Source organism: Callospermophilus lateralis, chromosome 10, assembly GCF_048772815.1.
Source record: "Callospermophilus lateralis isolate mCalLat2 chromosome 10, mCalLat2.hap1, whole genome shotgun sequence".
NCBI lineage: Eukaryota > Metazoa > Chordata > Mammalia > Rodentia > Sciuridae > Callospermophilus > Callospermophilus lateralis.
The window spans coordinates 3993169-4278250 of record NC_135314.1 but is presented as its reverse complement, the minus strand read 5'-3'; the positions used below and the strand labels follow the sequence as shown (position 1 = coordinate 4278250).

Sequence of the window (285082 nt, the reverse complement as noted above, 5' to 3'; positions counted from 1 at the left end):
ATTTACGAAAAAATGATCCTGAACCATGAGTTAATGCAAATCGATACCACAGTGAAATATCATCTCACCCAGGTAGAACTTCTACAATTAAAAAAGACCAAAAAAGAAAAATCACAACTACTGGCAAGGATGTGGAGAACAGGGAACTCTCAGACACTGTTGGTAGGAATGCAAATTATTAGGATCGTTGTGGATAATGGTATGGAGGTTCCTCAAGAAACTAAAAACAGAACCACCACATGGTCTAGCTGTCCCACTTCTGGGCATAGATCTAAAAGAAATGAAATTGGTATGTCAACAAGACATGCTCATGTTCACGGCAGCAGGATTCACAGTAGATAGGACATGGAGTCCACCTAGATGCCCGTCAACAGATGCATGGATCAGGAAAATGTGGCATATGCACAGTGGTAGGTCATGCAGCAACAAAAGGAATTATAAACTGTTATCCACAGCAGACGAGATGGGACTAGAAACATGTTAAGTGAAATAAGTCAGACAGACAGACCGTCAACAGACAGATGCTGCATGGTCTCTGTTATAGGCAGAAGTCCCTCTGAATGCACAGTAGTGATTTCCAGAGGCTAGCAAGGGTGACGGGGAAGGGGGCGCAGGGTGAAGCCACCCAGCTGGTGCCCCAACACAGCTCAATGGGAGTGATCAGTTGTAGTGTCACACAGCACAGCGGGGGACTATAGTTCACAACAATTGATTACAAATTTTATGGAGAACGAGAGGAGGAGCTTGAAGGCTCCAAACACAGTAACAATGGGAATGCTAACTCCCCGGCCTTGGTTGGTACCTGTTGTACACACGTCTTTTCAAGACATGTGTACAACAGGTTCCCTGTGAATAAGCACAATCACCTGTGAATAAGCACAATCACTACGTGTTAATCAAAGGCTTTAGAAAACTGAATACGTGTATTAAGTTGTTGTTGTGCACCCCGTAAATATGTACTACTAAAATAATGGCAATCATGAAACAGAAACTAAAGCTGAGCAAAGGTAGAGGTGACGGGGTGGGGAGTGAGTGTGGCCAGGTTGCAGGACTTCCTCTGGCAGCTGCAGGGCAGTGGGTGTGGGGCCCTCGGGGTCCATGTGGGAGGAGTCCTCACAGCCCTGTGGATACCCATCCTTGGATGCTCGAGCCCCTTACAGGAAGCACCCAAGTTGGGCACAGAACCTTTGCACATTCTGTACGATACATCGTCTTTAGAGACTGTGATACTTGACATGAGGTCCAGGCCACAGACACAGCTGTCATCCTGGATTATCTAGGGACATGTCAAGGAATAAAGCTGCCCGTGTTCAGTGCAGGTCAGTTTTCCCAAGTGCTTCCGCCCACGGTGAGTCGAGTCAGCAGACGGAGAGGCCCACTGTGGTGTGGAGGTCCCATGGGCCCGGGAGGGAGAAGAGAATGTGAGGACGGGAGGTGGACGCTCTCGTGGGCACCACAGACCCTAGTGTGTGTCTGCTGGGCACCAGGCCTGCGGGGGGGAGAGGGTTTCCCCGCTGCTGGGCAGGTCTGAGCATGGAGGGGGAAAGATGCTTCTGGACTGGACCAGGGAAATCGGGTCCTGGTGTGTCATTGCCTCCATGGCCAGAGCATCCCAGATGGTACACTGCAAAGTGGGCATGGAAAGACCAGCAGGAGCAAGCTCTCTACGCGCACAAAGCCACAGGTGCTGAGGAACTGACTGGCCAAAGGGCAGCTGAGCTGATGAAGCTCAGTGTCCATAACCAACGATCTGCCAGAAAGCCCAGCTTCTCCATCGATGTCTCCCTGCTCTGTGGGTGTCCACCAAAAGCACACTTTCCAAAAACCCTTTAAGGGGGTTGGAGTTTCAATTACTGTGATCAAAAGGAAACCATCTCCTTAGGGACATTTGGCACTAAGTACGCCCTAAATGGTGGAGACCAGGCAGAACCCTTCTGCAAATGGCCACTGCTGGGTTCCCATTAATAGCATCCTGGTTAGGAACTGCAAAGCCTGCAAAATCAAGAAAGCTGTTCTCTCCTGAAACTGTGAACTTCAGCCAACAACATGGATGCACCGGCAGGCTGAACAGCTGACAGCCCAATTCTCTCCCAAGAAGAAACCAGTACTGATTGAGTCTTCTTAGACCTCAGCCTCGGAAAGACGCATGGTCACCTAAGGAACAGCACCAGAGAGGCAGGGTTTGTGTATCTGTGCGTCTTGCCCTGTGGTCCTGTTGATCCTCCCTGAAGCATGCTGATTGATGTAGCACCTGCTACATCCCAGTTTCACAGGTAAGAATGAAGGCCAGGTGGGTGAAGCAAGGTGTGCAAAGGTGACAGAAAGTAAGAATCTGACCTCAGGACCAGGGCTCTAAAGCAGCAAGAATTTTTAAATGATGCTTTAAAATCCTATTTACATTAGCATCAAAAGATATTAAACACCTGGGAATAAATCTATCAAGTCTCTGAAGGCCACCAGAGTCCCACAGCAAGAGCTGAGATACATTACTAAGAAATCCAAGGAGACCCAAATCATGGCCAGACATTCCATGATCACAAATGGGAAAGCTCGGAGTGGCTGATGTCTACTCTCCCCAGAATGACTCATGGATTCAGCACATTGCAATAAAAGTACCAACAGGTGTGTGTGTGTGTGTGTGTGTGTGTGTGTGAGTGTGTGTGTGCGCGCGCGTGTGCGTATTGACAAGGGGATTCTAAAATAAATATGGAGGAACAGAGGACCTAGGAGAGGACAGACGATCTTGAAGAACAAGGTTGGAGGACTTACGCTAACAGACTCCAAGACATTGCTATAAAAATCCACTAACATTGGAATTGGCCCAAAGAGGGACAAATAAGCCAATGGAGCAGACTAGAGGATCCAGAAACCGACCCCCATCCCTGTACACAGTCTCCTGATTGACAAGAGGCATAAACACTATGCAGAGAAGAAACAGTGATTTTTTTTTTCAAAAAATATGGGAAGAATTCATTAGCAATGGGAGGGGGGAGAGAAAACAAACCTGAACTCCTGCCTCATGCCGTACACAAACCTTAATTTGAGATGGCAAATTGTCAAGTCTACAGCTTCGAAGGTGATAGGAGAACATCTATGAGAAGCTCTTCACGGCCTTGGTGTGTGCCGTGTTTCCTACCCCTGACCAAAGCACGCAGACCACCAAACAGACAGCCGCAACATGGTACTTCCAGCAAACTGAACAATCATCGCTCATCAAAAATCTCCATTTAAAGAGTGGGAAACAAGCTATAGGAGGAGAGGCGATGTCCACAAGGCACACAGGCCATGGGAGGAACCTGTCAAGATACTTGGAGACACCTATGATTCAATCAAAAAAACAGTGTTGAATGAAGAGTGAGAAATGCCCTTAGTAGATACCCTCCCCCCAAAAGGACAACATTGCCAATATTTAATTCACATGAATTTTGCAGGGTAGCAATACTTTCCAAGGGTATAAAACCAGAAGGAGTTACCACTGCACATCTGTCAGAAATGTGGCTCTTAAGAGTGAAAGTACTAAGTGTGGATACAGATTGCCCATCTGCTGCTCATGCTTGGCAAAGCAGCGTATAGTAGACAGCACTTTAGAAAATGGCCGGCACCGTCATTAACAGGTAGACACCCCTCTCGCTGTGAAAACCCAGCACTGCACTCCTGGGTGTGTGTACACCAAGAGATGCGAGTGCACACGTCCACACAGACCTGCAGCTTTTCAGAGTAGCCCAAAACTGGAGACAACCCAGTGCCAGTTAGGAAGGGAATGGACAGACCAGCTGGGGTTGTCGATAATGAAGAACCACCAGCCGAGACTCAAACAGCATGCATAAATCTCAGGTATCCCCCCGAGTGGGAAAAGTCACAATCAAAAAGGTGGCCATAAGTGACTCCTTTCTTTAAATGATAAATAGAACCATTAATTGTATGAATTGTGTGAGATCATAAAAAATTCATATTGCATAAATGTGTTAATGGGGTGCCATGTAATGTTTAAATCAGATTAAACATATCCACTTCCTAAATCATCTATCATTTCTTCATGGTGAAAACATCCAATAGCTTTTCTTCTAACTTTTTGTGATACACAGTACATAATTTTATCAAAAAGATCAAAGATAACAAGTGCTGGAGAGAATGTGGACAAACAGAAGCCTTTGCACCCAGTTGGTGGAATGGAAATTACTCTAGCTATTAGGGGAAAGAATAAATTAAAAAGATAATGGCCATGTGATCCATCAATCCAATTACACATATACATCCAAAGGAGGGCAATCTGTCAAAGACACTGCTGCACTCCCAGGTTCATTGCAGCACAGATCACAACAACGGAGACGGAAACAACCTAAGTGTCCATCAGTGCATGAACAGACGCAGAAAATGTGGCACATATACACGATGGACTATTCTTCATCCATAAAAAAGAACAAAATCCTGACCTGTGCAACAGCTGGATGAACTGGAGGACACAGCGTGGAGTGAAGTAAGCCAGGCAGGGAAAGATACGCACTGAGTGGTCTCACTCACCTGCGGAATCCAAAGAAGTCAATCCGATCTCATAGAGGTTGAGGGTGCAATGGTGGTCACCAGGGGCTAAGGAGAGTCTGCAGAGAGAAGGCAGGGAAAGGTCTAGCTTAGATAGGAAGGAGAAGCTCCACTGTGGTGATGCACGGTGGGGGATCCCATTTATTGTTTGAATTCACAAAAAGGTAAAACTAATCAATGGTCTTTGAACTGAGAGGTATTATCTCTTGGGAGAGTATTAGTTGGGAAGAATAATTCTGGAGACTTCTAGGGTAGCAGATGTATTCTTTCCCTTTTTTTTTTTTTTTCTTGATGGTATCACAGTTTATAGATGTATAAAATTCCACCCACCATTCACTGACGATTTGTGTGTTTGTCGTGCTTCGGTATTTATATTTTAACCTTGATTATAAAATCCAGTGGCTTACTGGGCAAAGGGTACTTGTCATTTAGTAGTCAGGTAGAGTTTCAGTCTTGCAAGGTGAAGGTTTTCTGGAGATGGGAGTTGGTGAAGGCCACACAGCAGTGAGTGCATGTGCTTACTGCCCTGGACCATGCACTTAGACAAGGCTAAAATAATACATTCTATGTTGTGCATCTTTTACCACAATTTTTTAAATAACTCTAAAAAAGCCATAGGGCTGCTAGAAGAGAGGTTGCTTACATGGTGGGTGGAAAGAGGACGAGATTTCAGCTGGAACGGGAGGTGAGAGCCCCAGCCCTGCACCAAGTGCTGGGTGCTAGATATACCCCCAGGAAATATTCATTATCTTACCTCCTAGTTTACCCCACTCGCCTATAGTTTGCATATATCCCTACTCTGTACCCAGCTAAAGGGGTTGATGGCCAGCATCTCACTGGTGGGTTCTTCTTTCTGCCCAGGAGGATATAAGCCACCCTCAAACTTAAACTCTCAAATAATTAGGGAAGAACAGAACACAAACATTCAGAAATATATTTACAATAGCGAAGCCCCTGACAGATCTAGTCCAGATGGGGGATGGAACTAGACAAAGGAAAGATGATGGCTCTGGTGGTTTATTTAAGGGGTACATCAAAGGCAGGAATAAGGTTTCAAGGGCAGAGTCTTGCTTCCTGGTGACTTGCAGTCAGCAGGTTGATTGGCATCTTCTCAGGTCACACCCATCTCAGGTGCTGTGTGGGATCTTTGGCAGAGCTTGAGGGGGAAGTTCACCTGCATCAGGTGGTCAATCCCTGTGGAGGTCCCACGAGAGGTTCCCAATGCCAGACCATCCATCCCCTCACGAGGCTACGACACACAACGTAGTCCACACACAGCCCATGGGCGGCTCGTGACACCCGGTTCCGTCAGATGTACGATGATGGCTGAGAGGGATGTCCACCCACCTGGAATACACAAGATGGCACTGGACCCAGGTGTGCCCCGGCTGAACGTGGCAGAAAGGAAATGGTAGAACACTGGGCACAAAGGGATTGCTGGGCCAAGGAGGGCAGGAGCAATCTTGATCCTCAGCTAAGCATCTTGTCAAATTCCTACAACTTACTCTCAATTGTCCCAAGGAAATTCAGCCTGACCTGCAGGGTGTGCGGGCGGGCGCCCTGCTTAGCAGCCCACCTTGAGTGGTGTCCTTTTGTGGCCTGTGCTGTTCTCACCTCTCCTCAGACGCAGTGGAGGAGTCCCTGCAAAAAGGAGCTACCACATCCCGCGGGACTCACCCCTCTCATCACAGCTAGCCCAGGGCCCTGACAGAGCAGGGCCTGATAAACACTCACCCAACTGCATTACCCGGGTTTCCTTCCTGCTCCAACAGGGCCCCGAACCTGGAAACACCCTGCCTACACCTGATCCCCATGGAGATGAGCATTCTGTGCAGGAACAGGCCGTTCATGGATCATGTACCAATTCATAAACTACTTCCACCGTCTTTCATTAAGCACTCTCTGTGTGTGAGGAGTTTACTAGAATGCCTGACTGACTTTCTCACGGGTTTAAACGTACTTTCGAGTTCCTTGAGTTATTCAACCTGATCTGCGTGACGCCACACGAGATGGGGAACATTCTCCCAATCCTCATTCTGTAGATAAGGGAGTAGAGTCTCAGAGAGAAGATGTGACCCGTCCCAATCACACTGCTGACTCATCTTGGAGATCAAGTGTGCCTGAAGGCCCACTGGCCCCATCAGGAGCAGCCTCCTGCAGGTATTCTTCTACGCGTGAGAAGCTTGGCAACCTGTGGCCCCCCGCCCATGCCATCGATCACTGTCATTTATTGATCATTGGCTGCCACTAATTTTTATATCTGAAGATAAAAACCTAGAGAAAAAGATGAAGCTCCAAGCCCAAGAGTCATGAAATCCACCACAGCAGCTTGGAATTGAATGTGACCGTCATGCGCGAGTGTGACTGTGTGGGACCCAGTCCACGGAGATGCCTCAGAACTCGGTGCAAAGCAAAATGTCACACCGTCCCCTCTAGTGTTTCTGTCCCCAAACCCCCTGCTTGACCTGCTGACCACCAGTAGAAATGAATCTTCTCGACCCAGAAGCACTGTGACCACTAAGGTGACCCCTCAAAATGCACGGGCCCACAAGGAGCTGGGCAGGGACTTGAGAAGTCCTCACTGTGTTCCCAGAGGTACCGCCCGCCAACCAGAGCCTCGCGTAGGCTGAGATTCAACAAACTGGCAGCCAGAAGGTTCCAGGCAACGGCAACTCCTGATTTGCAGATTGGACTGAAGATTTCAAAACGGCTTGACAGAAACAAGGAGAGGCACTGGGGAGTTAAGAAAGGAATCCAAGCTGTGAGGCAGGAAGCACCCTTCTCATGACCCCTCGGAAGCTCACTTAACAAAATGGGGCAGTTTCCATGTTTTGGTTAGATTGAGAAAAGCACCACCATCTGCACAAGAAAATTTTTTTTTTCTTCACAAAAGTGAACTTAAGCATCCACCCGGTTTCTGCTTTCCCGTATGTGCCATATGAAAGATGGATTGTCCTAAGTCTTTTTCCAAAATGGGAGCAGCGGAGTGGGCAGCTTGGTCACCCCGTTCATTTATCCTTGGCACCTGCCATCAACATGGTGGGACTTCACGTTCACCGCTGGGTGAAGGCTGGAGAGCTCCCAAGCCTGGCTCCATCATAAGCCCATATTTTGAATTATTGAAAACCTTCCACCACACTCACCTTAGGGCACTCCTGTTGGGGTATAGATATGAGGTGTCCCCCGAAGCTCGTGTGTGAGACAATGAAAGAATTTTCAGAGATGAAATCCACTGTAAAATCCTTAACCCAATCCATGGATTAATCAACGGATATGAATTAAAAGGGTGGTAACTGTAGGCAGGTAGGGTGATGGAGGAGGTGGGCCACGGGGTGTGCCTTTAGGTTCAGATTCTGTCCCTGGTGAGGGGGGCTCTCTGCTTCCTGGCTGCCAGGTTCTGAGCAGCTTCCCTCCACCAGGCCCTTCACCCCGATGCTCTGACGGGGAACCGAACCTCTGAAACGGTGAGCCTAAGTGGACTTTTCTTCCTCTAGGTTGTTCTTGTCAGGTCTTTTGGTCACAATGATGCAAGCTGACAGAAATAACTGCATTTAAAAAATCAGGTTCTATCGTAAAGGGAATGTTTACAGAGCGAATCCCACAAGCTGCTCACCCAAGATTGCTTACACATTGACTCGATCTGTATTAAAGAGGTGAGCTTGCTATTCATTGTTCACTTCATTTTATTATTTTTTCAGAACATACGTGTTCATGGCTATCGAGGGACATTAAACATGGCAAGCACAGCTAGAAGGGCCTCTCAGGCACATCACCTCTTAGGACGAGTTGACAGGGAAGGGGGTAATCCAAAGTAAAACAGATGTGATCCATTACAAACGGAACGCCAACTCCCTACTTTAGTGCACAGACTATTAGGAAAATGGTTACATGCTATTTTGGAGAATTTTTACTCATTCATTAAATTTTCTTCTTTTTTATAAAATCCAGATCCAACAGTGAAGAGTTCTATTATCACATGTGGAGGCTATTTCATGCAGAGCTGTACCAGAGGGAAACTAAAGCAAAGGTAAAGATGACAGTGAGTGACTTCTGCAATATGGCAGAGGAAGAGGACTCTGCTCATGTCCCCCCAGAGTAATAATAATTTGGCAGCCATCCTCGGACAAAAGTGCCCATGTAGGAGCTTCGGGATCTAAGTAGGAGGCTGGAAAACCTCAGTGGAGCCTGAAACCAACAAGGGCCATCTTAAGGAGGCAGGCTCAAGCCAGATGGCAGGTTTGCTGACTCTGGACTCTGCTAAAAACCCACAAACCCCTGTGGACTTGGCTACAATTCCATTTGGCCTCGGTCCTGCCAAAGCATCCTATTATAGTTTTTATCTGGAGTGTCCCAGAGTCTCATGTGCTGAAAGTTGGTCCCCAATGCCTAGTATTTAGAGGTAGGACTTAGAGGGAGTAATGGATCATGAGGGCTCCGACCTCAGCAGTGGGTTAAGGCAGGAAGGCTGAATGGACCAGGGAGCTGGTGGAAACTGTGCCGGGGCATGGCTGTGGGAGGCAGGTCACTGGGAGCAGGCTTGGGGACGGTACTTCTTGTCTCCAGCCCTTCCCTCACACACACCCTCTTTACTTCCCGGCTTCCATAAATGGAACAGCTTTCCTCTGCCATGCTCTCCCTCCAAGATGTTCCCTCTCACCTCAGGTCCAAAGCAACAGAGCCAGCTGACCACAGAGAAAAACCTTGAAAACCAGGAGCCAACTAATTCTTTCCTCCCTTAAGTCTCCCATGTCAGGCATTTGGGTCACATCAATGAAAAGCTGACTGGCCCAGACCCAGAGGAGCCACACTGTCTACACCTCGGGTAACGGGAATATCAAACTCAGCACTTACTGTGGACCCTGAAGCAGCCCATGGGCCTGGCCATACTCCTCCTGTCTATGGTCTGTAATTAATCATGCCCACCTAGGAGCCCCCTGGGAGACAAGCTTTTCCATGCCCCTGAAGGAAGGCCTACCCTCTTGGTCAGAGCATGAATCCTGAAGCAACCCTAACCCCATCTCCAGATCGTGGTCCGGGGGTAACCTGCCTGTCCACAAACCTGGTAGGAAGCATGTCGACCTATACCCCCAGAATCAAGACTGCAGATTCAATCCCAGATGTGAACCCTGAAGCATCTTTATGACATAGTTCTATCCCCTCAGCCTCAGTCTGGATCTAGACCTGCCCACACACGGACCTTCCCAGTGACTCAGTGGGAAATCTCTTAGGGTTGCAACAGGAGCTATATCTATCCATGCACCTAGTACAGACCTGCCATCTGTAGTCCCAACTGCAGCCCCTAATGTGGAGCCCTGTTCCAGCATCATTTTTACTCATCGATATCTTGGGGGTGACCATGTTCACCCAGGGGTCAGGTAGGATCCATGCCCACCTGAGCCTTCAGTAACAGGCCGCTGACTGCAAAGCCCCTTGCTATGGCACAGCAGGCACAGTGACAGCTATGCGAACCAATTCAACCTCACATGACTGCAATCCCTGGGCAACCCCACTGGCCCAGCAATCCAACAGGAAAGGCCTTTACTTGTCAAAAGCGTTATACAAAGACAGGAAGAGGTATTTGCTCCTTCAAATGCACAGACACTGATGCAAGACTACATGGATCATGAAGAATCATGCAAACATGACAACACATCCCCAATTCAGTAACTGACCCCAAAGAAAAGGAGACTAGTGAAGTGCCTGGAAAAGAATTAAAAATAATCATCTTAAAGAAGCTCAGTTAGATGGTGGGGAAAATCCACAGAAAGGCAACTGAACAAAAATACCAAGAAAACAATGAACAAAATGAGAAGCACACTAAAGAAATAAAAGCCAAAAACAAGGATGAAAGAAAAATCCTAGAACTGAAGAATAGAATGAAATAACTAAAAAATTCAATAAAGAGCCTCGTTATTTGAAATTAACTTATTAAAGGAATTTAAACGAAAACTATGAAGAAAGTGAAAATGCATATGAGACTTAATATGAGACTTATGGGACATAATAAACAAACACCTGTTTTTAGTCACCATTTTCCCTGTTGCACCTAAAGGACTTGACCAGAACAGCTGTAGAGGAGGAAGAGCTTATTTAGGGGCTCAGAGTTGCAGAGGTCTTCGTCCATAGGCAGCAGGCTCCATCCCTTGGGGCTCGAGGTGAGGAAACAGGACATCATGGCAGGAGAGTGTGGCAGAGGGAAGAAGTTCACATGATGATCAGAGGCGGAAAGAGACTTCACTCTCCAGATACAAAATATGCACTTCAAAACCACGTCCCCAGGACCCACTCCTCCAACCACACCCTATCCCCCTCAGTTACCACTCAGCTAATCCCTATCAGGGGATTGATTCACTGATTCGGTTGAGACTCTCACAACCCAGTCATTTCTCCACTGAACCTTCTTGCATTGTCTCACACATCAGCTTTTGGGGGACACCTCACATCCAAACCATCACAACCTGCATTCTGGGAATTTGAGGAGAAGAGAGAGAAAGAAGGAGAAAGTATATTTAGAGAAATATTGGATGAAAACTTTCCAAATCTTGAGAGATATGACATCTAAATTCATGAAATTCAAGGGCCCCTAAACCAGACAAACTCAAAGATTATCCACAGATACATTATAAGGAAATGTCAAAAGTCAAAGACAGATTTTTTTTTTTTAAGCAGCAAGAGGAAAACAACTAGTCACACACAATGGAACAGGCATAAGGCTCTCAGGAGATTTCTCAGCAGAAACCTAGCAGGCCAGAATGAAGTTCCAAGTTCCAAAAGAAACAGCCCTGCCAATCAAGAATACTATAGCCAGAAAAACTGCCCTCCAGAAATCAGGAGAGTTACATTTCCATAAAAACAGAATTAAGAAAGTTTATCACCACTAGGACTTCCTTATGATACTGAAGAAAGTTTTTCAAGTTGAAACAAACAAACAAAACCACTAAGTAACACCATAAAAATACATGAAAGTGTGAAACTCACTGGTAAAAGTGAAGTTATCATCACATTCAGAATCGTCTAATATTGTAATGGCAGTATGTAAAAAAATTAAACTCTGTATAAAAGTTAAAAGAAAAAAATTGGAAAATAAGTATAACCACAATAATGTGTTAATGAACATGCAATATGGAGAGATATAAAGTGTAATGGTCATAGCATAAATTTGGGGGTAAGGAGAAATAAGTATAGTATTTTAATACAATTCAAGGTAATTTGTTATCATTGTGAAATAGACTGCTCTAACCATAAGATATTTTATGAAAACTTCATGGGAATCACAAAGAAAAAACATATAGTAGATACACAAAAGGTACAGCAAAAAGAATCAAAGTACAGCACTACAGAAATCATCAACACCTACAGGAACAAAGAAACCACAAAAATAGAAAATGATTCACAGCACTGCAATAGTAGTCTTTACCTCTCAGTAATTGCCTAAATGTAAATGAACCAAATTCTCCAGTCAGAAGACATAGTCGATGAATGGATTAAAAGGCAAAAGCCAGCAACAGACTACCCATAAGAGAGTTCCTTCCTCTCTTAGGAACACACATAGGCAGAAAGTGAAGGGAGAGAAAAAGCAATATGCCCCCTGCCCCGTAACCAACAACCAGCAGAGATGAGTATATTTACATCAGACAAAGTAGACTCAGATTCTGTCTCCAGAGATGAAGATCATTGCCTGATGATAAAGCTTCACTCATCAAGAGGAAATGACCATGATGACTGTACATGCACCAACATCGCAGGACCTAAGTATATAACGGATCTGGAGAAGAACTGACAGCAGCATGGTAATATCAGGGCATTTCCATACCCCTCCTTTCACAGCTGCTGGTTCAGACAGAGCATCAGCAGGGAAGCAGAATGTGAATCTATCCAGTGGACCTAACTGATGCGCAGGACTTCCCATCCAACAACAGTAGAATACATTCTCAGTGAACTTGGAAAATTCTCCAAGGTGGACTATGTGTGAGAAGACCACAAAACCAGCCTTAACAATCATAAAAGACTGAAGTCACATCCAGTATCTTCCTAACACAATGGATTGAAAGTAGAAATCAATAACCAGAGGAAACTTTGAAAACTCACAGACATGAAGAAATTAAGCAACACACTCCTGACAATGAAGGGGTCAAAAGGTACGTCAAAACAGAAATCACAAAGTATCCTGATGGGCTGGGGATGTAGCTCAGTTGGTAGAGTGCTTGCCTTTCATGCACAGGGTCATGGGTTCAATCCCCAGCACCACAAAAAACAAACAAAAAATATATCCTGAGATGGACACAAATAGAAATACAGCAAACCAAACTTGGGACCTAGCAGATACAGTTCTAAGAAAGAAGTTTCAGCAATAAATGCCTGCATGTACCTATGTGCATATAAAATGAACAACCAGCTTTACTCCTGAAGAAACACAGGAAAAAACTAAGCCCAAAGTCAGCAAAAGGAATAAAATAATAAAGATGAGAACAGAAATCAACAAATGAAGACTTTAAAGTCTATTTAAAAGATCAACAGGGCTGGGGATGTGGCTCAAGTGGTAGCGCGCTCGCCTGGCATGCGTGTGGCCCGGGTTCGATTCTCAGCACCACGTACAAACAAAGATGTTGTGTCCGCCGATAACTAAAAAAAAATAAATATTAAAAAAATTCTCTCTCTCTCTCTCTCTCTCTCTCTCTCTCTCTCTCTCTCTCTTCCTCTCTCACTCTCTCTTTAAAATAAAATAAAATAAAATAAATAAAAGATCAACAAAACCAAAGGTTATTTTTAAAAGTTAAAAAAAAACTTGACAAACTTTTAGCTAGACTGGTCAAGAGAAAAAAATATTTGATTAAATGTGATTATAACTGAAAGAGAAGACATTGTGACTCTCCCACAGAAACACAAAAAATCATAACTGATTACTACAAAAATTATAACACCAACAAATTGGAAAACCTGGAAGAAATGGAAAAATTCCTAGAAATATACAGTCTGTCAAGACTGAATCATGAAGAAATAGAAAATTCTAACAGACTATTAAAGAGTAAGGAAATTGAAATTATAACCAAAAATATTCCAGCAGGATCTAGGGATGCAGGTCAACAATGGAGTGCATGCAACCTTGGTTTCAATCCCCTGAATAAGAAATAATTAAATAAAATAAAAAACTTAAAAAAAAAAAACACTTTTCAACAGGGAAAAAAAAAACCCAAGCCTAAGATCAGATGGCTTTGCAGGTGAATTATACAAAACACTGAAAGAATCACTAATTTTGATCATTCTCAAGCTCTTGCAAAAATTGAAGAGGGGGAGTCACTTGCAAACTCATTTCACAAAAGCAGCATTACTCTTGTAGCAAAATTAGACAAGGACATCACAAGAAAAGAAAATTGCAGACCAACATCCCTGATGAACATAGATACAAAAGCCCTCACCAGCACATGAAAAGATTCATCCACCATGATCAGCTGGGGTATGTTCCTAGGATGCTAAGATGTTTCAATACATGCAAATCAATAATTGTGTGGTCACACTAGGACCAGGAAGGATGAAAACCATATGATCATCTCAGTAGATGCAGAAAAATCATTTTCAAAACTCACTATCCTTTCATGACGAAGGTGAAAAAGACTATGGACAGGTCACTTCAACATGATAAAAACTGATAGGATAAGCCTGAGGCTAATCTCATGCTCAGTGCTGAAAAGCTTTCACTATTGACAAAAGTTAAGCTCAGGAACAAGATTGCTCACTCTCCCCTATTCTGTTCAATCTGGTACCAGAAGCCTCTGCAGAGCAATTAAGCAAGGAAGACAAATAAAAGACATCCAAATTGGAAAGGGAGAAGTCAAACCACCTCTGAGTGTTCTCTGTGTTGAGCTGCTATACCAGAACACCTGAGAAGGGGTGAGTTCTAAACAGCAGAGATCTATTCCTTACCATCCTGGAGGTAAAGGTCTAAGATTGAGGGTCCTGCATCTTGGGAGGACCTTCTTGCTGCCTGGTACCATGGCAGAAGGTGGAAGGGCAGGAGAGGGTTGGGTGTGCATGAGGAAGAGAGAGGGGGCTGAGCTTGTTTTTGTAACAAGCCCATTCTCACAATAATGAACCTGCCCCCAAATCACAATGATGACAGTAAGCATGGATCCACCTGTGAGAGCAGGGACCTCTTGACGTAAATGCCTCTGGAAGGTGTCACTCCCTACCCTGTGGCACTGGGATTAAGCTTCCTACACATGAGCTTTGGGGTGCACACATGGCACTCGGCTTAGGAACAACATCATCTTATATTCATAAAATGCTAAAGGTGACAAAAACCATGGTTAGAGTTCATAAACAAAATTTGGTAAAGTTGCAAGAAACAAAATCAGCATATAAAACTCAGTTGCATTTCTATATATAAAATGAGCTATCTGAAAAAGAAATTAAGAAAATAACCCCATTTACAATAATATCAAAAAAGAATAAAATGAGAATAAACTTAGTAGAAAAGGTAAAAGATCTGTTTACTAAAAGCTATGAGAAATTGAAGACGACATAAAATAAATACAAAGGTACCCTATATTCATGTTTTGGTAAAACTAGTTAAAATGTCCATAATACCCATATCAGCCTATAGATTCAACATAAATTTCTATCAAATTTCCAATGTTATTCTTCACAGATCATCTTAAATTTGTATGGAGCCACAAAAGACCTTAAATAGCCAAAGCATCTTGAGTAAGAATAACTAAGGTAAAGGGATCTCACTACCTGACTACACCACAACACTCTAGTAGTCAAAACAGCAGGGCACTGGCATCGAAACAGACACATGCATGGAATAGAATATAGAGCCCAGAATCAAACCACAATCAATTGAGTGAAAGAAAATGTCTGTAAACCTTATGTATGATAATGCATTGGTGTCAGAAACAGAAAAGAAACTCATAAGAACTCACTAGGAAAAATAACTTCAGTAAGAAATGGGCCAAGAACATACATAGCCTTTTTCCCCCTCAAAGAAAACATACGAATGGCCCACAGTAAGGGGCACGCCCCACGCCTGTTAGAATGGCCATCATCAAAGAGACAGAATATGAATGTTGGTGAAGATGTTGAGGAAAGGGACCCTGGTGCACTTACAGGACTGTACACTGCTATGGCCATTATGGAAAACACCACGGAAGTTCTTCAGCACAATTAAAGTATCACTACCATGTGAATCAATTCCCATTTCTGGGAAGAAATGCAAAAGAAATGAAATCAGTGGGTGGATTTCATTTCATACCTGCACTCCCCTGTTCACAGCCGCCTGTTCCCAGTGGCCAAGCTGTGGAAACATGCATCTGCCTACAGGGAAAGTGATAATGTGGTGCATGTATGCATAAAGTATGAATGTCCCCACAAAGGAAGTGAAAAAGGAAGGGAATCCTGTCGTGGTGCCAGGGAGGGTGCACCTGGAGAGCACCCTACTGATGACACAAGCCAGGTGTGGAAAGACAATACTGTGATCTCGCCTGTACATGGAATCTAAATGCTCAATCCTGGAAGCAAGACTAGAACAGCATTTGCCAGGGGCTGAGGGGTGGGAAATGGGGAGAGTCAAAGGTACAGACTTGCAGCAATAAGATTCACAGCAGGATGACCACAGCTAATGATACAGCAATGTGTACTTTGAAATTCACCAAGAGAAGGGTTTCCATTACAAGAGGGGTGGAGGGTAATGGATATGTTAACTAGCTCAACTGTGTTAATTATTTCATAATCTATGCCCATATCAAGTCATCATAGCCTTTTAAATGTATCCAGTTTTTATTTATCTTTTATACCTCCGTGAAGTTGGGTTGTGCTAAGCTGTCACTTAGGTACATCACGGGCTTCACACACCAATGCCCAGGAGAGTCCCACTGAACAGGTCGAGAACCTGAAGCTCCTCCGCTTTCCCAAGGTCCAGCAATGGATGAGTTGACTCTCAGGGATTCCTGGCACTGTCTTGTGAACAAAGATGCTGTCACACGCCTTCCCCTGTGCATACCCTCTGACCCTTCTCCTCCATAGGAAATCCTAATCAAAGAGAGAAATCTCCCCTTAACAGACGTCGTGAGTAGAATTATTACTCCCCAAAGATGTTGAAGTCCTAATTTCTCCTTTCTGTGAATGGGGACCATATTTGAAAGGGGGGGGGGGTCTTGGCAAATAATGAGTTTTGATCAGGTCATACTGGATTAAGATGGGCTTTACCCAATGACTGCTGTCCTGATAAGAGGACACAAAGAGACACAAATGGGGAGGAAGAACATGAAGACATTCGGGGAGAGCGCATGTGGTTGGAAGCATGTTGCCACAAACCAAGACGTGCCTAGATTGCCACCAGCCACCGTCTTGGGAGAAGCAAGGACCTCCCTCAGGAACCACGTGTAACTGAACCCAGCAGGTAGCTCTCCTTTTCAGACCTACCATGCACACGCACTGTCGATAGTTTAGGGTAATCCTATGTCCTGAAACCGTCCTTTGTGGGTTCCCTCTGCCCATTTTGATTTTTAAAATCATGGCCACACTGTGCAAAACAGCAGTTCCTATGACTTTGGGCCCAGTGGGCACCCTGTCCTTCATTCCTCTCCGGCAGCACCCGGTGCCCAGGTCTTCCTTTCTCTGGTTGGTGAGCACACTTCCCCATGCCTGGCAGTTTTGTCACCACAGTTCAGTAGTAACATCCTTGAGGATATAGACCATGGTGCCCGACGGCCCCTGAGCCAATGACATTGACCCCCAAAAAATTCAATAGAAAGAGAAATGGCTGAGAATCCACAGCACAGGGTCTGGAGGCAGATGTGCACCAGCCAGCATGGCGCTCCCGGAAGCTCCGCTGACCTCATCCCCTCACCTGTGAAGGAGGTGGCTGGACCACTGCATCTTTTCTAAGGCACCTCCATACTCTGTGAGCCTAGGTCCTCGCTAATTACTTGTAATTACTTGTGTTAGGGACCACTCTCATTTCTCTCTTGTGTCTGTGGAAGTCTCTCTCTCTCTCTCTCTCTCTATATATATATATATATATATATATATATATATATATATATAAACCGCAGGTGCATGGGGTGGCCTTGCATTTTAACTTGTCCTCTTAAGAGCTCAGTCACTCCTGAATCCAGGGTTAACCCCATGAGCCTCCCCTCTTTGGCACTACCAGAGTCACGTTTCTCAGTCAGATATGAATAAATGCCCTAGTGGAGGGAGCTGGCTGGTAGTTCTGCCACAGAGGGGGTAGGCAACAGCTTCGCAGAGGTGGTGGCTTTTGCCATGCAATTTAAAGTGTAAATTTGACACACCGGGGAAGTGGAGGAGGTCTGGAAGCAGCTAGGGAGAACTGGGAGAAGGGGAAACGCCTGGAGAAGGCAAGGAAGTATGGGCAGTAGAGAAGAAAACAGAACAGGGAGAGAAAAGGGCCTACGTGAAGAAGAAAGTCCAGCTCCTGGAGTCTTATGGCAGGTGTGCGAGGCTCGGACATGAAGCAGAAGGTGCAAGACACCCATCCAGCCAGGGAAGAAACACAGGCACAAATCTCATTCCAGCGGCCCTCCCCTCCTAGGTAACAGCAGCGGAGAGAAGAGAGAACATGACTGTGCACCTATTTCTCCAAAAAAGTAGGTGTCCTGTCAGTGCCCTTCCTGTTGCTACACCCAGCTCTGAGGCTTCACACAGCTCATGGTTTAGGTCCCAGCGCATGGCACAGCTGCCAGTGAGGGCCCCCTTGGCTGCATGGCAACATGCAGAAACCTCTGCAGCCACTGCAGAAAGGGCCAAGTGCACGGGGTGGGTCTGCCTTACCACACCTGCTCCTTCGAGGGCTGTCACTCTGGAGACCGCCGTAACCTCTTCCAAGGGCACTGTGCCCGGACCTAGCTGCTTCACACTGAGCCCCAGCTCTAAATGGTTCCACCACCTCACCTCTCAACATGGCTGCAGGAGCCAAGCTTCCCACACATGGACTTTGGGGGCGAATCTCCTCCTAACCACAGACGGAACCACGCCCTTCGCAGCTCCTTGCTGGAGGGAGCCAGCCACATCCGCCTTCAGACTCTTCCAACTGAAATTCTCTAAATCTCCAGCATGCCTCCTCTGCGCAAAGGTGTAATGAATCTGAACTTCACACGGGATTGAGGGGGGGGGGGGGACCCGAAATGTCTGTCCAGAGAGTCAGCACTTGCACAATCCCAGCCAAACGGATTCTAGCGGCAGGTTTACTTCCTGAGGCTGGTGCAGGAAGAGGTCAGCCTCAGGAGCGTGAGGGATGGAGGTGATGCACCCTCAGAAGCCTTTCGAATCATCGCAGTCCCCTATCAAAGACCAAGCCCTCACTCTTCATTCTGAGCTCCTAAAAGACAAATACCAGCATTTACGAAATTAAACTCCAAGGATAAACCACTGGAGCGTTCCAGTTGAGCCACTGGCGGACTCTGAACTAGGGCGGCCGGCTGGGGGCCTCGGGAGCAGGCAAGCTGACTGCTTATGCGGGCATTTGTCTGATGGCTCGGAGTCCTTTTGTAGCAATCCTATTTGACCGCAAGTCAGGTACAAATAAAAAGGTCGGAGGCAACGTCCTCCCTCTAAAGGCGGCTATATTATTTTATAGTTGTTTAATATTTAAATGTTAATGAAGGATGGACCACGGGTTGGAGGGAGGCGAGCAGAAAGAGCTCGCTCTGGAATCAGCAGCTCCCCTGGAAGGAGGGAGCTCGGGGAGGGTGAGAGCGCAGGGGTGGAACTGCCCCTGCCGAAGGGACGAGCAGGCGCTGGCCACTGGCTGGAGGCCAGCATTCCGACGGACAAAATGGCTTCAGTGCACCGCAGGCCGGACGCGAGCTCGCGCCGGGAGCTCCTCGCCTGAAATCCCAGCCGCGCCCCGCGCCCCGCTCCCGCGTTACTCCACGGCACCCGCGGGCGGCTCCCGCGCTCGCGCTCCGCGGGGCTGCGCGGCTTTGCGTCCGCAGGCTCCTCCGCAGCGGAAGGGAGGAGCCGCCCTGCTCTCCCACCTGCTGGCGGTTTCCTGAAATGCAGGGTGCACCTGGCCACCCGCAGTCCGCCCAGGCTCGCTCCTCAGTCTTACTTCATCCCGTGGAAGGCAAAGCGTGTCTCAGAAACGACTCTAAGAGGATCATGTCATACCAGATTCTCCTCTTCTAAAATGTATCTCTATCTCAGGTGGCAGTTCTGGGTTGTGCACAAGAACAGAAGGTTATGGAATGCGTGGCAAATATTTTGGGATTCTACTCTGCGGTGATTGTTTTCCTGTTTTAGGGTTTTGTTTTACTTTTATTAACATGCATTAATTGAGCCTATAAACAGGGTTCAGTGAGATATTCCTGTACATGCATACAGCAGACACTGTTCAAGTCCAGGCTCCCCTTTCTACCCTCTCCACCACCTGCACCCTTCCCAAACCCTCTAATCACTGATCTACATTCAGACCAACTTTTTTTTAGCTTCCACATATGAAGGAGAACATGCAGTGCTTGTCTTTCTTTGCCTGAGTTATTTCACTAACAGAGTGTCTTCCAGTTCCATCAGTTTCGCTGGGAATGGCAGAATTCCATTCTTCCTATGGCTGAATAGTATTCTGTGTATACCACCTCATTTTCTTTATCCATTTACCCTATGACAGACACCTTGGTTGATTCCGGACCCTCACTACTGTGAGTAGTGCCACAGTAAACATGGGAGTGTGTCTTTGATATGCTCACTTTGCTTCCTTGGATAGACACAAAGAAGGTGGATGCCTGGATCATTCTAAACCATTTCTGGTTTTCTGAGGAAACGCTGGACTGTTCTCCATAATGTACTAAGTAACATTCCCACCAACAGTTTATGAGTTCCTGTTTCTCCACAACCTCGCCAGCATTTCTTTTTTCTTTCTTTTTTTTTTTTTTGCTTGTTTTTGTTTTGTTTTTAAGAGCCATTCTCTCTATAGAAATATTTTCCATCAAATCCAGAAATGACTGCATTTTCCCATGAAACAGAACCAATTGAGTCCTACTACTCTTTAGGAAGGCGAAATGCTTCCTAAACTGTGTTCCTGGACTCTGAGAGGGTGTTCTTTCCACCTGAGGACTGCCAGGCAGACCATCCCCCTGACATCTCTCTGACCTTTAGGTGCAGCTGTGCCTTCTAGAAACGCCAGGGCGGAAGGCTGTGCAAGATGGCCAGGGCAGTTCCCCTGTACTCTCCTGCTGAACATGGGTCTCCTGGGCAGACCTGCTGGGCTTGAGTACATCTCTGCCCACGCACATAACTTCACCAGTCTTGTTTCCTGTGTCCTGACCCACGAGTGGGTGGAACTGGGTGTTCCAGAGGGAGGGTGCGGCTGGGGTACCAGCCAGGGGAGTGTGGGAAACATGGGATCCACACTTCATAAAGAGACAAACAGAACTTGACAGAAAGGGAAATCAGCTGTCAGTAACTACCACATCGTGATGCTGTGGCATCAGAGGGAAGAGAGGGATTCAGAGACCCAGGAAGAGAGGGTTGGATAGACAGGAGAACCTTCAATAAACAACCCAAAGGCTCCTTATGATCACCGTCCCCACAGGGGCAGTGCAATTCTGTTGTCCCCAAGGGGGAGCAGCCTTAAAGAGTGAAGGTGTCAAACACTCTCCTCTGCACACAGACCCTGAGCTCACACAACAGCCCAGCACTGAGCCTGCAGCGCCCCAGCTGTGCCACCTGGACCAGTGGCCGCTTCCCCAGGAGCCGCCAAGTAGGAACCTGCTCCCATGTTTGACAAGCCCTCCAGGAGACCCAGATGCCCGCTGCAATCTGAGTGCACACTGTGCTCCCCGCTGCTGGCTGGGGAAGAGCAGCCTCTGGGACTTAGGTCTTGCTGAGTGTGCAAGGCCAACACCTGCCCTCCAAGACAGGGGAGGACGCATGCTGGACAGATGCGCTCTGGGCTTTAGATCCGTCACTTTCCTCCTAAGACGTCTCTAAGCAGCTGCAGTGTCCATGCTGTAGAAATGTCCCACTTGTCCCCCCAAAACCGAGGCTGCCGCGTTCAACGCTGGGGAAAGGGTGAAGCAGCTGGGGGCAGGCAGGGCTCCTGGCCTGGCCCCGAAGCCCTCTCCCTGGTGCACCTGCCACCCCCGCTCTCACCTCTTCACAGAAAGGGCTCCCTCCTCATCTCCTCAGGGGTTGGAGGCTGTGGTCCAAGGTTCCCCGGGAGGGTGGTCCTTCGGCCTTCCTTCCCACCTCCCTGGAGCTAGTAGGCACCGCAGGCACACTGAGGAGGTGCCAAACGCTCCCGCCAGTCCCCTTCAGGGTCCTGCCCCTGGAGCTGTCCCTGCTCGTGCTCTGTGCCTCACTGTCCCAGAAGGCTCTGCGGAGGGACTCTGACCTGTGCAGAGCTCACCTGAGGCCACACTCCCAGGTTGCCCCTTCAATGACGACACTTTGCAAAATGATCTGAGCTGGGCCTTCTCTCGCCCCACTCACGGGCATCTCTGCTCTGGGGCTCGGGGCCTGGCTGTCGGAGGCTTTTCCTGCCCACTCTGTCTCTGGCCTTGGCTGGGGCTGCATCACTGTTAGGCTGTGAGGCTCCCCCCACCCACTCTCCTCCTCCACCTCCTGCTAAATCTCTTGTACTTTCTAGTCCACTTGCTGGCCATTTCCAAAGGACCAGAAGGGACACATCCTGCTTAAGGGGAGGGGCCTGAGAGCCATCTTATCCAACAAGCTTGTCTGCACTTGTCCAGGCTTCTGGGGCTGGGACCCTCCCGACGATCCTTTGCTTCAGGGTACAGGTGACCCTGGCTAACACTTGCCAGCCACTTAGGCTCCAAGCACTTCTGAATAATTCACATGCCAATGCCCATTTAGTTCTTGCCACATCCGGATGAAGGAAGCCACTATGTCACCTCCATGTTATCCATGAGGAAACCAGCAGCCCAGAGTCACACAACCATGAGGGACAGGAGGAGAAATCTGCTTCTGAGCTCTGATGACGAGCCCATTGTTGGCTCCTGTGTGTCACCCTAAGGCAAGAATTGTCCACTGTCTGTCTACTTGCCCTCAGGGCCCAGCACACCACAGGCAGCCACTGAAGGACTGCTGGGAACTGACTCCTCCAGAGTTCCCTGGATCTCAGACCACAGGCAGACGTAACCTGATTATCGCGGGGCCTTGGGCCTGTATCCATCCATAAACTGAAAAAGTAATTCTTCATACGCTTGTGTAGAGTGCCTCGTACGGGCACAGAGAAACTACGGTGGTGAACTTTAGAGGGTGTTTGAACTCAGCAGTGTCCTGCGCACGTGTGAGAATTACCACGTCAGATGCAGGAGAAGCACTATCAGTGAATTCCAGGACATCTGTCACATCAGAAAGGACTTGTGGTGTTGAAGCACAGACCAAGAGAAGGAAAGAAAAGGTGGAAAGGTAGGTGATATCAGAGGAGAAGAGAAAGTGCAGAGAACTGACCTTTGAAGTCAAAACCACAAGGAATTCATCACCCCTCCCCTGAGAAGACACCCCATGGGGGCTTACACACAAGGATTATAATTTAATCCATGTAAAGACCACCATCCTGATTGACTAAAGCAGAATTTGAACTTGAACCAGAAGTGTCTGAGAACCCCATTCCATGTTGAAAATGATCAGACCTGACTCTACACATTTTTGGACATAATCAATGAATCAGCAAGAATGGAAGCTCGCCTGGCCCACCACGGGGGAAACTAGGCAGAAGCAGAAATGCAATTTGCTTCCTGCATTACCGGCAATAAACAGTCCTTTATATCATAATGTAAGATCTAAAAATAGTTCACTTTAAATTTCGAGTCCTTGTACACAATGAAAGGAGGCTGTGTGCATAAAAGCCAGTTGTTCATTTATTCTCTACATTAAAGGCTTCAGCAGTAAGAGCCCAATTAACAAAAAAAGACCAGTGGGAAATTATGCACAATACTTTTTGTTTATTGCAGAGAGACTTTACGCTCATATCCCACTGCAAGGAAATTATGTGCACGGCTTGCATAACTCACACGTGACGTTATTCCCTCTGCATCAAGGTCTCTCAGAGAGGATGTGCAGGAAAGAAGTGAAATGGAAAAGTAGTGATTTGCAGAAAGACAGGGCCACTATGTCATCAATAGTGGTGAAGAGCAGTTTTCACACCCATGGCCCATGTTCAAGTCCAGAGCCTTGGACAGAGTGGCTGTTCCCATAGCTGAAACCCCAGGACTGTGACTCGGAATTCCGGATTTCTGTCCTTTCTTAGAGGTGTGATTTGCCCTCACAGTACTTCACCAATTCTGGCACGCTATGCAGCTGACCTCTGATCTTCTCCCACAGTATCGTAACATGCACGAGGAACCAGGGATTCGTGAATTTTAGGGCAGGGGTGCTTGCACCAGCTGGTTAGGACAACCTTGAGCCCAAGTTCTGTCCCACCACTTGACAGAGGCCACTTATCATCTCTAAGGCATCTTAAGCTTTTGCTCCTAGATGGCTTTTTCCCAAGGACAAGGGGACACTCCCAGGATGCCAGACAATAGGAAGAAGTCCCAGGGATGCCTTTTGCCCTGCGACATTCGAGAATGTTCTTGACTGTTCTCCCCAGTCCCCTGTCCATGCCGTAAGAGCAAGTGTGGTTTTGCTGAGACTGTATTTGGAAGCCAGCTTCCAGCAAACCACTGGCTGAGCATGAGCCCGCAGACCGCCCAGCACCCCCGTTTCCAGAGGCCCGGGTGGTCCTCTGCTCCAAGCCACTCGTGAGTAATCCCTGAGGAATGAAGTCACAAGAGCAAGCTGCTGCCCTGAGAGTCAGGAGTTCTTTCCTGTGGTCAAGAGGAGTACGTCCCAAAGAGCCAGGAGACAGCCCACAGAGCTTGATTCTCTGATACCACCACATGTTTTTCGTGGACAAATATTACTGCCTTCAGATATTTTGGTAACTGTTAAGATCTCAGGACACATCCCTGAGGAATACAGAAGCTCTCTATCGGCTCCCCGTCTTCATGATGTCTAAATTTGCGGAGGTGAGGCTGTGGTTTTGTAAACCCAGTGCTCATCATTAGCCTGATCCCATGGGTGTGGTATGACTAGTGTCCACAGGAGCATGGGCGATTGGTGCATGGAGGCCTCTCCATAGCCACACCAAGAATGAGTCAGAAGCAACCCCAGCTCCCAGCAATGCCAGAAAACAGTGGTGAATTCCATCTACACACATGTGCCGTGGTCACGGAAGCAGAAGAAGAACAGCGGTGGAGGCGTAGGTCTCACACATGCTTTGATCCAGGGCATAGGGACATTGGTGGCCGGTGGGGGCTCAAGTCCCCAACAGAGTCACCTGAGCAGTCCCATCTTCTACCAACCCCCACGTGACTCAATCCCCAGATTTAGAGAAATGATTAGAAATCATTTCTGTTTTAGAGAAATGATTCCCCGCACGGGGCACGAGCATCCCAGGAAGGAGAAAATAATCCAAATGTGGGAAACAAATGTAACAACATCTATCTACTGTCACTTCACCCATCATACACACACGTATCAGCATACTTTCATGTAAGTGATTATTAAATATGCACAAACATGCAGGTGCTTCTTGATTAAAAATGGGCTTATTTCCTGATAAACCTTCATAAGGTGAACATACCGTAAGTTGAAGTGCGTGTAATCTCCCCAACCTCCGAGCATCACAGCCTAGCAACAAAACACACTACAGAACACCAGTTTCCCCATTTTTGTTTTCTTCTTTTTTATTTTCAGTGCTGGGGATCAACCCAGGGACTCCCACATGCAAGGCAAGTGCTCGTCCATCTATCCCTAAGCTAGATCCCCAGCTCAGGTCCCCCTCTCAATTGCATGGCTGCACACTACCCAGCTTCCCAAAGACAATCCTAGTGCACGTTATTAAACTGCGAAGGGACCAAAATTCACAATCCAAAGAAAGAACGGCTTCTACTGAATGTGTATTCCTTTTGAACCATCGCAAAAAGTCAAAAATCCTACCAGTGTACTTCAGGGGTTTTAAATATATAGTTATAGTTATATAGTTTTATATATGTATATAGTTATATAGTTACACAGTCATGCTCAGAACTGTTTCCAAATATTTGGATACAATCACAATCACAAATACTCTAGATCACCTTTGTCCCTATATCTATATTTGTAAAACTACTTCCTGAACAAAATTTGAGAATTTTTGTTCATTCTTATTTGAATCTAGTCTGCTGATGTCCACCCATTACATTTGCCTATGAGAATTTGTCCTCAGCTATGTTGAAAAGGAGAAAAGCACATTTTAAAATGATAGTAAAGAAGTATGCAAACTTATTTTGTTTCCTCATATTTTTCTACTTTTGAAATGTTCTCTTATAAACGTGTATTGCTATGATGATGCAAAGATAAATATCTTTGAAACAAATGTGTAAGTTTGATCATCCAGGCTGCTCACCATCTCCAGACCCTGGAATAATGTGAACACTCTAAGTCCATATATTCTAAAACACAAAGAATTTTATCTGTAATCACACTTGTCTTTTAACAATTTGTTTCTATTGAAATTTCACAATTTCAAATAACATGTAGCCAAAACAATAGCATTTAGCGAAAATGGACCTAGATTAAGAAAAAAGGAGACAACAGTGTGGTGGTCAGCATGAACCATGGTGTATCTGGATGCCCTCCGCAAGAGGCACCTAGTCTCCATAGCTGGGCTTGTGTAGAGCAAATCCACTTAACTCTCAAGGATAGTGTTTTAATCAGCTTTCCTTTACTGTAACAAAAGACCTGAGATGCTCAACTTTAAGAAGGAAAGATTTGTTTGGGTTCGTGGTTTCAGAGGTTTCAGTCCATGGTCGGCTGGTCCCATTGCTTTGGGGCCTGTGGCAGCACAGAGCTTCATGGTAGAAGTCCACAGTGGAGAAGTAGCCCACCTCCTGGCAGCCAGGAAGCAGTGGTGGGGAGAAGGGGGCAGGTTCCCAATATCCCCTTCAAGGACACATCATCGGGGACCTCACCTCCTCCCCCTCGGCCCCACCTGCACATCCTGGGACCAAGACTTCGACACTCAGGCCTTTGGGAGGCATCCTAGAGTGGAACTGTAGCAGAGGGGCCTCTCTCTATTTGCAAGCACCCTTTGTCCACTTGTTAATATAAATTCTTGTTTTACTAAATAATGGTGAATTACTTTCAGTGGACCTTTTACTTAAACCCAGTCTTCACTTGTTACCTGCTCAGAGCAGCCAGGTGAAAGTTGAATGAAAATTCATCCTAAGAATCATTACAGCTTTGAGTAGTTTACACGCTGGCCTCCAGACGTGGCTGGCCTGCTTCACCCCAGAGCCAGCTGCTAGCCCATAATCCCCACTGTACCCCAAGAGGCAGCAACTGCATCCTCCTTGCCACAAGGAATCAGTGTGGCTGCATCCACCTCCACCACAGGGCAGCCCTTGGAGCCCCCGGAGCCGGTGCATCATCTCCTGGGAGCAGAGGGAAAGCACAGGAATCTATAAAACCCCTCAGAAAGGCAAGGGCCCTGTGGGTGCTCTGAGGTCCAAGGAGCAGAATGGGATTTGGGTTGCTGCTAGGTGGCCAAGGGTGTAGGACACCCAGAGAATGGTCACAACATGGCCTCTGGGTCCATCTGTGTGGGTGCTTCCAGAGGCTGTGGACTGAGAAGATCCACCCTCAGTGTGGCACCATCCACGGCCCAGGGGCCTGGAGAGAGAGAAAAAGAGGGTAGGTGACCTGGCCTCTCTGTCTTCTGGAGCTGGGGACACACTCTTCCCCTTGCATGTCCAAACTCCAAACTCTCCAATCTTTGGACTCCAAGACCTACACAAGTGACCTTTGGAATGTCAGGCTTTGGGCTCAGACTGAGAGTTACACCACAGGCGTCCCTAGTTCTGGGCCTTGGACTGGGCCACGGGGCCATGTTACTGGAATCCCAGAGGCTCCAGCCTGGGGCCAGCCTGTCATGTGACTTCTCTACCTCCATCGTCACATGAGCAGTTCCCTAGTAAATCCCCTCTGGTTGATCCATATAAACCCTGATGGTTCTGTCTCACTGGAGCACCCTAGTACAGTTCTAGGTAAATCAGAGGCATTTGTATATGCTTCCTAACTGCAGGAAATGCTGAAGGAGGTGAAAGAGAATTAATAAAATCTAAGGGAGTGGAAAGGAGAGACTTGGGCAGAGTCCATGGATGCATGGAGATAAACCAGACAGGTTTCCCAGCAGCATTTTGACGGATGATAACAGCCACAGTTGAAGAAGAAATCAGCAGTTAAGAAGGAAATAAGATCATATGGGGATTCAAAATTGGTATGAGAAATATGTTTTTGTGTTTCTAAAGATGAAAACATTCACAGCGTGGACTATAAATATGCAGCTATTATCAATGATTCTGTACAAAGTATGTTATTATCTAGATTATTAAACTAGCAGCTTAGATGCAACCGTTGTGAAATGATGGTACAGAGGACTATTGCAGGTCTGCAGCCTAATTAGATGGTACAGGAAGCCTGGTGGGAAGTCCAGGCTAATGAAGGGGCCCGAATTCAGACCAAGGCCTCATACCTGGCCCTGCTCTGGACTACGAACGGATGACGAAGAGCATGTTTTCAAACTCATATACACTGTGCACGTATCAGCCTGTACAATTACAGCAGGTATGTTCTGTGGACCTCTGAAAAACTGTGCACCAACAATTCTTTTTGGTAAATCAAGTTATACTTTAAGTGCATGCAGGGAAATAATGTGTAGATGGTGGCTTTGGAAATCGTTAAAGGACAAAAATGGCAGCTATTCAGGAAAACAAGGCCATCTGATCTGCGGCCATAGCTCCAACCCAGTGATAAAAACCTACTATGAAAAATCACAGTGACAGGAAAATAAGTGATGGGTCCCTCTTGGTAAATGAAAATTCTCCCACAGAAGAAAGGCTTTCCCCTGTGCTCCACGTTTTAAGGATTTGTGCATGAGAAGATCCACCAGTTGCTGGGTCTGGGCGGGGCTGACCTTAGAGCAGGTTTGCTCTGAGAGCCCCGACCTGCCCGAGCTTACAGGGATTTGGGGAGCTGAAATGAAAGACCTAGGGGCAGGGAAAGAAGCAGTGACTACAAGGATACAACTTGATGTCTTATCATACATAAGACAAGAACCTTAGGCATCCGAAATCAGCCAAAGGAGCCTGGGTGACTAAAATGTGTCACCGTCATTACCAAAGATCAGCTAGCTCTGGGTGGGGACGCAGAGGGAACAGTGGACCATGAGGGACTCAACCCCCTGGAGGAGCCTGAGCTCTCAAATCTCTGCAAATCAGCATCCCAGCCTGAGGGTCTGCACACAGCCATCTTGGGCCAGGTCAGCAGCCGTGAGTAGTTTCCAAGCACCTGAAAATCCCCCTGAGCTCTGATGAAATTGAGCTCCTGGATTCAGAAAGAAGGAAGCAGAACCGGGGCCCCTGCCAGCCTGAGTCTCCACTCTGTGCAGATCTAGGGGTACAAGGTTTGGCCTAAGCCAGGGCCTCCTGCCTGGTTCCAGCAGCTGCCCCTAGGGACAGAACACCTGCCTAGACCTCAGCCAAAGGCCAGGATCCAGCCAAAGCCTCATTCAATTCCAAACACAGTCTACACTGTGCCTAGTGTGCTACAGGAAGTGACTAGTGAAACAGAAACAGAATCCAATTCAAAATAAAGCATTTTCTGAAAATGTTCTCATTGAAGAAAATTAGTCATCACTCAGAACTCAGAGTAGAGGTTGTTGTCATGTTAGACACTGAAACGCACACAACTCTGGGAAATATATCAGAGCTCATCACTGAACAAAAAATGACACTCTTAAGCATTCTAATACAAAAATGATGTCTGTATTTAAAAAAAAAATGAAAGCCAAACTAGAAAATTGAAAGATATGGAAAGAAAAATTGTATTTGAGCTTCCATTCCAAAGCAGAGAATATTCTCTGCCATCAAGTATAGACGGTCCCCTAAAAACAATCGGTGTTGGACCTGAAAAAGTTGCTAAGAAACAACTGTGCCACTTGACAGGGCCAGGCTCAGCCTAGGCGAGGTGCCACTGGCTGTTTTCCATGCCCCTCTCTGCAGGTTACCCAAAGCTCACCCAGGGGCATGACCACACAAGAGCTGTGGCCTAGGTTCGGAGCCCAGGGCATGGCCAATCCCAATGCCACCTCTTCTTCTAGACATGTGTCACATGTGTGCAGCTGTCACCTCAGCATTAGTCACATTTTCAAGGAGGAATGACACACAGAGGTACTAGATCGCTTACATGTTAATTGCAATTATACAGCAAAACAGAAAGTGCTGCCAAAATATTCACAGGATAATTGCCCTGCAATGACAGGATAATTCTTCCTATTCTTCCCAAAACAGAATGTAGCTGCCCCATCTAATTACTTTACCATCTTCCAGGCAAAAATTTCCCCTTGGCCCCAGCAAAGCCTTGCCTTTCCACACACAGAGGCACTTTTCAACCTCAGGGAAGATGGGTGGGTATGCCAACGGCTGGACCAGGGCTTCCAACCCTGGCATACTGACCCAGAGGAGATGGTGGTGGTGCATGTGCCCACACTGTCCTAGGGAGGGTTTGGGACGAGCTGTTCTGTGCATTGCAGGGTGTTCAGCAGCAGCCCTGGACTCCCCCTGGAGAGTAGTTGTGCTCACTACTCCCAGTTTTCACAACCAAGAAATGTTTTCAAATATTGCAAAGGATGCAAGAATTTCAGATAAAGATATTCAACCTATGCTTTTCTTAAACACACACACACACACACACACATCAGATCTTGTCCTTACCCTACAAAAAATGGTCCTATGATTTCCTGTCCCACCAGAGAGAAAACAACCATTGGTGGAAACCCAACCTCCCGAGATGCTCTGCAGTCCCCCCCGCCCCCCCCCCAACCATTGGCACCAGCTGCTCCCGGGCTCACAGCACTCCAGCTCCCCCCTGCGGCAAACAGAAGCCTCCACTTCTGCCCCTGCAGCTCTCACCTAGAGACCGTGGATCCTTCAGACCTCCCAGAGGCTCAAGCAAGACCTCCCTGGTGTCTCTGCTCAAGCCTCACTTTCTTAGAGTCTTTCCCTGACCATTACGTCTGGTGTGGCCCTGACCCCCCCACACACACACGTCACCTGCCTATCCACTCAATGGGCCCAGAACACCATGCAACAAGCAGTGCACGTGCCTCCTTGCAAACCCATGTGTGTCCCGTCTCTTTCTGGAAAGTAAGTCCCTGGAGGACAGATCTTCCTGTCTGATTTTCGGCTGGGTCTTCAGGACCTTGGAGAGCACCCAGTGCCTAGAGCGCTCCTCCACCAGGGTGGTGGTGGTTGTTCTAATGGATTATACAAGACAGCAGAATGCTCTTTGGTTCCTTGTACACAAATGGACCACAATTGTTCACCTCTCTGGCTGTACACAAAGTAGGGTTACACCTTTCGTGCAATCATACAGGCACCTAGGGTAATGATTTCTGTCTCATTCCACCATCTTTCCCATCCCCATGCACCCTCTGCTCCTATACCCTCCCCTCCACCAGAGTTTGTAGGATACTCTGGACTGGGGGAGTGTTCTCCCCACACCTTGGCGTGCCCAGCACAGGGCTCTCCGGCTGGCTGCCTGCTAGTCATGGGTGCCTCCACTGCCCCTCCACCAGGCTGCAAGATCCCAAGGGGGTGCTACCCTCCTTATCCTCTCTATTTGCAGGACCTAGACCTTCCGTATGTATTCTGGTAGATAGATGGATGGACAGACAGCTGGATACATGAGTTGAGCCTGAATTATGCCTCGGGCTGAGCTCCGGGCCTAGGGCTTGACAGGTGAATTGGCTTGCTGTTGGAAATTAATTCATCAGTCATTTCCATGGGCTGTATAAATGCCATCCAAGCTGGTCAGGCAGACAGGAACAAGCAAAATGATACTTTTTAAAAAAGAAAAACCTCCGAGTTGGCACTTCCCATTTCCCAAGGTTGTAATTAGCGCGGGAGTTGCTTCACTCTGTAAAGCTTCTTATTACCACCCAATTCCGTCTGTCCTCCCTCTCCTGCCCTAAGCAATGGGAGGGAATGTCCTCTAGGACCTTCCAGGTGCCACCTTCACTTTCCAAGCAGAAAATGCACAGGTCCGCACCAGGGACCTCCCCTCCCAACCTGGTTCTCACACAAGGAAAAGTGATTACAAAAGGACCGGTTTCTTCTGGGTGTCAGACCTGGAGAGACTCTTTAAAGACGCTACCCCAGCACTCATTTGTGTGGATAATTGGACCACCATTGTTATTCTTATGTCCCAAAAGGTTTCTTGATAATTTGGGGTTGCCCAATATAATTTTAGCAATCTTACCTTTCTTTGGTCTAAAAAGGCATTAAAAAGAAAAAAAAAAATGAACTAAACCAGATATGTTCTTTAAAGAAGGGGAAGGGAGAAAATGAAGAAAGCATTTAAAATATAGATATTTTTAAAGTATGGTTCAGAAAACTAGCGTCCGATGCAGTTGTATTAGAATTATAGTATTTTCCATTTAGAGAAGTGAGACAAGTTAATTGCATAGTTACCATGAAATAAACTACGTGGCAATTGCACAGTAGCTCCTTCAGAAACCACAGTAATTACACTGAACCGAGCCTTCTAAAATAGACTGGGAGCTTCCGAGTTCACGCACGATGGGGCCGAGTTTGACCTGTGCTCCCGCCCCTGGAAGGGAGTGTGGCACGTGACTTCTGAAGCCAGTTTCTGCAGATAATGACTTTTAAATACAGACGTCTTTCTACAAATGGTCCCAGGCACGGTGTTTCCTTTCAGCCAGTGGGAGAAAAAGCCCCGTCACCCTCTGCCAGGCAGCAAAGAAAGTCGACGGTAATTTCCTGTCTGAAGGAGGTGATGATCCTCAAAGAAAAATATCATCAGTGTCCCCTGTAGAAGGGGGCTCTGGTTGCTGGCTCCATTTGCATACTGTCTGCCCAGCCTGAAAGGCAGCCGCGTGGGGAAGAAGGGGCCAGAGGAGGAGTGAATGGTGCCGTGTATTCTGCAAAGAGCAAGCGATTTTCCTGGGAATGAAAAGGCCTGTTACACAGCCGATGCCCCAAAGGCGCGGAACAGTCACCTTTTGTCACTGTGTCTTACACAACCTAGATTATTCAGCTGCTCAAGAAGAGGAGGAGCTGGGTAACTATGGGGGACAGAGAAGGCTTTCCCTGGGAGAGTGGAGGAAGGGAAAGATCTGGGGAGTGGACTGCTGGAATCCTGGTCCTTGGCGCTGGCGGTTCTTCTCAGGGAACTTCCGATCCGACAGTGGACGTGGTTCCATCAAGCACAGGTGGGACCGTCAGGGCCTTCCCTCCCAGGTCACAGGGATCCGGTTCCAGAAGAGCAGCTCCAGGGTTTGCAACAGGCCCCAGCTGCTGAGGGCATGGCTCAGCCTCTGGCCTCCCACGTGCTGGCCATGCGATTCCCAAGCCTGTCTGCAAACCCTCTGGCGGCTCCTGCTCTGCTTCTTCATTACCAGCCCCATCAAGTTGGCCCAGGATCGGAACTCCATCAGGACTGGATTCCAAATTAGCTGCCAAGGTCTTTGTGAATTTAATTTTACAGACATTGTTCTGCTAAGTCGATGCCAGGCCAGCTGATGGGCAATGAGAGAACGAAATGAGATTAGAGATGATCAGAACCAGGTGGGGGGAGGGGACGCCCAGCGGCCCGTCACTCCAACCCTGTCTGTGCTCAATCCCGGTGCTGACAGGCCAACTCCAAGCCATGCGGAAACTCATTTAGTCCAGAGGTGGCTCTGCTAAGCCCCGACCCGAGTCCCTGCTGACCCTCACACACACACACACACACACACACACACACACACACACACACACACCCTCGCCATTTCCAGGGCTGTGGCATCTCCACTGGGCTGTGAGAGAGACCCGTCTTCTTCCTCTCCCTCGGTCCTGGCCTGTTGTTTGAGTGAATAAGAGTCCCACATCTTGTCACCGCAGAAGGGCATGGCCTCAGCCAGAAAGACTTCACGGGGCCTGTAAAGGGAAGAACAGCCGCCAAGCAGCCACTTGTCGACAAATGTGTGACGATCCAAAGGGAGTGAAATTGCGCAGAGTTGTCGTCCTCACAGAATCATGAAGTGACAGGAGTGACAGACCTGAGGATCCGGGGACCTGGAAAAGCGTGGCCCTCCAGCGTGCACTTGGGAGGGTCTCAGCGTGCTCCCACTCGAGCAGGTGACGCGTCTGCGGTGGCTGCTGCTGGAGAGCTGTGCCCCTGTGTGTCTGGGCAGATGGCGTCCCTAGGGTTTCCTGCTCTTCTGGAGTGGTGGCTTCTTGAAGCACTAGCACGAGACTTCGCCCCACTCTACCAGCAGGGAAGTATCCGTAGTGACCATGTCTGGAGTGTGGGTGTGGATCAAGGCATCGTCGTCCCTCTGGGGACATCCTTGGGGACCCTGGCATGAGCGCAGCACCAAGGTGGCCCCAGGGAAGCCACAGAGAAAGACTCTGCAGCTCTGTCTTGGCTTCTCCTGGGCCCAGCTCCTGTGCCCACTTCCCGGGCCTGTGGGTGGCCGTGGTCCCTCGCACCCACAGGAAGGCCTGTGCCAGGACTACAGGAGGCCACCAGTGGCGAGAGATGCAGACAGCCACCACTGAGGGTTTTGAACAGCCAGTCCCCATCCGGCCTCCCACTCCCAAGACCCTCTTCAGTGCAACCTGTTTTATAAAACCCTCACACCCCTAGGGACATGTGCCCCACTTTGAAGGAAGTACTGGAGGCCGGAAACAGGGCCTTGGAGGTCACTTCCTGGACCCAGGCTGGGTCCTGTGCCTTTGTGTTCTCCTCTGAAAGTGCAGCTGGTAACAGGAAGTTGCTCTTGGCTGTGAGAGGTTTCACACAGGGACATGTTGGGCAGGTGGGAACATCAGTGCCCATGGATGTGAGCTCCCTTCATGACCCAGTGCAGAGAAGGAGCCTGCGGTCAGAGAGGAGGCTGAGGCCTGCAGCTGGCATATGAGAACCCTAAGAATGGGATTCATGTCTTCCACGCTCAGCTCTATGGACAACCCCACCCGCTGATGAGGCAAGCCAAGGCCCTGTTCAGAAGTGAGCAGCTGATAGTAACTTGTTTTTGTTTTTTTTTTTTTTTAAAGAGAGAGTGAGAGAGGAGAGAGAGAGAGAGAGAGAATTTTTTGATATTTATTTTTTTTTAGTTATCGGTGGACACAACATCTTTGTTTGTACGTGGTGCTGAGAATCGAACCCGGGCTGCACGCATGCCAGGCGAGCGCGCTACCACTTGAGCCACATCCCCAGCCCAGTAACTTGTTTTAATAAAGGGAATTGCACTTTGGGACAAAAACCCCTGGCATTGTGCATCTGTATCCACACAGAACACGCACACGTGCGCGCGCACACACACGGTCACACACACACGCATGCATACGCATGTTTGCATGCTTGTGTTTTCTATGGAAAGGCAATTTCTATTAGAGAAAACTTGAAAACAGAAAAGAATGGACATAACTGGGAGTCACACGTGGTTGCATCATCTGACATGAGGCAGGTCCCTCCACTTCTGGGCACGCCCCTCTGGTCCACAGTCTTCCCTAGACGCCCACACGTTTGGGGCTAAGAGCACTCTATGGACAACTTCGCAAAACGTCCTTCCACTCCTGCTGCCACAGTAAGAACGTATCAGGTTTTACAAGACAAAATTTGGAAGACAGACAAAAGAATCTTCTGACACCACCTCACCCGTTCTTCCCCTCGGGGTTTCGGAGTCTGAATCACAAACCGCCATCCAGAATCCCCAGTGCCAAGTCGGTCTGGCTCTGCCACGTTGAGATTTTAATACAGAGAGGTGAGTGGGGCGCTCCTCCCCAGGACCAAGGGCTGAGCTCCCTGCTGGTTAAAGTCTCCGGAATCTTCCGAAGAGTCCCTGTTTGTGACCGTCCAGAATGGACAGAGGTCCTGTTCGTAACTTGTCTGGGAACAGTGGTGCTACACTGGCTACTGAAAACAACAGTCCCATGTCCCCACAGAGCAGCAGCTCATCAGGGTGGACTCCATCTTTCTCAGCGAGTGCCCAGAACTCTGGGACTCTGTGGTGCCCGCCTTCCGGTTGCTTGGTAACAAGAGCACCTAATTATTCCACTAAGAGGTCAACAGAATGGCAGCTAGCCATCGCGGAGCCAAGGAAGTCAGTCAGACGGAAGCCATTCGTTTGCCCAGGGAACTTTATTTTTCAGCTAGAGGGCGAGGAAAAGGTGGCTTCCAAAGCTCAGTTCATTTCTACTCATTCCAAAGCCTGGCCCGGAAAACCAGCTGCAGTGTAGACAACTCTGATAAAAAGCAAGTCAGAAAAGGGCCGTGGTGTTCGCTGTTTTTTAATTCCTGATATTGTCCATAGACGAGGAACAGTAAATGCTCAAGGATAGGAAGTAATTTTCTCTCTGTTAGATAATGATCTGATTTCTAATATAGGTTCCCTAGGGACTGTGGGGAGTTTTGTCTTCAGATTTTGGGGGTGCTTGGCTTGGATTTGGGTTTTTTGTCATTTTTTCTTCTCAACTGACTCTAGTCATCAGGTTTAAAAGTAATTGAGTTGCCGGTGAATTTCTTTATTGACCGTACTGTGCGTTTTAATCTATATGTGACTATGATTGCAGGGTTTTATTTTCTAAAGATTCTCCCACTTACTCTGGGTAATTGGCTATAAATGTAGATACTGCATTGGACACTGCTTCAAATACACCTTTCCTGCAAATGCAGAGGCCTTCTGCTAGCCAGAGCTGGATGGATTCTGCCAGGAACTTGAAGACAGGAGGCCCTGATTTCTTTGTCTTTTCTCCACAATGGAGGTGGTGACTGCAGCACCTCATCCAGGAGACCCCCAGGATGCATAGGTATGACGCTCACACCTTGCCTCATACAGACACCCCCCCCCCTTGATTTGTTTTCTTTAAATCAAATTAAATGCCTCACCGTGTCTGGCATGGAGGGTCCCTCTATCTGCCTTTGGTGTCACTGGATGACCTCATACTGCCATTACAGTTCAAAACAACCTTCAAATGCTGGCCCCTGCCCCAGCTCAGAACCCAGAACCAAGCAGGCCAGGAAAAAGTGCAGAATTACTGTTCGCGGATCTTTTTCATCACCTATAAAAATTGGTGAAAAATTGCTGCATGCAACTAAATTGCTGTTTGGCTCCTGTGTTCCCTCCATAAGATGGTGCTTTGTTTGCTAAATGCTGCCCTGCTCCCCACCTGCCCTTGAGGAGCTAGGGTTCCACAAGGGCTGGTCCACTGCGCCCTCTGCTGGCAAAGATGGGGAATGACCCAGCAGAATCTGGCACTGGAGCCCAGTACCTGGATTTCTTGTAGGGCCATTTCACTTAAATCTCAAAGAGTATTTTGAATGTGACAGAGCACAGGAAGTAATTCACTGTGAACTATAACTACACAGGACAGCACCGACGATGCCGAACAATGTCCACACACCCACAACAAACAGGTTAATGAGGTAAACTGTGTGTTGCTTACATTGCAACACAGTAACACATGTACATCCCGCGCTGGCGCACACACACACACACACACACACACACACACACAGGGAAAGAGCCACGTGAAGAGCACACTGCTCACAGTAGCCCCCAGCCTACTTTGCGTCTCATAGTAGCCATGGACCTCTGGGGAGTCCCCAGGAACACCAAGGGTGGCCCCTGGGTAGGGCCAGGTTGAGGTCAGGCATGGAGGACTGGGGCCTCCAAGGGACTGAGCAGACCCTGGCCGTCACAGGGCAAGGACTGGCCCTCTCACCACTATTCTCAGCCCCTCTCCAGTTGCACCCACTCTTCCCAGTACGTAAAAGACATGGCTGGTGACCCCACAAAACGGGCTGTAACAGGCTTTAAAGACCATCTGGGTCCAACCCCATTATTTTAAAGGCTCAGAAATAGACAAGGAGAGCAGAGAGAAAGAGCTGAGGTGCTCCGAGCAAGTCGAGAAGGAGGCCGAGAGGCAAAGATGACCCCATACCTCACCCAAGCAGCTCATTCGGACGAGGACAACGTCATGATTCTGAACCCCAAAGGAGGTGGGCATTCTGGGGTAGATACAGAAAAAAGATGAGTCTCTCCTCGCTCCCTCTGTCTGCGCATGCTCTCTGTGGAGGAGGAAGCCTGTGGGAGGAAGGGAGGAAGAGGGAGGGGGAAGAAGAAGAACAGGGAGAGGCTGGAGGGAAAGAGGCTGCGGGACCCTCACCCCAGCACGCAGCCCACCAGGCTGCTGGATCCAGGGGGGATCAGGCCCAGAGCGAGGTTTACTCTGCTTCCTGCAGGAAGGGGACGGTGGGCTCTAGAATCACCAGGGAAGCCATCGCAAGTGTTGTGTGGGCTGCACTGCACAAACCATTTTTTAAACATGCACGACATATCCCAGTGGAACAAAGAAAATATCAAACCGACTCTCAGTGTGTTCCTTCATTGCAGCCCAAATCTTAAGCTCTAAATTTAAACATGTAGCCCCAAATATAGTGTAATTTATTTATTTATTTTTTTTAGAGAGACAAAGGAGTTGTCTTCTTCTTTAAAACCCTGGAGGAAGAGGTGGTGGCAAGGTTCTGGCAAATTGACATGGTGCATGAGAAGTTTTATTTGTCGTCTATCAACTCAACAATCGGCAGCATCCACAGAAATTAGGTAAGAGACATTTATGAACCAGGAGCTGTAGCTTGTGTGGCAAAGCTGGGGCTTCCCTCAGCTCAGCCAGTGCTTGCCTTGGCTCAGTGTGCAGCGTGGATTTGCCTTCCAAGGGGCTGCGGGAAACTGGGTCTCTTGCAATGTACAGACCCAGTGAGGCGTCCCTGAGTCTCTGAATATGTCCACCTTGGCCGCCCAGCTAGCCCTGTCTCCTAAGCCGGATCCTACTTGAAACACATGCCAGCTCCCTCCTGTGCCACCCCCAAGCTGCCCTTGCAGACTTCACGGTGGCAGAGCAAAGTGTAGCTGTAGCAAAGGTAATCACGTGTACCTTGGGAGGGGGTTCACAGCAGGAGCATCCCTCAAACTTAATTCAAGAAACCCATGTTTCTGGAAAGCACTGAAGAAGTGTATCCCCTTATAGAGACGTTTTCATTCAGGAATCGTCCTTGAGAATATGCCAAGCGGGCACAGGGGGTGGCCGCCTGTTCAAGGCTGCTGGCTCTGCCATACAGGGCAATCCCAGGAAAGGAAGAGCCGCTTCAGTGCTCTGCGGCCACCCACCTGCTGCCTCTTCACTTGGGACTGTGGGGTGGCCAGTGCAGGCACTTCTGCAGGTGGCAGGAAAGCCTCGTCCAGGGAGCCCCCTCACCCTGCGTGACCAAACCTCACCAGCTAAAAGCCATTTGTAGAGAACGTAGGCAGCATCCGTGTAAAGCTATTATTACAGTCTGAGTTTCTAATTATTTTTAAAAGTTTCTGTAAATGTTTCTGTGTACAATTATCTATACATATTTATTTAAAACCATTAAAAGTCTCTATTGGCTCTTCAGGTATTTCAACAGTGGGTGCCAGTCTGTCGTGCATTCTCTCCCTGGGCAGTCCCCAGGGCTGTGGAGGAAATTGGGGGTGCTCCAGGTGAGGGGCCGGACAATTCCAGAAAGACATCCCTCCAAGGTGACGTTTGTGCAAAGACCTGGTGGGGCCAGAGGCTGGGCCGCGAAGATGACTGACCCCCGTCTTCCTGAGCCCTCGGGTCCTTCAGAGATGCTCCATCACATCTGCGTTTACGAATTTGTCGGCCAGGACTTCATTGAAGGCCGTGGGGGCACAGGAGCCGTGCACAGCCCTGCCCAGTGGGCTCATGTACCAAGGGCAGAAGACAGAGGACTGTGCTGCAGGGCCACCTGTGCATCATGGGGGTGGGGGGCGCAGTGCACTAAGTGTGCAACGGTATCAGCCCAGAACAGGGGCATCAGACACAGGGATGGCACAGGGACAAAAACAGGCTGAATCCCCTGCCCTGCCCTCAGGGCGTACACTTTCCCAAACCAGAGCCCTCTCTACCCAGGTCTGCTCTCCCGTGTGCACACGTCCTTACCCATCTGAGGTCCTGTGTCCATGTCTATCACCCTGTCTAGCTGTGTCTATGTCCATCTTCATCCACCCTGGTCCTTATCTATCTCTGGGACCTCTATCTCCAGAGCTGGAACTGCCTACCTCTACCTGTATTTCTGTCTGTGTTATCTATCTCTGTGTCTCTACGCCTATCTGTATAGCTGTACTTTCTGTAAGTCTGTATCTATTCCTATACCTCTGAATGTCTGTTTCTCTAAAGTCTGTATTCCACCTATCATCTATGTCTATATTTCATCTATATCTATATGGACCTGTGTCTTCATCAAATCATGATCTATATCGTTATCTGCCAATGTCTATGTCTCTATGCTAACTAGCCGTCTTTGATCCACTGATATTGATATCTGTCTACACATTTATAGCTGCATATATGTATCTCCATATGTATACATCTATATTTTGTTCTATACGTGTTTATACCTTTATGTCTATCTCTATCTGTATATCTCTATCTACTGCAACCACATTCTTCAAGGATTGTGATTATCAAGAGGAATAGAATCATATCTGTCGATATAAGCACATCTACAATTCAAAGCAGAATTAAAGTCCCTCAAAAATCAAAGAAAAATGCAACAGGTGCCACAGGAAGGAGAGCAGGTAGTGGATGAGGACCCCCATGAAGACTAAAGTAAACAGTCGATAGAAAAGAATCAGAGAACACAGGAAATGTGACACTGTGGGAAGAGTGAGAAGCCATGGTGCCCTCCGCACAGGGACCTAGAGCCAGATGCCAGAATGGAATGAAGACCTCTATCCACAGGTGGACAAGGCTGCAGCCCAGGGGCTCTTGTCCCACACTAGGCCCAACACAGGACAGTAAAGACAGGAATGTACTGCAGACAATAACATGGCTGGGGGAGCCCTCAAACCTCATAGATTTTTGCTTAATTTTCTGAGTGATGAATCAGAAATTGAGAATCCTCAAAATGATTGAATTTTCTGCAAACAAATGAAAAACTCCCTACAGAATAAAAGAAAAAATCTTACCATTTTGAGTGTTAACTTATAGCACCATCTCAATTGAAAAATTATGATATTTACTATTTTATCCAGAATCATACCATGTATCAGATCAATATTTGATTTGCCTGTCTGGACAGGATAGTGATCATAATGGGGGAAAACTTCCAAAGAACACCTAATCGCACAAAACCCCATCTCTTCTTACAAAAGCCCCAGAAGGTTCCGTGCATCTCCACCAGATTTTAGCAGAGTGGGCCTCCAAGACTGTTTGTTGTAAGTGCGATGATCCAATTAGAAATGTTATAACAATCTTCCAGACAAGTGTAACGAGGCTGAGAAATTTTGAAGAAAGCAGAAAAATTTAGAAACCATCTGGAAATCTTAAATAGACGGCAGTAATTATTCAGCTGTTTAGAAACAAGTCCTAAACAAGAAAACGTGAAGCTACTCTCTCATTTTCTGCTAAAATAATTGCTTGTTTCCAAAGCTCACAGTTTGGGGTTTTGCAATATCACTACCCACCCACATCCCCTCTCTGCAGACAGATTCCCTGTCTGAAGTCGCAGGGTCCACACTCGGAGAACCCGGGCCCCTCGGCCAAACAGGCAAGTGTCCAAAAAACTGCTTCCAATGCGCTCCGAACCAACCAGTCTCTGGGTCTGTCCCTCAGCCTCCCGCCGCCAGAGGCTCAAGTTCTTTCCTCCCTGCGGGCTGTCCACTGTGTCCACTGTGGGCAGGGTGAAGGTGCCCAGGCCTGTGGTGATGCCGCTGGGGCACAAGCCCATTGCTGGCGCTCTCCCCAGGGTCTGACTCCACACACGCCCTCCTGATGCCACCTACTGAGCCTGAGAAAGCAAGCAGATGTCCCACTAGGCTCTGCTGTCCCACTGAGCCTAGTGGCCCCAGAATTGGCATCCAGCCACTGCAGAGGTCTCTGAAGTCAACCAACCAAGGCTCCTGCTCTGAGCAGTTCCAAGCCACCTCAAACTCTCCTTGAGGGAGCTCACCTCTCACTGAACCTCTCTAAGCCACAGTCCCCCCAAAGTCCTCTCCGTTCTATGACGTCATCAAGGCTTCAACTGCTCTGCCCAACCCCCTTCCCTCTGAGCCCTGAGTCCTACCATCCTGGCCCTGGCCTCCGTAGGACAACTCTTCTCATGTACCTCCTTATCCAGGGAGGGTACATTCCGAGACCCTCAGTGGATGCCTGAAACCACGGAGAGTGCAAAACCCCATATGTACTACGCTTTTTTCCTATCCGTATAATTTAATCTATAAATGATACAGTTTAATTATAAATGATGCAGTAAGAGATCAACAATAATGAATAATGAAAGAGAGAGCATAACACTATAATGTATCCAGAGTTTGTCATGGAAGTAAAATAGATGGACTTGAACACAAGCACTATGATACCATGACAGCAGATCTGATAAATGAGACAGTTACCAAGTGATTCATGGGCAGGTAACACATACTGCACGGATACTCTGGACAAAGTTACAAAGTTACATCCTGGGCAGGACAAAGAGGTATGGCATGAGATTTCAACACACTCTCAAAAGACCATCTATTTTAAAATTTATAAGTTGTTTACTTCTGAGATTTTCCAATTGATATTTTTGGGCCATGGGTAACTGGAGTCACAGAAAGCAAAACTGTGGGACCACTATACCATTCTAATCCAGGTATCATGATCACAGTGTGACAGGAGTTTCCTCTTAGAATTCTCTAGAGAGTCTCCACTGCACCTCTAGACAGTGCCACTGGCTGCTGTTAGCTCCTGGACTCCACATATTCCTCAGGCTCCCTCCCCCATCCTCTGCCCATGCTGACCTCTTTCTGGTCTTTATTTCCCACCAAGACACCAATAATCCATGGAAGGTCCCAAGGAAGGCAGAACCACTGGATGGCAGAGGTATCTTCTTAAAGGCCTAACACACAAGTCCAACCCACAGTGGTCTACGGGGGAGGCCTGACGAAGCCCCACGCCAGGCAGCTCAGACAGCAGCCCGTGGTACTGGAGGCTGGAAGGCCAAGGTCCAGTGTCTCGGCTCTCGTCCCCCTGAGCCTTTCTCCTGGGCTTGCAGGTGGCGTGTGTTCCCTGTGTCCTCCTCTGGTCACCCCCTCATGAGAGTCTGTGCCCTGGTTTCTTCCTTTCTTTAAAGGAAGAGTTAATTAGGTCACCCCAGGGACCTTATTTCCACTTAATCACCACTTGAAAGACTTCATCTCCAGATGTAGGCACATTCTGGGGACTGGGGCTTAGGACTTCAACATATGAAGTGGGGATCGGGGGTGGAGGGGCAACTCAGCCTGTGACAATCCCCAGACAACAACAGTCACAGAGCCTTCTCTTCACAGGGCTTCCTGGGCAATGGGATCAGGGTGCACAAACCACAGGTTAAATATGGTGCACCTCCTGGGGAGTCCATTTGATCCCAACTACATTACGCCTACAAATATATATATATATATATATAGAATAAAATTTACTGCAAAGTGAAACCCATGCTGGCCTCAGACAGTCCTGAACCGGCTCGTAGGCCTGGAAGGGTGTGAACTCTCCTTCTGTTGCAAAACTTCTTCAAACTCCTGTGGGTAGAGTCAAGTTCATCCAGGACAGAGCGCATCCTGGCATCCCTCCCCCGTGCTTAATGAGTGCTATTTTGATAAGGAAAGCAAATGTTCCGGGCCCCTGGTGTGTAAATGGTGTCGAAGCTTCACTGGGCTAGAAACAGGCTGAGTTTTGCGCTCAGGCACAGTTTCTGTCTGAGATCACATCCCCAGGGGGCTGCTCATTTGTTTTAACTGATTGGAGTTGTTTAAATTCGTTGAAGAGCTCCATCTGAGCACAAAGCTGCTCATGGAAGCACAGCACAGCCTCCCTGGCCAAGGGACGTGTCTCCAGACGGGGAGCAAGGTCCGACAGAAGGCTCTCGGAAGGGACACGCCAGTCCACCGCGTCACCACTGAAGGCCGTGCTGAAGAGAAACCGAAGTAGCCAAAGAATGGCTGCAAGATTCCTTTATGAAAACTCTAAAATTATTACTAGATATTGACAGTTGGAATAAATGGAGATTGATAGCATGTTCCTGGTATAAATGAGCAAAACAGTATACATAATAGCAGATAGGCCAATTAACCAACCGAACACACTAGATAGGGCAATGATATCTAAATTAATCTCTATATTCAAGGCAATCTTAACATTTCAGCTGGATTTTTAAAAATGAATTCGATATAACAATTCTAAAATTATATAGAAAGGAATAAAGATTTATAAATAGCTACATAGATTTGGAAATTAAAAGTGAGCAAAAGGATCAGTGTAGACTTAATCTGAGATAACCATTGCCACAAAACCACAAGTTTCGGGCCAAATTTGGACAGACAGAAGGACAGGTCAACTGAGGGAGCGCAGAGCTTGCCCCCCACCAGCCTTGTGTGTGATCAAGGAAACACCAAGAAGCAGCGCAGAAGGAGGAAGGGCTTAGTGAGTGATTTGCAAGAAATTGAATTATTGTGGAGAAAAATAGAGACTTACTCCCAGTTGATGTCATACGAAAACTTAAACTCCAGTTTAAAACTCAAAGTTGAAAGTGATTTCAAAAAATGTAGAAGATGTCTTCCTAACTCAAAATTAACACAGGACTTTTAAACAAGAACCAAAAAGAACAAAGCACGATATAATCTATTAATGGATCAACTTGAATACAGTGAAATGAAAGCTTTTAGTTTAGAGACAAACGTCACAAAGCTGCTAGACATGAGAGACTAAGCTATTTGCCACATAAAAAATCCACAGCACAATGATGCCTAGAATATATGCACACTCACACAAATCAACAAAAAGGAAAACCCTACAAAGTTGAAATTCTATAGGAAAAAAAAAAAACAGAAGAAATAGCAGAAAGATATGTACAAATGAGTACGAAAATCACTAGGGATCAAAGTAACACAAATAAAACCTTCAGTTCACTCCTGCAGTGACCTCAAAGTGACTGAGAAGGGATGATTCATAAAGAGCAGGAATTCATCTCTCACATCTCTGATGGCTGAAATTCCAAGACCAAGTCCAGCAGTTTCCATCGCCTAGCAAGGCCCTGTCTCCACCTCCACGTGGTGCCTGTTGCAGCTCTCTCTAGAGGGGAGGAACATCGTGCCCTCATGTGGCAGAACAGATGGAAAGGCCCATATTTCCCCCCTCAAGCTCTTTCATAAGGCACCAGTCTCACCCCTAAGTGACCTAATCGCCTCCTAAGGACCCCACCTCCTAAGACTGTTGTTTTGAGGATTGAATTCCAACATGAACTTTGGAGGAGCACAACATTCAAACCCATCATAGCCACGTGACCGAGCACCCTGTGGACACGGTGGGTCACACCGGGAGTCGGGGAACATGTGGGGAGATGGAGGCCATGTGCACTGCCCCCTCCTTCACGGTGCATGGATATTCAAGAACATGAAACAAGCACATTGTGGAGGGGGGAGTGCGGGAGAGGGGGAGCCAAACAGGGGTGGGAGAGTAAACGAAGAAGAGCCTCCCAAGTGCCGACGGCCACAGGGCGCCACGGTCTTAGGCGTATGAGGACTCAATTCCACCCTGGGACCCAAAGGACAATTTTAAAAATCATGTTTACTGAAGGAATCGTACGTGATTGTGGCTACCAAGGCATCAGGGCTTCCTGAACTGCGAGTGTCAGACTAGCTGAATGTACACGTGCTTCCTGGGCACCCAGGAAACCTGCATTTGCCCACACCCCTGAAGTCCACCTGGTTGAGAGCGCCCGGTGGGCACTGGCCAGTGAATGCACTGAATCTCACTTCGGCCTGGAGGGCCTCTCCTGTGCTCTGTGGTGCTCTCTCTCTCCCGACTATGAAGCCGAACCTGAAGGGCTCAGGATAAGGAAGACCACCTGAGGAAGAGAGCCCGGGGTCTTCATCAGCACGCGGAAGAGAGACAAGAACACCACCTACCCTCTCAGACCCAGGGCCGTGTCGAGCCACTGGGATCTGGTGGCTGTTGCTTAGCCAGAATGGAATATTATTCCAACCTTGGGTCTCACTTAAAATCAGTGAACAAGGGTATGTGCTCAGGTAGCACCAGGCCAGTTTGGATCCTGAGAGGCTTAGGGTTAGAGGTGACGAAGTGGAAGAGAAATCGGCACCTTGCCGGTGCAGTTCCACGATGGAGAAGTGCTGGTCACACTGTGCTCTGGCTCCAGCACGGGTTCCTCACTCAGAGCACGCGACTCTGAGGCAGAGTAGAAGAGAGGTGTCTGCTGAGCTGGCCTTCTTCAGGAACTCCTCTCGAACCCCAAAACATCTTCCAGAGAAGGACTCCCAGGGAAACATCAGAAGAGGGAGACACCTGGAATTTTCTTCAAGCTAAAACCACATTCCCTTTACAGACTATGGCATCCATTTGTGAAAGGAATAAAGATGGAAATATTTCTTACTGCTTGAGAGTACCAGGAGGTTGAGGTTTGGGATTGGTGAATCTTAATCCCACTTCTTCTTCTTCTTCTTCTTTGGGTTTCTACAAATAATGGGCTTGGAATAAATTTTAAAGATCAGTGCAGAATTTTCAGGAGGTTTTCCAAAGGAGACTGGGTGAGCCTTTGTATTGTAAGCCTACAGTGAACTCTTGGACCACCTCCATCTTTTCTCCTTGATATCTCACCGACCCAGGGTTCTCTTCCATTGTTCCCACACACAGCACCCAGGAGACCTCTGCGCCCTCCTCCTCAAACATGGCAGATCCACTGACTTACATCAATCCCGGGTGACTGGGGAGTCCAGAAACTAAAGATTCCGTTTCTAACCTGAGCCCTTATACCTAAACATTCACCAACAAAAGCATCTCGGAAACAATCAATTGATCTTATTATTACTGCACATGTGTTTTAAAATGTTAATAAATGTGTAATTTCTCTTTAGAGGTAAAAATTCATTTAAGAAAATTCCTCTTACATGTCCATTAGCCTCAGGGATCTTCCCTGAGTGTTGGAGTCACATAAATGACCCTATCTTTCTTTGTCCTCTTAGTGTGTTTGGACTTTTTTAACAAAATATCACTGACTGGGTGATTTACAAACCATGGGGATTTATGTCTCACGGTTCTGGGGGCGGGGAAATGCAAGGTAGCGGCAACAGCAGAATCAGTGTCTGGTGAGGGCTGCTCTCTGCTTCCAAGATGGCACCCAATTTCTGTGTCCTCACGTGGCAGAAGACAGAAGGCAAAAGAAACAAACAACCCCTCACACTTTTTTTTTTCCCACTTAATTTCACATTTTATTCCCATTAACTGGGTGGTAAAGGAAGGAAATCACCAGTTACAGAATTGTACTATTCGGTTGTGAGGAGGAGGGGTGCTTCTGGAGAAATGGCAGGAAGCACCTACAGGATTGTCCAGGGAGGGTTCTGTTCCAGGACTCCCATCCAAGGACCTGAGGATCCTGCGTGAACATCACAGGTGGTGGGATCCACAGCAGTGCCTCAGAGGAAATGGAGATTCCACGGTCTTGGGGCTGGTACTCAGGAGGTGGGAGGCCAACAGCATCTTTACAGAGAGGACCTGTGAGGTCACTGTCCTTCTGTCTGTCTCCCAGGATCCTGTGTAGGGCCTTTCTATAAAGATAAGGCAGTGGTCACTCCTTGGTCTCTTGTTGGCCCTACAGAGAGTCCAGGACAGAGCCTGCAAACTTATCAGCATATTTCCCACTTTTTTCCAACCCTTCTTTATGCCCCTCTGGGCAATTGCTCTTGATACTATGGGGTTGTTCTTCTTCACTCTGAAGTACGCTTCCCTTCAAGAGGAATTTCCCATTCTTGCGGGAAACTCCAGATATCCTGGTTACTCCATGGTTTAATTACCTGGCCTGAGAGCTTTCCTGATTCCTGGTTTTCTTTTCCCTCCTTTAGCAGCTGGGGATTTCTGGAAATTTCATTCTGAAGCACTGTTTTCTCCATTTTCATTCCTGAGTTTCCTCTGGGATTCTCCTCACCACAGCTGTGGGGCCTCTCCAGCCTGCCGAAAAGGAGTACGGGTTCTGCCCTGATGGACACGGGCGGGTCAGGAGGTGCCTGAGTGTAGAAATGTCTGCTCCTCTCCGCTCTTTCTCACACTTTTATAAAATGAGGTCATGAATTCCATTTACGTGTGCTCCCTGATGCAATCACTTTCTAGGAACCAGAAATCTGGACTCAGTATCCCTGGGGTGATTCAATCACCTCACAAGGGCCCCATGGCAGCCACGGATTTCTCACATGTGGGCCAGGCCTTTGCAGGGGCGTGTCCAAGGGCCCTGGGGCTGCTGCTCAGCTTTGATTCGGCTGAGTCCCACGTTCAGCACATCTGAGGAGGAAATACACTCATCCCAACCCTTCTATGAAGATCCTCAAGGTCGAATTAAGGAAGAACATTGATGAGAGAGATGTTTGTGGCCATTTTTGGAAAATAGTGTCGTCGAACATGCTCAGAGGAAGGTGGGTGTATCATATCGGGCATCATGAAGCTGCCGTTTCACAGGTCAAAATGATCGAAAATAAGCAATTTTGAAGATTTGACATACATCATTTATTTTATGCATTTTTCTGCTTCTGCACCTCCCAGTCCACACATTGTAGGGTTGACTCTCAATGGACGTTCACAGAATGAGGAAACAGCACAATGTGTATCATAACAAAAGATGGAAGAAAGTCCTAAGTCCCAGGGCCTTTGGCTTCCTGCCAGTTGGTGCATTAGTCACCTATGGACGTGGAACAGATTCCTTCAAACTTGGTGCCTTAAAACCCAGGGATTCATTTTCTTTGGTTCCGGAAACCAGAAGTCTGGACTGGGTATCCCGGGTGTCAGTGGGCTGCAGTCCCTTGGCGTTCCAGGGAAGAATCTGCTTGCCTCTTCCAGTTACCGGCAGCTGCCAGAGCTCCCTGGCTGGAGGCTGCCTCACCCAGGGCCTTCCGGGTGTGTGCAGACCCCTCTGCCTCTCTGGGATGAGACGATTATAATTGCACTCAGATAACCCAGGATGATCTCCCATCTCAAGACTCCAACTTTAACCACGATCTTTGCCTTACAAGGTGACTGCATCACAAGTTCCAAAGATTAGGGGAGACATCTTGAGAGACTGTCATCCAGCCTAGCAGGGTCTGAAATACAAAGTTCAATGCACACTCTGGGAGCGCTTTTTCTGGAACAGTTTTGGGAGTGTTGGCAGGGCCTGAGAGGCTGGAGAGGAAGTCATGCCCTGGTAAGGAGACTGGTCCACGTGGGGGGCCAGGCCACCTGGGATGACTGTGGTTTTCTGAGTCCCAAGCCCAGGGACATGTGGTAGATGGGGAGAAAATGTGAGATGACAGAAATTCGGGTTTTGCTTTATCAGCTAACATTTTAGAATACTTTTCTTTTCTATCCTTAGTGTTTTAAATCAACAAATAAAAACAGTGTATATTTATGAGGAAGAGGGGGATGTTTTGATCAGTCAATTAACATATCCATCTTTTCAATCAGCGGCGGACATTGTGGCCACTGCATTTCTTCTACATCTAGAGGAACTGCCAGGGTTAAGCACCCACCATGTGCCAGGATGGCTACCGAAAGGTGGCATGGAGATGCCGCTCTGGTCTGCATGTTTGTGTCCCCCCAGAATCCATATGAAATCCCAACCCCCAAGGTGGAAGGTTAGGAGTGGAGGCCGGAGGGATGAATAGGCTGGGAACCAGGAAGGGGCCCTCACCAGACGGGAACCTACTCACTCGTTGACCCCGGACTTCCGGACACCAGACTTCAAGGGATGGGTTTATGTTGCTTACCAGCCACCTGGCAAGGCAAGCTGATGAAGACACCTGTCCACTCCGGCCATCCCCCAGGGCACTCTGAGCCTAGCAGTTCATGTGCTCCACTGCAGTTTCCACCCCAGCAGGAGCATCCCGAGACCAGGTCCCTCCAACACACTCAGCCTAAGGAAACAGAGCTCACGCCTGGCTCTGGAACCTTCCAAACCCCGTCAGCCCATCAAGACTCCTGTAAAGGGCATGGGCCAGAGGCGGCTCTGTGTGACGCAGCAGTCGCCCTTATGAAGAGAGACCTGATATCTGCCCTAGGGATGCTTGACAGACCTTTAGCCTCCTCTCCTTCTGGGTCAGGATCATGCTGATTAGATTAACCAACTCAGGGGCACAAGATATGGGAATGCTGGGGGATTGGTAGGAGCCACTGGAACCCTGTGAGGCAACAGGTCATCTCTTCCTAACTGAAGGTCACTAAAAGATAGACGGTAACTATGGTCTGGCCAGGAAAGCCCAGCTGTGCTGGGAGGGAGCCGACCTCCAGGCAGGCCTCAGGAGCCATCCAGGTGCCTCCCGTATGCATGGGTTTAGGGGACAGAAGCTAAATGCGAGCATATGGCAGAAGATTAAACAGCATCCCCTCAATCCCCGATTGTATGGCTGTCCCCGCTCTAATTACATGCCATCAGATTCGAAGGCCACCAGATGTTCAAGGCCTAAGCCAGGAATTACCCACTTGGCCACTATTTTCGTGAACGAGCCCTTCAATTGGAAGGGCAGAGTTGCATGGAAATTAAACAAGAGCACTCTGAGCGTCCGCAGTGAGATAATGGGGGTTAGCCAGAACATTAACCGTTCTCTTTCCAACAGGACCAGAGCTTCTAGGCCGACGCGCATGACTTTAATTACAGCAAAGACATCTGTTGGAATATTTCCCCGGCAGGTGCTCCGGGCTCTTCTGAGCTCATCGAATCCCCCTTCAGCTGCTATCTTGGGAGACAAAGTCTGTCTCATAGGCTGTTTTTCTTCTTGATGCTTCAGTAAAGAAGACTTCTTCCATTTAAAAGGAAAAAAAAAAAAAACTAAAGCCACTCTTCCCTTCCTTTAGCACGACGACCAGTGTGGGAGGCAGTCAGTGAGGAGCGGCTCTCTTGTTGGTGCCTCATTGGTTTCACGGTTATTTCCAGGAGGTAAGTTAACCCTGATTCTGGGTCGAGGGGACACCTTGCAGAAACCAGGGGTGTCAGCTGAGGTGACCCCTTCTGTGCTCCTCTTGATCATGAAGCTAAATGGGACACACATTGTTAAAGGTCTGATTCCAATTAATTTGGTGTGAGATCCCAGTATCTGGCGGGCCTGTCCTGCTGGGACAGCCTCTGCCCTTGACACGGGTTGTTCCTGATTCAGGCTTTTCTCTGAAAGCAGTGAGAGGGACGACTGGCCTGAGAAGTACTGAAACAGGACTGGAACTGTGCAGCAGGGCGTGCGTTTGTTTCCTGGTGCATATTAGCTAATTAGCACAAACTTGGTGGCTTAAGATAGAATAATGTGACTCCCCATTGAAGTGCAGAATCCAGGTGTGACGGGGCCCGCTCCCACTGCAGCCTATAGGGGGCGCCCTCCTGCTCCTCCCCACTTTGGTGGTTGTGGCAATCCTGGCTGAAGATAGCAGCTCTCCTAGGTCCACCCATCTCCATGTGGCCTTTTTCTGACGCCTGTCTGTGTCTCCTTCTGTCTCTGTTAAAGACACCTGTCATTGAACATTGAAGCTTACAACTCACCCTGATTGAAATAATCCCATCTGTATATCCTTCTCATCTTTATATCCTTCTTTTATTTTATTTTTTTCTGGTACCAGGGATTGAACTCAGAGGTGCTTAACAGTCCCAGCCCTTCTTGTGTTTTATTTAGAGACAAAGTCTCCTGAGTCGCTCAGGGCCTTGCTGAGTTGCTGAGGCTGGCTTTGAACTCACTATCCTCCTGCCTCAGCCTCCCAATTTAGATCCTTGAAGTTAAAAACTTCACCTTCAAAGAACTTTGGTTCCAAATAAAGTCATGTTCTGAGGTTCTAAGAGGGCAAAACTTTTGGGAGCCACTATTAAACCCACCACACTAGGAAAGAAAAGTACAAATGAAACAGAATAAAGAATCTATAAATAAAAACAATTTCCTATTGAAATTCAATGCATAATCAAAGTGACATTTCAAACTCATGGGGAAGAGAGAAATTATTAATAAAGGCAAATGGAAAATCTGTCTGGGAAAAATAACTGGGTTTGTATCTCATTCATTATTCCCAAACTAAATGGTAGCTGGCAAAAAGATTTAAACAGGGAAAAATTAATCCTAAAAGTTCTAGAAGAAAGGATGGACAAATGAGTTGGTGATGAATGCAGACTCCAAATTTCAGAAGTCATGAAGCAAACAAAAATGCAGAGTTTCATGTGGGAAAGTGTCAAAAAAAAAAAAAAAAGATGAAAGGTACATGCTCTGAAAGCGGCTGGTCTTCCTTTATTTGCAGAGCTTCTACAAATGCGTAAGGAAAATCTAACAGTGCAATTTGAAAAATGATCAAATAAAAGAAATGAGAATTTGCAAAGAAGATAGATACAAATGTCCTATGAACCCATAAAATAAGGAAATAAAATAATGAAACATCGTTATTCTTCCATAAGGTGGGAAAAACAGATGGCACTCGATTCTGGCAAGAATTTGAGGAACTGGGTTTGTAACCTTCTATCAGTGAGACCAGAAACTGGAGCAAATGTTGACAGTAACTTGAAATTCTTAAAATGTGCAAACAACTTGGGATTCAAACCAGTGTCAAAACATATTGCTCAAACTCTTATTTGCAAGATTCTTTATTGCAACATGGCTTATGATATCTAATGAAAATAAAAACAATAAACAAACAACATGTTCTGCAATGAGGGATCTACCGGATGAAGTCTTTTACCTCCATGGAATGGAATACGCGATGATTAGACAGTGTCCCCGAAGAGCTTGTGTCGGAAACCCAACCCCATGGAACCGAGGTGGGAGGGGAGCCTCATGGAGGCACCTGGGTCACAGGCTCTGCCCCACGAATGGCTGACGTCATTTTCTCGGGAGTAGGCCATTGTCAGAGGAGTGGGTTTGCCATACACAGTCCTGCCCCCTTACTCTTTTTCTCGCCCTCTCCTGCCCTTTGCCCTCCACCACGTGAAGACCCAACAAGAAGTCCTGTGCCAGAAGTTGGCGCCACACCCTCAGACTCCCAACCTCCAACACCAAAGAACTCTCTGCTCATTCTAAACCATCCCACTGCGGGGTTCTGACGTAGCCCACAAAATGGGACAAAACAGAATATAAAGAAGATATTTTAAAAGAATAAAGTAAAACTGTATTTGCTGCAATGGAAAAATCTACACAATATTTTACTAAGTGACAATATAGGCACAAAATCCTGGCTCTGCACTCCAGGATCTCCTCCCTCCGGGTCCCCTTCAGGTCCGCTGGTCTCTGCAGCGCTCAGGAGGCAACCGAAACTTCTCCCCGGCAGGAAGCTTGCCACCCCCATCCCAAGCCAACGTCTTTCTGCTCATCAACCAAAAGGAAGAGAAAGATTTCCAGCCTTCTCTACCCTCAAATTTTAATCAAAAAAAAAAATAAAAATAAAATAAAACCTCCATGAACGATTCCAGTGGTCTCGGCTTTACTAGAGCTCACGCCCAGCACGCGTGCGGTGCTCGGGGAAGCAGCAGCAATGCGATGGGCTGGCCTTGGGTGACATGCTCTTTTGCGGCCAAAGGGCACAAGCACCATATGTGATGCTCCCCAGGTACGCCATGGTCTCGTCTAACAGCTGGAGTGGCACGAGGGACAGCTGGCGCACACACAGGAGAGCCAGCAGGCGCTGTCCTGCATTGAGAGCGCACGGCTGCGTTCAGCCTGCCCTTGAACCCCAGCTCCCCACCCCCTGGCTCCGCACACCGTGCTGCCTTAGGTGGGACTTCCCACTCGAGTTTCAGGTGCCAGTCCAGTGCCGCGGGCCACACGACTCTCACAGGGGTAACAAGTATGGAGCTCACACTGCCTTCTGGGAGGCCCCATTGAGGGGAGACAGACCTTCAGGTTGTTCAAAACTCCAGAGATGACTAACGTTCAGAGCCCAGGGCCAGGGTTGGGTGTTCTCCCCTGGAAGGAGCTGAGCCATCATTTCTGGCCTATAGGGTCCCTTGGTGCTTTTGGCACGCCTTCTGCCCCATGTTTGGAGAGTCCCTCTCATGACCTGATGCGTCACGAGTAGCCTGGACATGTGCCCCCCACCATCCCTCCCCATAAGCACGTAACTGATGATTCAGTGTGGAGTTCCCAGGACCCACCCTTCCATCCCCAGGGTAGGCACAGCTCTCCACACTCCAATGCGAGGACAACAGAGAAGGAAACTTCTATTTCAGGGCTACCACCCACTCCATACCAGGTGGGCTGGAGACAGACTCTATGCTTTCGATATTCAATATATTTCCCCAGACATATTTGAATTCAACCTTTGGGCTCTGCCCCTGCCATCAGCTGCCACTGACCGTGATGGCTATGGCATCCACCTTCCAGGTCAGAGCAGACTTCCTATTAATCGAGGATCTCGAGGCTCTTCACTGACCCATCCATCTCCGAGATGGACGTGAATTTCCTTCCCTGGTGTTGGTGTGGGGGCTGAATGGGTGGAAATGCCCACAAAGTGCTCCACCATGGTGGGCAGAGAAAGCCAAGCAGCAGAGAGCAGAAGCGCTGTGATAGGGACCAACAGAGAGACCCGGGGGGATAGCGAGGGGACCTGACTCACAGGAGCTAGAGAGGTGGCCCAGGTGACCAAGACATCTCCCAGAACTTCCACGTGAGCTGAAGTGTCCTGGGGGGTGGTGCTCCTAGGAGGAGCACAGTCTGCAGGGGACACAGGAACTAGGGTGCCCAGGTCTGAGGAACAGCAGCCGGGCCAGGCTCCTGGAGCACACCGCACGTCCTTCTCCCTGGAGGACCCCAGCCAGCCAGCAGGGCCTTCGCAGGCCGGTGAGCTCCAGGCCATGTGTCAGCAGAGAGGAAGATGTCTGTGAGGCCCGAGAGCCCTCAGCCATCATCTCGACCCTGGCCTCCTGCCACCAGCCTTGGCCGCAGAAGGAGGCTGACATTTCTGGTCCATCCTCCACGAAGCTCTGCAAGTGCAACTTGCCCAGCACCTGGGCCCCTGGACTGGCCCCCTGGTGCTTGGGGAGCCTGTGGCTCTATGGATGGACAGATGGACGGAACTGTGGACATCAGGCTGAAGGAAGTAAGCCAGACACAAAAGTCAAGGGCCAAACGTCCTCTCTCATATGTGGAAGTCGGCACAAAATTAAAAAGGGGGTCCCATGGGAAATGAAGGAGACCATGGAGTAGAGGAAGGAGGGCTGATGGGAAGGGAGAGGGACAGGAAAAACAGGAAGGATGGATGAGATTGACCAAATGACACTCTGTGCGTATATGAATATAAGAGTGAATTTCAACTTTATGAGTATCTATAAAGCACTAAATTTAAATAAATAAATAGAAGGGAGATCAACCGAGTAGAGGAAGGGCACTGGGAGGGCGGAGGAGAGGGGAAGGGGAAGCTCTGGGGACTGGAGTGCAGCAGACCGTATTCCACGCGTGTGCGCTCGGGCCGAGATGCACCCACCATCGCCTGTGAGTGTAATGCACTCAGAAAAACATGGCGCTTCTAAAAACTCCAATGCCTGCTCTTCCCTACAGTGGGCTGTCTGCCATCAGCCAGACCCGTCACTAGACACTGGCTAACTTGGTGTCACCTCTGAGCTGCGGAGCTCCTCGGGCAACCCCAGCGAGTGCCCTCAGTAGGCCATGTTTTGCCACAAGCTATGAAACACACCTACCACAAACAGAAAATCTTATCTTGTGATTTGAAAAATAAAGAATCCAGGAGGAAGCCAGGATGGTCATTTATCAACAGGCCCAGCTGATGCCGGAGAACCCAGCACTGGAGGACCTGGTTGGTGTGTTTGGCTTTTCTGCTGCACACAGGGAAGAACCAGAAGCCAGCCTTGGTTGGTGTCTGTTCCCGGGGATGCCCTGAGGCCACACAGTCCTGCAGTCTCTCTGGGTCTTTCTGCTTGGAAGCCACACCAGGGGGAAGGGCAGGGACCGGTGGTGGAAGTGCCTAAAGAGTTGAGGGAAGCTACTCGCAGATGTGAGGGTGCCCCTCCGCACAGGGACTGGTGGCACTGCCAGCATCCAAGTCCCTGGTCCTGCCAGCCTGCAGGGAGCAGTGCATGTGAGTCAAACCTGCAGGGAGATAGACATGGTTTCTGGCCAGGAGGAAACAGTGGCTTTGAATGTTTATGTGGCCACTACACGGTTGCTGCAAACTGACCTTGACTTACGGGGTTGGGACTCTGTGTGTCCTGTAAACACTGTGCTTACAGTCAAGCCCCTCGGTGCAGGTTCGGGACACTGGGGAGGCCTCAGTTCTGTGCACAAGCAGGAGTGAGCACAGCATGCAGCAGGAACACCGTCCCTGCTACGGATGCAGCGACAGCCCCCGAGTCTCCCCGGCTTCTTGGGTCACACTGCAGTGGCGGCACACTGCCCACCTTCCTGATAGGGAAGTCTGTAAGCAGGGAGCAGGCACAGCCCTAGAGTCACGGGCTTCGTAAGAGCTGGGGAAATGCAAACTCAAAATTCTGAGACCAACATAAAAGACCGTAGTTTTCAGGAAATCAGTGAAGATAGGGTGATTGGACATGTCTCTTTGTTGCCCTACAAAAGGAATTTTTTAAATGTTTTTTCCCACAAGCATTGAAAGAGTTATTTGTTGTCTATCAACTCAGGCTTGGTGGCTAGAATAGTGGATACATTGTTACTAAAGTCCTCTGAATAAAGTCATCCCAGCAGATTTTGACAATGAGCCTCAGTTAAGGAAGGGAAGGGAAACAGTCCATTCCTCAACTCAGCCACTGATCCTTTCATAATAATATGCAAGGCACTGTTCCTTTCACATGAGGTGCCTCAGAGGCAGAGAAAATATATTACTGTGTTAAAAATACCTATTATGAGCGAAGCAGCTTGATATACCCTGTCATGTCTTCAGTAGAACTAAGTTCTACACATAAGTAACTATAATTAAGGGTCAAAGTGGCCAATCTTATAAGACAATGGCTGAAAAACCTTCACCTGGGAATCTGAGAAAGGAAACTGAAGACCAGTTTGGGGCAGTGATTCTCAGCTGTGGAGAGAAACCCCAATGTGGCCAAGACGGGCTAAAGGATTCCCCCAAACCACGTCCCTGTGCTTCTGAATGTGTAGGTAGCCTCCGCTCCCAACGCTGGCTGGAGGAGGAGGTGTTCCACGTGGCCAGGCAACAGGGGTGGGGTGTCTGGAGAATCAGAGACGGGCACCAGGAGAACCTCGTGGGACGGTGCATCCAGGCTGAGTTCCACAGAACTGGTAGAATGTAGATACGGAAAAGCAGGAATCAGGAACTAAAGAGAAGGAACCTCACGGTTAAAGAGATTAACAGCATTAACTAATAATAAAATAGGAGAACTACAACAAGATACTGTAGTAAAAGTTATGTGAATGGGGCCTCTCTCTGATAATCAAGATGGCTACTAACCTTAGCAGAGGAACCTCATGGTTAAAGTCACAGAGGTAAAGAGGGATGGGCGTGAATAGCCCCCTTTGATTGACACAGTGGTTCTCAAATTTTATTGCTGTGGAACACTGCAGATCTCTGGATAGACTAAGCAGAAATCTGTAAATTAAAAAGTGATAGCCCTTTACCTGATTTTTTTTTTTAAAGAGAGAGTGAGAGAGGGAGAGAGAGAGAGAGAGAGAGAGAGAGAGAGAGAGAGAGAGAGAGAATTTTAATATTTATTTTTTAGTTATCGGCGGATACAACATCTTTGTTTTGTATGTGGTGCTGAGGATTGAACCCGGGCCGCACGCATGCCAGGTGAGTGCGCTACCGCTTGAGCCACATCCTCAGCCCCCCTTTACCTGATTTTTAAAAATAAATAAATAAAACCTACGTAGTGTGTTGGCTTTCAACCACTGGCAAAGCACCTGAGAAAACCAGCTTAGGGGAGGAAAGCTCTGTTTTGGCCCACGGTGTCAGAGGTTTCAGTCATACCTCTCCGTGTGTACAAACCAACTCTTCTGACTCCCTTTTTCTGGCACGATGACCAGGCAGAACATCATGGCAGAAGTGTGTGACAGAGAAAGGCCACTCACCTTGTGGCATCCAGGAAGCAGAGAGCGAGCCAGGTGCCAGGCATCAGGGACAAGATACCCTTCCAAGACAGGCGCCAGTGACCTACTCTCCCAGCGTCCTACAGGTCCACCACCCAATGGCACCACCATCGGGGACCAAGCCTTCAACCCGTGAACCTGGGGGATATTCCAGGTCTAAACTACAGCGGCTAGTGAAGGATTTCCAAAGACTTTTTTCCCATATTTTTTCTTTCATGCCTTCTTTTGTGTATCAATGTTTAGCAGACGCTTGCTTTGTGCTGGGCTCCACGGCTCCCGCGTGATGCATGCTGACGTATTCTTGCCCTTGAGGTGCACAAAGTCTGATGGAGAAGGCAGAAGGTGTCAGCAGGGACGGGGGTTTCCTGGGGCCTCTCCTTGACATATAGACGGCATCTTCACAGGTCTTTGTTGTGTGCAAATGTATCCCAGGCACCTCTCCATGTGTACAAACCAGCTCTTCTTAGAAGGACACAGATTGGATTAAGGCTTACCCGTATGACCTCATTTGCCTGAAAGGCCTCTTTAAAGTGATATCTCACATTCAGTCCCATTCACAGCTACTGCAGGTTTGGGCGAGGGTCGGGGCTGGGGGCTGCTGCAGCTCCGGCACAGCCACCTGTTACCTAAGTGCTCCTGGGCAGCTGACATGTCAGAAGATGACCATGCAACAGTCCCAAGTTCTTTCATCTTCCTGAAAACTGCAGATCAGCGAGGCTGACTCTGATCCCTAGAAAAGTTCTGGGATGCATCACTGAACACTGGCCTTGGGAGCACTGAGAAAGGGCAGTCCACATCACTGGAGCAAGCACCATCGACAGGAAGGTGCCAAGCCCCAGCGACTCTCCTTTCCAGTTAATTTCTCAAGTCAGTAGACGTTGGTGCACAGTGAGGCCATGCCGAGTCCCTCTCAGGCACAGACCCTGCTTCTCATTCAATAAGGGAGTCAGGCGGCCGAGCAAGTGAGTTAACCTGTGGCATAAGAAGAGGAAACAGGAGGCTCGGCTCGGAGATTAGAGCATGAAGGATGGATTTTGTCTCAGAGCCTGGGGCCAAGGGACCAGCCAGAGGAAGATCTGTATGTAGACCTTTGGGCTGGAGTCTGAAAGCTGTTTTCCAGCAGAGAAAGGAGCCTGACGCCCCCCAGGGAGGGGGTGGGGTGTACAGGAAGTGCTCACAGAGGAGATGGGGAGCACCATGTCCAGAGGCCAGAGCCTAGGACGCAAAACACAGACCACAAGGGGGAAGGTCACGAGGGCCACCCAGCCAGACCTTCTCAGGCCAACAAGCCAGAACCTGCTCTGTTAGTAATGGGAAGTGAAGGGGACGCTTAGAAATGGAGAAGGGACATCTTACCTATATCCTGGACAGAAGCACAATTTAGACCATGGTAAGAAACGGTGGCTGTGTCACTCAGTGGTGTTGGTGGCTGTCTTCCAGGAAAAAGTGGCCACAAGCCACGGGAGTTGGTGCCTTCCAGGGGCTTCTCTGGAAGGAATCCAGCCTGGCTGACCCCTTGCTCTTAGTCCAGGGAACTCCTCTCAGACTTCCAGCCTTTAGACCTGTAATTCTTGCCTTAAGGCACAATTTGAGGTAGTATGTTACACAGTTTTAAGAAATCCAGAATTTCCTACTAGGAATGGCCTGGGCCTCCCGTGCACATCACAGGGATTTATCCCACCCAACAAGAGCCGCCACTGCCCCCTCCCCCTAGGCCTTTGCTAGATACCCCATCTCTATTTTTGGCTTCTGCTGAGATGCCCATGGTGAGATGCTCAGAAATTCTCTGGTATCCATCTAGGGAGTTGTGAGCCCTCCCTCAGACTCTTCAAGGAGATTCCGTGTGGCTGAATACTCTGAACTTGCAATTTTGTCAGAGGTATTAGGAAAGGGATGTACGGCCACGTGGTTGGCTTTCTCTCTGGGTCCTGCATTTCTAACACAGACTCTCTAAATTTTAGCATTTTTGGAATCTGGATGGGCTGAGAATTTTCAAAATTATCAAGTTCTGGTTTCTTTTCTTTTTTTGTTTTTTTTAACTTATTTCCTCAATCAATCTCATTCCACTTGCATTTTGCTATAAGCAGCAAGAAGGAAACAGCCTGCACCATCCAAACTTGGCTTGCAAACGACCTCAGCCAAATATCCAACTGTATCCCTTATAGGTCCGCTTTCCCCCAACCCCAGGACATGATCCACCAAGCGCTCTGCCGCTCTGTAACAAGCCCCCCGGGCTCCAGCACGCCTTCCTCTCCAGACGCACCTTTGACCTCTGTACTCCTGTCCCTAGAGATCTGGGCATTTTCTAAGGTGATCTTGTGTTTCTCTCCCATGGGAGGCAGTGCCCGGGGGTCCAGGGGAACAGCTTCCTAAGGGAAGCTAGCCACAAGTGCCACAGGGAGGCTGGGGAAGATGTGGCTGGCCAGGAGGACTGTGCCAACCACGTCCAGAGCAAGCCAAGCACACTCAGAGCTCCAACTACAAACCCCTCGCACTGATCCTGGGGGGCAGGGACCCCTGTACTGAAGACACTGCTCAGGAGCTCCCAGGTCTGGGCCAACACACAATAGACCTTCAGATTCCTGTGGGGCAGGCCCTTCTCTGGGTGTGTGCTCAACTTGTTCTTTTATTTTGAATCGTGGTGAGAACACTTAGCATGAGATGTGCGCCTTTAAACAAATTTCTGCGAGGACAATCTGTGGGCCCAGCATCGTCCAGCAGACCTCAAGAACCCACTCATCTTGCCCAGCCAAACACGGCAGCCCCCAGAGAACTCCCCCGGCCCTGGAGACCAGCTCTCCCTCTGCTGGTGCGGGCTTGCCTGTCTTAGTTAATGGTGCCTGGCACCCGTGTGGCATTCATGCTTCTGGGTGGCCTTCTGCCAAGCTTCACATCATCGGCCTTCACCCAGCTTGTCACTTATTGTGTTTCCTTCTTTTTAAGCCTGAACACTGCTCCACTGTATGCAGGCCCTGAATTCCTCTATGGAGCCGATATTCAGGTCTTTTCCACATTTGGCTCCTGTTGCTGGGCACGCGGAGGTGTGGGCAGCCCTTGGAGCCCTGGCGTGGACATAAATATCCAGGGGTGGACTTGCTGGATCCATGTCTAATGTTCTAAGTAACCTCACGCCCTTGCCCTCACCACCATCACCAAGGGACATTCCCACCACTTTGGCAGATAGTGAGGGTCCCGGGGCTCTGGCTCCTCGATGCTGTTTGTTTTCACGATAACAGCGAGAGACGGGGATTAGTGAGGTCAAGCATCTTTTCATAAACCTGCTGGCCGTTTGTGTCTGTTTTCCGGGAAAAGTCCGTTCCACATCCTGAGCCTCTTTTTGAGCTTTTTTGCCATTCAGTCTTGGGAATCTCTAGCATATTGGGGAAATGAATCCCTTACCAGATCCGTGGTTTGCAAATGCCTTTTCCATTCCAGAGATCGTCTCGCACCCTGTGCTCCATTCACGTGGCTGCACGGAAGCTTTTTAGCAAGACCCAAGGCTGCTTTCCTCGCCCGTGCTCCCTGCCGGGACATGCCCATGAACTCCTTGCCAAGACCAGCATCTTGAGGCTTGCTGTTTTCGTTTTCTTCTGAAAGTGGCAGTTTCAGATCTAAATGTGCTCCGTTTGTCTTTGTCTTTCTTTCACGAAGCTGTGGCGTCAGGGGCCATAAGAAAGGCACCCTTAAGGGCGTGCACTGGGTGAGCGCCCGACAGTGGGCGGAGCTTCCAGACAGTGGGCGGAGCTTCCCAGAAGTGGGCGGAGTGTTGCAGCCTGTGCGTATTGAACAGATTCCCGGTTTCCTCCGTTACAGCCATCCTGCTATGACAGCCAGGGCACAAAAAGGGATGAGTTGCCCTTTCCCAGTGACATGCGCCAGGGAAAGGCAGGTTCCAGGTGCCCACCTGGCTGTGATGTGTCCCCTCACATATCCAGAACCAGGAGACGCTGAGCCGAGCTGAGAACTCACCGCTCAGAATGAACCCGAGGGCTGAGCTCTGGCTCCCTCCCCTCAGCTGTGGGCAATCAGCCTGGAGGGTCCTCCGTCTCTGCCAGGCCCCTGGGAGCTAAACTCAGGGTTTCCGCCTCCCCAGCCTCCAGCTCCTCCTTCATACCCTCCTCTCCTGCTGAGTCTACCTTTCTTTCCCATTCTTTTTCTTTCCATGTCAAAAAGAAAAGCTGTCTGCCAACAAGAGCTTAATATTCTCCATACAGTAGAAATCTTACAGGTGTGATTTCTGATCATGATGCCAAAATGCTCAAAATCAAGGCCCCAGAGAGCCTAGCCCACTGGGAACCTTGAAGCAGCGCTCTAGACAGCTCTGCCTTCCAGGGGGACTTGTCCCGGGAGCATCATGTTACCACCTCTGTTAAGAAAGCACGGTGGGTAATGCAAGAAACCGTGTGGATGCCGGAAACCTACAGAGATTGGAAACAGGAGAACTAAGCACTCAGTTTAGGAGCCAGCCACTAATGTACCTCTGAGGTCAGAAAAAGGAAAGAATTAATGAAGATAATTAGAAAAGCTAGAGAAAGAAAATACCCCACAAATTAGCAGATAGATTTTTAAACAAAAATTAAATAGATAAATGTCTAGCATTTATTGCAAACCAATAAAATAGGTACACATCTAGCAAATCTGACTGACTTGCACACATCAGACTATAAACGATAAAACAGATGATTTCTGGCACCATGGAGGATAGTTCCACTGTATGCTTTAAAACCCACAGAGAATTGCTAGATAAAATATAACAAAATGGTATTTTTGCTTTAAATAACCTCAAAACGAAGAAGAAGAAGAAGAAGAAGAAGAAGAAGAAGAAGAGGAGGAGGAGGAGGAGGAGGAGGAGGAGGAGGAGGAGGAGGAGGAGGAGGAGGAGGAGGAGGAAATCACCACATGCAAGAAATAAAGAGGGAATCCTGAGCGAGACACTGGGCCTGAGTGGCCCTGCAGTAGCTGAATAGGTTACTGGACACAGGTTCCAATCCAGGTTTGGGGACCCGGAGACTAAACAGAGCGGAGAGAGATGTTGCCTTTTGACCACTTTGGATGAGGACTGGCATTGAGAGCCCCACACAGGCTTGGAGCCTCGAGGGCCACTCCACCTTCTAAACACAGTCCATGCCCTGGAGGAGAAGCCAGGCGACCCTGGTCCAGGGCTCCCAGTGCTCCCCAGAGCAGAAGAGCTCGGCCGGTGCTTCAGATGATTGTGGATCCAGGTGTTTGCATCTTCTCTGCACAGAAACATATAGGAAAATAATTAGTCGAACAACAGGAAAGACAATCAGCTACATGAATTTTAATTTGACTTAAAATTAAGTAAAATTTAAAAACCCAGTTCCCCAGTAGCACTGGCCACAGCTCAAGTGCTCGGTAGCCACCTGTGGCCACTGGCTACCATGGTGGGCAGTGCAGATACAGAAGAGCTCTTGATGGCACAGATGTCTCGATCAATGCCCTTGGATAGGGAGATAAGTAAAAGAGGTAAAACTTGAAACAAAAGAAATAAAATACAATTGTTTCCACATAATATCCACCTAGTCATCCACTTAATAACTATGAGAAGTTGGTCAAGGGGATATGATGCCATATAGAGAAATAAAAGTAAAGACGTATTCAAGGAATAACTACTTGCAAAATGTAGCTGAAGAAGAGCCTATTGCCATAGAAACTGGATACATAGAGCCCCTAAAGGACAAGAGGGTAGTGCTCCAACAAGCAGGAGAGGGAGGCCGAGTCTGCTGGGGGACACACAGAAGCCCCAAGTGGGGGGAGATACCTGCCCAGCCTGGCAGGCTTCGCTGCAGCAACCAGCGGGTCCCCTCCACCGAGACCTGAGGGTGTCCTGCCCACTCTCTGTCAATCAGCTCATTTAATTCCCACCTTTCTGTGAGCTCCACCTGTTATCCTTTAGCTGTGCGGTGTCCCCCACAAGCTCATGTGTGAGACAGTGCAAGACGGTTTAGAGGAGAAACAGTTGGGTTAATCCCCCTGTTGGGAGGTGACTGAGGCAGTGGGGTGTGGCTGGAGGAGGTGGCTCCCTGGGATGTGCCTCAGGCCTACATATTTTGGTCCCTGGAGAGTGGAGTCCCTCTGTCTGCTTCCCTCTGCCACCCTATTCTGCCTCATCTCAGGCCCTGAGGAATGGAGTCGGCCCGCTGCACTGAGACCTCTGAAACCGCCAGCCCCAAATACCTTCTCCCTTTAAGTTTTTCTTGTCTTTTGGTCACAGCCGTGAAAAAGCCGAGTAGAAGGGCACCAGTGCCTCCTGACCCCCGGGTGTGCACAGGAGAACCCTGCAGCGTAAGGAGGACAGTATTTGAGGCTCCCAGGGAGAGGCAGAGCTGGCCCCTGAGCAGAGGCCCTGGGACACTGGTTGACCACACACGTCAGTGCCCTGAGATCTCTGCCTCACACCCTGGACAGGGTTCATCCTGGACTGAGGGTCTCTGTGTTTCCCCAAAGCACTGTCCAGTTGTGAGCGCTGCAAAGCCAGTCTCTTGCCCGCTGTCTTTCGGCCCCTGCTCAGACATGAGGAACAGGCCTTGGGCTCTGCGCGTCTTTGCCCAGAGGCACAGACACCTTCCCGTCCGCACTGGCCTGTGGCCTTGGGTGAGAACATCTCCCCGCCTTGACCTTGGATGTCCTTCACTGCACTTCAGTGTGATGTCATCCAACACCTATGAGTCCCCAGCATGCGGACAGGGCTGGGCCACTCTGCTGCAGCCCAAGAAGAGTCTGTGCAGCCCACACCCTGGGGATGCCCTGGCCAAGGGCACCGCTGTCCCCCCCCCCATGGTGCTCTGTGTGAGTGATGCCTTGATCCAGTGCTGGACCCATCGTCCTCTTGGCCTCCTGGATCCAAGATGTGGTGAGCTGGGAAGCTCAGACTACTGCTCTCGATAGCAGGAGGTGGGTGCCATTCATCATCAATGAAAGCACCGGAAAAATGAGGAAGGTCCTTTTTTAAATCAATCTTAGAGTGTGGGAAATAGACCAGAAACCATTCAGGAATGGGACAAAACTGAGTACTGAAGAATGCTCGTTCCTACTTGCAAAAGAACCCACAAAATCCAAGAATGGGTTAATGGGGCAGGGCAGCGGTGGCTTGGGTGGGCTGGGATCAGGGTCGGGTCTCAGGATTCAGACTCCTCCTGGCTGGAGAGAAGCCGAAGAGGCAAGGCGCTGGAGGGGAGCTGGAGAGCCGAGGTCACCTGGCAGCCAGTGCAGCACACGGACGGCACCACAAACAGCATCATGGCTGGGCTATGTCCACCAAGCAGGACGGGTGGGGGGGGGGGGACAAGAAGGATGAGCAGAGGACAGTAAGGACCATGGCAGCCCACGACCCTCTGCCTCCTGCTGCCCAGGCCTAACAGAAGCTCCCCTAAGGGACCACAGCGAGTCCTCCCCAGGTGTCCTCCCAGGGCTCAGGCTTTGGCTCCTTCTAACATCGCATGAGGGTGGACTCCGGGAAAGTCAGGTGCAGTGTGACCGCGCTGACCAAATGCCCAGCTGGAGGAGAGTGGAGGTGCACAACTTGGAAAGCAAAGAAGCACGTGATTAAAACAGTAATAAAAAGGTCATGTTCTGCCTGTGAGAGTGACACCAAATATACGACTGGAGACGCTTGGGTGGGCCGTGCCTGTGGTTTCACAGGTTCTTGGTGGGAGGGAAGCGGGCGTACGTCTCCTTCCACCGCGCTGACGGCACACTCTCCAGAGCAGTGTCGTTCTTATCCTAGAAGGAGCCACACAGGAGAGCCAAGGGGACACAGAGGGCTCCGCAGCACCGGCTTCAACAGCAGTAACGAGGAGACGACCGTCTTCCTGTCGGCAGTAAGATGTGGTCATCTTCAGCAGGGTCCCTGTGAGGAGGCAGAAGGACATTTGCCATCCCGGACCCGATGACCAAAGGAAGATGAGTAGGGAGGAGGCGGAGGGGAGGCATGCAGGGGGAGAGAGAGTAAGAGTGAGGAGGGCCAGAGAGGGGGACCCTGGGGGAGCAGGAGACCAGCAGAGGCGGGGGACCCCCACGATTTACTGAAACAGGAAGTGGTTGGAATTTGTTATAAATTATGTGTTTAATTTGTGTACCAATGTAATTTTTAAATTATGCGTCTAATCTTAAAAGTAATTGAGAATATGTATGTTATTATTAGCAGAAGAGAGAAGGGCCGTGAGAGCCACCGAGGGGAGGGACTGGTGGGGAGTTCCCTCCCAAGCGTGGACGGTCAGTGCTCACCTGGAACACCCACCTCCAGGGTGACCTGAGGTAAGCAGTAAGGGGCCTGAACCCACACTTAGGAATCAGACCCTGCACCAGCACCTCGACCGTGCCCCCAGACACAGCCTGCTCTTGCAACATAGCAGAAGCCCAGCACTCAGACACTGCTGAGTCCAGAGCCCAGTCGTGACTCCCGGGCTCCGTGGCTGTGCAGGGGTCTCCCCTTCCTGCTGGACTCAGTGCTACAGGTCTGTTCGCTCACGACTCCTGCGTCAGAACTGTCCAGGCCGTACGGCAGCAAACAGCAAGAAACCAGTCACAAACCAATCAGGAGTCCCTCAGCTTCCACCAACAGCAATGACCACGATGGCAGCCAGCACGGCCATGTCCACTTCAGAGCCAGGCCAAGAGTCGAAATGATCGCCTTCCCCGTGTTAGACCAGCAGCCTGCACAGAAACTGGGTGAAGCGGGCTGGGGATGTGGCTCAAGTGGTAGCGCGCTCACCTGGCATGCGTACGGCCCGGGGTTCGATTCTCAGTACCACATACAAGCAAAGATGTTGTGTCCGCTGATAACTAAAAAATAAATATTAAAAATTTCTCTCTCTCTCTCTCCTCTCTCACTCTCTCTTTAAAAAAAAAAAAAAAAAAAAAAAAGAATGTGCTTTAAAAAAAAAAGAAAAGAAAAGAAACTGGGGGAAGGGAGCAAAGCAGGAGGTGGGGGCTGGCCTTGGGCCCCAGTGCTCACCACAGCTGGCCGTCCACTGCCTCCTGAGTGGGGCAGGACACCTGCTTTTCCTAATTAACTCAGAGCCTGGACAAGCGGATCTTCAACACATTTCATCCTCCTCTGCAGCCCAAACCCCAAGCGGAGATGCCCTCCTCATTGAAGAGGTGCAAGGTGGGCACTTCCCTGTGCCTCTGGGGCCACATGGGCTCCCAAGGAACAGTGTGGACAGTGGGGCACGAGGATTCCTGGCCTGGCAGCAGGAGAGAGCAGGCCGCGCAGCCTCCCTCAGCTAGGGGGACGCGGCACCGCTCTCGCTCCTCCAAGCACTCTCTGAGATGGGCCCCCACGGCCCCCACCTCATGGATGAGGAAGCCAAGAATGGACAAGTATGTGAGCCCATCAGAGAAGGACGTCTGCAATCCCACCAGGCAGAACCCTGGGGCATCTAAGGAGTGCCCAGAAAATGCCCAAACATGTCTTTAAATCCCGGAAAGTGAATTTCCACCTCCGTCTTCATCCTACAGGCCACCCTCCCCCGCTCCCCAGCTTCCTGCAGGCCACAGTGTCATCTGAAGGTGACAGGTCAGCTCTTCCCTGGGACCAGGATGCATCAACCCTGAAGATTGGACCCCTCCCCGTGCCTGCGAGGCACCACGTCTCCCTGAGCAGTGGCTGGTGCGTGCTTTGACATAACGCGGGGTGACGTTTCCCGCGAGGGGCAGAAACCACTTTGTCTACAGCGAGCCAATTCTTCAGGGCAGCTGAGCTGCGGACAGCCCTGGCCAAGTCCATAGAGCAGCCGCTCTGACGGGCGCCCGGGAACCTCCAGCCAGTGACCTCCACATACTCACAGGAGGCAGCAGCCTTGGGAGCTGACCCCATGTGGTCAGGCTGAGCACCGCCACTGTCAGTAGCCATCACAGCTACCTGTCTTAGTGAGCAGTGGCTGTTCAACCCCAGGGCCACAAACGCGCCAGTGCACTGCTCACCAACCCCAGAGGAAGACCTTGGCACCCACGGCCCAGTTCTGGATGTTTAATTCCTCTCGGGCTCCTCTGTGGCACTGGCCAGGATGCAACGGAGCCACCCGGGCCTGTGAGCCAGGCAGCATTGAGGACAGGTGGCTGGTGCCCGTGCAGGCGGAGCGCCAGGTGCTCCTCCACAACCCAGGTCGCTCTGAAGAAGGCAGGGGAGTGTGGCCACCCGCTTCCCTTCCCTGCTTCCCCAGAGTCACACCCTGTGCCCTCCTCCTGGCACCACAACAGGCGCTCGGGCACTGATCTGGGTTCACCTGGCAGAAGGGAAGTCGGGATCCAGCCCTGCGGGTTGGGAGCCACTTCCAAGAGGGCAAGGTCCGTCCTGAGAGATGGACAGTAAGACGTGGTGTGGTCAACAAAGGGGGCAGAGGGACAGCCAGACTGCCCAGGGAGGGGAGGATCCAAGGACAAGGGTTGGGTGACACTTGGCCTCAGTGGAAGCAGGTTTGGGCCCGTCAGGGAAGGTTGTGGGGAGAGTCACCTGGGCAGAGGCAGTGGACAGGCATGGGAGGAAGCACACGGTGAGGCGACCCTGGAAGCCCAGAGCAAGGAGCCCTGGGAGCCCTGTGAATCCCCCGGGTGAGCTCCCAGGATGGGACAAGGACACAGGTTCCGTACTCCCACAGGGAGGTCTCCGGAGCTAGAGGATGGGTCGGTCACCCCAGTCATACAGCGGAAACATGGAGTTGCCTGGACTTCCTTAGGTTGCTCCCAGGACCCCACGAGCACCTCAGGCCCTGCCCGCCTCGTCTCCTGTGGCGGCCGCAGCGGACTCCCCCGGGTCGGGTGGTTAGAGCCACAGAGAGGTCTCCCCCCGCAGCACTGGATGGGGTGTGGACAGGGCGGGGTCTTCCTGGAGGGTGGGCCCCGCTTTCCTTGCCTCCCTCCAGCTCCTGTGACCACAGCAGTCCCCAGAGTGACCATCAGATCCAGATGGCGTCCCAGTTCTCTAAGAGAGGAGCTGTGGCTGTGTGGGCGCTGCGGCAGCTGAGAGAACGCCCATCAGAAAGCTGAGTGGCAGGAGCGACCCGGGAGGGGCCAGTCACAGGAGAGAGCCACCCCTGGCACCCAGTCACAGGGTGGCTCGGGTCGTCCCCCAGAGACGGGAGGTTCACGCTTCTCTGCCAGTCGCACGACGGCTTCCACGGGTGCCCTCTCCAGAGTCCCCCTCTCCAGGTTCCATTTCCTCATCAACAAAATGGGAAAGTGGCTTCTCTCTGGCCTCGGCCTCGCTGCCCAGGACCTTCCTGCCTCAGTCACCCCTCGAGTCGCTGCAAGAGGCCCCCAGAGCAAGGCTTGTGTCCAGCCACCCCGAGGGACGCAGTGGAGCTGGCGCAGGAAGGAGCGGGCTCTCTGTGTTCTGAGACGTGGATATTCAGCAAGCGACGCTCCAGAAGCAGCTGCCGGACCTGCAGGTGAGGATGGGCCTCACAGAGAACTGAAGATGGGCTCCTGGCTGGGGACATGCCTTGTCAATCACCAGTGTCACCCGCTGTCAAGAAAACAGCCTGGTAATCACCAGTCAGGGCCACACAGCTTCTGGCTTTCCCTCTCACACCCTGAATAGTACCACAGCTTCCACGTCCACCTCCAGTCACCCACCCCTGAGAATAAAACTTCAGCCCAGGTCCTTCCTCCAACCAGAATGTCGGCCTCTTGGCCTGGCGCCCACTCACAGCCCCAAAGTCCACGGTTTCAATTTTATCTTTCACAATGTACACATATCAGCCTTTGCTGCAGCTGACTACCTCACTCAGAGCTGCCCCCTGAGGTCGTTCAGGTTTTGCACTGCACAGGGGGAGCTGCCACTCACATGTGGCACACTGTGCCGGGCGTGGCTGACAAGCACTCACTGTTCACTGGCCTCCACCACAAGCACAACTTCTGCCTTCCTTGTTCCCTGCTTTGGTCTTTATTGAAGTTTTTATTGTTCTGTGGTTTTGTGATATTTTTAAATTTACAGAAAGAATGTGTAACACTCAGACACCTCCCATGCCCATCCACCTGCCATTAGGCAACATGGATCATATTTAATAGCCATCATGCTTGTGTTGACTGTAATAAAATGAGCAGCATGTTGCAGATGGAGTTGAAGTTCACCCTCCCATCTTCAACCCCATTCTCTCCTCCCATCCCCAGAGCACCCACCTTATGAACAGGCCTGGGGTTTGGTCCAGCCGACCTTTCAGTATCTTCCAGTATCTGTATCTACATTGCATCATCCGCTGCAGGAAGTAGGTGCTGCGGGAAACTCAGCTCCCCCGGCTGGGCTCGGGAAGCAGGACGGCAGGGCTCCAGGTGCCAGGTCCCACCAGGAGCTGCTCTGCTGAGAGACACTGCCGCTCTGCTGCCGAAGCCTGACCTTACACCCAGCCTGCCTGCCTGCTAGACCCTCCGAGGGTGCTGTCCCAGGACCCAGACCCACATGCCACCCACCAGGCCACCAAGGGATGCCAGGATGCAGGACAGCATCCTCATCAACGGCTTCGGGTGCAACAGTGGACGTGCCGATCAGACTGACTCACAACAGGGGCTGGCCACACGCCTGAATGGGGCGTGTTGGAAGGAGGAGCAAAGGTCTGGAATCCCAGAAAGCAGGCAGGAGGTATGCACAGAGAGGACGTCGCTCCAAGTGCGTCTGGTGTGGAATCAGAGCAAGGGGGACCGGTGGAACACACGTGGGGCTCCTGGTCTCCAAAGGCCTGTGCACCCTGGCTAGAGACCTCTCCAACTATCCTAACGCACTGCCGGGGCTGTTGGTAAACAGTTTGGTTCCTGTTGGCGGGGGAGGCCCTGGCAGCGAGCCACCCTCTGCCGTTGGCATGTGGGAGGCACAGGACCTAGCAGTCTTGGGGGGAGTGCCTCTTCAATGTGCTCAGGACTCAGCCAAATCGAGCAGCAAAACACATTGGAAGGGAGCTGCACTCTGTCAGAACCTGCCATCTCTGCTTGCGGAAGCGCCTTTGGGTGCTCAGATAATGAAGGAAGTACCCAGGCGTGCTTCTCTAACAGCGGGAGGTCTGTCTTCCTCTACAACCCAAACCAGTCACAAGGTGCAAGGAGTCCACAGTGTTCTCCTGCCTGTGGTGCACACCCGTGCAAACATCCAGATTCTCAGCTCTCCAAACACCCGGCTGTGGGACCTTGTGAAGCCACAGCCTCTTCCCAGCAGAGGAGGTGCCCTGTGCCCAGACCCCAGGAAGAAATCAAATAGTGCTGGCCACAGTCGCCAAAGAAGAAATGGTGCTTGTCTTAGTTGTTTTTGCTGCCAAAACAGAATGCCTAAGACCAGGAGACTGATAATCAACTAAAGTTACTTGGCTCCTGGCGTGGTGGCTGGAGTCCAAGATGGAGAGCTGGTGTCTCCAAGCTGATCAGCTCCTGCAGAAGGGCAGAGCAGGGGAGAGCGAGATCAGAGCCTGAACTGGCAGCTGCATGCCCTTCCATAACTGGGATCCTTGGTGCAGAGGAGCTCAGTGCCTCCTATCAGCCACCCCAGGCTCCTGTGCTGGGGGTTAGTTAAACCACAGCAGAACCTGTCCATGCGCTTGGTGGTGGGCTGCCCTGGCTAGCCAGGGCCACCTGGGAGGGTCAGCATGGGGACTGACCGTGGGATGTTGCCTCTCCCTCCCCTGAAGCAGAGAGGCCTGTGGCCTCAGGACATGGCCGAGCTGTCTCTTGCCACGGTGATGAAATGCACCGCGTGTCTGACTTACATTCCACCACCGTGAAGCCCCGGGGACCCTGTGCCCCCACGCCTCCTCCCCAGCCCTCCAGCCCTGGCAGCTGCCTCCTCCTTTCTGTCTCCGTGGAAGTGTGAGGACTTCACACAAGTGGAGCTGCCCGTGTGACGGGCTTCTTTCTCTCTGCACGGTGCCAGGGTTCCCCCACACTGCCGCAGGTCTCGGGACCCCCTTCCTTCCGTGGCCAGATAACATCCCACTGTCTGTGAATCCCACGGTTTGTCCATCCACTCGTGAGTTTCCATTTTTTGTGTCAACAAGTATGTCCACCAGGAACAGAGTATAAAACGAGATCAGCTCTCTCCCCCCTCCCCGCCCCCAAACATACTCACACAAGCACACACACTCACACACACACACACACACACACTGCCACTTTCAGATGGCCTTGAGCACTCATAGAAAAGCAAATGCCTCCCCCGCTCACCACTGCCCTTCCATGGGTTGGTCCCAGGGAGTCTCGGCAGGAAGCTGCCTGTTGTCCGCTGACTCAGCCGGCTGGACCAGCATGCTGAGGGGCACCTCCTCTACTCGATGGCCATTGGAGAAATGTCATTTATTAGATAAGAGATTTGATGGGAGAGTTGGAAGGAAGAGGGGAGAGGCTCTTAAATCGTGGGTTTTTCTTAGGAGGAAAGTACTTTTTTCCCTTGCAGTGCTGGGAAAGAACCCAGGGCCTTGCTAGGCAAGCACTCGACTGCCAAGCTGCATCCCAGACCTTTATTATTAGTAGTGCTTTATTTTGAGACAGGGTGCCATAAGGCTGCAGAGACTGGCCTCAACTTGCATCCCGAATAGCTGAGCCCAACCACACCCAGGTTCATTAGTGAATGTACCGTAATGGAGACTCCTGCTGTGGAGCACAAGGAAACAGGTCACCTTCAAGACGAGGGTCCCCGCAGGAAGACAGACAATGAAGGTGGCAGAGAAAGAAGTGAGCAGTGTCCCTCTCGGGCAGGCCTGGGGAGTCGCAGGCATGTCCTAAAGACACCCTTCCCGTCCCAGAGAGCTCTGTTCGGGGAGATAAGCAGGCCCAGCCATTGACACACTCATGAATTTTCATCCAGAAAAAAATCATAGAAAAGCAAATGCTACAGATTAAGTGGTTTTCTGAGATATGTGTGTCATAAACACATATAAATAGGAAGAATATAGATCCACTCACCAACCCACACATAGGGTCTTCTCGCCCATTGAATGAGTGGGACAGATTAGGAATGTCTGGGAGGGTCAGGGAGGCATGGGGATCGCAGGCCGAGTTCCCGCCCTGGGATGTCTTTCCTTCATGCCTTCCAGACGGTCAGCCCCAGGCACAGTGCTGCCCGGCCAGCCAACCCAGGGCGCTGCCCGTCTGCCCCACTGTCCTCAGCACCGTGCTGGACGTCACCTGGCACTTCCTTGTACATCCCTGTATTTGTCTAGTTTCCCCCTGCAGGTCCTGAACTTGTGAGCTCAGGACCAACGTCCAGCTTTGTCACTGTGTCCCTCAGCACTAAATGGTGCCTGGCACACAGGAGATGCTCAGTAAGTCTTGGACACAGTCTAGCAATTTCCCAGAAGGGCTGAGTGCCAGACGCAGATGGGTGGCTCCTGAGGTCCTGCCTGGCAACACTTGCTCTATGCAGATGGAGAGTCGTGGACCTTTGGTTCCGTGCAGATTCAATGAGCACTCAGCAGTGAGCACTCTCTCTAGTCCCTGTGATCCGCTCCCAATGGCTTAACTGCTTCTGTCAAAGGAGGCGCAATGCCAAGCTTTCTCAGCAGAGGGCGCAGGAGGAACATGCACGAGCACAAGCTCCTGCTGTGGCCAGTGTGTCATGGGTCCTCCCAGGCAGGAGAGCATCCTGGGGAGCTGCCCCGCAGCCAGACTCCACTGTCCTGCAACCTCAGCCTGGAAGCCACCTTCCTTGCTGCTCTTGACATGGAAGCCCAACCTCCCATGCCGCCCTGTGCTCCAAAGGGGCCAGCCTGGCTGTGCTGCTCGTACTGTGTCCTCAGGGGCTCTGGCCTGGCCACACCAGCACACCCACTGTGCACTGCCTGGCCACCCTCCTCCCGTGAGCACAGAAGCCCTGGTCTCCTGCCCTGGGCTCCTCCCTGAGCCCCTGACCAGGACGAAAAGAAAGAACAAACTCATGAATAAATGGAAACGAGAGTGGGGTCCAGCTACACAGGGGCCCAGTGGTGAAGTAAGTAGCAATGCATGTGTGAGCCAGCTGCACACACGTGTGTGTGTGTGTGTGTGTGTGTGTGTGTGTGTGGTGCACAGCTAGCGCCAGGAGTCCAGGAGGTGGTGACGCCACAGCAGTGTTCTCTGCGTCCGAGGGACTTGGGGAAGCACCGCTGGAGCTGACGTCACAGCAAGGACTCTGGCCCTGAGGGGCCATTGCTGAACCTCATGGGAACCCCTCCCCTGGCTATGGGGCTGTAAAACACGCTGCTAGGACGGGGCCCAGGAGGCAGCACTTTTGTTGTGTGTTCAGAACTCAGCCCACACAGAACGGATGCTCAGCTCCTGCTGGATGCCTGGAAGAATGGATGAGCCAACAAGCCACAGGACACTGTCTCTCTGGGAGGTCACAGGCTAGGGCAGGGGAGGGGCTGGGTGAGAGCAGGTGCAGCGGCAGCTGCCCTCCAAATGGACAAAGCAAAACACAACATCACAAAACATCAAAGAAAGTCTTTTGCTTTCTTTGAATTTAGGATATACCTCTTTCAAAGAGCCCAGGTAGAGCCAATGACATTTGACATTAAATTCAGGGTGAGCCCATCAGCTGTCCAAATATGCTCTTTCTGGTTAGTTTTTCTGCCCCTTGGAGGGAAGAGGACCCTGATATTTATTACTCAATCAAATAAAGAATCGATTTTCAATGATGACGTGAAGTTAGCTCACATCAGCTGGGATGATTACCTTAGAAACACCTGTCTGCTTTTCACGCTGACCAGAAATCACCCTTGAACCTGGCCTCTGGTCTCAAGAACACAAGCTCCATCGGCTGCCTTCAAACCCTACAGAGGCATTTAAGTGGGAACGTTAAAGTCGCCACCCACCATCCCAGCAAAGACGAGGGTCCTAAGCAGAGCCACCGGCTGATCCAGGCACACAGGAGGAGGCCGGGAAGAGCCTGAGCCTCCTTCTCTTCACTCGCTGTGTTGAGCATTTTAGCTCCTAACAAAGCGCAGACAGCCAAGGCGGAGCGCCAGACGGAGTGGAGGGCCACTGTTGGAAACGAAATTGGTTGTCTCCTATTAACAGAGCTGGGGTTTGTTTCTAAGGTGTGAAAATTAACTAACAAAATAGGCAAGAAGTTTTTTTCCCTGAGAGGATGGATGCAAGGGCTTACCTGTCCGTTCCTTGGCCACCTGGGCAAGCAGGCGAGGCCAAGCCGCGCTGGCCCCACAGCAGTGTGCCCATCAGGGCTCCTTCTCTGCTGAGCAGAACTGCACTTCGGGTCAGGCCTTGCGCTCAGGTGGAACAAACCCAGGAATACACCCTGCCTCAGTGCGAGCTTATGCAAGTCACCTCAATATCAAATATAACATATGGGCGAGTTTCCATCACAATTGACACAGTGGATTTCAGTAGGATTTCTGCATTTTATGTATCTGGCCTTCTGAGTCCAAGAAACTGAATTAAGACTTTGAAGACAAATGTTGGAAGAGGAGAATTGTTTCAGCAGAACAAGGAAAGGCCTTGATATCTGATCAACATAATGAGCTCACAATCATCCCGTCCCCTTCCCCACGCGTCCCCGGACGATCTGGCTCCTCACAGTCCCACTCACACTGGACCCCTTCCTGCCTGCCTCGGCTCCTGGCTGTTGAAGGCTCTCATTTCATCCTATTGATAGCTAGAAAAAGCATTGTTTAAAAAGAAAAAACAATGGAAGGAACTGCTACCTAGTTATTGCAAAGGCATTAATACTGAGCGACCTCCATTTGTGCCTGTGTACCCATCTGTGTTTCACCAAGGGCTATGGCAGCCACAAGGGCTCAGGAGGCTGTATGGAGAGCCAAGCAGAGAGCAGATACCAATGCAGAGTCAGGTAAGGCTGAGAGACAGCCTGTCCCGCCCCCTATATGCTTTGGTTGACATCCAGAGCAGCCACTGGGAGTAACTGGTATCAGACTAGCCTTCCCCCAGTAAATAAAAACCTGGAGAACTGACGAAGCCCAGGAATCTTCTGTTGGCAGGTGTCGGGCATCAGACAGGGCAGGGTCCTGGTCTCTGAGAGAGGAGATGTGAGATGGGCCCTTCAATTCTCCCAGTTTCCTGACTTAAAGCATTTTCTAGATCCTGGTGTGGAGAAGGAAGCCCTGGCAGAACTCAGCATCCTGCCAGGAAGACGAGACACACTTTGGGACATGCTAAGGCCACAGGAGTGTGGATCCAGTTCCAGGGAGAGCACTGCCCAGAGAAGGAGCTCCACAAGACCCCCCAGGGTCCCCTGCATCTTGGGACCAACAGAGTTGTACGTGGGATGTGACTCCACAAGCCAGGAAAAGAATGGCCTCCCGCAGCTGCGGCCTACGTAGAAATTCCAGAGGCCACAGAATTCCAACTTGACAGAATTCACAGAGTCTCAGAGAACACAGTGGGAATTTAGCTGATGCCTTAGAAATACCAGGTCTCAGAAACATGGGTCCTGAGTCCTGAAGAAACGCCACTCTATACTCATGCTCACGAGCTTAAAAACACCTGAAAGAATCATGAGTAAGTCAGCTACTTGCGAGGGCAAAACAGCACCCTTAGAGGAGGCAAGATAGCCCGACACTTAGCAAGCTGGCTTCTGCAATCTCCAGCAGAAGTGGAAAAATCACTAGACACACCAACGGGACAACAGGACTTGTTACCTGGAGAAAAATGAGTCATTAGAAAGACACCAGGCGTCACAGGAATCGTAGCATTACCAGACAAGTCCTCAAAGCAGCTGTCTCACATCCCATCTCAGGCTTGGAGGAAAACACAAGCACAAGGCCACACAGCCCGGGAAGCTCCGTGGGGAGGTGGAGTCAACCCAAACCCAGGAAAAAGGCTGAGGGAAAACGAATAGCGCCTCAGAACCTGTGGGACAAGATAGTGTCTAGCAGACACGCACCTAGAGCCCTAGAAGGACAGGAAGGCGGTGCTAGCACACCAAAGTATTTGAAGAAATAATGGCCACAATATTCTCAGGTTTGATGAAAAGCAGAAACACAGTCTTGCTATTCGGGCTATGGTAACACAATGCCATCCCCCGGGTGGCTTATAAAGAACAGAAACGCACTGCACTCCGTCCTGGGGCCTGCGAGTCCAAGCTCAAGGTGCTGACGGATTGGGCGTCTGCTGAGGACAATCAGTTCCCATTCCCGAGAAGGCCACCAGCAAGACCACCCGACCTTCCAAAGCCCACCTACCAGCATCACGTTGGTGCTGAGGTTTTCAACATGTGAACTCTGGGAGGACATGCACCCTTCAGACCTTATCCCCCACAAGACCTCGGGCAGAAGGACACAAAGAAAACCACCCGAAGAACTATCACAATCCAAGAGTTGAGAACTCATGGTAAAAAGATCGTCTTCAAAGCCGTCAGAGAAAAGATAGACGTTGCATACAGGAGGATAATAATAATAATACCTGTTTCTCCCTCATCAGAAAATTCTCTAGCGCGGAATGAGTCGTGGGAGGAGGAGTTCCTGCAGGGCCTCCTGCACCACCCACAGAGGGTCTTGAGGTGACTACTGGAAGCAGAGCCCTGGGTCCCAACCTGGACTTCAGAACCCAGTTCTCTGCTGTCAAGGCCAGGAATCGGAATTTTCCGCAACGCACCAACTTGACTTCTAAATACAGTCCAGAGTAGAAAAGCACCAGCCTAGAGACCCTAACTCAGGACATGGTACTGCCCTGCTAGGAAATCAATAGGTGTCAGTAGAGAGCCTTCTCAGCCCAGCCCTCGGAAGGCCAGTGCGGGTGGTGCTGGCCTCCCCTGCAGCAGCGCCTCTGTGCACTCCCCCAGGCCCCACAACCTCCCTGCCTCTTTCCAGGCAGCAGGACAGCGGCACCGCTGCAGGGAAGGAGCCCCCACAGCCCTGGCTCCATCCCCTGGACCTTCACAGGGCTGGTGATTGCCTGGGGCACAAGGCTCACAAAGGTGCCAGCCTGCACAGAGACTCTGTGTGATCCTAGCACCCCTCAGGTCCCCCAGACCGGGCTCCCCACTCACGGAGTCACCTGCCTGTCCGCACCCTGGGCGGGCCCCAGGTCCCAGGTGTAGTGCGTCTCTGCTCAAGGGCTCCACCACTGTGCTGGGAAGCCACATCAGCCCAGCCCTGGGTACTGACCCCCACTAGTCAGTAAGATCTCTGAGGTGTCCAGCTCTGCCTGCCTCAGGAGCCGCCGCACTTCCAAGGACACGCCTGCACACAGGTGCCACACACACACATGTGCATACAGCACACGTGACCCATACACACACAACATGGGCATGCACATGGCACAGAGGAAGACACATGCATGCACACAATACAACACACATGCAAAACAGTACATACATGCACATACAGACACACGTGAAAAACATACACAGAGATTTCCTGCTTATGCTGTGACCAGAGACTCTTCAAATGTGTGTGGGGTCCATGACTCTTCCCTGCCACCTGCCTGCCCTTCCATCACTCTGTCCCCACTCTGTGGGAAGCAGCACGGTGTCCAGGGCTGTATCTCTCAATCCTGATACTCCACCCTTCTGGGCAATCCTCTAACTATTGTCCCCTCGGTTCTCTCCTCTGTGGAATGAGCACAACCACACCTACTTCGCAGGTTTGCAATCGGAACTCATGAGCCATCTCATGAGACGCCCCTCAGTGGTGGCTGCTGCTGTTACACTCCAGACAGATCCCAGCTGACCACAGTGGATGGTGCCTGGGCCACTTCAGTAGAACCAGAGCTTCCCAAGGTGGAGCTGTCCTGGGCTACTGCTATACTGGGGAGTGCGGCCCAGGGAGCAGGTGTGAGGACAGGGAACCAGACAGGGAAGGAAGGAGGCTGTGGAAGGACCAGTTACCAAGCTGTGTTCTGCAGCGGGCTGCTGATCCCTGGACGATGCCCCAGAAGCCTGCTGATCCTCTCAGGAGCATCCCTTGGAGAGTTCACCTGCCCACATCCTCAAAGACAGCCACATGCCTAGGAATGGCTCCTGGGGGCTGCAGGTGGCATCAGCAGGACAATCCCGAGCTGACAGGTGGGAACAAGTGGAAGCCAGGATGATGCTGGGGTGCACAGGTGTGAGGCCTCATCCTGGCACGAGGGCCGGGACGGTCCCTAACTGAAGGGCACGCAGAGCTCCTGACGCAGCCTCTGCCTCATCCTCCCTTGGCTTCCTCTGCTTGGCTTTTGCTCCTCCATGTTTCTCGGCTGCTGCGGGGACAGTGTGTGCCTCTGAGGATGCTGTCAGCCAGGATAGAATTCTTTCAGTCTCCTGGGGAGATGGACGGCTCCTGGCCCGCTGGTTCATGTCCAGGGCTGCGCACCCGCCTGGCCAGTTCTGCTCTGTGCTGCTGTGGTATTTGTTAGGCTGTTATTTGTCACTGTGCTGCTGCTGCTGCTGCTGCTGCTGGGCAGGGTTGTCGCTGTGCTTCAGTGCCGAGGTCCTTGAACACCCAGGCTCTTCAGACCTGATCCTGCGGGGGTGGGAACAACGAGTCTGCGTGCCCCTGCCTTCCAGACCCCTGGCGTGTACCTCAATACTGTTCAACAAGGACCCATGGAGCCAGGTCCCAGGAGAATGAGTGACATTAAACTAAAAGCAAGTGAACATCACTAGCAGCCACACAAACCACCTGCTCATGCAACTCGTGCCTGGGCCCAGGGCAGCTCAAAAGCAGCAGGCCACAGGCAAGTGACGTGTTTGGGGTCTTGGCCCTGCAGGTGGCACCCCTCAATCCGCAGCAGGACAGGTTGAAGTCTTTGGCGGACCAGACCCATCACTGCAGCTCCGCCCAGCTTCGTGTGGCAGACTTCATGTCATGAGAGCACTGGACTCCCGGGTCCCTAGGCGGTACACAGTGGGGTTCCCTGAGCCCCTCCACCTGTCCCCAGCCAGGATCTGCAGGTGGGCTGGCCACTCTCACTGGATACCTATCCTGGGCAGAACTCTGGAGGAGACACAGGGGAAGGGAGCAGGTCCCCTGTCAGGGTTCCATTCCCCTGCAGCTACTGAGGAGCACATGAGTGCCCCAAGGCCCGTGGGGGAGGAACCCCGGCTCCAGGGACCTGACTCTTCCCTGAGGAGACAGTGAATCCAGGCTCCTGGTAGCCCAGGAGTCCCCTGTCCTCACCATGAAGGCAGGGACAGCTGAACCGTGGAGGTCCCAGGGTGTAGGCCCCTGTAAGTGAACACGGGCTCAGACCCTTAGGCCCAGGGCCCCCACTCAAGAAGGGGCTTGATTATCACTGACTAAGAAAGCCTGGTTTCTCTCGCTCCTCCGGGCTTTCCCTGGGCAGGGAGAAGGCAGGAGGCCACTGAGGAGATGGAGTGCTCTTGTTCAGGAGGGACACTTCCCAGAGAAGGGACAGTGACACAGTTCCACCCATGCTGTCCCTGGGTTCCACACAAATGAGAAATGGTGCATTCCACAGGCCTTGCCCAGCCTCTCCCCGGGAGAGGGGCGGGGAGCATCTCCCAGCAGCTGGGAGCCAAACGCTCTGCCACGGTTGGTCATGGCCCCAGAGTTCCCGTGTGGGAAACACCCCCAGAGCCACAGTGCTGGGAGGCAGGTCCTGAAGAGGAGCTAGGCCAGCCCTCGTGGGTGGATGAAGGCCTGTCAGCTGCTCTATTCCCCGGCCCCACCTTCTGCCATAGGATGATGGGAGTGCAAGCCCCTCACCAGATGCAGACCGTCCTGGGACTTCCCAGCCGGCAGAGCCACAAGTAGTAAACTCTGTTCTTCAAAAGTCAAGTCTCAGGTGTTCTGGTGGACAGACACCATCAGCTAGATGGATGGACGCCATCTCCTGCCTGGTCCCTCCAGGCTGAATCTGTGTGCCACCTCCCGGGCTAGGTGCTTTGTCTCTGGTCTCTCTCTTTCTCATGCCAGCTCAAGAAGAAATGTACCTGCTCCAGTGTGTGGAAGCTGAGGCTCGCCTGGGGGACGTAACTGCCCAGAGCCTGGACTTGGGCTCAGGGGTGTCTCTTCCCACAGGAAGACAGCAGTGAAGGTTTTAATCTGCAGAGGGTCCAGGAGTGCGGGGCCAGAGGCAGAGACCCTGCAAAGACTGGAAGCCAGTGGGCACGCAGTGGGGCTGGGGGATCCCAAAGGACCCTCAGTCATGTCTGGTGCACTTACAGACTGACCCTGGTGTGGCCCCTCCTCTGTCCCCCTGCCCCTGCCCAAGCAGCTCAGGTCCACGAGGGCGTCCTCTGTTCCCACTTCAGCTCCTGCTGCGTCCTCAGAGCCTGGACAAGGTCTGGCTAGTGGCACTTAATAAGCATTTTAATAAGTCAATCGATCGACCCATCAATCATCCATTGGAAGGTAGGCCTCTATGGGCTAAGAAACCGTGTAAACCCAAACTCCTGATTTTGCCTTTCAATATCACAGAATTAATCCAAAATTGGTTCTTGCTGTAATCCTTTTGGACATCCCTACCTAATATGTCTCTGTCTCTCTGGCACCTAAATCACGGGCCATGGAAAGTACAGAAAACGGAGTGGCCAGGGGGTGAGGGACTCCCAGTACTCCTTCCCATCCTGGTATCACCATCTCCAAACATCTCATTAGGGAAAAATAAAACTTAAAATCATGTCTGCCTAGGAAACCTCTCAAAACCTGAAAGGGAAAACAGGATTCTCCCCCTTTACGAGCCCCTGAGATTGGCTGGGAAAGGAGTTTGGGCAAACTCTGCCCATCTGCCACCAGCCTTCCCTCAGCAGAGTCCTGCTCAGCCAGGGCTGGTGCATCCAAGAAACAGTGGCGGGCACAGAACCTCGTCCTGCCCACGTGGCTGGGCATCTTCCAAAACAGCTCTCTTGCCAAATGGACTGTGCCTTCAACTTGATCAGTTCACACTCATTGTTAGGAGAGAACTGGCCGGAAAAGAAGTTCAGGTGACCTGACACCCCATCCCAACTGCAAAGCACGGGTGAAGCTCCCTAGCGCTTCCTCTGGGGGCCCTGCTCCCCCACCAGTCCTCTTGTCACCAGCGATCCCCGGGCAGCTGCCTCCACCCAGTGCTGCCTGCAGCCAGCTGCTTGCTGGGTGTATGGCTCCACCCGCACTGTGAGGACCTGGCGTCAGCCACAGGAGCTGCGGTGTGTGCTCTGAGCACAGCAGCTCTCCAGGGTGGCCACACTGGGACTACTGTGTGCTCCTTCGACAGATGGAGACGGAGGCACTAGTCAAGGAAGTGACTGAAGGCCACACAGCCGAGCCAGGTTCCCCCTGGGCCTTCAGCATGTCGAGCTCCTGACCAGGTGAACTGGCCTCTCCACCAGAGCCAAAGTGGGAGAGCGGAGAAACTCTCCCACCAGTAGGAATGAATTAGTGGATAGTATCCAGAAGGTTCTGCATCTTGGCTTTCCAGAATCTATTCCCTTCCATTTGTCCTTTTAACTGGAAGGGTGGGTACTCAGCGGGAGACTTTTCTAGCTACTGGAGACCCCCTCACACATGGCAAAGGGCCACACTGAGTGTTCTCGGAGTTCTAGACCTTCTCAGCCAACATGTCTAGGTCAGGAAAGCTCCTCTGCTTCAGGCTGAGTGCTGTTTGAAAGCCAGGTGGGTGGGGACTCCCTGTGTGGGCAGGAGGATTTTCTGAGCGCTTGCATGAGCCTGGAGGTCGGTGGTGGATGTGGTACAGAACATGCAAGAGGCGTCTGCGGCTGTTGTCCACCAGCACTGGCCGTGTGGAGGGGCTCCACATTTATTTGGCTATAAATCCCCACCTGTTCCCCACATAGCTAGCTGACAGTCAAGGGCACCGTGACCTTAGGAACACTTGTACTTGGTGTGGAAAACAGTTAGGGGAGGCAGTGGGGACGTCTTCTGTGGAGAAAAGAGAAGGGCATCAGCAAAACACACCCATCCAGAAAACTTCTGGAAGGAAAGCAGGGGGGCAGGAAGACCCCCAGGGCTTGAAGTGGGCACACATGCCACCCAAGCAGGTCAGCTCTCCTGGGAAAGGAAGGCCGGGCCTCGGGTCAACTCTCTGCAACTTGATCCCTCCCCCAGAGTTTTGCAGGCCAAGAAATCTGACTCAGAGACCCGCCTCCTGGGGAAGACTGCCCTGTGGCCCAGAAGTCTCAGGACCAGGCCAGGTTTCCTGTGACACACCCATGTTCAGACACCCACAAGGCACCCTACTGGATCCCTGCCGTCCAGCAGCCCCGAAGGTCACTCCCACAGTTGGGAAGTGATGAAATGGGATGCTCCCTGCTGGGAAGAGGAGCTGGCCGCTGAAGCATCCCAGCGTGGACAGCCTGTCTGCAGGCCCGACAGAGCACCAGGCCTTCCTGAGCTCTAGTTTGCTCTTCTACGAATCCATCCCACAGAGCGCAGCCACCTGCTGCTGGAAGATGGAGCGCTGCACTGGATGTCTTCAGGGGAGGAAGGACCTGCTCTCTAGGGTTCCTCCTCCCACCCTACCACGGACCCAGAGGCCACGGCACCTGTCCATCAGCTGCCTCATCTCTGACACCACCATCTGCCTCCATCCCCACCCTAGCTGCAGACTCCATAGGCAGCAAAGTGCTCGGGGTCCAGCCAGGTCTGTCCAAGTCTGGCCGCAAACACAGCCATCCACTGGTGCTGGGAATGACGGCTCCTCCTGAAGAAGCTGCAAGCCCTGGCCACATTGCAGTGTGATGATCCAGGCTCAGCTCTCGCCTGGCAAGTTGCTGCCCTGGAGCTGTGATGCCCCTGGGAACAGGGCAGGGGCACGCCAACATGCCTGGGTCAAGACAGCTCTGTGAGGAATAACTGCTGTGGCCACAGAGCCCTTGCGGGACCTAAAATTGTTCATCAGATAGTAACCCTGGGGCTGGGGGTCTGTTCAGTTGGTAGAGTGCTTGCTTCGCATGCACAAGGCTCTGGGTTCAATCCCCAGCACCACAAAAAAATAAAATAAAAATAAAAAAATAGTCATCCTGGAAAGTACACAGCAGCCGTTATCGGGCAAACTTGACCTTCAGAAGGAAGAAGGGGAAATGCGTCCTGCGTCTGCATGAGCAGGCAGGAGTGAGAGTTGGCAGAAGAGCTTCAGTTCGTTGGTTCTGAAGTCAGGTCTGATCCTCCTAGACCCCAGTCTCCACTTCCCTCTCAGCCCTGAAGACCTGAACATCAGCAATCTCCCAGATGGGTCACCAGGCACTTCAGAGAAAATTCAACTTACTGTTCCATGGAAAACATACATACCAGCAGGGCGTGGTGGCACATGCCTGTAGTCCTGTCTGGGAGGCTGAGGCGGGAGGATCGCAATTCAAAGCCAGTGCCTCAGCAACTTAGTGAGGCCCTAGGCAACTCAGTGAGTCCCTGTCTCAAGATAAAAAATAAAAAGGGCTGGAGATGTGGCTCAGTGGTTAAGCACCCCTGGGTTCAATCCCTGGTACCAAAATAAAAAAATGAGTAAAACCCACACTTTTTCCTTCCAAGTGATCATGCTCAGCCTCTGACTGGCATCGGTTTCCAACAGTCTGAAACCAGTTTTTTCAATTTTTCCTTTTGTGTGCAGTGGGCTCTGGTTTTAGTATTGTTGGCATGGATGATCTTAACTGTACTGCAGGGTTAGGGCCAGTGTTTCCGTTATCCCTGGTCCTTGGTTAATGTGATAGGAAGAGGGGTGCTGGGAAGGCAGGCCTGCATTGGCAGTGCCCCAAGTGCCAGTTCCGGGGATCCTCGTTTTCTCCTTTCTTCTTGCTGTTCCATGTGCCTGATTCACAGAGGAGGAAACTGAGGTCAGAGGTCGAGGAACTGCCCAACTTTGCACATCCAGATAGGTGTGGCTCCAGGATCCTCCTAAAGCTTATTGACTCCTGGTCCTTGCTCTTCCTGCCCCCAACCTGCCATGTGGAAGACAATGCAGAATGCATCTGCCCCTCTGGACTTGGAGCAGCATGAAATCAGGAAGCCAGTGGTGCCCACTGGAACCAGTGTTCCCTCGGGCCCTGGGGAACAGTGGCCACAGGTGCTGCTGCTCGGGAGCCCTACCTGGGTTCCTGGGCTCTCAGGGGCTCCATGCCTGCTAAGCCTCTTGAGGACAAGGCCACCAGAGGACACTGTCACTCCTGCAGGAGCCCATTGAAGGGGGCACCCCAAGGCCTATTGGTGGATGGGTGCCGTGACCATGGCCCAGTGCTGCGGCTCATAGTGATAGGCAGAAGACAGGCACGAGCCGCAGGGACACAGAGTTAAGGGGACAAATCCAGAGGCTGGGCCAGTGAGCTGTCCTCCATCCCCCAGTGCTTTCTTTAAAAAGCATTTTACCTGAGGCCACTCTGGCCCAGCTCTGGCTGAAGTCAACAGGCTGCTACATTCCCTGACAAACAACCTGTTGTGCTAGGGTGTTCTTGCCACCTAGGGTTTGAGGACTCCTCCCGTGAGTATTACGCAGCACTAAAAAATGACAAAATCATGGAATTTGCAGGGAAATGGATGGCACTAGAGCAGATTATGCTTAGTGAAGCTAGCCAATCCCTAAAAAACAAATGCCAAATGTCTTCTTTGATATAATGAGAGCAACTAAGAACAGAGCAGGGAGGAAGAACAGGAAGAAAAGATTAACATTAAACAGAGACACGAGGTGGGAGGGAAAGGGAGAGAAAAGGGAAATTGCATGGAAATGGAGGGAGACCCTCATTGTTATACAAAATTACATATAAGAGGTTGTGGGGGGAATGGGAAAATAAACAAGGAGAGAAATGAATTACAGTAGGTGGGGTAGAGAGAGAAGATGGGAGGGGAGGGGAAGGGAGATAGTAGAGGATAGGAAAGGTAGCAGAGTACAACAGTTACTAGTATGGCATTATGTTAAAATGTTGATGTGTAACCGATGTGATTCTGCAATCTGTATTTGGGGTAAAAATGGGAGTTCATAACCCACTTGAAGCTAATGTATGAAATATGATATGTCAAGAGCTTTGCAATGCTTTGAACAACCAATAAAAAAAAAATCACCATGAAGGGGGAATTAAGACTCCAAGACTCAGGAAGACAGGATAATTAAAAGCAAAGCCCAGCAACCATAAAAATCTGTAAAAAAAAAAAAAAAAAAAAAAGCAAGTTCCAATTAGACCAAGTGGGTGCGGGTGCAGGCCAAGGTGACTTACCTTGAGACTTATCTAAGGGTGAGTTAAATCTTCAGCATATCATTTTAATCTAACTGTAATAGTAAAATCCTCCCCCTGGGTTTTGCTTGCTTGGGTGACAAAGGGAAAAACCAAGCACTCTAAGGACTTTAAAAAATCTGATGCGCTCTTACTCTCAGTTAAAATCTGAGAGATGGTAGCTGGATGGGACTCTCTAGAAGCTTCTCTAAGACCCCCAATAAAATGGGAACAAAGGAGCATGTTTCCCTCTCCTCTCAGGCAACCCGCTCCCTCCCTCCCTCCAGAGAGTGATCTCTTTTCCAATAAACTTGTCTTCGGGTCTTGCCTGACACTTTCTCCTGCAAGAACACAAGAGCTGAGAAGCACAACATGACTTTGGACCAGTGCAGACGACAATAGTGCCACCCACTCCTCCCAGTTTCCAGGGGGCCAGGCGGGGCCAGGCGGGGTGCCCTCCCTCTGCTTTCCCAGGCCGAGATCACGGGATTGCTCTCCTGCTCTCACTTATTCTGCGGGGAAACTACCCCAAAGTTCCTCTTCCTACGTAGGAGGCAGGTGCCCGTTCTGTCCTCCCCCGCCCCCCCGTGGGGCTGACTCTGCTACGTCCCCAGAGCCATGTGCAACGTTAGCCAAGAAGTGTGTGTTGCCATGGAAGAGTGGGGAGGGACTGACGGGGTGCTGGCCCATGTGCTCTGTCCTCACGTGCATGTCCAGAGGTCATATTTTAGAAAAGAAATCAAGTGCTATTGCAGAAAAGTCAGAAAACAGACAATACAATTGTGGCCCTGCTACACAGGGGTTACTGACCCTCTAAACACGCTGTCCAGCCTACGTGGGCCTCCGTTTCCTCCATGTGCAAACTAGAGACACTAACTCTTGCTCCTCCCTGCTTCGACAGACTTCAGAAATGATGCAACTACATTGGGAACTGGCTGCAGGGTTTTTTTTTTTTTTTTTTTTCCTAAACGTAAAAAGCACTGTGGAAATGCAGCGTATTTATTCTTGTCCCATGATAAAGAGGAAATTAGAGCAAGTGGTGTCATTACATTCACATTCTATTCCTAGGCTCCATGAGTACAGATGTAGTGTAAATTACATAAGCCCTTGGAAAGCTTTGCTATATATTGATCAAAAAGTCGTTTTAAAAACATGTGATGCCTGAGAAAGAACAATGTTTATCAAAGCCAAATAAATTCATCTTTATGAAAATAGCAGCTTCTACCATTACTTTCAGGAGGTATTTATGAAGATAAGGACGTGGTGAAGCCAGAAACCTCCTCTGATCTGTAAGAAGCGCTCTGTGTAGTAGTTGTGGGTGCTTCTCGGGTGGGTGTACACTGGGTGGCCACAGAGCTGGTGGACAACGCTCCGGGGACTAAGGGAAGAGCAGCGGGGGTGGGGGGCAGGGCACTAATCCACGGAAAACAAGGACGACTGCAGAGCCCAGGGGACAGGTGCCAGGGGACAGAGTGCATAAAGGTGTCCCTGCATGGAGGAGCAGAGGTGCTGGAGGAGCCCCATTATCCCTGATGGGCACAGGTACCCCCCTCAAAAGACTCAGCTCACAGGCACTTGAGCGCGGAGTCTCCCTGGGCAGGGGAGGAGAGGAACCTGCCAGCAAAGATCAGGGGCCAGAAGTTTTGGAGACAGACACCTGCCCGACTGCAGGCCGCTCTGTCAAGACCTGGGACTGCAACTTCTGAGACAAGTCCACGCCCCCTGACCTCTGAATGCTGGAGACTGCAGCAGCCAAAGGTTTGTCACCAGCTCACTCTTTGAATGGACCAACTCTATTAAGTTAATAGGAGGGTGTCACCTGTGTATCCTGGAAGCCATCCACGCTCCAGAGGCCAGAACACCCTGCCAGGGGAGGATAAGGAAGCGGGTGACTCCTGAGAAGGCTGCCCAGCAGCTGACAGCCCCGCATTCCCGCAGAGCTAAGGACGCCTGGACACCTTCCTTTTCACTGCGGCACCATAGGCTGCTGGGCTCCTGGTCCCTTCTGAAATCTGCCTTGTTCTCCTCCTGCTGAGCCGGGAGGTCAAAGCCTCTTACTCCAAGGGTCATGGACCATCAGTCTAATTTGCATCATTAGCATAATATGGGATGTTCAAAGAGTTCAAAGAAACAGGCCACAGGGGAGTTTAGAAAAGTACAGGTGTAGACGGTGCCAACCCACAGGACCTCTGTCCCCTGGAACATGCCTGCAGTGGCTTGTGTGGATGGCCAGTGCCCAACATGTTCAACCCTGGGCAGCAGCGGGAAGCTGGGCTCCTGTAGGGCCAAGCCCAGCCCCTGCAGGGAGAGGAGGCTTCTGTGGGGAGGGAACACGCCTATGAGCAGGGACCCAGGAAGCTGTGGTTTCTCCAACTTCCTCTGGGCCTCCGGTTTCTCCTCCACTTTCTTTTTTTTTTTTAAATATTTTTATTTTTTAGTTATTGGCGGGCACAACATCTTTGTATGTGGTGCTGAGAATCGAACCCGGGCCGCACGCATGCCAGGTGAGCACACTACCGCTTGAGCCACATCCCCAGCCCCTCCTCCTCCACTTTCTTGGGGGGATTTATTCAGTTGTCTGGGTGCACACCCTCTGACATTCCCTGGGGACAAGGACAGGAAACGCTTATTACCTGGTACCCAGGGACACAGGGACACTGCAGTGGGGAGCCAGAAGCCTGGGCTGGTAGGATCAACAGGGAGACATTCACCAACCCACTCTCTGAAACTCCCACCGCCACCAACTAACCAAAGTGAGCGGTTTCCTTTTTTTTTTTTTTAAATATTCTAGCTAGGAAAACAAAGTTTCAATTAGGAAGGAAAAATCAGCCAGGCACTTAACTTATGCACACAGATCTGATATTTGTGTTTATAGACTAAAAAGGAGTCTCCGTGCATAACAGCCCCCCCAGGGTAGCAAGGGGACCCTGGAGAAAGTGGCTACCTGCCGTGAGCGGCACATAGCGGCTTTCCGCGACCTGGTTCTGTCCTGGCCCAAGGTTCTCGATGATTTTACCTCAGCTGTTTCCACACTTCAATGAGGGGATTGAGACAGGCCCCAGCTAATCCCTTCAGCCATGGAAGCCAAAGCCACAGGCCCAAGAAACATCCGGAGTCTGGGGGAGCTGCCTGCCCTACTGGCCCTCCAACACTTGGTCATTGAGACCCAGGGAGACAGAGGAACCCTGGCCGATGCAATGCTGTCCCAGGGGTGACCTCCCCGCTTCTGCAAGAACTGCTCCTTGGGAAACTTGCCATCCCCAGGGGAGGGTGGGGAGGGTGACCCCACTATTCCAAACATGGCCCAAATGCCCACAGTGTAGGTGGATCCAGGCAGCTCCTCCCCGTGCACTGCTCAACAGAATCACCTGGCTCCGTGTTCTAGACTTACACGTTCTTGTCAAGCATGGAGCCAGGCTCTGCCACCTGCCAGTCATGCCTCAGTTTCTTTATCTGTACATGGGGATGGCAAGGCCTGCCTCATTCAGGAGCTGGTACCTGCCATGTGAGCCCGCCATACCTGCTGTCCCTCCTCTTCCTCTTCTTCAAGGCCCATCCATGAGGTGAAAGGTCATGCTGCACCGTGCACTCCCGCAATGCGCTACCTCACCAAGGGCCTCCAAAGAGTGAGTAGGGCCAACCAGTCATGGACTGAAGCCCATCTCAGGCATTTGCTATGGTGACAGAAAGCTGAGGAACACAGGTATAAGGTCCCTGCTTAGCGTCTGGATGGCCATCTTAAGTGACCGCTGCCATTTTAAGGAAACAGTTTTGCTTTCCCGCCCAAGGGCCTTCCTGAGAAAGGCTCACCACTCCCTCACGCCAACCCACCCCCTAACCACCCGCATTAGGACCCCCGGCTCTGACTCCTGAGCCTCCCCATAAAGTCCCAGACCCCAAGCCTGCTTTGCCTCTCTCTTCTATAGAAGTGGCCTTTATTTGTCAGCTCTGACAAGTAAACTCTTGTGTGTGTCTCTGCCTGGTGTCTTTCATTTCTTGCTTTCCCTTCTACAGGGACTTGGAAGAGGGCTCAGGATGGGACCCTGGTGTCTCCAACACTAAGAGGTGGGGAACACCAGGGACCAGCAAAGGAACCCAGAACAGGAGACCCCAGGAGAGTGAATGACCCAAGAGAATAAAGGTAGCAGCCAGTCCTGGCATCAAAGACTGCGGAGAACTGCCAACTCTGTTCTGAGGTGGTGAACAAAGATCATTCTTACACCTTTGATTGCCTTTCCGTGGGTTCTGGAAGCTCCTCCCAGGGGATCACGCTCGGTTTGGTTTATGTCAAATTCAAGGCCAATGCCACCAGACAACAGAGATTCAAGGGTGAGAGCTTACTATTCACCTATGACCTTCAAGATCAAAACACTCTGATCTATCCAAGATCTAACCCGAGGAGTTTGAAAAATGAAAGGACTCCAGCCACCAGTTCCCAAGCAGAAGAAAAGGCAAGTTCATGACCCATAGCCCCACTGCTAAGAGAGCCAGCCGCCAGCCTTCCAGAGCCCAGGCCAGGCTCCCCCTGCACACAGAGTACTGCTCCACACCCTTAGAAAGCATGCATATTTTAGTATTTCAGAGGGTTTTCTTTTAAGAGCAAATAAAAAAAGCTTTTAAATGAAATTATCTATAAATAATGATAAAGCAAAACCTAAAGAAACATGTCACCCTCAAATTCTTCCTGAAGTTATACTGTGAATTCATTTCTCGGGACCCAAGGTCTCCATCTCTTTCTACTGTATGTGTGTTCAATTTAAATATAATATGTAAAGCGTACATGCATCCACGTGTATATATTTTAACAGTGCTTGGTTTGGTCATACTAGGCAAGCAATCTGCCACCGAGCTACATCTCTTTCTACTGTATGTGTGTTCAATTTAAATATAATATGTAAAGCGTATGTACATCCACATGTATATATTTTAACAGTGCTTGGTCTGGTCGTACTAGGCAAGCACTCTACCACCGAGCCACACCTCAGCTCAAGGTTTGCATTTGAAGGGAAAGTGCCTTAATTTCTCGGGGCCTCCAGGGCCTCATGTATAAATTCAAGACAACAATGATAACTGCCCACAGTCGCCTAAGAATTAAATGAGATACATTTCACAAGAGCCTGGCTTATGGTGGCTGGTAAATGAAATGAAGGCAGTGAGTATCTGGCTTTGAGCCCCAGGAGATAAACTCCCTCCCCCAAGCAGAGAGCCCCAGGGGTTGGAGGATGGATCTGCTGGCTCCAATGTGCATGTCCCCACAGAACCCGGATCAGCCGGCCCAGCTCTCTCCCACTATTCTAGAGTGACCTTCAGACGAGCAATGGCCCCCAGGTCTGTAGAGAAGCCCCTCGGTGCTTTCTGCTCTTCACCCAGGAGCGTGGCTTTCAGCAGGGTTTGGATGGCCAGGGAGCTCTGGGAGCAGTGCAGCCTGCCCTTCCCGGCTGTGTTTGTGGTCTCAAAGCCTACAGCTGCCATCACGCTGTGTACACATGCCTACATCCTGCTGCGCGTCCCCGGAAGCATATTAATGAGGTGACTTTCTTTTGTTAGGTGACTTTTTGTGTGCTCTGGGGTGGACCTCCACCCACCTGAAGGGGAGGAGCCCGGTGTCCCAGGAAAAAAAGCAAACAAACCCCACCCTCCCAGCCCAGCCCATTTGGGTCAGCCGGGGAGAGATCCTGGAGTCCAGACCGAGGTCCAGCCCAGACCAGCTCCTCAGGTCTTCCCGCCACAGGGTCCCAGGCTAGCCCCTGAGGTGGGAATGCCAACATTCCAAACCCAGAGCTCAAACCAGAAGGGTTTATGGTAAGTTTCTTGGGAAGAGTTTAAAAATACATTCATCCTGTGTCCATCAATAATTGCTAATTGAAATGCTACCTCACAGCTGGCACGGGCTTATTGTGTGGTGATGGCCATGTGGGAAAGCCCTGTGAAGTGGGTTTTTGTCTCCTGTGGGACAGGGGCAGAGGCCAACGTGAGGGCGTGGGTGCAAACCCTGCCCAGACGCAGTACTCCCACTGAGCCTCCCTGGAGCCCCCCACACAGGGCACAATGAGGGGGTGGGTCACTTCCCTCTCCCCCTCCTCCTCCCCCTGCCCTCTCCACAGAACTGGTTGAAACAATCTGGAACACTGTTTCTCTGTTGCTCGGTGATTTGTTTGCTCACACCACACTCCTCAGTTCCCGGAGTCTTCAACCAGTGCATTCACTGGGTTTGGGGTCTGGTCAACCATCGCTCAGATTCCCGTCCTGGCTTGCAGGCCATTGCATCTGGCAGGCTTCGCCTTCCTCCTCTGGGCTCCCTCACAACCTTGGTTCTGCTGAAGGGCCTCACGAGCTTCCTCCCGTTCCCACCCACTCCTGTTCCGGCTGGGGACAGATTCTGGGCCGACTTCTCTTCACCCCGTTCTGGTGTCCTGCTGGCTGCTGCCATTCCATCTTCTGGAGTGGCTCCGGGCCAGCCAGACATGAAAGTTAAACAATTCCTCTTTGTCTTTGGAGTTCCTAAATGTCTTCAAAACTCTTCCCAGCCTTTCGCAAGCATTGCCATCTGTCTCTACCCGGCAGACTTCTTGTCTCTTGGCTCTCCTCTCCCTGCCCCCATTGCGGCTCCCTCCTGGCCTCTGAGACCACGTGAGTGAGAGAGCAGGGCTCCTGGACCCCTGTCCTACACTGCTGCCTGTCTTTCTACCACTTCTCCTCTCTGCCCCTGAGGCTGAGCCCTCCTTGAACTGGGTCACACTGGCTGTTGTCCTTCACAGTTTGGCGTCATCTCTTCTCCCTTACTGCCTCTCCTGAGTTTTCTTTTTATGCTCAAAAATCATGTTTTTATCTCAATGATTCTTTTGAGCTCCAGTTGTTCATTTATTTATTTATTTATTTATTTATTATTTGTTCTACTTAGTTGTAAATGACAGCAGGATGCATTTCAATTCATCATCCACAAATGGAGTGCAACATTTCAGTTCTCTGGTTGTACACGGTGTAGAGACACACCATTCGTGCAACCATACATGACCTAGGGTGATGATGTCCATCTCATTCCACCATCTTTCCTACCCCCATAGCCCCTCCTCACCCTCCCCTTTGCCTAATCCAAAGTTCTTCTATTCTTCCCAGGCCCCATCCTGCCATCATAGATCAACATCCACTCATCAGAGAAAACATTTGGCCTTCAGTTTTTTGGGATTGGCTTCCTCCACTTAGCATAATATTATCCAACTCCATCCATTTACCTGCAAATGCCATAATTGTTCATTTTAACGCAAAATGTTTTATATTGTTGGTACAATAGCTTATGAATTTTCTCAAGGGGCAAAATATTGGAATTGTTTGTGAGGCTCGGCTGCCGGGCTTTTCAGTGACTGCCCATGGGGTGAGTGGAAGCTCTGGGTGATCCAGAGGCAGCCAGCGTGGTCTCTGCAGCTGCCTGGGAGTCTGTGGGAGAGTGGGAGGCGGAGTTTCCTTGGGGTGTGGGGCAGAGGTGGGAGGGAGGACGGGGCATCATAAAGGCTGTCACCCACTCTGAACCAATGGGTGGCTCTGGACAAACTTGTAACAGTGCCCACTTTATGCTTTGACTTGGTCCTTGCTGCTCTGCCAGCACAACTGATTTTTAAAATAGACAGGTTTCTTTATCTTCCTCACTCCCCATTCCTCTCTAATCTTTCCTCCTCCCTAATCTCAGAGGAACAGGATTACCTTTCTTCCCCACCCTAGGCAGAATTATCTGTCCCTGAGTACACACCCACCAGAGGAACAGAGGAATTCAGACTTTGGGGAGGGCACCAGAAGATCTCAGAAATGACAGTGTCTCAAATTAACAAGTGAGTTACGCTCCAGACAGAGAACACGAGGAATGTAGCCTTTGAATCACCTCTTTAAAAGCCCCCTGCTCCTGCTGAGGGGCCGAATCACAGCCTCCGGGACAGGAGTCCCCTGAGTTTCTCTTTTGCAACCAAAGTAATAAACCTTCTTTTTCCTTTTTTCCCAAAACTGTGTCCTCGTTATTGGATTGACATCAGGGACAAGGACTGAGTTTTAACAACAGGCTCCTTGGGAGGCTCTGGTGGAATTATAGAGGGACTTCCATCAGCTCTCCACAGCTGCTGCAGGGGCCACCCACCATCTTTCCAGCCTCTAGCTGCTGGTGGGACCTTAGCAGCATCTCTGAAAGGTCAAGGGAAGGGACATGGGGCTGGGCATGCTTGGACAATTTGCTGCTCCTGGACTTCCTGCCTAAAGTGGAATACAGCACCTAGGTGCCCTTTGGCCTGCTGTCCGAGAAGGCCTGCCAGGCCCTGTGCCCTCTGCCACCCAGCAGCGACCCATGGGAGGAATCTGAGGTCAAAGGCTACAGTGGCTGCTCCACGCACAAACAGGACCCTGCCTAATTGTCTCTGGAGGTCCTTCCCTCCCCTCCTTAAGCTCCCACCCCAAGACCTTGAAGCTGCTGGGCCCTACACTTGGTGGGAAGCACAGTTCTGGGCCTTGAGCTTGTCGAAGGCTGTTTCTAGGGCCTACATTGCTTCTTTCTCCAGAGGGAGCTGAGCCCTGCTGAGACGGGACCTGCTGGGCAGCTGTGTGGGATGCAGGTCCAGTGACTGGCATTGCTCCGGCCTTTCTTCCTCACTTCCTCCTCCTTCACTCCCTCCCCCTCCAATGAAGTCATAAATCCACACAGAGGGACAGTCCCATTCTCCAACTGGTCCCTGTCAAAACAGATTTTCACAGGCACAGGCATGAATTTGTCTTTCTTGGGAAGACGCCCAGCAGCCCAGTGAGGCAGTCTGTGGCTGGACCCCACTGCCCAGAATCCACCACCCGGGCCTCCTTCTCTGCTGACATTGGTGTTTGTGTTAATTAGTCCCCATGATTTTAATGTCACTCAACTAGAGAAAGCAGCCAGTTCCAGGAGGATGCTGACAGTTCCAAAGGTGATTCCACTCTCACCTGGAGGTCCTAGGCAAGTGGCTCTCAGCTGCAGGAGAGGTGGAAATGTTCTGGGTGCTGTGGGAGGGCAGCACTTGCCCAGCAGGGGACCCAGCTGATGTACTCTAAGACCAGTGGCCCTATTTATTTCAACCCATGTGTCTGGAAAGTGAGCATGGCTTTTTGTAAATGGGAATCCCTTTGACATGCACAAGGGAAGGTTGTTATTTAGAAGTCAGGGGTGAGTGCTTACTTCCCTCTATCCCGAAATGTGCTTAATTAGTCATTTTAAGAAGGCCACATGGATTAGAAAAGGAACACAGGCTTCAGAACCCTGCTGAGCAGGTTCAAATCTGGGCCGGTCATTTACGTGCTGTGGTCTTGGACAAGCTGTCACTCTCTGGGCCTCAGCGCCCTCCCGTGATGTGGGCATGTGGTGCTCTTAGGGTCTGGATCTGGAACAACCCTAGAGGCTCATGTGTTGAGGGCTTGGTCCCCAGGGCAGCCTGCAGCATGAAGAAGTAGGGCTCAGGGAGGTGCCTGACCAGCAGTGGGTTCCTCCACAGAGGGACACTGCTAGCTGGACGGACTCCTGGGGTGGTGGAAACTGCAGGAGGAGGACCTGGTTGAGGCAGTGGGTCCTTGGGTGGAGGACGTCACTGTCTAGCACCTTCCCGTTCCTCTTCCTGGATGCACAGGCTGAGAATCTCTTCTCCACCACGCCCTTCTCTCATGATGTTTCTGCCCAGGAGCCAGCTGACGGCCAACCCAGACCTCCGAAACCAGGAGCCAAAATAGATCTTTCCTCCTCCAAGCTGATGACCTCAGGTGTTTTGTCACCACAATGGAAAGCTGACGCGGAAGGCTGCCTCAGCATTTCAGGGAACCAGTGGAAAAGGACAGGAAGCACTGGACCCGGGTGGGGTGGGAGGTCTGTCTCAAGTACCTCATTTTCTGTTTAAAAATGGGGACACCAGTGTCACCTCCCACTGCTTGAGAACAGAACGAGACAGGATTGTGATAACTGGCCACCACCAGATATCTCAAGACAGGATGCTCAGTTCTTGTCCCCAATGCCAATCCAGTAACGAAGACACGGTTTTGAGTAAAAGGAAAAAGAAGGTTTGTAAAAAGAAGGTTTATTGCTTTGGTAGCAAAAGAAAAACACAGAGGCTGTGATTCTGCCCCTCAGCAGGAGCAGGAGGCTGTTAGAGGTGGTTCAAAGGCTACATCCCACCTGTTCTCCGTCCAGGGTTATGATTCACTTGTTAATTTGGGGGACAATCATTTCTGAGATCTTCTATACCGTCCCCAAAGTCTGGATTCCTTCATTCCTATGGAGGGTGTGGGCTCAGGGACAGATAACTCTGCCTAGGACGGGGAGGAAAGGTCACCCTGTTTCCCCTGAGATTAGGGAGGAGCAGGGGGAGAAAAAGAGAAAGAAACATGTCTCTTTAAAAACCAGTCACAGTGGCAAAGCAGCAAGGGTTGTGTTTAAAGCATAAAGTGGGCCTGTTACACTCCCAAAGCAGGACAGTCCCTTGCTGCTTCTCCCCGTGTCAGGAGGACCCAGCCTTCTAAACACTTGATGCTAGGTCCCCCATCTGTGGCCATCGCCACCAGCCTCCCAGATCCTCACAGTCACTTTCTAAGGGGTCCCCTCTCTGACTATTCCACCCCACTCTTTCACGTGGAAGTCAGGGTGGGGTTTCTAAAGAGGAAATGCCCTTCTGTCTGTCTCCTGCTGGACTGCGGTCTCCAGGGAGGGACTTCCTGGGTGTTGTTCACCCCTGTGGGCCTGACTCTGGCATGTGCCTGGCTCGGGGGACTCCACAAGTCTGTTCAGCTAGTGCCAGGGGATGCTGTCTGCAAGAGCACCTGGCCCTCTCCCCCGGCGTCTCCTGTCCACAGGAGGTGTCCTGGGTTCTCTCCCACAGGACTATTCTGGGACTTCCATAAAGGTTACATCAAAGGAGTCAAACAGCAGAGGAACTGAAATCAGATCCAGGATTCTGATCCCACAACTCACCAAATAGTGACTCTATGCCTGGGTTCATCTTCAAAAACGGGAACAATGAGGGGCCGACAAGGTCATCAGGGTTAAATGGTTCACAGGGCACGCTGCCGGGACTCCCACCAACTGGCAACTGTGAAGCCACCTTACTTCACCCCAAAACAGTAGCACGTGTCTCCACCACCTCAGAACTCTTACACACATGCTCGCACACGCACGCACACTACCATTAGAACACACTTTACAATGTTAACCATAATATCATAACATCATTCAACCACTGTTTAAATCTCTATTGTCTCATAAATAACTTTGTCAGTTTTTGTTCTGAACATCATCCACATAAGGTCCCTGTGACTGAGGGGGTATTGGGACCCTTTTGACCCAGAGCAGTGGTCGGCAAACTTTCATTGAGAAAACTAGACATTAAGCATTTTAGGCTTTGGGGGTCATGCAGTCCCTGACACAACTCCTTAAGCACCTGAGTGTGCTGTGTATCCATAAAACTTCCATCACGAACACAGGCAACAGGCCAGATTGAGGCCCCGGGAGACATACTGCCATCCTGATGTACAGGCTTGGCCATCCTCAGGTTTGATTTGGGGGGCAAGAACACGTCACAGGTAGCACTGTGAATTTCCGTCTTGGGTAGGTCCCTCCTCCCCCGGCCTCTCTCTGATGCTCAGTACCTGGATCCATTAACTCACGAGGGTCTGCAATGGCAGTGCTCTGATTCTAGCCTTCCTTTTTCACTTAGTACCTGCAGAACTTCTATAAAGAGAATTTTGCTGTTGTCAATTATTTGGTTACATGAAGGTGTAGCTTGTACAGCAAAGTCAAGAAAATAAATGTTCCATTCTTCCTCTTTCTTCGCCAGCTTTTAAAAATAATGAGTTGGTTCCCAAGCATTCTCAAAGATAATCAATGTACTTTTAAAAAGAACATTATGAACAAATACATTTCAACATAGCGGACGAGTTTTGAGCCATTGCAGCTACTGCTTTAGTGATGGGTACATTGTCCTGGTTTTGCCTTAGCTCTTGACAGAGTCTCTGGTAGCATCCTTGATTCCTGCTGTAAAGAGATGTTCTAGGGTCTGCTCACTCCGCTTAGGAATGCAGCCTTGTCCAAGGAACCTAGCTTCCTTCTGGAGAGAAGTGAAGTTTAAAAACCCTCATTTCAGCCAGGTGCAGTGGTGCACACCTGTAATCCCAGTAGTTCTGGAGTCTGAGGCAGGTGGATTGTGAGTTCAAAGCCAGCCTCAGCAAAAGCAAGGATCTAAGCAATTCAGTGAGACCTTGTCTCTAAATAAAATACAAAATAGGGCTGGGGATGTGGCTCAGTGGTTGAGTGCCCCTTGAATTCATCCCCAGTACCCCCTCCCGCAAAGCAACCTTCATTTCAGTACTAGGGATGGTCATAGTTTCTGAAATTTCTCAGGAGACACGGTGAAGACCAGCTTTCTTACAATATGAAAGACCTCAAGGACACATACTGAAACCTCCAAATCAATTCAGGACCACAAACAAGTCTCTTCAGTCTGACAGTCGTAGCTCATTTCTCTCAGATTCCTATTTCACCTGGGGCACATCAACATATGGCAGTTCTGGACCCCTGCCCCAAACCAGGAGAATGGGAACTGGAATATCTAGGGAATTGTTGCAGCCAAGACCCTCCCCACCCCCCACCCCCAGTGATGCTTAACAGACATGAAGTTGCAAAAGTAGCACAGAACCTGTTCTAATATGGTCACAAAATGAGTGATATCACCATGTACCAGGGACTCAATCTTGATAAATTCCATGTACCTTTTACAAGACGTATTCTTCTGAGGTGGACTGATTGGGTAAGAACAAAGATTGAGAAATGTCCTTGTCTCCTGTGGACTTGTGGGTGGAGCTTTTTAGGGGGAGGAGGAAGTTGATAAGGAATGTTGAGGACACTTTCAGGAACAGTGATTAAAAAGGGAGAAGATGGGGCAGTGATCTGCAGGGGAGTAAGATCAAGAAAGGTTTAAACGAAATAAAAAGTGGGAACTTTCACATGTTCAGAGTCTCAGAGAAGAATCTACAAGGCAGGCAGAAAATGGAGTTTCAGAAGGTAGAGAGCAATTGGTAAGCTTCACTGGCCGGCAGGCGGCTGGGGTCCTTTTGGAAAATAGGGAGCTACTGGGCTAGACAAGAAGCAAGAAGCCTTGAGTTAGTCTGCTAATGTAAGAACCAGGACCAGACCCTGTTTAGCCTCTTCCTACCAGTCGGAGGGACAGTGCCTGATACAAAGGTTTCATCCATTATGTCACCAATGACATAAGACACAACAGAAAGACAGTATAAAACTGTCGTTCTCAAAGAGCTGGATCTGGTCCTTCTGGGGCGTCCTTTATTTCAAACTTATTTTCATGATTACACTGAAATATGGGCCCTTTTACTCTCATTCCTTCACGAGTGTTGGGTAGAATGTCTCCCAGGCTTCAGGACAGCTGAGGACTCCAAGCCTAGACGCAGAAGCGGCCAGACACAGAAGAGATTTGCCAAAATGTAAAAAAATGCCACTCTTTTCAGTTATTCTTTGGAAAATAGTGTCCATTAAAATGTTTGTTGTGTCTCTGTGTAATGGTTTATGATTGTTATTTTATTTGAGTTATTTTGCAGGGGTGGGGGGTGGAGTTACCAGGGATTGAACTCAGGGGCACTCAACCACTGAGCCACATCCCCAGCCCTATTTTGTATTTTATTTAGAGACAGGGTCTCACTGAGTTGTTGAGCGCCTCGCTGTTGCTGAGGCTGGCTTGAACTCTCAATCCTCCTGCTTCAGCCTCCTGAGCCACTGGGATTACAGGCATGCACCTCTGTGCCCCTCTGTTATTGTTATTTTAAATGAATTATGACACATTGTTAAAATTTCTGTTTGAATTCCTAGTTTGAATGCCTAGTTTGGATCATGTAAACCAAAGCTCTTTGGGGCCTTTGATAATTTTGAAGAATGTCAAGAAGTCCTGACACCGAGTTTGCAAAGAGCTCCTATGACAGGAACTTGGGGCAAGTGGTAAGAGCCAATGAACACCCACAGAATACCCCAATGCTACCAGGTGCCGGCTCCTCTGGCCGACGGCTAGGCATTCCTCCCAGGAGTCCGTGGTTAGCCCCTCAGGATGGAGGGGAGACCCTCCCTACCCAACGCCTTCCGCAGACATACTCAAGTCCAAAGTGGTCTCCTTTCAAGGAGGGAGGACTTCTAACTGTAGACTTGTTTCCCCAATGGAGCAGGGAGGCGTGCTGCTCCCAGAGGCTGAGAGGAGGAGGAAGGAGGAGGGGGAGTCTGGGGTACTGCCAGGAGGGGAGGGGCAGCTGCTCTGTCCTGCAGGGTCTGTCCATCAGTACTATGGGAAGAGAATTCTTTCTTGGGAAAGGAAAAGGTTGATGAAGGAAAACCAATGCTCCCTCATGACTGCCAAACACCCCTCGATGCTCACACCTGGAAGGTAGAACTACTGTTTCTCAAATCCAGCCAGCACGCTAGCCCCCAACAGGGACCAGGAATTCTGACACCTTCCCCAAAGCAGTCAGTTGAGGAGACCCGATAGACTGTGGCTTTGGCTTGTCTTCTCCCCTGACAAGGCCGCTCTGCTCATCCACACTGCCTGTGCGACTCCTTCCCCACATCTTCAAGTGCCTGTCCACCTGCAAACCTCAGTCATCCCCTACAATCAAGGGCTCAGGAATGTTCACGCTCCATGGACTCTGGAGTTTCAAGTACAACTCTAATTACACTTGATTTCTCACAGATTTCCCTTGTGGTTTTTAACTATTAGAAAGCAAATGTCTTTAATATTGGGCTTCTACATCACGTAACCCTTATATCAATGTCTTTGATAAATTCCATGTGCTTTTCACAAGGTTTATAGTCTTCTGAGAGCTCTCTGGATGTCTTTCTGAACCCTCAAGACTGGACACCAGGGAGCATAAATAATCATTTCTTTAAAATTGTACCCTCCTTTACAACCTTGAATTTGAAATGTGAATATATGAATATAAAGGTCTGGAATAACTATGCAGATTTATGGGGAATATCAATTTAGGTTATATCACAGGCTCCAACTTGGCTTTTCTTTGTATAGCTGGAGATTTGTTAGAGTTGGGCTATAGTTTGGGAAAAATGTGATTTATAGTTAAAGTCATCTAAAAATCAATACAGTTGAAGATTTCTGACATAAGGGTCCTTTGCAGAGCAAGATGTGATGCTAACATTGGGAAGACAGGAACTAATATGGAAGCTAGAGCAGAGTGGCTGGAAGTTGCCCTGGGGCGGGGGGGGGGGGGGGGGGCGGTACCTTGGCTTCCACCTCCTCACTGTTTGAAGATGGGCTTGTGTGTTTTTTGAAAACAGCCAACATAATTCAAGTGGAGGAGGCAGAAAGACTTTTCTATTCCTTGTTTCGGTAGAAATCAATGGCTTTAGTTAGTGTAACTGTACCCTCTGCGTTCAGTATCTAAAATAAAATAAGCCCCATTGCTTGTATGAGAGCATTGCTGCAGATTTGGCGTCTAGGGTTGAACAAGTTATTAATTAGGTAATCTGCCAGGCCAGGCGGCAGGAGGCATGGGGTTTCAATGGCAGGGCGTAGACGCGGCAGCCCTGATTTTGGATTCTGATCCCAACTTACTAAATGAATTGAAGAGACCCCTGGGGGAAGTGGGAGAGCCGTCCTTAGTAGGATCTCCTCTGCCTGAGGACAAGCTTGGGACCCAAAGCCCAGACTCAAAGCCAGTGGCGGGCGCCAGCTCCCCAGCGGGTAGAGCAAGGCGCTCTAGGAGAGGCGAGGCTCCGGTAGGCAGCAAACGGCAGCCCAGCCCCCCACCCCAAAGGATTTCAAAGCTCTCGCGTCCTCGCCTGCTTCCCCCAGCGCTCCGCTCCCCCAGCCTCCACTCCAGCACACCCGCTCACCGCGCCGCGAGGAGGAAGGAGGAGTGGGTAGGAACGGGGCCGGGGGAGTCCGCGCTCGGGAAATGCCCCGAGAAGCTGCCGGCGCCGGTGGAGATGCACTTGGCGAGGGGGAGCGCAGGCTCCAACTCGCTGGGAGCCTCGCGGCTCTTTCACAATCCCCTGCTCTCTTCCTTGACCCCCAAGTCACCCCAGCAGCCCCGGCCGCAGAAGGGCAAGGGGACACGGCGGGCTCGCTCGCGCGCGGGACCCCGGGGGTATTTCGGGCCCTCGCTGCCCCTTTAAGGGTTCTGAAAGTTTCCCTCTGATATCAGATGAGCCTCGTCACATCCGTTGGCCGCAGCCTCCCGAGCGCGTTCCGAGGAAATTCAGGACTCGAGTTTCCCGGGGAAGAGGCGCGGCCCGAGACCAGCGAGTGGGCAGGACCGGCGCGGGTGGCTCTCGCGCCCCGCTTTGACCTTGGGCACGGGGAGGGGCCCCTGCGGGGCAGCCAGCGCCCGCCAGAGGGGGCAGCGGCGAAGAACTTGCTCAAGTTGGAGGCGCGGGTTGGGGCGGCTCCGGCGCCGCCGCCGCCTGTGAGCCTCCTCCCCGGCTCCTCCGCCCCTCCTGCGCCGCCGCCGCCGGCCCGGTGCGCGGCCAGCCCTGCCCCGCCGCCCCTCAGCCTCGCGCGCCCGCCAAGTTGCTGAGCCGCCCGCGCCGCGCCGGCAGGCTCTCCTCCCGGCTCCGCCGCGGCTATGGGCGCGCTGGCCAGGGCGCTGCTGCTGCCGCTGCTGGCCCAGTGGCTCCTTCGCGCGGCCCCCGCGCTGGCCCCCGCGCCCTTCACGCTGCCCCTCCAAGTGGCCTCGGCCACCCGCCACCCGGCTTCGCCCGCCCCAGAGCCCGTGACCTCCGCACTGGCCCGCGCCCATGGCCTGGCGCTCGCCTTGGAACCCGCTGGAGTCAATGCCAACTTCTTGGCCATGGTGGACAATCTGCAGGGGGACTCTGGCCGCGGCTACTACCTGGAGATGCTGATTGGGACTCCCCCGCAGAAGGTAGGTCAGTAGGCTCCCGCCCGCCCTACGGACCCGGCGCCCGCGGTCCCTATAGTCCTCCTGGCTGCAACCGCGGGCTTTTCAGGGGCTCGGGGCAGAGCGGGGAGGTGCCCAGAGATGTCTTCGTGCGCCTAACGTCGCCCCTAAAGCCGCGGCTGGAGGGGAGAGAAGAGTGGGGAGCTCAAAGGGGCTTGGGGATCGGGGAGCGGGGGCGCCCGCGCGCTGGCGAGGCGAGGGATGGCCGATCGAACCCTAGGCGCGGCTGAGTGCTGTGCCCAGTGCTCAGAACTTGTTAGCCCCCGGCCTCCGGTGTGGCTGGCCCGCCAGAGACCTGTAATGCGCCTCCGGCGCGGTTTCCTTCACGCGAATGACACCTCCTTCCAGCAGGATAGGTAGCAGGGACCTTGGGCGAGATGCTATGGGTTGGGAGAAATCACCTCCTGTCCCCTGCCCCCCACGCTGTCTCACATGCTGCTTAAAGAGGCTCGTGGCCGGCATCCAAGCTGCAGTACCCTTTAAAGGGATTTGTACATGAGCTCAGCTACAAGCAGCCAGGTTCCGAAGTGGTTCGCTGTCGCCTGCGGAGCGAGCTGCGTTTCCTCTGGCCGCTTTTCTCTGTGAGTTGGTCTGTTGGCTCCTTGGCTGCCCCTGCGCACGGAGCCGGTCTCCCCGCGTGTGGCTGGGAGGTGTGAAGTGCAGGCTGAGCGAGGCGCAGACAGAACAAGACTCCAGTCGAACAGCTTTCCTTTTCTCTTCCTTGGATGTTCATTTATTAATATTTTTTGGTAGTAAGGCACATCTTAAGAAAATAAAAAGGAAGAAGCCTACCAGGAGTTGATCTGACCCCTGGTTCCCTTCAGAGCCCCCAGTGCACGGGTGAAGTCAGTTTTCTCCTCATTGCCTACGCTGTAAAGATACTTTATTTTTATTTTTAACATTGTCATTTGGGTTTTAATTCTGCTATGATTGCCCATAAATAGAATATATTCATGACTTTTGTATAATTCTAATTAAATCATTCAAGACTTAAAGAGGAAAGATATGCCATGCTAGTTCTTTTTTTAAAAAAAGGAAATATGACTGAACAACTTCTGTAGTTGTTTAATTAGTTTAACAAAGAAAAATAACCTTCAAAATGCATTATTTTTTCTCAGCCCCCATTCTAGCTGCTTGTATGGGATGGGGTGAGCCTTCTCTGCGGCTGCAGGAGGGGACGTGGCTGGAGGGCAGGGAGGATGGGACCACAGTCAGCTGAGGAGGCTTAGTGGCCCATGAGGGCACCACGTGGTGGGGGGAACTTTGTGAATTGCTTCTCACAAGATCCCACGCGACATGGGATAGACTTTTTTGTGTCCTGTGAAATCTCTTGGAATAAGCCCTGAATGATTCCCTGTTTGAGAAACTTATACCTTTTTGGAAAAAAAAAAAAAAAAAAAAAGCTAGCGTTGGCTTTAGAAGGGACTTCTCACTGAGATACAGTGAATGATGGTAGTTCTAGGGCTGAGAGAGCAAAGTGCAAGAGAAAGTCTCGAGAAGAAATAAAAAACACTTCTTGGGCTCTCTCTCAAAAAAAAAAGATTTCATAAGTAATAGCTTGCTTTTGTTAATTAATTCAATGACCTTTCTTTCAAAATGATGAAGTTTAATTAATTTAATTAACAGAATGTAACACATTGAGCACCTGTGCTCATATCTTTACCATAGCCAAAGTGGTGATTGGATCAAGGTTATTTCTCAAACAGTAGCATGTTTTCAGGGCAGGCTGTTTTATAAAGACAGATATGACTTTTAAATTGATGGGGAGTGAAATATCTGGGACCTCTTTCCTGGCTTGATTTAGTGATAAGCTGCTTTATAGCAAAAATCCATGTACATCATTTTCTGCAGGCCTACTGTAAATCCTTAGGTGTTGGTGACATACATCCTGTTCACTCCTGTCCTGCCCTGAGGTGTCCTGACCACCAGCAGGGCATTCGCAGCTGACCGAAGAGGACAGCAGCGGGGTGGCTTTTGAACCACCCCTCATGGGCCACTAAGCCTCCTCAGCTGACTGTGGTCCCATCCTCCCTGCCCTCCAGCCACCTCCCACTCTGTTAATGGTCAAGAGTCATGCATTTATTCTCTGCTGATTCTCTGAAGCCTAAATAAAAATTGCTTAGGTGGAAAGAAAAATAGGATTATAAATTCAAGCAATAAATAACCAGGACTTTCAGGAGTTCATAGACATGGATAGTGTCTGAGGGCCCTGTGCCTGACAGACACTGCGGAATATTCCAAGTGTTTTTCCTGGGAATCCTCACAACCTTTTACCCCTGAAGTTCTTATGTGCATCAGGGAGATGAGAAATCTGGAACTTGGAGCGGCTGAGTGACTTGCGAGGGCAACAGGGGAAGAAAGAGAGAGAGAGCTGAAGTAGAACCCAGGGAGCCGGGCTCCAGAACCCAGCTTCCCAGCCACCAGCCACATCCTGTTCCTTTCCCCCTCACACCTCCTGACTTCTTGGGCTGTGGTTTTGAACTAGCTTTTCCAGCCAGAGATCCCGCAAGCTCACACCTCAAGGTGTTAGTAACTTAATGTGTAACTGCAGTTGGCCTCCCCACCCCCCAGCTGCCCCATGGCCTCCTTCCTTTAGGGCAAAGCTTGAAGAAGAACACAGTGCACAGTTGGATCCAGGAACGAGTGCCAAAGGAACGGAGGGAGGAGTTTGATAGGAGCTGAGCCTTGCAGATCCCTGTCTCCTGTGGGAAAGCCAGCCCTTGGGAGTGTGCTTGTTCCCCCGAAGGCTTTAATCAACAACTGGGGGTCCATTGTTCTGCCCGCCACTCTGTGAGGAGTCATAGACATCTGCCCAGAAACCCCAGTGAGAGCGGCACAGCCGTGAGCTGGCCCACGTTGGCATGGAGATGAGAGCCGGGTTGCACACTGATACCATTATGTGACTTCTTTCCAACAGGAGAACCAGCATCTGCTGGAACCATGCAATTTGGTCTTAATAATAATAATGGTGTTCTAAAGTGATTATAATTATAGCAATTTCCATTATTTAAAAAAATCTTTCATGCTAACACAGTAAATCCAGATGAAGATAGGAAAGGTCTGCAGCCATACACTCTATAGAGGCTTCATGAAAGCAATTTGGGGCTTCTGTTGAAAGATTTTCTGTTGTCTCCACTAATATGGATGAACAGCTGGGAACTCTGTTTTCATATTTAAGTACTCAAATATAAACATCCAAGGAATCATTTGGGGGCATGTGTTTGGATATCAGCCTCTTAGTTGATAACTGTTTGGGAGACTTTGGATTGAAAGTTTGTTCCAAGCTTATAGAATTGAAGTTCGGATTTTTCCCAGTAATTCATCCAGGAGGGAAAGGAAGGTGGCAAGAGGACATTTGGTGGAACAAATATCTAAGGTTGTAAACTCTGAAAGACAAAAAGCAAGATACAAATGTACAAGATACAGAGGTACAGATGGCAAGAAAGTCACAGCCAGTCTGCCACTGGCTCCTTCAGGTGAAGAGCAGCAACATGCGGGCTTTGGCAGAGGAATTTATCAAAGGCTCAATTACAGAGGATGTGAAAGGCAGGCCCAGGAATCAGCTCAGAGCAATGGAGTGGTGGTGGTGGTGGGGGGGGGGGGCGGGGTGTGTATGCAGATCTGGAGAAACTGTCACTGCAGTATTAGAGCTGCCTCCCTTCTTGCCCATCGAGTGTGCAGCACCATGATGGACCTTTTGTTGGTTGGTTGGTTGGTTGGTGCTGCAGGGGATGGAGCTCCAGGCACCTGCCAGGGCTCTGGGCTCTGCCACCAAGCTGTGCTCAGCCCCTCACACTAAGGGTTTTGCCCAGCTCACCTCAGTGAACTCTCATGACATCCTGCACATCTACGCAATTATTTGAATTGCTTTCAGATGGGAAATCTGAGATTCCGAGCCAGGACTGTGTCCTAGGGAGGAAGAGAGCAAGAGAGCGGGGTGCCCATCCAAGAACACTGCCTGTTGCAGTCTGCAGCCTGTGCCACTGCGCCGTATGATTTTAGTTACAGTAACCTTTTAAAAGAGTCACCTTCATCTTTCTGGGAATGCCTGGGTGTGGCTAGAAGAGCCCCATGCTGCAATGTCACACCTGTGCCTGTGGGCAAGTGGTGAATCTTCCCAAGCTTCCCGTTCCCACCCAGGCTGCCCTGAGAAACCCCTCGGCTGGAGACTGGACCAGTTGAAGTTTATTCTCTCAGCCAGGGTATCAGCAGCGACATTCTCCTCCCAGGGCCCCAGAGGAGGTTCCTTTCTTTGTTCTCAGTGTCAATGGCTGTCAGGGGTCCTTGGCTCATAGCTGCACTGCTCCAACCTCTGCCTCCATCTTTCTGTGATATTTTCCCCTCTGGTGTCTCTGTGTCCAAATTCCTCTATTTTTTTAGGGACCTAGCCATCAGACTACCTGACTTTATCTTAGGCATCTGAACGGACCCACTTTCCAGAAGAGCTTCCAGGGACAGTTCTTCAGCACATGCAGTTGCCCCATGGACAACCACAGATGGCATATACTAGGGTGGTCCTATGACCCTGTGCGGTGTGGTGACGTTGTAGCTGTCTTAGTTGGTGTAAGCACACGCCGTGATACTTGCGCAGTAAAAAAACTGTCTAATGATGCATGTCTTAGAACATCTCCTACTGCTAAGTGCCGTGGGATCTGCGTCGTGTTGGAGGACACAATTTAGCCCACAAGTCCATTATGAGTTTACCTTTCTGTAGTAGGTTTTATTCTCTCACACTTTTTAATTGCCAGTAACTTCACTCAGTCTTTCAAGTGTAATGTTCATTAGCAGCAGTGAGCAAATGGTGGTTTTGGTGTGGGACTGATGCGGAGCCCACGGCAAGGCGGTGCGCTGGGGGATGGGAAAGGAGGAGAGAGGGTTTCTGCGGCTTTTCTTTGTTTCTGTATTGGTTTCCCCATTAGAGATTAATCGCTTAAAATTTTAATATGTCTCTTATCATGTTGCCACCTCATTCTAGAATTGCTGAAATTAGTGCATAATGGCAGAAATATATCCAACTTGTGCAATCTTGGGTCAGCAATATTTAAATACCTCTGACTAATAAAACACTCTTGTTAGGAACAACACAGATTTTTGAAGCTTGTGTATTTCATGTTTTAAAGACTTTGTGAGGCACCTGCTAAATCAGGATATATTTAGTATGAAATGGACAGCCCAGCCCCTCCAGGACTTCTCCCGTGGTCTTACTGCCCGCTTCCCTGTGTCGCAGGTGGGCTGACTGAGCCCATCATCCTGCGATGGGTGCTCTGCTCCTCCAGCAACGATTGCTGATCGCTGCTTACTGAAAACCAAAAGGGGAAGGATAAGTTTCGCTATTCCTGTCTTAGTCTGTTTTCTGTGCTTTTACCCACAATATCACAAATTGGGCAAATTGTAAAGAAAAGAGACTTATTTTGGCTCACATCTGTAGCCCTGGATCAAGGGGCCACATCTTGGTGATGGCCTTCTTGCTGGCAGAGTCTCAGGGCAGCACATGCCTCCCAGGGCAAGAGACCTAACCAAACTGGCTGCTCTAGCAGACTCGCTCAGGATAACTCAGTAGGGTAGGGCTAAAGTGGGACATTTGCCTAGCATGTGGAAGGCCTTGGGTTCAATCCCCAACACTGAAAAACCAAAGTACCCTCTCTGTTAATCACAAGAATTGGATTAACTCATTCACAACAGCAGAGCCCCGATCACCTTTTAAAGTCCCACGTCTTCCTGTCTCCTAGGGGGGATTAAATTCCAACATGAGTTTTGGAGGGGGCACATCATATAAAACTGTAACAATCCGACTAGTGATTCCTCCTTATGCTGGAGGTACGCAACTCTGCTGCACCTGTGAGGAGCAGTTCACTTCTCTCTCCCTCAAGCCATCTGACAGTATGCCTTGGGATGTATTTTGTGTCTCAGAGCAGGTCAAGCCTTATCCCCTGGAAGGTCCACCCAGGCTGAGGCAGTGGGTGGCCTGGTGGCTGCTGATTCCTGCACCACCTTCCTGCAGAGTGCAGCAGGAGCTGGGTAGCCCGGCCTGCAGGTGAGCAGGCACTATTGCATCCCATCCACGAGTCTCTGTTTATGACTAATGATGGCCTTCTGCCCCTTCTTGGCTCCTTTGCTGTCTGCCAGGGCTCCCACCTCCTGGTCACCCTGCTGTGCTGCCCAGCCTTGGTAAACACTGGGGTTGTTTGTTCCTTTGTAACAGTGGATACCACCTGGAAAATAACCTACCTGTGAGGCAGGTACATGGCTCCTAATGGCTTCTGTAACTTCTCTGGCTGTGAATGCATACTTACAGGTGAAGTGTGAGGCAGAGCGTGTGTCACATATTCTGTAAGATTGTGTGTGTGTGCGCGCGCGCGTGCACGCAGGCATACACGAGGGCAAGATGGTTGGATAGGCTGTCACGTGGCTCCCCTGGGTGCCTTCCTGGCCCAAATGGACTATTTGCTATTTTGCCTATTGCTACTCAATAAAAAATGGACACTTCTTTGTTCTTAGAATTCTCAAAAGAAGAAAAAGCGCTCTGGGAGTGCAGTCATAACCACATTAGGGAGTTGGTGCTTGCTGTCCAACACGGGCTTCAGGGTGGCACATCATATACCTGTACCTAGAAGTGCACGCTCCCAGCTCTGCCATTTGGGGAAGACAAAGAGGACTGTCTGCCAGGGCAAGTGGGGCTGCCCAGGCCAGCTTCATCAATCACTCCAGGGAGCCGTAAAAGGCCTGGAGAGCACACTTCTGCCACCTCACGCCACTGAGAGTGGCAGCAGGAGGACTTATCCTGGCTGCCAGGACAGCCTCATGCTCCCACTGCAGACTACTTGCTCCTCCAAAATGAGTGCTCCGGAAAGGGCCTTGGCAGTGGGCAGAGACCCAGGGAGAACCAGCAGGTCTGTGCCAGTCACACAGATCCCCTGCCAGAACCCGAAGAAGACCTCTAAGGCAGCCCTCTGGAAGACACACCCTGGAGGAAAAGGTCAGGCATGGAATCCAAGTTTTCCAGGTCGGGCTGTCGGACCTCCGGAGCTCTGACCGGAGGGAGGGTTGGTTGCTGGAAGGAAAGCTTCTTCTAGGGCGGGGGTGGCTTCCAGAGGCCTCCATGGAGCTCCTGCGCCCTCTCCACTGCATGCTGCGCCTTCCAAGGAAACGCATAGGTGTTTCTCCATCAGAAAATCCATCAGGAAGCCGAAGCAACTGTGGTGTGCGCAGTGGTTAGGAATCCGGGGCTTTGGGTGCAGATCCCAAATCTGCTTGCTGTTATCCTCACCTGAAAATTCAGGTACATGACCAGACAACCTGAGATCTCTTCTAGAAGCTCCAAGACCCCACTGCTGTCCTCTGTTCTACTGGCGAGCATTTTTGAGCCCTCATTTTTCACCCCCAGATGAGTGCTGCTTTGACTTTCTGCAGAAGGGAACCCAGGGTCTGCTGAAGTGCAGTCATCTCAGTCAGTGTCCTGGCATGGGGTGGGGCCTGCTGCTGGCTCATGGTCACGTTTGGGGACACTGCTGCCCCAGATCAACTGACCATGGGAGGACTAGGAATACTCTGCAGAGCTGGTTAAAAACAGAGGTTCCTGGGACCCAGTCCACACTTAAAGGATGAGGTCCGCACCTGGACTGAGAAGCTGCATGTTCCAGCTCTGACCTAGGAGCAATAAGCCTCCAGAGCAGCGTCCAGGGCTGCACTTGAACACTATTTGGGGGCTGCGATGGAGGCCGGAGGCCCTGCCAGGGGTGCCTGTACACAGAGTTCTGTTCTGTCACCTTCCTAGACATGTGATTTGGCTGGGGGTTCCCTCTCTGCCCTTTGAGAATCTTTTCTCAGGTGGACTGCTCCAGAAGCTTCCTGGTGTTGGGCAGGTTGGAAACAAGGAAGGCTTTCTCCAGGGCTCAAGTCCTGAGGCAGTGCCGCGCAGAGTCTCCAAGTCTCGGGGCTGAAGGCCACCTTTTGAAATTTCCAACCTGTCTCAGAGCCAAAGTTTGTGAATCCAGAAAAATGAATTATCAGGAAGCAAAGTGAACATGAACCAGAGGTGCTCAACACAGCTTGGTTCTTTTCACTGTGAAATGTAACAGATATCCCTCTGCAGACCAGATGGGACCTGGGAGCAGCCGGGCAGTGGTTACCCTGTTACCCTGAGGAAGCTGTGTCAGCTGCCAACTGAAATTGTTACAAAAACTCCAGAAACACATTGTTGTGCCCCCTACTCCCTTTAATTAGAGGGTGGTCTTGTCTTTTTTTGCTAAAGCAAAAAAAGGAAATGTGGTTAAGAGCAGGTGTTGTGCTCTCTGGATGTCCTTCCTGGGGAAAATTGAGGGCTGCCCCTGGATGAGCAGGTAGAGCCCATTTAAATCCTGTGTTGCAAGGCTGGCCCTATGCCCAGCACCTTGTGAGTCGTGGGTCCGTCAGCCACTTGCGTGGGATCCCAAGTAGAGGTTGAGAGTCAGCAGGCGGAGGAGGGCAGACCGTCTCACCTGGCAGAGCAGCTGTTGCAGACACCTGTGTTCCAACATACGTCCTGCCGTCCCTCAGAGCCCATCCTGCAGTGTTGAGCCTGCTTCCCAGGGTCACAGCCAGAGCAGATCAGTCACAGCAATGAGGAGAGGGCTCCAGGGGGTTACTCCGCCAGTGTCTGCATTGAGGCCAGGCATGCCAGGCCTCAGCCTCCTCATCTCTCTAGTGGTTTCCAAGAAGGCAGATATTTAACAGATAAAGCAAAATGCACTCCACTGCTACTGTGAGGTGTGCACCGGGTAGATATGCTGGGGGGGTATGCCGCATGGTACGGGCTTCCCAGATCTTAGCTCAGCAAAAGGCAAGAGCCAGGAAACAAAGCTGGGAAGACAAACAGAACAACACAAAACGGAACAGGGCTAGGCACTCACATCCCGGGTCTGTGTCCCGAAGGAACCTCAGTCTTGCTTGCTCATCCCAAAGCCAAGACTTCTGTTGCCCCACCTGCACCTCCTCGCCCTCCTGCAGAGGTGAGAATAGAGCTTCACCTCCATGCAAACAGGCCTAACAGTGGTTCTCAGCCCGAGGCCAGCACGGCCTGTCCAGGGGACACTGGCATTGCCTGGAGACATCTGAATCTTCACCAGGAGTGTGATGCCACCTGGACAGGTGAAGGCCAGGGGTGCCACTCAGCATTCTGCAGTGCACATGATGCCCCCACCAGAGAAGGATCTGGTCAGAGTGAAAGCAGTGAGGAGTGAGAAGCCCCCACTAGGGCCTGGCACACATGCCCAAGGAGCAAGGGCAGAATGTCCACTGGGAGCCACTGCACAGGCACAGGGAGGGGCAGAGGGGACGCCTGCTGATGGCTGCCGTCTTGCTGTCCTGTCCTTCCTTGTTCCTGACAGCAAGATCCTGAAAGGCTTGGCAGTGCCTGCTAACTGAGGTGATTGGGGACCAGAGGGGAAAAAGAATTTTGAACTAGCTCTGAAGCCTGGACTTGCTTTCGTTCCTTAATTCAGCATGTCTATTAAGCACCTACTGTATGCCAAGCCCATTCTGAGCTCAGGGATACAGCAGTTAACCAGACAAAGATGGTCTTTGGGAGGAAGATGGATTGTGAAGAAAGCACACAGCATTTCTGGTTAAGTGCCATGTCACAGCACAGCCTGGCCATGGGTGCTGTACGTCAAGAGTTAGAATGGGTGCTGGGGAGATGTCACGGAGAGGTGCAGTCAGACTCAGACAAGGCCCAGGCCTAAGAAGCTGGGGGCAACCAGCTCCAGGATGAGCCTGGAGATGCAGACCATGCCCAGGAGGCGCTCAGTGTGGGTGCATGTGTGGGGCCCCTCTGAGACACCTGCCTTGGCAGAAGCTCATCTTCGTCTGTTTTAAAGTGTGCTCTGAGGTTGGGTTTTGTGAGAATAGAGTATGCAGACATTATGCTCCCCTGCCTACAGGCATGAGGGTATGAGTGTGAGTGGTTTATTTAGGAGAAGACCTAAGGAGTCATGGATAGGGACCGGGTATGATAGAGACAGTAATAGGTGGGGACAGCAGGGGCTCATCCCTAGGGGTTTCTGAGAGATCAATTCAGCTAGGCTCTGCTGAGGGGCTCTGCTGAGGAGATAGCTGTGGGGCACTGTCACCCCCTCCTGTCACAGACTGGGAGGCCACTGGCTTGGGGAGGAGGCTTAACCCTTCAGCATGGTGCTTCTGCAGGGCATGGCACACAGGCATGTTGGGTTCCCGGTGCCTGCATGGAGAAGCCCACATTTTTTTTTTTTTTTTTTTTATGGCTCTTTTCAGTTTATTGCATGAAGGAGTTACACTAGTCCAAGTTAAAAGCAGACCCCAAATGGTTACATTATACAAGCTGTGAGGTTTTTAAACTTGTGACAAGGGACAGAAGGGGAATTCTACTCATTGCAAGGAAATCCTCACTTAAGCTTCAGTGAGCCACAAGCACTTAAAACCCATGAACCTTCAGCTGATCGTCCTTAGCCAATCCAATCTCTACCAGGAACTGGCATATGTTCTTGCGCTGGTCACCCTGTAGCTGAATTACTTCTCCATATTCTGGATGCTCAATTACAGTACCATTGCAGGCAAACTTCTTCTTAAACGCCTTCACTAGTTTCTTTTTATCGTAATCATCAGCGATCCCTTGGACAGTAGTAAGGGTCTTCCTGCCGTTTCTCTGTTGAATTCTTATATGGATATAATCCTCAGTGCCAGCAGGAAGCAGGTCATCACCCTTACTTGCATCAGCAAAGGGGTCGAAAGAGTGGAGGTTCTGGATAGCGGACATACGATACGATTCCTTTTCCTTGGTGGAAACGGCCTGCGGAAGGCGGCTGCGGGAGAAGGCGGGCTGGGGGGACGGAGCGTCGGGAAGTGAGGGGGCTCGAGGGGGAGGCTGCTGAGTCCTCGGCGGTGGCTCAGTGACTGGGCGCGAAGCCCACATTTGAGGAATGAAACAGTAGTTGCTGTCCACTGCTGAGTGACTCAGGAGCATCACTGCAGCCCCATTGTCATGAAGTAGTCTTAAAACCGTCCTTCAAAATCACAACCTGCTTGCGGGATTCAGTCTGTAACCCCGAGCGTCTCTTGGGAAGTGCGCCTCTCAGGGCTGTGTCATGCTCTGGGCTTCTTCAGGACTAAGGTGTGACGTGTAAGGTACCAAGCAAGAGACGGGGGTGGGCAAAGGGAGACCTGCTTGAGGTTAAAACAACCACAAAATCGCTTTTGAAAATTGAGTGTTGGGACCATAAGGACTTTCAAAACCTCTGGAACAGCTGTGTGTTCACAAACAGGTGGCAAGTCCCAAATCCATGAGCGTCCCTGTGATCCACACACGTGTTTCCCAAAGGATGGCCCCAGAGCATTTTGCACATGAGAATTCACCATGCCCTGGTTTTATTGTACTCTCCGTAACATGGGTTCTTAAGTACAGTCTCGCTCCACAGAATGACAGCGTGATCAATGGCAGTCTGCATACAATGCTTGTCCTGTCGGGTGAGAATGGGGCTGAAGGATTCCTGTCGCCTGGTGACATTGTCACCACTCTGTGAGACACAGCAACGCGTTACTCAGTGTTCACAGTGGTGCTAGTAGAAACAAACCTATTGCACCGCCAGCCATGTAAAAGTGTAGCACAACCCACACAAGCACAGTCATCTGATCCTTGAAAAGGTGCCAAAGGATACAGTGGAGAAGAGACAGCCTGTTTAGCAAATGGTGCTGGGAAAACTGGTTACTCACGTCTAGAAGAACGAAACTGGACGCTTACTTCTAACCATGCACAAAAGTCAGCTCACAGCCTCGGAATTAGACCACAAACCATGCACCTCCTAGACACAGGCATGACTTTCTCAACAGGACCCTAAAGTTCAGGAAATAATACCAAGAGCTAATAAATGGGATGCCTTCAGGTTAACAAGCTTCTGCATAACGTAGGAAAGAATGAGGAATGTGGAGAGAACCTACCGAACGGGAGCTACTCTTCTGGAAGAGGGTTAATATCAAGAATATACAACAAAAAATTAAATAGGCCGATTAATAGATAGGCAAATGAATTAAACAGACACCTTTCAAAAGAAGCAATCAAATGCTAACAAATGCATGAAAAAATGTTCAACTTCATTAGTAATTAGAGAAATGCAAATCAAAACTACACTGGGATCCTATCTCACTCCAGCTAGAATGGCCGTCATCAAGAACACAACTAATAATAAATGCTGGAGAGGATGCGGAGGAAATGATCACTTTACCCTGTTCCTGGGTGTAGCCCGTGTGTTCAGTGGTAGCAGTCTGCGGCGGCGCACAGGCCCTGCCACACCTCATGGCTCACAGAGGACCTCCCCACAGCCACGCAGCCCCGCAGGCTCTGTTCAGGGTAAGAGCCCTACACTGGTGTACCATTTTTTATCTCTAATACTGTGTTACTGTCTTTCCTGAGTCTCTGTTTAGATTTACACCTACCTACCATGGTGCCACAGTGGCCTCTGTGTTCAGTAGAGAAACTGCTGGGCCACTTAGTCCAGGTGTGCTGTGGGCTGTCGTCTAGGTCTGTGCAGGTGCTCCCTGATGTCCCCATAATGATGCAATCGACTGACAATGCATTGCTCAGTATATCCCCATCGTTAAGTGACACTGGCTGTATGCACGGATTTTACAAGCATTTGCCGTCCTTGTCACCATCCTTTGATTAGTAGATACACGAGCATTTGGGCACATGCATCTTCTGTTGTCCACCTCCTTGCTCCTGTGTCCCTAGGAGAGACTTCCGTGCTTGTGGAGTCCGGCGATGTCCTGGGCTCCTCCCCTGAGCTGGTGCTTCACGGGGCTGCTTGCCTCTGTCTCTGCAGACACACACTCGCTGTCCTGGGTTGGGGGTCAGGAGTGAAAGCCCTCAGCATCACTGCAGGACCTCCAGGACCTCCAGGTCAAGCCTCACGCTCCAATCCAGCTTTGTGGGGGCTCCTCGTGGGTGCAGGGGCGTGGCACAGCCAGTGACCCACGTCCTGCCATCCCTCAGGTCTGTCACCAGCTCAGGTCCCCACCCCTGGGGGAGCCACTGGGCCCCAGGAGCCCAGCAGTCCTGGCTCTCTGATACGGCATCTCCTCAGTTTGGAAGCTCTTCTCACATGGTCTCACCTGGCCCCTGGCCCTCTGGGAACATCTGAGACGTTCTTGGACCTGGCGTTGGGAACGTTCTCCACTGTCTGAGCCTGGGTTTTTCTTCTGTTTTGTTTTCTGTGCTGGGCGCTTGGGGAGTCTTTGCAGTCTAGAAATGCAGCAGGCTTGGTGCAGAGCCTGGAGCTCCCCGTCCTCTCCTGTCGGCCTCCTGGGTGTGGACACTGGGCCTTCTCGCCTCCCTCTCCCACTCTCATCTCTGTCTCTTGGGTTCTGCTCTCTCATTTCAGCCGCCATGGTTTGAGTTTTCAAGAGCACTTTTTTCTTCCCTGAAAGCCCCTTTTTGTCCATCTTACAGCGCAGAGTTGCTTATCTTCTCTGTGTCCGAGGAAACGAATGATGATTTTGTGTGACATTTCTTCCTGCTGCCTGTCTGTCATCTGCCTCTTCTGAGTGCCACTTCTCTGCACCTGCCATGGTTTCTAACTCACAGAGACTTTCCCCGCCGTGACCTGGTTACTGGCATTGGGAGGCTGGGATTCAGGGCTGTGTGCGGACAGGGCCTCGAGCACGTGTCCTGTGGGACCCACGCCGTGAGGCTCATGGCATGTGACCTTGCCTTATCAGCGGGTGACTCGACAGAAACACCTTCCCAGCTTTTCTTGCAGACCTGAGAGTTTTTACAGTGGCTGTGGACTGTGGGCCCTGAGTGGCGCTCTCCTGGGGATTTAGGGAAGCTTGCTTTCCTGTTCCAGGGGCAGGGGCTGCCAGGTAATGCTCCTCCCACTCTCTGCCTTTAGTGAAAACACAGGCTTCTGTCTGGAACAGCCACATCTGACCTTAAGGGAGAGGTCAGGAGGACGGTCAGATGCCAAGCCTCTGAGATGTTGATCTAACACCAGCATCTCTGGGAGAAAAACAAATCCCTGCATGTTCTAGTCACTCAATCTACATTTTTTTGTTTGTTTGTTTATTTTTAGCCAAAAAAATTCCAGTTGATGCACCGGCCTAACTCTGGGGGAAAACTAACAAATAGGAAATGTGCTATTCTTTTTCTGTTCTCAAAATTTTCCAAGTACGGAAGGACACATCTCAAAGCTTGCTGCTATAGTCTTTCTTCGTAAGGCATTATTTCCAGTGGGGAAGGTGTGGATTCTGTTAGAAGGATCTAGACTTTGGTCATCACTAAAGGGACCTCACATGAGAAGAACCCCCAGGGAGTTTGCAAGGGACAGATGGGAGGAGGGGAGAATAAGACCAGGACTGAATATGGCCACTGCCTGTTTGTGTAAATAAAGTTTTATTAGGACACAGCTGTGCTCATTTGCTTTCATATTACCTCAGGTCATGTCTTGGTCTTTCTGGTTCACGGCTCAGTGGTACCATAAACTGTAACAGAACACCACCGTCTGTGTGCTTTGTGAAGAATATGGGTCATTCAATTTGTTTCTGGAGGCTGGGAGGGGTCCGAGAACCTCGAGTCAGCACCCAGGGGTCACATGGGAGATATGCAGGCAGGCCAGCTCAGTCTCTCCCTCTTCTCAGAAAGCCTCTGATGCCATCATGGGGGCCCTGCCTCATGATCCCAAAGACCCACCTCTGAACACCCTCAGCATGTGGCTTTGAGGATTAGGTTTCCAACACCTGCTCTTCTGGGGACACCATAGCAGCTGCTGTCACACAGCAGCGGCAGAGGGGACCTCTGCATTTCCACCTGGGCTTGCTTACACAGAAAGTGCTTGTTGGCTCGGTTGACTGGCAGGTGCCAGTGAGTAGGGAGGGAGGTGGCCACTCAGCCCAGCAGGCCTTGTCCACACCTGGAACTTGCAGGTGGAAGTGTCAGGCCAGGCAGTGGCTCAGAAGCACCCACTGAATGTCCTAGGGTGCTCGGGTCATGACACCAGCCTCACCCAGTGTTACACCATGCAAGGCACTTGTGGGTGTGCTGAGCCTGCACCTCACCGTTCCGGTACCTGTGCTGGAGGCCTGGGGCCCCGTGGGAGCCAGGTGGGGAAGCAGTGGCACAGCCACCTACCCCCTCCCTACTGCAGACCTGGAGCCTGAATCAGGCCCGTCACCTTGGATTCCTGCTGTGGTTTGGGTACCCCAGAAACTCTGAGCTGGAAGCTTGGTCCCCATCATAATGGTCTCGAAAGAGGGGAACCTAGCGGCAGATGGTGGGGTCTGGCTCACCCTGGTGAAGGAATTGATGTGGGCCCACAGTGAGTTTGATCTCCCCGCAGTGGATTAGTGCCTGTGGAGTGAGTGGACTATGAAAAAGCAAGCCTGGCCCTGCCAAGGCTCTTGCTTCCTGGCTTGAGCACATGCCTCTTCTGCCTGCATCTGGCTCCCTTTCCTCCCCTCCTGCAACAAGATTCTGGCACCTTGTGTTTGGACTTCTCAGCTCCTAGAATCGTGAGCCAAATAAACCTCTTTTCTTTGCATGTTATCCAGCCTCAGGTATTTAGTTAAAACAACACAAAATGAACTAAGACGATGTCAAAAGGAAGTTTTGGTAGTAGTTAGGACTGGACTTGCAATGCCTAAAAAGAAATATATTTTCACAAAGCTATTGTGACAATATAGTATTTGCCAAAGATTTCATTCAAGGGTGGAGAAGAGTGATTTATAGAGCATGTTTGAAGACAGTTATTTGGCAAGAGAGATTTTTGTTGAAATGCCCTATCATGCATACCCATGGACAGAGATTTGGAAATGTGTAGCAGAAGTATGTATGCATTTTTCCTTTGACATAGAAATCTACTTCTTTAAGTTTATACAAAAGTTAAAGCAGAAAGGATACTAAAAGCAGTTTGCAAGGTTTTTACCCATTACACAGGTAACAGAAGTGATGGGAACAGTCCGCATGTTTAACAAGAGGAAACTGAGTGAGCTAACCAGTTCACTGACACCATAGAGCACCCTGGGAAGGAATGAGGACTCTCTATACACTATAAGGGAAGAGCGAGGTGGAGCAAGAGGGTACTGTCCTGCCATTCATCTAGAAACGTGCCCTATGGCACAAGTAGGAGCCTTGATCAAGGAAGGGGAATTCCTAGGACAGAGGTCCCCAAACTTGGGGTGGACACATCCCAGGGAGCACCCAATGAGCCACTGGGGTGCAGGAGGAACATATGTCTGCATCTGTTTTTACCCAAGATAATCAGGAACGAGGCTTTACTAAGTCCTAGTGGACACCCATAGCTTCCTGAGGCCCACCTGCTGGGAGCCAGGTCACCAGCGGCTGTTGCACACCGGGCAGGTCTGGGGTCCAGGGGACTCTTCTGCTCTGAGCTCAGTGAGCCAAGCTGCTGTCCCCTGGGTGCCTTTGGTGTAGCCTGTCCCTGGCTTCCATTTCAGCCTTCAGCATGTCATCGATCTGGTTTGTTTTTTAAAATAAGATGAATTACATGCTCTCAGTTCCCAGAAAGTCAGCTCCAGGTTTTCTGAGTGTTACTGTGGTGACAAACGGCCAGCAGCGCCGCTCCTTGGTGGACGCTGGAGAGAGAAGCAGTGGTGAGAGTGCACAAGGGTGTTCAGCACAGCGAGGCCACCTTCTGCGAGTCCCGAGCGGATCTGTGAATATCGCTGTGATTCCACTTATACCAACGGCAGTGTCTGTTTGCTGCCTAAAAAACACCTTTAAATCCTTAACATGGAAACATAACGTCTAACTATGTAAAAATCTTCCAAACAATTTCAGGTTATTTATTTATTTATTTTTAACCCACAAACTGGAGAAAAGTATTATCTTCTGATGAATTTTCTGGAGCTACCTACTGGTGGGCGTTAGGGGGATGAGAGTTAGCAAGAGAGTTCATCTCCATCTCATAGGTGGGGAAACTGAGGCACCCATGGGTTACATTGCTGAGGTGGCACAGTCCATGGGAGCAGAGCCAAGATTTGGAAGTTGGCTGGCCCCAGCCGTGACCTCTGGATAGCATGCTAAGCTGCCAGATTTCACAGTGTGGCCAGGGTCTCTCTTCTGGCCTCTGATTGGTTACACTGGGGCCAGAGAAAAGGTGATGTAGATCCTACTCCCCTGCCCTCCCCACTTTGGCAGCCTGCATGTCCCTTCATGACCCCAGCCTCTGATGGAACTCCCTCCAAGCTCCTGCTGGTTCTCTCCTGGCCCAGGGTGTCCAAGGCCATTTGTTCTGCCCTCCCCCTCTGGAGGTGATGCGGATGGTCCCCACCACTGCCCCAGCCACACCTGCATGAATGGCCCCTTCCTGAAGGCCTCCTGAGTAACTTGGGAGCTCCTGTCTCTGTGGGGCTCTGAATAACACAGCTGGTGGGCACTGCTACTGTGCAGGCCTTTGGATCCTTAAGCCCAGGCCTCAGTTTGCCTCTGTTGGTTTGTAGACACTTCAAGCAGCAAGAAGTCAAAGAAACTGGAATCCACACTCCTCATCGCCTCTTCTCTCTGGGTTGGATGTCAGAGTGTGCATGCCCCTGGGGTCTTGGAGTGATTGAAACCATGTGGGCTGCCAGGTCTCAGCCTCATCCCTGCACCAGGTCAGCCCCCACCCCCCACCCCATCATGCTTGAATTGTGTCTCCTAATTTCCCAAGTTGAAGTCCTAACCCCCAGTGTCTCGGGAGTGACTCTTTGGACACAGTGGTGTCTTTACAGAGGTGACTAAGGCAAAATGAGGTCCTCAGGGCGTGGGCTCCACTCTAGTCTGTCTTGTATTCGTATAAGAGGAAACTAGGATGCCCTGAGAGACACGGGGCTCTTGCACACAGGGGACAGCCGTGTCGACAGGCAGCAAGAAGACGGCCCTCCATGAGCCACAGGGAGAGGCCACCTGCAGCTGCCGTGGTCATCATACGTACATCCTCACACTGTGTCTGTCCATGCTGGGTGATCAGGTCCCTCAGTCTTCTTATTCCAACTTTATGTTGGCAGGAAGGACGAGATGGATGGGGTGCACACCTGGTCCCGTACAGTGATGTCCCATCTGGATTTATTTTCTGGATTCATAAGAAAATGTGTCCTATGAATCTGGTTCTCCAACAACTGCCTGTTAACATCATAGGAACTCATGGAGCCACCCAGCTCTTGCCACCCCAGAGCCAATTTTAAGGGGAACAAGAGGGTTAAGTCAATTTGTTTTTCACAAATCAAGACACCTCCACTTAGGGCAAAAATCGTGACATTCAGGTGAATCAGAAAATTATGACATTGCTTAAAGCCAGTTATCCCAGAGCTATCCACGCTTCTGAACACTTAAAACAAAGAGGACTGGAGTGTTTGGTACAAAATCCACCTCTTAAAGGCTAGAGCTTTCTGCTGTGACTCTCACCTGCCTCTCCGCCTGGCAGGTCGTTGATCCGCAAACCTGGCAGCCTCCTTGGGGAGAGAAGATTTAAGGTGGAGAGGCCAGCTCAAGCCTCCAATTCGCCCGGGAGCTGGGCAGTGGATGGAGAGCAAGGCAGGCTCACGGGAGCTGTCTGCCCTCCGCAAGGCTCAGGACGCTGCCCGTATAAATCAGAGTTCAGGAAACTGTGTGGTGAAACGTTATTTCAAACTCTGCACTTAATGCCCTTTTCCAAAGATCTATTCTGCAGTGGAGGAGATAAAATTTGAGTTAATTCTGGCCATTTTAAACAGCAATCAATATTTTTCAAATTAGTAAACCCAGCATTTTTTAGGATCATTGACAGTGATTAAAACTAAAATATAGTCGTTTTAAGACCCTGTTGAAGGCTGACCAGTGGAGGTGCTGGGTTGGTTGGGGCAGGGGGTGGGAAGCACTGAGAAATCTCTACGTGCAAATCTTCTCTATGTCTGAGGTCAGCTTTTGGATAATTTTTAATGTTTTAGGACATTTTAAAATGTGTGATGCAATTTTCACTATGAATTATTTCAAAGGTCTTCATGCTAAGTGACCAGCCAGGACGGTGACAGATTTTGTTGAGTGTGTCGTGGTGTGGATCACACTGAGCAGACATGCAAGGGAACTGTGCACTCGAGTGTCACTCAGGGTTGAGTTCTGAGCAAGGCTTAGTTAGGCAATTTCATCACTGTGGGGCCGTTCTGGAGTCCACCCATGCAGCTCAGATGGCATAGGTCAGTCGCTCCAGTGGCCCTTGGTACAATCCAGCAAGGCTGCAAACACGAGGTGGGTGTGGCTGCTGCCTGCACACTGCCTTATGGTGAACTTTTCTGTTACAAGTGGAAGAGTCATGCTCAATAATGATGGAAGTAGAGCCTATTAATAAGTAAACTGGTAACAGCTAATATATATCATTATCAATGGCACGAAATGTGCGTGACCCTGTGCACGGCTTGTCCACACCAGCTCATCACAGCATGCGAGGCTTTGCACCCAGCGACTTGATGTCTTGGTGATGGGATTTCTCAGCTCCATGAATAATCTTATGGGACCCCTGTCACCTATGAGTCCCTAGTTGCCTGAGGCCTACAGCGTGTGGCTGTAGGTAGATGCTTGGTGGGTGGGGTGTTGAAGGACACTGACTTCAAATGGGACCTCGAGGCAGTGCTGAGGTGGCGGCAGGGTAGGAGTGTCACCATGCCCAACATGGGGAGCGCTCCAGGGTATTCACAGCCTGTCCCTCCACCAGACGGGGTGCTGTGGACTCTGGGCAGGACACCATCCAGTAGGCTGCCAGGTGGGAGAGGGAACCACTGGGAGCAGTCAGGTGTTTGGCCAGGTGGAAGTTCAGTGAGGACAGGCGCCAAGTCCCTCTGGTGAGGTATCTGTCCCCAGGAAGAGCATCGCCCTGCTTCGGGTATCTTCATTACATACTGTTGACTTAGAGTGAACGGGAGGGCATCGTGAAAGAGGCTGTAACATGCTAGGGCATACAGGAGCACGCCCCCATGACCCAGGACTAAGGACAAATGTGGTCACCTGTTGGTGACAGTGACAGCAGAGCGGCCCTCCTGGGCTCGTCAGCTGGGCCCACACCTGCTGGTCATCAGTCACCTAGAACCTTGTTGAGGAACAGATTTTGGATTCCAGACCGCGCCCCCGGGGTTGGGGATTCCATGCTTTTCTACACGTTCCCTAAGTTCCTGGGTGATTCCAGTTATCAGCCAGGACAAGATGACGACCCCAGTCTCCTGTCAAGTCTTTAATTGTCACGTTCATGATAAATCCTAGTCTAGTTGTTGATTCGTAAGGCAGTAGCTTTGTCTGCCCGTGACGACAGCCTTCAACAGAGTCAGACGTGCCCTTGGCCTTCACCTGGCCTGCTCTGGACAGGGAGCACACAGCAGTGAACGGTGACCAGGAGTCCTTGCCCGCGGGGAGCTCGCATGTTAGAGTGGCATATCGTAAACATACAGTAGGGATGGGACAGGGCTGTGAGGAGACCTTCAGGCGAGTACAGGAGCAGGGAAGGGTGGCTGATTTGTGCAGATGGCCAGAGACGTCCTCTGGAATGAGAAGCCCCGGGGCAGAGAGGGGGGAGAGAGATGAGTGGGAAGGTGTTCCAGGCAGAGGGGCACCCACTGAGAAGGCCCTGAGCCAGACGTGCACTCACCTCCTGGACCCCAAGGAGGCCCAGGTGAGGGAAGCCCTGTAGGTAGATCCTGGGCGAGAAGGTCCGGGGAAGGGGAGTGGGTTTCCTGTTGGGAAAGTCTCATGGTGGAGGGGTAGGCTGTGGTTTTGGAAATGCCTTCCCTAACACTCAGACCCAGCTGTCCAGGAGCCGCTGGCCCCAGACAGACACCAGCTTGAGAGCCCACGTGCAGAGGTGGCATTAGAGCCAGGACAGCAGGTGCACGCCGCGTGCACAAGCCTAGGTGGAGAGGGGGGAGGCCGGGGATGGGGCCTGGGCTCCTGCACCCTAGAGGAGGTGGGGAGGAGGTCCCGGGAAGGCACAGCCAGGAGGCTAGAGCAGAGCCAGGGTGTGTGGGTTCCTGGGAGCTGAGGGAAGCGGGTCATGAACCAACCAGGATGACCAGGGAGAGGGGGCCTGGCGGTAAGCTTTGGCACCTGAGGGAAAGAAGAGCCATTTTTGTGGGGTGGTGGGCTCCAGTGAAAGTGGGCGGAGGATTTGGTAGCTGGGAGCCCTGTGGGCTGTTTCCAGGGGTTTTTCTACAGTGGAAGACAAGTGTGGGTGGAGTTTGCCCTGATCCCTTCCTAAGGGCATATAACATGCTGTCTGCAAGTGGGCGGGCACGGTCCTGGCAGAGGAGCGACCGTGGACGCTGCAGAGAAGGCGGAATTGGGGATCTGCTGTGCTAGTGGGCAAGGGTGCCCAGGCCCAAGGAGAGGGGCAGGATCTGTGGTACCACTGCCCGTCAGACACATGACACTTGGCACACAGGATTCTCACCTGTGTTTGGGGGTCTGTGGAGATTTCTGGGTTTCTTCTATTTCTAGAATGTTCTGGAAGATCTCCATGTGACTGTTTTTTACTGTGGTTAGGAAAACATCTGTATTGCACTGGCTGAGACACAAAAGAGGGCTATTTCTTTCATTCTCTCCAAGGTCTGCGTCCTTTCAAAGTATCGGACATTGTAAAAATGCAAAAGTGCGCAGAGACTTAATGTTTTTCCTGAAAAGAATTTACTGGGAAGGCCTTTAACAGATCTTTCTGGCAGAGAGTAGTGTCTTTGATTGCCATATGCCCATTAAAATACTTTTTTTTTTTTCTTGTGGATTTAACAAGAAAAAAACATCAAAGCCTCTTACGAACTGCTTAGAAATAGCCTGCTTCTTAAGTGGCTGGTCTGGAATTAGAGAAGGGGACAGACAGCAGCCTTTCTGTGTGACACGTTCCAGGTGGGGCTGAGCAGAGGGGTGAGGAGCGTGTCAGATGGGAGATGACGTTTCAGATCTTAAGGTTTCACTGAAAGGCGGGTCCCAGCATCCGTGTGGGGGTGAATGCTGGTGGCCCTGGGTTACAGCCATGGCCATTAGCACACTGTGTAATCCCCGAGCTGCTAAGAGGTGCCCCTGCCTCTGTGACCCTGAGAGCTTACATCCATCTCCTGTTTTCAGCGCACTTAATCGTAGTCAGTAGTTGAGAATGTATTTTCATAGATAAAATCAACTCCCAGGGCTCTCCTTGCAAGGCCATTCAGCAGGCCATTTTTAAATACAGCGAGGTCATTATCCACTCATCTTTGTGCATAATTCAGAATAATGGATGGTTGATTGGCAGCCCACCTCTTCATTTACCGCTACCACTTTTGTATTTTACATTGTATTCAGATTGGTGATGGTGCCTTGAGAATACCTTTATGAACACAGATTGTTAACTGTTTCACGGGTGTTGAGTGGCCGAGGAGAGAGCTTAGAAGTTAAACTCCCCAATCGCGGATAGACTGTGTGTGTGTGTGAACTGTGCTTCGTCCCCCACTGTCCCACAGTCAGAGCAACAGGGATGGACACCTGTCATGAAAAGGGAGGCATGGAAGCCAGGAAGAAGCAAATTCCCTTCATCCCTGTGACCTGGCTCCTGGCAGCTGCTAAGTATTCATTGAAAAAAGAATTTCCCTTAAAGAATCAAAAGGAGAGTCTAATCTCAAACAGCTATTTGCACACACACGTTCACATCATGCTTCACAATAGCAGATAGGTGGGCGCAGCCCAAGTGTCCACTCACCGACAATTGAGTAACAAGATGTGTATATGTCTTAGTTCAGCTGCTGTAACAGCTGTTAGACTGTGTGGCTTATAAACAGTATGAATGCACTTCTCACTCTTCTGGAGCCTGCAAGTCCAAGGTCAAGATGCCAGTGTGGTCAGGTCTCAGAGAGCACTTTCCCAGGGGTGTAGGCTGCAGACTTCTTGTTGCACCTCACGAGAGCTCTTTGGGTCTTTTTATAAAACCAATAATCCCATTATTTGTGGCCTACTTCTTTATCCTATCAGTTTAGGGGTGAGGATTCCACCTCTATGGGGACAGAGACACCCAGGCCATAGCCACATGCAGTGGAATTGAACCTCAAGAGGGAAATCCCTCACAGGCTACCACGTGGGTGAGCCCTGGAAGCACGGTGCCAGTGACAGAAACCAGCCACAGAGGCCACTCCACAAGGTCCCTCGAGTATCAACTGAGGGACAGTTGCTGGGAGCGTGGGGAAGGCCGTAGTGCAGAGCTTCAGCTCCGCTGGGTCAGAAGAGCTCTGCAGGTGAGGTGGCCGCTACACACCAAATGGCTGAAGGACGGACGCTGAACTGTGCATTTAAAGTGCTTAAGATGGTAAGTTTTGTGGTGCGGATTTTACAACAATTAAAAAAAGTAATAAAGGACACCTAATACTTAGAATAGGGGCGAGTGACCAGTGCACAACAGTGACCTGAAGTCTCTCCTGTTGCCGCAGCAGGTAAGTGTGCTTTCTCTCCCCCCTCCCCCTCCCCTCACTCCTCTCCCTCTCCCTCTCCCCCTTTCCCTCCCCTCTCCCCCTCCCCCCACCCTTCTCTCTCTCTCTCTCTCTCTCTCTCTCTCTGACTCTCACTGAAAACACTGGCAACATTGGAATGTTGGGAACCAAGGTGAAGCTGACCACGTCCTTCTACTGAGAGCTCAGGTCTGATGTGGCTTCTCAACCAGTTTCAGCTCTTGACAAAGGGGGACATTTAGTGACGCTCCAGAGATTTGGGGGGAGTGAAGACTTAGGCTTACGCCTGAGGGGAATCTGGGGGCCCTGGGAGTTGGGCAGACAGAGCTGTGTCTTAGGTGCACACTAGGTCCCCCGAAGCCCTGAAAACGCAGGACAGGCTTCAGCTGTCCCTGGGTAGGAGGAGGCTCCTAGAAAGGCTTCCATGCCCTTCCGTCACCGCCCAGCCATGGGGACCAGGCTTCTTAATGCCTGCTTTATCTGATGTGGTCTAGTGGGGCCTGTCCTTTGCTTGGGAAAAGGAGCCTTGTCTTTCTGGAATAAATGAATGAAGTCAGCCAGTGACACTCGCACATGACCGCAGTCAGTGGGCCCACATCCTGCCCGGAGGCAGACTGGAAGCTCAGAGGCTTCCGGAAGCTCCACAGCCCCGGCGGGTCTGCAGGAGCCTGGCGTCCTGCATGGAGAGAACGCTGCTTGTTCTCTTCCTCTCCACCCGTTGCTGCCTAGTCTCCCTGAGAACGCTGTCCAAGCAGTGGACGTCCAGCCACCTGTCATGCAGTAACGATGTGCTCCTCCTGACCTGGGGCTCTCACTTGTGGAAACTAAAAACAGGAGGCAGCTTTCAGCCTCGCTCCCCGCGTCAGTCTTTCCATGTCCAGACTCGGAGGGAACCAAGCCCCGAGGATGATGCAGCATGTGCAGACAGCTCCTCAGGTGGGACAGCTCCTCAGGTGGGACACCCACTCAGGTGGGACACTCCCCAGGTGGGACAGCTCCTCAGGTGGGACAGCTCCTCAGGTGGGACAGCTCCTCAGGTGGGACACCCACTCAGGTGGGACAGCTCCTCAGGTGGGACAGCTCCCCAGGTGGGACACCCACTCAGGTGGGACAGCTCCTCAGGTGGGACAGCTCCTCAGGTGGGACAGCTCCTCAGGTGGGACAGCTCCTCAGGTGGGACACCCACTCAGGTGGGACAGCTCCTCAGGTGGGACAGCTCCCCAGGTGGGACACCCACTCAGGTGGGACAGCTCCTCAGGTGGGACAGCTCCTCAGGTGGGACAGCTCCTCAGGTGGGACACCCACTCAGGTGGGACAGCTCCTCAGGTGGGACAGCTCCCCAGGTGGGACACCCACTCAGGTGGGACACCCACTCAGGTGGGACAGCTCCTCAGGTGGGACAGCTCCTCAGGTGGGACACCCACTCAGGTGGGACAGCTCCTCAGGTGGGACAGCTCCCCAGGTGGGACACCCACTCAGGTGGGACAGCTCCTCAGGTGGGACACTTCCCCAGGTGGGACAGCTCCTCAGGTGGGACAGTTCCTCAGGTGGGACAGCTCCTCAGGTGGGACAGCTGTTCAGGTGGGACACTCCCCAGGTGGGACACCCACTCAGGTGGGACAGCTGCTCAGGTGGGACACTCCCCAGGTGGGACACCCACTCAGGTGGGACAGCTGCTCAGGTGGGACAGCTCCCCAGGTGGGACAGCTCCTCAGGTGGGACAGCTCCTCAGGTGGGACACCCACTCAGGTGGGACAGCTGCTCAGGTGGGACACTCCCCAGGTGGGACACCCACTCAGGTGGGACAGCTGTTCAGGTGGGACACTCCCCAGGTGGGACACCCACTCAGGTGGGACAGCTGCTCAGGTGGGACACTCCCCAGGTGGGACAGCTCCCCAGGTGGGACAGCTCCTCAGGTGGGACAGCTCCTCAGGTGGGACAGCTGCTCAGGTGGGACAGCTCCTCAGGTGGGACAGCTGCTCAGGTGGGACAGCTCCCCAGGGGGGACAGCTCCTCAGGTGGGACACTTCCCCAGGTGGGACACCCACTCAGGTAGGACAGCTCCGCAGGTGGGATAGCTGCCCAGGGGGAACAGATGCTCAGATGGGACAGCCCCCCAGGTGCTATAGCTGCTCAGGTGGGACAGCTCCCCAGGGGGGACAGATGTTCAGGTGGGACAGCTCCTCAGGTGGGACAGCTCCCCAGGGGGGACAGATGCTCAGGTGGGACAGCTCCCCAGGTGGGACAGCTCCTCAGGTGGGACAGCTCCTCAGGTGGGACAGCTCCTCAGGTGGGACAGCCCCCCAGGTGCTATAGCTGCTCAGGTGGGACAGCTCCCCAGGTGGGACAGCCCCCCAGGGGGGACAGATGCTCAGGTGGGACAGCTCCTCAGGTGGGACAGCCCCCCAGGTGCTATAGCTGCTCAGGTGGGACAGTTCCCCAGGTGGGACAGCTCCTCAGGGGGGACAGATGTTCAGGTGGGACAGCTCCCCAGGTGGGAGCAGATGCTCAGGTGGGACAGCTCCTCAGGTGGGACAGCCCCCCAGGTGCTATAGCTGCTCAGGTGGGACAGTTCCCCAGGTGGGACAGCTCCTCAGTTATGCAAATGGTTCTGTGGGCTCTGGGGAGAAGATGAGAGGGCGGGCCCCTGTGTCTGGTTCTACCCCTGCTCTGCTGGTCACTGGCCTGGCAGCCTGGCACCACAGTCCCGACCCTGGGGCACCGGGGGGCTGGTCTGGTGCTGAGGAGGACTTGCACATGACTGCCAGCCTCATTCTCCGCAGCCTGTGTGGATGAGGGAGCCTGGGGATATCAGTGAAGCAACCCCAGGCACATCACACAGAAGGAGGAGACAGAGGCCTGGGAAGCACAGGGCACCAAGGGATTGAACCCAGAGGTGCTTAATAACTAAGCCACATCCCCAGTCCATTTTTTTATATTTTATTTAGAGACAAAATCTTGCTGAGTTGCTTAGGACCTCTCTAAGTTGCTAAGTCTGGCTTTGAACTTGTGAGCCTCCTATCTCAGCCTCCCTAGCTGCTGGAATTAGGTGTGTGCCAGTGTGTCCAGAAGAAGCCACAGCTTTTAAGCGGGGTGGCTTAGGGCTTGCTTTCTCTTTCTCCCCACCCCTGGTGTGTCTACCCACTCTTGGAGGAAGTAGGTGGCACCTGCAGGGTGCATCTCTTGCACATTCTCAGGGGTGGAGAGGTATTTAAAGCCCTAGTGACTCTGAGACTCTTGCCTTCTCCGGAGAGTGGGAAATGACTGCGCTCCCGGGAGGAAAGGCATCACAGGCCACCCCGGTGCCCCTTGTTCAGCAGAGACAATAAGGAGGTTTTTGGGTTTTATGTGTGTGATTTATTTTTTCCTTTAAATAATTTTAGTTGTAGATGAACACAATACCTTTATTTTATTTATTTATTTTTATGTGGTGCTGAGGATTGAACCCAGCGCCTCACACGTGCCAGGCAAGCACTTAACCACTGAGCTACAGCCCCAGCCCTAATTTTTGTTTTTAAAATTTATTTTAAAGCTTGAGATAAAGTTCACATATCACTTGGAATTCACTGAAGGGCACAGCCTGGTGGCTTTTCGTATGAACAAAGAGTTGTGCGGCTGTCCCCATAGTCTGTGTGGGATGTCTTCATCATCCACGGCATTAGGCATCACTCCCCGCTCCCAGAGGAGAGCTGCCGGGCTGGGCACTGTGTGGCCACAGTGGAGGAGGGTACAGCTGCATGGGAGGCGGCAAGGCCACAGTGGGGGCACCGGTGCCAGAGGGAGGAAAGGACGGGGCCTTTGCTCCACTCACACTTCCACTGCTTCATCCTCTGCCTAGTTCACACGCTGCGGTGGCAACCAAAGGGGAGAAAGGGCCGCCGCAGGTGCCACGCAAGAAGAAGCTGTTATTGTGAGGCCCAGAACTCACCAAACCCAGGAGGGCATCTGCCCTGAGAAACCCCAGGCCAGAGAGTTCCAACTACCTGGACTTGAGTGTCCTGGGCAAAATGGGTTCAGTGATGTTGATATCCTCACATTCATCCACCCATCCATCCATTCATCCACCCATCCACCCATCCATTCATCCACCCACCCATCCACCCATCCACCCATCCACCCATCTACCCATCATTCATCTACCCATCCACCCATCCACCCATCCATTTATCCACCCATCTGCCCATCCATCCATCCATCCACCCATCCATCCATCCACCCATCCACCCATTCATCCATCCATCCACCCACCCATCCATTTATCCACCCACCCATCCATCCACCCATCTATCATCCATCCACCCACCCATCCATCCATCCATCCATCCACCCACCCTTCTATCCATCCATCCATCCATCTATCCATCCATCCACCTATCTGCCCATCTATCCATCCACCTATCTATCCATCCATCCACCTATCCACCCACCCATCCATCCATCTATCCACCCACCCACTCACTCATCCATCCATCCATCCACCCACTCAACCATCCATCCACCTACCCATCCATCCACCCATCTATCCACCCACCCATCCATCCATCTACCCATCCATTCATCCACCCATCTATCCACCCATCCATCTATTCATCTACCCATTCATCCACCCGTGCATTCATCTTCACCTTTGTGGAAGCTGCCAGGGCCACCCAGGAAGTAGTGGGGAGGAGTGGCTTCCACAAAGGCACTGTAATCAGGGTAGTCAGGACACAGAGCCTCTCAGAAATGGGGGCTGAGGGAAAGGAAAAGGGATCAGAGGAGCTTGGGAACCAAGGGATCCTGTGGGCACTGGCTAAGACAGGGCCGAAAACAGACATCGAGACGGCAGTCTATGTGGCCCTTCAGTTGGACCCTCCTGGACGGAACTCTGCTGTGGTCTCCCCCAGCTGTTCCCCCAGGTCATGTGCCCATCCCAGCATCACCTGCATGAGGACCAGGTGGTGGCAGGACCACCAAACGTCCTGTGCCCAGTCCGCAGTGCTGTGCGCACCCCTTCCCACTGAGTCTAGACTAGTGGCAGGGAGAGGAAGAATGAAGGGCTGATGATACTCTGGCCCAGGTTGGGTTTAGCAATGAGATATTTAGGAGATCAGTCTGGGAAGACATCCTCACCTGCCCTTCTTTGAGTAGTTGAAACCTCATATGCCAGATGATTTCTAGGGACATGATACATATATGGTTTCAGGTGCTGCTCAGAGCAACAACCATTAACCCAGCTGACAGGAGAGCACTGAGACTCAGGTAGGGTGTACAAACCTCAAAGGTAGCACAGCCAACTGCAGATTGAGCCTGGGTTTGAATTCAGCTAGCATAACCGTAAATCCAGTGTTTTTGCACACAACCCTGCTTTCTTTAGCGAGTGTTAACAGGCTATATCCCAGGACCAGTGCTGGAAAATGAACTTGAATCTGTCATCTTATGAATCCCACGAACGGACATGTTGCCAGCATACTTAAGGGCATTAGCTTCAGGATTGGGATAAAAATCCACACTGCCCCCCTCCACCTTAGTGATTTGTCATTTACACTTTTATTGACCAAGATGAATTGTTTGAAAAGTTTGCAAACTCAGAGGGTCTTCTTCCCCTGCTCCATAATTCTCCTCTCATCTGGAAAGGGTCCCAACGGCAGGGTAGCAGGGCTCCCAGAGGATTCTGAGCTGGGTTTGGTTTTGGCTTTGAGTGGCCTTGGAGCTTCTTGGCGGAGGCATCTCCTGCACCCTAAATGCCCCTGCACTCAACCTCAACTTCGGCAGCCAGTCTGCACCTGCCCATGCCGGGCACCCAGCGGCAAGTGTGACCACGTTTCAGAGTCCACAGCTGAGCCTGTGTCCCTCTCTGCATCCACTTGGGGGGTGTGGTTTTCCGAAGAGCAGCTGGGACCCTGTGTCTCCCAGCGCGTGTTTTTCTGGAGGAGCCCCGCTGCAGCGGGAGGCCACATACCAGCCTGCACGTGCTCGCACGGCCAGCCGGAATCAAGTGCGTCAGCCTCCTCGCAGCCCAGTTCTGGGACAGCTGTTCATGTTAAGTGGGGCTCTTGAAAATGATCTTTTCCCCTCCTTGATAAAAAACAACCTTAATTTTAGATTGGGGAGAAATGGCATGTGGCAATTAGCTTTTGCTTTCTTCAATGTGCTTAAGTCAATGAGACTCATTTCTGGAACCGGGTGTTGAAAGAACCCAATGAAGGAAGTCAGTGCCCACTGTCACGTGTAGGGACTGTGGGCAAACAGCCCGAGTGGCGGGCGGAAGGCGCTGGCTGCCGTGGGCCGGGCCTGCAGCCTGTCTCCAGCAGATGGGCCGCTAATGCAATTAGGAACCGTGGTGTTAAATGAGCCATTATTTAAATTATCTGCCACTTTTCCTATCTATTAACCAGCTGAAAAAGAGTGGTGTCTGAGAATCCCAGGCTGATCACCAACCAGCTGAGTCACCCGGCTTGTCCCTTATGCCACACTTCACCTATTGCAGCCATCAGCAACTGTCTTTAGGGCCACTGCTCGGTGTGTCAGCTGGAGATTAGGAGGACCTGGGACACAGGTGCAGGCCATGTGCAGGTTTCTGCAGCTCATGAGAGTCCCTGGCCCTGGGAGGCTCCTGGATTCCGCCAGGGACTCTGAGTGAGGTGACACCTGGTCTTCGGGGAGCATGTCAGCTCATTCAGAAGTGCTACGGCAGATTACCCAGAAGCCTTCCGCCAGCCTTCTGGAGAAGGCTGCTTCCTGGTTCACAGAAATGATACCCTCTCTTCTTGCTGTGTCCTCAGATGGCAGGGGAGAGCTCTCTGGGCACCTTTGTCAGGTGCCGCCCTAGTGACCCAATCACCTCCCAGGGGCCCACTGCTGAAGCCAGCCAGCTGGGTGAGGTGGGCACACACCTTCAGACCATGGACAAACCTAAGGCTCTCGCTTCTCTCCATCCCGGGGGTGGGCAGGGAGGCAGGGAGGAGTGGGTTGTGCAGCCGGCACCACCAGGGACTTCAGGGAGACCTCACAGGGCACCCTGGGTGCTGCCTGCCTGAGGAAGGTCCTCCTGCACCAGAAGTTTGCTTTGGGCTGAAGGCTGCTCCCAGGAGCATTCACCCCTGGCCACTCCAAGCCTGCCCTGGGTGCTGGACAGGCTCGGTCCTGCAGCAGATAAGATGCCAAGGTTGGGGTGAGTGTGAAGGAAGATGGGGTGCCATGACCTCTGCCTCTTCTTGCTTCTGACTTGGGTTGTGCTGGGACTTCAGGACGTGGGCCTGCGATTATCTGTGAAGCAACCGGGAAGTTAACTAAGGTTAGCCTATTGTCGAAAATCTAAAACCCTCTTTGCACACACACACATCAGGAGGTGGCAAGCTGGCTTTCTCTACCTGTGTCCCCTCTGCTCCCAGTGCAGCCCATGTAGGTCCCCTGTTTTGGCCAGCTTTTCATTTCTGTGACCAAAATACCTAACAGAACAACTGAAAGGTGCAAAGGTTTGTTTGGGGTCATGATTTCAGAGGTCGTAGTCTGTAGCTCTGGGTCCGAGGTGAGGCAGCACGTTGCGGGAGAAGGGCCCAGAGGCGGAAGCTGCTCCCATCATGGTGGGGTCAGGAAGCAGCCAGAGAGGGAGGGGGAAGGGGCCATCAGAACATGCAGCCTTCCAGAGCACCCCCCAGCAACCTCCCCTCCAGCCACCACTCCTCCAGCCACGTCCACCTGCTACAGTGACCACCCTGGTCAGCCCATTCACACTAGGATGGACTGATTAGGTCACGGCTCTCACAATGCAGTCATTTCACCTCTGAACTTTCCTGCATTGACAAAGGATCTTTTGGGGGACATATCACCTCCAAACCATAATACTTCGCATCTGAAGGAACAAGAGATCAGTGAATTCCTATTAGTCGAAGGGGTCCATCCCTTTGACTCGGGGGACCATCCAAAATGGACTAAGGAAAAGGCTTTGCCCTCAAAGCTCACTGAGGGAAGAGATGGCAACTTGGAGGAATTAGGGACAATGAAAGAATTCAGGGGTGCCCCAAATCAGGAACGTGTGCATCACATTCCTCTTGGAGGCTCTCTGTGGGACATGGGACTCTGTCAGGTCACAGAGACGGGTACTATGTGTGCCTGGTCCTGAGCCCTCATCTTGGCAGAAAGGGTGAGAGACGTGTTGGGAACGAACGTTCCTGCTAAAGCTCACGATGGTGTTGGGAGGTGGGTCTCCCAGAGGTGCCGAGGTGTGGAGGACTGTGCTTGGGATGGATTCAGGCCAGGGCTGGGGTAGTTAGCTGGCAACTGGGTTCTCTTGCTGTGTGAAGCCCCCACCAGATTGTGACCCAGCAAGACGGCCCTCACCAGATGCAGCCCTTCCATCCAGGACTTCAGCCTCCACAGCCATGTCCATCAGATAATCCCCTTGCTTGTAATTCTCCCAGTCTGTAGTAGCAGCAAGACCCAGACTCACACAAGGTGTTTATAATTGTATAAAAAGAAGCAAAAAGGCCCCTAGTACATGCCTTTATAAAGCTGAGTAAGCTCTATCTAGCAGGGCCAGGCATGTGCCCAAGCACATCCCTAAAGGAACCTTCCTGAAGAATCCCTTAGATTCAGATGGCTCCGGGATAAGCCAATTTCCTTGGCTGGAGATTTATGTCCCTTGGGATGTCATGAGTTTGCACAGTGGTCACCAACAACTGAATTTTATTGACTGTATCTCTACCTGGGGGTCTAAAACCGCACATCTTCACCCTCTTCACCCTCTTCCTGGAGGAGGTGAGAGGGAACCTGCCCCGCACGGGCTCCAGGTAGCAGGGCATGGTTTGACCCCAAGGCATGGGTGCATCCAGCCCTCCTGTTCAGGAAGCAGAGGCGGAATTCTTGAGACACAGGGCAAACCGGCTTCTAAGGGCTGGAGACGTAGGCGGAATGTTGTGCGTGTGACCCATCCAGGGCCCACCCGCCACACCATGTGCGTGATGGTCGGCTCTGCCTCCTGATTATGTGAACCTCATTCGGGGAGCACATCAGAGAAGTAAGTACCGTAATGACAGATTGCTATTGTGGGGCAGGAGGATCTTCACGTCTTCCTTCTGGTCCTCTAGAGTAAGCCATCCAAGGTCTTCCACCCTCTCAGATGTTGCCCATACCTGGAAGGTGCTCCTGCAGATGGCTTTACAAGTGGAAGACAGCCTTCCTTTGCCTGCTAGTAGGCCCCCGCTGCTGTCTCCCTCCTGGAAGGCTCTTAGCCCTGACTTTCACTGAGTCACTCAACAACTCTACTGAGTACCTACTAGGCCCTGGCACTGTCCAAAGCACTGGGATAGAGAGATGCCCATGTGTGCATCCTGCTGTCACAGAGGGCACCCTGTGCAGGGACTGTCATTGGAGAAGTTGGGCTCCAGTGTGGTAATGGTGTGTAGGCCCCGGGGTATGAAATCCTCTGGAACCCTCTCCACTTAAGGCAGGGGAAGAAGTCCCTGCAACAGAGAAGGAGGGAAAACAGGACAGCAGTACTTCTGAAGCTTCACAGGAGACCAGGGCCACCATCAGGCCAGACGACCATGGGATAAGGGTACCCGAGGTTGCTGGTGAGCTGGGTTGGCCCTGGAGGGTATGTTGGAAGCTCCATCTTGGCAGGTTGCTGACCAAAAGGGAAGGGAGAGGTTGAGACCCGTGGTGGCCCATGGTGGGTGCTTGGCGGTCGCGGGAAAGAGAGCAGTGGCCGGAGGGAGCTTGCTTTGGATTTTGCTGCTTCTAAGACGTTGACAAAAAAATGAGTTTGCTCAATTCCTGCAGTTCTGCCCTCCTAATCTGTCTGGATCACAGCTTCAGAGGTCAAGTGCCTGGGGAAAGTTGTTTTTTCCTCTGTATCTTGGACTCCGCAGGGGCCAGGACACCCGGCCCCGCCCCCAGCATGCACACGCGCGCGCACACACACACACACACACACCCTGTTACTCCTCTGACTCCCTGTCCAGGGCCCTACACAGGAAGAACCCACCCCTGCCTGCAGAGGCCCTCTGAGCCTGCTGGGATTGAAGGAATGAAAAGTCAATGAGCCTATTAATCCCAGAGGCTGAGGCAGGAGGATCATGAGTTCAAAGCCAGCCTCAGCAACAGGGAGGCACTAAGCAGCTCAGTGAGACCCTGTCTCTAAGTAAAATACAAAATAGGGCTGGGATGTGGCTCAGTGGTCAAGTGCCCCTGAGTTCAATCCCTGGTACCCCTCCCTTCCCCACCAAAAAAAAGTCAATGAGGGTGGGAACAACAGACCCATCTCTGGTGGAGGCAGGTTTCCCCGTGGGCCACTGTGTCAGAGGAAGTGGAGTGGTGGGCTCTGCAGGAGGCTGCACAGTGTGGGAGAGTAGCAGGCAGGAGGCAAGACCTCAGATCTTGCTGGACCTTCCCACCACTCCCGGTTGCTGGTTTTCTTGCTTATAAAGTACCCATGCCATGATGTTCTGTACGCTTCTGAGTCAGGTCACGCTTTGAATGTGTGAAAGCGTTTTCTGAATTTGTGACTTCAGTATCCTTTTAGGAGTCCGAATGATGTAGTCTAGAGCTGGGCTGGTGTGCACACAAGTGTGTGTACAGTAGGAGTGCATGCACATGAAGTGAACCCAAAGATGCAGGTCGTGATTTTAGAAATCCCTGGGACATGGATAGGAGGAGGAGGACACAGGGCCATGTGACGTGAGTGTGTCAGTTCATGTAAAGACAGCAGCAGATTGCATTTCTGAGTTGTGCGGGATGAGGGTTCTGGAAGAAGACCACAGGCTGAGTTTTGGAGCGCCAGGTACTTGAGTGCATCCTGGGAAACTTGTAGGGCGTTGATGGTCTTTTTCCCTTTGCCATTGAACTCCTTGCACAGGTGGGGCTGCATCTCAGGGAGCACAAATAGTGTTAAGGCGTCTGCCTCTGATGCTGCGGAACGGCCCGGGGGTTTCTGCCCCTGGATTTTCATCCACTCCTGACTTGGAGCCTGCTTTGTTTATTTGGGACGACTTCTGTCCTCAGATTGAATATGTAAGAATGACCTGTCACCTGGTGGCCTGAATGCTCTTGAAAACTGACTTCTAAGGAAATCTCGGGGAGGTGTGACTGTCCTGAACTCCTGGGCGGTGAGAAGAGATGTCGGTGTGCAGCACTGCAGCCCACGCCTGGGTCTGACTGTCTCTGTGCTGGGTGCCCTGCCTCTGCAAAGGAGCAGCCAGGCCCAGGACGGGAGTCAACAAGCCTGTTTATGAGGTGGGAGGCAGGAATTCCAGACCCAGGAGAGCAGGGCAGAACGTCTGCCCAGAAAGCTCCCGGGCACTGGGACTATTGTATGGAGGACAATAGTCTTGCTGCCACCTCAGCCAGGCCTGGGGTGTAGGAGCCGCCAGTGTGGACGTGGAATGCCTGCCTGCCTGGCAGAGCCCGTGGGCGCTGGGCGGCCGGGCCGTGCTGGCATTTTGCCTGCGTCTTGCAGCTGCTGGGTGCGAGGTTGCCAGAGAGACCCGGGGAACGCGGGTGACATGGCATGCTTCTGAGACTGACAGCAGGCCTGGGGGACAGCTGCTCCTGTTCAAGATCCCATGGCTTTTATTATCTGTGGCTTTAATGACCAAGAAAAATCTCTGCAACCGTGTGCAGGAGTCAATCTCGAGGTGGCGACATCCCTTGCCTCGCAGGCACACTGCCCTGTTGAAAGCTGGGACTCCTGGATTGGCCCCAGGAAGGGATCCCAAGTGGTTCAGGGCTCTGTTGGTCTTCACCCTCCCAAATCCCTTCACCCAGCAGCTTCAAAGCTCATCTTTGCCCCCAGGAAACATTTACACTCAGGACGTGGACAGGAGGAGGAGGACACAGGGCCACGTGACGTGAGTGTGTCAGTCCGTGTCAGCTCCTACTGGTGTCTGCTGGTCAGGCAGTAGCCTTGGCACTAGACAGGGTGCTTTGGAACCCATTCCAATGGTAAGACCCCAGGCCTCACTCTTCTGCATGGACCACACGTGTGGCCTCAGCTCCTGAGTCACCCCTGAGCTGGCTACAAAGGAGTCATGGAAGCCAGCTCTGCAGGCAGTGAGGAAGCTCAGAGACAGGCCCACCTCGAAGATGAACAGTGTGACGCACTGACAGGGGTCCACATCCATTCACGGCACCTGTTCAGCGCAGAGTGAACGGGATGCCAAGGGTTGCTGGTCAAGCTGGAAGCCAGACGAGGCAGGAGGGACCCCCCTTAGAGCCTTTCTGGGGCTCTCAGCCCTGCCAACACCTAGAGTCTGGACTTCCCCCCTCCAGAACCTGGAGAGAATAGGGGTGTGTTGTTTTGTGGTGCCCCGGCAGGGTATGTGCTACGGCAGCCCTAGAAGACCAAGGGGAAAGTTGAGCCCCTTTGTCCGGGAAAGTTGAATCAGCCAACCAGTGTGAAGTCGGACGGATACTGTGGAACTGCGAGGCCAAGAAGCAGTCTCCAGGCGCCAGGGAGAAAAGGAAAGAGTAAGACAGGCTCAGGTTTCCCTCAGGTACTAGAGAAACATATATATGCTGCTCAGAGGAACACGTGATTCAGGCGTGTAGAGCCCAGGCAACCCCTCTTCAAGTGTAAGAGTCTTGGCGCTGTGTCCCAGACAGGAAGGGACTGGGGAAGACGGCTATCTCAGGGGGCCACAGGATGCCCAGCAGAAGCTCCCATGAGGGACCTGGGGGCGCCAGCCTGGGCCTGCGACTGCTGTGACCACTGAGCAACGGTGGGAAAGGTGATTGTCACAAGCAACCCCTGAGAGGGCGCAAACAGCAGTGTGAGCCGTGGAGAGGCTCCTGGGGCAGAGATCCACAGCCATCTAGGAGGGCCAAGGACGACCAGGCGGGCAGACAGAGGAGGGTAAAATGCCAGGCAGGTAAAAGCAGGAGCGCTCAAATGCACCGCGTGAAACGGTAAACAGAGCTGCCCAGGAGAACCAACAGGGTGTGAGCCAGCGCGTGCTCCGTCCCTCCTTATCTTACAACACCCGCCATCACCAGGCTTAGCTGTGTGCCAGTTTTGTCAGATCTCAGAGTGGAGAGCCCACAGAGCCATTCTAAGTTGTGAAATCAAGACAAGAGGTTAAAGGCATCAGGTAAAGTTGTAAGACAACAAAAAACCGAGTTAAAATGGATACAAAGCTTGCAAATTACAAGAATTCTTAAAAACCAGGGAATTCCAAAGTAAAGATTAAAAAAATAACAATAAAGTAAGAAACATTAAAACAGAAACCGAGGTACAGGAAATGATAGGGTTAAGAAAAATGTGTGTGGTTGGGTGGGTGTGGGGTCAACCATCTCTTAAAAGATGAAGGAATTAAAAACTGCCCAGCAAGTCTGACATGCCTGGAGGTGAGCCTTTGAAAATTTAATCTTGTCTGTGTGTGTGTGTGTGTGTGTGGTGCTGGGGATTGAACCCAGGGCCTTGTGCATGGGAGACAACTGAGCTATATCCCCAGCCCCTAAAAATTTAGTATTTATGAACAGAAAGAAAAGGGAACCTGGCCCTACAGGAGGGATTTGTTCAGCAAGACTGAGCTACAGATGGGTCTCCTTCACTTGTTTTTGTTATTGTTGTTTATTTTGTCCTGGTGTCTGAACCTTGGGTGCTTACCCACTGAGCTACATCCCCAGACCTTTTTATTTTTTATTTTGAGATGGGGTCTCACTGAGTTGCTCAGGGCCTTGTTAAGTTGCCAAGTCTGGCCTTGAACTTGTTATCCTCTTGCCTCAGCCTCCTGAGCCACTGGGATTATAGGCGTGCACCATGAGGTCCAGCACACCCACTTGTTTTAACCTCTGACTGATGATTCAATACATAAGATGATTTCTTAGCATCCACCAGTTTCTCTCCACCAAACTCCAAGTTCAGTTCAGCCCTTTGCATTTCTAGGTTCCACATCCAAGGATTCAAACCACCAGGGATCAAAAATATTTTAAAAAATAGTACTGAATATGTGCAGACGTTCTGTCGTTGTTCCCTACACAGTGCAGTTTAACAACTCTTTGCATGCATTCACATCCTGCTGGGTATTATAAGTAGTCTAATAAGTCATTTAATCTGCATTTAGAATATGCAGGAGGATGTGTGTGGGTTCTATGCAGATACTCTGCCACTTTGTATATGGGACTTGAGCTTCCTTGGAGTTTGGTACCTGCAGGGTGTCCTGGAAGCAATCCCCCAGCTACCAAGGGAAACCATGAATGCAGATTTGTTTGGTGCTCCTTTGGACCTCGTTCCCTCTGAGGCCCTGGAGAAGCCTGCCCTGCCTCTTCCAGCTCCTGGTGGTGGCTGTGAGTCCCTGGTGTCCTGGGGCTGTGCAGCCCTGACCCCTGCCTCGATTGTCACATGCAGCTCCTGCATGCTTCTATCTTTCCAAGGACCTTCCCCTCCCTGCAGTCCGACTGGATGGGCCACCCTAGGGATGCTACCTTAACTTGACCAGCTCCGTGAGGACCCTGTTTCCTGACAACATCCACTCAGGGTGTGAGGTTGGGGTTTCAACACCAGAAGGCCGTGAAACACCAAATGCAGGTGTTGGGCTGGTGAAGCCTGGAGTCCGGGGCCAGGAACCGACTGGCTGTGAGCTTGGGGCTCAGGGGTGAGAGGAGGCCTTTACAGACACGAGGTTGTGAGTCTAGAGGGTAGAAGCCACGCCAGCCTGAGCCCTGGGCAACTCCATCCAGCAGCAGGGGTGTGAGGAGTCGCAGAAGCAGGAGGAGAATTCAGGAAGGCTGGAGTTCCAGAGTCCAAGGGGAAGGAGGAATTTCCAGGAGGAGGGGTTGAACCTGAGCCAAATTCTGTGGCTGGGTCGAATAAGTGGGGGTTGGGGGCATAGAAAATTCTAGACTTAGCAAAACTGGGGGTATTGGCCAAGGCAGCAGTCTGTCCATGAGATAATGCTGGACAGAAGCTTGCCTGTTCTGTTTCCTGTCTCTAGCTGTTTAAACTTGATGTTCAGCCTTTGGGCTTGATCTACCTACTCTGTGTTCTAGAGGCTTTGTTCACTCTCTAAACAGCTGGCCATGTGTCTGCACTTGGGATAGTGCTGGGCATAAAGAGGGGCAACCCACCCTTTCTCCCCTCATGCCATTGTTGACTCGGGTACATGGGCCAAACTGTGGACAGGCAGCAGTTCAACAGCATTGGTCACTGGGGAGGGGCAAGAAGCCTCAGCAAGATGCCACTATCTCCACTGGTGTGGCAAAAGCAAAGGCCACCAACACCAGATTTGGGGGAGAATATGGAGCAAATAAGCAGAGTGGACCCTGGCACGTTGCCACGGGAGTGCATCTTGTATGTCTGTGTTGGAGAGCTGCTCAGCCGTTTATTTAGAAAACACTAGAAAGGCATCTTGACCCTGTGACCCAGTAGGTTTCAGTCCTGGGTCTTTACCCACGAGAAATGGAAGCATCTGTCCAAAGACTTCCAGGAGCGTCCACAGCAGCCTCACCCACACCAGCCTTCAACTGGAGACCAGCCAGCCCCATCTAGAGAAGCAGACCCACTGCCGCGCACGTGGAGGAACGCTCCTCCGCCGCGGAGACTCCAAGAGCAAAGACCCCAGCAAGGGAGCAAACCCAGCACCGCCCCGTTGCCCTCACAGAACGTTCAGGAGCGTAATAGAAGTCAGAACGTGCGTGGCAGCTTCTGGGGAAGAGGCGCCAAGGGGACCGTTCAGGGACAACAGAAGTTCTGCGTCTTGGTTTGAGGACATACTGTGGCAGTGCTCACGGAGCATTTCAGGCGAGATTGGGCACCTTCAGGGTGGTATGGCCATAGTCTCACCACGCATTTCAGATCTTGCATTTTTATGGTACAGAAATTATACTGTAATCAAGCTACAAAAGCAGGACTGGGGCAGATGTCCCCAGGCACTCTGCAGGGGACATCTGCAGAGGGGCCAGGGGGCCAGTAAGAGGCTGCTGAGGAGAGAGGTCACGTTGGATCTGGTTTTCCCAGAGATTTGGGAAGGCAGGAAGAGGGTGTCCCAGCCAGGGAACCAGGGCACAAGCTGGGGCTGGGGGCTGGTGGAGGCTTGGCCTTGTTAGCCAGTCCCAGCGGCCTGGAGGGAGATGCAGCGACTGCAGGGCTGTTTCCAAGACTGTGTGTGCTTCTTCATGGACTCTGTCCGATTCGGTTTACAACAGCCAGTACAAGCTTTTGCCTTATGATACTTTCTATTTTGTCTCCTTAAAAAAATAAAAGCTACAGATTCTCGTCGACACTGGAAGCAGTAACTTCGCCGTGGCAGGTGCCCCCCATTCCTACGTAGACACCTACTTTGACGCAGAGAGGTAAGCGGTGGGTCCAGAGTGGGCCTGGCTGGGGGGGCACACCACATGAATCGGCATGTAGAATATACTGGAACAAACCAGCCAGAAGACTGACTCACTTTCAGGGTGTGTGTGTGCGTGTATGTGTACACACGCTCATTCGTCATCTGTGCTTGTGTCTGGATGTGTACCTGAACATGCATGTATACACGTAGATGCACATGTATGTATGTGCGTGTTTCACTTCAGGGGAATCCATCACACAATCCCCCTTACGTAGCCTCGGTGCATCCACAGGAGAGTCACCTTATGCATTGTCAAGTGAAACAACTTCTGCACTTACACAGGAGTGCAGAGCTTGTGAGCTGTCAGTGTGCATGGGGAGGTGTGGGCAGAGGAACACCATGGGATAGTGTGGCCATTCAGGCAGGGGCCATTCTAGGCAGGGGTAAGCATGCAAAGCCAGCTCTGCGTTGCCCCGTCGTTCAGAAGGGTTAGGGCACGGTTCACAGGAACATCGCTGTGGGGAGGTATCTGGGGAAAGAAGTCAGTGGCTCATTGGGAAAGAGTGAGGGTGCTGAGCACAAAGCACATGACCTAAGCACTAAGCACTAAGCACTGAGGGGCTCCACGGGGCAGCTATGGGATGGACTTGTGAGAAGGGTGGAGGTCTCTGGAATAGCAGACTGTGCCCAGTGCAGCGGCCACGACTCCTGGCTCCAGAGGACCTCTGAGTGGGTGCAGGGAGGGTCCCCAGTGGCCTCATGTCACTCTCCAGTTCTACAAGAGCCCTGGATCTGGAGTCCCCGCCCTCTGGGCACTTGAAGCTGCTCTAATGCTGTCCACATTTGGACTTCATGTCAGTTTTTGTGAAGCCCAAAGGGAGCAGGCAGAGCAAGCCTGCCGACATGCATAGGGTCACGAACTCCCATAGCCTGAGAACTGCTGGCAGGATTCCCAGTGGCGGACCCTTGGCATCTCCGCCCCTCTCACTTTCCTTATCCACAGTCTTTATTCCGAGGACTAAAGCCCAGATTTAGCTGCCAGAAAACAGGGAAATAAGAGCTCGAGGTTTCTGAGGACCCGGCGACTTAATAAAGTGAGACTTTGGCATGGGAAAGAAAACGCCCCCAGAACAGTCCTATGTGGGCTGCGCTGCGGCCCCCCTGAGGGGGACAAATGGCGCAGTGACCTGGGTGTGCAGCTGCAGCTGCTGGCTATAGGGGGAGCGGTGGCCAGTGCATGCGGAGCCCCACAGAGCCACAGAACAAAGTGGCACCCCTCAAGGAACTTAGAGCGCAGCACGTGACTCCACATGTTGTAAGATCCCGCCGTTGATATCCTAGGGTACACTAGCTGGCCCGTGATGGCCTGGGGAATGAGAAGATCAGTGTGTGCCAGAAGTTGTGCTGTGACCACGAACACGTGGAGAAGTGGGTGGCGTTTCTCGGTGCGGAAGGGGGCATGGCTGTCCTTTCCCATTCAGACGCAGGTTCATCCAAGTCCTCTGCCCACAAACAGCTCCCACCTCCAGTTGCTCACTCTGGGTGGCCTTGTCATGGGACGGGACGCCAGGGTGCTCCAAACCTCCCATGTTTATCCACATGGCCTGGGAAGTCAAGTAGGCAGCAGCCCACCCACCTTCCTGATTCTGCACAGCAGTCCCGGGCCTTCCGCCCCACACCCTCCTCGTGACAAGTGCTCTGTGTCACCCCAAACGAAAGCAACCAGGAAATATAATTCAACCTACATACCTGATTCTGCATGGCCCTATGGAGCTCCCACGTGGAACACTCCTAGTCCAAAAATCGGGCATGCTCCAAAGTCCACCAGCTTCTCGAGCACTGACATGATGCTACAGGCGGAAACGTCCACTCCTGGACTCAGGTGACAGGTCATGGTCAAAACAGGTGCCCCAGAGATACTGTGCAAAATGACTCAGGCTGCATGTCCAAGGTGCAAATAAGTGAACTTTGCTTTTATAGTTGATTCCCATTCCTGAGGTAGCTCATTGTGGGTATGTGAACATTCCAGAATCCAAGACACCCCAAATCTGAAGTTCTTCCAGTAGCTTTATTTTATTTCAGGAAATAAACACCTGTGTGGGTGGGAGGAAGGAAAGGGATGTGCAGGAAGGTAGTCGTTGTCTCTGAAGGTGACCTGTGGTTCAAGCACACTAGGAAACCATGAGGGCAGGGCCTGGAGGCTGTGCAGGGACCACTGTGGCTGCATATCACCCAGTGTAGACTGACCAGGGCTGATTGAGTAAGACTCCAACCCGCAGCGCAGCTTGGGTTGTTGAAGTGGTTTCTTATGTGGTGAAGAATCCTGGTGAAGTTCAAAGAAAAAGTTATCACCTGCCATCTTATTTACATAGCAGTTAATATCCAACTTCTGTTAAACCCACATAGAAAATATTCAGTGCGTATGTGAAAGGGAGGCACATCTGGGGCTCAGGTGGGTTTTCACCCGTGTGCGTGCCCAGAGGGGCTCAGAACGTGGACAGGGATGAGGGACAAGGGCTTCTAGGATAGCCATTGTGCCTGATGCTGGCCCACCAGTGGCCAAAATGCCCCCAGAGTTTCCACCACTCTCCCACAGGGGATGGTGTCCTCCTCACTGAGAACCGCTCCTGGTGACAAAGTTGTCCAGCCCTGTGTCCATTCTGAGCAGGTTCTGGTCTGTTCTGCACACTGACCCGGGTTCCCCTGGGCGGGGTGCTCAGGACACAGAGGCAGGAGGAACAAGCCCGAGCAGGTTCACATCCCAAATAAGTTCATTCCTTATCATACATCTGTCGACATCAGTCACAGTAGAGAGACCGGAGAGCCAGGTCGGGCTAGTGTGCACGGTCACTTCCGGGTTTAAATGTGCAGACTTCACACAGTGGTGGTCACTTCTAGACTGTAGGTAGATGGGGTTCTTGGGCAGCTGACAATTGCCAGCTCCACAGAAGTCAGATGGGCTTCTTCACCCAGGCCCCGAGCCAATGCCATTGTCAAGACACCCAGGGGTAAATAACAGTCACCACCGCCAAACCACGCACCGCCCTCCATGCAAGAGCCATGGTTAATCAACCACACAACCGGGCATCCTTCCCTTGGACTCTGCTGCACTCATTGTTCTCATCAGGCCCCGGGAGGCCACATCTGTCTAACCTCCCTGTTGGCTGGTCCAAGTGGATTTTGTGCACACAGCCAGCCTGGTGTTCAGGTGGCAGGTGGGTCCCTTTACCCAACCTAAAGGCTGGGCTTCTCTGGCCATCTGCCCCTGACTTGGTGCAAACTCCTGAGGTGCACATAGCTCCCTGTGTGGCCGAGCCTCCTGCTCATCCCACCAGAGGATGCAGACCTGCTCTGACCACTCCAGTTTCTGATTCTGCTTCTCCTCTTGTGAGTAGATAAAAACAGACTAAGAGCATACCCATGTCCAGGGAGAGCCCTGGGCTGCCCCAGTGGTCACTTTGGCCCCTGACCACTGCCTGCCAGCAGGTACTGCTGAGTTTGCTGTGTTCAAAGCTGCACTGCGGCCAGGCCTCCTGCCCTGGTCCTGCCTCTTTTCAGGAGACCGCTCCTCAGCAGGGCTCGAAGGCCACTTCTTTTCTTGGCCGAGTCAGACACATGCCTGTCCCAGGCTGGCCTTGCAGGTCAGTCCCTTCTGGGGCTCGTGTTAACCTCGCCTTCTCTTTTTCCAAGCTTCTGGGAGGCATGTGGCCGTCACAGATCCATTATTTCAAGATCCCGGTGTTTTCTCTCGATGACTTGCTGCGAGGCTAGCTTGTCCGATGCATTCCCCTGACTTTGGCCTGAGCTTCCGGTGCACCTTCAGCCCTTCTTCAGTGGGAGCACAGAGGGTATTCTCTTCCCTTCTGCGTGTTGGACAAAGGAGTCTTTTCTGGAATGTGGCCCCCCGCGCGGTGAGGTTTCAGTGTGAGCCTCGGCCTCTGATCTTAGCTGTCATAGGGTTTCTGGTTGGGTTTGAGCCTCCGATTCCAGTCCCCAGTCTCTGGGCATTCAGGTTTAATGTCTCCGGAGGCACTCTACAGTAATTGGAGGTTTGGCTTGGCTTTGATTTATGGGATGAGAGGTCGGGCTGCCGTGAGTCATTGGCATAGCTAGTCTCCATCAGAACTTCTTCCATGGTCGCGAGTGCTCCAGTGAATGACTATGCAGTGGGGAAAGAATTGTGTATTTTTTTTTTTTTATCTACTTTTTTTTAGCCAATAAAACAGCCTCTGGCCCTTTGGCTTGAGGGAAAGCCAATATACACACCCCTCGACCCTCTACTGATTTGGTCAGGAAATTAAGTATATATTCCCATTAAAATTTCCTGGCTCCTGGGCTGCATGTGAGCAAAGCCCACAGAGAGGGTGTGGCGAGGAGCCAATTGTTCTCTGTAACTGATTCCTGGAAGTGGGATTCGGGGATTGAAGACAACTTGGTGCCTTCTCTACAGAGGCCAGACTGGACACAGATCAAATGCCTTTCCCTGTAACAGTGACAGATCTGTCTGCCTGATTATTTAGGTGCCTTCCTACACCTGTGACTTCCTGGAGGGACTGGCTGTATTAGAGGCCGTGAGTAGTGGTCACTGCTGAGGGGGTGTTGAGGACCCATGAGGCTGGGCAGGCTTGCTGAGCTGCCCTGAACCTCGCGGCTTCCATCTGTTCCTTCTGGTAACTTCCAGACTTACAGAAGAGAGCGAGGGACCTCTGGTCATCTGGGCCAGGCCACCCCGCCCACAGGTGGCTTCCAACCCTGAAAAGATCGGGAGAAGCCCAGGGAGGCTCAGGCAGAACTCTTCAGGAGACCCAGCGCTCCCTGGTGTAGGGGACCCAGAGCCGCCCAAGGATTCAGCTGCCTTGAATCTGCCCTTCCGGCTTCTCTTTTCTGTTTGCTGGAAACGTTGGTGGGCTTCATTTAAAACAATAAGACGCTCTGCGGCTCTGCTCTCCTCTTCGACTGACCTTGCTTTTTAATCCTGAGTCCCCTGAGCTCTCTTCTCGGAGACAGACTGTCTTCTGAGTTTGGTTCCAAGTGTGTTTGTTGCTGTGACTGGACTTTTTCCTGCCACCCACAGATTGTCCCTGACAGATTGTTGTTTCTCAGCACTGGAATGGACCTTACATATGAGGAGCCCACCCGGCGTTCTCTCTGGGTATATTTAATTAATGAACAGAGGGGTTGGCCATTCAGTGCCAGGAATTAGGATGTTAGAAAATGAAGGTAGAAGAATTTGTTGTTTAATTTAAAGTTCTGGAAATTCTATGCTTATTATCCATAGAGCTGCTTATGATTCTTCTCCAGGACTCCACTCTTTTGAGATTTAGTGAAAGAAACCCAGAGAGAAGGGCTTAGAACTACTCTTCTTTCTCACATTACCTCGAATTGTGTTTCTGCAAGAGCGCACAGTGATCACATGGAACCTTTTAAGCTTAAATTCACTAACCTCAATGAAACGAAGGCTCAGTTCTTCAGTCACACTATTGTCACATTTCAAGTTTCAGTAGCCGCTTGTTGCTGCCATGTTGGGCAGTGACAAAGCAGAACATCACTGTCACCACCGCCGGTTCTGTGGGATGGTACTGGTGCAGAGCAAAGAGGGATTCAACTTCTGAGAAGCCTGTTGCTCAGGGGGTTGACTGCTCCCCCACCACCCCAACCTCCTTAGCAAAGCCAGGCCCGCTGTGGGCAAGAGCTGCCCCTTTCCATGAGGTTATGGGAACTTAGAATGAGATAATTCGGGGTCTTCAGTATTAGTAGTTCTTTTTTTTTTTTTATGAATCAATCTTTTTTTTTATTATTTTTTTATTGGTTGTTCAAAACATTACAGAGCTCTTGACATATCATATTTCATACATTAGATTCAAGTCGGTTATGAACTCCCATTTTTACCCCAAATACAGACTGCAGAATCACATCGGTTACACATCCACATTTTTACATAATGCCCTATTAGTGACTGTTGTGTTCTGCTACCTTTCCTATCCTCTACTATCCCCCCTCCCCTCCCCTCCCATCTTCTCTCTCTACCCCATCTACTGTGATTCATTTCTCTCCTTGTTTATTTTCCCATTCCCCTCACAACCTTTATATGTAATTTTGTATAACAATGAGGGTCTCCTTCCATTTCCATGCAATTTCCCTTTTCTCTCCCTTTCCCTCCCAGCTCATGTCTCTGCTTAATGTTAATCTTTTCCTCCTGCTCTTCCTCCCTGCTCTTAGTTGCTCTCATTATATCAAAGAAGACATTTGGCATTTGTTTTTTAGGGATTGGCTAGCTTCACTTAGCATAATCTACTCTAGTGCCATCCATTTCCCTGCAAATTCCATGATTTTGTCATGTTTTAGTGCTGCGTAATACTCCATGGTGTATAAATGCCACATTTTTTTTTTATCCATTCATCTATTGAAGGGCATCTGGGTTGGTTCCACAGTCTAGCTATTGTGAATTGTGCTGCTATGAACATCGATGTGGCAGTATCCCTGTAGTACTCTCTTTTAAGGTCTTCAGGGAAGGGCAATAGCTGGGTCAAATGGTGGTTCCAGTCCGAGAAGGGCAATAGCTGGGTCAAATGGTGGTTCCATTCCCAGCTTTCCCAGGAATCTCCATACTGCTTTCCAAATTGGCCGCACCAATTTGCAGTCCCACCAGCAACGCACAAGAGTACCCTTTTCCCCACATCCTCACCAGCACTTGTTGTTTGACTTCCTCATGGCTGCCAATCTTACTATAGTGAGATGGTATCTTAGGGTGGTTTTGATTTGCATTTCTCTGACTGCTAGAGATGGTGAGCATTTTTTCATGTACTGTTGATTGATTGTATGTCCTCCTCTGAGAAGTGTCTGTTCAGGTCCTTGACCCATTTGTTGATTGGGTTATTTGTTATTTATTGTCTAATTTTTTGAATTCTTTGTATACTCTGGATATTAGGGCTCTATCTGAAGTGTGAGGAGTAAAAATTTGTTCCCATGATGTAGGCTCCCTATTTATCTCTCTTATTGTTTCTCTTGCTGAGAAAAAAACTTTTTAGATTAAGTAAGTCCCATTTGTTGATTCTTGTTATTAACTCTTGTGCTATGGGTGTCCTATTAAGGAATTTGGAGCCCGACCCCACAATATGTAGATCGGAGCCAACTTTTTCTTCTATCAGACGCAGAGTCTCTGATTTGATATCAAGCTCCTTGATCCATTTCGAGTTAACTTTTGTGCATGGCGAGAGGAGGGGATTCAGTTTCATTTTGTTGCATATGGATTTCCAGTTTTCTATTAGTAGTTCTGTAGGAACATTTTCTAGAAAAAAAATTCTTGAATTTTCTAATAGTAGCTCATAGATTGGAGAAGGTAGCAAGTGATTAGATAATTATAATAATAGCAGCTATTTTGGTTATGTACCTGTCATGTTCTGGGATTTTTTTTCTAAATGCTGCATGGGGTTAACTCTTGTAATCCACATAATTAACCCCAGGGGGTCTGATAGGAGGACCCCATGTTTCAGTTGAGGAATCCGAAGCACAGAGAGGTTGAAGAGTTGGCCCAGGTCTGGAGGCTTGTGGGAGGGGCTGAACCTGTACCTGAATCCAGGCACTGTAACTAGCTGCCACTCCCTTTCCTCAAATGACACTGAAATATCCAGAACAATGTCAGGGGCCAGCCATCTGGGCAGGAAACTCTAGAAGACACGCCTAACACCCAGCGTCCAGAAGGGCTCAGGTTCCTATCCCAAGGAGTTGTTTACAGACCAGAGGCAGTAAAAACAGGAGGCCACCACACTTGAGACTGTTTGGGGACGATAACTAACATGCTAGCCCAGGGGTTGGCAAACTGTCACTGTTGGGCCCAACCTGACCTGCCGATGCGTTTATAAATCTGAAGTTTTATTGGCACACAGCCACGCAGCCGTTTCCACATAGCACGTGGCTGCTTCCACATTACGGTGGCAGAGCTGAGTAGCTGTGACAGGCCTCGTGTGCAATGCAGAGCCTGCAACGTTTCTCTGTGGGCTCTTCAATGGACAAAGTGTGCTAACTCCTTTCTAAACCGTGCTCTCGAAGCATTTCAAAGTGTCAGCAGTGGTGTTCCTGACCTTGAGGAATGACCTCAAAATGTCAAAAGGGACTGAATAATTCAGAGTTTTTCTTGGCATTGAACATGACTGTGTGCATGCCCTCCTGTGTGCCTGGCCCATCTGAATTTGCACTGACCCTGGAATTTGGCACTGCACCCATCCTCAGATACTCACACCTAAAGGTCCAACTGTACTTTCCATGGCGATTTCTGGTGGGGCAGCCGGGACTCAGGGTGCCCAGCTCTGCTGCCCTCACCCTCTGTCTCTGCGCCTGCCCCTCCTCAGGAGGTGTTCCTCTTACGTTAGGGCCACAGTGGAGGGAACTCAAATGGTAAGCTGATATTAAAATTCAACACCCGTCAGAGTTTATTCTCCATCATAAAAGTGAGAATAAATTAAACTGCACTGAAATTTCTTTGCCAGACATTTTTTAAAATAACATTTTTTCCTGATTCTAAAAGTCACATATAGAAGTTGCTGAAGGATTCAACGACAAGAATGGGCATCTCTCCACCAAACCCATTACCCAGAGACAGCCACTGCTAATATTTGACTGTGATAAGTAGTTTTGAATATTTTGCCACAGAAACAAATTTTTCTTTCAACTTAATTTTTCCCTGACACTTAAATGGTAGGAAAAGCCATATTTTCATTGCTGCATAATAATCTCTCATACAAATACACCATAGTTTATTGAACTAGTTCCTTTTTACTAGGCCTTTGGTTTGTTTCCTATTATAAATAAAACATTGTGACCCTCTCCGTTTCCTGTGTACATCCTCAGGGTCAGATTCTCAGAACTGTGATTAACAAATTAAAAATGATCTGGGCTGGGGTTGTGGCTCAGTAGTAGAGCACTTGCCTAGCATGTGTGAGGCACTGGGTTCGAGCCTCAGCACCACATAAAAATAAATAAATAAAATAAAGAGATTGTGTCCATCTACAACTAAAAATATTTAAAAATGGTTGACATTTGTATAGCGTAAAAGATACATGAAAAAGAAACATGCATAAATATGGAATCATGTCATCTCTGACTTAACTTCTTCCTGACCCCAAGCAAGACTGCATTAGCTTCCAAATAAAGACACGTTAGCTTGTGTTGATGTTGTGCAGCCCTTTTATTGGGGCAGAGTGGAGTGGAACTGCAGGAAGAAGAGCCCTCTAAGGTGGTTGGTTTGGTGATTTGACACTTGTCTTAGGAACCTGGTCATTGTCTGTCTTGAATGTCCAGATATCTGCCCAGAGTCATTCCTGGGGTTCCTTCCGGTAGCCCAAGAGTTTTCAGACTCATGTGGATACAAGAAGGACTGCAGGGCTGGACACCCAGGACTCTAACGCCCGCTCTCTTCTCCCCAAGAGGGCCTCCCCAAAGCCACAGGACTCCGTGCCCTCATGTAAGTGCCTGGTGTCAGAGAGGCCTCTCTCACCGCGAGTCCCTTGCTTTCCCGCCATCTTGGGAAGAAGCTCCAGTTCACTCTCATGCTACCCGAAGTGCGCTGTGCTCACATGCCGAGCGGGTTCCTGGCTGATCCTCAAGAGGACGGCATTGCCATCTGTCTTGCCCATCGCCTGCCCCTGTTCATGTTATTGTCAGTAACCGTGGCCCTCAGGGTCCCAGGTTCTTGGTCGTGCCACCATTTAGATATGAGTGTAATCAGCTTTGAGGCGTTAGGAGAGCCTTGAGAAGGGCCTGTGACTTCAGGGCCAATGCTGGCTCTGAAGAGGCAGGACCTGGACTCCCAAGAGGGGGCTTGGTCTTTGTCCCCTGGGTCATGTGAATCTGAGCCTCAGTCACTGCTGGAAGAGCTGGTAGAGCCTCCTCCTGGGCTGCCAGCACCTCTGTGTCACAGAGCAGCATCCAGTGTCCCTGCGAAGCCAGTGGGCAGGCAGGTGCCCAGATCTGGTGGTGTTCTTGGAGGCTGAAGGGATTCGTGGGTTGGGGTGAGGAGAGGGAGAAGGACACTTGAGGGCTACAGGATAACCCCAGAGCCGCCCTTCCACGTGGCACCACACCCTGTCGTCAGAGTGCGACTTGTCACCTGTCAGCACTCTTGATCATGAAGAACTTCTGACAGTGGGCTGCCACGGGGACAGCTGCTTGTCCACAGTGACCACCCTCTCCTCTGTGGGTCAGGGAACCTGGCTCTGTGCATGGAATACAGTGGACTTTTCTTTCCCTTCTGCAGGTCCAGCACCTACCGCTTCAAGGGCTTCGAAGTCACCGTGAAGTACACACAGGGCAGCTGGACTGGCTTCATGGGGGAGGATGTGGTCACCATCCCAAAGGGCTTCAACAGTTCGTTTCTTGTCAACATCGCCACTATTTTCAAGTCAGAGAATTTCTTTCTGCCTGGGATCAAATGGAATGGAATACTTGGTCTGGCTTATGCCACCCTGGCCAAGGTGAGGCAAATCCAGGGATTGCAGCCATTTATTTAAGTTAATAAACTACGGATGAGAGTCTGAGAACCAGCCATTAAAGGGCTAAGAGACGGGGGACTGCCCCGAGGGTACCCAGTGAGAATCCCCCCCCCACTGTTGAAACAGACCAGTGCTCGCACACTCAGGTCCAAGCACTTTTAAATTAAAGGTAAATGGCACACTTCTTGGGAGCATCCCTGCAGGATTTAATCATAACATGAACTTTTTTGTTTTTGTTTTTGATTATTTTAGTTCTGATGCTAAAAGGAGTCAGCAGAATCTGAATTGTGTTGATTATGGAGTTGGTTCAGGAGTTTCTACCAAAATAGATTTGAAAGAAAACATGCATGTGTTCAGTTCACACAGGCACATGAACAGGGGGCCTGTGGGGGATCCGGGGACACCAGCAGGTGGAGCTGCCCTCCTGTCCTGCCATCGCCCACCCTCTGGGGGAGCCTCCCAGGACACAATCGGAACAGGAACATGTTGAGTTGCCCTGGGGATGGCCAACCCCTCCAAGGAGTGACGAGCCAGGAGATTGGGGACCTCACTCTTAGGGCCATCGTGGCCTTCACATCATGGGGCGGGACAGAATTGGACGTCTGCAAATATTTATACTGGGGCCAACCCCCAGGAAATAATGGTGTGCAGAAGAGGGAGGCAGGAAGGCGGATTTCTCCCTGGGAGTGTCACCAGAACAATTGGGACTAGATAGCAGAGGTGTGCCCTGGGCTCCCGGAGACAGGCGGGTCTACATGGGCTTGCGAAGAGCACAGGGGGCATCTCTTGTGCTGGCCCTGGGCCGCACACCTGGCTTCGTGGTGCAGCCTTAGACTTGGAGGCAGAGCTCAGCGTGTGAGAAGGAAGGGTCTTTACCCTGGCAACAGATCCTGTGGGCCCTTGGAGATCCAGAGCGGAAGGCCAGTTTGCCCGCCCTGCGGGACCATTACTCCTGTTCATATTCATTAGCAAATGGTGTGTGGTGGAGCAGACAGGTTTAGTGGCAACCGGTGACTCCCCAGGGAGAAAGGCTGACCTGGTTCTGGGTGCCTGTCAGGCCCCGGGGAGAACATCACAAGCCGTTCATTCACTCGAGGTTTGTGTCCTGTGACGCCCACCTCGTGGTCTCCCATGTTAGAGCTGTGGGGGCTAGGTCAGAAAGGCTTGACCCCTCCACTCAGAGCACAGAACCTTTCACCCTCTCTGCCGAGCGGCCGCAGTACCCTGAGGTGAACGTCTTAGATTGCAGACGGGTAGAAACTTAGTAAATCCCATTTCGCAGACAGTGTGACCTAGGGCAAAACATCTCATCTTTATGTGGTCATTTGGAAATGAAAGATGTGAGCATGATTGATTTTATGCAAATTATTCTAGATGGTAGAGTAAATTTCAATTATCTGCAATTAATAGAGTGTAAAACTTCTGTGAGAACAAACTACTTTGGGGTTTTGGGGTACTATTCAGACCCCCCACATGACCTTTGCTCTCTTCATCTGTGAAATTGCAAGATGACTGACAATTGGCTTCATGCCCCTGAGTTGAAGGAGCCAGTAATAGGAGCTGCAGGGGAAGTGGCCCATCTGGAAGGACCAGCACAGTGGTGTGGGTCAGGCATCCAGTGTTTCTGGAATAGGGTGTCGAGCACTCAGTGGAGGTCACAGTGTGTGGTGTCCCCTTGTCAGCCCCAAGTGCTCCCACCAAGGCTGTGTGCGACAGCTACCACTGCACACCCACTAGACCATGTTCCCTTGGGGTTGGTCCTGAGCCACTGCCTGTTTTTGAATCCCTTGGGGGATCCTGAGGCAGGGTTCCAGTGGAGAGTGGCTTGGCAGAATGATAGCAGAGCCTTGATCATGTGTCCCCTTAGGTCCCAGAACAGGCCTGGCAGGTGATTGCTATCACAGGCAGGAAACAAAGGCATGACCCGGGTCAGCAGGGTGGAGCCCGGCCTCAGTCCCAGGTGGTGTTGTCCCTGCTGCCTCTCAGGAAGGCAGGCCAGAGTCCACCAGACCCCACCCTGCTGCAGGGACTTTGTGTCCCTGGGCTTGTAGCTCTGCTGCAGGTAGCCAGCTGGTGGCCAGATGTGGGTGGGCTGAGCGAGCGGGAGGCAGAACTCATCCCTCCCGCCTCCAGAACTGCGATGTCAGCTCTGCACTCAGTGAGCCACCCTTCCTGCCGAATGACCACAGGTGTCAGGGGACGCCTTCAGCCTCTGCTCATTGTTGTGATGGCATCCAAAACTGACCCTCCACCCCCGAGTGGCTTATCTAGATCCTCCCAGGTGTCTAAACTCAGGTCTGTAGTCAGTGACTTTCTGCTTGGCTGCCTGCTCCCTGGCTCCCTGACGTGGAGCTGTTTGCAGAGTACCCCTCTTCCCTTTGAGACCTTCTGCAGAAATGGGGATGTCTTCTGCACGCGTAGCCGTGAGTGGGGACCAAGGCTGTATGACAACACACAGAGCAAACCAGGCCTGCTGCGGTTTGGCAATGGGAATCACCGGGCTTTGTCTTTTTAGGTCCTTTTCTAATTGCTGCGTTGTAATTGCACCTCAGAGTGGGTTTCCCTGTCACCTCCTCGGGCTGGAGCATAGTTTGGACAGTTTCGCTCCCCAGCACCTCCCCTTCCCCTCAGTCACCAGCCTTTTCAACTCCGGGGCTCACTGACACTCTCCTGATGCTGCCAGAGTCCAGCTGGCCGGGCCTGGGCTGGGGACTCACTGCCTGGTGGACCAGTCACTGGTCACTTGATGTAGGGCAGTTGCTGGGAGGTGGGTCAAGCTTCAGCAGCTGCAGTAGCTCCTAGAGACACTGTTCCCTGCCACTCTCCAGTGTCCAAGGTTAACTACACTTCCTCCTCGTGACCCACTTCCACGTGGACACACGCCCCGCTCTGGAGGCCGTGGTGAGCCATCGGAGGGTGTCTGCGCCACTCCCAGAAGCACTGTCTTCCTTCACAGCAGAGCTCTTGCAGAAGGCGCGCGCCACACAGGAGCAAGCGCCACTGGGGGTCTCCGCACCTAATCACAAGCGTTTTGTGGTTTAGCTGGAAAACTCCAAATTTGAAAGACCAAAAGAACCGTGGACCATGCTTGGTGTCCACACTGGGCGGCCCTCGTCTCCACCACGACTCGTGAAGCCCTGTCCTTCTTTTCACCCTCCTCAGCCATCAAGCTCTCTGAAGACCTTCTTCGATTCCCTGGTGACTCAAGCAAAGATCCCCAACGTCTTCTCCATGCAGATGTGTGGGGCGGGACTGCCAATTGCTGGATCTGGTACCAACGGAGGTAGTCTTGTGGGTATCTTTTAGTCTTAAAGGGATGAAAAAAAATCACAAATTTATGGGGTTATTTCAGCTTTACTAAAAACTGGATGAGAAATTTTAGACACATAGGCACACATAGGTACTGTAGCATTGTGATACTCTTTGTTATAGAAGCTTTTAAAAATGGATAAGCTTGGGTATTATTTTATCCTTCCTAATCATGCCGCCATCTAGAAATATGCGCCTCCAGATCCCACTCCCTCTGTCCTTATTGACCTTTGAAAGCACACTGCTTTCAGGGAGAGGAAAGGCACAGAGGAGCAGAGGGGAGGTGGCAGCTGGGTCTACTGTAGGTGGGGGCCATGCACTCCCTGGGAGACAGGAACATGGGCACACAGCACGGGGAGCAGGTGTTTCCTATGGAAACACAATCCAGACTATCAGCCGCACAGATACACTGTAGCCAGAACTTCCCTTGGGGGACCCTGCACCCAGACATCTAGAGTACAGGGGACAGGAAGATGCACAGGAGAGTCCATCTCCGGGAGAGCTGGCCACCCCCTCTGCCCTGACCCTGAGAGGCATGCTCAGCACCCATCCCAGCCACTGTCATCGGCTGATGGTCACCAGCTCCCAATACTCCTGTCTTTGTCTTTTTTTTTCTTGTGTAAAGTAAGAGTTGAACTCAGGGTTTCTCTACCACTGAGCTGTGTCCCCAGCTACCCTCCTTTTTATTTTTTGAGACAAGGTTTTTCTAAGTTGCTGAGGTTGGTCTTGAACTTGTGACCCTCCTGTCTCAGTCTCCTGAGTCCCTGGGATTACAGGTGTGCACCACTGTACCCAGCTTCCCAGCGCTTCTCTCCCTGCTCCCAGGGGACAGGGTAGCCTAGCACTTGCAGCCTGATGCTGTGACTGGGGACGCCCCCGTGCTCTGCTTTCCTGGTCCCTGCCCTCCAGGGGACTGGTTACCATCTGTCAGGGCAGCTAGGTGTCTTATTGCATCTGTTTGGGGTGGGGGTCTCAATGCTCTGAAGCTGGAGTCGTGTGTGCTTTCCTTAGATAAGGACCCCGCCAAGGGGTCTTGGTTACACCAGGGCATGGCTCCGTGTGACCTTGCCGTTGTGGCCCTCAGACATTCCCCATTTAACTTTGAAGCATCAGTATTTGCTTCCCAACATCACAATAAAGAACAAGTGCTAACTCCAATGAGGCTTCACCTGTGAACGAGTGCTTCTAGGTGGAAATGTTGGCTGTGCTCTTCCTCTTACACCTGTACTTTCCTCCCCAGGTCCTGGGTGGAATTGAACCCAGTCTGTATAAAGGAGACATCTGGTATACCCCCATAAAGGAGGAGTGGTATTATCAGATAGAAATTCTGAAACTGGAAATCGGAGGCCAGAGCCTTAATCTGGACTGCAAAGAGGTGAGCACCCGCCACTCTGTCGGGCCTGTCTGGGGCCTGGGCCTGGTGTGCTTCAGCATTCACATCTGGAGCCTGCACAGGAAGTCAGAAGGTGCCTTATGTCACAGGCTAGTTCAGGAGATTCTTATGGGAAAAGACACAGGGCCTTGTGGATGGTAATTTAGTGCATGAATTCCAGCCCCTGAGACCCCCTGGCTTAATGGGGCAAAGCTAGCACAAGGCAGGGAGAGAGGAGCCCAGAGCCAACTATACCCTTCTGCAGTGCCTTGACCTGGGGGTCCCTGACCTCCGCTACAGAGGAGGAAGCAAGCAGATTTCTATCAGAATCGGGGACGGAGGGGAAAGAACTCAGCAAAACTGAACCCCCCAAAGCCATGTACTTTATCTGCCCTGTGTGGCCAAGCCCTGCCCTCGAGAGCGGTCCCCACCCGCTGAGCTCACAGCTCCTGCTCAAGGAAGAGCCTGCCTGCTGGGTCACGAGGTAGGCGCTACGGGCCCAGGGACACACAGCTGTGACTCTGCGAGGCACCCTCTCACTGCTCTGTGGCTTTTATCGGGGCACGTGTGACATCATGAGCGCTGTGGCCTTTCAGCATGGCCTGTGAAAGACCCCGTGGCTCCTGTGCTCCTGCCCACCAGCTCCCTGCCCTTCACCACCACCTTCCTCCACCCGTGCTCACGTGCAGACTCCCCGGGACCAAGGCTCACACACCTGTGTTTTGTTGTGACAGTGTTTCAGCCCCAGCCCTAAATCTGTGTTCATGTCAGAGGCACTTATTCACACTTCACAATTCACCGATGGACCCATATGCGGGCCTGTGTGTGTGTGTGTGTGTGTGTGTGAGAGAGAGAGAGAGAGAGAGAGAGAGAGCGCACAGCGCCTATCTTGAGGCTGGATTCCTAGGCCTGGGCTCTATCCTGCATGCCCTACATGCTGCCATCCCTCAAAAGAGCAAGTGACAACGCCCAGGCCATGCCACATTTCAGCCTCCTACAGGACTGTCATGTATTCACTCTTCATACAGGTACAAAAATGTATAGTTTTAGGAGCAAGCAGAGTTGACTTTCACATTAGTTTTTAAACTGAAAATAAGCGTGTTTGAAAATAATATTAAAAAGTCAGTTCGTTTCATTTTCTCCAAATTCTTCACTCCTCCTGCTCACTTCCTTGGCTCACTGGCATGTTTGGCCATGGGAGTCACAGACTCGTGTAAAGTAGGAGGGTGGAATTGCCATGCCTCCTCCTTTCCCAGGCAGCTTCACTCAGCTGGGTCCCTAGTGGATGTAGTGGCCTATCTCTGGTTGGCCCACTGATCCCCTTTCTCCTCTGTCACATCAAGAATGTGACAGTGGGGACAGGGCTGGCTGCCGCATGTGTGTGTGTGTGTGTGTGTGTGTGTGTGTGTGTGTGTAAGTTTCCCATGACAGTAACTGAGGTAACCAACTTAAAAAGAGGAAAGGTTGATTTTGACTCACAGGTTGGAGATTCCAGTCCATGACCGACTGCCCTGTTGCTTCTGGGCCTGTGGGGATGCAGCACATTATGGTGGGAGTATTTAACAGAGGAAGCTGGGAAGCAGGGTGCCAGGAAGAGACCAGGGTCCCACAATCCCCTGCAAGGTCACGCCCCAGTCACCTGTGCCTCCTGCAAGTGCCACCTCTTAAACTTCCCATCACCTGCCAAGGGCACCTGGGGCTGGAGTCCCAGCCTTTCACAGGTGGGCCTCGGGGCACTCCAGAGGCAAACAACAGCAGTGCCCACCACGGGTGTCCTGTCCTGTCAGTCTCCTCTCAAATGCGAACATGGCGAGCTATGGGGGGTGGTCCTCCTTGCCCACGAGTAGGTAATAGAAAGTTGATCTGTGCAGCTTGCAGATGTGGCCTTGATAAGTCACGTCAGCCTCTAAAGTAAGGGGTTCCCTCTGTGCTGGGTCGGGGGTCCTGGGAGAGGGCATGGGGCCGCTCCAAGTGGCAGGTCCAGCCATGCTGGTGGGAGTGTGCCCTGATGCAGATGCCCCTCCCTTCTAGTACAACGCGGACAAGGCCATCGTGGACAGCGGCACCACACTGCTGCGCCTGCCCCAGAAGGTATTCGACGCGGTGGTGGAGGCTGTGGCCCGCACGTCCATGGTGAGTCCCGCACGTCCATGGTGAGTCCCGCGGGCTCGTGCAGCGCCAGGAGCATCGGGTGCTGATCACACGCCCAGAGTAGCACTGTGACAGAGTCTAGCAGCACGGTGACAGAGCTATCACTCTGTGTGTGCTGAAGGTTTTGAAGGGTGGACTTTTAAAACCTATTATTACAAAGTTCACGTCCTGCTTGGTGTTAGCCAGTAAGTAACGCCTTCCAGTTGACCCCGAGGAGCTGGCCCAGAACGGTCGACTCTGCCTGGGGTTTCCATCGCAGAGCAGCGGGTGCAGTACTTCGTGACACTACCACAGTCCCCTGTCGCTTGAGGACAGAATGTGCTCTGAGAGATGCCTCGCTGGGCCGGGTGGACGCAGTAGCGCGTACCTAGAGGAGCCTGGTGGCGCAGGGCAGTCAGGAGCACAGTGGCCACATGCCCTGCGAGGCGGCTCCTGTACACGGTCATTTCTTACTGTTATCAGTATCATGTACTTTCATAGGACGGGGATGTACCCCAGCTTCAGCACAAACGTGGGAGAAGTAAAACGTTGCACGGTGGCCACGCTGACCACACTGTCACTTGGAGGCAGCTCCGATGTGGTTCCCGGGACCTCCCTTGTAGGTGCAGGCTGTTGTTGGCTGGGACGCTGTCACTTGGTGCATGACTGCATGTTAAAGTGACGGTGCATCGAGGGTGCCTGTGTGGCCTTTAAGCCAAGACAGGTAGCCCTGAACATCACCCGTCTTTGGCCTTCACCACCGTGTGCTGGCACCTTATCCCCCACTTCTGGGGGAAGAAGGACTTGTTTCACAGATGACAAAGGTCAGTTGGCCAAACTAGTGAATATTTCATGGCCCTGCTCTGAAGGGCAGTTAAAATTGGGACCTGGCTGCTGGAACTTTCAGTGTCAACCCGATTGTCTGGACAGTCAGGACATCAGGGTGGGCCCAAAAGCACTGGACAGAACACAGCACTGGGGTCCAGCGGAATCTGGTGGGGTCCAGCCTCTACCACTTAGCGGCTGGGTGCCTGGAGAGAGCTGCCCTCAGAGAGCCTCCGCCTTCTCCTCTCTGGGGCTGTTGAGGGAGTTTGGGGGAGATGCCCCGAGCTGGTGTGTGGTCGGCACTTGGTAGAGAGAGCTTCCATGAAACGCCCAACGAGGCACCACTACAACTTGTTTGGACACCGCTTCTGACTTTGTAGGTGTTTTCGTGGCATCTGCACACTTGAGGCGGTTTTTGCAAGATCACCAAAAGTGAGGATTTCCATGCAAAGCCCGTGTGCTGGTGGTCGTGTGGGGCTGGTGTCCCGCCATGGAACCAGGATGGACTGATAAGAAGATGCGTAACTGTCATTTTGTTGCAGCTTATAGCAGAAACGTAGGGAGCAAGAGGGGGTCCAATTGTCCTGAACCAAAACTTCCAAAGTCTAAAGCTGCATGGGAAGAGCAGCAAGTCCACAGGACATGAGGGAAATGGCAAGAAAGGACGCGGGGAGGACGTGGAGCCTGGTGTGACTCGGCGGGGGCGGGGCATCCTGGCAGCTGCAGCCGAGACCAGAGCCCATGACCAGCTTGCTCAGCATATCTGCGGGATCCAGAAACTCCAAGTCAGGGCTTTAGTGCTGAGAAGCCAGGATGCTTGTGGGACACGAGACCCACCTTAAATCAGGAGTGCTGTGCCCGTTTCCCAGACAGCAAGAACGTGCCCATGTGGTGCTCTGAATGGTTGATGTTTACCAGTGTCCCCCCGGGTGAGTGTGCAGGGTCGGTGTGTGGCCACAGCAGGCGTCCCACTGCCTGGGCTCTGTGGGCCTGGGGCGCGAGCCTCCTGAGAGCACGCAGCACGTGCTCAGCAGCTACTCACTTGGGGAGAAGGAGTGAGCAGACGACATCTGCTTGCCTTGTCTAAAATTATCCTCTGATTTCATTCCGCGCCATCGGGAAGGAGAGACGCGGGCCGCTTGTTTGCCTTGGGCAGAGAGTGCACAGGGTGCATCGTCGGTCCTGGAGGGTAGGGCCCAAGGACCGGCCGCTCCTCTCCCTGCTAGGTGCCCGTTCCTGGCTCTGCTGCCTTGGTTTCCTCTCTAGTGAGGAGAGGGCTGGATTCAGAGAGTTAAAGGAAATAAAAACCCTGGGCCCTGACCCTAGGCTTGGGTCCTTCAGGGTGGGATGCCGAGTTAGTGTTCAGTGGGTTTGTATTTCGGGGGGATCTGGGGTGGGATGAGGTGCCTCCGTGTGCTCACCTCGGTCGGTCCTCCTTCCCTAAACTCTCCTCCCTGAGCGGTGAGGACTCCAGCTGTGGCTCCCACCTGCCGCCCCTCCCGGGGTGTGTCCACCTGGCCCAGAGCTCATTCTCAGCTCCCTGGACAGACATCCCTCCTCACTCCCTCTGTCCTCTCCTACCTCTGCCTCAACACACGTCGGGTGTGGGGTCCTGCCCCAGGTGGAGGAGGGGAGGCTGCTGGGGAGGCTGCTGGGAGAGATACAGGGGTAAGGAACCTGCAGGATTCGCACAGGGGGTCTGGCTCCGCCCCTCCCCTCCCAGTGAGGCACAAGGGGGCGTCCTGAGCTGGTGGCCATGTCTATGTCCCTGGGTGCCTTCATTCCCCCCACCCCTGAGTCTCATCCGTATGCAGGCGTCAGGACTTCAGGGGACCAAGGGGAGAGGGCTTAGGCTCTGGGGCTGGAAGCAGAGCCGCACCACACCAGGAAGTGTCCCAGGCTAAGGGCCTCGGGGGGGACAGGTGTGCGGTGGTGGCCGTGGGCGCTCCGTGAGGATCAGGGACAAGGTGGCACCCGAGCCAAGATCTGGAGGACTGCCAGGCTCCAGCCCTCGCAGGAGTCAGGAATCCAGGGGGCAGCAACACCCATAAGGGCCCTGAGGGTCACAGTAGGGTTTCTCTCTTCTAAGGGGCTGCCACCCACCACCGTGTGGCCTGGGGCAGTTTCGGCCCCTCTCTGTGTTTTGGTTGCCTTATCTGCAAAGTGAAGGGGTCCAGTGGCCACCCGGCTGGGGCTGAAGGCCAAGTCGCTACCGCTGCATAAGCCCAGTGCTCACGCTCAAGAGCGCTCTGTGAGTCTGAGCAGCTTTTACGATTATTATTTCATCCTTAGCAACACCCCCAAGGGACTGAAGTCCCTGCCACTCTGTCCACATGAAATGCTGTTTGTGCCCGTGGGCATCTGGCGAGGGGACCAGGCAAGCCGGGCACTGTTTCCTGTTGACGCGCGAGACTGCTCCCTGTTTCTCACGGGATCTTGTTTTGTCTAGATTCCAGAATTTTCTGACGGGTTCTGGAGCGGGGCCCAGCTGGCGTGCTGGGCGAATTCTGAAACGCCTTGGTCCTACTTCCCTAAGATCTCCATCTACCTGAGGGAGGAGAACTCCAGCCGATCCTTCCGCATCACCATCCTGCCTCAGGTACCTACGCGAACCTCTGCTGCCTCTGTGCTTCCTACAGTAAGGAGCAGAACCAGGGGCTCTGTGCAGAGGCCCGTGAATTACAGGTGCCACACCCCCCACTGGACAGCCTTCTCCCCCAGGCACACACTGGTGCTGAGCCCACAGGTCTGCTGGTCTCCGCCATGCTGGCTCACCTGTCTCTGGTCGGTAGCGGGCGCTGGGCTTCCTTGGCCCCAGAACAGGGGGCTGGAGGGTAGCCTTAAGCATAGACTGGGGGCCGGGTGGGCAACATGATGGGTCCACGTGTCTCTCTGCATTCCATACCTGACTTTGACATTGCAACTGGGTTCTAAGGAGAGGATCCCTGCTGTGACCCCTGACCTCTGGGCTCAGAACTGTCAGCCCTCTCCTCCGCAGTACCCTCCAAAGGACCCCAAGGTCATCAGATTCTGGGGCTGGGAATAGAGAAGCCCCTCATAGTAGGAGGAGCCACGGAGACACATTGTGGAGGGTGGCCATGAAGAAGGGTAGCACTTTTGTAGCATGTGCCCCACACCATTTTATTCAGCCATGGAGGCATTATCATTTTTCACTATGATTCCAGTAGCCGCAGACAGAGTCCTTTGTCTTGAGTGCCTGAGCAGACAGCATCCCTCAACCCCTCTCCAGACCACAGCCCTAGCCCAGATCCTCTCACCACCAGCTCCCCAGCAGGCTGGGTCCTCCTCTGCAGCCGATTCCCACCACCCCCGACCCCCATGGGGTGCCTCAGCCTCTCCCATCTCCTGGCCTGAGTTCCACCGGCGCCCGTCCTGGGAGCCCATCCCTCCTCCTCCGTGTGTGCAGATCCCTCCCGTCTTCTAAGACCCAGCTCAGACAAGCCCTGCTTTTGTTGAGACTCGCTGAACAGAATCACCCGTTTGTGAACTTGCCCTTCAAACGCATGCTGCGTGTTTGCCAGTCCACCCCTCTGGGGCGGGGTCATCTATTTGGGATGTATTCTGTGCTGTTTCCTCTTTCCTTTTGCCTTCTGTTTTCTTTGTGAAAGTCATCTGATGTCTCCTCTCTGTTGGTTATTAATTCCTGGGGGATGAAGATGGGCACCTTGAGGTTCAGAGACGGCCTTCCTCTGGACACTGGCAGGCAGCAGGGGGAAGGCGCTTGCTGCTGACACAGGAGTGGGTCCCAATTGTGATCTGGGTATGGGGGATAGAGCTGGGACTGGAGAATCGGGAGGGGCTGACTTCTGAAGGAGAGAGCAATACCACTTGTTCCTGTGTTCAGGTCCCGGGGTCCTGGGAGGGGGGACAGAAGGCCACAGGAGAGCAGCTCAGCCGAGGACACACAGGCCAGGCATGAGGGCTCAAGTGACACCGTCGGCACCACCCTTGAATCCCGAGTAACTTGGAGCGGGTGGCTCGGCCCTTCTTTCTCACTGTGAAGGAGAGGGAGTAACGCCAACCAAAGACGTTTCCAGATAACCTTGAATGAGCACCCTGCATAGACGGCTGTTAGAAAGATTGATTTTCAGCATCTTTAAAATAATGTGTTGTTTATAACAACTGGTCAGTCAAACTGCAATACGTGGACACTGTCTCATCCATGTGGTTTGTAGCCAGTGTCCAAAGCCAGCCTGAGGACAAAGGTGGGCAAGAAGTGGTAAATAAGGGCCTGAGGGTTGATTGACAGAGCCCAGGACCGGGAGAAGCAGCTGTGGGGAGCGTGGGAAGGCAGAGAGCTCTCTGTCCACAGCACCTCCTGGCCACAAGAACTGAAGCTAGTGGGGAAGCTGCCGTGGGGACCAAGCTTCGGACCACACAGGACTATCACGAAGGAGCCCTTGCTGTGTCCTTGTGAGAATTCACCGTGACTCCCTCTTGGGAGATGGGAGACTGGGGGGTTGACCTTGACCCGCTCACAGTTTCATGTGCACAGATCTGTTTTCCCTGCTGCTGTCCTGGGTTCTCACTCAGGTCACTCGCTGTTCCTTTGGTCCCCCTCCTCCTTGCTGGGGGAGGACAGAGGCAATCACCTGGGAGAGGAGGTTCCGTGAGCTCCCTTTGCTGCTGTGCCCATCAGGGATTACGTGGGGAGCCACCCCTGAGCAGCTGGCCCTGCCCAGCCAGCCCCTGTACTGACACCCAGGGCATCCTCAGGCTTCTTGCCACAAAGGTCCAGGGTGGGCTCTCAGGCCTCAGCAATCACAGGCAGGCAGATGACCACGAGTGCAGCAGAGTCAGGTTATAGCTATGATATGTGTGCAAATAGGGCAGAATCAATCTTGCTATTATGTATAATCATAATGCACCAATAAAATTAAAAAAAAAATAATAGCATACTTTAGTGTCAGCCGACAGGGCAATTCTGATTTTTTTTTTTTAACATAACCTTAAAAATGTACTTACTTTCCGCCTAAATACCACTAGTTTTTCTATTTGTGCTATTTTAGTTTAGGGCAGACAGTTTATTCTGAGATCCAGCAAGACTGAAGCTTCCCAACATATTACAAGATGTATGGCTTGGAAAAATCTACTGGGACATACACAGACAGGACTGAGTAAAAGATCCAAGTTCGGTTTGCCCAGTGTCAGGGAGCTGCTTGGTCGCATCTATAGATCAGTGTCCTTGGACTCGGGTCAGGCTCGGCACCATCGTTCACTCAGCACAGTCACGGAGTCACCCTTTGCCAAGGTGGTGACATCTAGGGAGGAGCTGTGGTTCCTGTGGCCCTGAGCCAGGGTCTGCAGACAGACAGTCCAACAATGACAGGGCCATACTGCAGGGACGGTTCCCCAGAACAGCAGCCATGGGATGTCCACCTACAGACAACCCTGAAGACAGTCACCTCCTGCCTCGGGGCCTTTGCTCACCTTCCCTGCACATGGGAAGTGCAGTGAGGCCCCTCTCTCCATGCTGGTCTGATCAGACAGACAGACAGACTCCTTCTGTAAGCACGTGCCTGCGTAAGCCACAGGTGGCGTGTGTGTGTCCTCGTGTTTCTGTCCCTTTCAATAAGCATGGATGTCACTATGCTTTTGATCTTGTCTCCTGGGTGGCAGGGACTATGCTGCCATCTGTCTCTCCGTGGCTCCCCTTCACCATGGGGGCCTCCGAGCCTGCGGTGACCGTCACTGTTTTGTGACACCGTCCGACTGGTGCCGTTTCTTCTTCTTCCCCCTCCCCTTCCCCCACAGCTTTACATCCAGCCCATGATGGGGGCTGGCCTGAACTACGAGTGCTACCGATTCGGCATCTCCTCCTCCACCAACGCGCTGGTGATCGGTGCCACCGTGATGGAAGGCTTCTACGTGGTCTTCGACAGAGCGCAGAAGAGGGTGGGCTTTGCTGCCAGCCCGTGCGCAGGTGAGCGCTCCTCATGTTCAGAGGGCACTTGGTGTAAGGGCACCAGCTGGGAAGCAGGGCTGCAGGGCAGGTCAAGCCTGTCCTCGGTCACCAGGTCTCACCCAGAGAACAGAATGGGTGGCAGGGTTGTTGGGAAGATGCAGTGAGATAATCCATGTCCCGTGTTAGTTCGCCCTGTGCTCAGCACAGGGCAAGTGCTCAGTAACCGTGAGTCACTATCGTTACCTCTCAGGTCAGGTGAGAGTGGCCGTGCACCCAGAGTACATATCCTCCCTGGGACCTTGGTGTCGAGTCCCAAGGTTTTGTGTTTTATTTTTGGGGTGCTGCCTGTGAAGCCCTGTGAAACCCAGGGCCTCAAGCTAAGCCCATGCTCTGCCACTGAACCACATGCACCCAGGCCCTGAATTACAGGTCTTTGACGGTTAAAGGAACATAAAGAAGAACATTCATATTCAAGCTGTGTATATTCTTCCTTCAACACAATCCTCATTGTGAAATAAGAAATAAATACCTATCATTGCTTTTTCTCAAAATCCTAAAATAATAAGACCAAGGAGCCCATTTTTCTTGTGAAACTTATTTGAAGGGTGGTGTGGGGCAACCCAGCGAGTTGCTCTGCAGAGTCTAGCTTGAGGACCGGCAGGTCTTCCTGTGAAAGCTGAGCAGGCTGCTCTGATGGGGAGTTCAGGCAGCACCTGGCTTTAGGGTGGATGGGGCACTAGCGGCTAGCAGTCCAGGCTGGCCAGGAGGAGGCCAGCCAAAGGAGCCAGTACGCAGTTGAGCTGCCGGAAACTCATGGAGGGACAGTCTGCCCAGGTAGGTGGCCAGGATGGCTGCAGTGTATCAGACCTGGAGTTCAAAGGCTGAAAAAATCGGGGCTGCCTTGGCCTTGGAGTCAGAGACAGAGTGAAATGCTGATGTTTTGCTGGTTAGATGCCAAGGGAGAGAGGAATGGTAGATCCCTGGGGTTGAACCACAACTGACAACAGAGAGGAGCAGAAGAGGCAAAGACGGGCTCAGAGTGAAGTACGAGATCTCTGTGTCATGCAAGGAAAGGAAATTTGACTTGATGGGGAAAAGCCTTAATCATGAGACGGAGCTGAGGGACAGGGAGGGATGCTGGACCAGCCCCCAGGGAGCCTCATAGGCACCTTCACTCTGTTCCAGTCCAGCTGAAAAACGTGGAGAGGCCAGGAAGGTAAATGCCACATGTGCAGCTGAGTTGCTAGGGAGGGAGTTTGGGTTTTAATACCTAAACCATAGTCTGAACCTGGTCACTAGAGCAGGGGAGGGGTTCTTCCCATCCTCTGACAGCACACCAGTGTTTCTCAAAGTGTCCAACAATTTGGGGAATGGAAGAAGAGCAATATTTTTAAAAAAAATTTTTAAGTTGTAGATGGATACAATCTTTATTTATGTATTTTTCTGTGGTGCTGAGGATCAAACCCAGTGCCTCATGTGCCTCAATGTGTGTGAGGCAGGTGCTCTACCACTAAGCCACAACCCCAGCCCCAAGAAGAGTGTATTAAAAGGAAAAGCTACCTCTGGACTGATAGGCCAGCTCATATTTTGTATGATAAACCCCCAGCCCAGGACACGTGGGTACCTGGCGGGGCACCTTGCTAGGTGTCAACGCACACTTAATCGACTTGGTGCAGGTGAGCAGACCTGAAGTCTTCAAGATTGGCCATGTTTTCCACCCTTGAGATCAGACGTCCACTTTTCCATGTGCATTAACTTCTGCCTGTTAGGCTGTCACTGAGTGAGTGTCGCTGAGTGTGGGGGTGAGTGGGACCACATGGCCTGAAATGCCACCATATTTTCCAACTGTGAATGATTTACTTCTTTTTGACTGAGGGGATCTTAAGAACTAAAGCAGTTTTGCACACCATTTCTGTTCTCTCGTTAAATACCTACCATTAAAGTAGGGGATACTAGGCAACAGCTGTCCTCACGTCCACTTTGCTGAATACCTCAGAGTGGAGCGGTGGTGAGTTTCCCAAGTGAATTGCTGTTGGAAATGGCTTAATATGGAGTGTCTCTGGGCAGGACCACATTGTTTCCTTCTTTTCTTCTGAATTATTTGTTAGATGCTCTTACATAAGATTTTTGGTGTTATTGCTTTTTTAAAGTGGATTGAAGGCTTTGGCACTTAAACATTTGATTATGCTGGCTGTGGGAATATACCCTGATGTATGTCCCCTCTTCAATGCAAATTACTTAGCCATTAAAGTAATTGCATCCCTCAGGGCTGCAATTAAAGGAGCTGTTGGTGCTCTATAGACCTCTAATAAATGGAATGGTTATCCTGCCTTTCCTTTTTAAAATCCTTCATTTTTAATTATAAAATGTTGAAGGAGTAGATAGATGTTTTAAATGTCAGAAAATGACAGTGTCTGTGGGGGATTAGCCCTGGACCGCTGGAGGATGCCACAGTCCGTGGGCACTCCAGTCCCTAGGTGTACCTTTGCCCAGAACCTGAACACACACTCTCATATGCTCTAAACCATCCCCAGATGGCTTAGGTTTCCTGGTTCAGTGTCAGTCCACATAAGTGGTTGTTGTGCTGCACTGCGTAGGGAACAGTGGTGACAAGTCAGTACCTGGTCAGTCCAGACTCCATTTATTCCAAATATTTTTAATCTGTGGTTGGTTGACTCCACCGAGGAAGAACCCACGTATACAGAAGGTTGACCCTACACACCTTGGGCACACTTGTGGAGCATCCAGATTTAACATGTTGACACTGTGACATATGTTCTTCAAAAATGTGAAGAAATTTTTAAAAAAAGCAAAGCCAACACCTCATTCCCACACCTTCCCCAGAGTTACCCTTTATCCTGAAATTGATAAATATAATATATAATATAATATATAATATATATATATAAGTACTTTACATTAGTTACCTATTGCTGCATAATAATTGTCCCCAAGACTTATCAGTTCCTTATCACAGTTTCTCGCACAGTTCTGAGGGTCGGGAAGGGAAGCATGGTGGGCTGGCTGGTTCCCACTCAGGGTTTCCTCTCCTGAGCTGCAGTTGTGATGTTGGCAGATGCTGCTTCCAGGCTCACTCACACGGTGATTGGCAGGAGCCCCCATTCCTCACCATGAATGTTCTCAAGACAGGGCACCTGTGATCCAAGGTGTGCACCTGGAGGCCCAAGGTGGAAACAGTCCTTTTATGACCTAATCTCAGTGGTGACATGCCATCACTTCCACCCCCACTATTGGCCAGCAACCCTACTGCATGTGGGAGAGGACTGCACAGGTTAGGCACCAGGAAGCGGGGTACTTTGGGAGCATCTCAAAGCTGCCTAACACACACTTATGGCAAATATATTGGTTGGTTAGTGGTTGTTTTTGTTTTCTTTCTGTTTTTCAATTTCTGTGAGTGCTATGGTAATGTGCATATACTTTAACTTGATTTCACAGTTCTACATTAGATTTTCTAGATTTTCCATATTGATATGAGTACCAGGGCATTTGTTTTAACTGCTATATCATATCCTCACATGTGAATAATCTCAGATTATTCACCCAATCTCAGGTAGATTAGCATTTGGGTTGTTTCTCATATTTGCAAGTACACACAGTACTACAGAGAACATCTTTGTGCACATGAACAAGCCGTTCTCCTTATTCTTATTTAAAATTGTCCTTTGGTTTCTCTTGTCAAGACAGGTGGAGATTCTAATGGTATTTTGGTGAGCACAGCCTTCAATTTATAGATTAATTTGGGAAGAATACCCATTTTTATGATATGAAGTCTTGCCCCAAGAATGTGCTAAATTTCTTCATTTGTTTAGTTCTTCTTTTATGGTGTACTGCAGTGTTTTGTGATTTTTTTCCCCCCATAAAAATTATATGTACTAGGCACCTCTTAGTTCCTGCTGTTGCTGTAGATGGTATGATTTAAAATAGCGTTTTCTAGTGGGTTGTTATGTAAGTATGCATTTTTTTTACATTAATCTTTTATCCAGCCACATCACTGAGTTCCTATTTTATTTTAGAGTCACTGGATTTTCCACTAAGTTACTCAAATAATCTGAAAATAATACATTTTAATCTTTTATAATCTTCACATATTTTATTTATGTTTATTATGTGATACCTTCTGAGACAGTATTGAATAGAAATGATAATAATGGTCATTTTTGTCTTTAAGGGGAATACTTTCCATGTATCACCATTGAGCATGATGAATGGGGAAGGCTTGTGGAATTTCCTTTTTAATCCTAAATTTAGGGATTCATAGTTCTTGGAAGTGTTTGGTGTGAATAGAGAGACTGCTTCACGATTTCTTCTAACATCAGACATGTGCCTGTTTCATAACTCAGCAATTCTAATCCCAGATGTATGCAAAGAAATGTGGACGTCTACCCAAAGTCTTGGCCAGAAGGTTCACAACAGCTTTGTTCATAAGAGAATGAAAGCAATACATCATTTAGGAATTTCAGAATGGTACTCCCATGTCCTTCTCATCCAAGAGAAAGCCAACAAGTCATCAAAGGAGAGTGGGTTAAACAAATGGCTGACTTTTCATTCAGTGGAACACTACACTGCAGTTCTTTCTCTTGAAGAAAATTCTCTTTCATAAGAGAATCTTAGAAAGATTTTTCTTATGAAAGTCTGTGAAGGGGAATTAAGAAAACCTAGAATTCATATCTCCATCGTAAATTTTTAAAATTTTCCATATAATGTATTTCAGTGTAATAAATGTTCACTTTGTGTATTTACACATTTTAGTCTTCTGCTTTAAGACAATTGGGTTTACTGTCCCCTTTTAAATAACTTTTCTCACTAAAAGTGTGGTTTTTTTAAAATTTATTCAACAACTTTATGTTTAATTTACCTTGCATAGAATATGTGTAGGATATACGGGTTAAACGGCCTCCCTCTGGATGACTATCCCATTGTTCCTTATAACATTTATCAAACAGTCTATCTTTTCTTTACTAATTTGAAATCCCACAACTATTACACATCAAATTCCAGTAAATTCTGGAAGATGGATATTTACTTCTGGATTTCCTATTCTTGCTCATTGATTAGTATTGGTTCCTTTCCTTATTCTTTTGTGTAAAGCTTCTCTTCTCTGTTTTCTTTTGTTTTATGAACATTTGAATCAACTATTTAAACAGGATCCTGTTGGTATTTTGTTGAGTTGTCGACCATTTCGAATGCAGCTTCTGTATAATTCTGCATCCATTTTTCTACTTCTCTTTCATTGATGAAGAGTCTGTCTTACTTTTGTGGAGACACTTCCCTCTCATGGTGGACATTTTTGTTGGGTTGTTTTGTAATGTTTTGTTGAGCTCCTCTTTGGTGGGAGTGCTGATTCTCCTCCTGGGAGAGTTCAGTGTGCCTTGGGTTGTGAGCAGGTCACCATAAAACCATTTTGTGGTGTCCTCTGACCATGAGAACTCGTAGGTTTCTACACTAGGTGGTGTGAATTCAGACTCCAACCATGCTTCAGGTGGCGGTCTGAGGGTTCCAATTCTCCTGGGAGATTCTTTCTTGCCCTTCTCCCCAAGACCTTCTGCAGACCTCAGGCCGACTCGAGCTTCCGAGGTGGTGGAGATTCCCCGTCCCCTTCCACCAATGGGCTAGACTTTCACAGGCGTCTCAGCCCAGGTGTCCACTCCTTAGTGTTCAGGGTATTGAGATCTCAGCAGTAGCACCTACTTCTGGTCAAGGAAGGGCTTTTACTTCTGGTCTCAGCTACTTATTTGGAAAATGGGGGAGAGCTGGGGGTAGTGGATGCCCCTATATTTCTAGCTACTCCGGAGGCTGAGGCAGGAGTTCAGGACAGCCCAGGCAACATAGCCAGACCCTGTCTCTTAAAATAATTGCAGGGGGAGTGGGTCAGTGGTAGAGCACATGCTTGGCATGCATGAAACCCTGCACTCAACCCCCAGCACCCCAAAGTAAATAAGTAAAGTAGATAAAAATCGGGGGTAACGTTTTATCCTGGGGCTGTGTTGTAATAGGAGCAGGTGCCACCAGTACACTAATCAAGTTGATGGAGCCCCAATCTTTGGGAGCGTCCCTTCTCTCCCAGTGTCTTTTATCTTTGTTTTATTTTTGTTTTGTAAGACGACTCTCGGTTTACAGGGTCTGGTTCCCTATAAGGGCTGGGATCAGGGAGCAGTGGAGGCTCCTGGGTTAGAAATCCCTGGAAGCTCTCCCACACCACACAGTTGACCTCAACCCCATTTTCAGCCAGGGCATATCAGCGGTGGTGCAAGAGCCATGAATGTTTGGAAAAGTTCGCAGATGCTCCCTTCTGCCGCCCTGCCCCCCATCTCTGCTCCCACAGGGAACTGCTCATCTAGTCTCCCCCAGATCCACCGGAGGAGGAGAGGAGCGGCAGTGCGGCCTGGGCTGGCGGCTGCAGCTGGGCAACTAATAGTGCTAAGTCTGCAACTCTGTTATCTCAGTGCCTCGAAGCTTCTGAAATACCATCCATCTCTTTTTATAGATTGAGACATTTCACACCCAAGAACTGCAGAGCTTTCAGCTTGTCCAACTTGAAACGCATCATGGATTGCGGCAGTCATTTCACAGCAAGGTTTTCTTGCCGCAGGTCGGAGTGGATCGCCTGGTACAGTCCTGTGATTAAAAATAGGGAACTTAGCTGCTAAGAGCAGAGTTTCAGAGCTAAGCCTCTGCTTATCCACACAGAATGTAATCAAAAGGACCCCAAGGACAGGTGGGGCAAGGCTGGTTCCTCATTTTGCAGCACAGGACACCTGGCTTTCACATGGTTGCAAAGGAAATTGGTCCTGGATCCAGAACCCCGGTGATTCCAGCCTATTCTTCCAAGTAAACCAGGTCCATGCACATGCCCTCTCTACCCGTGGGGTGGTTCACTTTGTGCTGTATGTTACGGGGGACATCTGACCATTGTAATCTCTGTGCTTGGTGACATAGAACTTTCCCAGGAGCTGCTTATCAACCCAGTCCTGACCTTTGGGGGATGACTGACAAAAGGGCCAGAATCAAAATTTCTACCCAAGACATTGAAAATAACAAAATAGTAATAGCGGGCAGTGGCCTAGCCCCACCCTGCCCCACACCCTTTGCTAAACGCTGAGCATCAGTTGATATGGTTTTCCTCCCAACAACACTGACCTGTAGGGGCTGTAATTGTCCCTGTTTTACAGATGAGGAAACAGGGTGAAGGAGGTAGTTCAGATCCCACAGACCACAGTTAAGCCAGGACAGTGGGAGCTCGGGTCTGCATCGTGGAAGGCCAACCCCAGAGCCCATGTCCCTCCTGCCCACTGTGTGCCGGGATCTCTGGTCTGTAAACCGACATACAGGGTTAAAATCTGTCTCTTGGTTGTAGAATCGGCAGGTGTGTAGGAAACATGCAGACCATCAGTGACGGCATTTCCAGAAACTGCCCCTAGAAGTGACTTGAAATCCACTTCTTCCCGGCTGTGCTAGTCTGTGGCAAAGGGCAGAAGACGGTTGTCTGCAACTGAGGCTTGATGTCTGACGACCTTAAACAGGGGCTGTTTCCAAAACCATTATTACTACTATAAAAGTAACAATGTGTGTGTTGATGAAAAGTTTATGTTGGGATCTTCTTGTTTCTCTTGTACACACCCGTCATGTACAAAAAGTGTGACTCAGGCGTTCAGCTTGAAGAACAATACTAAAGTCTTCCCAACCTGGCCTGGCTGAGGCTGGTTCTGTTTCTTTAACCCAAATGTGATCAGGTCCCATGTGTCATTTTTTGACATGCTTTTTAAAAAAGTTTGTACACATTAATGGGGTTTGTGCAACATTTCCGTCATGCATACAGCAGATGCTGATCAAATACAGCCCCCCTTTCCCACCCTGCCCTGCACCCACCGCAGTCCCTCACGACCACTATTTTGCTTCAGGTGGACATGTTTTAGCTTCCGCCCAAGAGAGCACATGCGAGCGGGTTCTTCTGTGCCTGGCTTGTTCCACCGGACAGGACGTCCTTCTTCTGCGGACAGTAGGATGTCCTAGCCCTTTGTGGCTGAGTCATGCTCCCTTGCGTCTGTGCCCGCATATCCTTTACCTGCTCCTCTGTTGATGGGCATCGGGGTTTGCCCCACATCCCAGCTCTGGACAGTGCAGCCACCAGCCCACACAGGCAGGAGCGTCCTCGACACGCCTACTCCATCTCCTTGGGATGTAGCCCAGAAGTGTGATGGCTGGATCGTACGGAAGATCTATTTTTTGACTGCCTTTTTTTTTTTTTCAGCCATCTATTGAGACATGATTCATATAAACAAAACAGGTCCTGTTGACAGGTACAGCTCCATGAGCCCTGCACGCGTGTGTGCCTGACACTGTCACCTGTGGAGGAGGCTGCCAGGTGCCAGGTTGTGCTCCCTGCCTCCCAACCCTGCTCCGCCACCCCCTCCCTGGCAGCCACCCCTGCCTTCTGTCTCTGGAGAGTACTTGCTAGAACCTTTTATAAATGGAATCACAGCATGCATCCCTCTGCCTGGCTCCTGCGCTCCCCGGTTATTTCAAGCCCCTGTTGCTCAGTGTACCAGCCGCTCACGCGTTCTTATTCCTGAGCAGAGCTGGGTTATAGAGATGTACTACGATTTGTTTACCTCCTTTCACCTGCTGGCGAGCTTCTGAGTTGTTTCCAGTGCGAGTGTTTTCACTTTATAAACAAAGCTGCCTGTGACCAGGCTGGGCCTTGCTTTTTTACCTAATTTGACAACCTCCATTTTTTAACTGGGGTATTCAGTTAAAAATGTTCAGTGCCTGTGCCCCTCACTGGCAGGGGTCACGTCCCAGGAAACTGTAATAAGTTGAAACTAGCATACAGAAAAAGTGCATTGAGGGCTGGGGCTGGGGCTCAGCAGTAGAGCACTCGCCTAGCACATGCGAGGCCCTGGGTTCGATCCTCAGCACCACATAAAAATAATAAATAAAATAAAGGTATCGTGTCCAATGACAACTGAAAAATGAATAATTAAAAAAAAAAAGTGCATTGAGCCCACCTGGCCCCCCCGCCCCCCACAGCTCAGTGGCACGCACACCATAGGGTGCCCGGAGGTTCCCCTCCTGACCCAGAGCTGACTGGAGCCGTGGTCTGCTGCTGCCTGCATGTCAGGAGAGCCTCACGCCCCTGCTCAGTCCAGGAAAAGACCCTAGCCCCCGCTGTGAGCCGGGCACCCTTGGCCTAACTGTGGTCTGTGTGACCCTCAGCGTCCTCATCTGTAAAATGGGGACGATTACAATCCCAACACATCAGTCTTATTGGAAGGACAACCGACTCAACCGGCTGCCAGTGGTGTGCAAACCCTGCGTGTGTATCTCCTTTCTCCTGTAGGAACACCTAGGAGGAGCGTGGTCGTCCACAGGACAGGTGTGTCTCACTTCCTGAGAGCCTGCCCAGCTGTTCTCCAAAGTCTGTCTGTATCGTAGTACATTCCCCCTGCAGCCCCCGTTCTTCCTGGCCCACATCCGATATTGCCTTTTTTTTAAATTTTATTGGTCTTTAGCATCACCTTATTGAGGTTTTAATTTACATTTTCCTAATGACGAATAGTCTTGAACATCTTTTCGTGTGCTGCTGACCATTCACTCAGCTTCTGTGATATAGAGTTTTTAAAAATCCTCTTGTCCATTTTTGAATTTTCCCCATTATTGTACATTTTTTTGTACTTTTCCTCGTTATTCAGAGATCTTTATATTTTGAGGATATGAGTCCTTTATCAGAAATGTGACTTCAGATATTCCTTTTCGGTCTCATAGTATTGTCTTTGGAAGAGAAGTTCTTTCATAGATTGTATTTTTTGGTGTTGGAAGAAAATTTTGCTCAAACACAAAGAATTCCTCCTGTGTTTCCTTCTGGAGTTTTTATAGTTTGAGGAATGTGTCATCTTGTTTCCAAATATTTGGAGATTTCCCAGATAGCTTTCTGTCATTGACATCTCATTCAACTGTACTGTGGTCAGACAACATGGTTTACATAGATGGACCCTTTTAAATGTTCTGGAGCTTGTCTTGTGACCAAGGACTCGGTCCATGACAGTCAGTGCCTGTGTGCTGTTGGAAACAGGCGCATTCTGCTGCTGCGACTGGACCCTTGCATAGTCCCAAGCTGGTCCTCTCAGCTGGTGGTGGCCCAGGTCCTCTGTACCACTTGTCACCTCCATGTCCTTGCTCTGCCTCTAAGAAAGGGGCGTTGCCATTTCTGACTGCTTTTGTGGACCTGACTATGGGCATTGAAGCTCTGTTATTAGGTACAAAAATGTTCAGGGTGATTCTGTCCTGTGCACGAGCAGGACCTTTGCTAGGATTCATGGAGTCACTGTGTTCCCTCCTGCAGTTCCCTGGCTCCGGCTGCCTGAGGCAGGCAGAGCCCCTCTGGGCTCCCTTTGGTGACATCCACAGGGGACACCCTTCTTGACCCTTTCCCTGTTAACACATTTGGGTTTCTACACGGACAGTATTGGCAGCGTACGGCTGGGCCTGGCTTTTTACCTAATTTGACAACCTCCGTTTTTTAACTGGGGCATTCAGACAAGACATTGGCAGATGACAGCCTGCGGGCCAGATCTGACGTGGAGCTTGTTGTGTGAGAATGGTTTTTACATTTTTAAAGAGTTAGGGGAAAAAAGTCTAAAAGAACATGTAGCCCAAAAAACTCTTAACAAATTTTCTCTCTGGTCATATGACAGAAAAAAGGTTGCCAGTCCCCGGTGTCGACTGTTTCTGTAATGCGATGATTGACAGGGCTGTTTCAGTCTACCTTCTTACTACAGGCTGAGTATTCCATATCCAAAATGCATGAGACCAGAAGGACTTCAGATTTTAGGGTCTTCATACTCTGGAATATCCGCAGACACTCGAGGTATCCAGAGGATGGGATCCAAGTCTAAAGTTGACATCCACTTACATTTCCTCTGCACCTTATTTGCACAACTCAAAGGTCATTATATGCAGTGTATTTGTTGCGCCTGCTTTTGGATTGCACCTCTCATGTGAACACAAGTGTACACATTTCCACTGTGGCTTTATGTTGGGACTTGAAAAGTTTCAGATTTTGTAGCATTACAGATTTGGAGTCTTCATAGTGGGAGTGCTCAACCTGGCTTGGTTTTTTCTGTGTCATTCGTTCTTTGTTCCCCCTCTTATGATGTGGCTACAGCCCTTTGTATCCAGTTCGTTTGTTTCTTTGTGTCTCCCTGGCTCCCGTGCTAGCTGGACCTCTTTGAGGAGTTGCTCTGGGGTTTACAGGGTGCACCCCTAGCTTCTCACAGTGCACCCCTCCTGTAATCTAAGACCCACTTCCCCTCCTGTCCTCCCTGCTTATTGTATGTTGTATACCACTCAGGACATTGTCATTGTCTGTGCTTTAATTGGCCAATGATCTTCAAGTATTCCGTGTTTAAGGTGAGCCAGGTGTGGTGGTGTGCGACTCTGGAGGTCAAGGCAGGAGAATAGCAAGTTTGAGGCCAGGCTGGGCAACTTTGTGAGACCCAGTCTCAAAATAAAAATCAGGCTGGGGCATGTAGCTCAGTGGTGGAGGACCTGCCTAACATGTTCCGTCCCCAGTACAACAATGAATAAATCAACTAATTACAAAAACCAAGTGAGAAATGAGGATTCTTGTAACACGCTCGAGAGTGACCACTTTGGGTTTTCTTCATCCCTTCGCACAGAGCCTGCCTCCCACCCAGTGCTCTTCTCTTCTGCTTGAAGGACTTAGTGCAGATCTGCTCGTGATGAGCTCTTTCAGCTCCTGTGAACCTGACGGCATCCTTATTGCATTTCATTTTGGAAGGTTTTTTTGTTTGTTTGTTTTGTTTTGTTTTTTGCTGGAAATAGAATTGATTTTCACCCAGTCCTTCAAAGATGCTTCTCCACAGTCTTCCAGTGTGTTTCTGACCGGAAGTCTTCTCTCATTCTTATCCTGTTTCTTTGCTTGTATCATTTATTTTCTTTCCTTTTTTAAGATATTCTGCTTATCTCTTGGTTTTGGCAATTCACTAGGGTCTTCTTTCCTTGTTCTTAGGCTTGGGGTTCCTTGAGCCTCTTCTGTTGGTGGTTTATGGTTTCCACCAAATTTGGAAAATTTTTGGTTATCATTTCTTTTTATTATTATTTTTATTATTATTTATTATTATTTCTTCAGTTATTTTTTTCTGTCTCTCATCCCTTCCTTTCCTATGAATTCTCTGTCCATGTAATTTAGTGCCTTGGAGTTTTCCCCGGGAACTGATGTTCTATTTAGCTTTCAGTGTCCTCTGTGTTTTGTTTGCCTGGTTTCCATGGTGATGTCGTTAAGTGGGTAGGTCTCCTCTGAAGCATATCCTCACTGCACCTGGCCATGTGGCTCAGGACTCTCTGGCGTGCCACTGGCTCCCCCAGCCTCCCCAGGAGGTACAGTGACAGTAACTGCTGTGGTGTCCTCTGAAGCTGTCGTCTGTATCATTTCTTACTAAATTTCAGCTGATTGGTTTTCTTGTTATAAATTGTTTTCTTGCTTCTTTTTATGAGCTCTAAGTGGTGTTTCCCTGCTTCTTTGCATAGTCGGTTGCATAGACTGCATGTGACCTTCTAAAGTTCATATGCTGAAACCTCATTCCCAATATGATGGTACTTGAAGGTGGGGACCCTGGGGATGAGACTAGTGTCTTTACTAACGTGATCCCAAAGAGGCCCCTGACCCCCCAGCATAGGTGGACACAGTCAGTAGGCAGAGCTGTGTGTGGACCAGGAAGCCCTCACCTGACACAGAATCTGCTGACTCTCGGATCTAGAAGGGTGAGAGATAAATGTCTGTTGTTGGAAAGCCTGCCCCCAGTCTCTGATACCTAGTATAGCAGCCTGAATGGATCAGACACTTGGAAGTATTTGTTGGATGCTGGATATGGGGGACTTTTACCTTGCTGGGTGCTAAATGTTTTTATATTCTTGAAAATAAACTTGAGACTTGTCCTGGGGTGTGATTAAGTTACTTAGAACAAATCTGTGCTTTCTTTTTTCCCCCATAGTTTTATTTAGGTAAAATTAAAGTAATCAAAGTGCACACATGTGAAGTATGCAATTTGATCAGTTTTGACATGTTTTGACATATATATGACCAATACAATCAATATAAAAAGCATTTCCTTTACTTTTTTAAAATTTGAAATCATGCAGACTGTATTTCTTACATGTTTTATTACATGAGAAATCAGTCACCTTAAGATATATAGAACCCCAACCCCCACCCCCATCAACTATTTCAAAATTAAATGGCACACTTATAAATGTCTCAGTGGTCAAGAAAGAAAGTGCAAGAAAAGTAAATAAGAAGTGCTTTGAACTAAGTGATCATAAAAGCTCAAAATATCAGGATCTCTAGGATGAAACAGTAATCAAATGAACATTTATAACTTAAAGTACTTGTATCAGAAAGAAGCTAGAATAACAAATTATTTTGAAATTAGTAGGAATGAAAAAATAAAAGTAGGAGCATAAATATATGAAATAGAGAAGAAATAGTACTGCTAAAAGTTGATAAAAATCAAACAAGTCTAATCAAGAAAAAAGCAAGAATCCCAAAATTAGTATCAATGGAAAGGTAGCTCTCAAAATAACCCCATAGATGCTAAGAATATATTAAGGTGATATTACAATTGTATGCCAACATGGTCTATATTAGAGAAGGATTTGTGCGCTGTTGAGAAGAAAGTATACTCAGTCATTGATGGATGAAATATTCTATATATGTCTGTTAAGTCTAAATATCAACTGTATTTTTTAGTTCTGTAGCTTCTTTATTTAGTTTTTGTTTGGAGGATCTATTCAGTGGTGACAGAGTCATGTTAAAGTCACCCAGTATTATTGTATTGTGGTCTATTTGACTCTTGAAACTAAAAAGGGTTTGCTTGATGCATGTAGATGCTCCATTGTTTGTGGCATAAATATTTACAATTGTTATATCTTGTTGATATATAGTTCCCTTAAGGACTCTGAAATGTCCTTCTGTCCCTTCTGATTAACTTTTGGCTTAAAGTCCACATTATCTGATACAAGGATAGAAACCCCTGCTTGTTTATGCAATCCATGTGAGGGATATGTTTTTCCCAACCTTTCACCTTCAGTTTGTGGATGTCTTTGCCTGTGAGTACAATATGCTCTTGGAGACAGCATATTTTTGGGTCTTCTTTTTTAATCCAATATGCCAATCTTTGTCCTTTGATTGTTAGGTTTAGGCCATTTACATTTAATGTTATTATTGAGAAATGATTTTTACTCCCTTCTATTTTGATTTTTTTCTGGTTTTTACTTTGAATTCGTTTCTCATTTGATTGACTATTCTTGTAATGTAGTTCTTCCCTTTGCTGGTTTTCATTTCTTCTTCACAAAATTTTTTATTGAGCATGTTTTATAGTGCAGGCTTTCTAGTTGTAAACCCTTAACTTTTGTTTATCATGGAAGGTTTTAATTTCCTCATCAATTCTGAAGTGTAATTTTGCCAGCCAGTGTTGGTGGCTGGCATTCATTTTCTTTCAGAGCTTGATATACATTTTTCCAAGACCTCCTAGCTCTGAGGTTGAGAAGGCTGGGATCTGGATTAGTTTCCCTTCAAATGTTACCTGCCTTTTTAAATTCTGGCAGCCTTTAAAATTCTTTCCTTATTCTGTAAGGTATTTTCATAATAATGTACCTTGGTTTGGGTCTATTGTAATTTTATATGTTTGGGGTCCTATAAGCCTCCTGTATTTGATTTTCCATTTCATTCTTTAGGTTTGGGAAATTTTCTGATATTATTTCATTGACAAGATTGTACATTCCTTTGGTTTGTGTCTCTATGCCTTCATCTATCCCAATAAATCCTAAATTTGGTCTTTTCAGGTTATCCCTTATTTCTTGGAAGTTCTGTTTTGTAGTACAGGCTGTCTTCCAAGTGATCTAGTCTGTTGACAGTGCTTTCCATTGAATTCTTAATTTGGTTTATTGATTCCTTCATTTCAAGGATTTCTGCTTGGTTATTTTCAGAATCTGTCTCTTTATTAAAGTGATCTTTCACTTCCTGAATTTTCTTTCTGATTTCACTCCTTACATTGTCCTTTACTTTACAGATGAGTTTGGTTAAATTCCTTCTCTAATATTTTTTTCCACTGTGATATAGTTAGAGTCTGTTATTGAAGTATCTTGTTTTGTTTGGGGCAGTTTGTTCCCTTGTTTTTTCATGTTATTTATGTGTCTACCCATCTAGCAGTATGGATCTGAGGTAGTAGAGTTTCTACCCTGTGGACTTGTATTGTCCCTGAAGGTTTCCAGTACCTCACTGTTTAGAGGAAGACAAATAATAACAACCAATGCAAACAATTTTATAGCATTAAACCAAATAGTTCCTACTATGAAGTCTACAGTGTTAATTATCACAATACACAGAAATGATGTGTTCAGTTATTGTCTACAATAAAAATGGCAAGTTTGCAAAAGATTTTATAATTTCAAATGGTGGACAAGGAGAGAACAGAAGTGATACAGGATGTGATGATTATGAGGGAGGAGGAGAAAAGAAGAAGTAAAAAGTTAAAGGAAGAGTGAAAGAACAATAGAGATTCACTGTTAGCAGAAGAAAAGACAAAAATAGAATCAAAGGAAACAGCTAAGAGAATATATATATATATAGTAAAAAATTTTAAATAAAAATAAAATAATACAAAACAAAACTAAACTATATTAATGAAATATCCTAGTCCTCAAACAATGAAAATAACTAACTTCAAAAATGCTAGAAATGATTTAAAGAAAACAAATGTCAGTATGTATGAATGTCCATGTATCATTAAGGTCACAATTAAACAGAGAAAAGGGGAAGAGAGAGAGAGAGAGAGAGAGAGAGAGAGAGAGAGAGAAGAAGAAGAAGAAGAAGAAGAAGAAGAGGAGGAGGAGGAGGAGGAGGAGGAGGAGGAGGAGGAGAGAAGAGAAATAAAACCCAATGAAAAGTTAAAGAATTCTTTCTGTTGGAGTTCAAAAGTTTCTCAGCTTCTCAGCAGTCTTAGGTGGGTCCTCTGGAGCGTGATGATCCACCCTCTGGGTTGCTGGAGTGAGAGAGGTAATCTCATAGGCAGAATTCCTGGAGGCAAGGTTTAGGCTTAGGTGGGCCAATTGGTCTGGAGATTTTAAATCTGTGAGCCACCAGGGCCCAGTAATTGCCAGTCTATGCTGAAAGACTGTAGCCCAGGATCTCCCCTGGGTTCCACTCATATAGAGGGAAACACTATATGATTTTTAGGATGGCCCTTCTGCATGCTGTAGCAAATGTCCTGTGAACATATAGTGGGGGACCCAATTCTTAGTTACCCATGTTTCCTGGTCTTGGGTTCAGTCTCTAAATTCAATCTCTCCCATTCCTACCCTTCTAAGTTCCCTGCCAGATGCACCTCTCCCAGCCAGTCCAGCAAGCAGCCAGAGGGTGGGGGAGTGGGAGACCTGGGTGGGTTTCCAGGACCAGTTGTCCCCTGTGTAAACCTCTCTCCAGGTTTGGTTTTCTGCTGGTCACGTAAGCACACTCTGTGTCATGCAGTGTGTGTTTATTGGCTGTATTTTGGGTCAAACTCGGGTTTGCCAGGAATCGGCTTCCTCAGTTGCCAGCACCCTGTGCTGCAGCTGCAAAATTGTCCTTCCTTTGTCTTCCACATGCTGCATGGAGAGATGGCAGCTTCTTTCCCAAACAAGGATATTGTGTAGTGGGCATTTCAGTTTAGTGGGCAATGTCCTGGATCTCTAAATGCTCCATACCCAGACACGCCTTGGACCTCCTAAAAATGTGGGTTCCTTCAATCCCCACATCCCTCCACTGTGCTCATGGAGGGACCGCTCTGGCTGCAGCAGTGGCTGGACCACTGGGGATTTCTTCTTTATTTTATTGTAGCCAACCTCCTGAGTTCCCGATCTGCTTTGAATGTCCAGTTTTAAATTCCGGGGGAGTCCCCCCACTTTTCTTTTTGGTTCACCCACCTTGCAGAGGAGCTGCCTGTCTGCTTTCTTGGTTTCACTCCACAGAGCAGCCGGGAAAGCAGCCTCCTCTTTTCCACATCTTGAAACGCCTCCAGCCTGTGCTTTCTTGTCTTGCTTCTTTGCTTTCCTCAGGGAGAGTAGGAGGGAATTTTAGGACGGCCATTCTGCGTGCTGTAGCTAAAGCCCTGTGAACTGCTCGCTGCTTTCCCCTTCACTCGGGGGAAGAAGGAGCAAACAGGACACAGAAAGCTGGGGAGAAGGCACTCTTCCCAGCCCTGTCTGGACCCCAGGCCTTTCCTTCACGTCCTTTTAGAGGCTCTTTCATGGGCTTTCTGTATTCTCTGACCAGTAGAGTCCCTCAGCCCACAGGGGCTGGTCTAGGACCCCACCGGTACCAAACCCAAGGATGCTTAGCTCCCACGTGGATTTGCATGGAACCTACACACATCTTCTCATGAACTTTCAGCATCTGTAGGTGACTTGTATTACCTACAACAACATAAATGCCACGTAGATAGATGTTGTTCTGTATTGTTTGGGGTATAACAACAGGAAAAAAGCCTGCATGTGCCTAGTACAGACACTGTTTTTTCCCCAATACGTTTGGTCTGCAGCAGGATGACCCTGTGGATACAGAACCCACAGACATGGACGGCCTCTATGCTCAGCCAGAGGCCCAAGGGGGGCCCACAAGGCATACTATCCCCTCAACATGACTCTGCCCTGAACTCCTACGGCCTGGGCTGCCTGGGCCTCTGCCTGTCTCTTTGGAGGCAGTGGCCTCTGCCTGCATCCCCATCCTGCGGCCACCAGGGGGTGTGCTGGGGCAGTCGCAGGGCGCTCTTGGTTACCCATCTTTTTTCATATATTTTGCCCAATGTTTTGGTTGTTTCAGGTCCGGGAACACAGCTGTCCCCAGTCTCTCTACCTCTCACTGGAAGCAGAGATGGCTCCAAGCCCGTCTTCATCTCTCCATGCTTTACTGTTTTCAGATGCTCTCATCTTTGTACTGAGCCTGTTCCCTTTCCATCATCTTACTAGCCAAGCTCCTCCATTTGTAAAGTAAGCACACGCATGTGCACACACACACACACACACACACACACACACACCACGGCGACCTGCTGTAGGAAAACACGGGCAACTGGAGGAGGATTCCTACAAATCCACGATGATAAAACATAAAAGGTCAATCGTTTTTGCCCAACAGCAACCCCCTCACAAGCCAAGGGCTGTGAGTGTCATGAAGCCAGGTGGGGAACCGCAGTCCTTGTTTCCTGTGCTGTGTGGGGAGAGGAGTGGGCTCTCCACGCCATGCAGGTGGGCATTCATGCCCCTGGGCTCCCGTGGACACTCTGCCCACAGGTGTAAAGAAGCTTGAAAGTGAGCATGCCGGCCCCAAGTTTACTTCTAGGCGCTCTTTCTGAAGTTGAGAATATGAACAACGGTTTAGGCTCCACCTTTCTTGCATCCTGTCTACACTGGTGCAAATGCTGAAGGCACAGAGAAGGCCACAATGGAAAACTGGTCAACAATCTGATACACCCGTAATTTGGTTTTGTGTGTGTGTGTGGTCAGCAGGATAGCCTGGATAAAAAGTAAAAGATGTGATTTTAATATAGGTAATGTATATATTAAATATATATATATATCATATGTAAAGTAAAAATAGAGTTTACAAAACAACAAGTACCACATAGTCCCATCCTGGTTTTTAAAAATCAGTGTATAGAAAACGATGGCGCCCTACGATATCAGCGCTATTTCTAACTGGTGAATTTATGAGTGTGCTTTTATCTCCCTATGTTTTCAGATCTTTCTGTCATAAACATATATTGACTTCATAGTAAAGAGTAGGGTTATTTTTCAGTTATTTAAAATGTTTAGTAAATATGTGTCTTGATGGTGGTACAGGCCATGACCAGCAGCCTCCTCCACGAAGGGCCAGGTGCCGATGACCTTAGGTGTTGCTGACTTCATGGTGCATGTGGCTGCCCAGCCACCAGAGCACCAAGTGACCGTGGACCTCACACATGAGCAGATGAGGTCATGTTCCAGTGAAACTTGATGTCCAAAAGGAAGTAGCAGAGGATTGGCCCAAGGATGTCCTGGCTGACAGCTGCTGTGGGCACCCAGGGCTTGGGGTGACTGAGGGCCGTGCCCACAGGCCTTCCCCATTGCCCATCTTTGCTTGGGCCCTTAAAAGTCCACTTGCCAGAAAATGTACCTTCTTTACAAAGGACCCAGGGCTGTTTCTCTCATTTAGACCATTACTCCATTATTATCTTGACTTGTTCTTTCCTCAATTGAGAGGATCATATTCAGCCCCAGGATCTTGGGGCTCTAAGCACAGGAAAATTAGATGCTTGGCGGTGTTATTTGGGGGGCTGAGTAGTCGTTTCTGCGGTTAGACAGGAAAGAGGGACAGCAAGGCCTGTTCCTTTGTCGTTTTCAGGGTGGAGCTCAGGGCTCGGCGCTGCTGACAGGGGAGGTGGCCGAGCACGTAGATGAGCGCCTCCCAAGCCCCCACCTGCCTGCAGGGCTCCGGCACTCTCTCTGTCACTGAGTCTTGACAGCAGTGTCCTTCCCTGTGGTTCTCCTTGTCACCACGTGTCGTGAACTAGATGCTGCATCCTTTGGGTTGGGGTCCCCCAGATGCTGAAGATCCACCCGTGGGACAGGAGTGAGGCAGGGAGGGTGTGCTGAGCCAGGCTGACTCCAGGGTGGGACGCGAGCTCTGTCTGGTGCTGCAGAGGACACAGCCGTGGGCCAGGTGGGCACGAGTAGATTCCACTAGAATTCCCGCCCCCTTCCTCTTCCTCTGAGGACACACAGCAACGCCACTTAGCTGGCTACCAGGCTCAGGCCCAGGTGTTGTCCCCTCCGTGGCACTGCAGGCTGTGGCTGTGCGTGCCCTTCTGCGGGGTCCCCTCCTCTCCGTGGCCCCAGCCCCTGCAGACCTTGGAAGGTGCTGCCCTTGCTGTGTGGGCCTGGATCCCTGAAGGCACACTGTCTCAAAGCCTCCCTCCTCCCAGCACTAGGACATCCCAGCCTTTGGGACCCCAATGTGCTGCAGGGAGGTGGCAGCCGGGGTCCTCCGTGCGATTTCTGCTGGAGGGGACCGCTGAGCTCAGAGCCGTGCATCTCTCCCCTTCTGTCTCCTCAGAGATGGCAGGTGCTCCAGTGTCTGAGATCTCGGGGCCCTTCTCCACCGAAGACATAGCCAGCAATTGTGTCCCCGCCCAGGCTTTGAATGACCCCATTCTGTGGATCGTCTCCTACACCCTCATGAGCGTGTGCGGAGTCATCCTCCTCATCCTGATCCTCCTGCTGCTCATCCCCTTCCAGTGCCGGCACACGCCCCGCGACCCCGAGGTCGTCAACGATGAGTCCTCTCTCGTCAGGCATCGCTGGAAATGAAGAGCCACGTCTGACTCTCTGACCTTGACCTTGGCTCTCCACAGGACTCCGCGTCCAGGGTGCCGCGTGGGTCGGGCCAGGCTCCTTCCTCTGTGCATTGGTTGGGAATCTCGTCCTGCTCCCACATGCCTTCCAGATTCACTGTACCTTGATTATTCTTGATCTTAAAGCTTCCGGTTCTTCTTTCCTACTTCCAAGAAAAATGGTAATAAAAAACACCTCATTCTAAACCAAAATGGAGTGGATCCGGCTTCAAGCTTTACGGAGCTGCAAACTGACCAGGTGTGCCATCAAAAAAAAAAAAAAAAAAAAGGCAAGCCATGACTGGCTTTCTTTCTCTAACCTCTTGAAAAATGTGTGTGCAGAGGGTTCATAACCCTGTTAGCTTCCTGGGAGCTTTTGTATTAATAGTATCTAAGGGTGTTTTGCACCAGGCTTTGGCGTGGGTTGGGTGGCACTGGAAGACTTTGCAACATGGTGCAGGAGGAGCCGTTGCCCCAGCCCTCATAGCCTCTCCCGCAGAAGCGGGGCCTCCTTCCTGTTGAGGCACAGGCGAAGGGAACCTGCTCTTTTGTACCCAATGAAGCTGTGCTATTGTTGGTGGAAAGTTAAAGTACTACCTCTATGACTTTGCCCAGGGTCCTGAGACTGGGTGGGGTGGGGCAGCTTGATGCCAGCTATGTCCTCACCCGCCAGAGTCCTCATCCCACCAGGTGAGAAGGGCCCACTGAGCTTGGTTCTGTGGCCATGCTGGCCGGGACCACACACCCTTCCTCCTGCACAGCTCAATTAGCAGGGCCTTCAGGAGCCAGACAAATGCGACTTTGATGGCAGAGTTGTTTCTGTTTCTAGGTCTTCTCTGGAAGTGGGTTGGTTGGTCCCCCTCTGGGAAACAGAGAAGTGGCTAAAGGCCCACGCTCTGACCCACTGCAGGGGAAGCCAGGTGAGGGACACGGAGTAGCTCTGGTTCTCCCTGTGCTCTCAAGCCATGTGCTTCCCTCTGCAGAACTGCGGGGCTCAGGGTGACTGCCCGGATGCACTCAAACAGAGCTGTTTGGCCGTCGACCTTTGGTGACAGGTGTTTAGTGGTGTCCTTGTTTGGGGGGAAATCCCCACTTGCTGTCGCTCATGTGAGGCCTTTGCCAAAGAGAAGTGGAGCCTTAACTCGCTGCAGCCGGCTTACATGACCTGATGCAATCAGAAGGTCCCAAGCCAGTCTCCCTTCTCTCTTCACTTTGCAGTGCTACTGGGGCGGGTTTGGTGTATTATAGAATTCCTATCAGCAGTGCTAAGCACCCCCCTCCCCGGCAGGAGTGTTCTTGTTGTGTGTGTGGACGTTCAAGCCACCTGTTCCGCTCATGAGGTCCCTGAGTCACCTCCATATTGAGAAATACATGACCATGCCAAAGAGACATGGGGGCCTCCCAGGCAGGTCATGGTGAGCTCGTAGATGCTGGCAGCCTAAAGAATCTTCTGTGAGATTCCCGTGGGGGAAGAGCTGAGCTGGATCTGAGAGGAAGCTGAGCACACAGAGGGGAGAGAGGAGTGTCCTCACCTGCTCTTGTCTTGGCTGGCCTCTGCTGATCATTTCAAAATGTGTTGCAGAGCTAGACATCTCTGGCAGTGCATTTCGCTTCTTATCCCGATGACTTCTCCATGGATTCCTGTTTTGTGAGCCTCTTTGTATCAAAGTGAAGCCAGTTATCCTAAACTGCACCTCCTCTTTGCTGTAAAAAACCTGACCCCTGAAATAACAGGAGGGGTGCGGGGTGTGGCCGGCAGCTGGGCTGTGGGTCCTGGGACAGGTGCCGTCTGTTCCTCTTTGCTCTCCTGGCAGATCAGCAGGCACAGCTCTCAGAATACAGGAGCCTAACAAATCAGGTTCCCCCGAGGCCCTGGATGGAGTTGGCAATAATGCTCTTTGCTGCGCATCTAATTTCCCTACCTTTGCATCTCCGATGCCATTGGATGTGACATTTTAATGGGAATGCTTAAATTACAAAAGCATAATTTAGCAACAAGAGTGGAACAGACAATTGAATTTAGGACACTTTCCTGGCATGCAATGCAGCTGAAAATTGGACTTTTGAGTCCAAACTGTGATAGTGACACCCACCTCCTCAAGTTATGTAAATTGAGACTGCCTGACACACCCGCAGAGAGATTTGCTTTGAACAGGAAGGGAGGCTGCAGCCCTTTGAGGGTGTCATTTTTTACCTTGCAATTCACCATGGAAGGGTCTGGAAATCAGCCCTGGCCTGAAAGGAGCAACTGAGCGATTGCATGTTAGAAGCCTCCTCAGCTTCAGAGTGGAGCAGGTTCTCCATGAACCAGCTTATTTTAAGTAGTGTGCTGCTTCCTTCTTGGTAACTTACTCAGAAGTCTGAAGTGAAGCCCTGCCTTCGGAAACTGGAACTATTTATAAAATACAGCAAGAAGCGAGGAGGGGGTTGAGTCTTTTTCCCCCTTGGGAATTTAAAGGAACCATGAGTGACTGGCATCTGATCCGCTGGCACATGTCCCACGCCCTATTGCCTTTCTTCTGAGCCCAAAACAAGTGCCTGGCACTGAAGAAGCCCTGCCCTGTGCATGACCCTGGGTGCTCCAGCTCAACACGGTGCTTCTGAGCCTGGAGAAGGACGTCTCCGGGCTCATTCTGAAGCCCAGAGGTTTGAGTTGGAGATAGCCTTGGGGTCAGTGGTCAGAACTGTGGAGCCGTTCCCAGCAAGACAGCCGTAAGGACGCCATGGAGCTTGGGGCCATAGATTTGGGGATTCGGCTGCAATTAGGGGATTCATTCTCTCCCTTAAGAGGAGAAAGAAGAGGAATCATTTAATTATTTAGTCAAAAATGGGGGTTTGTTGAATTCTTCATGCCACATCCCATTTGGTGGATCTGCCACACAGGGTCCCATCCTGAGTTCTGGCTTCCTGCCGCTCCATGTCCCCAGGAATAAGTCAGTGCCAAACTGTGTTTCATAACCACGAGTAATTGGGTTTCACAGCCTTTATCCTTATTAGTGGAAATCAGATAATTAGGTAGAAACCCAATATGTTTTCTCTTGCACAAACTATTTAGAATTGATTATGGAACCATTCAGGGAAAAGAAACTTACCCTAAGATTTTTTTTTCCTTTTTTAAAGAAAAACTGCCCGACACCATAAAAGGTACAGTTGTGGGGTCTGCCAAGGGAGAGACTAGATTTTTAGTACTGGGTAAACTCCACAAACCTCTATTAGGCTTAACACTTTTTAGACTTGAACTTATGACTGTTTATCAGTTCAAAAGCCATCTGGAAAAATTCTTTGGGGGGTGGGGGAGGGATGATGCGATTTCCAGTGTGCTGACTGACAGGGAAGCAGGTTTGACGCCTTCAGGAAACGTGCTTTCATTCCGGCCACCTCAGATTTCTTCCTCACAGTGGCTGGATCTGTGGAGGTGTGGTTTGTTTTAGAGATCCAGGCCCCAGGTTGCAAGAATACTCAAGATCATGTCCCCGTCAGCATTAATGGCCTGAGAGAAGGTGGGCTGGTGGCCTGTGAGCTGCCCAAGCTGGGGAGGGGTGTCCACTCCAGAGACAGAGTGCAGGGTTATCGGTGTTCGGTGGACTCCGGGAAGAGGGCAGGACAGGAAGGAGCCAGAAGAGAGGTGGACCCACAGTCTGCGTTGGTGCAAAAACACTGTGGGCTGCTGTCCCAGGGGTGCTCTCGGTCCTGGCCCTGCCCGCACTGTAGTGATGTCCCAGAGGGTCCTCTCAGACTGGTCACCGTAGGAGAGGAGCCGTTAGACTGAAGGAACTTGCTTTATAGCCATATTTAGAACCCTGTTCTAGTAAATAGAGAGGCCCAAACTGCCCTGCAGGTCCAGGGCTACGACTGAGAACTTTGGAAGGCAGGGTCAAGAGACTGAGGCCAGGGGACTTTGCCAGGTTACCTATGGGGTCTGAGCTCCTGGGGAGGGCTCCTGGCAGCTGCTGCCTGGATATTCTTCCCGAGAACAGAGTAACTCGGGCCAGCCCAGCCACTCTGGCCACACTCCTTTCCCAGACACTTCCAGAAAGAAGAACTTGAGGGAAACCAGATCCTTCTTCATGTCACTGCTGTCTGCCTCCGAGCCCTGCCCCCAGGGTGGCCCCCAGGCTCAGCATCCCTAGCAGGTCCAGGAGGTCCCAAAGTGAACCTCAGTCCTACCCAGAATCAGCGTGGGACAGCCTGTGGGGCAGGGCCACGCTGAGAATGGGCCAGGCTGGCCTGTACACAGGACGCACCCACAGAGCCCCACACGTCACAGCCCGAACAGAACCTTGCTGGTATGGTCATCCCAAGTGCTGGGTGTGTGGTGCAGACTTGGTTTCAGTTGACATGGCTGTGCCCCCAGTGTAGCCCCTAGGAGGAGACAAGCAACCTGGGCCTCTCTTGCCACCAGCCCCACGTTGACATTGATGTGTGTCCGGGGTCTCCAGCGAGCTGGGAGACAAGTTTTTGTTCACAACACATGCACAGACGGGCGTATCACGAGGAGCCCAGTGTCCCCCCATGGCCAGGCCTCTTTCTTTCTGGTAAAGGCCAGCTGCGGACTCTGAGCTGTCTCCTGATGTGAGCGGGTTTCCACCTGTTACATCTTGGGGCTCCGTGGAAGAGAAATTCCACAAGTTTCACGGCTCTGAGCTGGGCTCTCAGGGCAAAGTGTTCAGAGGGCATTCAGAGGCTATCCTCTTTGAGATCAAGGGGGTGGGGGGAACTGCTAATTAAGGATATGTTAATATTAAAAATCACAATAAAATTTATTAACAAATTGTATGCAATTTTGTGTTCTTTGTTGCTAGGGGTATAGAACTGGGGGTTACCTCCCCCCACACACATTTTCCTAATTGTGGATGCGATGTCACACATTGTCATCAGCAAGGGCGGAAGTTCTGTTTGGTGTAGCAATTGCTCGGTACACGTGAGCACCCGGAGAATGAACGGGATCTGTCACGTGCTAATGACAGATTCATGGGATCTAAAATGACATATTTTCTACCATTTCTGTTCATTTTTACTGTTGACCATTCTTGAGGTTGAAAATACCTGTATTCGGGCATTGGGAGGGGCCACTCATCTCTCCTTAAAGTGACGGGCTCACTGCCACGTGGGCAGTGGCTGTTAGGGTTCTGGTGGAAGAGCTTCCAGCCTGCACTGAATTCTAAGCAGATGCCAAAAGTAGAGCCTGGCAAAATGTATTTTATGCATATCTCAGATTTATATCTTTTAACACATGATTCCTAAGTGTAACTTGTATTTCTGGCAACGCTTAAAATGATTTTTATATTTCCCTTTTGGAATTTTCCTCCATTTCCAGCACACTGACTTTAATTATAGTTGTGATTTGAACAAGAAGATATTCATTCCGTCTTTGAAGGGGCTCAGCGGCCGTGGACAAATGTAGAAACGATTGCTGTGCAAAACGTGGAGTTTTCTAAAATGACCTTATTTTTATACTTATATGCTGCACTGATTTAAGATATAGACCATTGAAAAGGAAATAGAATATATTGGTTTATTTGAATAAATAATACTCTAACTTGTTGGGTGTGAGTTTTTTGTTTGTTTGTTTGTTTGGGGTATTTTTGGTTTGTTTTTTTACGGACTTCAGTTGTTCAGGCCACACTTCTGAGACCCCTGGGGTGGTGTGTCATGGGCTGTTATACACAGCAGAGACACTTGGTGAGTGAGGCCACCTCCTCTAGAGCTGTGATTCAGCTGCAAGACCACCCTTCAGAACAGGGTTACTACTCACCTTTGGGTACCCAAGGGAAAGGGGGAAAGCAATTTCAAACTATTCAGGCCTGATTGGAAGGCGTAGCTAGAGTTACTGGAGAAAACGAATAGGACACCTACTTTCTAATAGCCATGAAGATCGCTGGGTTTCCTATTCAGCCTTCTCTAAGCTGCCCTCCCAAGCATGGAATTCTACACAACGCAGAACCTTAGGCGGCCTCACAGGCGTGATCCCACGTGTCTGCCACGAGGTGGCGCTGTTGGGAAGTGTGGTGGTCCAGGTTTGTGCTCCTAAAATTTGTTCTTTTTTTTTTTTTACAGTTTTCACAGGCAGGTTTTATCAAGTGTGTGTATGTGTAAGCTCTATTCCCAAAAGTGCCTGAGGATGCCAAGCTTTCAACTCTGCTGCCAGAGAATCTGAAAAGTAAGCTGGCTAGCTATGTAGTCAATCTTCAAGGTTACCCCCAATTACTCATCTCCATTCCCAAAAGGTCCCTAGGTGTTTAGACCAAGCTCTCCAAATGCTCTCTGGAAACGTCTGCTTGGCTGTCACCCTGGGAGGGAAACTGAAGCACAGAGTGGTGCCAGAAAGTCTCCAGGCTCCTCCTGGGATGGCCCAGTTGATTACCAGACCCATGATCACAACCACTATGCCTTTATAAGATTAAAAGTGAGAAATCGAAAGGAAGATTGTTTTTAAAAAACTGAAGATTTTCAAACACCATAATGCTACAAGGCTCAAATACTGGAGAAAATATTTGCAACAAATGAATAGAGAGCAGCAAATTCTGGCCACATGCTGTGACATTTCACCTTCAGAACAACCCCTGTTGGTCACACTGTTACCAAAAATCTTTTTTTTTTTTTTTTTTTTTTTTAATGCAGGGTAGAAGACAGGGGCACAGAGAAGACAGACCAGGGTAAATAGGAGTGACTGGGAGGAGACCACCCTGCAAGGTGACCTTCCGTAAGCCAAGACCCTAAGCATGACACCAAGGTACCAAGCATGAAAGCAAAGGCGTCCAGCCCAGCACACACATCTCATCCAGATAAGCAGGTTGTAGGAACTGCCTTGAGGCTGGGCCACGCTGGGTCTGGAGTCTAGCTAATACCTAGAGATGGTAAGCTACTCCCGGGAGCCTCCCTTTCAAACACAAACCCGAACACAGCCACCACTTCTGTGGGCTCTCACACTCAGGCCACTGTCTAGCCCTGCCCTTGGCACACAGGTCAAGTACTGGACAACGAGCACAGCCTCTGCCCCAGAGCCAGCCCGTCCTCAGCCTGCTGACCTCACCTCTGGCCCCCCACCCACCATGAAAACCACAGTCCATTTGCCCTGCCCCTTCCCCTCCCCCTTGCTGTCTCTCCTGTTCCCTGAGTGGCCCTGCATGTAGTGCCATGGCCTTTTCAGCCATTCAGGAATGTCATCGGCTCCCACCCCAGGGCATCCCTGGCCACCCATCTCTGAAGCCACTTGGCACCCAGAGGGATCTCTGTGGTTCCAGCAGATCGTTCAGCATGGAGCCCTTGCCTGAACTCGGTCCCTGATGTCCGTGATGGTGGGCAGGGCCAGGCCCCAAGGGAGTCAACCCCCTTCCCACTGAGTTCTCGGATTCCTTGAGCCTAGGCCAGATGTCTCCTGCTGCAGGCTTGGTGCCCGCTGGTGCTGGTGGCAGAAGCCAGCGGGACCCTCCTCGGGGCTCTGCCCGCTGCACTGGAGCCGGCTCAGCTGGCCAGTCACCACCGCCCACATCAACTGAACCCTGTGGGGAGGGGCAGGGAGCAGAGGGAAGAGTCGGATGGGGCGCCCCCCTCATGGGGACCTCCCAAGGGCCCCGGGCAGCCCCCAACTCAAGGGGTGCAGGAGTGTCTGGGGGCCTTGGGTCCCCAGACCCTGCAGCAGGGTAAGGAGCATGGAGAGGGTGACCCCAGGCTCCTGCCATCCTGCCCTGCCATCCTGAGCCCCTCTGCTGGCAGAGCCCCGAGTGTCCCCAACTCAGGGGCAGCAGGCTGCCCATGGTCTCAGGTCCTGACGCCTTCCAGGCTGGCACTGGTGAGAGACATGCTCTTCCTCTCCTCGTGTCCCCAAGGTCTCAGGGGCTGAAGGAGGGCCAGGACCAGGGGCAGTGCTCAGATGGCCCGACCTAGGCCCAGGGCCTGAGCTGCGGACATCAGCATTCACAGGAAGAGATGGCCTGGAGAGTGCCCGTGAGGTGCCCAGCTCAGCCCGTCGCCAGCCATGGGGCTAGAACAGAATCTGAAGGGTCAGGGGAGGGCAGAGAGGGGCCAGAAGCCAGGCTGAGCGTCCCCGCATGAGTCCAGCCACGGGCAGGCCAGGCTGGAGTGGTCAGAGGCTGGGTTTGTGTTCAGCCCCTGCTCTAAGGCCTCTGCCCAGGTACTCAGACTCAAGAAGGAAGAGGATTCTGCTGTCCTTACAAGTGGCCAGCATCACTGTGCCCTGTGGAGGGCTGGTTCTTGTATTTCAAGCCAGTGTCCACTCTGCACCCTGAGAAGTCAGTAGATATGATCAGCCACCTAAAAGCTAGGTGGCAAGGCGCCCGCGATCCCATCCTCCAGGTGACACTCCCTGACCCCTGAGGTCCCTGCCAGCTTTCTGTGATTTTCCAGGCCATCCAGCAGCTCAGAGGTCACTGATCCACACTCCTCCAAAGGGGCAAGGCTCTCAGACTCTTGGTCACAACACACTCACAAATAGCCGGAGACAAGGGAGAGTGACTTCCTGTACAGGAACGCTGCTCCCACAAAGGAGGTGGCCTGGCCTGAACCACCCAGCGTGCCCATCAGGGAGCTGGGAGCAGGCTGAGCCAGTGCTGCAGCTTGCAGCTGCCCGAGCCTGAGCCCAGCCTGGGCATGAGGGCTGGGTCCACCTCTGGCAGAGTCCCTGGGGACAGTCACCCAAAGCTCAGGTCCCTGGCAAGGCTGGAGCCCTTTGCTCGAGTTCTGCCGTGGCTCAGTGGATCCCGCTCTGATTCCAGAACCAAGGCTGTGACCAGAGCTGACCTAGAGCTGCGCTGCACGGCCCCACAAGCCCACACAGGGCTGGACAGCATGGCATGGCCGGGACCAAGCTCACCGGCTGCGCCCAGTGTTTGAGGCAGGAGCTGGGACTTTCACTACTTGGAAAGTCACACTGAGAACATCCCTAGCGTAGCCACCCGCTTAGGGGTAACAAACCCACAGTCCGTGTTTGAGCCCCAAGAGCCACAGGCCACCTGGAGCCCCCTCCTGGGATGGGGACTCAGACCATGTGAAACCCCTGCACTCCCAGGAGCGCTGTTTCTGTGGCAGGATAAAGGGGAACCTGACCAACCTCAGGCCTCTGGGGCTCATGGCCGCCTGGGGGAGGGTCTGCCCCTGGGATCCATTCCTTCCTCAAGGGACTGAGCCTGCCCTGGGGCTTCCCCACGCTGGTAGGGGACCAGCTCTGTGCCACAGGAGGACTGTACTCAGGGCGGAGGCCCTGGCGTGGGAGAGGACAGCCGAGTCCAGAGTGTCATGGAGCAAGGTTCAGGCCAGCCCCCAGCTCCTCCCCAGCATGGTCCAGCCTCCAGCGGGCCAGCCGGGTTCTAGAGACCAGGTGCTCCGCTCTCCTCTGTCCAGCTCTCTCTGGCCCTTCCTTCCTCTGCTCACCCTGTGGGGCCCATTCCAGAGCTGCCCTCAGTGAGGGCCATGAGGACGCATCCTTGATGTTCTAGTATGTTCTGCACAGGAGATGGATGTCAGGGAGCTGCCATGGAGTGGGCAGCAGCGGGGTTCACCCCCGTGTGGGGTGGCAGAGGACAGTCCAGCCCTGGACTGAGCACAGGCCCCACCCAGTGAGGAGTCACTGGGGGAGGGTCCCCAGGGCTCTGCCTCCTGGTTCTGAACACATGGGGAAGGGTCAGGACATTACCCCTGGCCGCCTATGACCTGTCAGGAAAGTCTGGGGACTCTGGTGTGTTATGGCACATCTTGGACATGGGGGGCCCCAGCAGGCTTAGCTTCCAGATAAATTGCCCTTCCCTGGAGCCAGACTCCACCTTCCCCCCCAGACCCTCCAGGGATCTCCAGGAAAACTGCACACAGCAGAGCAGAGTCCATGTCAGGTCTGGAAACCTCGGATTCCATTTCTGTCCCACAGAACTGCAAGTCCCTGCAAGATTGGGCAGAGCCTGGCAAGGGACCTGGCCACGGGCAATGACTCTAGCAGCCACCAGAGGGCGGCAGCCACTGCGAACGCGTCAGCCTTAGGGCTGCTCCCAGGCAGGATGGGGAGAGGCCTGGGGTGCCTGGAGGGAGAGGCCTGGAGGTGTCTCTGGAGGGAGAGGACAAGTGGTTTCTTTGGAGAGAGAGACTTGGGGCCATTAGGACGTGACACTGGGGCTGGGGACACAGCTCAGATGGTAGCGTGCTTGTCTCGCATGCACAAGGCCCTGGGTTCAATCCCCAGCACCAGAAAAAAAAAAAAAAAAAAAAAACACCAAAAAAAAAACACACAAGGAGTGGCCCTGCCCGCCCAGCCTTATGAACTGGCGCAGTCCTTTCCTCACTGCAGCCGGCGCTCAGCTCTGGAGCTCCCGGGCTCCGGGTCCTGCTGCAGGGGCACAGGCAGCCCCCACCTCGTGGAGACGCCTACCCCAGCTGCGGACTATGCCAAGCCCACAGTCCTCCTGCATCACGACTTGTAGACAAACCCGACACCGTCCAAGGATTAAGAAGCTTCATGGTCAGAAGAGATCTGGGTGGGGGTGTGCATGGGAGGGGACAGGGGCATAACCCAGACTCACCCTGCCCCTGACAGGCAGCATCCAGTGTGGCCTGAGTCCCTCCCTGTCAACGGGCAGCAGAGTTAGAGGAGATCACTCGGCTGTGGCTGCACAGGGAGCCCAGGCCCCAGCAGGACTGGTCGCCTGAGTGTCCTGGACAAGGTCCCTCTGCTGGTTGGTCCTTGCCCCTCGTGCTGGGGTGGTCCCTGCCTTCTGTGTGGGCTCAGGCTTTCCTGAAGGCAAGAGCTGCACTGCTCCTCTGAGGGCCAAGGCCACTGGTGCCCACCATCCCCGGGGCACTGCTGCTCGGCTGCCCTCCGTCCTGGTGGCCCCAGGGGATGAAGGTCAAGCAGCAGCATGGAGGCTCGGGTGTGGGTGTGGCTCGTGGCTGCCCTGGGTCTCCCTGCTGGCCACACAGGGCCTCTCCGTCCTGCACACCCCACCAGCCCCCCTCTCGGCCAGGACCTCTCACCAGAACTGGCAGAGCGTCCTCTCCACCAGGACCCTGAGAGCCCCACCTGCAGGCCAGGCGCCCAGCAGGTACCAGTGACAACCTGAGGTCATGGCTTCCCAAGCTTGCCCCCTCCCCGGCCATCTCTAGGAAACAGCAGGACGCCCTGGGGAGGGCAGCTTCAGGGCAGGTCGGCACAAGGCCCCTCCTCCGGCCATACTCAGGGTTCCCCAGGTACAAAGCCAGTCAGAGAAGTGCCGGGCAGCAGGGTTTATTAGGGACAGGAGGACACCCACCACGAGCCCTCCCACCCACAGCAAGACCAGGCTCCTGACAGGACATTACAAATCAGGAAGGAAACTGGCAGGGCGCTGAGCCCTCTGGCCGAGCTCAGGGCTCCCCTCTGACCACTGGGAATCACAGGCTCCCAGAGCCCCCAACCCTCATCCAGGGGCCAGCAGAGCCCTTGCCTGGGCAGCCGGGCTCATGCTCCCTCTCTGCTGGAGGACAGTGGTCACAGAGCCACCAGGAAAGGCCAGGGCCGCCTCCCTGTGCCGTGGACCTGGTGCACACAGCCTTAGCCAGGGAACTTGGCCAGCCGGTGCCGAGCCTGGGTCAGGCGCGAGAGCCGCTCCTTCAGGAACTTCCTCTTGTCGCTGGTGTCGCTGCGCTCCTTCAGCAGCCAGCCACAGGCGTCCTTGTCCTGCAGGAGCAGGAGCATGGCCTTCTGCAGCTTCTGGCCGAATGTCTTCAGGACGAAGAACTGGACGATCAAGGGCACGAGGCTGGAGATGCGGTTGTGAGCCTCCTGGAAGGAAGGGACAGGCCACAGGAGGCGAGGCCAGGTCAGCAGGGCACGCTGACCTCCCCACAGGAACCCTGGACGCACCCAGACTGGGGGTGCAGGCCCTCGCCTGGGCTCAGTTCTGACAGAGGCTTCTGTGCTGGGGACGGGGGGGCCCTGCACGGGGCAGAGAACCACCCCACAGGTGTCCAAGACCAAGCTGGAGCGAGTGTCCCCAGCCTCCCTGACCATTGCTCGTCCTCGTGGAAGAGGCAGACATTCCTAAACCAGGCAGCAACACACTCGGCTCAAAACCACGTCTCCACATCCCCGACGGCTCCTCTGCACAGGCCGACCTCAGGAAATCAGCATGTGCTGGGGCTTGGCAAGTCCTGCGACCTCTCTGGGGCTCAGTCTCCCTCCCTGGGAGGCAGGGTGCATGGCAGGACCCTCTGGGATGGCCCAGGAGATGAAGCGTGTGGTCAGGTGCCAGCGAAGAAGACGCCAGGCAGGCGAGGAGCACCCAGTGGCTGCTGCAGGGGAGGCTGAGAGGGAGCAGAGCATGGTGCCCTGGGGTGAGCTGGGTGCTGTGCAGGAGGGGACGGCTGCAGGCAAAGGGGCCCTTGGGGGACATGCTGGGACCTGGGCATGCAAGAGTCAGCTGGCCCTAAGTAAGGAGATGACTCTCTACATTGTGGGTGGGCCTTGTCCAGTCAGGGAAAGGCCTTCAGGGCAAGAAGAAACCCCAGCCGCGGGCTCGGCTCACTTGGCCCCAGTTTCCAGGTCCACAGTCACTGGCCACAGTCATTGGCCAATTTTTGACTTCTTAGACATATCCCTCTGGTTCTGTCTGCCTGCAGAACCTGGCTTGGCACTGCAGGCTTCCACAGGCATGGGCTACGGACAGGGTCACCTCTGCAACATCCCTGTGGTAGCAGAGGCTGCAAAGAGATGGTGCTGTCAAGAGGTGACGGACTCCTGTGCTCCACCCTAACGTGGGACACTGGGCAGTCACTGGGGGAGCCAGGTAGCTCTTGGCATCTGAGTGGACCCATCTCCAGGGAGCAGTGCGAGGGGCCATGTGCAGGGCCATGGGCAGCCTGTGAGCCTTTGTGCAGAAGGAGGAGAACACGCAGGTGCAGCGCAGCTCTGCAGCGCACGGACTCACCTGGGAGCAGCCACAAGACCCTGGAGAAGGGGTGGAGCTGGCTGATGGTCACCTCACAGCCACCGTGCCACAGACAGAGAGGTGCTCAGGCAGCAGGGAAACCACAGAACCCCTAGGATGGAGACCCTGCACATTTACCTTGCTATAGGCATCGAGGTGCTGGAAGATTTCAGCCATGGACGACTCCTCTGTAGAGACAAGCTGACTCCACATCACCCTCTTGGTCTCCTTCTCCCTGACGCTCTGCAACGCGCCCCGGTAGACCTGGTCCTGGCAGTACACAATCTGCTCCATCTGAAAGTGAACCCGGATCCACCTCTCCGCTCCCTGCTCTTGTTCCAGCCTGATGTCCTCAATCTTGGACTGCGGTGAGAGAGACACAGCTCAACCTCCCTCCACCAAGTCACCCGGGCAGTAGGCAGTGGGTCATCAGCATGCCCACAGCCTGGGTCACCAAGGTGAGGACAGCACTGCTTGGGGCAGCCTGGGCCACACACCTGCTCATGCAGGCCTCACCCCAGCTGAGGTCAGAGCCCTGGGGTCCTGAGCCCACTGAGCAGCCCTCTCCCCAGGTGGCCCTGCTGGGCTCTGGCCACGCCTGTCCTCTGGGCAGGAGGGTCTCCTTCACTCCTCGCTCTCTGCTCACTCTCCACATATGCTATTTCTGTATCCAGCTTCTCACTGAGTGCCACAGCCGGGGTTACGCCCACCTTGTGACCTCCAACCTGACCAAGGCGGCCTCTCTCCTGAGAGTCACTGGCTGCCATTCTGCCTGCTCTCTCCCTCCCCAGCCCTCCTCTGGCTCCAACCCGACCTGGTGGCCTCATCAGGGGATCCACCCGCCCGATGGAGGAACTGCTTCTCCAAGAGCCAACTAGAGGCCGGGAACGGACAGAGGAAACAGGTAGGGTCCCCCGCCAGCCTGGGGTCAGCCTTTGAAAGCACGGCTTCTTCTCACCTTGGCAGTTTTGTGGAGGTTAAAAAATTCAGCAAAGTTCTTTTCTGAAGCATTTGTGAAGGCGACTCGCACCATATCTGACCAAAGAGGAAAAGAGGTTCGACAGTGGTGGCGGCCCTGGTGGCTCCCACAGCCTGCACAGAGCCCAGGACACAGGCCAGGCCAGGGGCCAGGACTGCTCCCCCCCCGCCCCGCACCTGCAGAAGTGGGCCCTCAGGTCCTTGGAGGGGTCTCCTCGCTCAGTAGCCCTGGCCCCACTGCACAGAACACTCGTGTGAGCTCAGATTCAAAGAATGTGGCTTGTGGGGACCAGGATTCTAGTCACACTTAATGATAAAACTGTCACATCAGCCTGAAGGTTGTCCAGAGAACCTGCAGGACCACGATATTCATTTGAAACGAAATGCAAGAGCCGATTCTCACTACATAGAAATTCCCGCCATCGCTCTCGTGTTAGGAGCACACATTCCCGTTCTTCCTATTCACGGGATCGTCCTTGATCCCAGAGCACCAGATCATCACCCTTGAATAGTCGGAACTGACCCCAAACCTCAGCTTTGTGAAACACAAGTAGCTCCCGAGATGCTGATTGACTGCACTTCTCTTGGTAACTGCGGGGCCTGCTGCAAGGACCACAGGGTCACCATAGGCCAGAGCTCTGCAGTGACGAGGGTGCTGGTGGGGACGCCACCCAGCAGGCCAGGTTCCTGGGACGCACCCTGCTGAGCCCGGGGAGGCTGCTCCACCAGCTGGCCGCTGGCCACCTCTTGACCACTCTTCATGAAGAGGCAGGGTGTGCGGGGAGGGGAGGAAGGAGCCATCAGGCCTTCTCCAAACCTCGGGGAGATGGTCTCAGGAAGGGGTGAGAGAGGACACAGTCGGGTCTGCCCCTAGGGCTCTGACCTGGTTCCCTGACCACAGCAATGCCACCCACTGGACCCTTGAGGTGCCAGGCCCTCACTGGGTGCATGGCCATTCGCCAACCCTGCTTCTCAGGGGAGCCAACACACAGAGCTTGCAAGGGCTGTGCTCAGGGCTTGGGGCAAGGGGCAGGGTGGCAGAGGGAACCCCAGCCTGGCCCCAGCCCTGACATGCCTGTTGGGGGCATGGGGACCTCCTGCCTGATAGGAGCATCTCTCGCCCACTAAACATTCTGTGGGCACGGACAGATTCAGGATGAGGGTTGGTCACCAGGAGGACAAGCCAGCTGTGGAAGCTGCAATGTCCACCCCACCCCACCCTCCGGGGAGGGAAGTGGGGCTGGGGTTCCAGTCATCACCAGGCCCGGGTGGGGAAGCCTCCAGAAAACCTCTGAGCGTCTGAGCTGAGACCCACGCCACCTGTCATGGCGCAAGCCCGTGTCCTCAACACCCTCACCACGCACAGCAGAGGCCAGGCAGCATGTTCCTGGGGTCATCTGTGACGCCCCAACCGGAGGACGGGGCAGGGCCTGAGGGACAGGCAGGGATGTGCTCCTGATGGGCTATGCCTACTCTTGGGGACAGTCTGGGGGAGTGTGCCCTTAACCAGTGGGGTGGCAGTGTCAGAATGGAGCCCAACAGCAGGCTGGGGTCTGGGCGGCAGAGAGGGCTGCTGGGAGAAACCCCGGGAACAGCTGTGAATCTGAGCCCGGCTCCGATCACCCTCCCTGCCTGAGAAGTGAAGGCCAGAAAGTGACTTGGTGCTCACCCGTCACCCTGTGCAGCATGTCCACGGCCGGCTCCTCCAGGGACCTGAGCTGCTCCTTTATGATCGTCTCAAACGTCCTGTAATTCACAAAGCCTGGCAGCTCCCGGCCACGGTACTGGTTTTCAAACTTCCTGATTTCTTTACGCAGAGCTCCATGCCCTACAGGAGGAAAGGGGCTGTGGGTAAGCCCCCGCGGGTGGTCGACACCACCTTCCTGGTCTTCTGAAGACCTCAGTGGGAGAAGCGAATTCCCAGGAACCTCGATTTGGGAATGGATGACCCTCTGGTCTGTAGTAAGGAGACGGCTTTGTGGTGTCCCTAGGCCCCCCCAGGGGTCACACAGAGGAACAGCAGGCACAGGGTCTCAGGGAAGGCCTACTGGACAAAGCACTGGCCTGTGTCATTGTGTCACCCTGCTCCAGTTCTGAAAGAGAGAGAGGACGACACATCACCTCCCAACCAGGACCCCAGGGCCTCTGGACGCAGCAACGACCCTGACATCAGCTGCAGCCACCTGCCCACCAGGTGTGGTGACAGCGGAGGTGTCCGTCACAGAGGGGACAAGAGGGCACAGGCACCTCAGGTGTGCTGTGGTGACAGCGGAGGTGTCCGTCACAGAGGGGACAAGAGGGCACAGGCACCTCAGGTGCTGTGACGAGGCTCAGTGACACTGTCCACTAGGCAGAATGCTCAGCTTCTCTTCACACTGTGTGCCCAGGGTGCCTGACCGTGGGGACGCTCCTCAGGGTGCAGCCTCAGAGGGGCCCAGCTTCCCACCTGGTAGGATGGTCTCTGGGGCCTGTTTGCTCAGGGGTTTTCCTGGCAGGAAATTGTTTTTGAGATCAGTTCTCAGGCAACACCACTCACTCTGTCAAGTGGACAGTCCTGCGGTCTCAGCGTGTCTCACTGATCTGGGACCCCACCACTATCTAATCCACCACTATCTCCTCTAGAGGCTGAGAAGTCCTCCCCTGGAAGACGCCACAGGCTGTCACTGTCCCTGCCAGTTGGTTCCTCTCTCCAGTCCCTGCGACCACCACTCTGCTGGCTGACCGACAGCTCTGCCCACTGTGGACATGTCATAGGTATTGACGCAGGTGCATGTGGCCTGTTGGGACTGCTTCCTGCACCTCCAGGGTGTGTCCAAGGTCCAGCCATGCTCAGAATGGGTCACGCGTTGGGCCCGGGACTGAGAATTTCACTTGGCACAGTTGTGTGTGGTTTTGGGAAATTCCTGGAAATGCAGGTGGGGGTCCCACCACCTAAGGCCTCATAGTGGGACCGTGCTGTGGGCAGCGTCTGTGAGAGGCAATGGATTTAAATAAGGGTGCTCCTGTGAGCACCATAGACGAGAGCAGGCATGGGCCAAGGCCACCATGTGAGGAGACCTGGGCTGCTGTGGGGACCCCTGCTCTGCAGTTCCTGTGTGGACATGGGTCTCAGGGCCCTGGAGTGTGGACCTAGGGGTGGAGGTGCTGGCCATCATCCATAGCAGCTGTGCCACCTCCCTCTCCACCCACAGCTCGTGAGGGTCATGTCCGTCCCTGGCTGTGAAGCGGTCACCCTGTGGTTTTCAGGTGCCTGCCGCCATTTCTGGTCTTCTTCCTGAAGTCGTGTCTCTTCCCATTTTCTCACTGGGTTATTCGGGTGTCACCATGGAGTCTCAAGAGCTCTGTCCTCTACACTCCATGCACTGCGTTTCACCCCCGGGTGATTGCAAAGGATTCCCTTTGGAAATGGGCAGGTGTCCCTCCCTAACCCCGATGCACCCACAGCGGGGGACAGCCTCTGCTCCCTGGAATTGCAGGGCTGAGCAGTGTAGGAACAGAGGACACAGTGATGAGGTAAGTCGCTGTCCCCTAATGAGCCTTCCACGGGCTTCTCCAAAGAGCACTGCTCCAATCCCCACCACCTCCACGCCGTCGGCCATGGATTCCACAGGTGGCCTACCCGAGAGGAGCAGCACTTTCCCAGCTTGAGACTCAAAGCCTAGGAAATCTGTTGCTCTGAAGCTCTGGAAGGTGGAGGTGAAGAGTGGACCCACATCAAGGTCCTCCAGGGACAGCAGGTCGCTTGGACTGTGCTTGGCTGCTACATCCTGATCAACTCATCTATGACTTCCTTCAGCCTCTGGAAATCTGGATAGATCATTCCAGAACTGCCCTCTCCCTCCCAGATTCCTGGGGGAGGGGGGAGGGCGCACAGGTGGTCTCCAGGGGGCTGTTTATCTTCATTCTCTGCTGCCACAGGAGGCCAGGCTTCTGCCAGCAGTACCCTCACTGGGATCTAGGACACCAGATGCACCATGTCCCTCCACTCACTGTTGGGGAGCAGCGTCTCCTCTAGAGGCTAAGAAGTGTTGGGGCCAATAGATCTTCCCCTATTCTATGGTAACCTTGGACATCAGTCATGAAGGCCCGTGGCCTCGTCCAGCAGCATGGAGCCGAGCAGGTGAGCTGCTTTCTCCTAGCTGCCTCTCCAGCATCCCCACCACTGGAACCTCCCCCCCCGCAGACTCAGCCCAAGGCTCCTGCTATGACCAGGCCTGGACTCACTGACATGGCCAAACGTGTCCCCAAGTTCATGCTGAAGTTCTCCAATATGGTGGCATTAAAAGTGGGTCTTTCAGGTCCTGAGGGCTCTACCCCAACATCTGGGTGCCTGCCCTTAGAAACAGGGCCAGGGGAGCTTGGCCTCTGCTTCCCTGAGGACACAGCTAGACAGCGTCATCTTGAAACCAGACACCCAATCAGCTGGCGCCTGGACCTTGGCATTCACACACCCAGAACAGTGAGCCGCGGGTTTCCACTGCTTTTACACACCCAGCACACTGACCTGTTTGGAAGTTCTCTTCAATCTCATTACTCCATTTGTGGAACTCCTTTCGCATCCTGGTAAACAGCCGCATTTCTTCTGGCCCTACAGCTTCCTCGGCTTGTACTATAGCATTGATGTCCTGATTGAACTCATTGATTTTCTGCAAATAAGGACAACATCAGTGTGAGCAGATCTTCAAATAACAGATGCCAGGGTGTTTGCAGGCCTGTTGGTGCTGGGCTTGGATGAGCCTTTCCCCGTCCTGGGCGACTCTGCATTAAAGGGGGTGAGGCGTTTCAGGTACCAGGAAGTCCCACCCTTCCCTGTCACCGTCAGTGGAGGAGAGGACTGAGACCTCCTCCCTGCTACCCAGCCTGCACACACCCTCCACTCCCTGCCACTGCCTCAACCCTGTCCCTTTTAGGACCAAGTGGGCAGAGGGCCGTGGATAGCCTCATGGGAGTGAGGACAGAAGCAGATGAGGCTCAGCGTCCCCGTGTGGACACCAGGCGGAATCTGCCCCACGAGGCCCCCGGCAATACTCACGTCTATCAGGAAGAAGGTTTTCTCGCTCTCCTCCTCTGGGACGCCCACGCCAAAGTTTTTCAACTCCTCCGTTACTTTCTGGATATTTTCTTTTATTTGATTTTCCAGCAGTGGCAGGGATTTCTGGGGAAATGATGGGATATACAAATATGGACTGGGAATAAAAACGAGGCCACAGGCCTGCTCACCAGAGTAGCTGCAAGGTACATGTGACATCCTGATGTCCTCTAAAGACTTTCCTGTGCAGAGAGACACACTGGGGCATCCCCTTCCACCAGGGCTGCCCACAGCCTGCTCCCGCACACAAGCCCAGGAGCCGCACAGAGACGCCCACTGAGCTTGATTCCTGGCCACCTAGGAGCCACCGAGGGGCCACTGCTTCTGCATCATGGTCCACGAGCTCTGGTGGTGCAGGGTGCAGACAGATCCACTGTCTGCAGTTGCAACAACTTGAGATTCCTCAACATTTAGATGTTGTTCTCAGCAGGGAGAAGCCAGCAGGGACTTCTGTTCCTAACAGGTGGCTAAAGTTATCCCACTACCCGGTATATACCCAAGGGACTTAAAATCAGCGTACTACAGGGACACAGCCACATCAATGTTTGGAGCAGCTCAATTCACAATAGCTAAACTATGAATCAACCCAGGTGCCCTTCAACAGATGAACGGATAAAGAAAATGTGGTGCATGTACACAGTGGAACATTACTCAGCCATAGCGAAGAGTCCATTATGGCACTGACCACTAAAGAAATGGAACTGGAGATTATCCTACTGAGTGAAGTAAGCCAATCCAAGAAAAAGCAAAACAAAACAGAGGCCAAACATTCTGACATGTGGATGCTAACACCCAATAAATGAGGAGGGAAGGGGGAAGAGAAGTTCATTGAATTAAACAAAAGTGAATCAAGGGAAGAAACAGAAGGTGAGAATAGGGACGACTTCAGAGAGAATCGGACATAATTTACTACAATTCATATATACAACTACATGACCAGTGCGATTCCACATCATTACAACCACAGAAATGGGAAGTTGCACTTTATGTATGTAAAATATATCAAAATGCACTCCACCCTCATATATATATATATGTAAAAACAAAACATAAAAAATAGACTGGTTAAAAAAAAAGGGGGAATCTGAAGCAAATACCGAAAAATCTACCAAGTGCGTATATAAGTGTCTATTAACTATTTTCTATATACTTGATATACTTCATATGTAAAGAAATCACATCACGTCTGAAGCAAAATCAGAAATAGATGCAAAAGTCCTATTTAAAAAGGAAAAATAAATACAATAAAATACAAGGTGACTGAGTGCCCCCAGGTCCCCGCCCCTGCAGCTTGGAGGGTGCAGCCAGGCCCTCAGCAGCCTCCCTCACAGGCGCCCATGACTGGCCATGTGAGGAGGGAGGCTCAGAGTCCGAAGCAGCTGACGGGCCTCAGACTCACCTTGGGCCTCGAGGACGGTGACCTAGCTAAGAAAACTTGAGCTTGGGTTTAGGAGTGTGCCCCAGTGCAGGGGCAAAGGTAAGTCCCAGGCAGCTCTAGTGGGCACTCAGCTAGGGGTGAGCTCTTTCTGCATGACGCTGGCCCAGAGAGCCCCACCCTCATGACCAGGTCCACCAGCCATCACCCTGCTCTCCACCTGCACCTGGGACTTTGGGAAGGACCTTGAACGCTGGTGCGGGCAGCATGGCAAGATCTCTACTGAGAATCTGTGCCCACACGGGAGGCAGCTCTCCAACAGGGCTGCTGCCCGAGTCCACACTGGCTGAGGGCCCCTAACTGCTGAGAATTACAGGGGTGTGAGCGGGACACTCTGCCAGGTCCCACAGAAGCCAACACTCTTCTCCCTGGAGACCCACTGGGATCCCAGCTTCTAAGGATACCCACACATCAAACCCCAGGACAGATGGACTCACAGCCAGGGTGCCACCCACATCTGCTGTGTGAGGCAGCAGAATCCCAACACCAAGGCTTCTCGTGCTGGAGCCACCAACGGCCAAGACAGCAAGATGTGTGCCGAGAAGCCTTGAGAGGTCGGGGTACAGGACGTCCCCAGCACTGTGGACGGCTGGGTGCCAGGGACCCCTCAGAGAGGACATGGGGCTCTGCTTACACAGATGTGTGCAATGAGCTCAGTGGTCAGTCTCTCCGCCAGGCAGGGAATCGTGGCCTTTCCTTCGTCCAGCAGAGCCCTAGGAGAGAGAGCAAGAGGGACATCCGTGGTTAGGTGGACAGCACATCAGAGTCTGCATGTGCAGATGGGAGGCCGGGACAGACTCAGGCGCTTCCAACGAAACACAAGGGCATACAGCTGGTACCCAAGCAATGCTCATAGCTGGATCAGACCTGGTTGCCTGTGGGCAGCTCGGGTATGTCCACAGGGCTGGAACTGTCCCTTCCAGCTCATCAAATAAATGTGTCTACAGATTTGGTCTACAAAACATACACATGCGCACCTCAGACATGCTTCCATAGCACACACACACCCTTCCGTGCGTAACAGGCGTGACTACACAGCACCTGTGGGGACAGGACTGCACACAAACATGGTGCCTATTTACATACACACGTGACACCTGGGGAACCCAGAGACACAGCTGCCCCAGGATGAGAACTGCAACCATGTTCACGTGGAGGGGGGAGGCCACAGAGTCTCCTTGTAATACCAAACTTGGGCCCACAGGGTGAGGTACTGTAGGTCTCTGACATTTGTAGTCCCTGAGGGTGGCAGGCGGCAGGGGCTGGAGACCCTCACCAAGCCTGAGTGTCCACAAGCATCCATTTTTCCCAACGTGTATGGAACATGCCCTGTTGTTTGACTTTTAGCTATTTAGAGTGCACACTTCAGAGACACTAAGACTTTGACTCTGTGGCTCACCACGGCCACCTCCCACCTCCAGAACTTTCCTGTCTTGGAACGTTGCTCCACTAACCGCCAAGCCCCGTTCCCACCTCCTCCAAGGCCTGGCCAGTTCCTCTCCTGTGGCTGTGAGTTTCCTGGCTCCAGGGACCTCGTCCAGTGCAGACACACGGTCTTGGTCTGGTGTCACAGTCTTTCCCTTGGCACAGTGTCTTCAAGGTCCAGCCACGTGGCAGCAGGAGGGGGCTTCCTGCCTTTCTGAGCCTGGACAGGAGCGTCCGCCTCCTGCCCACAGCTACCGGCTTCTGCGCTCCTCGCTCCTCGAATGTTGGACATCTCTCACCTTCTGGCTGCTGTGGAACGCACTGCAGCTGCCACTCTGTGCATGCACCTGGGACATCCTGTCACTCCATGGGACGCCCTGAGGCCTCCCGGGGAACTGAAGGCAATAAGGCTGAGACTCCACCTGGCTCTTCCTTTGAGATCCCACCAGCGTGTCAGTCAGTCCTGCCTTCTGAAGAGGCCTCATTGGACACGCGCACTTCTGCAGCTGCGACTGCAGATGCCGGGGCCGAGGTCCTCAGGGCCCCGCATGGCCACCTTTCATGGCTAAGTTAACTACAGCTGATGTCCGTGTTGGTCTGCTGAGTTAGGGAAGACCCCACTCAGGCTTCCCCAGATGTTCAACACAACCCATGCCCCTGACTGGCAGCGACCTCTCTGGCTCCTTGCCGTGAAATGTGCGTTGGTCAGTGTCAAACACCAGGCACCTGTGTCCGACCTGGGCTCTCCGTTTTTCTCTGTTGTTCTATCCATGTTTCTACTCTGGTTCCAGCACCATACGCTTAGATGACCGCAGCAAGCAGAGCCTCCTTATTCCCTTAAATTAGGGGGCAACGCTCTGTGCGTCCCTTTCCTCTCAGGACAGTTCTGCAGTCAGTGCCGGGGGCACACAGGCTGATGCACACTCGCTCCCATGTGTGCACACACACACACACACACACACACACACACACAACGCACTGCCAACACCTGCTTTAGCCCAGCCACTCTCCCCGGCAGGGACGGCCGCCTTGCTAGGGGCTGGCCTTGGGGAAGTGCAGCTGACCAACCTGAACTGAGGGTGGTCCTCGAAGAAGGCCTTCTCCTTCTGCAGGGCCTCGGCCAGGCTCAGCCGCGACTGGATGTCCTGCTGGCCACGGCACTTGACGATCATGTAGCCCTTCTTCAGGTGGCACACGAGGTTCCTCACGACGTCCACCACAGTGTCTTCATTGCCTTTGTCCACCAGGTCGGGCTTCGTCAGAATTCCTGCCAGCCAGGGACTGGGATCAGAGACCATGCAGTGTCCCATGGCAGAGGGAAGAACCAGCCCCCAGGCCTCCTCCCAGCCCAGGTGACAGCAGACAAGGGCCCCTCCAGAACCCACGTGCAAGCTGCAGTCCCAGTCCACAAAGACTTGCAGTAAGGCCTCAGGGAGACAGGGGGCCATGCTAGACAGGTGGCCCTTCCCAGCTCCTGCACCGAGGCCCATGGAGGGACAGGCCGTGTTCTGTCCGACCTTCACCATGCACACACCAGCCTGGCTTCCCTCCAGAGATCTCAACTGGGAGCTTCTCCTTCCTGTTCCTGCCCGGCCCTCGGAGCCCAGGGCGCCTTCCCAAAGGGACTTGGGTCAGGAGACCATGAGGTGGCCAATAAGGATCAACGTGGCTCCCTTCCTCCAGACCCAGTGGACACGTAACCTACACCTGGGGGTTCCTGAGCCACGTGCAGGTACTCTCGTCCAGCCAGCCTCTCCCCTGGACTCAGGGATGTGGTCCCACCGTTGGCTCCCTGCTTCTCACCTATGGTCCTGTCTCCGTCAGGGTCCACCTCCTGAGCCATGTTCAGCGCCTCCATGGTGGCGATGTCCACGTTGCTGGGGACCACGACCAGGTTGATGGTCTCCTGCTTTTGGATATACTTGCTGATGAGTCGCTTGATCTATAGGAAAAAGAGGCCGTGACTTCCCAGCCCTGGGGTGGACAAGCAGGAGACACTCTGGGGTGGACAAGCAGGGGACAGGCCCAGACCATGCACTTGCACTCAGTGTCTGCAACCGGTTCCCCAAAGTAGGACCGTGGGCAAGTGAACCTGCAAGCACAACCCCGGGGCTCTGCCAAGCCAGACTCAGGGCCGCGGTGCCTGCAGACTGTGGAGCCCCAGGTCAGGGAAGGCCGTGAGGCTGTGGCTGCCTACTGTCCCTGAGGCCTCAGATCTGAGGGTCCCAGTGGAGAGCAAGACACCAGACCTACTGTCTGACTCACTTCCTGAGTCTTCCTTCCGGGGGTGAGAGCCACGGAGGCCACGTGTCACCTCCCTCTCTGCCCACAGGAGCCCTCTAAGAGATGGCAGGGTGTGTGCCACACAAAACTTCACTGTGACCCAACCAAGACTCGGCCGAACACACAGAGATGATGCCTTCCTGCATTCTGAGGCCCAAAGCCCCTTCTTCTCTAAGGAAGGGGACGAGGTGACGCTCTGATGTCTGAATGCTCAAGGAGCGTCCAGAGCTCCGACCGTGGTCTCTGGAGGCTTCATAAGTGCAGGCTGTGCTCCCACAGGCAGGAAGGACAGAGCTGCCTGTCTGCACGGTCGTCTCCGTCCACTGGGGATCGTGACAGTGGTTCTCCACTGCCACTCACCTCCACGCGCCCCCTTCAACCAGGACCTGGACTCCCGGCTGCACTCATGCAGCGTCCCCTCATCCGGGGCACAGGCAGGTGGAGGCTGGAGTCTCACCTGGCGCCCGATGTCAGTGGGCTGATTGCCAACAGCCACCCTGGTAATGCCAGGAAGGTCGATGAGGGTCAGATCCGGGACGCTGGGGGAGCTGACCTCCAGGCTGATGAGCTCATCGCTGATACCCTGCCCTGACCCGGCCATGAGGTTCTGGGCTGTGGAGAGGAGAGGACACGGGGTGCAGTTGAAGGGGGTGCCCATCTAGGGAGGCTCCACAGCAGCTCTGCTCGGGGTCCTGGGGGCAGCAGGTTGGGAGCACCTTCCCCTCCAGAGATTGGACCCCATGTTTCCTCAAGAGGTGACTCGGTACCTTCCTGCTGTGCCCAGGACTGTCTATAGAGGACCCGGGACATCTGGACGGGCCAGCCTGGAGCCCTTCCTGATGGCATGCCGTGACCCTCCCTGGGTGTGGGAGGAGAGTCACCAGAGGAATGTGAGGACACCAGGGGACCCAGACAGAGCTGGGAACTTGTTGGGGCACCAGGAACCGGTGAGTTCTGTTAGGGCCTGCTTTTCTCTGGACCCCTCTCGGTACTGACACACTTAGAATGGGAGCAGGTTCCTGAGGGCCGCCTGGTGCGTCTGAGCGTAGACACCATCTCTCTGCAATGTCTGTTACAGCCTAGAACATGGCTGCAAATAATGACGTCGCATGTGTGGCCAAGGCAGCTCACGGCTCCTGCAGTACCCAGGTCCCCAAGTCGTGTGTGTGACCCTAACATGAGGCAGAGGAAGTGCAGTAGCTCTGGGGTGGGTGAAGGGAGGGCTCCCGAGGGAGCAGGCCCAAGGCAGGGGAGACGCGGACCCTCTGCACTAGCTGGGCCTGGTGTCCAGGCCAGACCTCGGGCACTCACCTTTATTGATTTCCTCTTCCACTTGTGAAGCCTCTGAGAGCTCCAACTCCTTGTCCAGGTAACTGACCTTGCCCCTCCACTCGTCCTCCTGCCCCAGCTTCTTCATCCTCAGCACAAGAGGGCACCTGGTGACGATACCTAGGAGACCACGCCAATGTCAGTCCTCTGCTCTGCTCTTGAGGCTGGAGGGGCCATACACCAACAGATCTCCAAGGTTTAGGCCATCATCAGGGGAGATGCCCAGGCAGAGGCCTCTGGTCTCCAAACCCTGCAGCGACCTCTCGCGCACCTGGGCATCGGGTCTGTGGTGACCTCAGACATGAGCTTTTGGAACAGTCACCCCAGTGACTTTCTCTCATTCATCTAAACCCATGAACACTTCGGGGTTTCAACCCAATGTACTGCCTTCAGCTCAGGTGACAAACTTCCAAACACAGGCAAGCGGCCCTCCCTGCTCCTGAGCCACCCCCCACTCACTGCTCCCCCAGGCCACATTCCCAAGTTCAGAAGGAGCTTCTTTAAGCCCTCTCTGAATCCTGGCTGTCTAACGCCTTCACCTGTGTCCTGACACTGCTCAGTCGGGCCCCCCGCCCTGAACTCTCACAGGCACCCCTGTCCATGCAAGTCAAACACATCACTCTACAGAGTGCCCATCACTGCCCCCCAGCTGGCCAGTAACCTGGTGGGATGAGCTCAGGAAAGACACCCAAGTGCACTATGTTCTGCACAGGGACACTATCCATTCAGACTCTCCACCGACTGCAGACCCCGTACAATCCACAAAGGCGTGCAACCAGACAGTGTAAGAGACAGAGAGCTCTTCCCCCCAAATGCACAGGCTGAGCCAATCACCCCGATGTGGCTGTGTTTGCAGATGGGACCACTGAAGAGTCAATTAGAGTTGAGAGATGTCATCAGGGTTGCAACAGGAAAGCCCTGACCCATGTGATTGGCAACTTTGTAAAAGTAGGTGGAGACCCCAGTGATCTTGCACAGAGAAAAGGCCACGTGAGGTTAGGGCACAGTGAAGAGGTGGCCAGCTGCAAGCCCAGAAGGTGTGAGGGCTGTCATGCTGATGTGACCAGCATTTTCCTTCCCCTGTCTATTGACGCCATGTCAGTCACTTTTGTAATGATCTGGCCACATTTGTAGTGACCCTAGATGGCTGCCCCGATCATCAAAGTAGCAGAATGTGTTTTCGTGCATAGGCGCGCCTTCCTGCATCCCATGGATCGAGCTACGCTCGCCTGTTTCTTTGTGATATTACCCCCTTGCCCTGTTTGGGATAGAATGTTCCGTGGAAACTCCCTTTGTGTGTCCCCTTCGCTTGCTCTGCCTTTGGGTGTGGCCTTCCTAGATGTCAGTCCAACCTGCTGCCAGGAAACCCCTGAAACCTGACCCCTTGCCTCATTTGAATGGCTTCTCCCCAATAAAAGGGGTCAGCACATACTAGCTCTCTCTTTCTGAGGACCCTTAAGGTCAGAGAAACCATCACAGGAGCCCCCTCTGTCTCTTGTGTGGTTATTTCGTGCAGCTCAGTTCTCCTGGAGTGACCCTGAGTATTTTTGTCCCTGGGAATGCCACAAGAAGGACCCCAGGAGAACCCACATTCACCTTGCAATCTGCAGCCTCCAGACTGGAGAATACAGAGCTGCTCTGGGAGCCACCAGGTGCCTGAGGACAATAGGTAGAAATAAGTTCTCACCACTGCCCCTGGGGAGAGCCACTCCCGACAGAGCCTCCAGCACAGAGCTCTTGCCCGAGCTCTGGTCCCCAATGACGGCGATGGCAGGCAGGGCCAAATCCCGCTCCACGCCCAGGGCCCGCAGGGAGTCGATGAGGTCGATGCAGGGGCGCACCTTCTCCTCGTACTGCCTGCAGAGGTTGAACTCGCACCCCTGGAGAAGGCCAAGAGGACACTCTGTTATGTGCAGGTCACGCTCCACCAAAGATGGCAATGTGGACAGGAGTGATATAGGGTCCCTGGAATCCCACCAAGGGGAGGGGGAAGTACCTGAAGAAGTCGTGCACGCACCCCTCCATCGAATGCAAAACATAAACCAAAGGTCCAGAACCCTCATAAAGACCCCCAAACAGGAAATACAAAACAAACTACATCCATGCACCTTAGAGTCAACTTGTTGTAGCACAGGGCCAAAGAGGAAATGCTAAAAGTGGCCAGCACATGAAACACCCTCTACAGAGGACCAAAGAGGGCTAGACAGCAGCTTCCTACCACCCACCAACCGGGTGGGGAGACACTGCTTCTGGTGCGGGTTGGTTTATTTGGTGCTGGTTTCAGTCCAAGGCTTCCCACTCTACTGAGCACAGCCCTACCCCTGGGCTGTACCCTCCTTCTCTGACAGGCTTAACACACTCAGAAAACCCCAGGAACGTGGGATTCTAGACCCACCCAAAACCTCTTTTTGAAAAGAAGTGGGATGAGCATGGCTTGGGCGGTGGATATGACCCAGGGACAGCTGGGGTAGCGTGTCTCCCGCCAGCACACCTGGCCTTCATCTAGAAGCAGGCAGGAACCAGGCCGGTGACTCTGTTCTATTTTAAGGAGGATTCATTAGGCTGCTATTCTTTTTTTTTTTTTTTAGAAGTTGCGTGCCTTGGCCAGGATGTGATGGCCAGTGTGGGATTCCGACAAGCAACCTCATCCTGCTCTGCACTCTCCCCTGGGTTGGATCATAAAAATTGTGTGATTATGAAAAATGATAAACCCTGCTATGCAGGTGGCCTCTGGGAGCAAACGGGTTCCAGATGCCAGAGACATGCACCTGGGCCATCGACGCTGATCCTAGCCCCATGCTACGTCTCTAATTCTCCAGGTCCCAGCTACAGAGGGCCTGAATACCTGCAGTTCCAGCACCTTCCAGGCTCTGCGGATGCTGTGGCCAGGGGCGCATGTGAGAACCACCATCACTCTTACCTTGAAGTGGACGTGGGGTTCACAGACGTACACCCTCACCCAGATTAGAAAAGACCAGCTGCTTCCCAGGCAGGTGGGGAGAGTAGAGGTTACAATTTGGACCTGTCTCCCGGAGGCACATGTGGTGAAGCCTGAGTTCCCAGCTTGGAATTACTGGGAGCTAGTGTGCAGTTTAACAGGGGAGGCCTGGGGAGACGTGGGGGCCAGACTTCCTCTCTCTTTTGTCTCCCAGCCTTTGAGGGGAGCACCCTGTGTGGCAAGGCTCCCTGCCGTGCTCTGACACCACATCTCAAGGTAACAGTAAGTTGTCATGAACTGAAACCTCTGACACCATGAACTGAGTCAGTCTTGTCCCTCCTGGAGCAGGACAACTGGGTCCTTGCACACTCTGTTGGGGCCCAGGTGCAACCAAATGGGTTAGCTCAATGTGGCTGGGCACCATGTTGTTCTGGGAGACCAGGGGGATGCAGATGGGCTGGTGTATGGACAGGGCTGGCTCCACACCCAGGGCTCACTGTGCTGCCCCCTGTCTCACCATGGCTCAGTGTGGAGGTCTCCCTAGGACACTCCATCCCTAGGGAAGCCACGTGGTCTCTATAGTGTTGAACGGAGACCTTTTGGGGGCGAAGCAGACATGGGGTGAGGACTGAGGCGCCCTGGAGACTGATCCCAACACTGGCCCTTTCAGCCGGGTGATGGGACAGTTCTCCTCCCTGGGCAGTCCGGCTTCCCAGCTCTAAGGAGGAATCACAACAGTACTGGCTCTCCAGGCCCCAGGGCGGAGTCAGGGCAGCTCAAGCCAGGTCCTGGGGAGGGGCTGGGGTCTTTGCTATTCCAGGTTTGAAATGCTGGCCTCTCGCCTGCTCTGGTGACTCCATTTCTCAGCAATACTCAACAGCTGTCCAGTGGCGTCAGCAGCAGTGTTGAAGTCACAGGCAAAGGAGAAGGCCCACCCGACGCCTCCTCTCCTTACTGCACCTGCTTACGGTTCCCTCCCAGACGCCCCTCTGCTGGGTTATAAGTCTTAGGGTGGGGGATGGGAAGGACTCACACCCACTGTGACAGTCATCTTCCTGTTACTGTGTCAAAATTCCCCAAATAAAGCATCCCTCTGAACAGAGCCACTTACCAATGCCTCATTTCTCTCTGCCGTGGAGGCATCTCCATTTGGGAAGAGATGGTTGGATTCCACAGCAGCAGGATTAGCACAATTGACTTCTGATGGAGGAGGACTCATCTTCCTCCTCGTCCCCTGTCCACCTTGAACTTCACAGGAGATGTGCCAGTCAGTGAAGGTGGAAGCCCTGGCCCTGGGTGATGGGGCCTTGGCAAAGAACACAGCCCAGGCCTCTGTGGGACAACCAGCCTCTGCCCACCCCAGGACTGTGTGCGTCTAGGGCACATCTAGTCATCCCTGGCCCTCTGGAAAGGCAGGGTGGCTCCTTTGGTCTGGTAGGAGTGGGGTGATAAGGAAGGCCATGGAAATCAGAGGTCACTCATGGAGTCTGTCCATCCACAGAACTCTCTTGAAACATCCGCCCTCCACCTATTTTGGAAACAGGATCGGCACCTCACGAGCAAACGTGGGCTGAGAGCTTGGGTTCCTACAGTGTCCCTGGCTCCCCAGAGAAGACCCCCTCCATCTGCCCCCTGGATCACCATGTTACTGGGCCAGGACGGCCTCAGTGGGCCTTAATATACCATCAGGTGGGGTCCCTGGCCTGCTCTCCATGACCATGGACTCACTTTGAGCAACCAAAGCAGGTCGTTGGGTATATACTCCCTTCCTCTATTTGTTTCCAACAGAGATTCCTGAGAGCTAAGTCCTGTGTGTTTTGTCTGCAAGCCACAAACTTCGTACCTTTCAAGGGTCATTTTGATCATCAGGGTGGATTCACAGAAAGGAAATCTCAGTCATTCCACCAGGTTCTACTCTCACTGCTCTGGGCCTCCAGGTGCCATGTGCACCTGGACCAAGCAAATCCAGCACCATGGGGCTTGGTAGAGTCCCCTGGTCATGACCCGCAGCTCTCAGCCCACGTTTGCTCGTGAGGTGCAGATACTGCACCCTGTGTTCGCGGGGAGACTGCAAGGGAGCTGGGCTGCCTCTCTCTCCTCCCTAGCTCTCCTCCCTCACTACTGCAGACCCCACTGGGCAGGGCCCACGAGGGTAGTGTGGTCACATTGTGCAGAGGATTGGGTTTCGCCTGGACTTCTGTTGTCATCACAGTTCAGGGTCAGGGAGGGGCGACTGTCCAGGTGCTGAGGGCTCTTTGTGTTCCTTTCTAGGGCAGGATCCTGCCTTGTGGCCACCTACTGTCCTAGGAGGTTGGGTGGGAGGCTGCTGCCTCTCCACTCCAGATTTCAGGCTGTGGGAGCCTGCACATATCTCCCAGACCAAGGTGCCAGCTTCCAGCAATGTTGGGCACAGTGCCCACAGCAGGTGAGGGGGCCATCCAGCCTGCTGGCTGGGCTCATCCATGTGGGGCAGAATCCTCAGCTCAGAGCCCAAAGGCTAGCATGGAACAGAGGGAGGATTCAGAGCCTTCCTCGCTCAGGAGCCTACAGAGACCACCTGCCCAGCAGTTCTAGGGACAGCCTAAGGCACTGAGAACCAGCCACCTTCCCAAGGTGGCTCAGTCTAGGTTTGAAAACAGCCCTCCCAGGGCTACTTGGCCTTTTTGTTTTTCTTCTAGAACCCTCTGGGACTGACAGTTAGTGGCTACCAGCACTTGATAGACTTCCCAGGAAAACCCTTGACTTACAATGTGACCACTCATTCCTAGTACCTCATCTGAGCAGTGGGTGGTCACCAACCTCATGGGGGACAGGACTCCGGGGACCTGGGGTCCTCTATCAGTCTGCAGGACTCCTGCCACTCTCCACCCCTCCAGGCCCACCCAAGGCATCTCTGCAAACTGAGTCAGACCCCTGACCTGAGTCTGCCCCATCCACTGACACCCTTCTGTACCCCCAGGACCCCAAGATCCTAGGGATTCCAAGTCCAAGTCCATGGCTGGGGAGGACCTGGAGCAGGGGCATTGTGCACAACCCAGCCTCTGCCACGCCTTCCTGGGAACCTCCTGCAGGATCCCGAGGACTCCTCTGCCCTTCCAGGGATCTCCTGGACTTGGCCTTGCTGGCTGCACCTCCTTAGGGGGAAACACAACCCACCGAGACCATGGTCAGCAGCTGGATTGGGCTTGCACCCCATCAGCCCTGGGTCTGAAACTTTCTCAGGGCTCAGCCTTAGCCCGAGTCCCTCTGCGACCCCTGCCCTCCCCATCCCTCTGCCTGCCCACCAACACCAGCAGAAAAGCCACTGCTGCTTAGGGGACAGTTTCTCAAGCTCCACCCAAGAGCCTCAGCAGGAGTTAGTTGTTGGGAACTAGAATGAAAGGGGGTCTGATCTCACCTGCAGCTCCTGTCAGTATCACTGTTCCTGCACTCAGCAACTTCCCTGCAGGCAGCAATGTCCCTGCAGAGCCTCCCCTGGGGGCCAGTTCACAGCAGGAATGTGCTGTGCTTGTCCCGAGCCTCTCTGGACACTCACCTGTCCCTGTGCAGCAACAGTGCAGGCGATGTCCAGCTGGGAGGCTTTATGTGGTTCTGACAGACCCCGCCTGCTTGCGGGAAATCTAAGGGAGACAGTCCCTCAGCAGCCCAGCCTTGGAGGTGGAGTTGGAGGCGGAGCCAGGCTCAGAAACGAAACCGATTCCTACCCAGATCAGGCTGCTGCCCTGCAGAGCTCCGCCTCCTGGATCTTGCTGTAAAGGAGATGCTCCAGCCAGGCCACCCTGCTGTGTCTCCAGGGAAACTTGTGGGGACCTTAAGGCAGCTTGATCTTTAGGAGAAGCTGGAGGCTTGCTATACAGGCAGCTGCAAAGACCCCTCTCAAACCCTGATTCTTACCGATCAAGTCTCAAAGATTTCCTAAGTGTCCCTAAGTGTCCCTTAGAATAACAGGACAAATTTATTGAAGGGGAAAGAAGAGAACAGTCTCAAGAGAGAGACTGGGTGCTCTCAGAGAGGAGAGAGACAAGGGTCCTCTCCTGCACTTCAGTTTGGGCGTCCAGGGGAGTTCCCAAAGCCCTGCACAGGTCCTCCTCTTGACTTTTGACTAATAATAGGACAGCAAGGTGACTCTAAGGTCCCCACTGTCATGGAACTCTAGGTTCTAACTGGATTCTTAACCGTACATTCTTACAGATTTTATGCTTAGGAGGAACTGCCTTTGTCTCTCAGAGTTTCAGGATCTGGTCACAAAAGGCTCCTCCTTTGGGGTAATTGGGTTCCTCTTACCACACTATTTGGGGCCTGCATTTCTCCTACAGTTAAGAGTAGTTTACTGAGGAATGTGACTTATCCTGTCCACTGAGGCCAGGCAGGGCTGCAGGTAAATGGCTTCTTGGAAAAGAAAGCACGTGGGGGTCAGCGCAGTGGGGGCAGCACAGTGGATCCGTTCCATAGAATTAGTCCCTGAACCTCGGGTTCCCGCCACTGACGTCTGTCTGTCCCTTGATGCTCTGAGCTGCCTGCCGCACTGAGGGCAGCATGGAGGGTCCTTTGTCTGGACTCCCTGGGGCCACTCCCACTGCAGCAGGGAGTCCACCTTTTTGTGTTCCAGGTCGCGGGACCCTTGGGCATCTCCCAGTGCATCTCCTCCTGCCCCTTTACTCTCTGGGGGCTGGAGGCCTCCCTGCAGTTCTGCCCTCTGACTTCTCCAGGAGGGAAAAGGATGGGAGAACCTGGGCTGGCACCCAGCAAGCTTGGCCCTCCTTCTGGGGTTCCTGCTCCCTGTGCAGGGGAATGACGTTTCCCTCGGGGAACTGAGGAACCCCTCTTCCACACCCCTTAGTTCAGCTGACGGTTCCAAACCACAAGTCCCCCAAAGTCTGCTGTGGTTAGGGATCACCACTCCTCCACCATCCACACAACCTTCCCCAGCTCCTGTACGGGGTTCCCAGAAACTCAACTGTCTGTGGAAACCAGGGGAGCTCTGCAGCCCGCATCTGCCTGCGCTGAAGTCCTTTGGCTCTACAGGGTCCACGCGTGCTAGGTGTTAGGTGGTGCACCCCAAGCTCTCCCTCTCCCAGGGTCACCCAGGAAGCCTGCAAGCCCTCGGAGCTGCTTACCTCCAGTCAGACTTAAGAGAGACTCAACTTCTTCTGGCATGAGCACAGTGACAGAGGTCTCTGCAGGACATAGGTGCCAACATGCAGTGCCTTTGGGATATCCCCAGATCTCACTCTGGGCACTGGGCAGCAGTACTCCCCAAAACCACAATGACTGATTTTAGGAAACTTCATAAAAGCCCCCGACTGACACCTGGGCTGAGTCTCAGCTTAGCCAGGACTGTGAGGGGAAGGGCCACAAGGAGCCCGGGTCCAAACTGAAGGAACCCCCTCTGGCTGGTGCTGCAGGCCTCCTTCAGTCTGTGCCCCTGTGCTTCCCCCACTGCCCTGGTCCCTCGCGGTCTCTGGTGCGGGAACCTCATCACTTTTATAAGCACACCATGACAGTGACCTTAGGGCCTGCTAGAGAGTGGGAAGTGGCCGCCACCTGGACCCAGATCATGGGTACTGACTCAGCATGTTAGGCACCAGCCTTAGAGAGGAATAGGAGTCAGTCACTCACCCACGAGCACACTCCCAGGTGGGAAGAGTCTCACTCCTACTCCACACAGGAGAAGACTGAGGTCCATGGAGCAGGCCCCTAGCTGGGAGGGAGGACTGTGGCCCCCACACCTACATCCTTTGCCCCTTTGCTAAGATCAAGAGGAGCGCCTGCCCTCAGGAGCCCCAGCACCTCCCACCCAAGTTGCTATGGAGGTATTTCCTCCTAAATAAATGCCAGATCTCTCTTTTCTATCAAAAAGAACTTCAGACTCCCAGCCCTGGAGAACTGCCTCCCTGCCTCTCCCGGGAACCTCTGTTCCTTTCTCAGCACCCACTGCCCACCACATAAGCTTCTGCTTCCCGAGATCTGTTTAGGCAGGTCCTCCTTCTGGGCTGCCCTGTGCTCACAGCTCCTGGAAAGTCCCCTTCCTGGCAAGACCCATGCAAAGTCTGCCTGGCTGTGTAGTTGTCCCTCGAAGCCCCTTCCCACTCTGGCTCAGGTGTCTTCTGGGCCCCTAGCAGCCTAAACTGAGGCCAAGATTCTGTTGTGATAGTGGGGGATATGACCACCTCCTTCATGAGGTGTCACCTCTGTGGAGACAGGGCAAGGTCTGGTCACGCTTGCATTTCCCAGAGACTACCTTGAGCCTGGCACACCTGCAGCAGGTGCTCAGTGGACACGGGTGACTCTACTGTCTTGAGTTCTCCCTTGTGTGGGCCTGTGGCTCCACCCTGGCACAGGCTGGGTCCTGCCCTCTTATGAGATTGCCTACCTCCTATAAAACACAGCTGGCATGTCCAGTCTCTGCAGGGGAACTTTAGTAGTGGCCAAACCATCCACTGGCCCTCTGCCATCCTCCAGCCCATGCAGCCCTGGGTGTGAGGCGGAGGTTTCTCTGCTCCTCCTTTGCCGTCCACAGGCTGCACAGCCTGGGCTGCGCTGGGCTCGCCAGGGACAGGGGAGAGCGGAGCTACTAAGGGAAGCCCTTCGAGGGGGCTCTGTGAAGTCAGCCCCCTTCCTCCAAGCCCACGCACTCTTCCAACCCCTGTGGAAAGCTGGTGGCCCTTGTTCAAACACCACAGGATGTCCCACCCCTGCACTCTGCTCAGCATGGTGCACAAGGCCCTGACTGTGCTGGTCCCAGGGGCCCCACACACACTTCCTCACTGCACCCCCTCCCCATGTCTGTGGAAACCAGGGGAGCTCTGCAGCCCGCATCTGCCTGGGCTGAAGTCCTTTTGCTACACATGATCTTGGTCTAGCCCAGGGGCACTCTTCTCCCAGGCCCTGAGCCCTGGAAACCTCAGCAGTCCTCCTTCAGGCCCAGTGCACTTGCTGATGGAGGCTTTCCCACAGGACATGCCCAGTGAGCAGGCAGGGCACGGGGCCAGGTGCCCCACACCCCAGGCAGCATGGCCCTATCACAGCATCTTGACCTCTGCTACCAGGCTGAGGACCCCCCAGGGGACATCACCAGGTCCTTGCTGTTGGCTCTTGCCCTTGGCATAAAGCACACCCTGCCCGTAAGTGTCCCAGTGTCCCTGGTGTGAAGGGTGGCAAGGGAAGGCTGGTCTACAGCAGCAGAGTGCCCCTCCTGTGCCCTCCAGGGTGACTGGAAGCCACTGGGTCCTCCCCTTCCCGCCAACATCCCATTTCTTGCCCAACTCTCCTTCCCTTTCAGTTTCGTTTCTCCTTTTGGTTGTGAGAAAGAAGAGCCAGCTGTAAGGGAAATGCCAGGAGCCTAAGCCCCAGACAGGGGGAGGGCCTGGGGAGTGGGTGGTGTGGTGGGAAGGGCCACCCCCTGTCCCCGCCCTCAATAAGGATCAGCCCAGGCAGCCTCATCAGCCTGGGCTCTCTGCCTGAGCTGCCCCTGGGCTTGGCTGTGCTTTGTGGGTGCCCAGGGGCTCGAGGGACTGCAGAGCACACCTGGATCCTCCTCTGGGCCCCGAGGGATGAGTCCTCCTCTGGAGCTGCCCTGGCTCGGGTAGGCCCCCGCCAGCACCTCCTCTGTCCCTCCTAGGCTGCAGCCAGGGTCTGGTTTCCACGCTGGCTTCCTCTTCTGTGCATGGGACCAGGCCCTGCTTCTTCCAGGTGTCCCTGCACCAGCACTGACTACCTGCTCAATGTGCTGCCAACACCTGAATTTCCTGAGAAGGAAAAAGTCATCCACTGTGCTGTAGTCACCTCAAGAGCCAGGGCCTGGGCCAGCAGTGTGCTTGTGGCCTGGACTGCAAGGAGATGCCACCAAAACACCTCCTCTTACGGTGAGAGGAAGGTAGCTGAGGGCAGAACTGGCCCTGGGGACAGAAGGCCGCCTTACGGGCATGTTGGGCCACCCAGGCAGGGCATGGCCACCTAAGGGGCCAGGTGACCCAGGAGTGGTTTGGGGACTCCTGGGACTCCAGGGAAATCCTCACCCCACAGGAAGAACACGTTATCAGCTCCCTGGTGGGGCTCACCCTCCACATGGCTCAGCACCAGTATTTGGTTTTAACGTCGGAGCTGAAGGACACAGGCCCAAGTGCCCTTTAAGGAGTGCTTCTCCCTCAAAGACACATGCTGTGTGACTGTCACACCCGTCAGCACCACCAGGCCCAGGATCATCTCTGCTTGAGGGTCCCCTGAAATCTTCCCAGTGGCTCACTCCTCTGTCAAGGTCCAGGAGAGCACTGAAACCCTCCTGTCCATCGGCCTGAGCCCCCTGCCCTGCAGACAGTGCTGGAGAGACACTCTGCGGGTGCTTGAGATAGTAAGAACAGAGCTGTGTCTCACAAACTGACTTCTTACCCTCGGGGCCGGGCACGTGTCTTGCTGGTGGAGTGTTCAGAGCTTCCCGAGGAAGGGCCAGCTCCTGTGGCGGGACCCCCAGGTCAACCGCAGCCTTCCTCTGCGGTTCCTGATGGAGCCTGGCCAGCGGCTCCCACTCACCCTCCCTCCGTTCACCCACCCACAGTTTATTTCACACTGTGTCTTGGGTGCCCACTGGGTGCCAGGCACCAGGGCACTGGTTGTCACAGCGCTGCTCTGCCCACCGTGTTTGAGGAACTCCGTGTTGCCCACAGGAGGGGGAGCCCAGGTTCCTGCCCGGGCTCTGCTGTGCTGGGTGACCTCCACCTCTCTGTCTTCTCCCACTCTCTGTCCCCACATCTTCCCACTCCCGTGGGATTGAAGACTGAATTGTCACTGCTTTTGTGTGACATTTTGTGTTGTCCAGGTTGTCTTCTGCTATTTTGATACTCTTTTTAGTTCCTTTGGTTCTGACCATCTCGTCTACCACTTTCTGAAGCTCCTCAGTTTTATCTTCCTATTACCCAAAGTTGTTATTTGAGAGTCTGTCTTCACACTCACCAAGAAAGTTGTGTGTGTTATGAAGAGAATCATGTCTCTCTGAGTCCACCTGTGCACCTTCCATGGGTTCAAGAGAGGACCTTGCCCTGGTTGGGGAGAAAGCCCCCAGAGGTCCCTTCCCTGGGACCACCAATGGCTCCTGAGAGGCTAGGTCACTGCCCTCTCTTCTGAGAAGAAAAGGAAGATAATACGTTTCCAGGACCTTCTACATGCATGAGACATTCCTCTTTCTCTTCTCATCTCCTAGAAGCCTGCAGGGTCCTTCTTTTACCACCATGGTCAGCTCCATCAGGGTCCTCTCCTGCACCACACTCTGCGTCTCCATAAAGTGGTATGTACATCACAGAAACCACTCCCAATCAATGGTGTGCTCCTCTGGATAGACCTCCAGAGGAAAGCTTCCATGTGAGATCAAAGAAACACTCAGGAAGAGCCCCCACATCATCACCCACCAGTATAGCCACTTAGAAAGGTAGGATGGTGCAGGAGCCATGGTGGTCCCAAGTAGGACTGCCGATTTCCCCTGGCCTGGGGGGGGAGGTGGGTTGTCCCTCTTGCTGGGGATTTTCCCAGTGTTACATGCATTCCTTTGGGCATCCAGACCCTTCAGATTGCCCACCCTGATGTCTTAATTTCCAAACTACCGAACCCAAGCTTGAAAGAGGAGCAAGCATCCTGTGCTCCTTCTCTCTTCCACAGCAGGTTCCCAGGGTGACAGACCTCACAGCTCTCTGACAGGTCTCACTGGAATGGAAGGGTCAGGATGCCTGTGGCCAGGAGGGAACCGTGGGGCTGGTGCCTTGGCCTGGTGGTTGCTACTGGGGGCTGTGCATGACCCCTGAAGCGCTCCAGCAGCCCACCCACTCTGTGCTTGGGATCAGCCCTGGAGGACAGTATCAATGCCTGCTGACCCTGTGTGTTGGCTGGGTTGGGCAATGGTTAGCATTAACAGGAGAAAGGAACCAGGAAGCAGGAGGGGATGGCCGCCCTCTGCTGATGGCCCCCTGTTGGGGCCCGGTGCCGTGCTACCTCTGGGGTTCTGCACACTGCTCCCCCTGTCTCCAGCCCCTCTCCTTGTTGCTTCTGCACACCTGCCTACACCTCTGTAAAATCTCTCAGTAAACCCTCCCAAGTGCTGTGTTATAGATTCCATTCCTATCCTTCTGGTTTTTATTTTAAATCCAAACTTTAATTTGCATCTGTTGAAAACTATTAAAGGTAACCCATTTCATAACACCCAGAGACCTATATTTTTTTTCCTTTATAATCACATATTTTTGGACTCTATTATGAGGCAAAATAGATGCCTGTTCAGCAGAAACAGCATTTTGAATTTCCAATTCTGGATTTTCCCAAGCCAGCAAGACGCAGTTCTAGAGACTGTAGGACTTGTTCTACTGCAGGCTCCTTCTTCCACCACAGACATTGGGTAGTCTGAATCCCTACCAACATTCACAAAAACAAACAAACAAACAAACAAAAAAACCCACCAGACACTGAGGCTGAACTTGTCTGACTATGAAAAGCCCTTGAACTGTGTTGGCCTCAAGTATTGCAGCTGGCTTTACCGGCCACACAGCTTCTGTTTGCCCTGTAAGCAGAAGGTAGCACCTTAACTCCTGCATCAAGGGATACTTGAGATAGGTGATGAGAGGCTGCGATGCACAGCCTGAAAGACCACTCAGGGCAGTTCCCCATGAGCTCATTACAGGATGTGCTGTGTAACCAGCAGCATCTCCCAAACTCTTGGCTCTGCTGTTACGAGCATCTGTAATGGTACACTGTGGGATTCACCTTCTATACTAAGTCTTCAGCAAAAGGAAATAACATCCACACTCCTTCCGACCTCCTGTCTGGCTATGGGGCTGCCTGGAAGAAACAGCCAGGAAAAAACTCTGAAGGCCTCTTGGGAGGGGCCGCTTCAGGACTTTCTGGTGACCGCAGGGCAGTCAAGCTCAGGGGTGATGCAGGTATTTACGACCACATTCCACAGGCCCAGAGCAGTGGGTGCGCTCACCCAGCTGACCTGGAACGGACTGAACAGAAAGCATCCAGAGCCAAAAAGAAGGTGGACGGATGGCCCAGAGTGGCAGTCTGTACTGGAGATGACGGGGAAAGGAATAAAGGAGCTCTGGTGATGCCCACCCAACTGACCTCTGTGTGGGCTGGGTTTGGCAGGCTACTGATGGCTACTCTCTCTTTTCAGGATCAGATCTCAGTCCTGCAGCCATGTCCCAAGAATTTACTTTTTCCCAGCATTTTCCTTCTTCCTTTAAGCCAACATGCATTTCCCTCAGCCACCCCTAACAACAGCCCAGATGACAGTCTGTTTTGGAATCTGACCTCTTTCTGGACTTGCCAGTTGCAGGGGCCAGAGACATCATGAAGTCCCTTTACTGAATTCCTCGTGTGTTCTCTTCAAAGCATGATTCAGTGTGTCTTGGTTCTCTTATGGTCATCCAATAAACTAGCCTTACACCAGGACAGACAGGGTGCCACCATGTCACCTATCACCACATATTCAACTTATCAACCAGCTCCAGCTCCTGGGGCAGGAAGAGAAAGATCAGCTTCCATTGCTGCAGCTTAGGCCTCCGACTCTCCTTGAGATCTGCTCGAACCTTCACCAAGACTGATACCACCACAGAAGCACATTTCCCATCAATAATCGTGATCCTGAGTTCCACCTCTTCTCCACTGATGGGATACAAGTGGATAAACACCACCAGCAGGACAAGCTGGGGGGAGGGGGAATGTCCCTGGGCAGGAAGGCAAGTTGGGAGTGTCCCACAAAGGTGGTCTTTTGCTGTTTGCTTAAAAAGAGGTCATGAGAATTTTTTTCCAAGTAACTTTTCCACACGGCCCCACCCACAAGTGTCATTTTCCTTATAGGGTCCCCTCAAGGTGCCATGCAGGTGCAAGGCCTGTGGGGTTCCCAAGCATCTGCCGGGCGAGGGTCCTCTCCTGTCATCCTCTAGTGCTCTGCACAGTGCAAAGCTTTGGGAACCTGGAAGTCTCCACCTCTGGGAGAGCAGGGGGTGGGGGGCAGGGGGACGACTCTGTCGCACAGTTGTCAGAAGACACTTTTCCCTCACAATAGCTAAAGAGATAGGCCCAGCCAAAGGGTTTTGTTCTCCCGCTGTCCTGAGATGGATGACCACCCAGCTTTTGGCGACACCAGCTCGCCCTAAGTTCTGGGGAGCGTGTCACTTCGTCACTCTCTTGCCTGCAGCGTTCACCTGTGCTGCCCGGGCTGCGGCCCCTGGGGGCGCCTTGCTCCTCGCTGCCTCTTGGCTGCCCACACAGTGGCTGTCACAGCGGATGCAGGGAAGGCGACCAGGGCTCAGCTCCGGAGCAGCGGGAAAGACGCCTTCCCGACAGCCCCGCTCCCTCTGCAGCGGCGGTCGCCGACTGCTGGCCCCTGGGGCTCGCGTCCCGGCCGGCGAGTCCTGCTATAGGCGGCGCCTGTCTGCAGCTACTTCCTCCAGGTGCCTTCCTGTCCAGCGCTTCCCAAGGGAGCCTTGATCTGCATCTCCCTGCCGGCGCAGCAGCCCCTCTGCCCAGCACCCCACCCCCGGGGCTCCCCACTAAGGGGAAAGTCACATGGTCACGGTGGCGCTCCAGGTGGCGGCCCCGCCAGCCCCATCTGCCACCAGACCTCAAAGCACCTCCTTGTTCAGAACTGGTCCTCATGCCAAGGACAGTTTCCCACGCTGTGGGAACGGGAAACACAGAAGGGCCCCCCGGCAGTGGTCAAATCGTGGAATGGCTCAGAGGCTGGCTGGAGCCCCGGTCCTTGGGGTGCAGTCCAGGCCTCCACTCAGCCTGGAGCTTCTGCCTTCCAGGGAAGAGGGAGCTGGAATTCCAAGGGGTGAATGTGTGAAGGCTAAGGAGTGGGGGTGAGGGCATGGGGGAGAAGAGAAGCCCCTGCCTACGGTGGCTTTGGGAGGTGCACTCAGGAAGGAGCTGGGGCATCCAGGTGTGTGGCCTGTGCCTGGCGGGCCATCTGTCTTCTGAGCGTCTTCAGGAGCTCCTGTCAGTGCTTCTGTGAGTGGGCTCTGTTGCAGGCAGACTGGGGGTCCACGCAGATCCACAGGGATTCCAGGAGCCAGGGTGCATGGGGGACAGGGGCAACTTCGTTTCCCACAGAGATAGGGGGAATGAGGCTCAGGAACAGGGGATTCCCTTCCCACTCCCCCCACACACACACCATGCCACTCCCCCCCCCCCACACACACACACCATGACCAGAGAACATCTGTGTTTACCAGCCCTGCAGTGTGCTAAACACTGTTCTCCAAGTTTCTATCCCCAGGTGGAAGCTTCTGGAAACTCGGCACAAATACAAAGTCCTGGAGCCCACATAGTAGGTAGCAATTAGACGTGTTCAATGGGTCGGGAGTTTAAGGAAATACTTAGTATAAAGCAAATCAGTTAATCAGCGGCCCTGTGTCGGTGGCGCTCAGGGTCTCATTTCTGGGACCCCTGCCTGATCTCAGCCCGATAAACCATTCCTCTTACAACAGTAGGAGGTAGGTAATACAGGGGAGGGCAAAGCTATGTCTGCGCTGTAAAACCCGCTCTGATGAGCACCCGTTGGACAGTCCCAGATGGCTAAGAGCTGCCCGCAGGTTGGTAGCTAGTGTAGTCTGTCAGTCAAGAACTGGGAGGTGACCTTGGGCAGGACCCTCTCACCATTCTCCACCCTCCCCCATAAAAGCTGGGGCGCAGAGGAGGGAGCTGTCCCTCTCCTCTCAGAGGCCCCACGCCCTCCCTGAGGGAGCTTGCCCTTCTTTCTCTTCTACCAAGCCCTGCCCTGCGTGGACAGAGCACCCTCAGGGAAGGTCCTGTCTCAGTTATCACCTGGCCTCGACTTAAAGACAGGACGAGGAGCCATTGAGGCCAGCGGCCAGGTCTGCCTGAGGGCAGAGGAGGAGTCAGAGGTGGGGCAGAGGTGAGCAAGGAGGGGACAAAGGTCGGGAGGGTGAGAACGGGAGAGCAGTGAGGCCTGAGGAAAGGAGGTGAAGCAGAGGCCCGTCTCTGAATAGGACAAGTGACTCCAGGGTCCCCCTGCGTGCAGCAGAGAGTCGCTTTGGGCTTCAAGGCAGTTGGGAGCCCACCTGCTGGGCCTTGTCAAGAGCCACCAGGCGGCTGCCTGTGTGACAGAGATACTGCTGGATAAATCAGAAGTGGAACAAGAACAGGTATCAACATGGATGCTGTTCTCTTAAAAGGAAAATCTCTTGGAAAGTCCTTCCCTCTGCCGGGGGACAAAAGGAGGTCCCTGCTGTTTAGGTGTCCCTGGGCCCTTCTGTCCTGTCCGTGTCCTGCACCCCACCCACTCTGCTCCCTGCAGCCACCTCCCAGGTGCCTGCCTTTCAGGAAGGATGAAGAGAAAACAAGGTTCCTTGTAAAAGACCTCTGCTTTCCCTTTGTTAGGAAAAGTGGCCCTCAAAAACACATCCAGTGACTTATTTTATCTCTACAATATCAGGAAATCATATTAAGATTCTCTTAATCTCCTGAATAGAAAATCACAAATTGCCTTGCTGTAGATTGTCCCAAGCATGTCCTGTGTCCTCACAGGGTCTGAGTGGTGCTTTGGTGCCATGCTCTCAGACCCATGTTCCAAGGAGAAAAGCCCCTGTCACCTCTTGTACCACTTTGCTAAATTACTGTGCCTTCAGATTTTTGCATACAGGGAGTCATTGATGCCAACTCTTCCCAAAGAGAAGTGTGTTGGGGGAACAGACTAGGTCTCTTAGTATAGTATGTGCCAAAATGTAGGTCTATCAGGTCTCCTGCAATTGTGTAACAAGGTACCCCAAATACTTAGTTCAGAACAAAACTCTTCTCACAGTCTTGGAGGCTGAAGTTCAAAATCAAGGGTGTGAGGGTCGCACTGCCTCCGTGGGTGTGGGTAGGACCTGCCCCACGCCTCCCTCCAGCTTCTGAGGCGCCTTCTGGGCAGCGCAACTCTGTCCTTGTGTGGTGTCCCCTTGCTGTGGGTGTCCAAATCTCTTTTGAGAAGGACACTGTGGTGTTGGCTAGGGGCCAGTCTGCTCTAACCCAGCCTCACCTTAAAGACACCACAGGATCCTGTTTCCCATGAGGCCACTTTCTGAGGTGCTGGGGGTTAGGGCTTCAACACAGGACTTTTGAGGGGACCAGGTGAAGCAAGAAAATATGCTTGTGAGTTTTCCACCTCCCCCCACCAGGCAGCCCATGTGGTGCTGGGCGTGGCCCTGCTCTGCTGTCCATTCCCAGGGAGCCCTGTCTGACTGAATTACTCAAGCCTGGTCAGTTCCAGCTCAGCCAGTACCTCCTGCCCTTCCTTCCATCTTCCACCAGGGGTCTCCAGGCAGCCAAAGGGATTTGGGAAAGCTCAGCCTTGCCACGTGTATGTATGGCCCACCAAAAGCTGGAAAAAAGTCCAGAAACTACAGGGGGGAGCGATTTCCTTGCCTACTTAGAGCCACAGCTTTACAATCTCAAAGCCCTGTGCACGTCGCTGGCAGGAAGGTCCTGGAGGGCAGAGATGCATGACCCAGAGCTCAGGAGTAGGGGGGACTCCAGGCACTCTGCAGGGGGAGCCGTCCGCCTCCCAGGCTGCCTTTGGTCTGTCTCTCCTAGAATTCTTGAGAGACAGAGAGGCAGGGGCATGTGGACAGGTGTGGGAATGGGAATCCAGCACTCTCCAGGACACATGGTCCCCCAGCACCTCTCATTAGAGGACATTCCCCTGTTGAGTCTGGAAGTTTAATCTGTCAGGATGAAAGTAAACACAACAATTTAGAAAAGTGGAAATGGGCATGAGGGACAGGACCCACCCTGCGCAGCAGCCATCTCTAAGGCCATCTGTATCCCCTACATGGGCAGGTCCATCACAACTGAGCTGCAAGCAACGCCAGAGCTCCATGGGGTCCTGGACACCTGGACCCTGGGATCTTTTGCTGCTCTGCTGTCTCTCTTCACTCCAGCCCCGCATCATCCACAGTGACATCTGCATACCAGCAGACAGCAAATACAACCTCGTCTCCCAGGGCTCATGCCCCTTTATTATTTTTTAAGGAACTAGTAATTATTCCTCTACTCATTCACAAATATTTATTGAGCACTGGATCCCTGGGATGTGCTTGTGAATCTAGCAGACACTAGTCCTTGGAGAGGGGCTTCTGTCCTAGGGTGAGCATCCAGAGAATATGCACAGAATTTCCTTAAAAAGAAACCCTAAGATAGGAAGCCCTGAGTGCTGCTGGGGAGGAGGAGAGGGTATGGATGGAGGGCAGGGAGTGAGAGGCTTGCATCCCTCCTCTGTGGCAGATGGCTGTGGACAGAATTCCAATGCGATGGGAAAGAACCGTTTTTAGAACATGCAGCAAGAACCCTCAGTCTCCTTTCTGCTCAGTGTCAGTTACAAAGTGGATTCAGCACCCAGCCTGCATGCTGGAGCTGGCTCCTGCTGGCTGAGAACCAGGTGTGGTGGGAATATTTACATTCAGGAGTTGGAGCCAGTGTCCCGCCCATCACCGAGGCCATGTCACTGTGCCAAGAATACTGCGGAAGCGGCATCCGAAGCCTCAGAGACAGGTTTCAGCACAATGCTTCCCCACCCAGCCCCAGGTTCTGCATGATAGTGAGCAAAGCTATCCCCTAAATCCAGTGGCCTAGGTGGCCAAGAGAAGAATGGAGCCACCCTGTCCCCTGATGCAGCCGTTTCCCTCTAGAAACTGCAGTTGCATGCAGGGCTGGCTAGTGGCCACCACCACGGCCAAAGTGCCAGGCACTTATCTTTATGGTTCCCGCCTCCTGGCACCAGCCAGGTTTACCAGGCACATGCCATGCTGCTCAGGGGACAATGTGGATGGCACATCTGCTGCACTTCAGATGCCAAGGGCTCTCCCTGCAGGACCCGCCTCCCACCTGAGCACATTCAGAACCAGGTCAGGGACCAGGCCAGCCATCTCTTCTCTTGCTAGGCTTGGCTTTTCTGTGATGAACCATCTCTGTCCCATCACCAGCGACCCGTGAGAGGCATGAAGCCAAGTGTCTGGCCTCAGAAACACAGCTGAATTGTCCTTGTGCTCTCACAATTCAATTGGAGCTGTGCCTCAACCCTGGCAGGGCTGTGAAGACAGCCAGGCCACTCCACAGGTCTGATCCCTCAGGTCAGGGTGGGCCGGAGTCGCCATCGCTAAGGAGTCTCAAGGGAGGCAGGGGAGGGGCTGCACCTGGAGACCCTGTGACTGCCAGCTGGAGGTCCCATGGAAATTGCTGCAGTGACTGCGTGTTGTGCTGGGCCTTTCTGGTCTGCTCCACACAGGTGCTGAGCAGGTGCACTGTGGCTACTGTGGGTTGGGATTCCATGTAATTGAAATTTATTTGCATAGCTGTGCGTGGTTGCTGGTCGGACTGCATAGGCTGACAGGGACAAGGTCTGGGTCAGTCTCTCAGGTTTGTGATCTCAAAGCCCTGAGTGTCCATACCATACCACTGTCACCCTTCCCCTAGTTAGGAGCTGGAAACCCAGAGAAGGGACATGGTCACAGCCTCTGGGCAGGAGCTCTTGGTTCAGCATCAGGTCAGGGTCAAGCATGCAGCTTGACAAATGCTTGCTCCTACCTTGCCTGCTGGTCTCCCTGGGAGGGTCACAGCCCCTGTGTGTTGAAAGCCCACCGCTACCTAGAGCCATCCACCGCTACCTAGAGCCATCTAAAAGCTGTCGGGAGCTATCTAGAGTCGTCTGGAGCCACTGGAACTGCTTGGAGCCACGTGCAGGTGTCTGTAGCCACTAGGAAACGTCTGGAGCCTTCCAAAGGCAGGTGCATCCCCTCCCCCAGGCCTCTCATCCTGCATTCGCCTTCTCAATGGTGGAAACAGAGATCACAAAACATTTCCCTGGACTAATGAAACACAGTAACCATAAGCTGCCCTGCCCCACAGAGCCCAGGGGCTCTGTGCCCTTGGGAGTGCAGTCCACTCCTCCCTGTCGTCTGTGAGACCAGGCACACTGATCTCAGCCTCCCTGAGCCTCACCTGCTGCAGCGGGCTGAGTCCTTGTGACCCTGACACAGGACAGCATGAGGGTAACCAGCAGGGCCCACAGCGAGCCCCAGGCCCAGCGAGGATGCCTGGGTGAGCATCGGATGCTGCCCTCAAACATGGCGTCCATCTGCGGGGTTGGCAGGACAGGGCTGGCAGTGCCCCTGCCTCCAGGGCTGACAGAGACAAGGGCAGCTGAAGGGAGGGTCCTTTCTCAATCCAGAGCAAGCTCCATGTGGCTGCAGACTGTGGTGCCAGCACCCCGGGGGCGAAAGGCCAAAATGCGGTGAAATCAGGACCCCCAGGCCTTGTGCTCCAGAGAGCTTGTCCTCTCTGTGCAAGGGTCACACCTAGGGGACCCAGCCCACCCCCCACTTCCTGAGGAAAGCCCAGTGGGCCCACCCTTCCCCCTTGGGGAGCTGGTGGTAGGTTCAGGCTCAAGTCCAAAGTGACCAGGAGGCTCAGCTTGCTGCCCACCTGCCTGTCCTCCTGTGTGGATGCTTTTTTGTCATACACTATTGCTAAGAGCAGTTTTAGGTTCACCCAGGATGGAGCAGGAGGTACAGACTGCTGAATTTGTCCAGAATACTCACACACAGCGGCCCACCACCAACCCCAGAGGGCACTCTGTGACAGTTGATGGCCTGGGCTGAGACGTCATCGTCACCCAGCGTCTGCCTCAGCATTAGGGTTCACTCTCGGTGCTGTCCATTCTGTGGCTTTGGATGATGACCTGGAGCCACCTATAGTCCAACGCATGTGGTGTCAGCCCCTGAATCCCCCACGCGCTGCCCGTCCAGCCCTCCCTGCCCTGGCGGCCACTTAGCCCTCCAATGCCTCCATTGTCCACCTTCTCCAGAAGTCACAGCGATCTTAGCAGCTTCTCAGCGATCACACGGCACTGACTTCCTGGACATCCCTGGAGACTGGGCACTAGTGACGGCCCTGCCTCCACAGAGTCTGCCCAGGGCCCAGGATGCTCAGAGGCCATGGCTGGTGCAGAGCCAGAGGACTGCTCTTGGCCTGGGGACTCCAGGGAGGGCGGCTCTCTGGCTGTGTTGAAGAGCACACAGAGCCGGGGGGGTGAGCTGCTTTCCGTCCCACACCTCCGCAGCTCCTGGTGTTGCTGAAACCTTTCGCGTTTCCCGGCTTGAAGAGGCTTCTCCAGGTCTCTGCCTTCATCCTCCCAAGGCCTCCTCCCTGTGTCCATCTGTGTCCAGGTCTGCCCTTTGTGGTAAGGACAGCAGTCATATGGAAGAGGGGCCACCCGGCTCCAGGATGACCTCATCTTGACTACAGCTACAAAAATTCCATTTCCAAATAAGGTCACATTCTGAGGTATTTACTGGGCATCAGAACATCAACAAATGAATTTAGGGGGACCCGTTCAGCCCATAACTGGGCCTGGGCCACCATCCCATCCTTGATTTGCTGAGGCCTCTACAAAGACTTGGGCTCCCAAGTGCCAGGGGCAGGCAGCACTCAGGTGGAATGAGTGAATAAATGAAAAAATCCACAGCCCACAGGCAGACCCAAGAATGCCCCTCGAGGTGACCAAGGATGTCGGCTGCACCCTCCTGACCACAGCTCATTCTCCTAGGAGATGACTTGGGAGCCAGGGCATGCTCGGAGACCACAGGATAGAGACTCTCCGCAGGACTAAGGGGACCACATGGGCTGCACTAGGAGAGTGGGCTGCTGCTCCAGACCAGATGTGCAGGGTGCTCCCCACACTCTCCATGTTACATCTGGGGTCCCCCGTGAATTCCCACACATTCGGCTCCCTGTTCATCGCTAGCCTCAGGACACAAGCACCAGTGTAAAAACATCGTGTGCCAAGATTTTATCAACTAGCAAAATATTCTTCAGGGACTGACTGTCGGACTTAAAGAGATAAGATTCTCAGGCCAGCCCAGCTGCCTTCACCCACAAAGCCATTCCTGGGGAACTCGTCACGCTACCGCAGGTCCTTCGGTATGCAGCCTTCTATCTGTATCTCTGCCGGCCAGCCAGCATACCTGTTCCTCGAATTATCGGAGTGGTTGATCTGTGTGAAAGGAAAATAAATAAGTGTTTCATTTATTCACTAAGCTAGTCAGCAAATATTTAATCTTTGTCACTGAGCAAAGTCACATGAGCAGAAACAATTCCTGGAGCGGATTTGCTCCAGCACAAGCTGGCTCTTGGATTTCCTCTTTACACGCCTCTGGATAACCCTGAATGCAGCTCGAAAACACTTGGCAGAGATGGAAATGTTCTGTGGCCTATGCTACTCAACGGTCACAACTAGCCACCCTCAGCTGGAGTACCTGGGGTGTGGCTTGAGAGAAGACAATGAATCCTAAGTTCTGCTCTATTGTAATGCACTTAATGTGAATGCAAATCGGACTGGTATCAGCTGTGCTGGGAGCGCAGCTCTGACGCTTAGTTTTCAGCCAGGAGCAGCACTGTGTGCGTTTCTCAGGGCACTTTAGAGTTCCTTGCTCAAATGATTGTGCTCGCATCAGAGCAGATTTTGTAGGAGGGCATGTTTTCACGCCTTGGTGCACACTTCGGGTGAGATTGCTGGGTCCTGTGGGAGCTGCTTGTGTAACTTTTGAGGACCTGCCAGAATGCTCCCCAAAGGGCTGCACCATTTTTTAAAAATTTTTAGTTGTCAGTGGACCTCTATTTTATTTATTTATATGTGGTGCTGAGAATCAGACCCAGTGCCTCACATACGCCAGGAAAGCCCTCTACCACTGAGCCCCAGCTCCAGCCCAGTCCGCACCACTTGACAGGCCTGAGGAGTCTCAATTTCTCTTCAGTGAGTCGGACCAGCTTATTTTAAACTGGGAATAATAGGGCTGTGGCCATCCTGGTATGAGAGGTGGCATGTCATTGTGATTTTCTCCCATTTCCCTGATCACTAACGCTGCTGAACGGCTATTCATGAACTTTTGTAACCTTCTTTGAAAAGGAAGCATTTTAGATCATTTGTACACTTTAAAAGTTTGTGGTCTTTTTAATATTGAGCTGCAAGAGTTCTTTATATATATTTTCTGAACACATTCTATTATTTGCAAATATTTTCTCCGATTCCGTGAGAATTCTCTGATTCTGACTTTCTTTATGGTGTCCTTGAAGCAGGAAAGTTCTGTTTTGATGAAAAGCATTGACCTTTGTTGTTAGTGATGTCATTGCCAAGAGACTGCTGCCTACCAAGGTCACAAAGATTCACGCCTATGTTTTTTTTTGGTTTTTTTTCCTGAGTTGAAGTTCTAGCCCTGACATTCTGAGTTAGATTCTGCATGTGACATGAGGTGGAGACCCAAGCACATTTCTGCACACATGGATAGCTGGTTTTATCTATACCAGTTACGGCCTTGGTGGCCTTGTTGAAAGTCAGCTGGTCAAGCCATGAGGACTCCCATTTTATGGAGTCTGAATTCTACTCCACTGACCCCGTGCCTGGCTTTATGCCGACACCACACCATATAGATGACGGTAGCATGTCCTGTGTTTCAGAACGGGGACCTGGGAGTTCTGTACCTCCATTCTTCTTTATCAAGACCACTTTGGCTATCTGAGTTCCTTGAATTTTCATATAATTTTTAGGATAAATTTCTCAATTTCTATTTTGAAAAGTCGGCTGAAATAGAGAGTGCGTTAAATCTTTAGGTCAATTTTGGGAGTTCTAACTTCTAAACAGTATTAAAATTTCTGATGCATGAACATGGACTATCTTCCCTTTTTCTTAATTTTCATCAATAGTGATTTATTAGTTGTAGTATGCAAGTCTTATTCCCCTACATTAAATTTTTTTCCTTTGTTTTATTATTTAATGCTACTCTGAATAGAATTATTTTCTGAACTTCATTTTCTGATTGTTCATTGCAAAAAAATAGAAATATAGTTAATTTTTCATTGATCTCATATTCTAAAAACTTGCTAAGCTTTTCCCTCAGTTTAAATAGTTTTTAGTGAATTCCTTAAGGTTGTTTTTATGCATAAAGTGGTGTCATTTGTGAATAGAGAGAGTCGGATTTCTTTTCAATGTGGATGACTTTTTACTTTTCACTTTTTTTGGGGCAGTGCTGGGATGGGACCCAAGGTGTTGCACACACAGGGCAGGCACTGACCACTGCGCAACCTTCTCCATCTGCCCTCATTAGAATCCTCACTACAATGAAGAAAAAGGTCGCGATGATGATGTTCTTTTTTTGCTTGATCTTGAAGGGAAATTGTGCTCTTCAGTGTCTGTTGAGGTAGTCGGGTTTTTCTTCTATTAATGTGGTTTGGTACACTGACGGATTTGGGGGTTGTTAAACTAACTTTGTAACCCCAGGGTAAATCTCACTTAGAGCTACCTACATCTGTCCATCTATCTATCCATCTACCTATATATCTTCTTAAAACTAATCTAGTGATATATATATTTTTTTTATTGTTGAGACTTTGGGGGTGACAAAATTTAAAGAAAACTGTGGTTCCTGCCTTTAACATGTTATAATCCAGGCAAGAAAGGACAAAAAACCTGGACACCAAGTCCTGCATGCCCACTGCAGGGAGCCTGGGTGTCCTGAGCATGCAGGCGGGGACAGAGACCCAGAGGAGGAGGCTGGGCGGGTGCTCGGGGGCCTGGGGAAGCCCTCTGAAAGGCTCAGATGGAGGTCTCTTGCAGGGCGTGTCCTGGAGTCTAGGCCCCAGCTCAGTTACAGAAAAGCGTCTACCTTTACTAGTCCTCAGTTGGTGGGGCTCGGCTTCTTCCCCTCTTACAAGACCAAGAGGGAGAACAGAAGCATCTTCAAACTTCCTTATGCTCTCCAGCAGTCGGGTGGGCCCAGGGCCACTAACAGCTCTGAGCACCAGAACAACCACACCGGGACGCTGACCTGCGGAACAGCTGGAAGGACTCATTGAATGGGGCTGGTGCTAGGGTCCTGAAGGTGACTCCAACAATGGCCCTGAGCCACCCTCGGCTGGGATCTCCACAGGAGACTTACAAGTCAGAACCCGGTTCTGCTCTTCCCTTCTCTCTGATAAACAGGGTCCATATGGAAGGGCAAGATCTGTCACGTGACAAGGTGGGACAGGAGAGGACAGCTGCATTGATCAAGGGCTGGTTAATGTGGGACCGCCTTGCCTGGCCCCTGAAGCCCCTCTGTCCCCCAGGAGGGGAGTGCCATCACTGTCCCCAGCAGGGGCAAGGCTGACCTCCTCCGTGGGAGGAGCCTGAAGTGCCCGCTGGCTGCAGGGGTGGGAGGCTGATCCCAGGGCCCTCTCAGAATCTTCTATTAAAGAGACTTGAGAGTTCCAGACTTCAGCCGAGAACCAACCCCAGGGGACCGGGCCAGGCTTACCGACAGCCACTGGCAGCCTTTCAGATTCGAGCCCTGACGCTGAAAAGCACTCACCTTTTCTCTCTGAATTCCTGAAGGGAGTTCAAAGCCTTTTGCTGCAAGAAACACCCAGCTTGACCTGAATTTTATGTTCCTGATTTCTTTACTTCCAAGTGCTTCGATGGCATCCTTGGCGCCAGCCTTCAGTCTGGAGGCAAAGGGGACAGCGTGAGAAAGCCTCCGGAGGACACCCGAGGGGAGGAGGCTGCTGCCGCCGGTCATGCTGTGGTCCTGACCGAGGTGAAGCCGGCGCCCCCCTCGGCTGCAGGGAGGCGGCTCGTAGGACCTGCTGGTTGGGTGCACAACAGATGATGGCATCCAGAGCCCTCAGAGACCTGTTCTGGGGTCTTACTTCTTAGTTCTGAAAGGACCTTGCGTGTGTCTGGGGATTCAGCCACATCCTCAAACTTGGCCCACATCCTTTGCAGTCCAGGTTGCTACTTTGCTTACTGACTACAAAATAAGTGGACAGCAAAGCTGGAGGACGATACCAAGGTCCAAAGTGGTGCTTTTCCATAGTCAGAAAATCCAGCATTAGAAAAGGAAAGAAATACAAAACAAAACACAACACCATCAGTGCGAAATGGTGTGGTGCAGAAGAAGCGAAGGAAAGAGGGAGAACAAGATGTTTAGATTTTCCTAAGGGAGTCATTTTGATGCATTTTCCAAGCATCATCTAAGGAACTTTGGTGTGTCAGACACTCCCTGAGAAATGAATCTGAGGTCAGACACATTTGTAAAATGCTTTCCAGGTTCACGAGTTCTCCCTAAAGACAGGCGCATGTTGACTTGGCAGATCGCACTCAGAAGTACTGAGCTAAACCAGCTCCTCCCTGAGTGCGGCCTGTGTGTGTGTGTGTGTGTGTGTTGTGTGTGTGTGTTGTGTGTGTTGTGTGCATGTGTGTGGTGTGTGTGTGTGTGTGTTGTGTGTGTGGTGTGTGTGTGTGTGTTGTGTTGTGTGTGTGTTGTGTGCATGTGTGTGGTGTGTGGTGTGTGTGTGTGTGGTGTGTGTGTGTGATGTGTGTGTGTGTGGTGTGTGTGTGGTGTGTGTGTGCGTGTGTGGTGTGTGTGTGTGGTGTGTGTGTGTGTGGTGTGTGTGTGGTGTGTGTTTATGTGTGCGTGTGTGGTGTGTGCATGTGCGTGTGTGTGGGGGGGTGTGGTGTGTGTGTGGGGTGTGTGTGTGTGGTGTGTGTGTGGTGTGTGTGTGCGTGCGTGTGTGGCGTGTGTGTCATGTGTGTGTGTGTGTGTGTGGTGTGTGTGTGTGGTGTGTGTGGTGTGTGTTTATGTGTGCGTGTGTGGTGTGTGCATGTGTGTGTGTGGGGGGGTGTGGTGTGTGTGTGGGATGTGTGTGTGGGGGGGTGTGTTTGTGTGTGTGTGGTGTGTTTGTGTGTGCATGTGTGGTGTGTGGTGTGTGGTGTGTGTGGTGTGTGTGGTGTGTGTGTGTGTGTGTGGTGTGTGTTTGTGTGTGTGTGGTGTGTTTGTGTGTGTGGTGTGTGTGTGTACGTGTGTGGTGTGTGTGTGTGTGGTGTGTGTGTGGTGTGTGTGTGTGGTGTGTGTGTGGGGTGTGTGTGTGTGTGTGTGGTGTGTGTGTGCGTGTGTGGTGTGTGTGTGTGGTGTGTGTGTGTGTGGTGTGTGTGTGGTGTGTGTTTATGTGTGCGTGTGTGGTGTGTGCATGTGCGTGTGTGTGGGGGGGTGTGGTGTGTGTGTGGGGTGTGTGTGTGTGGTGTGTGTGTGGTGTGTGTGTGCGTGCGTGTGTGGCGTGTGTGTCATGTGTGTGTGTGTGTGTGTGTGGTGTGTGTGTGTGGTGTGTGTGGTGTGTGTTTATGTGTGCGTGTGTGGTGTGTGCATGTGTGTGTGTGGGGGGGTGTGGTGTGTGTGTGGGATGTGTGTGTGGGGGGGTGTGTTTGTGTGTGTGTGGTGTGTTTGTGTGTGCATGTGTGGTGTGTGGTGTGTGGTGTGTGTGGTGTGTGTGGTGTGTGTGTGTGTGTGTGGTGTGTGTTTGTGTGTGTGTGGTGTGTTTGTGTGTGTGGTGTGTGTGTGTACGTGTGTGGTGTGTGTGTGTGGTGTGTGTGTGGTGTGTGTGTGGTGTGTGTGTGGGGTGTGTGTGTGTGTGTGGTGTGTGTGTGTGCGTGTGTGGTGTGTGTGTGGTGTGTGTGTGTGTGGTGTGTGTGTGTGGTGTGTTTGTGTGTGCATGTGTGGTGTGTGTGTGGTGTGTGTGTGTGGTGTGTGTTTGTGTGTGTGTGTGGTGTGTTTGTGTGTGTGTGGTGTGTGTGTGTGCATGTGTGGTGTGTGTGTGTGTGGTGTGTGTGTGTGGTGTGTGTGTGTGTGGTGTGTGTGTGTGCGTGTGTGGTGTGTGTGTGGTGTGTGTGTGTGGTGTGTGTGTGGTGTGTTTGTGTGTGCATGTGTGGTGTGTGTGGTGTGTGTGTGTGTGGTGTGTGTTTGTGTGTGTGTGGTGTGTTTGTGTGTGTGGTGTGTGTGGTGTGTTTGTGTGTTTGTGTGTGGTGTGTGCGTGTGCGTGTGTGGTGTGTGTGTGGGGGGGAGTGTGTGTGGGGGGTGTGTGTGTGTGTGGTGTGTGTTTGTGTGTGTGTGTGGTGTGTGCGTGTGTGTGTGTGTGGTGTGTGTGTGTACATGTGCGATGTGTGTGTGCCTGCCTGCGTGTGTGTTCCTGTACCCTCTGCTGCTCCCCGTGTGGGGAAGCCATCTTCCTGGAAGTCCCTCTCTGGATGGGCTTCTCTGGCTGGAAAGCTCATACTCCCTGCCCAGCTGCTTGCTGTGGGGGACTGAGCCCCGGCCTGCAGGCAGGTGCTCCAGTTCCCTGTTAGAGTTCTTTTAGAGACAGCCTGCTTTGTCATGCCATCTGCAAGCCATTCCTGTCCCTGAAACCAGCACCTCCCTGCTTGGACTTCTGACTCCCCTGGAGACCAGGAGGAGGCCCCTGGCGCTCCGCCCCACTGGCTGCTGGGGCCATGCTGATTCCCAACACACTCACCTGGTACTTCCGTCATCGTGGGTCACCATGAACAGCAGGGATCTCGAAGGAGCGCTCTGAATGAACTTCATCATGGGTCCAGAGTTATCTGTGGGGTCAATGCAGGGGAGTTTGAGGGCCTTCTCTGCCAATGGAGGCTCCTGCCCTGGCCAGGGCCTCCCTCTGCCCCCGGCCTCTATGTCCACTCTGATCCCTGCTTCCTAGTGCTGGCCTCAACATGGGATCAGTGCCATCTGGGGCTCACTGGGGGACCATCTAAGGTGAGTGACAGGACAGACAACAGACGTTCTGGGTACAGAGTGGGAAAGGAGTTCTCCCAGACCAAGAGCCGAGGCGGGCAGGCCTGAGAGGTCCAGCAGCCAACCTCCAACCAGCACAGCTCCTGCAGCACCGGCCAGGGGCCTCTGCACTCACTAGCCTCGAGCCGGACCCAGGTGCCATCCCAGAGCAGGGCAGCCACGCCTGCCCGAGGGGCCCGCAGAGACAGATGCAGACCAGAGCAGCCCTCTTCCTTTCTGAATAGATGCCCAGTCTCTTTAGGGTCTAGTCCATGTTTAAACTTCGTCTTAACAGGAAATGTTTTCTTACCACCTTCATACATATCAAAATACTGTGTGGCTATCGGCTTCCCAGTTATATCTGCAAATAAAAGAAATTGTGCTTAAAAAATAAATAATACAGGGTGTGTTGGTGGGCCCTGGTCCCTCCTAACAGGCCGTTTCTTGTCTTTGTGTCTGCAGGAAACAGCTGATGAGATGACCTAAAGAATGTCACCAAGCACAGGGACAGCAGGACAGAGCCTGGCCACTGCTCTAGAGCCACTTGCAGCCTGCACCCAGTTAAAGCTGACCTTACCGTTCTGCTCCCCACTGCATCTTTCCCAGGGACAACAGAGACCCCTCAGCCCCTCCCGCCATGGGTGTCAGCCTTCCCTGGGGTCATTCAACAGGGAGAACTGTCTCTCCCCGCAGCTCTGCTGTCCCCGGCCCATGCTGTCTGCTGCCCTGGGGATTCTGCAGGAAACTCCTTCTGACCCTGCTGCAGTTCTTAGTGCCAGGGTTCCCAGTGGCAGCAGGACCTCCGAGCAGGGCCCGGATCTGCCTTCCATGGACTTCTAGTGGCCGTTTATCATAAGGCAGTGGGAGCTGGCCAGCAGTGGGACTGAGATGCGACCCGGGGCCCCAGCTGGTGCTCCTCTGGGTTCCCACCAGGCCTTCCGCCTGTCCCCCTTGTGCTTTGTAAACTCCTTTTGAGTTTGGTCTTCAGTGAGTTTTGTTGCTATTGAAACCACAATCTGAAATGTGGGGCTCGTAAGAATAACTAAGTACATCATTTTAAAATGCATTAAGACAGACCTAAACTAGGTCATGTGCAAAGCTCTCCAACTCTCAAGGTCTGTGTGAAAACCCAACCTCAGAGTTCTTAGAGACATTTTAAGGAAATCATTTAGAACTTACAGTCCACGATGGCAATGTTGATCCCTCTTGCCACACTCCCCGTCTTTTCTCCTATGAGCCTGAAACGTAACTGAGTGTCAGTCGAGATTGCTTTCCTGCCCAGAAAGGAGCACCCTGGCCCTGCTCACAAGACCCTCTCTGGGCAGCACGGCCCACCCACCATGGCTTCCCACCATTTCCTTGAAGAGATCACCACCCTGGAGAGCCGCTGGGGTGCAGTTCCCTGCAGAGTCACCCCACACTCGCTCCACCCACGTCTGCCCGAGTTCTGTAGACTCAGCACCCCGCCCCCCGGCACCTGGAAGCTGCATTCAGTCCTATAATTTAGGCAAAGGATAGGGAGGAAAAACCCATATGTGTTTAGCTCAGGCTCTTCACAAATGCTTTTTTACCAAATCTTCAACCAGCTCAGGAACATCCATTTTTGCATTTTATAGATGTGAGGTAGTTAGAGCTCAGTCAACGGGAGATGGGCCCAAACCTGGTTTTCCCAACTCTTCCCCATCTCTACCCCGGAAAGCACTGACGGAGGCGTGGCTTGACTCCAGGCGACTGTTTCACCCAACCACAAGGCTCAGCTAGTTCCTTGAATAAACACTTTGTCGTACCACTTAGAGTTTACTTCTAAACTGCAGAAGATGAGATGTCAGTTTCATGGTGACTGGATCCTGACGTCAGGAAGACCGAGTGACTTTCTGGAGATGGTAATCATTTTTGAGATCACAGGAATTTTTTTCTCTGTGTGTGTGTGTGTGTGTGTGTGTGGACCCTCTGCCAAGTTTTAGAGTCGATGATACGGCAATATCACAAAGAAAACTTGGAGCTCTCCTCTTTTCCCAGGTGAACACACACTTCATCACTCTGCTCTGCAGCGCTGGCCTGAGCTCCCCCCGGGGCCTCCTGGTCTCAGAGCTTTTGGACAGTTTTAGGGAACGTTCGGTAAGAACCTGAAGTTTCCCACAGTGGACGCTTGGGTGAGCTGCACCTACCATCCCTGGAGGAAAGCAGGAAGACGAGTCAACAGAGCCTTAATAAGGGAGACTGGATTTGTGGTGCTGAGCCCAGCACTTGAGGGCTCTTTTACCCCAGGAGCATCTTCCAGAAAAGGTGGCAAAGGGGGTGAACAGCACTCTGACAACCACGGGAGGCCGAAGAGAGGGCCAGGTTCGAGTCCCCACATCCCACATCAGTTTGCTCTTACAAAGGGCGGAGTCCCGAGCCAGAGGAGAAGCCAGGTATTAAGTCAGCATTTGCATGGACCTTAGCACAGTCGCCCAGAGAGTCTCCGTTGTTGGGATTTATTCAGGCTGTCTCTGTTCTGCTGTTGGTTCCAGGTCCCTCAGGGCAGCAAAGAAAAGTCCTCAGAAGCAACAGAAAATTTTGTCCTGCTTTAGTTTGGATGTAGTTTGAGTGTAGTCCCCCAAGAACTCATGTGTGGCCTCAGTGAGGTGAGTTGGGAGCTGGGACCTTTAAGTAGTGGGACTCATGCAAGGTCACTGGTCACTGGGGACACGCCCTTAGAAGAAGAGTCGATGCTATTCTCACGAGTGAATTAGATCTCCAGAGAGTAGGTTGTTATGAAAGAGCGGGTCTAACCCCTGGATCTCCCTGGCTTCCTGTCTCTTCATGACATCTTTTCTGCATGCATCCCCACCATTGTGAAGCCACCTGCCATGAGGCCCTCACCACAGCGAAGCAGAAGAACCTGGTGCCACGCCCTTGAACCTAAGAACTGTGAGCCAAATAAGCTTCTTTTCTTTTTAAATTATCAAGCCTCAGATATTTTATTACAGGAATGGAAAACTGACTGATACATATCTCTTGCCTCCATTTAGAAAATAATCTCCAATGTACTGTCTGGCACACTGTCAAGCATAATCCGGCCCATGAGCAAAAAAAATCCAATATAACAAGTACCAATGGAACCAGCAGGAAACAGTACATAATAGGGGCAGATTCACAAGGGGTTAAAATAGTAGAGTTATCCAACATAGACTTCAAAATAACTAGACTTAATATATTCAAGAAAATGATCAACAAAACTGAAAAGTTCAGAACTGGAAATTTAAAAAATTGACATGCTGATTTGAAAAAAATGAAGTTCTAAAACTAAATATAATAAGCTAATATCAATAGTCAATGAATGGGTTTAACAGCAGATTAGACACAGTAGAAGAGAATACCACTGAAATGGAGAACAGTTCTGTCCACAATGGAAGGCAGAGATAAAAATACAGAATAAAAACCAGTGCGGTTTAGAGAATATAGTATTAAGGCCTAAAATGTGCTTCATTAAGAATATCAAAAGAAAAAGAGAAAGTGAAGGGGAAAGAAGATGTACTAGCAGAAAAGTTGTCAGATACAATGAAGAACTTCGATACATACATGTTTAAGGAGCTCAGGAAAGTCCAAATAAGATACACTACAGCACACACATCAGGGTACAAATGCTGAAAACCAAAAACAAGTAAAAAAAATCCTAAAGACAATCAGAATCAGAAAGAGGAAAGGAAATTACTTTCATATTTGCAGCAATTAGATTGTTGGGTGATTTCTCCAAAGAAATAATGAAGCTGGAAGAAAATGGAATAATACCTCAAACGTTTTGAAAGAAAACAATGACCAACACATCCGGTCAAGATATCTTTCAGGAATAAAGATGAAAGACAGATATTTCAAAGAAAAATGAAATGCAAGAATTCACCATTAGCAACCCACAAGCAGAATTGGCTCTGTGTCTTTTGCTGTGACAAATCTTACCCATAAGTATAACCTTGTTTGGTTCCTAAGAGTCCTTCTAGAGAATAAGTGGTTGTGAGACCTTCCTTCAAAGTCAACAGAAATGTATACACATGGGCACCAAGAGACATAGACAGCACTAGGCAAAAATAATTGGGAATGACCCAAATGCCATTCAACGGTAGAATGGAAAATAGCAAGGCAATATTACACAGCAATTCAGATCCACAAAAATAGCTATGCCCAACATCAAGGACAAATCTCACAAATATCATTTTGAGCTAAAAAAGACCAGACACAAAAGAGTATAGAATTTATGATTCCACTCATATAAAATTCAAATACACAAGATTAAACAACAGTGTTTTGCAACGTATGCTTAGGCAGGGAAACCATCAAGAAAGGCAAGGACGTGATCACCACAGCCTTAACACAGGGGCTGCACTTGGGAAGGGTACACAGAGGGCCTGTGGAGTGCTAGCGATAGTCTACTGCTTAACCTGGATGGCGGTTACACAAGTGTCCACTTTATAAGGATCAGTTACAAAACTACATACCACAGGTTATTCATGGTAGCATTATTAGTAATACCCAAAGATCTGACACATTAGAACTGCCTGTCAGTGCAAAACTCGTGGAATAAACTATCATACATCCCTGTGGAATACTATGCACCAATAAAATAAATTAGGGAAATCTCTTTGTACTGACAGGGAGCAATCTCTATTATACTGTGAAGTAAGGAAAGCAAAGTGCAAAACTGTGCTGGAGTTTACCACCTTTTATGTAATAAAGGACGTGTCTGTGTATATGTGTGTATATATGTGCACACATATATATCTGTATATATATACACACACATATGAATGTGTAGCAAAAGAAAAAAAGAAACTGAAGGGTCAGAAGATATACTATATATGCACATATACACACCTATTCATACATGCATATACATGAACTCACATAGGCATGCTTATAAAACTCATATATTGGTAGATCTACATATATAAGAGAAAGCCTATTTTGCCAAAAAAGCAAACATTAGAGGGATAAATCAGAATTTAATAAAAAAAAAATTTGAGATGAGAACAGGAGAAAAATTGGAAGGTATAGGGAAGATTTTTCTGAATGTATGGTCTTGGATACATAATGTTAATTTCTGAACCATGTAAATACATTACACAATCAAAAATTAAATCCAAAGAAAAAAATAGAAAAAAAATCTTAGAACTAAAAATGAATTGAAATGAACCTAATCATATCAAGTATATAACACAACTATGGGAAAAACAACTCTTTCACATGACTTCAATCATAATACTGCACACTGCGGTGTAATATTTTTAAAGAAAAAAAGAACTGACAAAAAAGTCACACTTCACTCAATAGCTGCATTGAGTTCTCCTGATACACATTTTGAAAGCAGGTGTTAAACCGCTCTGGGAATGAGGTTCTCAGTGACAGGAAAGAGTTAAAATGTGAAATCAAAGCTCCTAATGGAGGAAAAGTCCTGCAGTGTTAACTGTCAGCTGGAAATACCAGTGCAACTTCTCCTTTCCCGGGAAATGCATTTCTCGCCTCCGTCCACTAACCATGCTCAGAAGTGGTTCCATCGCAGCGGCTCCCGGAAAGCACCGACAGAGAGGGCTGCTGACTGGAGAGCTGCTGGGGCGCAGCTCCCCACAGCGAGCCTCTTGGCTTCCACATCCCACACCCATTAAGGGAAAGGTCTCTTTTGAGAAATGGCTGGTTTCAGGTCTGAACTGAGAAAGACTTCAGAAGAGCACGCTGTGCTCCAGGGCAAAGAAGTGCTCAAAAATAAAGAGCAGGTAGCTGAGCAGCCCTGATGACCAGACAAACGGAATTTGGAGTTAAGAATCCCACCAGAAAAGTACAGGCCCGATGGCTTCCCTGGGGCAGTGCGCCAAGCCCTGGAGAAGCGCCAACTGCACAGATTCTCCCACCTGCAAGGAGGGGTATTCACTGGGCCTGTCCCCTGGGAGGTGCACAGAGGGTGGGGACCATAAAGAACAACCCACAAGCTCTGGCTTTGGACTTGGCCACGTGCTCAAAGTAAAGGATGAAATATAAACTACAAAACCAAAGCAGCTCAGCACAGGGCGCCCGCCCACTGCTAGCGATGATCAGCGTCCCTCCATAGCAAACGCAGCCAGCAAGGCGTGATCCTTCCCTCCTAGGTGCACAGGGCCTTAGGCGGGGGCCAGGGTCATGAGAGTCTCCTCTCGCCAGCCCTGCTACTTGGGCAGCCTCAGAAGGGACTCGGTGGGCAGACGCTGTGCTTTCTTTCTGAACACCGCTACTTACAGCTCATCCTCAAAGCAGATCTTGGCATACTTGTCGCGACCCCCGCCGCTGAGCAACCGGTAGGCATAGCTGTTGGCGGGGCACGCGGTCCAGTGGTCACATTTCTGCCTTCTGGGGGCAGGGGCTGTAATACAAAGACCATCATGGCATCACTGCTAGTTAACGGATGCACCTGCTACCTGTCCAAAGGGCCAGCAGTTCCGCTCCAGCACTCCGCCACAATCCCAGGGAGGGGATGACCTGAGGGGGGGCTTCCCGCCTCACTGGGATCACTGCAGTCCCCCTGAAGGTGCACGGTTGACATGACCTGCTTTTTGTCTTGAGGGACACTTCACATGGAGAGGTTTTGAACAGGTGCAATTTCAGAAGTGTCAGAACCACTGTCCACGGCTGCTCACCACAGCTGGCCTGCTGTGCCCTGGACGTTTGCCTCACAGTAAGAAAAAGACCTCAGATGCTGTGGCTTGGAGGTGTGGTGCCCCCCTAGAAGCTCCTGTTAATGCAGGGACGTTCAGAGGTGGAATGACTGGACTGTGACCTAGGTGACCCAGGCAGGGCAGCGTGGTTGGAGGTGGCCCCTGGGGCTGCCCTGGAAGGGTCACTCTTTCTGAAGCCCCTGCTTTCTCTCTGCAGCCTGGCTGCCACGAGGGGCAGCTCTCGTCCGCTGGGCTCTTCCCCCAGGACCTACTGCTTTACCTTTGACCCAGAGCAATGAATTCAGCCATTTATGAACTGAAACCTCTGAAACTGGGAGCCAAAATAACCTTTTTCTCCTCTAAGTGGTTCTTGACAGGTATTTTGGTTGCAAAAGCTAATACACAGGAGTCTAAGAGTGCTGGCGAACAAAGACAGACACGCACGGGGATCCGCACACGTCCACCTTTACACAGCCTTCAACACACACACCACACTCGCCCATCACACAAACGCCAAACAGCATGCCACATCCAACACTATGCACACCACATCCAGCACACTCTGTGCACACACACACCACGTACCACCAAACATCATACAACATACCACACAACCACACAACATACCAAGCAGAACCAGCACACAAACACCATACAACATACCACACATACACATACGACACACACATGCACTGTACATATACAAACATACATGCTCACACATACCACACAGCCACCACAATGCACACACACACACACACACACACACACACACACACACACCCCTGAACACAAATGGCCCACCTCCGCTCCCTGGAGTGTGAGGGACTGAGCTTTTCTGCCTGGGTGCTATGACAGCAGAGTGGCCAGGCCCTGGAGATGTCCACTCCAACTCCCTCATTTCACAGGGGTCAGCAATTCGGGAAGGCTCAGAGGCCAGCCTGAGGCTGGGATGGGAGGAGGCCTCAGCCCTGGCTCGCTGTGCAGCTCCTGCACCTGCCCTGCTCACTCAGAGTGGACACACGGGGCTGTGGAGCTCACGTGAAGCCAAGGTGCCTGGAGAGAGTCCAGGAAGCACCTCTCACCCCCAGGTCAGCCTCTCACTGGCCTGGCCTCTCCCCTCTAAGCCTGTGCTTTCCTGACTCATTGCACAGGAATGTCCCGTCACCAGGTGATGAGGTACACACAGATGGCATGAGTGGGACTCCAGGGTGCCACTCAGAAGGCCACCCAGCCACACAGACGACAGAACACGGAGCAGGGAGGCCAGGACCAAGGAGACGACCAACAGCAGGCAGCAGTACAGCGGTTCCTCATGGCCCCCATCGTCTCAGACGAAAATGGGTTGAATTTTCCCATTAAGAGACATAGAATGACCGAATGTATCCTTTAAGAAGACCCAGCTGCTGACGAGGCCACTTCACCCTGGGCACACCCTGACGGGAAGTGAGCAGGTGGAGAAAGTGCTCCATGTGATGAAGCCAGGAGGGCAGGTGGCCGCACTGTAGGTGAGTCCAGTGCAAAAAGGATGGGCTCAGGGCTGGAGCACTTGACCACTGTGGCCAAGGCCCTGGGTCCTATTCCCAGCACTACAAAAGGGCAGAGAGGTCACCAGATGATGATAAAACAGCCAATTCACTGAGAAGCTGCCATGATTATAAGTACATCCTCCTCCCACCCTGGACACCCAAAGAGGGAGCAAGGGACCCGAGGGAGAGAGGACTGAGAATAAACAGTAACAGGGACTTCCAGAGGCCACTTTAACAGTGGACAGGTCATCCAGACAGGAAGTTAACAAGGAAACACTGGACATTATCCTAGTCCTTAAGGCTGCCATGAAAATCACTTTAAACTGGATGTTGATAAACCACACACGTTCACTTCTCAGCTCTGAACTCAGGGCAGCCTGAGGCCAAGGCACCTGCACAGTAGGGTCTGGTGGGCTCGGCTGGTGAAGAGGGCCAACACCCTCCCCTTCCCCTCAGGTTCCAAGAGACTGCTCCATTACGAGGAGCGGCTCCCCGGCGGGTCACTCACCTCTTAACACACCACACCAGCGACGCGGCTTCAGCACACGGATCCTGTGGGCACAAACCCACAGACCATCGCAGACTCGAGCTGCACCGTAGGCCAAGTGGACCCGAGAGACAGACGGAGCGCTCCACCCAACACCAGCAGAGCATTGTCCAACCAGAACATAGCGAAGCAGAGACAAGACTGAGCCAGTCCAAGGAGACCAAATCCCCATGGAGCGTGCTTCCTGACCACGGTGGTAAGAAATGAGAAATGAACACAGTGCAGTGCAGAGACTCCACAGGCACGTCCAACATGCTCCTGAACAACCACGGGTCAAAGGGAAACTCACACACATCTGTGACCACAGGAAGGGAAGACAACATGCACGTAGCAAAAGTTGGTCCAAGAGAGAAGTTTCTAGAATTAAATGCCTACACCAAAAAAAGCAGGAAGATCTCAGTACACAAGCTAATCTCATGCCATCAGGAACAAGAAGAGCAAACTAACCCCAGAGTTAAGGGCAGGAAGGAAATGACAAAGAGGAGAGGAGAAATAATGAAATAGAGACTAAAACAACAATAGAAAGGTCAATGAAACAAAGAGCTGTCTGTTTGGTTTTTTTAAAGGAAGACCAACTTGACAAACCCTTAGATTAAGAACAGAAGAGAGAAGACCAACTAAAACTGGAAATGGAAGAGGAGACGTTCCAGCGGACACGAGGTCACAAGGGGGTATTAGGAGTAGTTCCACCTACAGCCTGCAACCTAGAACCTGTGAATTCCTAGCTACAACCCGCCAAGCCTGAACCACCAGAAACAGGCCATCCAAATAGGCCAATGACAATGAGAACGTCAATCAAAGTCAGACCCCGTCCAACAGAAGCCCAGTGAGACGGCTTCGCTGCCGAATCCTACCAAACAGCTGAGGAAGAACACACACCAATCCTCTGAGCCCACAGAGACTGCAAAGGAAGACACTTCTGAACTCACTTAATGGGCCAGAGTCCCCTGATCCCAGCCAGCAAGGGACCAGGAGGAGGCAGAACGACAGACCAACACCTGCAACGGGCAGAGGTGCCAAGTCCTTAAGCAAACAGGTTGGATATGACCAAACCACAGACAGACAGGAGTGAACCAAACTAAAAAGCTTCTGCACAGTCACAGCGGTCATCAACAGAGGGAAGGGAGAGCTACAGAATGGAAGAGAGAATTCCAAACCGTGCATGTGATAAGAGCTAACATCCAGAACACATAAGGAACTCAAGCAATTCAATACAAAGTACGGTTTCCAGCCTGACTTCCCACTGGGCAAACGACTGAATGGACATTAGTCCAAAGAAGATATACGAATGGCCAAGAGGCCTATGAAAAAGATGCTTGCTATCACGAATAATCAGGGAGATGCCATCTAAAACCACTATTACATGAGCTGTTATAAAAAAGCTTAATGATAACATGTGGTGACAGGGTGTGGAGACCAGGGAGCCCAGCACACTGTTGGTGGAGACATAAAGTAGAACAGCCATTATGGAAAACAATATGGAAGACCCTCAAAAAATTAAAATAACTTCCATATGATCCAAAATCCCCCCCTCTGGGTATTTCCAAAGGAAATAAAATCAGTATGTGGGAGAGTCATCTGCACTCCTATGTTCCTTTCAGCATTATTCAAGATGCAAAATCAACCTACATGCCCAGCAGTGGATGAGGTATTTGTGCACAGTGAAATACTATTCGGCCTTCAAAAAGAAGAGGATTCTGTGATTTTGGGTGACATGGATGAACATGGTGGACATTATGCTAAGTGAAACAAGCCAGGCACAGAAAGGCAAATACCACACAATGTCACTCATGTGTTGTTATGGTTTGGATGTCGAATGTCCCTGGAAACATCACGTGGCAATGCAGGGAATGTTCTGAGGTGAAAGGATTAGATCATGAAAGCCGTGGCCTTGCCAGCGGGTTAATAGTGGATCCCTGGGCTCCCACTGTAAACTGGCTGGGTGTGGCCGAGGACATGGTCCCTGGAAGCATGCCCCTGGGGTCCTATCTTGTCCTGGCTCCCGACTCTCTTGCTCCCTCCCTCTGCTTCCCAGCTGCGGGGAGCGAGCAGCTTTCCTGTGCTGTGTCTGCCTCACCTGGGGCCAGAGCAATGGAGTCGACCAGCCACGGACTGAGCCTCCGGAACCCTAAGTCCATAATAAACTTCTCCTCCTCCGAGTTGTTCTCTTCGGGTCTTCTGGTCTCAGTGACTAAAAGCTGAGTCACTCATGTGTGGAATCCAAGAGGCCAAACCCAAGCAAGAACGAGAAGGGTGGTTACCAGAGGCGGACAGGAATGGAGAGGGGAGGGGCGGGGAGACGTGGCCAGAGGACACGGGTTCTCATTCGGCAGGACATCTATTCTCATTGACCCAAGAGACCCACTGTGCGTCGATCGTCTCCTTGGAAATTGCTGAAGGAGCAGGTTTTAACAGTTCTCGTCCCACTAAAACCAGGATGTGAATGGCAGCACGTGTTAATGGGCCTGATTTACCGCCCCACGGTGTGGACAGGGAGGAGAGCACCACCCTGTGCACCCTAGATACGCCCTTCATAGCTCAGTATCGAAAACAAGTCAATGGATTAGTTAACTGAAGAGGTACCGTGACCCGCTGGAGATGGGACTGCAGAGGATCACTGTGACGTCCATGTGCCAGCGCACCACACTGCACGTGGCCTTGGTGACCACGTCCTCCTTCCCAGGAGAGGTGGTCTTGCTGGGTACTCACGCTGACCCGAGGGCTCCCTCACCTCCTTAGGTCTGGCTCTCTTCCCCTGCCCCTGGCTCATCTCTGGCCCTCCTACCCCACATAGCCCAGCCCCACCGTGTCTCACTTTGTTGTGTTTTATTAATGCCTATCCCTCTGCACCAGCCTCCAGTTCTTCTCAAAAGTCCCCGTGAGAGCAGGGATTTGTCTGTCTGGTGTTCACTGTCCCCAGCCCCTCGCCGCACATTCTGCAATGTTTGTTGAATGAATGGGCGAGTACTGGACCCTCGGTGTTGCAGGAATCTACTGTATGTCAGCACGTGGGTCCAGAGAAACAGACCTGCCCCTGCAAACGCAGCAAACTAGAGCTGGGCTGCGGCTCAGTGGCACAGCAAGCAGGTAGCGCGTGAGGCCCTGGCTCTGGGCCCAGCTCTGGATGGAAACCAAGCCGAACGTCAACAGACCCAGGGACTGCACTTCGTGGTGTTCTGAACACGTCCTACCAAAGCTCTGGGCGACCTCCGCCAACTTATCTTCCTATCGATTCTGCTTTTTGAACAAGGAAAAACTATGGGACTTTCTTATTCTGCAGAAAAAAAAAGTTGAAAATAATAGTAGAGAGATAAAAGGGAACAAAAAATCTTAGATTTCATTTTTACTCTTTGGTGCATTTTTTTGTGGACTTTTTAATGTATGCAATAGACATCTACAAAGGTAGATAAAACAGGTTGAGCATACTTAAAGAGTATGTTATGCTACTTTAATTTTCAAATAATATAGTTAATATGGTTTTGTTTACTTCCAGATACTTAAAGGAAGTGTCCAACTGTTAATATGGACATTACTATAGGTTGTTGTTGTTGTTGTTAGTTTTAGTTTGAACAATGATGTTTGTTACTTAGGTGTCACCTAAGATACATGAACATAGTATTTGAAAATGTAACTCACTTGGTGCTTAGAAGTGGGTGGTCCCGGCTCCCACCTCTGCAGGCACGCTGCGTACACAGACCCGGGTTGGAGAGAATGCTCTCAGGACAGGACACATGGGTGCATCCTCCCCGGAGCCTGCATGTCCCCTTAACCTACTGACTGTCCCTTAGGAGGCACAGACCTGACTGCTTGCCCTGGGCAGTGCTGTCCTGGGCATGATGGGTCCACAGTTCCCTTCAGCCCAGAAGACCATCCATCTCCAGGTCTCTGGCCACCCTCACAGGGCAGTTGCCAGTGTGCTGGGTCCCGAGTCCACTCAGCTGGAGGCCAGGATCTGAGCCCATGCAGAATGGTCATGTGGGCAACAGGCGTGCTGTGTCCACCCGGAGGGGGCGCCCCATGCACCCCTGGCCTGGCAGTCCTTATCAGGTAAGGCCCAGGGACACCAGGTACTCCAAGGAAGGTTGCCACCAGGTGAGTACAGCCGAGTATCCTGGGAGGTCACTGCTGTGACTGCCTGCTGACTCCCCCGCTTATCTTGCAGTGATCTTACCCCCCGAGCGTCACATGAGCCAGATTGGTACGTTCCAAAATCAGTGTAGGAAGCAGAGAAGCTAAACTTAAATTAGAAGTCAAATCGCTAAGCCAGGCACAGTGGGGCACACCATAGTCCCATTAACTCAGGGGACGAGATAGGAGTGCACGTTTGGGCCAGCCTGGGCAACTCAGTGAGACCCTGACTCAAAATAAAAACGAGAAAGGGCTGGGGATGGAGCTCAGCAGCAAAGCCCCAGGGGCTTCGATCCCTAGTACCCAAGTAAAGTGGGGGAAGGAGAAGGGAGGGAGGAGGGCGGGGGGAGTTAGCCCCCAGTCATGGGAAAGAGGAGGCAATAGGCAAAAGAGCATTTCCTTCCAAAAGCGCCAGAAAGGTTGATAGAACACTCGGCGCTCTGACCCCAGAGCTTAGGGCTATGCCTGCACTACCCCAAAGCTCAGCGGTAACTTTAGGAACTCAGTTTTAACTTTTTCCTTTCTGAAACTAACAGTGAGTGATTCAAGTGACGTCTATTTCAGGTTTTAAACTTCAGAAGAGCTCCGGGGGCTGACCGCATGAGGGCACGTGCTCTGGAGACGAAGGGGGTGCAGAGGGGCGTGTCTGGTTCCTCACAGGGGCGGGAACAGGTGCAGAACCCGTGGCACTTCCTACAGTCACAGTCTTTATGAGCCGCCACCATTCCCTGGACGCACAAATGACCAGGTGGCTGAAGAAGGAAGCCCGCTCCTCACTGCAGAGGGACACAGAGGGCGGACACAGCTCTGAGCAATGGCTCCATCCTGTCCCGCGGGGCCGCCTCCTGGGGCGTCTCTGGGGACTTCATCGAGGCCCTTAGTGCTTTTCCTGAAACTCCTTCCCAAGAATCTCCATCTTGTTCTGCAGGCTCTGCGTGAAGCCAAGTTTAAAACGAAACAAATAAAGGTTCTCGGGCTCAACCCTGGACTTGCAGGGTTTTATAATTTTCTGGAGCGGGGTCCAGGAAACTGTTTTAAAAAACACTTCCTGGTTTGGGAATGCCGGTCTTATTCACCCCTTTGAGCGAGGAAGATGATTTCAGAGGTTAACGGATGTGGTAGAAGTCACTAGAATGCTGAGGGAAGACAGGACCCTGTCGGATACCCGAGGCACACAGAAGACGGATACTGTTCACTTTGGCCACTTCAGGTCACCTCTCTGTTCTGTGGGATTAAACTCTGGGCACAGCCATGGGAGGCCAGATCCCGGTGTTCTGTCCAGAGAGGCTGAGCACTTCCCACAGCAGGCGGGCACAGTGCCAGTGTTATCTTTACAGAGCCTGTGCCTAAGCAGGGGACACCAGGAGGGAGGAGGAGGAGGGGAGGGAAGGGCAGCCACAGGCAGCTGGACACACGCATGCCCAGCCTGAGGACGCCACCGGAGACAGTGATGGCCAGGAGGGGCCCCGGGGCCAGCAGCTCTGGGACTGGTAGCATGAAGCCAAGAAAGCGGTGCCCAGTGATGCCAGTGGAGGTTGGTGACAAGGGGCAGCGGACGGAGGTAGGTGGCAGGTAAATTCTCTCCTGTGCACTCAGGCCCTGGCGCGGCTTGGCTGTTGGCGACTCCCCTGCAGTTCTTGCGGGGCTCAGATTCCAGAGTTCTGCCAAGGCTCCGCGAAGGCTCTCGACAAACTGGAGGTTTTAAAATGCTAAGTTGGCCTGAATCGTCCTTATTTGTAAAATATTTCGATTCATAAACCACAACATGTATTTCTTTAAAAGATAAAAATGTTACAGCAGATAATTTCTGTCTGTTCTCCTTCTTTTTGGTCCTGGGGATTGAAATCCAGGGGTGCCACATGCCCAGCTCTTATTCTGAGACAGGGTCTCACTAAGTTGCCAAGGCTGGCCTTGAACCTCCCGTTGCTGGGATCACCGGTGTGTGCCACCACTCCTGGATCAGAGTTGTCTAACTGAGAAAGCTTTGTTGGTCATTTTCCGATAGCACTCAAACTTCACAGCTTTGACTTGCCTATCCATTTTTAGGACATGCTTCAGACTGTATATGTTCAGGGACTCAGAAATCCATGTGCTGTGACTACCACGTAGCCCTGGACACAATTAAAGAATCAATTTGTGAAAAAAGAGTGGGCTTCGGTGTCAGAAAGCACCTCATGTTTGATTCTCACTCAGGACAGTTTGGAGGATGTCACAGGCTGGCGGGACCTCTCCATCAGCCTACTTCCCCGCCTACTTCCCCGCCCATCCTTCCCTGTGGCCACAGCAGTCCTGGGGCCTCCTCTTCCTGTTGCTTGGCTCAGCTTCACCTGGGTGGGTGGCCGTTACATTTATGCCTGGTGGAGGCTCCAGCCATGGCATGCTCTGGGCTCCTAGGACAAAATAACCGTCCATGAGCACCTTGCTCCTGTGGTCAGCCGAGGGCCTTCTTTGAAAGGTAGTGTTTGCTTGGAGATGCTGCCAGCTCTCCTCCTGCATGTGCGGTTACAGTGTCGGCAGAGGGCTGGTGCAGGGTCAGGGGAGGCTGAGGCCTCAGGGGTTTCAAAGGCACATTTAATGCAATAATTGGATTTTTTTTTTTTTTGTACTGGGGATTGAATCCAGGGGTGCTTAACTACTGAGATGTCCCCAACCTATTTATGTATTAAAATTTTTGAGACAGAGAATAATTTGCTTAGGGTCTCAATAAATCGCTGAGGCTGGCCTTGAACATGTGATCCTCCTGCCTCAGCCTCCCAAGCTGCTGGGATTATAGATGTGGGCCACCGTGCCCAGCTTAATGCAATATTCTTAAAGATTAAAATGAATGTAAAACAATCCATGATGAACAAATACAAACCTTTTAAAGAAAGGCAGGTAGGACCCTGGGAGAGCTTGCTGCCTCGTCTGGTGAGAGCCCTGATGGGAACAGCAAGCCAGCCCTGAGTTCTGCAGAGATCCAGGACAGGCAGCCCCTGGGCTCTGCCCCAGTCTGCAGACCCAGCCTGCCGCAGTCTATCCCAAACACTTGAAGCAGCCCACATGGGAAGGCAGAGAGCTCCGTGGGCCACCCCAGTGCCTGCGGGATTCCTGAGGACGTCACAAGGCTGGCAAGGCTGCCCAGGGCGTCCTTCAGAGCCCAGCAGGCCAGGCCTCCTCCCAGAGCTGTGTCCTCCTGCTCCTGTTGACTCGCATGTCCACCCTCAGGTCTGTCTTTGAGGGCCTGCCCCTTTCGGCCCTTGCGACTGGCCAGCACAGGGCCACCTGGCCCTGTTCTTGAAATGAACAAGGAGGTCATCTCCAGTGGGGACGCGGCGCCCTCCCCCATGAAGGAGGAGCTCTGCAAGTCCCTGCAGGACGGCAGCGCATGTGGGGCTCCTGGACTGTCCCAGCAGGGCCACCCTCCTTTCTCTGGCTTCTCTTCCAGCCGCTCATCCAGGAGTGCCCACACTGGTCTCAGCCTCATCTGCCTCACAGCCTGATCCTCGATGCTGGCCACGTCATAGATGGACTGGGGACTTGTGGATGCTGAAAACACACGTTGCCCAGGACAGCCTTCGAGCTGCCCTACCTGGGCAAAGCTGACGAGAGCTCGCAGAGCCGGTGCTGACCCTGGCCCATCCCTGCCCCTCCATAGCCCAGCGGAACCACAGTTTTTCCTGCCTGCTTAGGAGGAAGGGGCAGGGGCTCCCAGCAAGAGCCTGAATTCCAAGCAGCATCAGCCGCCCTGAGTGGCCGTGGCCACAGCACCTGGACAGGAGCATGCTGGACAAGGCCATTCCCTGAAAGCTTTCCTGCCAACCATGTTGGGGACACCAGGACCAAACACCTTGCTGCAGAACCGGCACGGTCCCGTGAACCCCGTGATCTCCGCGTTCTGTGCGCTCATCTCTCGCGCTCCAACACGACACGCGACTCACAAGGCCCACCCCAAACTGTGCCCAGCAGACATGCCACAGTGGAGCAACCCTCCAGGTGGAGCCTCCAGGCCAGAAGGAGCCAGGACGTGGCCGTAACGGCTGCAGCCACCACCTGCCACCCCTTTCCCTCACCCTGGGTTCCTGTGTCTGGGATGCAATGTCCCAAGGCTGCCCTAGCCAGGAGCTGAAGCCACCTGGTAATGAACCTTCTAAGAGGCCGGAGGAGGCCCTGTCTCCAGGACAGACTGCACACTGTATGTAAACGGGGACTGACACACGGGACTGAGCCCTGGAGGTGTCTTCCGGGTCCTTGTGCAGCAGCATTAGGTCATCTACGGTAGGCAGGGAAGGGACAGCAAGGGGACAGGCAGAGCCAACGCACAAACCTTCCTAAGGCCCCAACACAACTTGTAGTTAAGTCCTACGGTTCCTTCTTTCTTTGGCCATAAGAGAATATTAAAATGAGAAGGAGTCGCTTCTATAAAAGTTTTTTCAATTAGTACCTAATTTTTTGTATCTGTGCAAGTTAATTTGTTATACTTTATGGTCTGTCTTAAAAATATACTGACATCTAAGGAATAGTGAAAATGTGGCACATACAAACAATGGAATACTACTCAGCCATCAAGAATAAAATTGTGGCATTTGCTGGTAAATGATAGAACTGGAGACTATCACGCTAAGTGAAACAAGCAAGCCTATCCCAGAAAACCAAAGGCCAAATATTCTCTCTGATATGCAGATATAACACAAAATAAGTGGGGGTGGTGTGGGGATCAGACAAAGGGGAATAAAGGGAAGGGAGGGGAGATGGGAATAGGAAAGACAGTAGGATGAAGTGGACATCACTTTCCCGTGTTTATTTTTATTTATTTATTTTTTTAAGAGAGAGTGTGAGAGAGAGAGAGAGAGAGAGAGAGAGAGAGAGAGAGAGAGAGAGAGAGAAAGAGAGAGAATTTTTTTTTTAATATTTATTTTTTAGTTCTCGGCGGACACAACACCTTTGTCTGTATGTGGTGCTGAGGATCGAACCCGGGCCGCATGCATGCCAGGCGAGCACGCCACCACTTGAGCCACATCCCCAGCCCCCACTTTCCCGTGTTTATACATGAATACACGACCAGTGTCACTCCACATCACGTACTACCACATGTACATGTGACATGTCAAAACACTTTCTCTGTCATATATAATCAAAAAGAACGAATAAAAAAGTAAAATATTTTAAATAAAGAAACTGTTGGAAAATAAAACAAAAACAAACAAAATATATATATATAGGCATCTGCTTCCAGTAGAAATTTTTAAAAGGGTACCACTTACTACTCTACTGTTTGTTCCACAGGGCCTCTGACATAATTGTGAAAGCATCTTTTTTTTTTAATTAGTTGTAGATTGATTGATTGATTGATTGATTTTTACGTGGTGCGAGGATTGAACCCAGTGCCTCACACGTGAGAGGCAAGCACTCAACCACTGAGCCCCAGCCCCAGCCCCTGAAATCAGCTCCTCTATTCCAGCTGTATTCCAGGTGCACATCCTGCCCTGCACGTGAAGTCTCTCTGTGAGGCTCCTACCTGAGCCTGGTGACTTAGCTTTGGGTTCTCGCCTCGCTGACTCTGAGAGCCTTGGAGCTCAAGGGTGGACCTTGAACACACAGGTGTCAGACTGCGGCAGGGAGCAGGGGGTGCTGATGAACACCTGCTGCGTTAACAAGTGCACGCCTGTGAGGGCGGGCATTCCCTTCCGAGTTAGCATCTGCCCTGGAACGAGAACTGGCAAAAAAAAATTGGTACCAGAAAATAAGGGGCTGAGCAGGAAACGGCTGTCGCCAACACCACATCTGCATGCTCCGGAGTCCCCCCTTTCCAGCCCCCAGAGGTGTAACAGGCATTTCTGTGGGCTGCAAACCGCCCAGTTCGTGGTATCCTCTCACAGCCGCTGGAATGAACTAGGACACCCTGCCTTACACCAAACCTGCAAACTGCCCTCAGAAATGTGCGTGGCTCTGTCCCCTGCTTTACTGACGTCACTTCTTGGCCCTGCGCTGAGCCTGGGGAGCAGCAGGCCTAGTAAAGCCCAGGCTGTGGGGCTGAGTCCCATAAGTGACTGGCAGGCAGGGCTGCACCCGTCCCAGGCTGTGGAGGGGCCCTTCTGCCTACGGATGGAGAGTGTCTCCTTGGCACCCCGCACTTCTTTCCTCTCCATTCACAGACTGGCTTCTGCTCCCAAGACGGGACCCGATAAGACGGCATTGGAGAAGTTCAGTTCTCTAGAAAACGACTCCAGAGTTGACATTCCTATGTTTCCCCTGGCAGGAAGCTGAGATCTGCTACCCACAGAGGATGATTCAAGGTCAGGCTGTGGATTGGGGATCATGGCTAAGCAGCTGGGGCCAACTGGTCATGTCTCCCGTGCTCGTGAGCAGTGGCACCTGCCTCCATGTGGCGTGGGGACTGCTGGAGTGGCCGTCCCCAGAACCTTCCCTCCCCTGCTCCCCTTAACAGCTGGGGCCAGGTACTCACCTTTGAGGACGGGCCTCTCCCCAAGGCTGTGGATGCTATAGGCAGCACTGGACAGATGTGCATCTGGGATGAGCTCAGCCAGCAGGTACCCGGAGTACCAGGCGCACACGGAGGCAAGGACCAAGAAGGTGGCCTTGAGAGCACCTGGAACAAAGGTGGACGGTGAGCACTGCCACGGGGTGCACCGGGCGCAGGTGCCAGCCCTCTCTGCCCGCGCAGCCTTCCTTCCCGACTGCAGGCCTGCTCTGAAGGGGACTTCCGGGAAGGCGGTGCTCAGAGGGGGAGGTGGTGGACAGGCGAGGACCCCTCAGCTTGCAGCGCTGCGATTGGATGCAGGCAGCAGATAATAGACAAGAGCCGTGTTGCCAGGGCAGGTTGCTGCATGGCTGCTGCGGTCGATGGGCTGTTGAGCACCTGGGCCAGCACCACCAAGGCAGACTCGGTCACCAGTCAGATCCCAGACCTGCCCACTGAAATCTCTGAGGGCAGGTCTCGGTCTGTTGACTGTGGCTACGTCTCTGCGCTGAGAACGCTTGGCACCGGTCCGCACGCTGTAGGTGAACGGCAGGGGCCCGTGACGCTGGAAGAAGTGCCCACGTGCATCCCATTGTCAGGGACACCCGAGGGTCTCCAAGCAGCAAGTCCCTGGAGACACCTGTGCTGGAGAGCTCGGCGCTCTCTCTCCCTGCTGCAAGAGCAGTGGCTGGAGCTCGGCACCCCCAGGGAAAGGCCTTGCTCCCCGAGTGCGGAGCCCGTGCAGCCCTCAGAAAGAGCATGGGGAAGGCCGGGAGGGAAAAGGAAGCAGGGAGCAGGCGGGGCATGACAGGATGGGGGCCCACTCCCAGCTGGTCAGCCGGGAGTGCGGAGGTCCCCAGACTCGCAGGAGCTGTTTCTCCCCACCCAGAGCCTCGAGCAGACACGAGGCTCCTCACTGTCTGGGCCAGCACACGTCCTCAGACCTGTGAGTGCCCAGCCCTGGAAGCTGAGTTCAATGTTGAGCCTCCAGCACAGCAGCCCCTGGCTCCCTCCCTGCACCGTCCCTCTCCCCATGGGAGCCGAACCCTCCTGACCCGCTATCATTAGCCCTGCAGTGGGCCCAGGTTCCACTCTCCAGGGCCCGGCTGTGGTCCCAGGCCCTTCCCTTAGCACTCAGAGGCCTGTTCATCCTGCAAGGACCCTGTGGCAGAAGTCCAAGCTCCCAGGGAGCCATGCTGAAGGACTGACGCGCCTGGGGCCGCTTGGGATTTTGCTTTCCAGTATGCCTTTCAGTGCCAACTCCTTTTCTGTTTTCAAACCACAGTCTCCAAGATTATTGGGACAATGTGCAGGGCTGGCTTTTGTTGGGAAAGGTTGTAGCATGGCCATGTCTTTGCTGGGGATGAAGGGACATCTCAAAGCCAGAAGCAGCCACGGAAAACAAGATGAGGCTGAAGGCTTGGCAGGCCTTCCCTTGCACCTCCCCAGGGCCAGTCACTGTGAGCACATCACTGTCCCCAAATGCTCTGCAGTCCTCACCCCTTGGCCTGCAGAACACTCCCTCACCTGTGGCTGAGCCTAGTGGCACCCTGGGAACTAAATGGCAGGATGTTCTTGAAAGTTCTTTTGGGTGGACCATGTGCATGGACAGGTACAGGACATGTCCAAAGAGAGCAATAGGTCACAGCTGGCCAATTTTATCCAAGTGGCTGAGAAGACAACTGGCACTAAACAACCTTCAGAGGGTCTTCTGGACCCCATCCCACAGCCTCCTGCACCATGAGCTGTTCAGAGCTTGGAGGAGACAGCGTCCCCTCCCCACGGAGGACGCGAAGCACTGCCTGGAATGGAGGTACAATCTGGTCCTAGTGGACAGGGACACACACAGGTGGATGTGACAGAAAGGAGAGCCAATCCTCACAGTGCGAATTCGACACCTTGAACAGGTCGTCTGTGAGCGTCCTCCCTGGACCTTTTTCAGCGTTCCCAGTGAAGCCGGAATCAGACAGGCAGACAGCGAGGGTCAGACCCAGAGAAGGAGGGACTGAGATGCTAACACCCTCACAGCTCTCCCTCCACCGTATCAAGAACCTGCCCTGCTCCAACCTGTTGCCAAGGTAACCTGTCCCAGGAGTTGCCCCTCCCCACTGGGAGCCACAGGTTGTTAATAGTGTGTCCTGGGCTGCTCCACCTGCCCTTCCCCCTTCAGCCCACCTGGCTCCCACCTTTGGCCATCCCACGGAGCATTCCTGGGCCTGGTCACGTCCACAGGAAGGAGAGAGAAAGGGGAAGAGGGTAGGAGAACACAGGAAGCCTAGGACTTATAAAAAGGCGGAACTCCTTGCTTCTAGGGATACCAGGTGGCCCCCTCCTCCCTCCCGGGAGAAGTCCACGTTACCCCTCTTAAATAAGCCCTGCTTTCTGTGCTTCCTCGGCCTGCTTCCCTAATGTTGTCCTTCAACCTGTGGGGAGCAGGACTGCCACCAGTGACCAGCAGTATCACTAGGAAGGTATAAATTGTGTTGTGGTTGAAGAGCGCCACTGGTGGCCTCCAGGCTGGGGACAGTCTAGCTTCCTGTGATAACGAGTGGCTGATGGCAGAAAGCGAGACCTAGAGCCAGGACCACCTCTAGGGTGGGAGAGTAGACCTAACAGCACCCACTGGAATTGTCCACCATCAGAAGGTGGGCACACACCGGGCTGAGACTGGCTCTATCACAAAGGCACGGAAGTGTCCCAGCCACCAGGAGGACAGGACCAAGGAGCCAGCCCAGGGTGGATGAGACCAGGCAGCTTGGGTGTGTTTCCCAGGGCTGCCTTAGGAGTGCCACAGGCTGGGGGGCATTTCCTCAGGATTCTGAGGGCTAGAGGTCCCAGATCAGGTGTCAAAGGACTGTTCCTCCAGGGCCACTCCTTGATCACAGATGGCGTGTTCTGCTGGTCCTCACGGGGTGGTCCCACTGCGTGTGTCCTGATCCCCTCTTCTTAGCAGACACCAGTCCTATTGGACTGGAGCCCACCCTACGGACCTGATTTTAACTTAATGACCTCATGAAGGCCGCGTTTCCAAACCACAGTCCCATCGTGAGGTTAGGCTTTAGCACAGGACTTTGGGTGGAAGCCACCGTTCAACCCCTAACCCAGCATCAGCCCGGCATCCGGCAGGCTGTGGCCTAGGCTCTCTGTGGACCGGACCGGAGGTCCGTCCGTGGGTGACAGCAGAATGGGAAGGACCGGAAGCAGCCTGTCAGGATGAAGGTCAGGACCTAAGCTGAGCACAGTGCCTCTGGGTAGGTGGGAGGCCGGGCCTCCGGGAGGCTGCTCTGTAGACCAGGTGCTACCCTGGTGGGAAGGGCCCCAGCAGCTGGGGCGGAAGTGCTGAGTCTTGGAGCCCTCCTGGACTCTGTAACCAGGACCCCCCTCTCCTCATGGGATTATGCCGCCTCCACCGGCTGGTGGCAGTGTCCCGGGAACGCGTTCCACCCCGCAGACGCGCCGGGAGCCTCAGAGCTCCTTCTCTGATTCTCAGTTCACAACAGTGATGTGATCTGAGCTTCTCAGAGTGACTGTTCTCACTGCCACATGCCCAGATGAGGACAACCCTGGAGTCCCTGGGAGCTTTGTGTGAAGGGACCACATGGCTCACAATGAGTCAGGAGGGCTGGGTGTGAAGAAGTGGAAGGTGAGGGGATCCCAAGACCCAGAAAGGGTGGAGACGCTCTTCCGACAGCTGCAATGCGGTCAGTGCCCAAGGGGGGCGCTGCAGATGCGTCAGTCCATCACTGACCAACAGGACAGTTCTGAGGAGCAGTGGGTCTCTGGGGATCTTATTGTTATGCAAACATCATAGACCTCTATGTGACTCGGACTCAGCGTCACGCTTTGTGACCTTACACAGGAACACGCATGCACATGTCACCACCATTTTGTCCTAGAATTCACAGCAGTCAGCAAAAGCAGCATTGTTCACCCATAAACAGTTTGGTTTTGTTTTTTGTTTTTTTAAGAAAATAATTTTCCACAAGAAGGCAAAACTTTAAAGTGTGGTTTTCCTACATTTGGGGCTGTAGGCTGTGCTGTGGGCTTTCTGGAGTGGACACTGGTGCCGGGAGGGTCACCCTCATGCAGAGACGGACTCAGAGGTAGGAAGGTGACCCCCAAGGGAAGCTCAGAGCTTGCCCTTCTGAGCTGCCCATGTTTGCACAGGGCTGTGCCCCCTTCTCTCTCCCCTGGAGGAATCGGCTTCCTCCTCTGGTAGCAAGAGAACAATAGCAAAACCCACTAGAAGGGCAGGTGAGCCTCGGGGGACGACCAGGGGGCAGCAGCTGTGAGACCCCCCTGCTCTGAGCCACAGAGTGGCTGGTGGAGACAGTGGGTGCCCCTCCTCCTGGCTTTCTTTCTAAATCTCTGTAGCGCCAAGAATTTGACAAAGAGCAAACTAAAGACAGCCCTATTTTAAAAACTGAAATGCCATGGGGACTGTCACAATCAGCCAGGGCCAGGCATTTACTTCTCATGCCACCCTTGGCCCCCTCCCGCCAGAAAGGCTCCTGAGGGTCCCCGGCACTTTCCACAATTCCTGGGCTGCACAGTTTGAAAGGTGGCTCCTGCCCAGGGGAGTCCCCAGGAGCCCCAACCAGTGGGGAGCCAGCCCTTCCTAAGGTGGGGCACCCCAGCCCCCACCCGAAGGCACTCACTCTTGGCGGCTGCAGTGTGCCGCCTGCCTGCCCTGGATAAGGTGTGCGCTCACCGGCACCAGCCCCAGCAGAGTGGCAGGAGCTGGCAAAGAGCGGCAGGTTGGAGACACCAGCCCAGCCCCTCGGAAACCTCAGCCCCTTTGGCACTGAGACCCTAATTCTGATCTGGGTCTAACAGGAGACGGTGCCCCAGCCCCCGCCCTTCTGGCTCAGTGTGGCACATCCAGAAGGGGCAACAGGTGACTCCCCTGCTCTGGGTCCCTTCCCTCCCACACACTCGGAGGCAGAGGTGGGGTCGCACTCACCAGCAGCCACAGGGCGCATCTTCTGGGTGCTGCTCCCGCCTGCCTGGTCCTGGGGAGCTGTTCCCGCCTGCCTGGTCCTGCAACCTGCAGGAGCCACTGACTGGGCAGCAGGAAGGACCTGTCCTGGGGACAGGCAGGAAAGGGGCGGGCCAGTATTAGCAAACGACAGGTACTGGCCAGGCAGGTTCAAGGTTCAGCAGGCAGGTATGGGCTGGGCAGGTGTGGACAAGCAGTGCACCACGGGGCCCGAGGGCTGCCAGTGCTGGAGGCTAGACACGCCCAGCCAGGCCTGGGTGACCAGAGCCAGAGCTGATAGGACCTGGGAAGCCGGGCAGGGTTTGTAGAGGGAGGACACAGTGCCTCTAATTAATGTCCTACAACAAAAAACAGGTGCAATGCACACTTGGCTGAGCCTTTTATACTCAAGGCAGAGTCCCAGAATCAAGGTGCCCTGCACCCAGGCCCCCGTTAGAACAGCGGCACTCCCAGGCCAGCTCAGTGCCCACCTCCTTTACTGATGGCAAACTAACTTCAGGGAAAAGAGCAAGGCCAATACCCAGCTTCTTGGCCACAGTCAAGGTGGGCAGTCCCTGTGGTTACAGTGACCAGGGGGTCTCAGAGCAGGGGTTGGGCAGGCATGCGGGGGAGACAGCCCTGAGGACACCTGGACGTTAGCAGGAGCAGGGATTCCCTCTGGTCACCTACAAGTCCACTTTTATTCCAAGCACCCACCCGGTTTTTATGCTCCTGACCCACTCTAATCCAGAGGCCGTGGGCCACCGGGGGCAAGTCACGGGTCCGGGGGAAGCGGGCATGTTTGCTCAGACCTCCTGGCTCGGCAGTTCTGCTTTGCTCCCATTTCTCCTCTCCCAAGAAGCCCAGAGGCTTCAGCCACATGACACACATGACATCCCTCCCCCTGTGGGTTGTCACAGGTGCCGTGGCCATGGCCCTCCCTCCTCTGCCATCTTTGCTCCCAAGGGGCCCCCATATGGCGCCATCCAAGAAAACTGGGGACACACATCTTCAGTTCATGCCCACAGTTGTCCCCCTAAATCAGAGGGGACAATGACAAGAGTCTTCACAGGAAGCAAAGGTCCCGACCTTGGGCCTGAGCCTGAACATTTCCTCAGGACGCCGCCTCTGACCGGTTCTGTGCCACCTGTGAGCTGCCGCTGTCCTGCGGACGCCTGCCGGGCAGGAAGCCAGCTCTCCTACAACGCCCACCTTCTCTTTGGCTCAGAAGTGGGGCTTCTATCTCCGGGTTTGTTTTTACTTTTTAAAAAACCATAGTAAAAAAAAAAAATGTATCTGACATAAAATCCACCATCTTTTTCATCTTACGTGTACAGTTCAGCAGAGTTAGGCAGGCACGTACCGATCTCCAGGACGTTTTCATCTTCAGAAACTAAAACTCTGTCCCTGTTCAACAATAACGGGCCACCTCCCTCAGTCCCGGCAACCCCCGCTCTCTCGTCTGTGTGAATTTGACCCGTCCAGAGGCTCTACACAAGAGAATCAGACAGAGTCTGTCCTCTGTGACTGGCCTACGTCACGCAGCTTAATGACCTCGTGAGTCTGAGTAAAACCCCTGTGTGCGTGGGCCACTCGGGGCTCGGCCATTCTTCTGGCCACAGATGCTGGGCGGCTTCTGCCTCCTGGCTACCTTGCGGGATGCATCTCCCCCTTCCCCTCTCAGACCTCTTGAGAATGCACTCAGAGATGGCACTGGGGTCAGGGAGCAATTGTCTGAATTTGATGTTCTGAGGCAGGGGCCTGTGATCCTCCCCAGCAGCTGCAGAGCTGTGCGATCCCTTGAGAGCAGCGGGCTTTGTTTCCCCACACCCTGGCCCACGCCTTCTCCCCTTCAGGCGTCCAGTGGGATGGAGGTGAGGAGTGCCTCTTCACAGACCAGACTGCATTCCCCTAAAGACTGGCTGCACCTCTTTTCATATGCTTGCTGGACACTCATTTCTATGAGGTCTTTAGAGAGACAGAGCTCATTCCAGCCCATCTTAAAACCGGGTTTACTTTTTGTGGCTGTTGAGTTGCAGGAATCTTTGCACATACTGGACACTAACTCCCCATCGGACATTGCTGGTGACTGTCCCCTCCCACTCTGGGGGCTGCCCCCTCACTCGCTAGTGTGCCCTGCAGTACACACAGGCTGGGCAGTGACATGGGGCCCCTCTAGTTCTGCTTCTGCTGCCTGTGTGTTTTGGCATCACATCCAAGAAACAACTGCCAAACCCAACATCCTGAAGTTTTTCCTCGATGCCCTCCTCTCAGTAGTTCCAAGTTTTACATGTCGATGTTTAATGCATTTTGTGTTGACGTTTGCCTTTGGAATAAGGAAACAGTACAATTCCGTACTCGTGCACACGGGTCCCACTTTCCCGGCCCTGTTTGCTGGGGTGACCTTCTGCCACTGAGGGTCCCTGGCTCCTGGGAACCACAGGCCAGGGTTTGTCTCTGACCTCTCCACTCTATCCCACCCATCGACATGTCCATCTTTGTACGAGTTACACACTTCTTTTGACCACTGTAATTTTGTAATAAATTTTGAAAGCAGGGCACACAATCCTCCAGCTTTGATCTTCTTTTTCAAGATCATTTCATTTATTTGGCATCCCTTGGGGAATTCACCTGTTTACAATGGATTTTTATATTTTGGGGGGGGGGGATTTCCAGACCACAGACCCAGATGTCTTTCCTTTCACCTGTATCCTCTGTAATTTCCTCGAGAATGTTTTCTCCTTTTCACCTGCTCCGCTCAGTGAGGGTTATATTCATTCTGCTTCAGTGATCCTGTGCCCAGAGCCTGTTCCCCATTCTCACAAGGTCTACGGCAAACTCTTCCTCAAGTTTAACTTAGCAAATTCCTATGGCCTTTAAAAAATATGATATAAGTCACATTTCTGGGGACTCTAACTAAGGACTTCTGTTTTAAAAGCGGAAATGCTATGACGGAGGGTGTAGCTCAGTGACAGAGCACTTGCCTGCTGGTGTATGTGAAGCCCTGGCCTCAATCTCTAGCACTGAAAAAAAAAAAAAAAAAAGGAAATGCTGTGTACACTCAGACGGGTGAGGAGTGTAAAGAAACCTGTAGTCAATAAAGGCGGACAGACTGGTGACATAAATAGTGTCTAATCAGTGGAAAATTTACTCAGGAGCTCATAAAGTAATACGTATCAAGATTACTTGTAATATATAGGGGAAAGTACATGAAATGCAATTAAGTGAAAAGGTACAGATAAAAGCAGACACTTGTGTGCACAAAGAGTGGAAAGAAACACAAAAACAAAACAAAACAACAACAACAATAAAAAACTGTTGCACTTCCCAGAGTATCCATGATATTTTTTAGATGAAAAAAATAAGTGTCTAAGTGTTGGGGGTTTCATTGCTGTGACAAATACTCCACTGATGGAGAGAAGAGACTGACTCTGGCTCCTGGCTTCACAGGTTCAGTGCATGGTCAGGGGCCCACTGTCTCTTGGGCCCGTGGTGAGGCAGACACGATGGCGCACGTATGGCGCAGGAGCTGCTCACCTCCTGGTAGCTGGGAAGTGAGAGAAGGGACTAGAGTCCCCAAACCCTCTACAGGGCACGTCCCCAATAACCTAACATTCTCCCACCAGGTCCCACCTCCTAAAGGTTCCCCTGCCTCCCAAGAGTGCCCCAACCTGACTACCGAGCCCTTGACACATGGGTCTTTGGGGCACATTCAAGATTCAGACTGTAGCAGTGCACTGAAGAGTCCTATGTGCTGCTTCCAACCCACCCTGCCCCTGGGCCCTGGCTCTCTCTTCTTCCAAGAGCACCTTGCCCTGCCAAGCCTATTTCAGTGGATTCAACAAGCTGTCACTCTGCCCAAGTCCTAGGCTCCAAGCCCAGAGTTCCCTCCCCAGACACAGCCAGGTACGAGCGTCCCTTTGTGCCCTCAGAGCTGTCTCCGTGCCTGTAGCGCACATCCATGATCCAGTCATTTGGTCCCCATGCTCACGACCTCAGGTACACCCCAGGCCCCGACAACCAACACGTGTCCCGTCTCGTTGGGAGGCTGGGGCCTCAACACATTAATTTGGGAGGCAAGGCAGGAGGGACACAACTCCATCCCAGCAGGATGCCTTGGAAGCCACCCTTGATTCTGGCTAAACCCACGCACACCCCTTTCCCTCCCTGTTTCCCCAGGAGGTGCCTTGCAGCTAGCTGCACGTCCAGTGTCCATGGCATCCCAGTCAGCACACACAGACTTTCCTTGCTCTTAACTTCTACGTTCTATTGTTGAGATATACCACGATTCTTTAAATAGGCCTCCAAGAGACATTTTTGCTTATATTTGGTTTTCTGCAATGTAAACAATGCTGCAATGAACACCTTTGGGCATCACCTTGGCATAAACCTGGGGCAGATGTAGAATGAATAATAAGAAGTGAATGACTAAATCCAAGTGTATGTGCACTCTGGATTTTAATTAATATTTCCCCTCCAGAGCAGTTAACCACTTCCCTCCCTAACCAGCAGCCCGAGAACTGCCCATTGGCCTAGACTTCTGGAAACTGCACTTAGAAATCTTCTTCATACAACTGGGGAGATGTGTTGAGTGCTTTACAAACAGCTCAGCCCTCTGAACAGTGAGGTGAACGTCACCAAGTCCATCAGCTGGAGGGCCTTTTGGACTGCGCTCTCCAGTTCACTGACTACCTGTTCAGCTGTGTCCAATCTGCTGTCAAACCTGTGCTCCAAGTTGTTGACGTCATTATGTCTATAAATTCTAGAAATTCTTCTTGGTACTTCTTCAAAACGACTATGGTACTTTTTACATATGTATGATTTTGTTTCCTGTGACAGTCATCATCATCCAGCCAGCTAACAGCATGTGTCTGAAAGTTCTAGCAGGTCTGAAGGCTCTGCCAACTTCCTCCTCTCCCAGCCCAAGGTGTCCTGCTTGACCAGTAGTGGGCTGCTATGGGGAGATGTCAGGCTGGGTGGCTCGCACAGCCATAGCCACTTTTCACTGTCCTGGACACTGGATATCCCAGGCCCCAGCTAGTGAGGGCTTTTTCTGGTTTGTAGATTTCTGTCTTCTCAATGTGTGGTGGAGAGAGAGTGCAGACGCCAGCTCTGTGGTGCTCTAGTTACAAGGAACCTAATCCAGTGTTCAGTCCCCATGCTCATGACTGCAGGAAAGCGTAATTACCCCCAGGCCCTGTCAACAAACACTCTGCACCTCTCACTGGGAGGCCGGGGCACCAACACATTAATTTGGGAGGCAAGGCAGGAGGGACACAATTCAGTCCACAGCAGGATGCCTTGGAAGCCACCCTTGATTCTAGCTGAACACCACACACAAGCCAAAGCCCACCAACAGGAAAATGGACGAACAGACTTTGGTGTACGATGGAATACCACCCAGCAGCAAGAGAAGAGCCAAGGGCATGCGGGCTGTTCCGCGGGATCACAGACACGCCCCACTGTGTCTGGATGAACTTCAAGAGCATATCAGAACAGCGCCTAGCAGGGAGGAGTGAGGCTGCGAGTCCTCCAGAACCCTACAGAGTTAGCGGGCTGGATCTGCTCAGAGTCGGTGTTATCTACGGCATGTAATTATACTGCAATAAATCACGCTATCACGTGGGGAGCAAGTGGGTCAAGATGACAGAGCCGAACAGGCAGGTCACTGGGTCACCAGGGCACACTCACAGCTGGGGCCAGTGCAGCTCAAGCACCATCAGACCCAGGTAGACTCAGGAGGCCTGGTCTTAGCCCTGGGTGCTGCACCCTGCAGGCTGTCTCCACCCCCCCAGCAGGGCAGGGAGAAACAGCCCACCGCAACCTAGATGCCCTTCCTACTCCACTCCACCCTGCCCACCCCAGAAGGCCTCCCCAGCTCGACTCGACTCTGTCAATCCCGCGGCAACCTCAGGAGGACAGTCCACACCACCTTGGCACGCGGTTATCTCTGTGGGCGGTACACAAGCTGCTCCCCAGGACAGCTAGATGTAGTCATCACTCTCACGCACTCCCCAGAACAGTGAGTGGAGACTCTCTCACACACACAAGGAATCCAGAGGGTGTTCTGCTGCTGTGTTCTGTGCGGTGTCTTTGTGTGCCTTTCCCCAGTGTCACATACCAAACCCCACAGGCTCCTTTTCTCCTGAAGTTCTGGGATCAGTATCCTCTCACGGGCTGTGCACTCAGGACCACTCCCTTCAAACCGCAGACCTGCAGGGGTCCCAGTGTGCCCCTCCAGCCCTCGGGGGAGCTCCCAGGGCCTGCTGCCTTCTCAGGACTGGCGGGGAGTTTCTGCTGTACACTGGGAAGGTCTGAAGACTCCGTGGCCCTCATTTTCCAAATGATGGATTATAATGTAGAATTGTGCAGGGTCAAAACTGTCCCACCAAAGTGCCAAGTACAAGAACACATTTAACATGACGAAGTTCAAAAATTCATTTCCAGATTCTATGCGAAAATGAACCTTATATAATCTATCACTTTGTTTCGTCGGCTTTTTCACTGCTGTGACTAAAAGACCCGACCAGAGTAACTGGAGAGAAGGAAAAGTTTATTTGAGGACTCAGTCTATAGAGAGAGAGCAGGCTCCATTCCCCTGGGCTCGAGGTGAGGCAGAACATCATGGTGGAATTGTGTGGCAGAGGGAGCTGGCTCACATGATGATCAGAAGCAGAGAGAGAGAGAGACAGAGAGAGAGAGAGAGAGAGACAGACAGACAGACAGACAGACTCCACTCACCAGACACAAAATATATATCCCAAAGGCACATCCCCAGTGCCCACCCCTCCAGCTACACCCTTCCCCCCTTCAGCTACCGCTCCCTTAATCTGTCAGGAGATTTGTTTTTCATGAAAATATTACCACCAACATCCAATGGGTACATTTTTGCTCTTTTTAAATAATTCTACAAGTATACGTTTTTCTAATTTCTCACTTTTAACTTCTGGTACGATGAAACCAGAACAGAATGAAGAAGCACGTAATGCACAACAGCTCACTGTCCTCAAACCCTTCAGGTGCGTCAGGGATCCTGAGGTCACAGCACGAGAACCTCTGGCTCAGACTGCGACTGGAACACCGAGTAGACGTCCTGCAGACCAGAGGCACCCAGGGGCCACCTGGAGGCAGACACCGGGCATCACTCCAGTTTCCATGCCACACTATGGACCTGGAACAACACACTCAACACTCTTGAATCTAGGTTTATTCATTATTTATTTATTTATGTGTGGGATGGGAATAGTATCTTTTTCAAGATACTTAAGATGCAACGGGATGACACTTGGACGCACCGGCACAACTAGGAGGCTCCACTGCTGTTACTGAGATCGGCTCACCTGTGCTCTGAGGCTCTGAGCACCATGTCGACATCTGTGTGACCAGCCGTAAGGAAAGCAAAATCTCTGGGTGCATGCTGGGAACAGGATGGGGAAAGGGCTGATTCTTCTGAGCTTGCCCAACCTTGCAGGCAGCACATCTTTTGGGGGCCCAGAATCGCAGACAGTAGCTTGGTGGAAGATACAGGTCCTACTTCAATTCCACAGGCCAAAGGCTGACAGCACCGACCAGAGACCATGCACTGCGTAAGGCCCAGAGGCACCCCCATGAACAGGACTGTGCAAAGATGTGGGAGGTGAGGCCGCAGCACACGGGTCCCAGGGAGGCTTGACCTTCAGACAGGCACAACACCTGTGGAGTGGGGCATAGGCAGGGACCCCAAAGGCCCTCAGCATGGGGTCAGGTGGTGCCAGAGAGAGGCACGGGCGTTGCCAGGGGTGGAGAGGAGGTTCCCACTGTAAGCACAGCATGAGGAGCTAGGGGTGGTGGCGAGGACAGAGAGGAGACCATGCCTTGGAGTCAGATGAGGGAGGGAAGAGAGAAGCAGCCCACGGCTGGGAAGGCAGGGTGAGCACCGCCAGCCCCCGCCCCTTGTCATCACGGTCAACCGCTTTCTCACAGCATCACCAGCTGGAGGGGAAACTCAGGAGCCTGTGCGCTTGGCTTGGCAGGAAACCCAGACTTACCCTAGAATCTCTGTGGCCACAGGCCCAGAAGAAGCTGTCCAAAGTGTACTGGCAGCTGACACTCGGCTGTTCTGCCCTTCTTTTGACTGGAAGATGGACAGCTGCCATTTGGGGCTACTCCAAGTCTCTATGCCTGATGATGCAGCCTGTGGACACAGGCATGGCTCTCAGAGGAGTCTGCCAGGCCAGCGGCCTAAGCTGTGTGCTGAAGCATCTAGTCTTGACCTATCTGCTCTGGTTGCCAGGCAACCTGCAAGTCTCCTGAAGGTGCTGAGGTATCTGTGAAGAAAATCCATGGTGACTCTGAGGCTTTCAAATGTCATCCGCAGATGCCAAGTACTGGTCATGCCCTCAGCTGTGGACTCTACCTGGCAATGGATGAGTGACATTTGGAGGAGCACAAACATTTGTGGACTATTTGACTTCTTGCTACTGGAGCTGTCTGTACCCTGCTGCTCCAAAGGTTCTTATGTGCTTTCTCCACCACAGTGTTGCTCATGGCCAGTGTGGTGGGACTAGGAGCTCAACCCACACAGAACTGAAGCAGAATTCAAGGTGGGCATGGAAGAGGCTGTTGCACATGGGATGGCTCATCTGTCATGAACCTGACTGTCACAGAAGTGAGGGCACAACTCCAAGAGGAGGCTAAACATCTGTCATCCATTTAGAGAATAGTAAAGACGTTCTGGCCAAGAGCAGGATGTCAACCAGCACTGCGGTATACCAGGTCACATGTGTGGCTAGACCTGCAGGCAGAGCAGCGGAGATCTCCAGTCACCCGCTGTCATATTTAGGCAAATGTTGTACACAGGGTCCCTTAGTAACCCAAGGCCACTTGCCTGACCCTGCTTCAGTGTCCCAGGTCTAGGAACCACACTTCAAGGCCCCTTTCATGAAGCTGAATCCAAATTGAGAAGTCACCAGGTCCTCAATGGACAAGGAAGGGTCCGTGTTTCTGTTGCCTTCCAGAGTCTGTGCGGTCCCGACTCTACTCTTCCTCCTTGTTTTCACACTCCTTCGAGCTGAGGACCTTCGCTGTTGGTTTGCACCTTGTCTGGGACACATCATATGAAAAGACCCAAACAACCAGAACACCAACAGCACACTCCTGTCCTCTGCTGCTGCTGGTCACTCTTCACGAGCCATCCTTGTGAGGCTCTGCAGGGGCGGAACAGGAAGCTGCAGGCAGGCCCAGACCTCCCTTTCTGCCCCTCAGCAGCTGGGTGGTCTGGGGCCAGCTGTTTAACTCTTGGAGCCTGGCTTCTGTAGACAAGTAATGCTGCCCTCCTCGGAGAACAGAGAATGGCTGTGCTGATTGAGAGAACAACGCTGGATGAAAACAGGAAGCCACGAACGGTCACTATTAGTAGAATTAATTCGCAGGGCTGGGGATTGAACCCAGCCGTTTCCATTTTTTAAATTTTAAGACATTCTTGCTAAGTTGCCCAAGCTGGCCTTGAACTTGCAATTTCCCTGCCTCTTGAGTAACTGGAGGAGAGGGCAATGTTTCTTATAGGTTAATCCTTTGAAAAACAAAACAGAAAAGATCCTGACAATTTGTGTAGGAGTCTGAAGGGGAGGAATTAAAAAACACCTCTGGAACTCGATGTGATATGTGGTTCCCCTGTTGGGCTGCATTCAATATGGCAGAACTGCTACTGCCTTGACTGGCCACAAATCCTCACTGCACAAGCCAAGGGCATACTGCCTGGACCCCACGGCCATCCAACACTAGCCCCATTTTCTTTCCTGCTGCCCTTTAAGGTATCTGAAAGCACCCCCACTCTGGTGCTCAGCCTGCAGAGGCCTGCCCTGCCTGGGGTAGGGTCCCAGTGGAAAAATGCAATAATAAAATAGATATTGAAAAAAGCACCCTGGTTAATCACTGTCGCAGATGTAAGAATAGCCAAGCTGGAGCTCTGGACATCAGCTGTTATGGATTTGAGTCAAATCATCTTCTTTTTGATCTGTAGAAATTGTTTTAGTTAATCTCTCTGGAATCCAAATCGGCTGCTGTTCTCCCTGTGGAAAAACACAAACAGAACCCCGACTCCAGACAATCACTGGGTCAGGACCTTTCCATTGTCCTGTTAGAATATCTTTCCAAAGAACTTTAGGCTTATGTACATTTTTTGGATACATATGTCTTTCCGCAGCACTAAGTCCTGATGAATCCAAATTTAAAAAGTTTAGAGTAAAAAGGGTTATTTTAAGTTTATCTTTGGGGGTATATACCCCTTTCCACCAGGGGATCTCAGTTCCATTGACTCTGGCTGGGAAACGTGTTTTTAAATCATTTCCTTCCCAAATTGTCAGAGAACTGAAAATGCAACGGTGCATAAAAGGGGGAAATGTGCTGCTGTGGAGGCCGCCTGCTCTGTGCCCTCCATGGGTCCACCTCACCTGGAGCCACCTGAGCCCGACTCCTGAACCCTGCGCTGTGCCTGCCGCCAGGCTGTGCTGATGCCTCTGGCTTCTTGCATTCATTCTCCCTCTCGGCTTTGACAGCCCTCCCTGCACTGGTTTTCCTTAACAGCACAACTGGCCTCCCTACCTGTCACTTCTCTCCACATGTCCTCAACCTGCTCCCAGGGAGCCCTTCTACTGGCCCCAGGTGAAAACCTGAGATGCTGTCCAATGTTTTCAGGAGAAAGCACAGGGACCCAATCTCCAGAAGCTCACTCCTCCCCTGTGGAAGGTTCTGGAATCCTCTCCCAGGACCGTGGTTCTCTGTGGCCCAGGCGGCATCAGGGTCTACTCCAAGGTGGGCCACCATTACAGACTGAACAAAGCAGGACTTGGGCAAGGCTTCAGCTGGGGCACTCTTCTGGCCCCTCTGGGATGGGCGTAGAGTGGCAAGGGTTTGAATCAGAAGGGCCTGGAGAGAGACTGGGGTCCCCTGTGGAGTGCAGAGACTTCTGGAAAGCCAGCCAGGGTGACAGCGGGCTCCTCGCAGGTCTCAGCGCGAGGTGCCACGCGCCTGGGCATCTCCCAAGGCATCTCCCACGGTAGCCCTGCCCCTGTTGCCCTGCACCTCACCCTGTCCCCACAGCCTCCACCCCACCCCACCCTCCCCGCACCCATCCCGCCCCACCCCATCTCCCACTCCCCGCACCCGCCCCACCGCATCCTCCTTACTCTATCCAGACCCACCCCGCATCCCCACGCCACCGCACCCGGTTTCCGGCGCCAGCTCACCTCGTCCGCGCCTCCCAGCTCTGCGCGAGGGGGGAAGCTGGCGCCGCCGGGTCCCCGCCATGCTCTCCCGGCCTCTGGAGCCTCCTCCGGCCACACCCTCCGCGGCGGCCCCGCCCCCGGCTACGCGCCGCGTCCTTCCAGACCGTCTGCCTCCCGGTCTTCCCTGGGCGCCCCTCTCCGACCCCGTGCCGCACGCATGCTTCCTGCCTTTCCCGCGTCGGTCCCCCCGCGTCCCGTGGGGTGTCACTCTCTGCCCGCGGCGCCCCCACCCCCACCCCTCGCCTCGGCTTCTCCACGCGTCCCGGGCGCAGCATACAGGGCTTTCCCCTCTGGTCTGGGGGCATCCGCTCCCCAGGCTTTGCACCACGGACCCAGGTGAGGCCTTCCCATGTGTCCACCCCGCCTCCAGGCCACCAGCCGGGACTTCCCATAGGAAGTAGCCCAAGGGTGAGAGTGTGATTAGGGCTGCCGCTCACCCCGCTGCTTTGGGCCCTATGTGACCCTCTGGCCTGTGCAGTGCGCTGGAAATCACCGGTCACCCTGGCGCCTCCCTGAAGCCAGGGCTCTGCTTCTCACTGATGCCCTCAGCTCCTTTGTAGTCACTCGTTAAAAACCAAAATACTAAAAAAGCTAAGTCTTAGCTGAGCCTCTTTAAAAATTAATGTTCGCATCATGGTGTTTCTGTGAAAATGCTCTTGGCTTTATTTCCTCCTGAAAGCCAACTGGCCCAGGACTGATGGCACAAACACCAAGAGCAAAGGCAAAAGCGGATTTATGGTCAGGAAGCTGTCAGGCTGCCTCCCGCGGAAAAAGAGCAGCAGCAAGTCCTCCTGGATCGTTAGCTGTAGTAAGTGAAATCAAGGCTTTGGCAGGGGTGGGGTAGCCTTGTGGTTGGCATGGTAAGCATCACCTGATATGGTGGAGGGCAAGTTCTTTCTTAAGAACAGTTTTCATAAAGTGGGGTGGGGAAAGGAAGGGGGTCGTAGTTATGCCGACACCTCCCATCCCCTCTGCCTCACTTCCTGTCCTTCTTACAAAGTGGGGTTGGGGGCACTGGGCAGCAGTCTCTGCTGGCCTGCGGGATGGGAAGCAGGCTCTGCCCTGCCATCTGCACCCAGGGATTAGGATATGCCTGGGAGCACAACCGCCTTGGAGTGTTTTCCCTTTCACTGCAGTGATGATCCAAACCCAGAGTAGGAGAACCTTCAGGAGCTGGACAGAGGCCTGTGGAGAGCAGGCAGTGGCCTTCTGGGTGTCATTCCACAAGGTATTCACAGTTTTCAGGCTGTGCCCAACCCGAGTTACTGCACTTGATAAAGCGGTAGTTTGCTACTCCATTCTGAGTGCGAGTGCTGGGGTGGAAGTCTGTGTGCCTTGTTGGTACAAGTGAACAGCCATCATCTGCTTGGCACAACCATAAGGCTCAAACGGATAAATTAGTTGTGCCAATAGAAATGGCCACCTGTGAAATTCTCAAATTAAATCAGAAGCAAAGCTACATGGGCTTATCAACCCCATATCAGAAAAGCCAGGTCCATAAGGTCAGCGAACACACCAGACCTTCAATTGAAGCAGCGCCCTCACCTGAGACCCAGACAAGGAGGAGCACCTGAGGTGCCTAGGTGGCACTCACCAATCTGTCATGACAGCATCCGAACCACCTCACAGGATGGACAGGGGAGGAACCTCTGACTCTTGGTCCCCGGGTTTCAGCTCAGCCCCATCTCCCTGCTTTGGCCCACTTCGAAAATGCCTGCCAGCTGGACCCTGGCTGAGAATAAATTTCTCGCTGGGACATTCTGTTCCCTGACAAATTCTTTGGTTGGTTCATAATCCCGTCAGGCCACCTGCAGTGACTCTTTGGCATTTGTATCTGCTGTCTGCCTTAGCTCTGTGGCCACCTTAACCTTTCCTTTATAACCTATATGTGTGTCCTATGTAGATACAGGTGTGTAACATGTGACGTGACTGGAGTGGTTCAGGTGTTAGTAAAGTATGCAGTGCATTGCAGTGGTGAGGGTGATGTAGCTTGGGAATTGGTTGTTATTCAGTAAATTCCCACATGGTAGAAAGACGAATGTTTGGTCCTGGTTAATAGAACAGCGGCTGTCCTGACAAGCCCCTGTTGGAGTCTGACCTCCAGCCACCTGACCACATGCAATGGGTGCTTCCACTCCCTTGGGCTATGTATATGTTGTGTCTTTGACGTTCTGGTCTTTGGGGACCTCAAAATGGATTCCACTGGGACCAGCAATAAACCAATATTTGGAGTACAACATTTTTTGCATAAACCAACGTTCTTGGTCCTGACTAGTGACTGTTGCTGAAGTTCAGGCCCCAGGGTACAGATGAGACACAGGAAGAGCGTTGGATGCCATACCTCCCACTACCAGGCCACCGGCCTGACGGGAAAGGCATGTGGCAGCTCAGGCTTTGACAGGACAAAATGGTTTTGTGAAAGAAAAATGTTTAATTCCTCTCTTCTCATGGTTTGTTCTCACCTCACTGTGCAGAACCCAGGGACAGGTGCCTGATGGGAATGGCCACCTGGCTCCTTGCTATGCTGCATCACACCAGTCCCGCAGGAACCGGCCCTGTGTTGTTCTTACCTTGGAAACATCTGGAGGTGATCAGAAAGGCTGTGCTTCCTCCTCCACCTGAATCAGGGGCAGTGGGTGGACACACACACACACACACACACACACACGCTTCTTTTTTTAAAAGGACAAGAAAATTCTAAGAATCTACTCAATTAAAATGTCTGCCTTTTTTCTGGGGAGAGAAACAAACAAGACTTTGCTTTTTCATTGAATCTGGTCAGCCCGGTCCTTCTCCTCCCTCTCTTCCTCCCCTCCCCCCTTCAAATGCCATGAGTGGTCAGGTGAATGACTGAACGAACACTTTACCTTGGGCCTGTGTCTTGAGACTCCAGTTGATAACCACAGCAACTCAGGGAGGTGGAATTGGAGTACCCTTTCCGTAGCTGGGGCAGGCGGGATCTGAGAAGGGTTGTGAGGTGTTCAGGGTCTCACAAGTGCCGGGACTCAGACTGAGGGTGGCATGAGGGTCCCACCGTGGTGCGCCTTCTGGCCATTTCCACACTACATTAAAGTCTGCTCCCGTTGTCTCCCACCTAAGAGCCTTGGGGTACTGTGTGCTAGAGCTCTGTAAGGCTCGTACCCTCCAGCTCCTAACGTGGTGCTTACTGTGTAGCAAGCTTTCAATGCATTTTGAATGGAACAAATAAACTCTATGGAAAGCAATAACGTGAGGACATCATTCGACTCCGCCCTCAGCTGTGTCACAGCATAATTGACAGTTATATATAGTTAGAGTGTACAGCGCGATGTTCTGATATGCCTTGTGAAATCACTGTGTCAAGCTCGGTAACGTACCCATCACCTCGTGTCTTTAGTTTGGTGTGTATATAGAACATGTAAGATCTATTCTTTTACCAGTTTTCAGTGTAATGTGCTGTTATTAAGTGTAGTCGCTGTGCATAGAGTCAAGCTCCAGAATTTATTCCTTTCATCCAGCTGAAACTTTGGGCCTTTTAATCCACATCTCCCCTTCTCTCTGCCCCTAGCTCTTGCCAGCAACCCCCCCTACTCTCTGCCTGTGTGGGTTTGACTGCCAGATTCTATGTGTCAGTAGATGATGGAGCATTTATCTTGTGGACCTACTGTTATTTCTTGAGAAACCTCTGTGCTGTTTTTCTGCAGGGGCTGTGATGACCTTTGATTTGAAGTTATGATTTCTAGGTTCCTGTCTTAGCTCTGCTGCTTCTTTAGCTGACTCACTTAATTCTGCGCTCTTGCTTTTCTGACCCGTAACAGGAAGAGCAGGCTGATGACTCACTATCCACATCCATTATTTTGAAGAAGATGACATGCAAAAATCCCTGAGCCAAGAGTGAGCCAATGGTGACAGCGATGAGGAAGCATGAGTCACCTGGAAAGAGAGTGGATGAGACCCTCTGCTGTCTCCCAAGAACCAGGGCACAGCCACAGCCACAGTGCCCATGGGGAGAGGCCTGGAAACCCAGGTCCCCACCAAGCAGGCCACCTGGCCATTTGTCTTTAGGCTGCTTCACACTGGCTGCTGGTGTTAGCAAAAATCTGTGCTGTGTGATTGGAGGGACCATTAGAAGTCCCCAAATACCAATCCTCTGACCCATCCCAGTATTCCCACTCTTAATCAATGCAAGTTGAGGCCATTGATTCTCATCCAGCATTGTACTTTGGAATCAGGGCACAGCTAAAATGTGTGAAACCAGTGCTAACCTTGGAGATGGTGGCATCATTTGTGTGGGAGGGGCCCTAGCAATTGGCATCTTTCAGAGGACCCTAGTGTGTAGACAGAGTTAGGTTCACTGCGTTGGTATGCAGATGCCTCCAACAGGCACATTGATATTTGGAGCTGTCTGCCTGGTGCACGGTCAGAGGTTGAACAGCAGCCCTGGTCTCTGTCCACTAGATGGTCAGTGCCAATGCCCCAGTTGTGACCGTTAACAAAGTCACTAGGGAAAATTGCCCATCTGAGAACCACTGAAGGTGATAACAAAGGGTGGAGGAGAGAGGACGCCCTGACCCTTGATGCTCATTCAGTCCAGGACCAGCATGGCCGGAGCACTGGTCAGAACCGCAGAACACCCTGCCAGCACCCCACCTGACTTGTCATAGTAACAAGACCTGGTGCTGTGTGTGCGTCACCACAGGGAGACTGCCATGCCACCAGGGCCGGCTGTTTTCCCTGTCAACATTATTAACAGGATTAGTTTATTATTAAAATGGTGATTTCCCTCTGAATCCAGAAAACCATGTAGACTGTCAACATGAGAAACCTTGGAGAGGTCAGCTGCTCCTTCCACACAGGACGGTGGTGATGGCTTGAAGCTGAGCTTGTGGGGTGAGTGGCCAGGTGAGAGGGTGAGGTGCACCTAGAGGGGTCTCACTGGGAGGGTGGGTGGGGTGGATGAGCAGAGCCCTCGACTGTCCTAGTCAGGGAGTGGGGCCAGCGAGTGGCTGCCATGCCAGAGACAGCTCTTCCCCACGTCCTGCCCTCATGCTGGCCAGGCTTCTGCTGTGTGAACCAGGGGCTGTCCTCAGTGGATTATGGGTAACACAGAAATGTGAGTCGGACAGACCAGACACACCCTTCAGGACACAAGTGGTGCCATACCCACTGCAGAACTGCAAGGCCACCACCCTGCTTCTGGATGAGACCCGTTCTGGAGTCCTCCAGCCGCCCTTGGGGATATCAAGGTTGACCTTAAGAAGAGGGAAGTCAGGGAGGGGGGCATTGTGGAAATGGGGCACAGCATTAGGGACTGAGCTGGTGGCCCTGTGCGCTGGAGTCAGCCAACACCTCCCCTGCCCAGGTCCCTGTCCCTTCTCTGCCTTGCCCGCCTCCATGGCTTTCACCGGGTGACTTGCTAGTGGGCTGCAGTGCTGTCCCCTCTGCTGGCTCCAAGGACCATGAAGACAGGGTCTTTGAGTCTGAATCCCCAGTGTGGCCTGGGCCATACTCCGGCCCCATAGTTATTTGTGGAGTGGCGGAGTGAATGAGCGCACATGCAGGTAAGAATCTGGTTTATTGCAGTGACGGCCGAAGGAACCACCTCTTCCGTCCTTCCCTCCTCTGACAGTTTAACCCACGCAAATTCACCTGCTTTACCCAGTGCCTTGGAGTTTCCCCAGTGAAGACCAAGAGGCGTTCCCATTCTTGGGGGCTATTGCTCTGGACGGGATCGTTCTCTCTCTTTCAAAGACACCAAACTCTGCTTGTATGAAAACCTATTTCTCTGAGAGTTCAGCTTATCAAACAAACATGCTCATTCATAGTTCAGTCATTCATACGTCTGATTAAAGAGTTCTTTCCAAGTACTGACCATCTGCCAGGGGACATGCTAAGTGCTGGGGAAGGTAACCAGCAGTGTGACTGTCACATAAACTGCCCATGGTCACAGGAGCTGGGGGTTAACATCCCATGTTAACAGGGAGTATGGTCAGAGTGTGACCCCGCCCCGGTCAGAGATGTGCTCCTTGGGAGCCCACGGAGAGCAGGCCTGAGACTTGGCACCTGAGCCCCTTTGGAAGGGTGCAGAGACACGCATTATGGACGAAGCAAGTCGGGCTGCCCACATCAGGAATCCGGAGAGAGACGCTCCCAGGGAAAGACGGAGACGGGGGCCCTCCTCCTGGAGGGTCAGGAGAGTTCATTCCAAGTGTCCTTCTGCTGGCACAGGTGGGAGCCTCAGCAGGCACCGGGGCACTGGTGGAGAGAATAGCAGCTCTCTGGGAAAGAAGTCGACACGCTCTTGCTCAGTGTGTGTGACATGGGACAGAGGAGGCTGGACACCTGAGGAATTTTCGGGAAGCAGGTTTGTTGACTGCAGGGTTCAGAGGTGGCTCTTGCGTAAGAGTTCTTCTGAAGGATGAGGGCAGAAATTCGTCGAACTTTACACCCAGTGTGCGGGGAAGGGGCTAGGAGGTGCCCATGACAAGAGTGTTTCGTTCCATCCTCTTGACGACAGGGGATTCACAGTTTTTTCTACAAACCTGGCATTTATAAACAGAGGAAGCTGCAAACCAGTGCCTTCTGCAGATTGTTGCTGAAAGCTGGTGTCCTGTGCCAAAAACTCTCTGATAAGAAGTTACATGCCACAAATAGGGTGGGGGTCTGAACTCCAGGATCTGCTTATTATGGTAAGGGTTTCTGGGCCGGGGTCTCTGGCCTGCTTCATGTGATGCAGAAACAGACCTCAAGATACGTGCGTGCACACACATCCACACACCTAAATTGTTTACTGTCTGGAAACTGAAAAAGGCTTTACAAAGCTGCAGAAAACATAGGAAAACACTCACAAGCAGCCAGTCATGTTTTCTTCCAGGAACCAGTCACCATGCTGGATCCTGTGGTGACCATACCCACCGCCAGCTTCCCAGGAGGGTGCCAGTGGTCCGGGACCCCAGCCAGCACATCCACATCCTTAGGGTCCTGGCCTGGTGGAGATTTTCCTCCTACTTCAGGAGCACTGGGTGGGCTTCCTGGAGGAGGTGAGGCCTGGCTGGCCTGGAGGAGGGGCATAGGGATGGGGTAGCATGAGAGGGAGGCTGGGGAAGGGCAGCACCTATACCTGAGGGAGGGGAGAAGAAGATGTAAAGGAAGGACCAGGAAATATTTAAATTCCACATACTTTCTCAGGGCTGTTCTTCCCATATTCCAGGAAATCTGGAAATCTTAATGTTGCCAAACAAATCACTTTTAGGATTAGTACCTTGAACTCAGTAAGGTAGCCCACCAACGAATAGGGAAGCAAAGGGAGATAGGAGACTCTAAGACACCTCTAGTTCAGGGGACTTTCTAACATTATCTGCTCATCAGATAATGGAAACAACATCAGACCAAGGATCCTGAGAATGACCAGATCACCATGAACTGTCCCGTGAGCACCAGGCTGATGTCATCCGTATATACCACCCCGTGCTCAGCCCTCGCCAGGCTTTTGTAGAAGAAGAGCTGGGAGCCCAAGTGTCTCACTCTCGAGATGGCTCTGTTCTCCCCCTGAACTCGTCTTCTTTGCCTTCCTCCAAGGCAGCGTCTCTTCAGGTAGCCAACATTCTCTCTTGAACATGCCTCCCTTTTCCTGAATCAGTCAATCTCCGCGTCTTTGGTGCTCACTGAAGTTCTTCTCTAGAGAATCAAAA

At 51.7% G+C, this 285082-nt stretch overlaps 4 protein-coding genes across 10 annotated transcripts; 1 reads left to right on the top strand and 3 right to left on the bottom strand.

Annotated features, from left to right (window-relative positions):
• Positions 1 to 101976: 101976 nt before the first annotated feature.
• Bace2 (beta-secretase 2) lies at positions 101977 to 193511 on the top strand. Of its 2 annotated transcripts, none has more exons than XM_076868756.2 (9): positions 101977 to 102626; positions 142264 to 142352; positions 152589 to 152805; positions 155986 to 156114; positions 157373 to 157507; positions 159536 to 159637; positions 162909 to 163058; positions 166235 to 166403; positions 193448 to 193511. In XM_076868756.2, exons 1-9 carry the CDS (start codon positions 102327 to 102329, stop codon positions 193450 to 193452), a joined length of 1296 nt encoding a protein of 431 aa, XP_076724871.2. In that variant the 5' UTR covers positions 101977 to 102326; the 3' UTR covers positions 193453 to 193511. The 2 variants fall into 2 exon arrangements, with proteins under 2 accessions (XP_076724871.2, XP_076724870.2); XM_076868755.2 differs by lacking the exon at positions 193448 to 193511 and adding an exon at positions 186550 to 192370 and having other exon boundaries at positions 101980 to 102626.
• LOC143408846 (eukaryotic translation initiation factor 1) lies at positions 112907 to 113561 on the bottom strand. Its single transcript, XM_077110444.1, has one exon. It carries the CDS (start codon positions 113428 to 113430, stop codon positions 113089 to 113091), a length of 342 nt encoding a protein of 113 aa, XP_076966559.1. The 5' UTR covers positions 113431 to 113561; the 3' UTR covers positions 112907 to 113088.
• A 4532-nt stretch (positions 193512 to 198043) lies between the features above and the next one.
• On the bottom strand, positions 198044 to 218817 carry LOC143408853 (interferon-induced GTP-binding protein Mx1-like). 6 transcript variants are annotated; one of them, XM_076868765.2, is made up of 14 exons: positions 218747 to 218817; positions 216323 to 216459; positions 213961 to 214153; positions 212256 to 212393; positions 211402 to 211556; positions 210465 to 210603; positions 209730 to 209928; positions 207871 to 207949; positions 205745 to 205867; positions 205217 to 205358; positions 202382 to 202540; positions 200693 to 200769; positions 199873 to 200097; positions 198044 to 198590 (listed from the first exon to the last, which is right to left on the bottom strand). In XM_076868765.2, exons 2-14 carry the CDS (start codon positions 216428 to 216430, stop codon positions 198360 to 198362), a joined length of 1968 nt encoding a protein of 655 aa, XP_076724880.2. In that variant the 5' UTR covers positions 216431 to 216459; positions 218747 to 218817; the 3' UTR covers positions 198044 to 198359. The 6 variants fall into 6 exon arrangements, with proteins under 6 accessions (XP_076724880.2, XP_076724878.2, XP_076724877.2 ...); XM_076868763.2 differs by having other exon boundaries at positions 216323 to 216503; positions 218747 to 218811; XM_076868762.2 differs by having other exon boundaries at positions 216323 to 216503; positions 218609 to 218802.
• A 16342-nt stretch (positions 218818 to 235159) lies between these two features.
• On the bottom strand, positions 235160 to 266152 carry Fam3b (FAM3 metabolism regulating signaling molecule B). Its single transcript, XM_076868775.1, has 8 exons — positions 266134 to 266152; positions 261156 to 261299; positions 248094 to 248217; positions 243030 to 243088; positions 242161 to 242211; positions 241573 to 241660; positions 238599 to 238731; positions 235160 to 235249 (listed from the first exon to the last, which is right to left on the bottom strand). Exons 1-8 carry the CDS (start codon positions 266150 to 266152, stop codon positions 235160 to 235162), a joined length of 708 nt encoding a protein of 235 aa, XP_076724890.1.
• Between the last annotated feature and the right edge of the window lie 18930 nt (positions 266153 to 285082).

Excerpts from the sequence above, each read along its gene's own strand:
- Bace2 (XM_076868755.2), top strand. The coding sequence starts at position 102,327 with ATGGGCGCGCTGGCCAGGGCGCTGCTGCTGCCGCTGCTGGCCCAGTGG. Across the intron at positions 102,627-142,263 it reads TTGGGACTCCCCCGCAGAAG|CTACAGATTCTCGTCGACAC; the intron begins GTAGGTCAGTAG and ends AAAAAATAAAAG. Across the intron at positions 142,353-152,588 it reads ACCTACTTTGACGCAGAGAG|GTCCAGCACCTACCGCTTCA; the intron begins GTAAGCGGTGGG and ends TCCCTTCTGCAG.
- LOC143408846 (XM_077110444.1), bottom strand. The coding sequence starts at position 113,430 with ATGTCCGCTATCCAGAACCTCCACTCTTTCGACCCCTTTGCTGATGCA.
- LOC143408853 (XM_076868765.2), bottom strand. The coding sequence starts at position 216,430 with ATGAGTCCTCCTCCATCAGAAGTCAATTGTGCTAATCCTGCTGCTGTG. Across the intron at positions 209,929-210,464 it reads TGACGGAGACAGGACCATAG|GAATTCTGACGAAGCCCGAC; the intron begins GTGAGAAGCAGG and ends CCTGGCTGGCAG. Across the intron at positions 200,770-202,381 it reads CATGCTGCACAGGGTGACGG|ATATGGTGCGAGTCGCCTTC; the intron begins GTGAGCACCAAG and ends CTCTTTGGTCAG.
- Fam3b (XM_076868775.1), bottom strand. Across the intron at positions 248,218-261,155 it reads GGAGAGGCCCGTCCTCAAAG|CCCCTGCCCCCAGAAGGCAG; the intron begins GTGAGTACCTGG and ends TTTGTATTACAG. Across the intron at positions 243,089-248,093 it reads ATCTGCTTTGAGGATGAGCT|GCTCATAGGAGAAAAGACGG; the intron begins GTAAGTAGCGGT and ends GTTACGTTTCAG.